Here is a 233,947-nt window from a genome sequence, read left to right on the forward strand (position 1 = left end):
GCGATTTTCAATATGGCCGCCACGGCAGCCATCTTGAAATTGGTTTCCATCATGCATGGGCTGAGGGGTTACGCCCGCTTTGCGGTGCTATTTTTTGTTTATGTATCAGGCCTTTCATGCAAATTATCTGCTCTAAATTACGCTGCTGTGAAAAGGTCTTCTGCACATTCAGAAGTTACAATATATAGATGTTATGATCATCAACAATTTACTCAAAGCTCGTTTTTTTGCTACTGGTGAGATACCCATGCTACACACGGGTGGGAGGCCAGAAGCAAACGGGCAATGCAGATAAGGCGAATGCCAAAGCACGAAACCAATAAATTCCACATTCCTGTGGCACCTTCAGTCGCACGTCGGACATGGACAGCAAGTTCGTGAAGGACTTCCATGAAAAACGTACCCGTTCACAAACGGGTACGTTCACGTATAGAAACTTCGATCGTGGGTCCGTGGCGAATCTGCATATGGCGTTCCGCGAAGTTCACGTTTGGAAAGTAGAAACCATCACGGCATGTCGTCATTACTTGAACTCGATATCTCTTTTTTTCATTCCAAAGAACATATTTCCAATCACAAATTAATCACAAAATAAACTGTTAACAACATTGTTGATGTTTCCTTCATTGTAAAAACTACCAAGTCAACAGTTAAAAGGATTTTGAGCCGATAGGTGTTACGGGCCCGGCAAGATCAATGGAGACAGCGATCCGTTAGCGTATACACCGCCCAAATAGCTATGTGGAATTCTCATGTAGAGATTAAACTCACGTCGTTTGAACTTTGGCCGAGGTCATTTTTTACTTTTAATGATGTTTATATACGAATCAAAAAAAAAAGATAATTGGTTTTGGGTCAGCCTTTCCGCATATCTCGTGGGATTGTGAGTTGGAGAGACGACCGTGATGGCGGCGAGGGGGTTGGCATTCTCTCAAGCAGGGATTCAATCCATGTCCTTATAAAAGGTCTTTTTCCGAGGTCACCGAGTCTGATCGGTGCAGCCGTTCAGCGATCGGTGCAGCCGTTTGTGCGGCACACGGGAAAATAACGTTATGCGGGAGTCCAAACCTGGAAATGTTGGAGGCCAGAGCTGAAATTGGAAAAATAATATACCCTATTTTACTCCAGGAGATCCCAGGATTACCCACCCAAAATATCGTTGCGATCAGTTCAGCCGTTTTTGTGGTACCTTCGAACGGACAGACAGACATTTGGTGAATTATAGTAAGATTATAACGTTGATTGTTGTTACTACAGCTTTGTTTGTTTTGAAGAAACCAAGCTTGTCATTTAGCAATCTTTAATTCACATCGAGCAGAATCTTCAAAAACTTGTGATCACAACAACTCAAAGTAAAAAGATCAACATCGAATTGTGTTTCTGCATAAAGGAAACGCATTGAATGAAATAGCTCCGCATTACTCGATTTTCAAGGTGTGGTATCCGAAACACAATCAACAAGTATAGATAAACATTATCTGTAATTGACAATCCCAGGGCTGGAAGACCCCAAAAGCTGTGTAATGAGGATGAGAAATACTTGAAGATAATATATTCCTTAAGGAATAGAAAGAAGACAAGTGTTGAATTGACAATAGAACTGGCAGAAGGCTCAGGTATCATTGTCCATCCATCAGTAGTATGAAAGTCACTTTTGAAATCAGGACTTGAAGGTTGTTGCAGTAAGAAAACTTCTGTTAAGAAAAGGTAACAAGAATAAAAAGCATAAACATGCACAATAACACAGAAATTGGACTATACAACCAATGGTCATATATATTTAAAGAGTGAGGACGCAGAGGCCTTCTTCGTGGATCCCCCTGGGGCCCGGGAACAGGGTCGCACCTGCTCCCAGAGTCCTGAGAAGGTCCCAGGTCCCCATTCCATGGACTCAGCCCCCAAGAGGGCAAAACAGACCACTCTGTCACATACTAATGGGGCGCAGGTGACGCGAAAATCCGTCCAGAAAACAGTCGAGAACCCCGACCTCTCCCCATGACGGGGCGGGCTCCACAAAATAGGTCCCCAGCTTATATGTACCTAATCAAAGACTACGTGCGACGACGAAAATCTGAATCTTCTAAAAATCTTTGCTTGAAGCCAACAATTAAGCATGGAGGTGGTTCAATTCGGGTTCAGGGTGCATATCCTCAAGTGTATTGGAAAAATGCTACAAATACATTTTAATCAACCATAATATCTTCAGTGATGTAAGACCTGTTGGTAAACAAAGAAATACGAAACAAAATTGGTATTTGAAAGTGTCCCGAGAAGAATTTCAATGCATGGTTTTGAAGGAAAAGGGTAGACAAACTCGAGAGTAGTTCATATCAAGGTATATTGTGTATAATATGGTTATTTAAAAAAGTATTTTTCATAAAGGTGTATTTGCATTAAATACTGTTAGATTCATTATTATGAATCATAGGAGAAAAATGCAAAATGCTTAACTATTGTACAGCAGTGTATAAAGTTATTTACAATTTGTAATAGAAGCATTTTAAACTACGATGCATTCGGTAGAGAGCATACCTCCGCCAGGCTGAACAGTTTACGTTTTGTATCCACCGATAGGCCGGATCTGGATCCAGACCTGAACCAATATCGAATTGGCTTGTTTTTGTCACCTAACCAACTCATCCACCAAGTTGTCATAACTCATCCATAACTTGAGATATTGTGCTACAGTGCCTTCAGAAAGTATTCACACCCCTTCACTTTTTCACATTTTGTTGTGTTAAAACCTGAATTTAAAATGGATTAAATTGAGATGTTTTGTTACTGATCTGCACATAATACCCCATTATGTTAAAGTGGGAATTTCTTTTTTTATTAATTCTTAAAAAATTGGTATTCATCTCATCTCGCGAGATCTTGGAGACGGCGGCAGGGATTTTCGAAGCTCCACACGGTCTCCACGTTTTTCGAAGTTAAGTCTGTTCACAATTGTATTTTGTCGAAACTGTATTTATCTTTCGGTGTGTGAAGTTATTGTGTGCAACTTTGGTTGTTTCTCGGTGTTTATCTTTCATAAATTGATCGTCTGTTTGCCGTGTCGCGAGCAAGGCCTTGTACAGTGTGCACTGTACAACCTTGAGGCTTTGTTTTTCTCTCAGTGGTCCGTCGTTTGTGATCCAATAACTTTCGTTCTCTGTATTCCCAGTCTTTTCACCCATAGCCTACTTCCTTGTGTAAATCTCAACTCAAAAAAAAAAAAAAAAAAAAACATTTCCTTCTCTGTTCTCATTCGTTTATTCATTCTTATTCATTCGTTCGTTCTTCGACCACGTGTTTCTCCCCCATTTCCCCAGATAGTTTTCACTCATTAACCTTCAATGTTTACACTTTCCCCTCAAGTTATGTATTCCGTCATATTTTATAACACCTTTTTCTTCTTCTTCTTTAAAAGGCTGCTTTCGACTTGCTCACCAAATCAATTCATCCCCAAAAAAATATCCATCTCCTATAGTGCCTTTGTTCTACATTCCCTAAACTCTCCTGCACTCCATCCTCCATCCAGCGTCCTTAAACGTATTTTTAACTCGAAGGTCACAAGAAACTCATTTTGCAATAAATGTTCGTTTCCCATAAATCGTACACTTTCAAAAATCCAATCTCACCCCTCCCCTCCAAATCTTCCCCATAACCCCTCCCCTCCAAATCTTCCCCATCACCCCTCCCCTCCAAATCTTCCCCATCACCCATCCCTTTCAAATCTCCCCCCTTGCCCCCTCCCTCCTAAACTACCCCCTCACCCCTCCCCGCCAAGACGCCCCCTCGCCCCTCCCCTCCTAGACTCCTGCCTCACCCCTCCCCTCCAAATCTCCCCCATATCCCATCCCTTTCAAATCCCTCCCCTTGTCCCTTCCCTCCCAAACTCCCCCCTCACCCCTCCCCTTCAAATCTCCCCACCCTCATTGCTTCTCAATTTCCCCCCGCTCACTCCCCCTCCTCAAAGCGTCCTCCCCGCTTCTTCCCCCTTCAAACTCTCACCTCCATCTCCCCCAACCTTCTGCCTCGCTCTTCCCCCTCCTCAAATAACACCTCATTGTGGCTCACCCAATCACCATCAAACCTTTTGTCCGCCCCATCCTTCCCTTTCTCCGAGCTATTCTGAAATCTCTGACACACCTTCAACAGCTCTCCCTACCTCTTCCACCTCTTCCACATCTTACCCTACCCCTCCTCCCCCCTGTTCTGTATCTGATGCTCCCCCTTCCTCTTCATTAACGGTATGGACCTCAAACATCCGGGGCCTTCGTTCAAACTTAACCGATCTCTCCATACAGGTTGCTTCTGTCAAACCAGACGTGATCTGCTTAACAGAAACTTTCCTCCTTTATGATGTCTCTGATTCCATAGTATCTCTCCCGGGCTACTCCCTCCTCCGGTATGATAGACCTGAGCCTCGTCCTGGAGGCGGGGTTGCTATCTTTATCAAAAACTCTCTTCCTCACTCGCCCTGCACTGCACTCTCTCCACCTCACCCCCAGGAATACCTCTGGCTACGGCTTCCCCTTCGCTCCCACCTCTTGTTCATATGTGTGTTGTACCGTCCACCAAACAGTGATGACTCCATCTACATCTCGCTGTCTGATGATATGGACCAACTTCTATCTACTCATCCCAACTCTCTCTTCCTCATATGTGGTGATTTCAACTGTCATCATGCCGGTTGGCTGGGTGTGGGTACCTCTCTCACCAGCCATGGCTCCTCAGCAAAGGACTTCTGCGACTCACTGGGACTGACACAATCTGTCAATTTCCCGACCCGGATCTCAGTCAACGGAACATCTTCTCTTCTGGACTTGGTTATGACTAACTTCCCTGAAAATGTCTGCTGCTCTTCTTCTGCTCCGATCGGAACATCTGATCATGTCCTTGTTAAAGTGGACATCTCTCTGACCATCCTCAGGGAGCCTGCTCAGCGTCGACGAGTCTGGCATTTCACTCAGGCCAACTGGCACGGTCTTCAAGCAGCCATCAATCATCTGGACTGGTCTCCCATCTCTACCAACTCTGACATCAACTCATCCTGGGAATTCTTCCAAAGTAAATTGCTCTCTCTCATGCACAGATTTATCCCATCTCGTCTTCAGTTGTCATACCCTTCCTCCCGTCCATGGTACACGGAATCTTGTGGTGAGGCTGTTGCCCAGAAACAACTTGCCTTCGTCTCCTGGAAAGCAAATCCAACGGAAGGAAATCTCATTTCCTTTCACAAAGCCCGAAACAAGTGTGTGTCCACCCTCAGGAGAGCCAGGAAACAATATCTCTCCGTTCTCAAGACCGAACTCTCTTATCTGTCTCCCTCTTCCAAATCCTGGTGGCGTCTGGTCAAATCCGTTTCTGGTGTTTGTTCCCCCTCCATCCCCTCCCTTACCTCAAACGGCTACACAGCTGACTCCGCACGTGAAAAAGCTGAATGCCTCAACTCTGTGTTTGCCTCTAAATCTTGTGTCCCAAACCCATCCCTCTCTGTACCCACCATACCCAGTCGTACCCTGCTGCTCCTGGACTCCGTGTCCTTTCCTCCTGACAAGGTGGAAAAGTTTCTGTCAACCCTCGACTCTGATTCTGCAACTGGACCCGACGGCATCAGCCCACGGGTCCTAAAATCCTGCTCTGCTGCTCTATCTCACCCTCTCTCTGTTCTCTTCACCCTCTCTTTTGCTCAAGGTCAACTGCCATCTGCTTGGAAATCAGCCAACATCACCGCTTTGCACAAAAAAGGTGCAAAAACAGATCCTAGCAACTACAGACCAATCAGCCTTCTCCCAATTATCAGCAAAGTCATGGAATCCATCATTGCTTCTGATATGAAATATTTCCTCTTCTCCAATGGCTTGATCTCTGATCATCAATTTGGTTTCAGACCAGGTCACTCTACTCTGGACATGCTGCTTCTGCTGTCTCAACAATGGATGGAGGTCCTCAATGCCAAACAGGAAATTAGAGCTGTCTCCCTCGACATATCACGTGCCTTCGACACGGTCTGGCACCCCGCTCTGCTCACCAAACTCTCCTCCTTTGGTATCCATGGAAATCTCCACGCATGGCTGGCGGACTTCCTCTCTAGTCGTCGTCAACGTGTGGCCCTGAATGGGTTTCTCTCATCTCCTCTTCCTGTTCAGGCTGGAGTTCCCCAAGGCAGTGTTCTGGGCCCCGTGCTTTTTCTGGTCTTCATCAATGATCTCTCTGACTCTCTCGAAAATCCTCTCTATCTCTTTGCTGATGACTCCACTCTCTGCCGCTCCATTCCTCTTCCCTCAGATCGGCAGTCTGCTGCCTCCTCACTCTCTGAAGACCTGGACAAAATCACAGACTGGTCAAACAAGTGGAACATGTCTTTCAATCCTGACAAATCTCACACTCTTACTATGTCTCTCCGAAAAGATCGACTGGACAACCCTCCCATCTACTTTCTCAACAATCCTCTCCAAGAAGTTCTGTCGCTCAAGATTTTGGGTCTCACTATCTGCCATGATCTTTCTTGGGAAAACCACATTTCCAAGCTGGCCTCCAAAGCCAGTCGCCGACTGGGCATCCTCCGTCGTGCGAAGTCCTTCCTCGGCACACCTGAGCTCCTCACCACATACAAGGCTTTCATCCGCAGCTCAATGGAATACTGTTCTCCCCTATGGGCCGGTGCTCCTGCCTCACACCTAGCTCGGCTTCACGCTGTTGAAACCAAAGCTTTCAGAATTATTGGAATCTCCCGCGATGAAGCTATCTCTGAGGGCCTTTCACTCACTCACCGCAGGCAGGTAGGTGGTCTTTCTGTCTTCTACCGACTCCTCTCCGGCCTTGCACCCCCAGCTCTCTCTGTGCTCTGTCCCCCAAATATTCCTACAGGTCGCACAAGATCTGCCAGCAACCCTCTGATGGTTAAACTGCCGAAATCTCGGCTCTCCGCTCACCTTCACTCTTTCATTCCTCTTTTCTCCCGCCTCTGGAACAAACTCCCTCACTCCCTTCAATCCCACTCCTCCCTCCAGGTCTTTAAAACAGCTGTTCACCACCATCTCTTATCTTCCCCCATCCAAAACCTTGATCTTTTCTACCCCCGCTAATTCACCCCAGATCCACCTTGTTTGAAATTCCAACTTCTTTCCTGGAAGTCCTGGCAGTGTCCATATGTTTTATACCTCTCCCACTGCCCCCTTCCCACGCCCCCCCCCCCCCAAAGCCCTCGCCCTCTCTCAGATCTCTCGATGTCTCCATGTCTCTCGGTCCCTGCTCTCAAATGTTGTGTTTGTGTCCTTCCCCCTCTCTCCCCATCTTGTCTACCGCTCCCTATGTTATATGTTTTATGTGTCGGTTTGTCTTTCTGTGTGATTAATGTTCGCTCTTTCACGAGCCTCGATATTGTATACAAAAAAAAAAAAAAAAAAAAAAAAAAAATTTAAAAAAGGAATAGCTTGAAACGTCTTGATTCAATAAGGATTCAACCTCTTTGTTATGACATTCCAAATTGAGCTCAGGTGCATACAATTTCCTGCAATTATCCTTGAGATGTCTCGACAACTTGATTAGATTCCACCTGTGGCCAATTCAATTGAGTGCACATGATTTACAAAGAAACACACCTTTCTATATGAGGTCCGACAGTTGATAGTGCATGTCAGAGAAGAAACGCCACCATGAAGTCCATGGAACTGTCCATAGAATTCCGAGATCAAATTGTGAGGAGGCAAGGATCTGCAGAAAGGTATAAAGCAATTTCTAGAGTGTTGAAAGTTCTCAAGAGCACAGTGAGCTCCATCATAAGGAAATGGAAAGAATATTAACGACCCAGACTCTTCCTTTAGCTGGCTGTCCAAACAAATTGAGCAACCGGGCAAGCAGGACCTTGGTCAGGGAGGTGAGCAAGAACCCAATGACCATTCTGACCAAACTACAGAGTCCCTTGGCTGAGATGGGAGAACCTGCTGGAAGGACAACAATCTCTGCAGCACCTCACAAATCTAGGTTTTATGACAGCACGCCTGGAGTTTGCAACACCCAACCTGCCCATGGAGTTTCATCTGAATCTGTCCATAATGTTTTGAGATATCCTGCTCCACAGACAAACTAGCGGACAGATAGGGCTGAAAACATAACCTTCGTCCACTAAATCAGTCTTGCCTGCATATCATCGTTTTCAAAACAGTCCTGGTGATAAAATTAATCATTTCGGTTCATCTTATTTTGAAATACATTATCTTTGTGTTTTTGGCTTTCATCACAGTTGCTCTTTGTGCCGAGTCGGAACTTCAGTAATAATATATGTTTGTATCTCTTGGGTGAGAATTTGATTCCTTTACGATTAGCTTTCACCTGTCTAACAGGTTGGTGCAGAGTTATTAGACCCGGCTAATAAACTGTCTGGCGTTTCTTAGGCATTGCAGGTGCTTCATGAATTGCTATGGCAACTCTCTCTCGAGTGGATGTGAAGACGCAGACCCACCTATCCGCATTACGTGGTGGACGTTCAAAACACCACGACGTCCTTCTTAAAGTCTTTTATACCGCCGTTAACCCTGTCCCGAAGCCCACCAATTTCCAACTTTCCAGTTTTTCCTTCCTGAGAGTTTGATACTGTATCCACCTTGTGTTGTCCATCCCATGCATCCTCCTCTGCACCACATTCCTCCTACCCTCGTTCGTGTCAGATATCTCAATGACTTTCGTCACTCCAGTATTCTATGTTTCTGTGAAACATGGTTACATCCGGACACCCCCAATTAATCTGAAGATATCGATGGACTCTTGATTTGGCTTGATCACTGATATAAGACATATCTCGTATACAGGTAAAATCTGCGGGTGTAAAGTACGCATGTATGTTAACAAACGTTGGTGCAATAACTTCAAAGTAAGGGCAGCAATCTGCAATTCAAACATTGAACGACTTTCTTTGTCCTTCAGACCTTATCTTTTGCCCAAAGTTTGTCCTTTGCCCAAAGAATTTAACCAAGTGCACGTCTTTCTTGCGTACATTGCTCCAGATGCTGATGCCAACGAGGCAGCTGGGTGATCTAGGGACTTCAACGTATGGAGGGCTCATCACCGGACTCGCCAAAGTTCATCTGGATGATTTCAACGACCGCAAATTGGATGGGATCTTGCCCCACTATTTTCAATATGTGATGAGGCTACGTCATAAATATCCTCGACCACCATTTCGGTTCAGTGAAGGAGGCTTACAAACCAATCAGAAGACCAGGTATTGGTCGTTCTGCCCACAACATTGTTCATCTTCTGCTTAAATAGACAAAAACTTAAAACTGAGAAACCACGGAAAAAGGACGTCAGGGTGTGGAACAAGTCCTCAATCGTTAACTTTGAACGTGCTTTGAATCGCCGATTGGGAAGCGCTTTTTGAATGAAACGGAAAACATCGACGAGGCCACAAATATAAGCAACGAATATGTAAATTTTTGTTGAGCCCTTCGTATCCTCGTAAAGACTGTAAAAATATATCCCAAAGACAAACCCTGGGTTTCGAAAGGGTCTTCTTCTTAAAAAAGATGCTTTTTGAAAGGAACCAAGCTTTTCAAATGAAGGACTAAAATAAACTTAAAACGCTACAAGTAAAACTGTCGTTAACAGTCGAAAATGCGAAGGAAAACTACAAAGAAAGAATGGAAAAGTGCTTCATGACAAACAACCCACGAGAAGCATGGCAGGGACTGCAAAATATCACAGGTTTCTCTAAAAGGAAAAAACACGACTTGTTCCTTGATTTAGGAAACCCAATGTTGATAGCAAAGGAATTTAATCAATTTTACAGCCAGCTTATAGTTGATGAAGTGGAAAAACCGTTTAAGAATTTAAAGCTTCGCAAAGTAGTCGGTCCGGATAAGATATGCGGCCGGGTCCTTAAACTATGCTTCAGACAGCTGGCAGTGCCCCACTCTGATCTCTTCCAGCAGTCAGTGGATCTACATTCAATCCCATCCACCTGGAAATCTGCTGTCGCTGTCCCAGTCCCCAAGCGAGCGTGACCTTCTGAATTGAATGACTACAGGCTGATTGCATTAACCTTGTTACCCTGTGCTCGAGAAGTGAAAAACAGGTTAAGGCATTCGGTTGCAAGCGTACGTACGTCTGCCGTACGTGCGTGTGGCATACGTGTCTGCACTTTTAGAATTCATCGTCTCGGCAACCATTGGTCTGATTGACACGAAATTTTAGTGGAGGAAGATTAGCTAGAAATTGGCATGATGTGGGAAAATTTGGGGACAGAGATGAAAATTGGCTGAAATGACCTAAGTACCCTATAAAAGCTTTGCAGAAAGTTCCCCATAATTCCTGGGGGTGGAAGGTACCTAATTTGCATATTTCCAAGATGGCCGATACCAGCGATGGCCGATCCTGTAGAATTTTTAAATGATAATTACGACGTTATAGGTCATGTGGCACAGGCACCATGTTGGAAAAACGTTGCACCTCTATATCTTCTCCAAAACAGCTCAATGCAAAAAAGTGAAACGAGGCTCATTGTCAAGTACTCCCCATGATGTCATCGGTGCCTTCATTGTGACGTCATAATTCGACAAGTAAACACGATCTGATAAGTATGAAAAAAAAGGTTCTCTGCAACTGCTAGTGTGATGGACACGATATTCTCACCATAGGAGCGTCTCCTCCTGTAGAATTTTAAAATGATAATTATGACGTTATAGGTCATGTGGCACAGGCACCATCTTGGAAAAACGTTGCACCTCTATATCTCTGAAACCACTCCATGGAAAAAATTGAAACATAGCTCATTGTAAAGAACTCTATATTAGGCTATGAGCCAGACCCTCAAATTTTCGACATTATGCTCAATCCGAGGGAGGATGGCTAACAGTTATTTTTGGCAAGGCCAGGGACCCTAGTGCTGAAAAAAATGTGATAGCAGTGTGAAACTCTTAGCCGTATCTGTGTTATCATCACATTTGTCAGACCACCCCAATAACGCTTTCGGTAATTTTTCCGCCTAAGATTTAGGGGGTAGGGTTCGTTTTGGGGCTTTCAAATAATATCTCCTATATGTATCAGTTAGTGTTGTATACCAGGTGAAAGGTAATTGAATTATCTTTCACATGATGTATAGAAAGTGCCTGTGTGATATATAGTAACCTCTTTATGATCATTAAAACATAATTATTTCCGCCAACCCTCAAAAATTTATCACAAAATCCCCAATGAAAACAAAATTAGGCAAAAATTCAGTTTGGCGGATATTAAATGAATTTTTGAATTTGAGAAACACACAGTATGATTAAAGTCAAATTTGGGCCTTAAATCTCATACACCTTGATAAAGATGAGAAAATCCAATATACAGTAGTTGCTGTAACCATGACCTAAAATCCATAAATGTATATCTTTCCGCTCTTATGATATATTGATTTACATTTTACGATTTTTGACCGACAGCATGTATATAGTTTGTATACCATTATTGGTCTAAAAATAGTATATATAATATTGGGATGTCAGCCATATATAGGCCAAAAAGTACTGAAATTGGTGTCAGAAATGTCTAATTCTAAAAATATGAAGGCATTATGACCAAACTGTATGTGGTGTTCTTGAATATACCACAGACGTATGATGCATGTGATGATTAACCTACTCCATGTATATGTATGTATCCTGATGTACTAACTTGGCGAGATAATTTACATCATATTCATGCAAACGTTTTTAGTCTTGTCGTGTTATATGGTTCTCTTATATTACCAGCTATACATAAAGTAAACCAAAGGAAAACAATGTACTTTCTATTTAAGCAACATATATTTATAGACATCATACCATAAAGTACACGAGTTATCAATTCAGCGTACACCATATTTGTTACACATATGTACATGATCTTTCTCCATACAGTTCTACAATTCAGAAGTTATCCTCGTCATCGTCGTCGTCTTCTTCATCGTCTTCTGCCGAACTGTCATCACTCTCACCATACACTCTCTGGTTGTCACATGTGGTGAGTTTGCACATGTCTGTGCACTTCAAACCACTGGCCATGCAGACACACATGGGTAGTGTGCATCTTTTCGAACAGGTGCATGCCAGTAAATCCAGAACCGCCTGTGGTGCGGGCTGTCCTTGCATCCAGTCGACTGCCAGCTGCACGCGACCATCCTGGGTATCCCAGTGCCATCCTTTCCCGATTGGACTTGGTACTGCTGGATCCATCTTGAGACTCCTCTTCCAAATAGCGGCTTGATAGTTGGCTCGCTGTGCATGTTTGGTTAAGCAGTCTTTGCACGGAGGTAGCTGGTGACTGTCGATCTCTCCCCTCTTGGCACAGAACAGGTGATATCTCAAGTCATTCACCTTCACTGTCCCCGACTTCGGTGCGTACATGAGACAAGTGAAGTTCTCCAATTTATCCATCAGTTCCTCACTGACGTCCCAGTCCTCTCCCAGCTGTGTACATGCATCCTGCACATCTTTGTTGGTTCTGATGAGTTTTAGTGCAGTCAGTTTTCCTCGTCCAGCGAACATGCTGACTGTGTCGCATCCGGTATAGGCATGCATTCCAATTAGGGCCTGACATACATTTGTGCCGACTGACTTTCCTATTTTCCCTATGTCTAGGATTTTAGCCCTTGCTTTGGTGCCACATTTCTGAAACAACTTGGCATGAATCTTGGTATGAAATGCCAAGCCAATGACAAGTACGTCGGTGTCATCTGAGCTAATAAGCACAGACTGGTATCCATGTGCGGCAGCATGGGCAGCATGCAAGAACAGACGACCATCTGCTTCCTCGTGTGTGCTTTCCAGGGCCACTACTTCTTGGCTAGCATCAGATGTGATCTGATAACACTTGTCATCGCATGTTACAAAGAGAACCTTTCCCTGTAGGCGTCTGATGTACTCTGGTTTCTTCCACTCTTCGACCAGGAACATGATAAGACTTGACTTGTTCCCAACATAGCTGAGAAACTTGCGCCATTGCCTTACAATTTGAGATGCCGTGATGTTTTTCAGCTCAAGTCCAAGTTCTTCCCCCCTGGTTAACCGTTCGCTGTTTTTGATGGAAGTCTCCTTGTAGGTGTCAAAGACGACATCGATCCTCTGGCTACTGCATCCATCCTTCCGGGCCATGGATAGGACAATCATAGCCACTTCGGCAAATGTAGTTTGATCACCTGCCACCTTCTGTATAAGGAGCATCCCGTCAATAATTGTTGCCGAATTGTCGGGTATCCTTTCAGCCGGGGTCACAGTCCTTTGCAAGGCCGTGGCTAGGGCAGCTTTGTTGGTTTTCCGTAGAAGGCCTTCGGGTGTCGCCAGGGCCCATGGCAAGGGACCTAGAGGATGAGATAGCACCTCTGCCATGTGAAGATCTTGGCCCTGTGCCATCACGATAATTCTACCAAATAGAGCTCTGTCTGCTTGAAGAATTACTGCCCTGCCATTGCTTCTGCATTCCTTCTTCTTAGTGAGGTTGCTGAAAGTCTTCAGCTTGTTCAGTTGCAAAGGGTCGTGGAATTTCTTGATTGGTGGGTTGCTCTCAAGTCGCTCAATCTTGAAGTTTGTGTAGCACTTGTGTCCGACTTCCCATGCTTTCTCCAGATCCTTGGCAATATTTGGAGGGGCTGCGCGTGCGGTGGAAATACTGATGAGAGCTGGCCATAGTGAATGGGTTCACCCAACTCTGGATCAGAGTTATGATACAGCGTCATCTGGGTATATATGATACCCAGATGATACAGCGTCCTCATCTTTCTTGATCCGTGTTTGCTGCAGATCCGCGTGTTGTACGTGTGTGTTGTTCACATTCACCATTTCCCTCATCTGGCGGAGAAACGCACTCCTGTGTTCGGATGTGACATAGTAGCGCTTCACTGCTCCAGATTTCAAGTTGAACCTGGTAGTGCCACCTGGTGTCTGTGTGTCTTTGTTGACAGTGACCTCAGTAGTTTGGTCAACTGGAATGCGTCCAAACGGATTGCTTTTTGACATTTGAACTGAGAAGTACCCATCCGAGAACGCTTGGAAGATGCCAGGGTGCTGCGTTGGAAGGTTTGTCATTTGTGCGTAGTATGCTGATAAATACCGTGCATAGTTGATTTTGTCGTATGCGAAGCACCAAGGAATCATGGCTTGGATAGCAGATAGATGTAATGGCCAATTACCTTCTCGGGAAGTGCGCAGTAGAGCAAGCAAGACCGTTTCAACGATATCCACGTACGACATCCAGAATGACAATTCACCATTATCATGACGAAGGTGATGCAGGAATTGCTTCCAAACAGCCTGAACTTCTTCACACGATTGATCTTCCAACAGGTTGTTCCACTGGCTCTCATCTTGTCCCAATTCAGCAACTTCTGCTAACAACGTAGTGACCGTCTGTGTTGCCTCTGGTCGCATCTTTTCCAACCAAGGGAGAAATTCAATCCACGCAAGCCTCATGAATGCTTCGTAGATGCTCTTATGTACACGGACTGCTCGGTTGTACATCTTCCCCTCCATAACCCGATTGAGTGAGCCTTCTGCGACGATTCCTGTTTCGATGCAAAAGTCTCTAAGACCAGCATCTTGGAAACGAGCACCAAGAATCGACATCACATTGCAGATTGTGTGGAACGTGCCGAGGCGAAGTACGATGTTAGCATATGTGTCTGTGTGTTTCCAGACGATCTCGGCAGCCTTAGCATACAGGGCCTGATCCATGACGACGACGATGTCCTGCAAGTGTAGGATCTGTCGGACGCTTTCAGACTGCTTCAAGATTTCTGCGACTGTGGACATCTCTGTAGCTGGTGCATTTATTGTAGGCATATATCTAACAATATCCTGAGAGACGCTGATAGATGCCCTGGCGGTGATGTTGAATCCTGTCCAACTTGGTGTTTTTTGTGTTACTGGGTCCACCTGACGGGCAATGACCCAAAGAAGATTCTTGATTTGAGCAACTTCCATAGCCATCTTGTTTTCCGCTGCAGCTGTTGATAATGTTTGTAGTGGATGAGGCCCAACATGTTCACCTGCAATGTAGACAGGCAGTGTTTCTTCTGTTATGCAGACTGTTCTTTGCTTGAGCTTCTCGATCTTCGGAAGTGGCTCCTTTGGAAGGTGTGGTCCATACATTTTGGCCTGCACTGCAATGCCATTGACTCGATGTGTTGTTCCTTTCCCGGTCAGCGTCTCTTCCAGTCTATCAATGTTATCCCATGCCAAGTTTGTGAATACATACGGCTGGATGCTGCTTGGAAGGACTGTTTGCTCATTTAAGTTTGCTGCAAGTTTTTGAAGACATAGTGCAGTGTCATTTTCCTCCAGTTGAGTGTAGGATATTGCATGTCCAAGATGGTTCAATGTGCGAATTAGTTCTACGTTCCCTGTGAGAGTCTTAACTGCATATGGGAGCAACATGTGTTTCGGAGGCTTTTGTTGTCCACAGCTCACTGCATAGATAATGTCCTGGCTGAAAGATTGCATCAGCATGATGACCCTGTTTGATGGAAGCTCGTTTTCCGGATCTCCAGTCAAGAGGCCAAGCATAAAGCGCTGGAGATAGACGGGAACGACGAAAGAGTCATTGTCGACGTCGGCTGGATGATAGGGCCATGGAGTTGGTTTGTTATCCTTCCTTATCATCGATCTGATGTGTGTCGATGTCTGATCAATGACTTTGGACATGTTTGATGATTTCCCTTTCCAAATGCTCAGTTGTTGTTTAAGTGTTTGTATTTCTTCGACAGCATCTTGTAGTGTTACATTATCAGGTACGACAATCAGTTTTCCACTGTTGTCTTGAAAGATGTGAACGCTATTTCCAAGATCAGTTTCCAGTTTCCGTGTGAGGTTTTTTCTTGTAGCAGTTCTTATCCCATGCAACCCTCTTGATGTCATTATCGATTGTAGGTGCTCTACCAGCGTTGTCATCCTAACAATTTCCTTATTCGGGATTATATGGTTCCGGATGTATACTAGCAACTCATTGTATGCTTCTTCTTCAGTGTAGTCAGATTCGTTTGTGGCGGCCGTGTTTCTGTCATGTGCATCTTTAGTGCTTGGTCTCGTGTAACTTCTGTAGCAAGAGAAATGGTATCGTGCTTCAGCTGCCACAATGTCTCTACTTGTGGCAGCCATGATTTTCGTGTCACATTTATGCACGGCGCTGCTTCGCAGTGTTTCATCTGCTCTCAGATCAACAGCCTTGCTCAACTTTTCACGGGATGACGTTCCCTTGCACCACTTGGTCTTTCCACAGAATATACAATCCGGTTCATAGATGCGTGATTCCGAAGATGCCCTTCTGGCTTGTCTCTTGCTCGCTGAACATGTTGCAGCAGCATCGTCGGTTAAATTGGATTCAGCTTTTCGTTTCAGTGCTTCCAAATCTCGCTTCATGGTGAACACGCTCCTGCACTGCCTGTGGTAGAATACTCGGGGAATCTCCTTCTCTGGCAGCGACTGAGCAAGGTCGAGAATGGGTGCATGGTTCCGTATTTTGGCCGCATCCAGCAATGTAGTCCACGAATCGAATGTTTGAGGGCTTATGAGCGGATCTTCTGGTTTGACATCTAACGATAGCTTATGAATGATACAAACGTCCTTGGGAACTTTCTGAGTGATCGCAATCTCCATTGCAAGTATTTGTTCAATTGTCTATCTGCGGTACACTCTGTTTCACCACCACCAATATCACCACCACCGTCTCACCTGGAAAGACACATAATATCGAATGAGACCACCACCACCACCACTACTACAAATTAGCATCAGTTGCTTAAAAATGTATTCTGCACCAACAAATCAACAAAGAGAAATACATTAGATGTCGTGCACCGCTGTCATGGTTGCAAATCACCTAAAATATAATGAAAATATTGACATTGATGACAACATTCGTATTAGCATGTCTACACATATTGCATTGAATTTCATAGCACATCATGATCATATGTGTGAGGATATTGACTCTAATTATACTGTATGTGTGTCTCAAATCGAAACATACCTTTTACATACCTTTTGATTTTTGCCTATTTTTGTTCCTAAAATTGGGGATTTTGTGATGAAGTTTTGAGAGTTGGTGGAAATAATTATGTTTTAATAATCATTATAAAGAGGTTGCTATAGATCACACAGGCACTTTCTATACATCATTTGAAAGGTAATTCAATAACCTTTTACCTGATATACCACACTAGCTGATATATACACGTGATATTATTTGAGAGCCAAAAAACTAACCCCACCCCCTAAATCTTAAGCGGGAAAAATGACCCGAAAAGCGATAAATGGGTGATCTGACAAATGTGATGATAACACAGATACGGCTAAGAGTTTCACACTGCTATCACATTTTTTTCAGCACTAGGGACCTTGGCCTTGCCAAAAATAACTGTTAGCCATCCTCCCTCTGATTGAGCATGGTCGACCCCTCGGCTCATAGCCTATATGGGGAATAAGTGGTGTTAACGATGGTCATTGGTACCTTAATTATGACGTCATAATTCGACAGCGACAATACTTTGTCTGATCAGTTTGAAATTTATTGAGCATTATCTATGCAACAATTATATCAGAGGATATTAATTTATGATGTAATTGCTCATGTGGTTTGGCAGCCATATTGGATCAAAGAAAAAAAACTCTTCAAAAACAGAAGAGTTGTCTCGCACCAAGGTGACTGCACAGTTGATTTTCTTAAAAGTAGTGAACTGGATTATAGAAACACGATTCAGAATTTTGTTACGTGGTGCAGTAAAAGTTTTCTTAAGATGAACACCAAAAGACTAAAGAGATCATTTTTGTCTTCGGACGATCGAACCCTGTCTCTATATATAAAGGAGGAGTGTCTGTGTGTCTGTCTGGATGTCCGCTTATAACTCAAGAACTACACATCGGAGAAAAGTTTTAGACACAGATTCGGAATCAGCATAAAATTCCTGTGGCTATAGGCTACTTTTTATTTTAATATCAATGGTTTAAAAAACCGGGCCAGCTGCAATTCCATGGTGTAGTTTGTGGCGGCGTATTGCCCCTTTCCGATCCCATGATGCATTGCGGTTCCGATTCGCGATAAGGTCTATGCGCTATCACCGACACTTTTCCACCTTTTCCATACCTTCTAATCAGATTTACCTTATCGTCCATCGTAACCACATTACGCTTGGAAACACTAGCATTATCCTTCTTCGGGCCCATGGCTAACACAGACACAGTAAAGGAATACTGTATGTCGCCTCTGTTTTGAATGAGAATCAGCGGTTGCGCGTATGTACAGTATACTGTACGTACATATTTATATATTTTTAATGTGCTTTTTATTGTATTTTAAATTGTTTTTTTAGCTTCTTTTATTGTTAATTTATGTACTATTTTTTTTATTTTAAATATATTTTTAAGGAAAACAAATGTTTTCACGTCCGTAGGAGTGACGTAAAGTCGCACATAATGACGTTCGCTGCCCGGTCATGAAAGAAATTATGATTCTCTTGACAAAGTGACATGAAGATCGGGCAGTAAACCTCCCAACTGAGTTTGTCAACAGTCAGCCTCAATTCTAAAATCCTTAATTTTCATCCTATTGACTTGAACTTTGAATAGGATTTACATATCGGCTTCCTGAATTAAACCACCAACTATTTTTGAGATTGGCATAGGCCAAAATGTCAACGTAGGCCAAAGGTCAACCACTTTTTTTTTTTAGTTTCTAAAATCCTCAATTTTCATCCGATTCACTTGAAATTTGAATGGGATTTACATATCAGCAAACTGAATTCAACCAACAACTATTTTTGAGATCACCATAGGCCAAAAGAGCAACATAGGCCAAAAGTCAACAACAATTTCAAATTTCTAAAATCCTCAACTTTCATCTGATTGACTTGAAATGTGAAGAGGATTTGCATATCAGGTCACTGAAATTGAACCACCAATTGTTTTTGAGGTCAGCATAGGCCAAAAAGTAAACATAGGCCAAAGGTCAACAACAAGGAAAAGATGAACACGTGGAAGGAATGTATGGAGACAAAAGGTCTGAAGGTGAATATCGGAAAGACGAAGGTGATGGCAAGTGGTAAAGCATGTGGTGAGGTGGAAAGAACTAGGAAGTGGCCCTGTGCTGTGTGTAGGAAGGGTGTCGGAGTGAACTCCATTCAGTGTACAATGTGCGCTGAGTGGGTTCATCAAAAATGTAGTGGTCTGAAAGGGTCATTAACCAGTGTGGCAGCTACATTCAAATGTAAGGTTTGCACAGAGGGAGCTGCAGATGGAGGAAATGTTGAGTTGGATCTTGGAGACGGCGTGAAGCTGGAAGGTGTGAAAACATTTTGCTACCTCGGAGACATGCTGAATGGAGAAGGTGGATCAGACTCGGCAACGGTTGCTCGAGTGAGATGTGCATGGAAGAAGTTTCGGGAATTGAGTGGCGTGCTGATGATGAGGGGAGTGTCGTTGAAGCTGAAGGGATAGGTGTATGCTGCATGTGTGAGAAGTGTTATGATTTATGGGAGCGAGACATGGGTAATGAACGTAGAGCAGCAACGAAGGTTGGAAAGGGTGGAAATGCGAATGGTTCGACGGATGTGCGGAGTATCGTTGAGAGAGAGGAAGACAAATGATGAATTGCGAAAGATGATGGGAATAGAGCCTGTGATTGATGCTGTGAAGAGGAACAGGTTGAGATGGTTTGGTCATGTGTTGAGGAAGGATGAAAGTGACTGGGTGAGAAGTGATGGAAATGAATGTGGAAGGAAGTAGAGGACGGGGAAGACCGAGAAAGACTTGGCTAAAGATGGTGGAAGAAGAAATGCGGGCAAGGGGGTTAATAAGGAGAGATGCAGAAAATAAGGCAAAATGGAGAAGATTGTCATGGGGACCGCAAGGCTAACCCCCGCTCTAGCAGGGAAAATTGCCTTTTAAAATGCATGTTGTGTTGTGTTGTTGTATAGGCCAAAAAGTAAACATAGGCCAAAGGTCAACAACTTAAGGTGAAGTTTTCATCCAATTGACTTGAAATTTGGATAGGATTTGCATATCGGGTCACCTAATTCAACCACCAATTATTTTTGAGGTCTAAAGGTGAAAATATCAATATGGGCCAAATTTCTAAAATCGTCAATTTTCATCTAATTGACTTGAAATTTGAAGAGGATTTGCATATCAGATCACTGAATTAAACCACCAATTATTTTTGAGGTTAACATAGGCCAAAAGGTCAACAACTTATTTCAGGAATATTTCAAGACATTTCTGGCGCAGGGGCAATCAATGAAGGTTGTAGGCCTGAACTTCACAGAACAAGTGTTTGCCCATGGCCAGCTGTACGTGGGCTGCTCGAGGGTTGGAAAACCAAGCAATCTTTATGTCTTGGCACCAAGTAAGAAAACCAGAAATGTTGTATACCAAGAGGTTTTGAGAAAATGAAAATTGAAAAAACGTCATGTAGGAAATGTACTGTGATATTGCTCTAAAATATACATGTTCTTTTCATCATATATTTGTATTATTCTTATTCAACCCGGGCGAAGCCGGGTACCTCAGCTCGTTATTTATACCCAGTCATGATCAACAATGTTGATAATTGAGACTGTTCACTCCTATAAGTATTTAGGTGTCATCAATCATCATTGAGGATAATCTCTCATGGCCAGAACTCTGCAAATCGATGGTTTCTAAAGGACAACAGCGCCTCGACTTTATTCGGCTCCTTAAATAATTTCGGGTTGACAAAACCATGATGGCGCTTTTCTATGAGTCAGTAAATGAGAGTGTTAACTTGTACGGTTACCGTGTTTGGTTTGGTGGTGGTTCAGCAATTGAGAGTGTTATCTTGTACGGTTGCAGTGTTTAGTTTTGGGGTGGTTCAGTAATTGAGAGTGTTAACTTGGATGGTTACTGTGTTTAGTTTAGTGGTGGTTCAGTAATTGAGTGTTAACTTGTACGGTTAATGTGTTTAGTTTAGTGGTGGTTCAGCAATTGAGAGTGTTATCTTGTACGGTTGCAGTGTTTAGTTTTGGGGTGGTTCAGTAATTGAGAGTGTTAACTTGTATGGTTACAGTGTTTGGTTTAGTGGTGTTTCAGTAATTGAGAGTGTTATCTTGTACGGTTACAGTGTTTGGTTTAGTGGTGGTTCAGTAATTGAGAGTGTTAACTTGGATGGTTACTGTGTTTAGTTTAGTGGTGGTTCAGTAATTGAGTGTTAACTTGTACGGTTAATGTGTTTAGTTTAGTGGTGGTTCAGTAATTGAGAGTGTTAACTTGTATGGTTGCAGTGTTTAGTTTTGTGGTGGTTCAGTAATTGAGAGTGTTAACTTGTATGGTTACAGTGTTTGGTTTAGTGGTGTTTCAGTAATTGAGAGTGTTATCTTGTACGGTTACAGTGTTTGGTTTAGTGGTGGTTCAGTAATTGAGAGTGTTAACTTGGATGGTTACTGTGTTTAGTTTAGTGGTGGTTCAGTAATTGAGTGTTAACTTGTACGGTTAATGTGTTTAGTTTAGTGGTGGTTCAGTAATTGAGAGTGTTAACTTGTACGGTTACTGTGTTTAGTTTAGTGGTGTTTCAGTAATTGAGAGTGTTATCTTGTATGGTTACAGTGTTTGGTTTAGTGGTGGTTCAGTGATTGAGAGTGTTAACTGGTATGTTTACAGTCTTTGGTTTAGTGGTTGTTCAGTCATTGAGAGTGTTAACTTGGATGGTTACTGTGTTTAGTTTAGTGGTGGTTCAGTAATTGAGTGTTAACTTGTACGGTTAATGTGTTTAGTTTAGTGGTGGTTCAGTAATTGAGAGTGTTAACTTGTACGGTTACTGTGTTTAGTTTAATGGTGTTTCAGTAATTGAGAGTGTTAACTTGTATGGTTGCTGTGTTTAGTTTAGTGGTGGTTCAGTAATTGAGAGTGTTAACTTGTACGGTTACTGTGTTTAGTTTAATGGTGTTTCAGTAATTGAGAGTGTTAACTTGTACGGTTACTGTGTTTAGTTTAATGGTGTTTCAGTAAGTGAGAGTGTTATCTTGTACGGTTACAGTGTTTCGTTTAGTGGCGTTTCAGTAATTGAGAGTGTTAACTTGTACGGTTAATGTGTTTAGTTCAGTGGTGGTTCAGCAATTGAGAGAGTTATCTTGTATGGTTTCTGTGTTTAGTTTAGTGGTGTTTCAGTAATTGAGAGTGTTAACTTGTGCAGTTAACGTGTTTAGTTCAGTGGCGGTTCAGTAATTGAGAGTGTTATCTTGTACGGTTGATGTGTTTAGTTCAGTAATTGAGTGTTACCTTGTATGGTTACTGTGTTTAGTTTAGTGGTGTTTCAGTAATTGAGTGTTAACTTGTGCAGTTACCGTGTTTAGTCTAGTGGTGGTTCAGTAATTGAGAGTGTTAATTTGTACGGTTACTGTTTAGTTTAGTGGTGGTTCTGTAATTGAGAGTTACCTTGTATGGTTACTGTGTTTAGTTTAGTGGTGTTTCAGTAATTGAGTGTTAACTTGTACAGTTACCATGTGTAGTCTCATGGTGGTTCAGTAATTGAGAGTGTTAATTTGTACGGTTGCAATGTTTGGTTTAGTGGCGTTTCAGTTATTGAGAATGTTATCTTGTGCGGTTACTGTGTTTAGTTTAGTGGTGTTTCAGTAATTGAGAGTGTTATCTTGTACGGTTAGTGTTTGCTTTCGTGGCGTTTCAGTAATTGAGAGTGTTAACTTGTACGGTTACCGTGTTTAGTTTCGTGGTGTTTCAGTAATTGAGAGTGTTAACTTGTACGGTTACCGTGTTTAGTCCAGTGGTGTTTCAGTAATTGAGAGTGTTAACTTGTACGGTTACCGTGTTTAGTCTAGTGGTTCAGTAATTGAGTGTTAAACTTGTACAGTTACCGTGTTTAGTCTCGTGGTGGCTCAGTAATTGAGAGTGTTATCTTGGACGGTTACCGTGTTTAGTCCAGTGGTGTTTCAGTAATTGAGAGTGTTATCTTGTACGGTTGCAGTGTTTAGTCTCGTGGTGGTTCAGTAATTGAGAGTGTTATCTTGTACGGTTACAGTGTTTAGTCTCGTGGTGGTTCAGTAATTGAGTGTGTTATCTTGTACAGTTACCGTGTTTAGTCTCGTGGTGGTTCAGTAATTGAGAGTGTTAACTTGTACAGTTACAGTGTTTGGTTTCGTGGCGTTTCAGTAATTGAGTGTTACCTTGAACGGTTACAGTGTTCAGTAATTCAGAGTGTTACCTTGTACGGTTACTGTGTTTCGTTTAGTGGTGTGATCGTTGTTTGTGATCGTTTAGTTGGAACTTCAAATCATCTTCAAACAGTCAACACCGGGTACTGATCATGCGAGCACGACCTCGATGGGCCAGTCCAACATGGCAAGGTCAATTGAATTGGCTCGGTCGTACCATCGGTCGCTCATCCAAGACCGGAGGTCCCGTCGATTAGTTCACTCGGAAGACGTTTATGGGTCGAGTTTCGCTTGGCAGGCCAGTGTTGTTCCGATCACCGTGGTACTTCCCTCACAAACATGCATATCACGTCAATGAGTACGCCCTCCCTCGGAGGGACGCGACGCTGACTGAGCAGTGAGCTCCCTCACGTTGGTCGACGTCATGCAAGCGTCGGTCAAGAGGCCGCAGCACCTTTCGTAAAGCGAAAGACAAAGTGCGACGGTACCCTGGCCAAGTTCGTGCCCACCAATCGTCTTCACCTCGTCACCGCCACCACCACGACGACGACACCGCCAACGCTCCGGACCGAATGTCGAGTTCCGGGCGGTGAATGTTTCGAGTCCCGTTTACCGATGCGGTCGAAATTTTGGCGCAAACCCAAACTTTCATTTTGACGAACGCTCCGTGGCGCGTTTTATGTTCCCCTCACAAAACGTTGTGTCGAGGATTGTCGAACGTGGTAATTGTGGTGTTTGGGTGACGTCAGGCGATGACACGTCCCAGCCCGGAATGGCGGCGCGGGAAGTACGGCCGACAGGCGGAGGAGGCGAGCGGCGGGCGATTTTGAACAACGTACATCTGATCAAGCCCCGCCGCGCCTCTAGGCGGGTACTGGAGGCCCGTTCCGCAGCGCTGGAGGGACGGCTCGATTGGAGGCTCAAGAGAGGCGTCCTGTGGTACGAGGGGAGATGATTAGTGGGGAAAACAGGCCCGGGGGGAAGAGGGGGAGGGATGGACGGACGTATCGGGGACGACATCGACAAGACTGGCGAGAGATTGCGCTCGGACGACATTTAGACGCAACGCCAGCGAGGGAGGATCGCAGAGTGTCCGCAGCGGCACTTCCCGGGGAAATGAGCGATTTGACCCCGAACCTGAACTCCAAAGGGGGTGACGGTCGTGGAGGGATGTTGAAGTGACAGCCGGTCATTTTGGACAGACAGTAGACGCACATATCCCGACTATATTTAGGATGAGCTGAGTACGTGCGGAGATGGCAGTTTGGGGAAGGAAAGGGTGCGACTCATGGAATGGGACATCTGACTTTTGATGCCGAAAGGCAGGTGGGGATTGGTGACCGTGCAAAGGTGTCCCGGTCACGTGATTTGACACCAATCGGAACCATTACATTAGTTCCACATATTAAATAAAGTCGAGTTTTGCGTGTACTGTACACTGTACACTACTTGTTGTCTATTGCTATTCATTACATACTTGTTCTCAAATGCAGGTAGAGCCTGGTTGGTGCAGGTTTGCTCCAAGCAGAGATGTCTGCAAAGTGGGATGATGATGATGATGATGCAGGCAGATCTGAAAGCTCTAATTCACTGTTAATGATGATTGAGGCAGATCTGAAAGCTTTAATTCACTGTTAATGATGATGATGCAGGCAGATCTGAAAGCTCTAATTCACTGTTAATGATTATGATGATTGAGGCAGATCTGAAAGCTCTAATTCACTGTTAATGATGATTGAGGCAGATCTGAAAGCTTTAATTCACTGTTAATGATGATGATGCAGGCAGATCTGAAAGCTCCAATTCACTGTTAATGATGATGATTGAGGCAGATCTGAAAGCTCCAATTCACTGTTAATGATAATGATTGAGGTAGATCTGAAAGCTCTAATTCACTGTTAATGATGATGATTGAGGTAGATCTGAAAGCTCTAATTCACTGTTAATGATGATGATTGAGGCAGATCTGAAAGCTCTAATTCACTGTTAATGATGATGATTGTGGCAGATCTGAAAGCTCCAATTCACTGTTAATGATTATGATGATTGAGGCAGATCTGAAAGCTCTAATTCACTGTTAATGATGATGATTGAGGCAGATCTGAAAGCTCCAATTCACTGTTAATGATTATGATGATTGAGGCAGATCTGAAAGCTCTAATTCACTGTTAATGATGATGATTGAGGCAGATCTGAAAGCTCCAATTCACTGTTAATGATAATGATTGAGGTAGATCTGAAAGCTCTAATTCACTGTTAATGATTATGATGATTCAGGCAGATCTGAAAGCTCTAATTCACTGTTAATGATTATGATGATTGAGGCAGATCTGAAAGCTCTAATTCACTGTTAATGATGATGATTGAGGCAGATCTGAAAGCTCCAATTCACTGTTAATGATAATGATTGAGGTATATCTGAAAGCTCTAATTCACTGTTAATGATGATGATTGAGGTAGATCTGAAAGCTCTAATTCACTGTTAATGATGATGATTGAGGCAGATCTGAAAGCTCTAATTCACTGTTAATGATGATGATTGAGGCAGATCTGAAAGCTCTAATTCACTGTTAATGATGATTGAGGCAGATCTGAAAGCTCTAATTCACTGTTAATGATGATGATTGTGGCAGATCTGAAAGCTCTAATTCACTGTTAATGATTATGATGATTCAGGCAGATCTGAAAGCTCTAATTCACTGTTAATGATTATGATGATTGAGGCAGATCTGAAAGCTCTAATTCACTGTTAATGATGATGATTGAGGCAGATCTGAAAGCTCCAATTCACTGTTAATGATAATGATTGAGGTAGATCTGAAAGCTCTAATTCACTGTTAATGATGATGATTGAGGCAGATCTGAAAGCTCTAATTCACTGTTAATGATGATGATTGAGGCAGATCTGAAAGCTCTAATTCACTGTTAATGATTATGATTGTGGCAGATCTGAAAGCTCCAATTCACTGTTAATGATGATGATTGTGGCAGATCTGAAAGCTCTAATTCACTGTTAATGATGATGATTGAGGCAGATCTGAAAGCTCTAATTCACTGTTAATGATGATGATTGAGACAGATCTGAAAGCTCTAATTCACTGTTAATGATTATGATTGTGGCAGATCTGAAAGCTCCAATTCACTGTTAATGATGATGATTGTGGCAGATCTGAAAGCTCTAATTCACTGTTAATGATGATGATTGTGGCAGATCTGAAAGCTCTAATTCACTGTTAATGATGATGATTGAGGTAGATCTGAAAGCTCTAATTCACTGTTAATGATGATTGTGGCAGATCTGAAAGCTCTAGTTCACTGTTAATGATGATTGAGGCAGATCTGAAAGCTCTAATTCACTGTTAATGATGATGATTGTGGCAGATCTGAAAGCTTTAATTCACTGTTAATGATGATTGAGGCAGATCTGAAAGCTTTAATTCACTGTTAATGATGATGATTGAGGCAGATCTGAAAGCTCCAATTCACTGTTAATGATGATGATGCAGGCAGATCTGAAAGCTTTAATTCACTGTTAATGATTATGATTATTGAGGCAGATCTGAAAGCTCTAATTCACTGTTAATGATTATGATGATTGAGGCAGATATGAAAGCTCTAATTCACTGTAAATGATTATGATGATTGAGGCAGATCTGGAAGCTCTAATTCACTGTTAATGATTATGATGATTGAGGCAGATCTGAAAACTCTAATTCACTGTTAATGATGATTGAGGCAGATCTGAAAGCTCTAATTCACTGTTAATGATGATGATGATGCAGGCAGATCTGAAAGCTCTAATTCACTGTTAATGATGATGCAGGCAGATCTGAAAGCTCTAATTCACTGTTAATGATTATGATGATTGAGGTCGATCTGAAAGCTCTAATTCACTGTTGATTATGATGCAGGCAGATCTGAAAGCTTTAATTCACTTAATGATGATGCAGGCAGATCTAAAAGCTTTAATTCACTATTAATGATGATGATGCAGGCAGATCTGAAAGCTCCAATTCACTGTTAATGATGATGATGCAGGCAGATCTGAAAGCTCTAATTCACTGTTAATGATGATGATTGTGGCAGATCTGAAAACTCTAATTCACTGTTAATGATGATTGAGGGAGATCTGAAAGCTTTAATTCACCTAATGATGATGATGCAGGCAGATCTGAAAGCTTTAATTCACTTAATGATGATGCAGGCAGATCTGAAAGCTTTAATTCACTGTTAATGATGATGATGCATGCAGATCTGAAAGCTCTAATTCACTGTTAATGATGATGATTGAGGCAGATCTGAAAGCTCCAATTCACTGTTAATGATGATGATTGTGGCAGATCTGAAAGCTCCAATTCACTGTTAATGATGATGATTGAGGCAGATCTGAAAGCTCTAATTCACTGTTAATGATTATGATGATTGAGGTCGATCTGAAAGCTCGAATTCACTGTTGATGATGATGATGCAGGCAGATCTGAAAGCTTTAATTCACTGTTAATGATTATGATGATTGAGGCAGATCTGAAAGCTCTAATTCACTGTTAATGATGATTGAGGCAGATCTGAAAGCTCTAATTCACTGTTAATGATGATTGAGGTAGATCTGAAAGCTTTAATTCACTGTTAATGATGATGATTGAGGCAGATCTGAAAGCTCTAATTCACTGTTAATGATGATGATTGAGGTAGATCTGGAAGCTCTAATTCACTGTTAATGATTATGATGATTCAGGCAGATCTGAAAGCTCTAATTCACTGTTAATGATTAGATGATTGAGGCAGATCTGAAAGCTCTAATTCACTGTTGATGATTATGATGATTCAGGCAGATCTGAAAGCTCGAATTCACTGTTAATGATGATGATGATGCAGGCAGATCTGAAAGCTCTAATTCACTGTTAATGATGATGATGCAGGCAGATCTGAAAGCTCTAATTCACTGTTAATGATTATGATGATTGAGGCAGATCTGAAAAGTCTAATTCACTGTTAATGATGATGATTGAGGCAGATCTGAAGCTCTAATTCACTGTTTATGATGATTGCGGCAGATCTGAAAGCTCTAATTCACTGTTAATGATGATGATTGAGGCAGATCTGAAAGCTCCAATTCACTGTTAATGATGATGATTGAGGCAGATCTGAAAGCTCCAATACACTGTTAATGATGATGATTGAGGCAGATCTGAAAGCTCTGATACACTGTTAATGATGATGATGATTGAGGTCGATCTGAAAGCTCCAATTCACTGTTAATGATGATGATTGAGGCAGATCTGAAAGCTCTAATTCACTGTTAATGATGATGATGCAGGCAGATCTGAAAGCTCTAATTCACTGTTAATGATGATGATTGAGGCAGATCTGAAAGCTCTAATTCACTGTTAATGATTTTGATGCTTGAGGCAGATCTGAAAACTCTAATACACTGTTAATGATTATGATGATTGAGGCAGATCTGAAAGCTCTAATTCACTGTTAATGATGATGATTGAGGTAGATCTGAAAGCTCTAATTCACTGTTAATGATTATGATTGAGGTAGATCTGGAAGCTCTAATTCACTGTTAATGATTATGATTGAGGTAGATCTGGAAGCTCTAATTCACTGTTAATGATTATGATGATTCAGGCAGATCTGAAAGCTCGAATTCACTGTTAATGATGATGATGCATGCACATCTGAAAGCTCTAATTCACTGTTAATGATTATGATGATTGAGGTAGATCTGAAAACTCTAATTCACTGTTAATGATGATGATTGACGCAGATCTGGAAGCTCTAATTCACTGTTAATGATGATGATTGAGGCAGATCTGAAAGCTCGAATTCACTGTTAATGATGATGATGCATGCACATCTGAAAGCTCTAATTCACTGTTAATGATTATGATGATTGAGGTAGATCTGAAAACTCTAATTCACTGTTAATGATGATGATTGACCCAGATCTGGAAGCTCTAATTCACTCTTAATGATGATGATTGAGGCAGATCTGAAAGCTCTAATACACTGTTAATGATGATGATTGAGGCAGATCTGAAAGCTCGAATTCACTGTTAATGATTAGATGATTGAGGCAGATCTGAAAGCTCTAATTCACTGTTAATGATGATGATTGAGGTAGATCTGGAAGCTCTAATTCACTGTTAATGATAATGATGATTCAGGCAGATTTGAAAGCTCTAATTCACTGTTAATGATGATGATGCAGGCAGATCTGAAAGCTCTAATTCACTGTTGTTGTTGATGATGATGCAGGCAGATCTGGAAGCTCTAATTCACTGTTAATGATGATGATTCAGGCAGATCTGAAAGCTCTAGTACACTGTTAATGATGATGATTGAGGCAGATCTGAAAGCTCTAATTCACTGTTAATGATGATGATGCAGGCAGATCTGAAAGCTCTAATTCACTGTTAATGATGATGATGCAGGCAGATCTGAAAGCTCTAATTCACTGTTAATGATGATGATGCAGACAGATCTGGAAGCTCTAATTCACTGTTAATGATGATGATTGAGGCAGATCTGAAAGCTCTAATTCACTGTTAATGATGATTGAGGCAGATCTGAAAGCTCTAATTCACTGTTAATGATTATGATGATTCAGGCAGATCTGAAAGCTCTAATTCACTGTTAATGATGATGATGCAGGCAGATCTGAAAGCTCTAATTCACTGTTAATGATGATGATGCAGGCAGATCTGAAAGCTCTAATTCACTGTTAATGATTATGATGATTGAGGCAGATCTGAAAGCTCTAATTCACTGTTAATGATTATGATTGAGGCAGATCTGAAAGCTCTAATTCACTGTTAATGATGATGATTGAGGCAGATCTGAAAGCTCTGATACACTGTTAATGATGATGATTGAGGCAGATCTGAAAGCTCTAATTTACTGTTCATGATTATGATGATTGAGGCAGATCTGAAAGCTCTAATTCACTGTTAATGATTATGATGATTGAGGCAGATCTGAAAGCGCTAATACACTGTTAATGATTATGATGATTGAGGTAGATCTGAAAGCTCTCATTCACTGTTAATGATTATGATGATTGAGGCAGATCTGAAAGCTCTAACACACTGTTAATGATGATGATTGAGGCAGATCTGAAAGCTCTAATTCACTGTTAATGATTATGATGATTGAGGCAGATCTGAAAGCTCTAATACACTGTTAATGATGATGATTGAGGCAGATCTGAAAGCTCTAATTCACTGTTAATGATGATGATTGAGGCAGATCTGAAAGCTCTAATTCACTGTTAATGATGATGATTGAGGCAGATCTGAAAGCTCTAATTCACTGTTAATGATGATGATTGAGGCAGATCTGAAAGCTCCAATTCACTGTTAATGATGATGATTGAGGCAGATCTGAAAGCTCTAATTCACTGTTAATGATGATGATTGAGGCAGATCTGAAAGCTCCTATTCACTGTTAATGATTATGATGATTCAGGCAGATCTGAAAGCTTTAATTCACTGTTAATGATAATGATGATTCAGGCAGATCTGAAAGCTCTAATTCACTGTTAATGATGATGATTGAGGCAGATTTGAAAGCTCCTATTCACTGTTAATGATTCTACTCTCTGTCGCTCCATTCTTCATCCCTCAGATCGGCAGTCTGCAGCCTCCTCACTCTCTGCAGACCTTGACAAAATCACAGACTGGGCAAACAAGTGGAACATGTCTTTCAATCCTGACAAATCTCACACTCTTACGATGTCTCTCCGAAAAGACCGACTGGACAACCCTCCCATCCACTTGCTGAATAATCCTCTCCAAGAAGTTCTGTCACTCAAGCTTTTGGGTCTCACTATCTGCCATGATCTTTCCTGGAAAAACCACATTTCAAATCTGGCCTCCAAAGCCAGACGCCGACTGGGCATCCTCCGTCGTGCGAAGTCCTTCCTTGGCACACCTGAGCTCCTCACCACATACAAGGCTTTCATCCGCAGCTCAATGGAATACTGCTCTCCCCTCTGGGCTGGTGCTCCTGCCTCACACCTAGCTCGCCTTCACGCTGTTGAAACCAAAGCATTCAGAATCATTGGAATCTCCCGCGATGAAGCTAACTCCAAGGGCCTCTCACTCACTCACCGCAGGCAGGTTGGTGGTCTTTCCGTCTTCTACCGACTCCTCTCTGGCCTTGCCCCCCCAGCTCTCTCTGGGCTCTGTCCCGCAAATATTCCTTCAGGTCGCACAAGATCTGCCTGCAACCCTCTTTTGGTTAAACTGCCAAAATCAAGACTCTCTGCTCACCTTCACTCCTTCATTCCTCTTTTCTCCCGCCTCTGGAACAAACTCCCTCACTCTCTTCAATCCCACTCCACCCTCCAAGTCTTTAAAACAGCTGTTCACCACCATCTCTTATCTTCCCCCATCCAAAACCTTGATCTTTTCTACCCCCGCTAATTTCACCCCAATTCCACTTTTTGAAATACCAACTTTTGTCCTGGAAGTCCTTGGTGTCCTTGTGCTTTATACTTCTCCCTCCCCCCCCCCCTTCCCATGCCTCCTCCCCCCGGGCCCTCTCCCTTCCACACATCTCCCTGCTCTCGGATGTTGTGTGTGTGTGCTTCCCCTTTTCTCCCCATCTTGTCTTCCGCTCCCTCTTTTTGTGTATTTTGTTTGTCTGGTCGATTTGTTTGTGAAGTTAATGTTAGCTCTTTCACGAGCCTCGATTCAGTATACAAAAAAAAAGAAAGAAAAAAAAAGATGATTCAGGCAGATCTGAAAGCTTTAATTTCACTGTTAATGATTATGATGATTGAGGCAGATCTGAAAGCTCTAATTCACTTAATGATTATGATGATTGAGGAAGATCTGAAAGCTCTAATTCACTGTTAATGATTATGATGATTGAGGCAGATCTGAAAACTCGAATTCACTGTTAATTATTATGATGATTCAGGCAGATCTGAAAGCTTTAATTCATTGTGAATGATGATGATTGAGGCAGATCTGAAAGCTCTCATTCACTGTTAATGATGATGATTGAGGCAGATCTGAAAGCTCTAATTCACTGTTAATGATGATTGAGGCAGATCTGAAAGCTCTAATTCCATGTTAATGATGATGATTGAGGCAGATTTGAAAGCTCTAATTCACTGTTAATGATGATGTTTCAGGCAGATTTGAAAGCTCCGATTCACTGTTCATGATGATGATGATTCAGGCAGATCTGAAAGCTCAAATTCACTGTTAATGATTATGAAGATTCAGGCAGATCTGAAAGCTCTAATTCACTGTTAATGATGATGATAATAATAATAATAATAATGCATTTATTTTATATACCGCTTTTCAGGAAGCCCAAAGACGCTTTGACAGAGTGCAAAACATAATGCATAGCAAAACATAAAAACAATTGCAAAAAAAGAAGAATCAATAGGGAAATATTCAAAGCACAAAGGAGGGAGAAGGAGAGGAGATAGTCAGGGGTTAGATGCTGTGGGTTAAATGTTGAATGCAGTGTTGAACAGGTGGGTCTTGAGTGATGTTTTGAATGTGGTGAGTGAGGAGGAGTCTCTGATGGTGTGAGGTAGCGAGTTCCAGAGGGTGGGAGCAGCGATGGAGAAGGCCCTGTCCCCCCAGGATCTAAATTTGGTCCGGATGGGGGGGGGGGGGGGGGTCAGGAGGTTGGTACCAGCAGAGCGGAGGTTGCGGGTGGGAGTGTGTCTGGAGAGGAGGTCAGCCAGGTAGGATGGGGCCAGGTTATGGAGGGCTTTGTAGGTCAAGAGGAGGATTTTGTACTGGATTCTCTGGGAGATGGGGAGCCAGTGAAGCTTGTAAAGGACGGGGGTGATGTGGTCACGGGTCCGGGAATGGGTGAGTAGACGGGCAGCGGAGTTCTGAATGTATTGGAGTTTATTGGTGATTGTTGAGGGTGAACCATAAAGGAGGCTATTGCAGTAGTCCAGACGGGAAGTGATGAAGGCGTGGATGAGGGTTTCTGCAGCCACGGAGGAGAGGGATGGACGGAGACGGGCGATGTTTTTCAGGTGAAAGAAGGCTGTCTTTGTGATCTGTTTAGTGTATTTGTCGAAGGAGAGGGTTTGGTCAAAGATGATGCCAAGATTCCGGATGTGAGGGGAGGTGGATACTGGGATACCGTCGATGTTGAGGGCAAAGTTATGGGTGGACTTGGTGAGCGTTTTTGGGCCAATGATGATTGATGATTCGGGCAGATCTGAAAGCTCTAATTCACTGTTAATGATTATGATGATTCAGGCAGATCTGAAAGCTCTAATTCACTGTTAATGATTATTGAGGCAGATCTGAAAGCTCTAATTCACTGTTAATGATGATTGCGGCAGATATGAAAGGTCTAATTCACTGTTAATGATGATGATTCAGACAGATTTGAAAGCTCCTATTCACTGTTGATGATGATGATGATTCAGGCAGATCTGAAGGCTCTAATTCACTGTTAATGATTATGATGATTGGGGCAGATCTGAAAGATCTAATTCACTGTTCATGATTATGATGATTCAGGCAGATTTGATAGCTCCTATTCACTGTTAATGATGATGATGATGATGATGATTCAGGCAGATCTGAAAGCTCTAATTTACTGTTGATTATGATGATTATTCAGGCAGATCTGAAAGCACGAATTCATTCACTGTTGATTATGATGATGCAAGCAGATCTGAAAGCTGTAATTCACTGTTGATTTTGATGATTATTCAGACAGATCTGAAAGCTCTAATTCACTGTTGATTATGACGATTGAGGCAGATCTGAAAGCTCTAATTCATTGTTAATGATGATGATGAAGCAGGCAGATTTGAAAGCACTAATTCACTGTTGATTATGATGATGCAGGCAGATCTGAAAGCTCTAATTCACTGTTGATTATGATGATTATTCAGGCAGATCTGAGAGCTCTAATTCACTGTTGATTATGATGATTGAGGCAGATCTGAAAGCTCTAATTCACTTTTGATTATGACGATTGAGGCAGATCTGAAAGCTCTAATTCATTGTTAACGATGATGATGAAGCAGGCAGATTTGAAAGTTCTAATTCACTGTTGATGATGATTCAGGCAGATATGAAAGCTCTAATTCAGTGTTGATTATGATTATGTAGGCAGATTAGAAAGCTCCAATTCACTCTTATGATAATGATGATTGACGCAGATCTGAAACCTCTATTTCATTGTTGATGATTATGATGATGTCAGCAGATCTGAAAGCTCTAATTCACTGTTGCTTATGATTATGCAGGCAGATTTGAAAGCTCTAATTCACTGTTGATGATGATTGAGGCAGATCTGAAAGCTTTAATTCACTGTTGATGATTATGATGTCTACAGATCTGAAAGCTCTAATTCACTGTTGATTATGATTATGCAGGCAGATTTGAAAGCTCTAAATCACTTTTGAAGATGATTGAGGCAGATCTAAAAGCTCTAATTCACTGTTGATTATGATTATGATTATGTAGGCAGATTAGAAAGCTCCAATTCACTCTTACGATAATGATGATTGAGGCAGATCTGAAAGCTCTAATTCACTGTTGATTATGATTATGATTATGTAGGCAGATTAGAAAGCTCCAATTCACTCTTACGATAATGATGATTGAGGCAGATCTGAAAGCTCTAATTCACTGTTGATGATTATGATGATGTGCACAGATTTGAAAGTTCTAATTCGCTGTTGATGATGATTATGCAGGCAGATTTGAAAGCTCGAATTCACTGTTGATGATGATTGACACAGATCTGAAAGCTCTAATTCACTGTTTATTATGATTATGATGATTCAGGCAGATCTGAAAGCTCTAATTCACTGTTGCTGATGTTTGAGGCAGATCTGAAATCTTTAATTCACTGTGGATTATTATGACTAGCAACGGTACCCGCCCTACGGGTGGCGCTTCAATTGGGAGGCCCAAATGAAAAGGTAAAATATCAGAAATTGAAGGCTTTTTTATTTTAAACAATTCGTGTAAACATCCGTTGAATCATATCACACGCAAATCATCAAAATCTAAACAGTACATGGTTCCCAGTTAAAAGGATTGAAATCTGCAAAACGGAAGCGGCCGCTACACGTCTTTCTCAGTCGCACGTTTATGTGTGAAGAGTGCGCGCCGAATCTAACACAGAAGCGGCCGCTAAACATGTTTCTCAGTCGCTTTGCACACGCTGCAGTGTTACTTCGGATCCGCACGTTTCTATAGGACGCACGTTTTCACAATGCGTTCGGATCCGCACGTTTTCACAATGAATACATTGTCACTTAAACGATTTATATTTCATGACGCTCATTCTTACGCTCATTAAACGTTCATTAAACATTAAACGTTCATTAAAGGATTACGAAACGAAAAACATTACGAAATTACGTTCACACCTTCACGTCAAACACTATCGTGAACACATACATCGTCGCAACATCGTTACAATGAAAACATCGTCACAATGAACGTTATGCGAACGCGAATGTTATGCGGGAGTCCAAACCTGAGAATGCTGGAGACCAAAGCTGAAATTGGAAAAACGAAATGGCCTATTTTACTCCTGGAGATCCCAGGATTACCCACCCAAAATATCGTTGCGATTTGTTCAGCAGTTTTTGTGGTACCTTCGAACGGACAGACAGACAGACAGACGGACGGACGAACAAGTGATGAATTATAGTAAGATGATGTCGACAGATCTGAAAGCTCTAATTTACTGTTGATGATTATGATGATGATGATTGTGATTCAGGGAGATTTGAAAGCTCTAATTGACTGTTAACTCTCTTGCATGCTTAGAGAGCAGACCAAATGGAGAAAGAGAAGGATGGAGAAGAAGGCCAGCATGATATGCCTTGTGTCAATGGCCCTGAGCTTGTGGGAGGTCTGAAGAGCGAGGCAGCACAAACTTTCCCACAGGGTCTTGCCTCTGTAGATCTGACAATCCAAGGAGGGTTGCTCTCACTACCAACTTGCCAGCAACAACAACAACAACAATGCATTCTGATGCCATCCTTCTCTTCTGGAGAGAATGCTTTGGTGACGTTACCAGCGAAAAGTTTTGAGACACTCGGTGCAGGTATTGTGGACACGAGGAAGGAGGGGCCACAACCGCCTGTATTCCTCACCATGCCAGGGCCACGGAAGCCATCCGAAGGGGTCCCTGAAAGTTCTGCCTCATTTTCTGAGTCTCAGGGTCAACCGCTGTTGGTTGCTGTGCAGACCGTCGGTGGGCAAGGTGCTGAACGGAGAATGGTGATGGCGTTTCCGAGTAAAGCTGCTTCTGCAGGTGGAGATGCCAAGACTGGTGTCCTGTCGAAAGTGGCCACTGTCACGTCGGGACCTGTAAGCCGGCAGCACGGCGTCCGGGTTGTGCCGGTAGTCGGAGGAACAAATGATGCATCACGAGCCACAGGCTCAGCTCCCTCATCAACACCAATTACTGCAGCACCAGTGGGTGATGAAGATGAATTTTTATCATGTGAAATGCTCGTGTCGTGGTTTATAGGAATGGTGATTTAAGACTATTGAAGTGGAAACAAATAATTCGTAGGATTTTGGAAAGAGATATATGTTAGTAGTTTAACAAGTGTGATTGTTCTGACTGCTTATACTAATTTTTCAGTGATGGTTTTGAGTTGTTTAGGGGTGGCAGAATAGCAAATTGATGTGTAGTCATGGCCAAAAATATTGGCACCCTTGCACTTTTTTCAAATAACTCACAATTTTCTCTAAAACTAAGTTGACATTGACTGAAGTATTTAGTCTTCACAATTCTTTATTTCACTATTAATATTACAGAACCTTTGTTTTTGATTCAGAACTTAGTATATCCTTTTAAATCAGAAAATAAAAAGAAATGGCATTAACAAAATTATTGGCCCCCTTCGCCTTAATATTTGGTAGCACGGCCTGTGGACAAAATAACTGCAGTCATGCACTTCCTATAGCCATGATTGAGCTTCCTGCACCTCTCTCCTGGCAGGTTGGTCCACTCTTGTGCAAACTCCTCCAGTTCTCCCAGATTTGAAGGGTGCCTTCTCCCAACTGCTGTTTTCAGATCGCTCCACGTGTTCAATGGGATTTAGATCTGGACTCATAGCTGGCCACCTCAGAACAGTCCAGCGTTTTATCTTGAACCATTCCTGGGTACTTTTTGAAGTGTGTTTGGGGTCATTGTCCTGCTGTAAGACCCATGACCTTCGACAGAGACCTAGATTTCTGACACTGGGTTGAACATTGTGCTCCAAAATGCCTTGGTAATCTACTGATTTCATGATGCCATGCACACATTCAAGGCACCCAGTGCCAGAGGCGCAGCACAGCAACCCCAAAACATCACTGAACCAGACCATGTTTGACTGTAGGGAAGGTGGTTTTTCTTTTGAAGGCTTCATTTTGTTTTCTGTTAACATAGAGATGATGTGCTTTACCAAAAAGCTCTAATTTGGTCTCATCTTCCTCCAGGACATTCTCCCAAAAGGATTTTGGCTTGTTCAGGAGTGTTTTGGCAAACTCCAGTCAGGCTTTCTTACGTCTCTCTCTCAGCAGTGGGGTCCTCTTAGGTCTCCTACCATAGAACGCCCTTTCATTGAGTTGGTGACGGATGGTGCGAGTTGAAACTGTCATACCTTGTGTCTGAAGGTCAGCTTGAATCTGTTTGGCAGTTGATTGAGGTGCTTTCTCCACCATTTGAACAATCCTTTGCTGCAATCTTCGATCAAGTTTTCTCTTGCGGCCACGTCCAGGGAGGTTGGCTACAGTGTCATGGGCATTAAACTTCCTGATAACATTGCGTACGGTGGATACAGGAACATCAAAGTCTCTGGAGATGGACTTGTAGCCTTGAGATTGTCCATGCTTGGCTACAATCTTGTGTCTGACCTCCTCAGACAATTTCCTGGTTTTCTTTCTTTTCTTCATGCTCATTGTGGTACACACAGTGACACAACTCAGCAGAATGACTTATATTGCAGGCACCTTCAACTTACCACAGGTGAGTTCAATTCCAAAGTAAAGGAGAATCACCTGCTTGAAATGTAATTACAGACTTGGCATTTAATATGGAATATTTTTTTTGTGGGGGTGAACTTACTTTTCAAGATGTCTTAGAACCAAAAGTTCATTGGAATTATGTTGAAATTATTCTAGATTTTGTTATTGTGACCTTTAAAAGAAACAAAAACCACATTTGACATTTCGAAACAAATAAATTGATCCTTGAAAGTGATGTAAACTGATATCGAACTCAATTCATGGACAGTACTGTGTTAAACATCTGTACGTTTTCCAGAAGTATCTCTTTATTTTGCACATTAGCCAAAAAATTTTAAACGAAAAACAAAAGCTAATTCTGACTGGGATTACGGACAGTAAAATTACAGTTCAGTACTTTGTGTAACCCCACGAGCATTCAGGAGAGCACGTACATGTTGAGGCATGCTGTTCATGAGATTTGCCAAGGTTTGGACAGGAATCGCTTGCCATGCAGTGACAGCCTGCTGCAATTCACGCACAGAGGTCGGCTACTGGTCCAAGTGGTCGATTTGACGCGTTAATTCTGCCCACATGTTCTCTATCGGATTCATATCCAGGGACATGGCAGGCCATTCCGTATGCTCCACACCACGGTCAGCAAGAAAGTGTTGGATCATGCGAGCATGATGAGGCCATGCATTGTCATCTTGGAAGACAAAGTTTCCTCGAAAGGCTTCACGAGCAAATGGAAGCAATGTTTCTTCCAAAATGGCCCTGTACTTGAACTGGTTCAGGTTTCCATTCAGAACGACCAGGTCAGTTTCGCCCCCTGCATGAAAAGCAGCCCAAACGGTCACCCCACCACCTCCAGCCTGGACTCTTGGCACTATACAATCTTTGTTGTAGTCTTCATGCACTTGTCTGCGCACTCGGACGCGGCCATCTTGACGATAGACCAGAAATATAGACTCGTCACTGAAGATTACGTGATTCCCGTGTCCTGGCTGCCATTGACGGTGCTCTCTGGCCCACTGCAATCGGCGCTGGCGGTGTTGTCTGGTCAGGCGTGGCTTTCTCAGGGGACGCCTGGTGCGATAGCCTGCTTGAACCAGTCGTTGGTTGACTAGCCTTCTGGATACAGGCACATTTGTCAGTTGCTGGTACTCAGCCCTAAGCCGATTAGCTGACTTGGTACGGCCATTGCAGACTAACCGGTGCAGCTGGCGATCATCCCTCCTTGTGGTACTGCGGGGACGTCCTGGCCTCGGTATTGGAGTAGGCACACCCCTCTGAGCATTTCGTTTCAGGATCTTTGACACCTGACCTTGAGTGATGCCATACTGCCGAGCAATAGCATGCTGTTTCATGCCGGAATTTCGTAAAGCCACCACTCCATGACAAACAGCATTGTCGAGTTGACGGACCATCTCCAGAGGAAGCGGCATTAACCTTTGGAGACGTGCAGCAGTTGTTTTCCACTAATACAGAACGCAACAACCCTTGTATACCCGACTGTGAAGCCAATCATCAAATGCACCTGTCCGTACATTTTGCCACGCCACCTGTGATATAATCCTGTTGTTGACTTCTTGCTGCGTCAGACAATCAGTGACATGGTTCTTTTAACAAATAAATCACCAAAGTGTAAAAGAAACTCCCCAGATTGATATACTGAGTTAAGAAAGTAAACCCAAGTCAAGAAAAAAAAAATATTCCATTTTAAATGCCAAGTCTGTATTTCAAACAACTTTTAAAAGGTGCCAATAATATTGTCCGGGCCATTTTAGGATTTCTGTGAGAAATAAGCTTAGATTTAGTAGTTCCTTCAGCTTTTTTTGTTTTGTTCCCCTGCAAACCAAATATATACCTATGTGGATACTAAAGGAGTTTTTTATTTCAACAATTTTCTGCAAGAAATGGTGCATTATTTGAAAAAAGTGCAAGAGTACCAATATTTTTGGCCACGACTGTAGCTGTGCACATTAGAGCTGTTCAACCTGGGTTTAAATCTCGACCCAGCTTTCAACTATCATCCTGATATTTTGCATCCGGTGTGATGTACGGATGTGTGTGCCATCCATCGGAAAGAAGACGCGCCAGAGGACTCGTCTTCCGGCACTGGGGGCATTGGAGAACGTTTTAAAACTCCCAGAGTGTGCCCTTCACAAAGAGCCGGCAAGTTATCGCCGGCACCCTGAACAATTTGCAAATTCCTGCAAGTCGACCATCAGGCCTGGCCAGCCAGTTCGTCAAAGGCTTAGCCCAGAATCGCACCCCCGAATGACCCCACAAGAAGTTGCGAATAATTGGGCCCGTTTGAGAAGAAGAAGAAGAAGAAGAATAAGAAGAGGAAGAAGAAGAAAAGGTTATCTGAGTTTCTTGGCATCAGGGTTCAAATAAGCTATTTTTGTGGTTTTGATAATGACAGTAGCACAGATTGCTAAATACGTTTTACCACTTTAATTCGTTGCCATTTATACGCTAGAAGATTAAAGTTGTTTTTTTTTTTGTATAATGCCGAAAAAGTTGTTTACGCATGTTTGTGTAGTTTTAGTTAGTTGCTGTTCAACAATATAACAGAGTTTGAATGCATGTAAAGTGTGTTTTATTTGATTTCATTAACTTTTATTTTGGTGTTTTTTGAAAGGTGACCAGAATGGTGACTATGCCTGGAATGGGTCCTGTGCTAGCCAAGTTTATCTTCAAACCTGTTGCTGGGAGCAGACTAGCTGGACGACCACAAGACACACCAGGTATTACTTGATCATAAAATGATTATTCTTTAGATATGCTTCATTGTCATCACTGTGCAAACCAGAAGGGCATTCGGTAGAGCGCATACCTCTGCCAGGCTGATTAGTTTACATTTTGTATCGCACTGATGGGCCGGATCTGTATTTTGGATCTGAACCAAAATAAAAGCGATTCTTCCTTGTCACACTCCCAACATGCCCACCAAGTTTCATCTGAAGATATATCCTGCACACAGACAAACAGACAGGGGTGAAAACACAACCTCCATCCACCTTTGGTGTGCGGAGGTAACCATACAACAACAACAACAACAACAGGCATTTTAAGGCCATTTTCCCTGCAAGAGTGGGTGTTAGCCTTGTGGTCCCCATGACAATGTTCTCCATTTTGCCCTATTTTCTGCATCTCCCCTTGTTAACCCCCTTGCCCGCATTTCTTCTTCGACCATCTTTAGCCAAGTCTTTCTCGGTCTTCCCCGTCCTCTACTTCCTTCTACATTCATTTCCATCACTCTTCTCAACCAGTCACTTTCATCCTTCCTCAACACATGACCAAACCATCTCAACCTGTTTCTCTTCACAGCATCAATCACAGGCAATATTCCCATCATCTTTCGCAATTCATAATTTGTCTTCCTCTCTCTCAACGATACTCCACACATCCACCGAACCATTCGCATTTCCACCCTTTCCAGCCTTCGTTGCTGCTCTACGGTCATTACCCATGTCTCACTCCCATAAACATCGGTGACTACATGATAAACCATAAAGCGGAGGTAACCATGAAATAACATAAATCATTTACTGCATGATATCTATATTAACATTCTTGGGGAAAATGCCAGGGGCATAGAAAAGGCCCCTTTATATCGTATGTGTCATTTGGCAAAGTATTGAAAAGAAGGAACATTCCATAGTTTGTAGAAAAGGCCAACCAATAGAAAAGAAGGGACATTCAAAAAAATCTCGTGTGCATGCTGGAATTCCTATGTGTTCTTAGGAGGAACCAAGTAATGCCCTAGAAAAGTTCATGTAAAGGGGCGCCCTACATCTGGCAAATAAAATACATATACTTCTCCATGCAGGTGTATGAATCAAATTGGCACCCCTTTATGTGAACTTTTCTAGAGCATTACTTGGTTCCTCCTAAGAACACGAGGGTAGTCCAGCAGGCACACGAGATTTTTGGAATGTCCCTTCTTTTCTATTGTTTGGAATTTTCTATAAGCTGTGGAATGTCCCTTCTTTTCTATAGTTTGCCACATGGGACATACCATATAAAGGGGCCTTTTCTATGCTCCTGGCATTTTCCCAAAGTTGGCTGTCAGTCCATGTGAGCGATGACATCATAAATTTACATTCGTTATCCATTGGGACATTGGGCCAGCACGTTAGATTTTTTTCAATTTTTTTGTGAAGGGGTATAAAGTGTATATATACAGTCATGTGAAAAAGTAAGTACACCCCATGTAAAGTTTTGACTTTTTCAACATATTTCAACATACAGCTATTTTATCTTAATTTCAACAATATTGATAGATGAAGGTGATCTAATATAACAAATATCATGAAACATTTACATTTTGTAGTCCATTGTGTAATTTAAATAAACATAAATGCAAATTTCGCATGTGGAAAAAGTAAGTACACCCTTGGCTCTAATAGGTGGTATTGCCCCCTTTGGCAGAAACAACCTCAAGTAGGCGTTTCTTATAACTGTCTACCAGTCTCTGACATCGACTGGGAGAAATTTTTGCCCATTCCTCCATGCAGAATTCTTTCAGCTGTGCAATGTTTGAGGGGTTTCTTGCATGCACAGCTCGTTTCAAATCCTCCCACAACATCTCGATGGGATTTAGATCCGGGCTTTGACTTGGCCATTCCAGAACCCTCCATTTCATTCTTTTCAGCCATTCCTTGGTGGATTTACTTGTATGTTTAGGGTCATTGTCATGTTGCAAGGTCCACCTTCGGTTGAGCTTCAACTTTCCGACAGATGGCCTCACATTATCCTCAAGCACGCTCTGATACAATGAAGAATTTGTAGTGGATTCTATGATGATGAGCTGCCCAGGCCCTGATGCAGCAAAGCTGCCCCAAACCATAATATTTCCATCACCATGCTTTACAGTTGGTATCAGGTTGAATGAATGAATGAATGATCGTTTTAAGGCCATTTTCCCCGCTAGAGCGGGGGTTAGCCTTGCGGGCCCCATGACAATCATGGTTCCCTGTTTGAGGCAATGTTTTTATGGCCGGATGCCCTTCCTGATGCCAACCCTTGGTCGCCTCTTACGATGCGCAGGGATATGGTTCTTGTGATATGGTATCAGGTTCTTGTGGTCAAATGCTGTCTTTGGTTTTCGCCAAACATGTCTTCTGGTACTGTGGCCAAATAGCTCTACCTTTGACTCATCTGTCCAGAGCACATTGTTCCAGAAATGCTGGTCTTTGCCTAGGTGTTCATTGGCAAACTTTAGTCTTGCCCTGATGTTCTTTCTGGACAGCAAAGGTTTCCTCCTGGCACACCTCCCATGTAGATCAAAGTTATGCAGCCTCTTTCTAATGGTAGACTCGTGCACTTTGACATCAACAGTGGCAAGAGCTACCTGGACGTCCCGTGATGACATTCTGGGGTTCTTAGAGACTTCTTTCAGCATCTTGCAGTCTGCTCTCGGGTTGAACTTGCTGGGGCGGCCTGGCCTGAACAAGTTAGCAGTTGGTTGGAATCTTCTCCACTTGTAGATGATCTTCCGGACAGTCGAATGATTGATTTCAAATTGTTTGGAGATCTTTTTAAATCCCTTCTCAGACTCGTAGGCATCTATAACCTTCTTTCGAAGGCCTCAGAGAGCTCTTTTGATCTAGGCATGGTGACGCCGCACACTTCAACAACAAAAAGCAAACCAAACTAAATGTCTGAGGTTTAAATAAGACAGGTTCCTCCAAGATCCTCTCTAACGATGTTCTAATCATTTGCACCTGAGCTGGTGCACCTGATTCTAATTTTAGGTATTTGAAGTAGTGATAAATGTAGGGGTGTACTTACTTTTTCCACATGCGAAATTTGCATTTATGTTTATTTAAATTATACAATGGACTACAAAATGTAAATGTTCATGATATTTGTTATGTTATATCACCTTTATCTATCAATATTGTTGAAATGAAGATCAAATAGCTGTATATGGAAATATGTTGAAAAAGTCAAAACTTTACATGGGGTGTACTTACTTTTTCACGTGACTGTATATGGAGATTTATATTTTCAGTCGGACCCCGCTTTTCCCGGGGGATACGTTTATGGAAAATCCACGAATAGCTGGGCGTTGTTTCAATGGAAAAAAAGAGGGGATGGGTTCCCGAGCCGTGAAAATCCGCGAATAGAGAGGAGCAAACCGCGAACGGCGAGGCAAAATCCACGAATGGTGATGCAATTCCCGGGAATGTCGACGATAATGCGCGAAGGTCGATGAACGTCCCGGGAATGGCAAGATAAAACCCTCGAATGTCGGCAATAAGCCACGAATGCATGCTGTGCCATTGTTCCAATGGGGAAAAGGGACACAGCTAATTGCACTAATAGATACTGTGGAGTGTTTTCATTCTGTACAGTAACTCGCAGGGATGATGTGTTATGCAGCTGGTGGGATATCCCGCGAAGCAATGTTTACCTGTGGACGGTGGAATATCACGTGAAGTTGTTCACAGTGTGAATGACGGGATATCCCGCAAAAGTCGTGAAAATGCAAAGCACATGGCAGCAAACGCAGGAGCAGGTCATGCTCGCGGCTCGCAGATGTTTTTTTTGCGTATGTCCAGCTGCTTTATGCATAACTAGTGAAAGATGGGTTTTTATAAATACCGTATGTAAGGCTGACTCATGATTTTTTTTTTGTGCCCCTGAAAAACTGCGAATTCGCGGAACATGGCCGCGAATAGGAAAAAAACCGCGAATTCGTGGGACACTTCCGCGAATTCGTGGGACACTTCCGCGAATAGAGAAACAGGTCGCATTTTATCACCCGCGAATATGCTGAACCCGCGAATAGCGGCACAGTGAATAGCGGGGTCCGACTGTACTAGCATGGCTCGGTGCGCTCCGCCGCCTCACCACACGTCGCTTCAGAGAGATAAGTATCTTTGACCATGCCTGCTTTCTCAGGGAGTGAGGGATGGTGGTTGGGGATCGTGGGGAGGTGGGGAAACGGTGGAGGGGGGACGGAGTGGATTGTGCTGTGGGTGATGGTGATGGTGATGGTGGGAGGATGGTGGGGGAGGTCGGCCAAATAAATTTTGTGCTCTAATTGAATATATCGACTGTAAATCAGAAATCAGAACCCACACGTATAAATAAAAAGGAACTGAGCATAAATTTATATTTATTTTAAACTAGCAGAAGTACCCGGCATTGCCGGGCGGGGGAGGGGGAAGGGGAGGGGAGGGGAAAACGGGGGGGGGGGGGGGGAGCGAGCCCCATGGCAAAGCGAGCGATTTTTTTTTTCATAGCGTTCTTAGTGTCATAGCGATTTTTTTTTCCATAGCGTCATAGCGTCATAGCGTTCACAGCGTCATAGCGTCATATCGTTCATAGCGTCATAGCGTCATCACGTGATCGCTCTGAGCGAATCAGCGCCCACCTGCTCTGATTCCGTTGATTCTGTGCGCTGAAATGCGCTGAGGTAAATATGAATAAAAAATATGGATCGTCAAATATTTTGAGTTCGGCCATGTTCGTCCCAGGCTCAATGGCCATGTCTATGCCAAATATCAAGCACGTAAGCCTCTCCGTTTAGGAGTCTATCGGTAACATTACACACACACACACACACACACACACACACACACACACACACACACACACACACACACACACACACACACACACACACACACAGTGTTTATATATATAGATTATCAGTTAGACCTGGAAGAGAAGGTCAATACAAATTTATGAAAAACTGGATGGGAAAGTTGAACTTCCAGCCTGACAGAGCAGATGTGCCCCCAATACACCACCTACCTTAGACTTCCGGCCGGGTTCTTACGATGTATCTTTTATTTTGCCCATATCACGATCTACATCTCGATTAATCAAGTCAAAGTAACAAAAAAAGTAGCGCTGATGAATACGGATAAGTCACGAATGTGTTTCTTAGGTTACCTTTAAATATATAAATAACATGATGGAATTGTGAAAGGAAGAATTGAATTCAATATCATGTATTTTAAAGAAAATTTGAAGAAGAAGAAGACGTTTTGGTCAAACATACAAACATAAACACATACGTTTGCTCCATTATAATATAAAATGATATCATTGAAACTTGAATACATCTATTTATTACATACTATTGAAACCTGACCGTTGATTCGTTTTGTCCAATTAAAACCAGACGACGTCTATTAATTACATGATATTGAAAAATGAGTACTGTACATCTATTAATTACATACCATTGAAACCTGACTGAGTACATCTATTAAATACATACTATTGGAATATGAGTACAGCATGACTATTAATTACATGCTATTGAAACGTGAGTACGTCTATTAATTATATGCTATTGAAACCTGACTGAATACGTCTATTAAATACATACTATTGGAATATGAGTACAGTATGTCCATTAATTACATGCTATGGAAACAACCTGAGTACATCTATTAATTACACTGAGTACATCTATAAATTACATGCTGTTGAAACATGATTCCATGGGTCTTCTGCGTCTTTTCAGTGTTCGTGGTATTTTGGGATATCATTTCTTCTTGCTAGTCTTCTTGGTCTTCACAGTATTTTGGGTCTTCGCAGTATTTTGGGTCTTCATGGTATTTTGGGTCTTCGCGGTATTTTGGGTCTTCGCAGTATTTTGGTTCTTCGCGGTATTTTGGTTCTTCGTGGTATTTTGGTTCTTCGCGGTATTTTGGGTCTTCGTGGTATTTTGAGTCTTCTGGGTATTTGGGGGTATTTAAGCATTTTCGGGGTCTTTTGGGTCTTTAAGGGTCTTCAGGGTCTTTTCGGTCTTTGTGGTATTTTGGGTCTTTAAGGGTCTCTTTGGGATTTTTGGGGTATTTTGGGGTTTTTGCGATCTTTTGGGCCTTCTGGGTCTTTGGGGTCTTCAGGGTCTTTTGGGTATTCAGGGTGTTTTCAGTCTTCGGAGTCATTTGGGTCTTCGGGGTCATTTGGGTCTCCGGGGTCATTTGGGTCTTTTGGATCCTCTGGGTCTTTGGGGTATTTTGGTTCTTCGGGGTATTTTAGGGTCTTTTGAGTCTTCAGGGTGTTTTGGGTCTTTGGGGTTTTTGGGTATTCAGGGTATTTTGGGTCATCTGGGTCTTTATGGGTCTTTTGGATCTTCGGGGTATTTTGGCTCTTTGGAGTCTTTAAGGGTCTTTTGGGGTCTTGGTGGTCTTAAGGGTCTTGGGGGACTTACAGGGTCCTCAAAGGTCTGTGGGGTCTCAGCAGTCTAAAGTGTCAAAAGGTATATTCCAACAGTACCTAATTCAGAGTTCACCGACTGTGTTTTTGGGTGTTATTTTAATTTGAAGAAGACGTTTTGTTTTGGTCACAAATGTACAAACTTAACCATATAAGTTTACTCTATTATACTGCCGGAGTGAGGGGTGAAGAGGAGAGTCGGGGAGGAGGAGAGGAAGGGTTGGAGAGGGGTGAGGGGAGAGGAGTAAAGGGAAGAGAGGAGTGAGGAAGAGTTGGAAGGGAGTGAGGGTAGATGAGTAAGGGGAAGAGAGGGGTAAGGAGTAAGGGGAAGAGAGGGGTGAGGAAGAGTTGGAAAGGAGTGAGGGGAGAGGAGTAAAGTGAAGAGAGGAGTGGGGAGGAGTTGGAAAGGAGTGAGGATGTGTTGGAAAGGAGTGAGGGGAGAGGAGTAAAGCGAAGAGAGGAGTGGGAGGAGTTGGAAAGGAGTGAGAGGGAGAGGAGTAAAGGGAAGAGAGGAATGAGGAGGAATTGGAGAGGAATGAGGGGGAAAGAGGAGTGGAGTGACAGGGGGAGGTGGGGGGGGGGGGGGGTGGGGAGGGGGATTGGGGGAGAAATGGGTGAGGGGTAACATATTGTGTAGATTACATCATTTGTGGATCTGATGAATTGCTAGTAATAAATTTGTAAAGCTGAATATGCAGCATCAAACTCAAGATGTCCAAATGTCACACATCCATGCCAGTGGGGTTCCCACGGTATCTATAACCTTCTTTCTGAAGGCCTCAGAGAGCTCTTTTGATCTAGGCATGGTGACGCCGCACACTTCAACAACAAAAAGCAAACCAAACCAAACTAAATGTCTGAGGTTTCTCCAAGACAGGTTCCTCCAAGATCCACTCTAACAATGTTCTAATCATTTGCACCTGAGCTGGTGCACCTGATTCTAATTTTAGGTGTTTGAAGTAGTGATAAATGTAGGGGTGTACTTACTTTTACCACATGCAAAATTTGCATTTATGTTTATTTAAATTATACAATGGACTCCAAAATGTAAATGTTTCATGATATTTGTTATATTATATCACCTTTATCTATCAATATTGTTGAAATGAAGATCAAATAGCTGTATGTTGAAATATGTTGACAAACTCAAAACTTTACATGGGGGGTATTTACTTTTTCACGTGACTGTATAGTGTATACGTAGTGTGTTCAAAAAGTATCCGACCTTTGTTCATAAAAGATGCTCGCATCCAGCTAAAATTTTTTTTAAATAATAATCTCGTTCAAAGTAGTCCCCTTGGGCGCCACACACTTCTCCCAACGGTTCTGCCACTGTCGGAAGCAGCGCTGGAACACCTCTTTTGGGATGGCGCGCAGCTGGTCCGTCGCATTCCGCATGATGTCTTCTCTGGAGTCGAAGAAGACGGTCAGCATGACTTTGACATTGCTGCGGACCTGCCTTGCTTTTTTTGGCCTCGGGGATGTTGGATGCTTCCATTGTGATGACTGCAACTTGGTTTCTGGGTCGTACCCATAAACCCAGGACTCATCGCCAGTGATCACTGTGTTGAGGAAGCTGGGATCGCTGTTCACAGTCTCCAGCATGTCCTGTGCGATCTCCAAACGGAGTTGCTTCAGCTCAATCGTTAGCAGCTTTGGTACGAACTTCACTGAGATTCTCCTGAAGCCCAAATCCTCCTTCATAATGGAATGAACGGTGTTGAATCTTGCGGATCGTTTCCACTTGGGAATCGCCAAGCTTTACACAAAATTTGATGCAGTAGCGTTGTTCAAGTTTTTCCGTCATTTTGTCAAAAACGAAAATCCGACGGCGCTCACTTACATGTCCTCACTCATCGGCGGTCTGCCGTCGAATGACAGCTTCTGCAGGTGGGAAAAAATTCACGCGTGCGCATTAGGATCGCCTACATACGTGCACCAATCAACGCCTCCCTAGCTTCTTTTTTTTTACGCACGAAAAATAAAGGTCGGATACTTTTTGAACACAGTAGTATATATAATTTTTAAGCAAAAACTATGGCACTTAGGTGGAATTTGTTTTGAAAGCCATTAATTAGACATATCGGCTGATGTATATTCCAAGTTTCAGCTAGTTCCAATATATGGCCTTTGAGATATAACCACCAACACATTTTATGCGGATGGACGGACAGACGCAAACCTGAATTTGAGGGTTTTCTTAAAACTCAAGAATGCGGAAATAGACGTTGCTGAAATTTGAAACATATTACCTTGACGTACAAAGTATTTACTTCTGTAATTTGCGGCCGAATTCGTCCAGTAGAAGCCGAGAAACTAATTTTCAGTACCTATGTTAAAGTTGCATACAGAGAAACGATCCCATATGAAGGGAGGGGTGCTTTGCGCCTCCCTTGATAAAACAGGAGCGTCTGTCTGTCTGTCCATCCTTCCTGAAACGACTCTCTCAGTTTTGGGGTTAGCCCTGCCAAACATTTTGTGGAACGTTTTGGTGTCCCAGTAGGTGTCGTAAGTTGGGTGGGATGTTTCATAAATTTCTGAATACAATTATGATTTTGACTTTTGATTCGTATGGAGTGTTTCGTATCCGCCCTTTCTCTCCGGCAGATTCGTCTGTATTGGTTATCACCTCAGATCGGTCTATATTTGTTTACATCGAGTGTTCTAACATTGTATTTTGGTATATTAATGGCATAGTATTAATTACCTATGCCCCCAAAGGTTTTCACCTGTTTGTTACTTGCAAAATTGAAGACGGGTGAAGATTTGATCACATTTTAGGTCAAATTTATGCAGAAATACGGAGACGTCTAAAGGGTTCTCAAACTTTTTCTCACCACTGTAGGCATAAAATTTGCTCTCTTCTCCAAAACTACACACACAATTTCACTGAAATTTGACCACAACCTGCATCACCGTGATGTACCAAAGTTTGTTCACGGCATTAGAAAGGTCGGGGACCAAAGGGTGTCTGCATGGGCACGGAGGGTGGGAGGGGGGTTCCCCCAAAATAGGTGTTTTTTGTTTGTTTAAAGTCTTATGATTACATTAGTATGATTGTACATGCTGCCCTGTTTCCTAGCAACCATTGAAATTGATTTAAAACACCGTGACATTGTTTAAAATACCTTTAGGTGGTCAGTGCAGTATACTGCTTTATTCTGCCAGGCGAGCACCCGACATTGCCCCTATTTTTCAATTATATTGGTCAGTCGACTTTGTTATTCTGTCTGTCTGTCTGTTTGTCAATCGCCTACAGGTCACAATTCTAAACCGATCGTCGTGAAACTTTACCAATTTGTAGAGGAGCCTATTGATTTTGAGGTCAAAGGTCATCTTGAGGTCAAATTATGAAATCATCATTTTCCATCCGATTGACTTGAATCTTGAACATGATTTGCATATTGGATCACTGAATTGGGAAACCAACTATATTTGAGGTCAAAAGGTCAAACTTCTAAAATCATCCATTTTCATCTGAAACATCATCAATTTTCATCCGATTGACCTGATCTTTAATTAACATTGTAAATTTTAATCTTAATGAAATATAAATTGATGTGTCCATGGCAACTCTTTTTGGGGGGAGGTGAGGGATGTATCTTGCAAGTATCGTACGACATCTTTCTTGTTTGCCTGTTTGTGAATAGGATGCCTCAAAAAGTTGTGGACAGATTAGTAAGAAATTTGGTGGAGATGTGTCGTATGTGACAAGGATGAATTGATTAGATTTTGGTGAAGATCGGGATCCAGATCTGCATCTGAGAATTTTTGAAGTGATTCTTCACCATTGAGAGATGGGGCAAATTCGATATATAGCACGATATTTCAATAAATTGTATATGAATTTGGACGAAATTTGGTGGGATAGGTTGGGTGTGTGACCAGGAGGAATTGATTCAATTTTGGTGTAGATCCGAATATGGATACAGATACGAGAATTTTAAAGGATTTTAAATGAACCTTCACCATCGATAGGGCCAAAAACGATATACACTATACAGTGTAGCATGATGTTTCGAAAAGTTGTGGACGGCACATGACAAAACGAGGTGGATGAGTTGGTTAGGGGACGAGAACAAGCCGATTAGATTTTGGTTCAGGTCCAAACCAGATCTGGCCTATCTGTGGTATACAAAACGTAAACTGTTCAGCCTGGCTTCCTCATATCCCGAGTGCCATTCTAGTTTGTCATTGGAATGATGCTGTTTGTAATCAAAGTAAATAGAGAGAATGAGGAAATGACCTGAGGGTTTCCATCCTTGACATGCGTGGATTTGGCATTTGTAGTTTTGCCATTGACTGCTTGTATAAATATTCAGCTGCTGTAAGTGTTTTGCCGAAGTCCTTCACGAACCGGCTGTCCATACCTGACATTCGACTGAAGGTGTCACAGGAATATGGAATTTATTGGTTTGTGGTTTGTCATTCGCCATTTCTGCATTGTCAGTTTGATTTTGCCTCCCACCAGTCCATAGCACGGGTACCTCGCTAGGGTATTATGTAGGACACAACTCGATTGTGCGGTTGTGTTCTGCCAGACTGTGTTCAGCTGATATGCGATTTAGATGGAATGGGAATAACTTGGGTTCTGTTCCACAAAGCCTTCCTTCTCTCTTCCCCCATGCTCTGTATGTAGTACATGTTATTTGGACTAACATGAGATTTTAATTGATGCTTTCATACAATGAGAACGAGAACGGCATTTGGTAGAGTGGCTACCTCCAACAGGCTGAACAGGTTACATTTTGGATCCCACTGATAGGCCTCTGGATTCAGATCTTCATCGAAATTGGATAAAATCGTCCTTGCCACACACCCAACCTGTCCACCAAGTTTTGTTTGAATATTTCCACAACTTTGAGATATTCTGCTCACAGACCAACAAACAGACAGGTGTGAAAACATTACCTCCGTCTATCTTTGGTGGCGGAGGTAATAATACATTTAACCGAACATAAGTGAACTTTAATTATGCTATCAGTTTAAGCAAGCATGTAGGCCCCAGGTCATCTCATCTCTATTGTCGAGGAGATGAGCTTATAAAATGGGTCGTGATGTCTGGATATCTGTCCGTCCGTCCAGTCATCTGTCCGTCTGTCCATTAACATTTTGCTATTTTTGCTACTTCTGTTCCTACTTCTGTAAAGATGTCCATTAACATCTTCTGTTCCCTACTCATCTCTTATTAGTCCCTTACCGGAGGGGACTATAGGTTTGCACGCCGTCCCCCCGTCTGTCAGTCTGTCAGTCCGTCACGCAAAGAACAGTTTTCTGGACTTTTTTTCTAAACTCTTAATGCTAATGATTTCAAACGTGGTACGTGGTTTCCTCATGATAAGTTACAGATCATGTTCGAACTTCACGACGTTTCGATCATTTTTGACCAGGTTATGGCACTTTGAACTTTGGTAATTCTGATAATTCTGATGCTCCTTAACTCAGTGCCATTTTAAGTTTTAATTTCCTTTAAAAAACATTTTCTCTGCAATAATTTGACCGATTGAGATCAAATTTTCAACGTAGGGGGGACTCGGTCTGTAGAATATTTTAATGGTAATTATGACGTCACAGGTCACGTGGTTCGGCCGCCATATTGTTTTTCATGAAAACACGAAAACCCCTTTTTCTCTGCAACGGCTGAACAGATCGAGGCCAAACTTTGCAGGCAGAATCGCATACCCATGACGAACAAAAAAGTCAGCGAGCATGACATCATGCGTCACATGGTTTCCGAGTTATGACGTTTTTAAGCATGAACCTTTAAAACCGAGCCCCTCCCTCATTTTTGATCCAATCGAGGGGAAACTTCACAGATCTGTTCAGCATGTCAGTCTACTAAAATGTCCTTTTGGAATTTGCTATAGGGCTCGTGGCTTGGCAGATATCGTTAATTAAACGAAAATATTTAAATAAAATGGATATCTCTTGAATCGCTAGTACCTCAGACCGTGAGTTGGTAATTATATAATTCACACAGTGCAATACGTGCAGGCTGCTCCACGGAGTGACCTTGCGGGCTTATCAACGAGGCGAGGCGTGACACATGTGTCTCAGCATACTTCAGATCAAGTTTGAAAACCAGCATCAACCGTGCATAAATTTGCATATTCGATCATTTTTGACAAAGTTATGGCACTTTGAACTTTGGTAGGGGACATGTATTGCAGCGCAATACTCGGAATGCTTGTTTACCAACTGATTGCTCTGAAATCTGATGCAGCCCTTCTACTCGATGACCCGCACAATCGCTTAGGCTTAAATTTTTTGATTTTCAATCATGGGGAATTCCTGGGGGAGGGGAGGAGAGGAGGGTTGCACCCTGAAACTTTGGATCCCTACTCATCCCTTATTTAACTAGCGGTTGCTCTGAAACCCAATACAGCCCTTTTACTCGATGGTCTTCAGGATCGCTCGATCTTAGATTCTTCAATTTTGTATCATGGGGGCTCCCATGGGGGTGCCCCAAATTAGCAGTAGTCTGATCTACAACCTTGGGATGACCGTCAGCCCACTTGGGGCTAGTTTTGTTAATTTCCCCCATTTATTTTGTGCTGGCTGTTCAATATTTGTATTTCTTCTATCCTAGAGAACCTTCCTTTCTTTCCTTCCGAAACAGTTTTTCTTCTGCGTTTTAGCATATTACACACATGAGAAAAAATAAATAATGCCTTACATGTAAAGTTGATGATCGACATTGCATGGCAAGTCTGCTGAGATGGCAAAAAAATGGGTACGGTAAGGGTATATTTGTCGCCAAGTTCACGTTCACGACTTGTCGCCAAGCCAGGCAAAGCAGAGTTCACACTTTCTTTGCGTGGGCATTTATAGTTGTGGATAATGAAAATGTTTTTGTGGAAATCTAATGTTTCGTTGAGTTCAAATGTTTTGAAATCTAATGTTTTGTTTGAAATCTAATGTTTTGTTTGAAATCTAATGTTTTGTTTTCTGCCTGGGTTCTTGGAGATTTACCATGGTACAATTTTCAATTTTGTTCCGCCATTGGTTTGGGGGAGATGCAAAACTGACACACAGATATTGGAACGTATTATACAGTGGCCTGCTAAAGTGTTCACCCCCTCCAAACTTGTCACATTTTCTTGCCACCAGAGCTTATTTCATACTGCTTTCAAATAAAACTTAATATATAGAGTCCTCACAAACTACTCCAAAGTGATAAATATTTTAAAATGCAGATAAAAATTTTAACCCTTTGCCTAATTAACCCCAAATCACTTCAGGAGAAAATTATTTGTTTGAAAGGTTACAAAATATGTGTAATATGTTTAACCTGTATGTAATCAGTGGTTTAACGAAAAAATAAGAAGATTTCAAAGTCACTCATTATCCCTTTGAGTTTGGTGAAATCCATCATCAAGAAGTGGAAGATGAATCATACCACCCGGACTCTGCCCAGATCAGGTCGCCCATCCAAACTCAACAGCCAGGTAAGCAGGAAACTGGTTTGGGATGTCACTATAAATCCAACAACGACTGAAAGATCCGCAAGGCCTTATGTCTGAGATGTGGGTCAGTGTTCATCAATCAACATTATCCATTTCTCTTCACAAAGCTGGCCTCCATGGACAGGTGGTAAGGAAGAAGCAATTACTGAAAAAGACACATCTAAAAGCTCATATTGAGTTTGCGAAAAAGCATTTTTATGATTCTGCAGGTGTGTGGAGAAAAGTTTTGTGGTCAGGCGAGACAAAAATTGAACTTTTTGGTCTAAATTCAAAGAGTTCCATTTGGTGCAAGCCTAACACTGCACATCACCCAGTCAACACCATCCCGACTGTCCTGCATGGTGGTGACAGCATCATGTTATGGGGCTGCTTTTCATCAGCAGGGACTGGCAAGCTTGGCAGGATAAACGGAACAATGGATGGTGAAAAGTACAGGAGAACCCTTGATGAAAACCTGCTTTAGTCGGCCATGAATATGAAACTGGGTAGGAGGTTCACATATCAGGACAATTATTTTCTAAAGCCACACTGGAGTGGCTGAATAAGAAGAACATAAATGTTCTTGAGTCAACGAACAGTCAACGATCGATTTCAGGTCCTGACTTGAACCGAGTTGAACATTTATGGAGAGACTTGAAGATTACAGTCCATCGACGATCCCCATGAAACTTGGCAGAACGAGCGCAATTTTCACATCAATAATGGGCAAAGATTTCACCATCTCATGTGCAAAGCTGGTAGAGACCCACCTAAAAAGACTCATAGCAATCATTGCTGCAAAAGGTGCTTCCAAGTACTGTCACGGGGCTGAATACTTTTGCAACCTATGAATTTTTTATTTTTTTTTGTATACAAGATCGAGGCTCGTGAAAGAGCTAACATTAATCACACAAAAAAAAAATCAAGCAGACACATAAAACATATAATAAGGGGAGTGGTAGACAAGATGGGGAGAGATGGGGAAGCACACAAACACAACATTTGAGAGCAGGGACATTGGGAGATATGTGGGAGGGAGAGGGCTTGGGGGGAGGAGGCGTAGGAAGTGGGGGGGGGACGGGACTGGGTGGGAGAAGTATAAAACACAAGGAAACTGCAAGGACTTCCAGGAAAGAAGTTGGTATTTCAAAAAAGTGGATCTGGGGTGAATTAGCGGGGGTGGAAAAGATCAAGATTTTGGATGGGGGAAGATAAGAGATGGTGGTGAACAGCTCTTTTAAAGACCTGGAGGGAGGAGTGGGATTGAAGAGAGTGAGGGAGTTTGTTCCAGAGGCAGGAGAAAAGAGGAATGAAGGAGTGAAGGTGAGCAGAGAGTCTTGATTTTGGCAGTTTAACCATAAGAGGGTTGCTGGCAGATCTTGTGCGACCTGTAGGAATATTTGGGGGACAGAGCCCAGAGAGAGCTGGAGGAGCAAGGCCGGAGAGGAGTCGGTAGAAGACAGAAAGACCACCAAACTGTCTGCGGTGAGTGAGTGAAAGGCCCTCGGAGTTAGCTTCATTGTGGGAGATTCCACTGATTCTGAAAGCTTTGGTTTCAACAGCGTGAAGCCGAGCTAGGTGTAAGGCAGGAGCACCGGCCCAGAGGGGAGAACAGTATTCCATTGAGCTGCGGATGGAAGCCTTGTATGTGGTGAGGAGCTCAGGTGTGCCAAGGAAGGACTTCGCAGGACGGAGGATGCCCAGTTGGCGACTGGCTTTGGAGGCCAGATTGGAAATGTGGTTTTCCCAGGAAAGATCATGGCAGATAGTGAGACCCAAAAGCTTGAGTGACAGAACTTCTTCAAGAGGATTGTTGAGAAAGTAGATGGGAGGGTTGTCCAGTCGGTCTTTTCAGAGAGACATAGTATGAGTGTGAGATTTGTCAGGATTGAAAGACATGTTCCACTTGTTTGACCAGTCTGTGATTTTGTCAAGGTCTGCAGAGAGTGAGGAGGCTGCAGACTGCTGATCTGAGGGATGAGGAATGGAGCAGCAGAGAGCGGTGTCATCAGCAAAGAGATAGAGAGGATTTTCAAGAGAGTCATAGAGATCATTGATGAAGACCAGAAAAAGCACAGGGCCCAGAACACTGCCTTGGAGAACTCCAGCCTGAACAGGAAGGGGAGATGAGAGAAAACCATTCAAGGCCACACGTTGACTACGACTAGAGAGGAAGTCCACAAGCCATGCGTGGAGATTTCCATGGATACCATAGGAGGAGAGTTTGGTGAGCAGAGCAGGGTGCCAGACCGTATCGAAGGCACGTGATATGTCAAGGGAGACAGCTCTGGTTTCCTGTTTGGCATTGAGGACCTCCATCCATTGTTGAGACAGCAGAAGCAGCATGTCCAGAGTAGAGTGACTTGGTCTGAAACCAAATTGATGATCAGAGATCAAGCCATTGGAGAAGAGGAAAGATTTGATATCCGAAGCAATGATGGATTCCATGACTTTGTTGATAATTGGGAGAAGGCTGATTGGTCTGTAGTTGCAAGGATCTGTTTTTGCACATTTTTTGTGTAAAGCGGTGATGTTGGCTGATTTCCAAGCTGATGGCAGATGACCTTGAGCAAAAGAGAGGGTGAAGAGAACAGAGAGAGGAAGTGAAAGAGCGGCAGAGCAGGATTTTAGGACCCGTGGGCTGATGCCGTCTGGTCCAGTTGCAGAATCAGTCGAAAATTGACAGATTTGTACAAGTTTCTTCGAGGTATTCCTGACATGTGACCTCCTTCAACTATAACAGTGTTTAATTTGATCTCTTCAATTATTATAAAAATTTATAATTCATAATTTATCTAAATGTGGCATTATTTGTAGGAGGTGAATACTTTTGCACTGTCTGTAATGTAATATATAAAGCTCTTTCTAACCACTCACTGACTCACTGATGTAAATGATCCGTTCCTTTTAGGTGGGTAGAAAGTTGAACTTTTTGCCTACTGCTGCAACTCAAAGCCAACTTCGAATCTTGCTAAATGTGGGTGCACCTTCACCACTCTGACTCATGATCTATATGATTGATAATCGACACTGCACAAGGAGGAAATACAGGGAACATAAAGCAGTTGGTCATGTAGTGTAGTCATGATGGACAACATCAACACCATCTATCTATAATTCCAGTAATCTCTGTATGTGTGTTTGTTTGTTTGTTTGTTTGTCTGTGACCGCTGTTTCTCGACAACCACGGGTCCGATATACTTTAAACTTGCCAGGTATATTGCTGTGGACCCGAGGATGTGCCTTTTCAAGGTTTCATATTAATCGGACAATTACTTACCGAGCTATGTCCAAAAAACGATTCAACCAATCAGAGAGCAGCGAGCTATCGCGTGTGCCGAACGTGGCGAACACACTCTGCCTCGGACGGCACATTTGAGAGCGTATTCATTTATTTCACGTTGGCAAACTATGTTGCCGCTATGTTGGCGTTAAACTATGTTTTAAAACTAATTAAAACCATTTCATGTAAATAGAGGGGGGGGGGGGGGGGGGATTGTCACTGTACTCGCAAGCCGTTCGCCGTTCGCTTTGGCGTTGCGAATGGACCAAAACATTTCATGGACCAAACCATTTCATGTAAAGCGTTCGCCGTTCGCTTTGGCGTTGCGAATGGACCAAAACATTTCATGAACCAAACCATTTCATGTAAATAGAGGGGGGGGATTGTCACCGTACTCGCACCCACGTACCCACGTACCCACGTACGGGCATTGCACCCACGTACGGGCATGCCCTAGTATTAATAAATCTATCAATTTATCGAATGATGAACTAGTTTTGCCCGTGAAGGTTAGTATCGTTATGCGTTGGCGCACGGGTTAGAACGATGGATGGACTAAAGAGAATGTTGATCGAGTGACGCTAACCCCTGTCTGAATCAAGGAGAAGCTGATGCTTCAGATGTTAACCCTTCATTGGAACTGGGTGTGTCGCTTCGATGCAGAGCAATCCATCAACTCGTGCCCCATCACCCAGATGGATGGTAATTATGGGTGTCTCATCTGCTTGCATTAGTGTATGGATGTTTAATGATCCCATGGTGTCATTTGTGAAGAGTCGGCGAGTTATCGCTGGCACCCTGACTAGATTCCAAATTCTTGCCTTAACCTATAAGGGGGCTCTGCATCAGTAGCACAGCTATTCTCCTATTAATGATGCCAATTCACAGCCACATATGCATACAAGATGATGACGATCTCAACAAGAACAATGATTGCAGCTTAAAGAAGAAGAACAACCACTCATTTCAAATTTTCTAACGCACAGAGATGGCGAGGCAGTTTTCCATTGGTTAGAGGGCACTTGAACAGAGGAGAACGCTTGGATTCGGAAGAGGGTCAGAAAGCAGTATTCAGGATTGCAAAGCAGATATCGAAAGAGAGGTGTGATGTGATGGGGGTGAGTTGCTTGAAGGATGAAGTGGGACAAATCGTTGTCGACCCAGATGGAATTAAAGGAAGATGGAAAAGATATATGGAAATGCTGTTGAATACAGAGAATGAATGGGATGGAAACATAGAGAGTAACCCAGTTTTAGGACTGGCAGAGAAGATAACTGAGAAGGAAGTTGAAGAAGCGATAAAAGCAATGAAGGGTAGAAAAGCGGGAGGGCCGACGGGAGTTGTGGGAGATATGTTGAAGGCAGCGGGAAGTTGGGGTGTGAAGAGAATGACAGAGATCTGTAATCTGGTGGTGAAAGAAGGCCGCATTCCAGTGGATTGGGAACTGAGTACCCTCGTCCCTCTATACAAGGGGAAAGGTGACCCTCTGGAGTGTGGCTCGTACCGAGCGATGAAGTTATTGGAGCATGGAATGAAGGTATTGGAAAGGGTGTTGGAGAGGAGGATAAGGAAGAAAGTGAAGATCGACGAAATGCAGTTTGGATTTATGCCAGGAAGAGGAACGACAGACGCGCTTTTCATTGTGAGGCAGTTGCAGGAGAAGTACATGGAGAAGAGGAAGAAGTTGTTTCTTTGGTTTGTTGATCTGGAGAAAGCATTCGATAGGGTTCCACGCAAAGTATTGACATGGGCATTGAGGAAGTTAGGAGTGAGGAATGGTTGATCAGAGTAGTGATGGCAATGTACAAAAGAGTGCGCACAGCTGTAAGGACGAAGGACGGGAACAGTGGTGAGTTTGAGGTGAAGGTGGGAGTGCATCAGGGGTCGGTACTAAGTCCACTACTATTTGTAGCTGTGATGGAGGTGCTGGCTCAGAACGTAAAGGAGGGTTTACCGTGGGAGTTGTTGTATGCAGATGATCTGGTGTTGATTGCGGAAAGTATGGATGGACTGAAGGAAAAGATGAACAAGTGGAAGGAATGTATGGAGACAAAAGGTCTGAAGGTGAATATCGGAAAGACGAAGGTGATGGCAAGTGGTAAAGCATGTGGGGAGGTGGAAAGAACTGGGAAGTGGCCCTGTGCTGTGTGTAGGGAGGGTGTCGGAGTGAACTCCATTCAATGTACAATGTGCGCTGAGTGGGTTCATCAAAAATGTAGTGGTCTGAGAGGGTCATTTACCAGTGTGGCAGCTACATTCAAATGTAAGGTGTGCACAGAGGGAGCTGCAGATGGAGGAAATGTTGAGTTGGATCTTGGAGATGGTGTGAAGCTGGAAGGTGTGAAAACATTTTGCTACCTCGGAGACATGCTGAATGGAGAACGTGGATCAGACTCGGCAACGGTTGCTAGAGTGAGATGTGCATGGAAGAAGTTTCGGGAACTGAGTGGCGTGCTGATGAGGAGGGGAGTGTCGTTGAAGCTGAAGGGAAAGGTGTATGCTGCATGTGTGAGAAGTGTTATGATTTATGGGAGCGAGACATGGGTAATGAACGTAGAGCAGCAACGAAGGTTGGAAAGGCTGGAAATGCGAATGGTTCGACGGATGTGCGGAGTATCGTTGAGAGAGAGGAAGACAAATGATGAATTGCGAAAGATGATGGGAATAGAGCCTGTGATTGATGCTGTGAAGAGGAACAGGTTGAGATGGTTTGGTCTTGTGTTGAGGAAGGATGAAAGTGACTGGTTGAGAAGAGTGATGGAAATGAATGTAGAAGGAAGTAGAGGACGGGGAAGACCGAGAAAGACTTGGCTAAAGATGGTGGAAGAAGAAATGCGGTCAAGGGGGTTAACAAGGAGAGATGCAGAAAATACGGCAAAATGGAGAAGATTGTCATGGGGACCGCAAGGCTAACCCCCGCTCTAGTAGGGAAAATGGCCTTTAAAATGCATGTTGTTGTTGTTGTTGTAGAGGGCACAATTCTGGACGGGCCGCCACTCTGACGCAGGATACTCGAATGGCTCATTCTTCCCAGTAAGCTGGTACTCATTTTATCTACCTTGGAAGGATGACAGGCTGAGTTATTTTTAACACCACAAAAGGAGGTCGAACAGGACCCTAAGATCTTAAGCCACCTTAACTGTTAAGCCAACACTCGGCTTCCAGCTTCACAATTCCACTCGTGCTATCACAGACTTCACCAAAACCACAATATAAGCAGCTCCTACATATGATGACCCATCATGGTTGCCTGCCCAAATCACAATCCCGTGAGATATGTGGAAACCACGTGGAATTGCAACTCTCAAGTGACCATGAGACCCAGAACCAATTATCTTCCTGATGCATATTGTTACGGAACCGGAGTACGGCACTCCCCTTGGGGGGGGGGGGGGGGGGGGGGGTTAGTCCCCCTTCTATCTTCACTGGCCGTCTCTGCTCCTGAAGCTGCTCAGCTCCCTCCGGAGAGGCAGGTGAGCAACCTCATTCGTGACCGCGGACACGATGTTAATTGCCGAGTGGATTAGCAGCCGCGGCACGAACCATTAGCAAGTACTAGACCCGATTCTTAAACGTTGGCCAAATCGTGCCACAGGTATTCAATTGGGAAAAGACAAGGACGAACGGATGTGAGGAAAGAAGGCAAGGTAGGACGAACAAATATAATTTATTACTAACTATTATGTACACAATGAAAGAAACCAAGGAGGAGGAAAGAAACGAAAAGAATTTGCAGAAGGATGGAAGGATCAGAAGGACACAGAGCAATTCTAGCTTACCTATGCAGTCTTACTTAAACCCAGGACAACACAAAAGACGGACGACAGTCAGACTTACACGGTGAATGATGATAGGAATGACAGGAACGAATGGCTGGAAGGGGAGGAAGGTTCAGCTGGAGTTTTGCTCCCGCCCGAGACGTCGGGCTCAACCTCGACGGCCACAGATGCCACTGATCCCACAGCAATCTGATTCCCGCGTAGCAGCGGGTCGAAGCTGCGTGTCACAGGGGGGCTGGACTACGGTGGTCTCAAAGCTGCGGTTGGTTCAGCTGCGGTGGACTCAAAGCTGCGGTTTGTTCACTCAACTCTCTCAGTGCTCACTCCTCCACTGGACTCAACAACACAGCTCCTCCTCCACTGAACTCAACTCTGCTGCTCCTCCTCCACTGAACTCAACAACTCTCTCCTCCTCCACTGAACTGAGGTGGGGGGCGCCGCGTGACGGGTTTTATAGCGCCACACCCTGGAACGATCGCGAAACTGCCCGATCGTTCTTTCTCCGCCCTCTCAAGCCAAACCCCTCTTGCTTGGTTGGTTGATCGGGGCTGGTTCACTCCTCCTTCTTATGACAAGGTGGAGACACGCCTTTCTTCTCCGAGGCTTGACCACATGGCAATGGCGGCGAATGCAGTTGGCAATAGAGGCTTTGAGGGAATTGAAAGGGGATCTATCTTATTTCAATTCGGTGCAATGCAGAGTCATTTAATGGGAAACACAGCCTTAAACTAATACACAATACACATAATACGGAAATAACTATTTAGAAGGGTATATGGTGGCCTATGTACATGTATATGGACTAACTAAGAGGACGACCTTTGACCTTTACACACAAAACGGAAATATTTACAAGGAATCATTACACTACTCAGGGTGATATTTACAACAAGATTCTCAAATCCGCAACACTGCACCCTCATCCTCCAGGCACGTGCTCGGGCCTATAAAACTTTAACTTAGTGTGACACGTAGGTGTCGTTCCCTCTCCATTTAACCTGACCCTGAGTGCGACAGTTTTAAAACACAAATAAGTATGTCCCTCTGCTGCATTGCACCCTACCTAACAGATTCACGCCCACAGCTAACCGAATTGCGGAATGGTTCTCAAACTATACATGAACGGTGGGGAGCATTATTTACAAGTGACGCTGATTGTATTTACAAAACGCAACCCAAGACCTGCGATTGTTCTTTTGGGGGGGGGGAGACAACGCACCAGCTGCATCGACGTACCAGCACCAATAAAGAGCACCAAAATGCACCGGAGTGCACAGTCACCACAATTCAAATAAAAACCAAACCCCTGGTGCTGGTCTTCCTCTTCAGCTCCCTCTGCTGGCCATTGTTCTTCCAGATGTTGTCTTTCTTGGTCTTCTTACTGGCGGCCTATTTGGAATAATAAAAAAAAGCACAGAACGTGTCCACTGTTTTTTAAAATTTATGGCCCACAGGGGCCGACTATGGGTGGTTCACCTGTGTGGCATAGGTGCCACGTCACCGAGGTCCGCAAGCAAGGTCTTGGGCCATCGTGGCCGGTCCCAGCAGAGGGGCCATGCCCCAACCCGTGGGGTCCATGAGTGGTGCTCAGCCACAGACATGTGGTCCTTAAGTGGTGCATCGATGCAAGCAGCTGGTTGCGGGGGTTTGGGCACACAATGGCGGACTCCCGCACGCTCCCCTTAGTGCCCAGAGAGCATGATCCATGGGTCGGGGAAGGAAGACAGAGAGGGCAGGTTAGCGAGGGGTAAGGTCACAAGGGTACACATCAATAAAGGCAATGCAAGGTGAGGTGCGCTTGGAGACCGAGCGGAGAAAAGCTCGTCCCTATCGTACGTCACCCAACCGTCACCTGTTCTACCCTTGCCCCTTACCCCCGTATGTACAAAAAAATCTACACCTTTACAAATCCGTCACTACGTCTCATCCTCCCCATATTTCCCCTATACCAAATTCGTCACAATCCCACTAATCCAAAATTTGCCATCACCAATTCATCATCAATCCTCATAAGGAGGGAGAGATGGAACAACAACACAATGTCACACCCACGTCATGATGCGTCTCACAATCCCAACATTTGCACAATAATAATAAAAACATGGCATGGTGTGGCGTTCTGTCACCTCAGGTGAGTGGATGTAGATGGTGCGAGGAGATTCTTAATCCTAACTATCCTCGAAATGACATTAACACACTTTACACTACACGGGGTCTTTCCCTGCCAATCCATTGGCCATCTTACACTCTATGCGGTTTTAAGAACCAAATTCCCATTGACCAAACTGTGGTGCTTCATCAATTTGGGTCTCACTCCCCCATTCAACTCCCTGTGCCTTTGCACAATTTCAGGACTGGGTCGTGTGGCTCTCCCAGCAAGTCTACCCACCTGCACACCTCCACCACTGCAGTTGCCTCCGAGCTTACCTGCTCCTTACCCTAACCTATCTACCTGGGGAAGGCCCTCTGGCGCTCTCCCCACTCGGTGCCCTCTCTGGCACTGGGCTACCCGGGTCCGTCCTTTGGATCCTCGGGCCCCATCCACAACTCTAACGGCTCCCAGAGCCCACCTGCGGCCTCACCTGGCCGACATCCTAACAGTGGCAGAGTGCCCATTTAACTACACACACTAACAGGCCACACGCACAGCCATTTCCACGACACTAAAGCGCACCCATCCAAACACCATTCTTCCACACGCACCACAGATGCCAATATCCAACCACAATTTACCGACTCCCTCGACCTAACTCTTAAACTACCCTCCCCCGGGTATTCGTGACGGGGTCCATCCTCCCCATACACACCTTCGCACCATGCACTCCACTCCACAGTTTCCACCATACTCACTCCACACCATCCATTCCATACTCCATATATTCCATACTCCATGTATTCCACACAACCATTCTCCATACACCTGTATTTGCACACCTGTGCCATCACACCTGGTGCCTCCTGCACCCTCCTTCCTCCAGGACCATTCGGTCAACACAACACACAATCACCACTACTCAGTCATACACTGCTCCATACACCTGTTCACTTGCACACCTGTGCCATCACACCTGGTGCTTCCTGCACCCTCCTTCCTCCCAGGCTTCTTCATTCATTCAATACAATGCACAACCACAATTTTTCCTCATACGCTGCTTCATACACTTTCAACACAAACACACGGCATCATCTGATCTACCTGGTTTCCTGCTAACTTGGTGCTCCCCGTCTTCCCTTTAAACTAAGCACATACCACGTCATTAACAACCATTCTCACCTCTCTGTGTCCCCGACTACCTGTCCAATGTCGCTACTTACTTCTACCGTTACCTATGGTCATCTCTATGTCCCTATACATTATCCTAACCCTCCCGGGCTAGTTTTCACTGCCAAACCCCATAAAACTATTGCTCATGTGCCCCGTTTGTGAGGGATGGCAGAGTTGCCATCCCACCACATCGGGCATGTCCCACTATAAATTTTTCTCATCAAATTCCAGCCAATCAAAAATTTGCCAATCACAAATTCCCTATCCTCAATTTCGGGTCCAAAACACTATCATCATCACAGTCCGCTATATCTGAGCCTCGGTGCGTCGTTGTATCATTAAAACTCGGCTTCGCAAAGCCGAGCAATGAATTCGGGTGGTTTTGTCGCCTGCAGGTTGAATCCATCCGGCATTCAGTTCAGGGGAGGCGGTTTGGTCGGGCCGAGATTCCACCCACCATCCCGGCACGGACCCTTGCGGCCTCCGGCCCGATGGCTCAATCTCGCCCTGTCGGAACCCCGCCCCCACGAGGGGGCACCGCTCTGCTTCCTCCCACCTGCTCCTGAACCGGACCGGTCGCCTTGCCCGACAAGGCCCGGACTCGACCGTGCGGAGCGGGGCAAGGCCCGAATCGGGCGCGACGCTTCGAAGAGAAGCGATGCAGCACCGACCCGCGCCGGGCCTCGCATCCAACAAAGCGCACCGCGCCCCGAGTGCTCGCCTCGGCTATCCGTCGCCCTAAACGCTGCTCCGGTCCATGTCGATGCCTTACTCGCATGCTCACATGCACACGCGACCCTTTTCACACTCACCAAACCCGGCGTTCCAACGCCGCCCATACATTCCACACACTCCGTCCATTCCACCACCGCACTCCCTGTTACACCCCACACCTCTTGCGCACACTCGCCGTTCGCACACTTCCTTAACACACCTTGCGCACTCTCCTCCGTTACGTCCTCCGTAACTCTCACCAAGGGCGTGCACTCTCGCATCCACCCACTCACGCGCTTCAATGGGCTCTCCCACACCCGCGCCACAGCCAACTCAGGTGTGCTTCCTCGCACACTCTCAACCATTCCAAGCGTGCATTCTCGCACCCGCTCCACCACCAACTCACTCTCCGTGTCACTCTCACCCTCGCACGTACACTCCGTATCTCTCTCACTCTCTGTGTCACACTCCGTACACCTTATAACACGCCCACTCTTTGACGCACACTTTTTCCTCACACGCGTGCCATTCGCTTTAACACAGCACACAAAGGACCTTCCACGAACGCCCGGGTGCTTTCGCGATCCCAAGCGCCCGACAATTCTCTTCGCGCCAAACACTCTGCCGAAAAACCTCTTCGCACCATATACAGCCCGTCTCACCTTCGGGGTTCTTCTTCCTCCCTGCACCAACACCTGCAAATCTTTATAAGGATTAAGCACGGCATCAAGGTGTGAGCACGGACTTTGAGCATCTTCCATTCCTTCCTCCAATTCCCGGGCTACCTCCGTCGTCTTTTCAATTTCAACTATACCCATTATTTCTTTGTTCACCTCGACGACCGTTGGCTTTAATAAAATTCCCTCTAGCTCAGCGGTCGCCGGCTTTTCCATACCCCGGGTCGCGATGTCTACCCCGGTCCAGTTACCTGTGCTTTGCTCCGACTCGCTCAACCAGCGCTTCTCGAGTCGCGTTACCTCGTCGTGCACCCCTGGGACCTGCTCGCCCAACCTGCGGTCTCTGTCCCTCTCCGCTTCCCTTACCTCATATGCGGCCTGCCACCTCGCGAACCCCTCATTAATTTCTTGGGCTCGGTCATTTATGCCCTCCAATTTTCCCGTATCACACCTTGTTTCGTCTATCATGGCGTCCATTTTTGCATTCATCTGGATTAGCAATAGTTCAATGCTCACCCAGTCTTGCACAGTGAGCCCGGCTATCGCCGTCACGTACGGGAGGCCGCCATTTTGTGCACCCCCAACCACGTGCGCGAGGGCGCCATCTTGTGCGCCTGAAACCTCTGCAACCACATCCTCATTGCTCTCCTCTTCTTTCTCCCCCATATACATTTCCCTGGGGTCCTGGGTCGCTTCAAACCCCCCTTCTAACTCACCTACCAGCATCCGATCGCCTTGAGCATCCATGGCACGATTTTTAATTTGGATGTTAAATAAAAATTTTTTACCACTCGTAATTTGAGTGCGCTAAGCGCACTTCAGGTTCGAATCTCGCTCCTGACACCAATTGTTACGGAACCGGAGTACGGCACTCCCCTTGGGGTGGGGGGGGGGGGTTAGTCCCCCTTCTATCTTCACTGGCCGTCTCCGCTCCTGAAGCTGCTCAGCTCCCTCCGGAGAGGCAGGTGAGCAACCTCGTTCGCGACCGCGGACAAGATGTTAATTGCCGAGCGGATTAGCAGCCGCGGCACGAACCATTAGCAAGTACGAGACCCGATTCTTAAACGTTGGCCAAATCGTGCCACAGGTATTCAATTTGGAAAAGACAAGGACGAACGGATGTGAGGAAAGAAGGCAAGGTAGGAAGAACAAATATAATTTATTACTAACTATTATGTACACAATGAAAGAAACCAAGGAGGAGGAAAGAAACGAAAATAATTTACAGAAGGATGGAAGGATCAGAAGGACACAGAGCAATTCCAGCTTACCTATGCAGTCTCACTTAAACCCCAGGACAATACAAAAGACGGACGACAGTCAGACTTATACAGGGAATGATGATAGGAATGACGGGAACGAATGGCTGGAAGGGGAGGAAGGTTCAGCTGGAGTTTTGCTCCCGCCCGGGACGTCGGGCTCGACCTCGACGGCCACCGATGCCACCGATCCCACAGCCATCTGATTCCCGCGTAGCAGTGGGTCGAAGCTGCGTGTCACAGGGGGGCCGGACTACGGTGGTCTCAAAGCTGCGGTTGGTTCACCTGCGGTGGACTCAAAGCTGCGGTTTGTTCACTCAACTCTCTCAGTGCTCACTCCTCCACTGGACTCAACAACACAGCTCCTCCTCCACTGAACTCAACTCTGCTGCTCGTCCTCCACTGAACTCAACAACTCTCTCCTCCTCCACTGAACTGAGGTGGGGGGCGCCGCGTGACGGGTTTTATAGCGCCACACCCTGGAACATTCGCGAAACTGCCCGATCGTTCTTTCTCCGCCCTCTCAAGCCATACCCCTCGTGCTTGGTTGGTTGATCGGGGCTGGGTCACTCCTCTGTCTTATGACAAGGTGGAGACACGCCTTTCTTCTCCGAGGCTTGACCACATGGCAGTGGCGGCGAATGCAGTTGGCAATAGAGGCTTTGAGGGAATTGAAAGGGGATCTATCTTATTTCAATTCGGTGCAATGCAGAGTCAATTAATGGGAAACACAGCCTTAAACTAATACACATAATATGGAAATAACTATTTAGAAGGGTATATGGTGGCCTACGCGCATGTATGTGGACTAACTAAGAGGACGACCTTTGACCTTTACACACAAAACGGAGATATTTGCAAGGAATCATTACACTACTCAGGGTGATATTTACAACAAGATTCTCAAATCCGCAACAATATATACACATCGTTAAAGGAAATAATGACGGATGTTTTCTTTCACGATGTTGTGAGATTCCTGGAAGTCCTCAAACAAAGACTTTAAAAACTACATGGATTTTTATGGTCCCTAGTCGAGTTGTTTAAGAGAAAATAGTTGGAAATGATAGCAAGGACCTGCGTAACCTCTGCGGTAAAGCCCTGCTTGAGAGAATGCCACATAGTTATTTGGGTGGTGTATAAACAAACTGCTGCCTCGATCGCTGAGACTTGTCTTCACAAGGCCCGTGGTGCCCATCGGCTCAAAATCCTTTTCACTGTCACCTTAGTCATTTTGCACTCAAGGGAAAACCTATAGGGATGGTATGGTGATTGTGAATACTAGGACGTGCCCGTACGTGGGTGCCCGTTCCTTGCCAAAAAAAAAAAAAAAAAATGTCTTCGCCCATGCATGCATGGGCGTGCCCATGGGCCCATGGGCGTGCCCGTAAGTGCGTGATGTGACCGTACAATGAATGTATCGTCCCGACGCCGCAGCTCGGATGGCGCTGCAGTTAATCGGGCCTGTATCGGCAGAGTTATTATAAACGTGTACTACAATCGATCGTACCTTACAGCGTCTGCTCGCCACGTTCAGCATCAGTACGTCGTCACTATGACTATCCGTAAGTCCGGAAGTGACGTCCTCATTTGACTGTCCGGAAGGTCGCATATCGCAGTTACGATGAATCGCAAATTAGTTTTAATTAGTTTTAAAACATAGTTTAACGCCAACATAGCGCCAACATAGTTTGCCAATGTGAAATAAATGAATACGCTCTCAAATGTGCCGTCCGAGGCAGAGTCTGTTTGCCACGTTCGGCACACGTGATAGCTCGCTGCTCTCTGATTGGTTGAATCGTTTTTTGGACATAGCTCGGTAACTACTTCTCCGATTAATATGAAACCTTGAAAAGGCACATCCTCAGGTCCCCAGCAATATACCTGGCAAGTTTCAAGTATATCGGACCCGTGGTTGTCGAGAAACAGCGGTCACAGACACACATACACACACACATACACACACACATACACACACACATACATACACACAGACATACACACAGACACACACACAGAGATTACTGGAATTATAGATAGATGACAGCTCTGAAGATGTCTTTGGCTTCATATCGGAGTCAAAAAAGCATCAACATGGCAGCTATATGATTTTGGCAGGTTGAAATTGTGGTTGGAATCCGGTGAACTGTCCAATCAATGGGGGGACAAAACGTTACACAGACAGACAGACAGACGGATGGATGAACAAGCGTCGAGGAAAGGTAACCGTTATCAACCACGTGGTGGCCAATGATGAACCTTTGACTTGGTGGAAGCATCCTGTGGCATTGGCATCATGTAGAATGGTTTCGTGGGTGGGTTTGAGTAGAAAGGTGTAAGGTTTTGAAGGCTCAATATGCTCACCCCATGAAGGCTCTTTGTGCTCGCCCCCGAAGGCTCAACCCTGAAGGCTCGGCGTGCTCACCCGCTGAAGGCTCGGTGTGCTCACCCAATGAAGGCTCGGCGTGCTCACTCCCTGCAGGATCGGTGGCCTTATTCCCTGTTCTCACTCCAATATATTTTTTTGTGTATGAATCCCAATTCACATTCAGCAGAGCTCACAGGAATAATGTTCCGGATGAGAATAAGCAGCAGTACGCCATCTGGTACAACTCTGTTATTCTCTTTCTAGTCTTCTTTATAGTCACTTGAGTTGCAGTTCTAGAATTGAGGTGAATCTGTCGCACAAGGTGTTTGATTTGGATTTCACCAAAGTGCTCGCTCATCCATTCCTTTAGGCCAGTTAGCTGGATCAAGAACTTCAAACTTTCTTTCAAGATAAAGATCAAGAACAAAGTCCGAATACTGGGATGTGTTTTCAACTGCTGCTCCTTGGTTTGTGATGGTGGTGGATGCTGTTGTAAACAGTCTCTGCTCTATGTTTGCAATAAAGCTTCCAAGAAACTGTCCAGCCTTGATGTGTTGCATTTTTGGGTTTGATCGCAATGGAATGAAATTGAAATCAAGTTTCTCTGCTGCCAAAGAACACCATCCCTACTGTGAAGCATGGTGGTGGCAGCATCATGTTATGGGGATGTTTCTCATCAGCAGGGACTGGGGCACGTGTCAGGATATAAGGGAAAATGCATGGAGCAAAATACAGAAAAATCCGAGAGGAGAACTTGCTGCCCTCTGCAAGAAAGCTGAATTGGAACGGAACTACACCTTTCAGCATGACAAAGACCCGAAGCACACAGCCAAAGCTACACTGGAATGGCTAAGGAACAAAAACATAAATGCCCTTGAGTGGCCCAGTCAGAGCCTCGACCTAAATCCAATGGAAAATCTGTGGCCAGACTTGAAGATTTCTATCCATCAACGCTCCCCATGCAACTTGACTGTGCTTGAACAGTTTTGTACAGAATAATGGGCAAATATTGCCCAATCAAGGTATGCAAAGTTGGTGAAGACCTATACCAACAGTCTCACAGCTGTAATTGCTGCCAAAGGTGCTTCCACCAAGTATTAACTCAGTGGGGTGGACATTTATCCAACCAAGATATTCTAGTTTTGTATTTTTATTTAATTTTCTGAAATTTGTAGAATTTGTTTTTCACTTGGAAGTTGTGGGTTACGATGTGTAAATAAAGGTGGAAAAAGTCTGATTTAATGCAGTTTAATTCCAGGTTATAAGGTAACAAAAGGTGAAAATTTGCAAAGGGGGTGGAGAGTTTCTATAGGCACTGTGTGTGTGTGTGTGTGTGTGTGTGTGTGTGTGTGTGTGTGTGTGTGTGTGTTTGCGTACACACACACATAGACATACACATACATACACACATGACACATACACACACATGCACACACACCCACATATATATGCTAATAAGCGCTATTTAACATGTCATGCCATTGTTAACAATCGCTATCATAAACAAGAACGACACTCGGTGGAGCGCATACCTCCGCCAGGCTGAACAGTTAGTTTTGTATCCACTAATAGGCCGGAACTGGATTCGGACTTGAACCAAAATCTAATCCTCGTGTTCTTGTTGCCAATCCCAACTCATCCACCAAGTTTAGTCATAACTCATCCATAACTTTTTAAAATATCATGTATATAGCTTTTCGCCCGATCTCTCAATGGTGAAGAATCCCTGGTGTTGGGCTAGCGGCTCGGGTGCCAGCTTAGGATACCTAGGATCCTGGGTTCGAATCCCGGTCGATCGCTGAATTAACGCCAGGGGGGTTGACTCAGCCTGTTCATCCTTCCGAGGTCGGCTAATTGAGTACCAGTTCACTGGTAATTCCCTGTTTGTCGCAAAAGGCGACTAACAGGGTTGGCGCCAGGAAGGGCATCCGGCCGTAAAACATTGCTTCAAAAAGGGGACCAAAAAAACAACAACCACGGTCCCCGAAAAAGGCCAACCCCCGCTTGCGGGGAAAAAATGGCCTCCAAAGGTGTTTTTTTTTTTTTTTTCCTCAATGGTGAAGAATCACTTAGAAATTAAATAATTCTCGTATCCGAATCCATATTCAGATCTTCACCAAAATCGAATATATTTGTCCTTGCCAGACACCCATCCAGTCCACCAAGTTTCGTCCAAATCCGTCCACAACTTTTTGAGATATCCTGCTATGTATAGTGTTTGGCCCAATCTCCCAATGGTGAAGATTCACTTTAAAAATTCTAGTAGCCGAATCCGGATCTTCACCAAAATCTAAACATTTTGTCCTTGTCACATCACATACGCTACATCTCTGCCAAAGTTCGTGCGAATCCGTTCACAACTTTAAAAATTTTTTTGTTCACAGACAGACAAAAAAAGGCAGGACTGAAAACATAACCTGCCCAGTGTATACCTTCGGGTGGTGGAGGTAATTAACACGTTTTTGAAAGACATTGTGAGAAATTCCGATAAATTTCGGTTATTTCAATTTCAAAATGGCGACCTTCTTATGGAAATCTAAACTGCCCTCAAGGCACCAATAATGGACCTCAGGGCACTTCAACGAACTGATGATGTATTGTTCTCCTCCAGCCGTGTTCTGTGTATAGGTTACGACACCGCACAGGTCCGTCAGTTATTATAACGTACTAGCAGAAGTACCCGGCATTGCCGGGTGGGGGAGGGAAGGGGGAAGTGGTGGGGAGGGAAACGGGGGGGGGGGGGAGGAGAGAGGGGGGAAGAGGAAGGAGTAGGGGGGAAAGGGAGGCGGGGAAGGGTAGGGTGGAGGGGGAAGGGTAGGGGGAGGGGGGAAAGGGAGGGGGAAGAGGGGAGGGGATCGGGAAGGGGAGGGCCAGTCAACAATGACGTTGCAGTTCTCATGGGAGGAGAGCAGCACAACAATCGCGACATCATCCTGCATCTTCGCAACAACAGCACAAAGCGGATTTTGGAGACTCACCGATCCTGTGATGCCCTCCAGTACCGGCGTTGCCGGGCAGGGGAAAGGACACCCGTACATTCCCAACCCGTACATTCGCCCTCTCGACTCAAGTTCACTCAGACAAAAGCCTCGCACAAATTACACCGTGAAGGCCCAATGGCCATGTCTATGCCGCAAATCAAGTACGTGAGCGAGTGGCGCACTGAATTGAAAATATATAGAACGCTCATACTCCGTGAAAAGTGTAGCCACCGTGTCGCCATCTTGGTTAACACGACTCGACCAACTCGCTTCGCGGATCTCATTTGTTTTGAACGTGCCCCAGATTTTAAAAGCCAGACAACTGTTAAAATGCCATTTTGTGCGGCAATAAACTGCTCCAATCGGTTACGGGAGGGTTGTGGAAAGACGTTTCACAGCTGTTTCAAAGACGTTTAATTCATATCGCACAAAATCGACAAAAATCGACACAAAACACGATCGCACAAAAGGTGAAAAAACGCAATCGCTTTTCGCTCTGAATTACGTGCAAACGTGTGATGGAAATCACCATCGCCCAGCATGGAGTGCCAACCAAGATGGCGCATGGCAGCTGCATCTCTACCTATGTGGTGTGAATAGCAATGGTCATTCTATATATTTTCCGTTCAGTGGCCTGGCAACGAGGATGGAACATCACGTGATCGCTCTGAGCGAATCAGCGAGCTGCTCTGGCACAGGCTGAGATTCCGTGTATAATGTTCCTCGCTGAAATGCGCTGAGGTAAATATTAATAAAAAATATGGATCTCGTCAAATATTTTTAGGTAGGCCATGTCCTTCCCAGGCTCAATGGCCATGTCTATGCCAAATATCAAGCACGTGAGCCTCTCCGTTTACGAGTCTATCGGTAACACACACACACCCACACACTGTGTTTTATTTATATAGATAACTATTTGAGATGGTGGTGAACAGCTAGCTTGAAGACCTGTAGGAAAAGATATAGGATTGAAGAGAAGATGGAAGCTGATTCCACTGGCGGGGAAATGAAGAACGAATGAGTGGAGGTGAGTCGAATGGGTTTGTTGGTTGGTGGACCGACCACGTGCGCTCTTTAGAGACTTGGAGGGGGCGGGGCATAGCACGGAAAGAGGACAGGATGCAAGTCCAGAATTGAGGTTCCAATGATTACGGACTTTGTACGTGGAGGGTTCATTTATCACGTGATTTATTTTTTACCCTTCTGCCCCATTTGATGTTTTTTTCCCCTCTTATTTTTTCGCCCTGCTGCTCCATTGTGCTATTCGTGATTATCATTGCTTGGATATTATTATCCAGTTGGAGTTGGTCCGAAACGGGGGCTTATGTATTGGGTACCCTAGCCTATCTTCCCTCTGTCCGACCGTGCGTCCGCAACCATATCTCAGACATGTATGTCCGATTTTGTTCAAAATATGGCCGATTTTGTTCAAATTTGACACACAGATAACGAATTATTGTTTTCATATGCACGCCATTTCCTTGTGAGATCAGATCCAAGATGGCCAACCGGCGGCCATTTCGTTAGTTAAACATGTCCCCAACAATGTAAAACATGCATGGCCCGATTTTGATCAAACTTGGCACAAGCACAGTACATGATGGCGTGCACATGTACCTCACTTTATTTTGCGATCTGATCAAAGATGGCCGACTGGTAGACTGGCAGCAATTTTAGTTGTAAATTTTAGTTGATATTGAACACATACTCATCTATTTCCCGGACATGCATTTACAGATGTTATTCAAAGTTGGCACACAGATAATGAATCATGGCTTACATATGCACGTCGTTATTTTTCGAGATTAGATCCAATATGGCCGATTGGCAGCCATTTTGTTACTTAAACGTGTCACCCAACCATTTCTCAACCATGCACAGACCAATTTTGTTCAAACTTGGCAGAAAGACAAACATGAGTATACATATCCAGAAGATTTTATTCTGTAATCCGACCAAAGATGGCCAACTGATGGCTTTTAACTCCGTACAGAAAAATTACTGAAACCATGGGGGCTATGACATTTTATGTCTTTTTCAACTTGTTCGTTTTCTTTTTCAATGCTTTCAATTACCAGTGCCATGTCTGCTGAAGCTTTTGTTCATATTTAGAAATCATATTTTATTGTGGACCTTTTTAATTTTAACAAAACAAATGATGATGGTGCTTGTCCTGTGTGTTGATGTTCAATTGTTGTTTTGTAGGAACACCAAGTACACCAACCAAAACCCTGACGCTGTCCCAGCTCAGCCTGGTTAGTTCTCCAGGTCGGCCACCCGGCCCAGCGAAGATTGCCATTTCCCCTCTGAAGTCACCTGCGAAGGTTAGTTTGCATATCTTAGTAATTGTAACATTTATTGATTTTCATGTTTAAGCCTGGTGTTGGCTTAGCGGTTAGGGTGCCTGCTTGGGATCCTAGGATCCTGGGTTCAAATCCCGGTCGATCGCTGAATTAACGCCAGGGGTGTTGACTCAGCCTGTCATCCTTCCAAGGTCGGCAAATTGACTACCAGTTCACTGGTAATTCCCTGTGTGTCGCAAGAAGCGACTAACAGGGTTGGCGTCAGGAAGGGCATCCGGCCATAAAACATTGCTTCAAAAAGGGGACCACGGTGCCCGAAAAAAGGCTAACCCCTGCTCTGTGGGGAAAAATGGCCTCTAAAGGCGGTTCTATTGATTTTCGTGTTTGCTCCATCCCATGGCTTTCTCTCCCATCCCCTTTCCCTCTCCTTATTTTTGTCACCTCTCTTTTTCTTTCCTCTTTAGTCTTCTCACACTTGGAACAGAATTTATTATGATAATATGGACCTTTTTAATGAGAATATGGAGAAAATGAATTAACAATTGGGTCAAAATGTTAAAGGGTAAAGTCAAGTATAAAAAGCCCTTATCAGCCCGTTCTTCTCGTGTAGCACGAGATGGGCAAGTTTCTTCTTTGTCGTTTCCGTATTTTTTCAATTGAGGTGCTTATCTATAATCAACCCAACAAATGATGCATCATTAGCCTCACTTATTGTGCTTTCTGCAATTGTGAGGCTTCCATGCACTGTGATAGTTTTCTGTCGTCTTCTAATGAGGATATAATTTGTCTTAGATAAATTCATTGTAAGTTTATTTACCTTACAACAACTTGTAACCATTTCCATATGTGTACTTCTCTCGTATCTACTGTAGCTTGGCCCTTTGGAAAAGTATGAAATAAATGAGAATCGTCTGCAAAAAATCTAAAATGGAAATAGTCAGTGGCATTTGGCAAATCATTAATATAAACAAGAAACAAAGTTGTTCCCAAGACCAAGCCTTGTTGCACACAGCAAGATATTGGCATTTTAGAGGAATTTTCTCCACCACAATTTACAAATTCAGTTCGATTTAATAAATAATTTATAAAGCACTGTAAACGTAGTCCTCGTATATCACAATGTGCCAATTTATCACATAAAATCTCATGATCAATTGCATCGAATGCTTTTTGGAAACCTATGAACACTCCAATAGTTATTCTACCCTCATCCAAAGATTTTAACATTTATTTTTCATTTACTAAATTTTTATATTTTTATTTTTATTAAGGATATTATATTTTTCATTTTTATTAAGGATAATTTAGTACTGTATTGTTTATGCAAACCAAACTGTTGTTTATAAAATACATGATTCATTTCTAAAAAAAACAAGTATGCTTTCATAACACATTGGCTAGAACAGATAATACAGATATTGGTCGATAATTACCTGGATTGTCATTTTGGCCTTTCTTCTAAATTAGTGTTGCTTTAGCTATTTTCATTAATTCTGGAAATCGTCCTGTCAAAAAAAATTAAAAATAATAATTATATATATACAGGGTGATTCAAAAGTAGCGCCAGATTTCTGTTTTTTCGGCTGTCAGATTCTTTCTGGGATGTCATGTTGTTAATAATTGTCTTGCAGATTATTAATTTTCTTAATTTTTTTTTTGTTTGTTTTGCAGGTTATTGCTGAGAGTTTTGTAAGTTGCTGAAGTTGCACCAAATTGAACCATGAATTACCTTTCAATGAATCAACGCATTGCGGCCGTGAAACATTACTACAAACGTAATGAACAACCAACGATGGCGGCACGCCGTTTGGCACAGGAATTCGATATTAACCCACCCCAGGGAAGAAACATACGATTGATTGTCGAGACATTTAAAGCAACAGGGTCGGTAGCCACTGCAAAGAAGTCCGGTCATCCGAAAACGGCAACGAATTTAGCTAAGGGTTTCCCCCGTAATAATTTTCCCCCGAATAAATGGTTAAATAAACATGTCATTCATTTATTTCTACCTTCTTGTACACTGTAATACAAATGGCAAACAAACAATCAACTGACAGAAATATATATATATATATATATATATAAACAGAAATCGGGCACTACTTTTGACTCACCCTGTATAATGAATGCTGTTTATTGTTACATGCTCTGCCTTGTTGTCTTTACTTCTGTCAACTTGAAAAAGTGCTTGGCACACCTTTCATTTTTGCATACATTCTATAACATTTCATTGTTCATTGGACTTTAATTCAATGGGTAGTAGTTAATTCCCTCTCTGGCACTTCCCCCAGAAACTCCAGTTTTGCTAGTTAGAACAAGATCAGGATATTTTCCGAGTAATCACCTACTTGTAGACCACGAGCCCATTTTAGAGCAACGTAGACAGCCCTTACAGTAGACAGTAGACCTCGCAGCCCTTTAACAGTTTTATGCACATAGTGTTTTCTCTGATGATGTTTGTTGCACTTTCTTTCAGGTAACTGTGATACCAATAGCGACAGGGGGCAGTAGCCCTCAGAAACGGCTTGTAGCTGCAGTACCCCAGCCTTTGGCACCTTCTACTCTTCTTTCGGCGCAGCCACCCACATCCACTGTTTCAGAGGTACCCAATGTAAGTCCTCCATAGGTTCCCTGCCCTATCCGTCAGTGCTATAACTGCCGGTCTTGTTTTTTATTTGATGTTTTCTTCCACATTGACCATTTTCTGTTTTCTGCTTAATGTTGCCTTTCTTCACTGCTAAGCTTCTTATGTGTTTACACTCCCATCCATAGGCTCTGAGCCTTGCGTCCTCTGTTTCTGCCACCAGTTCCTCTGTGCAAACTTTGGCTCAGGTATGGAACTTGTAATATTGGAGGAATATAAGGTGAGAGTGTTTCGTATAAAAAAAAATTCTCAGAAACAGGACATGCATTGTGCTTACTTCGATCGTGACAGGTAGTAAAACAAACCCCTGTGTTTTTGTCTTGATGAGGGATGTTCAAACATTCCCTTGGCACGGAAGAGCAACACCCCCCCCCTCGCACCCCATCCCGAAGCTGGCTACATTGTACAATTATGGATCTTACTGAAATTGAGCATTGATGTATCATCATATTTTCATGTAAAGAAGGTACCAGCTCCAATGAAATGCACGAACATGTTAAGGTGTTCCCTCATATTCGTGTGAAGCATACATTTAACCAGTCTCAGTGGAGTAATGGTTAGAGCATCAACTCTGAGTCTGGGAGGTCGGTGGTTGGGGCCCCGACCTAGTCATACCAAAGACTTATAAATGGTACATGCTGCTTCCTCGCTTGAAGCTGAGCAATTTAAGATGATAGAGCATGGACAAACAACCATAGGTTTGTAATAATAGCGCAGGCTTTGATGGGCTTGATCCTACATCAAAGTTCCTTGTCAGGGAACTTGTATTATTATATTCTCCAGTAGCCAAATGGTTGATTGACTATGGTCGTGGTCTGCCTCTTCCTCTTCTTCCATGAACCGTACCCGAATGGTTGACTTCTTCACACTTGTTTTCTGCTCGCATGATTTGTCCAAAGTATGACAGTTTTGTTTTAGCATCAGCACTTCCGATGTACATGGTGTTCTAATTTCTTAAAGCCCTGATTTCTTTGTTCTTCTTGCAGTCCATGGAAATTTTAACATTGCTCTCCAACATCACTTTTCAAAACTGTCAATCTTCTTCCTTTCTTTCTTTTGAAAAGACTTTGGTTCACATCCATACATTTCTTCTGGAAATACTAGAGGCACCAAATAAACACCAGTCTCGTCTTGCTTTGTATTGTGCATCTTTTTCTTTCCAGATCTTTGTGAATCCTGACATTGCTCTTTTTGCCAGTGCTAACCATCAATTTATTTCTCCTCCACATTCTCCACTCACTTCAATCTTAGAACCTAGGAAGATGAAGCTTTACACTACTTCCATGTGATCGTCTCCCGATCTGAACACGTTAATGTTTATACAACAACAACAACCACAACAGGCATTTTAAGGCCATTTTCCGTGCTAGAGCGGGGGTTAGCCTTGCGATCCCCATGACAATCCTCTCCATTTTGCCCTATTTTCTGCATCTCCCCTTGTTAACCCCCTTGCCCGCATTTCTTCTTCCACCACCTTTAGTCAAGTCTTTCTCGGTCTTCTTCGTCCTCTACTTCCTTCTACATTCATTTCCATCACTCTTCTCAACCAGTCACTTTCATCCTTCCTCAACACATGACCAAACCATCTCAACCTGTTCCTCTTCACAGCATCAATCACAGGCTCTATTCCCATCATCTTTCGCAATTCATCATTTGTCTTCCTCTCTCTCAACGATACTCCACACATCCACCGAACCATTCGCATTTCCACCCTTTCCAGCCTTCGTTGCTGCTCTACGTTCATTACCCATGTCTCGCTCCCATAAATCATAACACTTCTCACACATGCAGCATACACCTTTCCCTTCAGCTTCAACGACACTCCCCTCCTCGTCAGCACGCCACTCAGTTCCTGAAACTTCTTCCATGCACATCTCACTCCAGCAACCGTTGCCGAGTCTGATCCACCTTCTCCATTCAGCATGTCTCTGAGGTAGCAAAATGTTTTCACAAAATACGTTAATGTTAATGTTGGCACAAAAAGGAATATTGCATGATGACTTGATTGGTACAAAGAAGAGGAATATTTCACGATGATTTGATTGGCACAAGGAAGAGGAATATTTCATGATGATTTGATTGGCACAAAGAAGAGGAATATTTCATGATGATTTGATTGGCACAAAGAAGAGGAATATTTCGTGATGATTTGATTGGCACAAAGAAGAGGAATATTTCGTGATGATTTGATTGGCACAAGGAAGAGGAATATTTCATGATGATTTGATTGGCACAAAGAAGAGGAATATTTCATGATGATTTGATTGGCACAAAGAAGAGGAATATTTCGTGATGATTTGATTGGCACAAAGAAGAGGAATATTTCTTGATGATTTGATTGGCACAAAGAAGAGGAATATTTCATGATGATTTGATTGGCACAAAGAAGAGGAATATTTCGTGATGATTTGATTGGCACAAATAAGAGGAATATTTCACGATGATTTGATTGGCACAAGGAAGAGGAATATTTCATGATGATTTGATTGGCACAAAGAAGAGGAACATTTCGTGATGATTTGATTGGCACAAAAAAAAAAAAAAAAAACCTTTAGAGGCCATTTCCCCCCGCAAAGCGGGGGTTTGCCTTTTTCGGACACCGTGGTTGTTGTTGTTTTTGTTGGTCCCCTTTTTGAAGCAATGTTTTACGGCCGGATGCCCTTCCTGCCGCCAACCCTGTTTGTCGCCTTTTACGACACACAGGGAATTACCAGTGAGCTGGTACTCAATTAGCCGAACTCGGAAGGATGACAGGTTGAGTCAACCCCCCTGGCGTTAATTCAGCGATCGACCGGGATTCGAACCCAGGATCCTAGGATCCTAAGCTGGCACCCGAACCGCTACACCAACCACAAAGAAGAGGAATATTTCTCGATGAATTGATTGGCACAAAGAAGAGGAATATTTTGTGATGACTTAAAGTCACTATGATACAAAAGCTGAAGGTTCTTTACTTTATCGATCCACCGAAGCAGGCGGGTGAACTCCACGTTTCAGTTCATTTGAACTCAAAGAAACGGTACACGTGACATTGTCCATCGTAAAACAACCTTCGACTTCTTCTTCATCTGTCTCTCTCGATTGTGCTCTGCTTCCAAAATATATAACCTCGGAGAGAGAACATTTATCTCTCAAACTGCGGCTGTCCTGTACACGTAAAGGTCTAACCACAGTACATTTCAACCTTGTACCCTTCTACACAACTTTACTTTAAGAGTAAATATGTGACCTCAACAAACATTATGCAGTCATATGCAAACTTTTATACCAAACAATTAGTTGCCTCCGCCGCCGGGCACACCCCCTGGCCCTGCCACGGCAGTGTTGCCAGCATGCGTTTGTGATTTGTAGGGAGGGAAAATTGCTCACTAAAATGTCGAGGCAGATTTTTTGAAACGCACTGTCCCTATTTTCTCCATTACCCCATTGCGCTTCCATGATTGCCCATTCCAAAGTTGTCGGCAAAATTGTTTCCCCTCAAACCTTGTTTGCCATTTGCTTAATATGTTATTCTAAATTTTTCAAAACGATTGGTGTAGCCTTAGCCACTGTATAAGAGTGGTAATTTAAAAAGTTGGCCATTTAATGCAACATTAGCAGAGTCCTTTTAGAAGTCATTTCTAAAATGTTATTATTCCCCCTTACCGGTTTCGCCGGAGGGGGCCATGGGTTTGCTCTCCATCTGTCTGTCTGTCTGTCTGTCCGTCTGTCCATCCCACCTGTGGTTTTTCCAGACCATGTTCTCATACTCTTTAACGTATTCAACTGAAACTTGGTACATGGTTTTATTATAAGTTACAGAAACTGCAACTTATTCTGTAGCAATATTCATTGGGACCAGTAGGGAACATTTATTGCAAAGCAATTCTCCCTCTTGTTGATTTAGCCGCTTGTGTCGTTGCAGATAATTAAATAAACTTCACATAGATCATTGAGTGTTATTCATTGATTGATTTGTTTGCTCGTTCGTTTATTTATTTCGGGCTAACCCCCGCTCTAGCAGGGAAAATGGCCTTAAAATACCTGTTGTTTGGTGTTGGTGTGTTCGTTTATTTATTTATTTTTCATTTGCTTTAAAAACATATTTTCTGTATTCATTCTTTTTTGTTGTTGTTGTTGAATTTGCCTGACTGAACAGGTATGCCCAGTGCCAGGTGGCCTAAAGACGCTCTCGGTGCCAGTGTCAGGAGCACCTCCCTTGCATCAAATAACTGTTCCTGGAAGCAAGTTCCAGTACATACGTTTGGTGCAACCATCCCTGGCTGGTAATTTATTTAGCAACAATTAAATGTATAGTACTGTATTCCAGGAACTTCACTTGGGGTAAAAGGTTTTGTCCCGGTCAGAGTTTTTAATGGTGATTAGGTTTGAGCAATTAAATTTAAACTATTTCTACTTTTTCTTTGGAAGAGCGAAGAGTGTATGACCTGACAGTGGGGACAGTGAGGCAACAGTTAGAGGCAATCAAGGGAATGAATGAACAGGAAAAGGAGAGGAAACACGGCAACCTGCAAGTAAGAGGGTCGACAGGGTAGGTGGGGGTAAAAAAAGGTCTTTGTTAAGAATAGGGGATGGCATCAGGGGGTGGTGCACCACCTGCTTTTGAAGCCTTGGAGGGAAGATTGGGATAGAACAACCTCATGGATGCAGTTTCACAGATGGAAGAAGTAAGGAATAAAAGGATTGAGGTCTGCAGTTACCTGGAGTTTGGAAGTCTAACCAGGAGTGGGTTACTGAAGGAACGTCTGCATTCTGGAGTTGCTGTGGAGATTCGGTGTCATAAAACCCTTAATCTTTTTTAATCAATCGATGTCCAACCGGAAGGTGGGTGCAGTCAAAACCTCAATTTATTTAAGTGGGAAAGCACAAGCGATACATGCAGCAACCCGGCATGACCCTGGTATAGGGCAAAGCACCTGGTAACTGGCTTTTCATCTCCCCCGTCTTTCTTCCACTATGATTTCACATTTTTACTTCCACCACCAAAGGTGGACGGAGGTTATCTTTTCACTCCTGTCTGTTTGTCTGTCTCTCTGTTAGAAGGATATCTCAAAAAGTTATGCACAGATTCGGATGAAATTTGGTGGACAGGTGTGTGACAGGGACGAATTGATTCAATTTTGGTGAAGATCCGGATCCGGATACTACAGTACACTCAGAAAGTATTCATACCCCTTCACCTTTTTCACATTTTGTTATGTTGCAGCCTTATGCTGAAATCGTTTAATTCATTTTTTCCCTCATCAATCTACACTCATTACCCCATAATGACAAAGAGAAAACAGGATTTTAGAAAGTTTTGCAAATTTATTAAAAATAAGAAACTGAAATATCACATTGACATAAGTATTCAGACCCTTTGCTGTGACACTTGAAATTTAGCTCAGGTGCCTCCCATTTCTCTTGATCATCTTTGAGATGTTTCTACACCTTGATTGGAGTCCACCTGTGGTAAATTCAATTGATTGGACATGATTTGGAAAGGCACACACCTGTCTATATAACGTCTCACAGTTGACAATACATGTCAGAGCAGAAGCCTCTCCTCAGTGAAAGACACATGAAAGCCCGCTTGGAGTTTGCAAAAAAGCACCTAAAGGACTCTCAGACTGTGAGAAACAAGATTCTGTGGTCTGATGAAACCAAGATTGAACTGTTTGGCTTCCGTCTGGCTATTCTGCCATAAAGCCCAGATCGGTGGAGTGTTGCAGTTGTTACGGACCGCGGATTAGATGTTATTTTGACCGAGCGGTGGTGTAACCGCGGCCGAACAGTTATTCCCCGACTAAAACCCGATTCAACCCAAACGTTGGCCGTATCGCGCCACAGCTACTCAATCGGGAAAACTCTAAAGCGACCGAATGCAAAGAGGAAGAAGACGTACAGAAGAGTAACGGGATTTATTATTTACACACACAAGCAAAAAGGAGCAGTCACGATTATTTACAGGGACATGAGACGCAGGTGACACAGTGAATTCCTTATACAAGCTTAATTACCTACCCAGGACAGAACAAACAAAGACACTGACTCACGCGGGGAATTGCAGAGTGGATTGCTGGAAGGAGGTGTGTGGCTGGAGGGGGGGGGGGGGGGGGGGGACAGCACGGAGCTGGCTGGAGCTTGATCCCGCACGGGACGTCGGGCTGGACCTCGACGGCCGCTGATGCCACCGAGCCTGTCGTGTGCGCGGAGTCACGGGTCGGAGCTGCTTGTCTCAGTAAAAGCGCATCTGCTCTGGCGACCCAGCTCTTTCTTTGGACTCAGTAAAAGCGCAACTCTCTGACGACCCAGCTCTTTCTTTGGACTCAGTAAAAGCGCAACTCTCTGACGACCCAGCTCTTTCTTTGGACTCAGTAAAAGCGCAACTCTCTGACGACCCAGCTCTTTCTTTGGACTCAGTAAAAGCGCAACTCTCTGACGACCCAGCTCTTGTCTCCTCCCTCCTTGTCTCAACTCCCTCGGGAACGCCCCGCCGGCGGGTTATATAGGCCCCGCCCCTCAACCTTTGCGAACCTCCCCCAAACGCTCTTCCTCCGCCCTCTCAAGCCAAACCCCTTGTTCATGGTTGGTCGAGTGGGGCTGGCTCACTTCTCCCCTCTCTGACGAGGTGGGGACCCGCCTTTCTTCCCCAACCCTGCCTCGTGGCCAATGGTGGTTGAAGAAAAACCGCCCAAAATGCAGTTGGCCATCGAAATGAAATGAAAGGGGACCTATTCTTATTTCACTTGGTACAATGGAGTATTTAAGTTAATGGGAGACACAGCCTTACTCTAAGACACATAATAAGATATAAGCTATCGAACAGGGGCATTCTATGATTGGCTGACGTGTATGCTTATGGACTAATTACCGAGACGCCCTTTTTACCTTTATACAACTCTGGAGGCAAGAGGGGCCATATCCAACCAATGGTACACAGCAGTTTACCACAATCCAATACACACAATCAAAAAAATGCCATCCTCATATCCGCAACACAGTGATGGTTGTCCTCCTGGAAGTTTCTCCCATCTCCACACAGGATCTCTGGAGCGCAGCCTCTGGAGCATCGGGTTCTTGGTCACTTCTCTTACCAAGGCCCTTCTCCCCCGATTGCTCAGTTTGGCCGGGCGGCCAGCTCCAGGAAGAGTCCTGGTTGTTCCAAACTTCTTCCATTTAAGAATTATGGAGGCCACTGCACTCTTGGGAACCTTCAATGCAGCAGAGATTTTTTTTTGTCGGTTTCCCCAGATCGGCCAAGCTAAGTGCCGGCTGAAGGGGTTTATTTTCATTTTATCTTTCCCTTGACGCCGCCCCCCCCCCACCCCCCAGAATTTCCATGTTTTAAACGTTTCCCGGTGTGTACCCTGGATAAGAATAGGTACACCGTATCCCTGCGTGTCGTAAAAGACGACTAAGAGGGTTGGCGTCAGGAAGGGCATCCGGCCATAAAAACATTGCCTCAAAAAGGGAACCATGACAATTACAAGTACATATGGGCAGGGTACAGCCCGAAGTGGAGATCGGTTTCTGAGGTTTGGGACATGGAATGTAGGGACAATGACAGGGAGATCAGGAGAAGTGGTGGAAGTATTGGTCAGAAGAAGAGTGGACATATGTTGTGTGCAAGAGACGAGATGGAAGGGAAGTGGTGTGAGAATGGTGAAGAGTAGGCAGGGACAGAAATACAAGTTTGTGTGGCAAGGGTGCCTGGAGGGCGTTGTCGTGGAGGTGTGTTTGGGACTCAAGACCAATGACCGGAAAACAGGTTTACAAAGATCCAGACTTTATTAACTCCTAATTCACTTGTTTCAATATAATAGGTACTACAACACTATAACGAATCTAGTTATTGAAGTCGTTGGTTCCTCTTGTTCGCCGGTGATCTCCTGGCGCTGCTTCTCGTTGGTATTCGTTCATTCCGTCGGGCAGGGCTTCTGAGGACAAGTGTCCTGACTCAACCTTTGCTCTGGTTTATATGGACAAACTGGAGTTAATCCCCTGTCCGCTGAATGTTAATCCTCCGTGTGCTAAAGCTCCTTGGTCATCCACAATCGCCCTCCTGGCATCAACTCGCTTCCCTCCTGCTGTGAGTTCCATTTACCTTACAATAGGAGTGTGCTCAAGCCCGGGGCTGTACAGGAGGTGGACAACGGACTCCCAGCTTTAACAGAGTGAGATACATTCCTAACATTCTTACGACCACCTGTTGGTTCACTCACCAATCTCATAACTAGTTACATAGTATAAAGATTTATTCTACCACAATCCCTCATCTTTTTGTTTTATGTTTATATTAACCATTAATCTAAACATCAATTTAAGTAAACAATCAATCACTACAAGTAAACATCAATACAAGTATAAGTAAACAATCAATCACTACAAGTAAACATCAATACAAGTATAAGTAAACAATCAATCACTACAAGTAAACATCAATACAAGTATAAGTAAACAATCAATCACTACAAGTAAACATCAATACAAGTATTCAAACCATAACTTTGGTAATCCAATTTCCTTAGGCATACACCGTCCTCCTGCAAGAATCACAAAACATTTCGTTGGTCATTGACTCATTCCATATTGTTAATTCAATCTATTTCACTTGCATCACAAATATCTTTGCAAAACAACACTTCACCATCACCAAGACACAACAATTTCACTTCATTTTCAAGTTTTGTAAAGCATCTGCAACATCTGGCAAAAACGTTTGCCTCTACACAAATGTTGACTCTTTGTGTTTGAATCCAGGTATGAAACATTTTCTCCTAATGTCTTCATAGCACCTGCACTACTTTGTGTAGGGTCTTGCTGTTGTAATAACTGCACGGAGTCATAGACTGACCCTGCTCTCCATGTAGCATTCTTGCCACTCTTGCTGTAGCATAGTAATTCCTGAACAAGGCCTTCGCCCAGTTGTAGTCGACTTGCCTCCTCCCTCCTTGTGAGTGGGCAGCAAGTATTGGTGTGACGTTGATTGGCCAGCAAGATGTGGAACAGGGATGCCGGATGCATCCACAATGATGTTGGGACCATGGTGTTCAGGTCATTCATGGTCCATACCAGGAGCAACCAGCAGAATCGCGCACAGCTGTTGTGACAAGGGCACAGCCGTTTGTTTGCAGCTCCATGCTGGTTCCCCAGAAGTTGGTGAAGTAATAACATATGTCCCCGCATTTCACAGAGGTTGCAGGTAAAATGTCGTTGTCCTGCAACTTCTGATGTGATGAATGTTCGAAGCCTTCAAACAAGAGTAAGTGATCGCCTTCCTTTCATATGTTGCAGTGTGATCCAGGCAAATGGTCACATAAATTTCCTTGGTGAAGGTAAGCATCCATCTCCAAGTTACACGGGAGAATGTCTTCATCATTCTTTGAGAAAGAGGGTGTATGCCGTGATTAACTTCATTTTAGCCACAAATTTTCTTTCTCGAACTTCTTCCCACTTCCGTTAGCACTCCCTTCAAAATGTGATCTCGTCTTATCCTTATGCTCAGTCACATCTGAATCTGCTTTCCACACACACTGAATCAGATAGGGTACATCTTACCATGAAATCAGCATAATCATGTATGTCTTCCGACAGTTTCACATTCAACAATTTGTTGTTTTTCCTTAAAACATTTAAAAGTTATATTCATTTATATGCGTCACACAAATAATATTCAATCAGGTATGTATTTCACTACTAAACTAAGAATAGCATCCACAAATGCTTTCAGGTTAATATAGTTCAAAAATTAACTCATGCAGGTATTTTAGCACTACTCTAAGAAAATAAATTGTATATGATTACAATCACAAACGGGAATATCTAATTCCCAACAACAATTTTCCCAAACCAACAAATTAAGCATAATGTATTATTACCATAATTCCTCTCCACTTTTTCTTTTCCCTTTTTTTTTTTTTTCCTAACAGTGTGTCACTCGTGGTGATATGAGTTCATTGATCTTGTAATTGACACAACTCATAACATTGTCGTTATGCCATTATCTTAATTCTACTGTATTCATTTGCAACATCACTTGATTTAATCTTTTAATCTCAGTATTTATGTCGCCATAAAAGTCTTCCTCTTGTGGTTCCACATTTCTTTCCTCATTTGTCACTTCATGCGTTATCATCGTGTTGTTGGTTACCTTATTCAAACACACCATCACTAAGGCTTTCAAGCAAGCCACCACTAAAACAATTGCCAATATAACTACTAAACCAACAAACAAATATTGGAGTATCTTAGGCTGCTGGGCCATAGAAGTTCACGGTTCACGTTTCACGTTTCACGGTTCACGCGTGTAAAGAAAAGTGGACAAACGTAGTATGACTTGCTCTGGGCCATAGAACGCCTTTCATGTTTCACGTTTCACGTGTCACGTTTCACGCGTGAAAGGCGGAATGAACATGCACACTTTTTCTATGCGTGAAAACGGAGATCTCGGTCGACCTGATTATTTTTAGACTGACATCCGTTTAGACATTTTCAAAAGTAGACTCGCTAGACTACTAGACAAATTACCTTAGCCTAGATCATCACGACCAACACCACATTATCCAAATTAATAGGTACCAACCTGAGAGTAATGATGAGCTTTTGTTCTGCTTCGATCGATTTTCTCCAGTTTGTTTGACCTGGCTGTAGATGTTCCAGGACGAGGGTCTTCAAGGCATCGTAAGTCCTGTATGACATCCTGGTATAATTGAAAAACAGTGCTTCATCGGGATTGTCAAGCAGATAACGGAATGTTCGGTGGAATTCACCACGGGTTTCTCTCAGAAGGAAGTGCTCTCGGCTCCAAATTCTGTGCCTTTTTCTCTTCCTCCGTCTTAGTAGAAGCAGAATGAGGCAATCTTCTTCATCCGAAGAGTCCATGTTGACGGTTACTCGGCCAAAGCAGAACTGGCGCGCAACACGTGAACAGCCAAGCGTGAAATCCTATGGCCCAGGGTCCGATTGTTCACGTGAACGTGAACCGTGAAACGTGAACCGTGAACTTCTATGGCCCAGCAGCCTTAACTACCACCCCTCCAAATGTGTTTCCCAACCATGCAAAGGCACCCCCTTTTATATAATCGTGGTATCTTGCTCCCTCTTGTCCCACCTGTAGCCATTTGTAAAACATGTGAGCTACCCCTTGTATATGTTCATACCTATAACATAATTATATGTCAATGACATTCAACATTATATACCAAACTAACAAGCTTCCTAAAAGGTAAATAAAGAAAATCCCTTAATATGTAACATAAATCAGATTATTTGTCTTACCCTGATCCCCCTATCTCCCGGGGTCGAACTAAATCCCCTAATCATGAGTGTAGTTGTGATACATTATCCCTCATGTTGCGCTAATATCAGTAGATAATGGTATGTCATGTAGGCAAATAAATGTCACTATCTTCCCTAATTCAAGTCGGAATATTAAATGTTGAAAATGTAATGTTTATCAATGCAAGGGGTGTTAAATTGTAATTCAAATGAATGTAAATCATGACTATCATTTATCCGCCACTGAATGTTCTGCTGGGCTGCTAGGTGCAGCCTCATTTTCTGTGGGATCGTCCACCTTAGCCCCATGTGCTTGCTTGCAATGAGAGGCATGAATCCAACTTTCTATTTTGGGTCCATATTTGTTTCTATTCTTATCAATCTCCTATGGTTTATCAATTTGTTCCAAGATACCGCAACCAAAGGTTTTAACCAAAGCTCTACCAAACTATTTCCAATGTGAACAAAAATGCCAGTGAAACAATGATTCGAAGAATTATCTTCAAGGGGTCAATAAATTTATTTTATAACCAGATCTAATTTTCCCATCCAATAGTTTGCCTTGCCACATGCCATATTATAACACTTTAATAAACCTTCGAAAAATGTTTCCCATCTCCACAAATTTCCTTTTTACAAATAGCCATGTGTAACTTACGTATTTAACTACAATTTCCTCTCAATTTGTTTGGCCTAACTGGCCGCAAAAGTGGCTGCCAGCCTGCAGTACCGTTTTTTATCTACCAAGGAAGTGCTCGTCCACAAAAGACCTCTACCAAAATGTTGTTTGTAAAAACAAATCTGGGATTTCTGATTACATGGATGCACACTCTCAGGACATTTTAAGGCTGCTGTTAACAATCCACTACGATAAATTAATTCCTTTACCCACAATCAAATAATTAGTACAAATTGAGGATATTATCCCTATCACAATCTTTTATAGATTCATTATGTTGGATCTAATTTTTTCCAATAATTTTCCACTGCTGTAAGGAAGAACAATAGCTCTCATAAGTCTTAGTAATATCGTACTTAATTTACCCAGCATCGAATAATTTATTTACTATCCTTTCTCATCTGTTAACCAGTGACTTTGTTTGAACTCCAGAACTCAAAACTCACAATAGTTCAAACCAGCAAAATTTTCTTTACTATTTTCCCATATCATCTATGCCTAAAACACATCCATACATACAGCACAATTTATATGCTGATAAAATTCAAGTTTATATATATAAAAATCCATGAGCAGAGTACTCTGGGAAGTCAGTGTAAGACCTCTCCAAAATTTGGCTAATTTTGTACTCCCACATTTTTATGAAGCTCATATCCAGAAATAGCTTTGATTCTCATATAAATTCGATCACAATGGAATCCCAAGATTACTCCCAATTTTTACTATTAATGAATAGCTGCTCATAACTCAGCAAATGAAATCTTTATTCTCCATCTCCCTTGACAAAAGTGATAATTTTCATAATCAAATTATATTTCTATTTTTTTTATTTTACGAATTCTCTCGATATGCGATCCCATCCCCATGGAACTATCTATTTTCAGACAAGGCACACTGTCGGTGTCAACAATCTTGTAAGATTGATACACAAAAACACTAACATTGACACACAAAATACCCACACACACATGCATTATGCGTATTTGTTTGCGTTGGAACCCTTATTTACAGATCAGGATGGGTGTCAACTTTATTTCAATTTCTCAAAATTTGTCCTTCAATTTTATAAACGCTAATACACAAATGGACCAAAAAGTTTATTCTTAGAAAACCCCTATGATGTCACATTGAAATTACCCTTTCAGTTCCCACAATAATTTATCCAAATTTGACTACCCACCCATTTGTATGTCAGTCGACCACTGACCTATCAATCATGCGGAACAATAGTCCGAAATTCCCACCTGATCATCATGTGACTCTTGTCACTTGGTTTGCCAAAAAAATTGCAAAGCAATTGTTCCAAACTTTGTAAATTTAAAATTTTGTGCCCAACATAAAAGATCCAATTTCGGCATTTGATCAATTAATTATCAATTTGCTTACAAGCAAAAGAAAAAATGAATAATTCTTGCTCCGAAAAAACTTTTCAGACACAAGAATCATCGACAGTTATTCATGTTTGTCCAGTTATCTAATTTGTTGAGGCCAATCGTCATTTTGGATTTGCCGCAATGAAGGCCTAATCGTTGTCTGAGGTATCGGTCAGCACTGGTACCCTTGATCTTGGTTTACCCTATGAACTTGTCTTCCTGTTGGTATACGGACATCCTCTTTTCCAATGTCCCATCCGTCCACACTTGAAACACCGGTTTCTGTCGTTGCCTGGTCTGTGCACCTGTGCACTTGTATTGCTGGGCTGCATCTCTACATCCCTGAGTTGCCACTGCAATCTCTCGTTATCTCCTGAAACACGAAAAAGTTCTCTGTACCGTCCTTTTTGGGGAGACAACTGGAAATCAGATGGGACAACTGTCACTTTCATTCCTAATTTTGAGGGCAGTTGTGCATTTGTCGCCTCCACTGTATCCTGTATCCTTTTTATTTTAAGTTCTAGATCCGTTATCCTTTCTTGCTGTTCCCGTTGTCTGGATTCACCATCCCAAAGATGGAATGCAAGCCAGTCTACCGTTAGATTCTGTCTCTTCCTGGCTTTCAATCTTTGTCCCAATCTTTCCAATCGACTTCGCTCAAATGTAGCATCTCTTGGAAACTACTCAGCATTTCCCTTTGTCCACAAATACCAATTCTCGACCTGCCTTATAGCTTCGGCACCATAACGGTCGTACATATGATATGTACAAGTACCTTTTTGTGGAATCTCTGGTTGTCCTTGTGTATTCTTGCAGGCTCCATTTCCCATTCCGCCTTTTATCAAAGTAGCGTTGGATGTGTTGTAGCTTGTTCCTCTAAAGCTTCACTCGTACCTCCAGGAAGGATCTCTCCACCTGTTCAAACGGTGATTTCCAGAGAATCTCTCTCACCTGTGGCTTTTGCACAATCCAATCTCACAGATCAGTATTTGCAGATGAGCCAGAGGGTCAGTATGAAATGGGTGAATCCTCAGGTGTCTGCTCTGTTGAAGGGGAAATCACACAATGGTAACCGCACATATATATCTATATATAAACTCACCACCTTGCTCAATTTTCCAAGGTTGTCTTCACATTGATAATATCTCACAAAGATATTAAAGCTTCTTTCTTGAGACCGCATTTTCATCAATCAAACAATAAATATATTCAATTCAATTTATTCAGTTCAATTTATTCAGTTAAATTTATTCAATGAAATTTATTCAGTTCAATTCAATTATTCAATTTCAATTAATTTATCAATATTCATCAATAAATCAAATTAATCATTTTGGATGACTCCTTGCACAAGCCCTTTCCCCAATGATGTCAGGACAGGTCCATCTATTGACTGAGATTGAAGATCATCGGTCGTCACCTCTGGTTCATACCTCATGTCAATTGACGAATCACTGTTCTGTCCTAGGGTCATATCTGACATATTTTCCCATTTTGCCTGGTCTCCACAAATTTTCTTTGCAACCACTAAAGGCAACTCATCCTTCATTCATGAGACAGCCAAAATGGATGGCAGATATTAAAGTTCTTTGGGAAAAATATCTCATCATTTTTCTTTTAATAGTACCCAAAATCTCTTGGCAATATAAATTTCGTAAAACTCCTGAAATGGGACTGTCAAATTCCTTCAATCATGCTAAATTTTGAAACTCCATCCCTTGTAATACCCAATTTATCCCATAGGGCTTGAAAGTTATTTTCCAAGTTCGTGCATTCATTCTGCATTGGAACCCTATGATATCATTCATAATAATCATCATGATTTTATAATCATGGTCATATCATAATCATCTATTTGAAAAACAAACATTTCCTTTATCACCACAGCTATGTGGTATAATCAACAATAAAATAAACTGTACATAGCAAAAGGCTACCTCCTGACCACTTAGTATTCCTATTGACAATAAGTCATAACAATATCGAATAATCATTAAACAATTAAAAGAAAAATCGCTTCTACTGCTCCAGCCGCAGCATTCGTCATTTTGTCTTCTCATTCGCGTGACCAAAACGAAATAAAGGGAGCTCAACCATTACACGGCGCTTTTAATGGCGCATGCCATAGGAACTCAACGCAATTTCGACTCGGCCAGAAAAACGAGCAAATTTTGCAGGGTGTTAACTGGAATTAGTCGTGAAAATATATGCAAAATACACAAAAATATACATCCACAAAAATAAACAACAAACCCAAACAAACCCAAGGTCGAACATATTACACAATATTACACCATTTCAGGTGACATGAGAAAATCGTCATGATTGCTGAAATGTTCCGGGGTTTATACACACCTTAAAGAGGTATGCTTTGTGGTGTTGCCCTCTCCCACGTTTAATTAAATTAACCATAAACATTTCTTCCGTTCAACAGAACAAACATTTCCTATATCATGACATGCATGTCTTCAGAAAATACCATTTCAGCATCGTATTGATTGCTGAAATGTTCCAGGGTTTATACACACCTTAAAGAGGTATGCTTTGTGGTGTTGCCCTCTCCCACGTTTAATTAAATTAACCATAAACATTTCTTCCGTTCAACAGAACAAACATTTCCTATATCATGACATGCATGTCTTCAAAAATACCATTTCAGCATCGTATTGATTGCTGAAATGTTCCAGGGTTTATACACACCTTAAAGAGGTATGCTTTGTGGTGTTGCCCTCTCCCACATTGAATTTATTAACCATAAACATTTCTTCCGTTCAACAGAACAAACATTTCCTATATCATGACATGTGCATGTCTTCAAAAAATTGTATGACCACGAGAACAATGAACAGAAAGAGTGAAAGGTAAAAGTAAAACTAATTAAAACTGCGGGCAGTGATGATCCGGGGACCATACCGCTCCATCCTGATTGGACGGGTGCATGCCAGAGTCGTTAACAACGACAGTCCAGATCCGATTGTTCAAAATTTCAACTCAATCGATCGAAAAATGAACGCAGGGATGCATTTTAAAGGTTTTCAAGAAATCCACCATGGCCGCCATGTCACTTGACTTATGATGTCATAATTAATATATGCATCCAATCAAGTGACTTACGATGATTGGTCAAGGTATCGAGCTCATCTGACCAACGGTTTGGCCTGCAGGTCGACACCAAGTTCATGGTCAGAAGAGAAAGAAATGTAATTAATTAAATAAGTACTTCATTAATTTCTAATAATTAAATAACTCGTGAATTCTCATCCGATTCACTTAACATTTGAGTGTTCCCAAAACGTTGAAGCAAAACGTTGCAACAATGAAAGTGAAACGTTGTAGCGACGTTGTGGAAACGTTAGCAAAACCCAACATTTGAATGTTCCCAAAACGTTGGAGCAAAACGTTGCAACAACGAAAGTGAAACGTTGTAGCGACGTTGTGGAAACGTTAGCAAAACCCAACATTTGAATGTCCCCAAAACGTTGGAGCAAAACGTTGCAACAACGAAAGTGAAACGTTGTAGCGACGTTGTGGAAACGTTAGCAAACCCCAACATTTGAATGTTCCCAAAACGTTGGAGCAAAACGTTGCAACAACGAAAGTGAAACATTGTAGCGACGTTGTGGAAACGTTAGCAAAACCCAACATTTGAATGTTCCCAAAACGTTGGAGCAAAACTTTGCAACAACGAAAGTGAAACGTTGTAGCGACGTTGTGGAAACGTTAGCAAAACCCAACATTTGAATGTTCCCAACACGTTCCAACAGCAAGTTCCAACAACAAGTTCAAACAACAAGTTCCAACACCAAGTTCCAACACCAAGTTCCAACACCAAGTTCCAACAACAAGTTCCAACAACAAGTTCCAACAACAAGTTCCAACAACAAGTTCCAACACCAAGTTCCAACAACAAGTTCCAACAACAAGTTCCAACAACAAGTTCCAACAAGTTCCAACAACAAGTTCAAAAATCCTCAATTTTCATCCGATTCACCATTTAATTTGTTCAAAGAACGTTCATTTCGCAAAATCGACCCAACCACAACAACCCAACAACAACCCATCGACCCAACCACAACCCTCGCCATTAATTTCTATTGTAAGCGTGCCGAATCAATAAGTATCAATTTTTTTATTTTGAAGCTTAATCGCAGATAAATTTTTTCACCTTTCAATAAAATATTTGTACCAACCAAATCTGCGAGCATGGGGCGCAGAGAAAATACACAAAAAACAACAACACTGCAGCAACAACTTCAACTTAGGTTGAGGTTGAGGGTTCACACAAACGCTTTAACCAAATAATAAAGAATTATTATTATCATTATTATTATTATTTTAACCAAAGATATCGCCCAGACGAACAAACACACAACTAGAACGACGCTCAGTAGAGAGCATATCTCTGCCTTGGTGAACAGTTTATGTTTTGTATCCCACTGATAGGCCGGATCTGGATTCGGACCTGAACCAAAATGTAATCGGCGTGTTCTTGTCACCTCCCCAACTCATCCACCAGGTTCATTCACTCATCCATAACTTTTTTAATATATGAATAATATTAAAATAATACCATTAATAAGTATATCATGTTAAATATAATGTATATCGCTTTTCACCCGATCTCTCGATGGTGAAGAATCACTTTAAACAATTCTCGTAGCCGGATTCGAACCTGGGTCTTCACCAAAATTCATGGGTAATCATTTTCAAAATCCAATCACCCATGCTATCTGTCTGACAAATTTAGTCAAAAAACAACAGCACTGGTTTTGCTTCCTGGAAGGTTCCTGCAAAACGCTTTGCTTCTCGCAAAACGTCCGCCAATGGGAACTAGAGGGAGGGAGAAGGAGCGGGAGCAAGAGACAGGTAGCCGGAATGGAAATGAGGGACAATGAGGGACAGTGAGGGAGTGTCGGTATGCAATTTTCATCCAATCGCCATCTTTCATAATAATTCTGGACCGGCATGAGATGGCGTTGTCTGTCATTAATTTATATGTTGATCGAACGATTTTTAGGTGTTATAAAATGGTGGGAAAAAATTGGCGAAAATTTTCCCTCTCCTCCACCCCTTTTTTATTTTTATTTTTATTTTTTTCCTTTCTTTCTTACTTTGGACCCACGGCTTTCGTCCTACACAATTCCGTTTAATTTGTCTAAATCCGACCAGCCGTTCCAAAGATATGCCGTTTTGTCGCAATACCATAAATTGGAATGAGGGAAAATATATATATATATAAATATAACTCCATTTCCCGGCTCCCTGTCGCACGCCGAGCAAGTCGCGTGCTTTGAGCAAGTGCAATAAAACAAGTGTAAACTACTTCACACGTGTACGGGTATGTAAACGAGTGTACCGGCCTTACACGACTTGGAAGCAAATGATCGCATGGTGCACTCATGCCCCGTTTGCCCCCAGTTCACAGCAAGGCCCTTAATGACCAGCGTCTTTATGTGACTACGCACTAATCTTCACAAAGACGCAGTCTCAATTACAAAGGCGAATGCAGGTAGACATTCGTTCGCTTCGCGCACATCAGTGGCGCTTGTCAGAAAAATTACACAGCGCAGGAAAAATACGTATTTTACAGAAATCATTACGCCACCTATATCGCGACATGGGTGCGCAGGGAAGCCCCACACCACCTCCTCCACCATGTATGTACAAGAACTAAACGCAGGTTTGTAGATCATATTTTGGACAAGAATAACAAAGAATAACTCTTACCTTTTCAGATGTTGTGTCCAATTTGACCCCTATCTGGCTCGCCAAATTGTCGTGGAGGTGTGTTTGGGACTCAAGACCAATGACCGGAAAACAGGTTTACAAAGATCCAGACTTTATGAACTCCTAATTCACTTGTTTCAATATAATAGGTACTACAACACTATAACGAATCTAGTTATTGAAGTCGTTGGTTCCTCTTGTTCGCCGGTGATCTCCTGGCGCTGCTTCTCGTTGGTATTCGTTCATTCCGTCGGGCAGGGCTTCTGAGGACAAGTGTCCTGACTCAACGTTTGCTCTGGTTTATATGGACAAACTGGAGTTAATCCCCTGTCCGCTGAATGTTAATCCTCCGTGCGCTAAAGCTCCTTGGTCATCCACAATCGCCCTCCTGGCATCAACTCGCTTCCCTCCTGCTGTGAGTTCCATTTACCTTACAATAGGAGTGTGCTCTAGCCCGGGGCTGTACAGGAGGTGGACAACGGACTCCCAGCTTTAACAGAGTGAGATACATTCCTAACATTCTTACGACCACCTGTTGGTTCACTCGCCAATCTCATAACTAGTTACATAGTATAAAGATTTATTCTACCACAGCGTGAATGGTGTTGGTGTCCTGTTTTCTGAGGAGTTTGTAGACAGTGTGGTGAGTGTGACGAGAGTGAGTGATAGGTTGATGATGGTGAAAATGATGATTGGAAAGCTCTTGGTGAACGTCATCTCGGGATATGCTCCGCAGGTTGGTCGAAGCGATGAAGAAAAGGACAAGTTCTGGTGTGCGATAGAGAAGCTGATGGAAAACGTGAAAGATGAGGAAGTTGTTGTGGTAGGAGGAGACCTAAATGGACACGTGGGAAGGAGTATGGATAGTTTTGATGAGTTCATGGGGGTTACGGATATGGTGTGAGAAATGGAGAAGGTGAAAGGATTTTGGAGTTTGCTGATGGAGCTGATTTGTTGATTTGTAATACTCAGTTCCAGAAAGAGGATAATAAGCTTGTTACATACACGTCAGGCGGGTCGACGACAACCGTTGACTACCTGATGGTGCGTAGGCGAGATAGGGGGCACCTCCGGGACACAAAGGTGATCCCGGGGGAGGAGGCTGTTTCACAGCACCACTTGGTTGTCTGCGACGTAAGGGTGAAAGGTGCAAGGAGGGCTCGGCGGGTGAAGTACCAACCGAGAATGAAGGTGTGGAGGTTGAAAGAGGTGACAGTAAGGGAGGCATTAAAAGAGAGGCTGAGTATGGTCGAGGATGATGTGGTTGAGCTTGAAAGTGGTTGGATGTCGATGAAAGCTAGTCTGTTGGGAGCCGTTGGTGAGGTATATGGATGGACAAAAGGACCACTGAGGCACTCGGAAACATGGTGGTGGGATGATGAAGTTGGAAAGAGGATTGACGAGAAGAGGAAGAAGTTCAAGGAGTGGCAGAAGGCGAAGGGTACGGGAGCAGAAACAGCAGAGCATGAAAGTTATAAGGCAGCCAGGAAGGCTGCAAAGAAAGAGGTAGCAAAGGCGCAGGAGGCATGTAGGAAAATGTTCGGAGAACGCTTGGATTCGGAAGAGGGTCAGAAAGCAGTATTCAGGATTGCAAAGCAGATAGCGAAAGAGAGGTGTGATGTGATGGGGGTGAGTTCCTTGAAGGATGAAGTGGGACAAATCGTTGTGGACCCAGATGGAATTAAAGGAAGATGGAAAAGATATATGGAAATGCTGTTGAATACAGAGAATGAATGGGATGGCAACATAGAGAGTAACCCAGTTTTAGGACCGGCAGAGAAGATAACTGAGAAGGAAGTTGAGGAAGCGATAAAAGCAATGAAGGGTAGAAAAGCAGGAGGGCCGACGGGAGTTGTGGGAGATATGTTGAAGGCAGCAGGAAGTTGGGGTGTGAAGAGAATGACAGAGATCTGTAATCTGGTGGTGAAAGAAGGCCGCATTCCAGTGGATTGGGAACTGAGTACCCTTGTCCCTCTATACAAGGGGAAAGGTGACCCTCTGGAGTGTGGCTCGTACCGAGCGATAAAGTTATTGGAGCATGGAATGAAGGTATTGGAAAGGGTGTTGGAGAGGAGGATAAGGAAGAAAGTGAAGATCGACGAAATGCAGTTTGGATTCATGCCAGGAAGAGGAACGACAGACGCGCTTTTCATTGTGAGGCAGTTGCAGGAGAAGTACATGGAGAAGAGGAAGAAGTTGTTTCTTGGGTTTGTTGATCTGGAGAAAGCATTCGATAGGGTACCACGCAAAGTATTGACATGGGCATTGAGGAAGTTAGGAGTGGAGGAATGGTTGATCAGAGTAGTGATGGCAATGTACAAAAGAGCGCGCACAGCTGTAAGGACGAAGGACAGGAACAGTGGTGAGTTTGAGGTGAAGGTGGGAGTGCATCAGTGGTCGGTACTAAGTCCACTACTATTTGTAGCTGTGATGGAGGTGCTGGCTCAGAACGTAAAGGAGGGTTTACCATGGGAGTTGTTGTATGCAGATGATCTGGTGTTGATTGCGGAAAGTATGGATGGACTGAAGGAAAAGATGAACACGTGGAAGGAATGTATGGAGACAAAAGGTCTGAAGGTGAATATCGGAAAGACGAAGGTGATGGCAAGTGGTAAAGCATGTGGTGAGGTGGAAAGAACTGGGAAGTGACCCTGTGCTGTGTGTAGGAAGGGTGTCGGAGTGAACTCCATTCAATGTACAATGTGCGCTGAGTGGGTTCATCAAAAATGTAGTGGTCTGAGAGGGTCATTAACCAGTGTGGCAGCTACATTCAAATGTAAGGTGTGCACAGAGGGATCTGCAGATGGAGGAAATGTTGAGTTGGATCTTGGAGACGGCGTGAAGCTGGAAGGTGTGAAAACATTTTGCTACCTCGGAGACATGCTGAATGGAGAAGGTGGATCAGACTCGGCAACGGTTGCTCGAGTGAGATGTGCATGGAAGAAGTTTCGGGAACTGAGTGGCGTGCTGATGATGAGGGGAGTGTCGTTGAAGCTGAAGGGAAAGGTGTATGCTGCATGTGTGAGAAGTGTTATGATTTATGGGAGCGAGACATGGGTAATGAACATAGAGCAGCAACGAAGGTTGGAAAGGGTGGAAATGCGAATGGTTCGACGGATGTGCGGAGTATCGTTGAGAGAGAGGAAGACAAATGATGATTTGCGAAAGATGATGGGAATAGAGCCTGTGATTGATGCTGTGAAGAGGAACAGGTTGAGATGGTTTGGTCATGTGTTGAGGAAGGATGAAAGTGACTGGTTGAGAAGAGTGGTGGAAATGAATGTAGAAGGAAGCAGAGGACGGGGAAGACTGAGAAAGACTTGGCTAAAGATGGTGGAAGAAGAAATGCGGGCAAGGGGGTTAACAAGGAGAGATGCAGAAAATAGGGCAAAATGGAGAAGATTGTCTTGGGGACCGCAAGGCTAACCCCCGCTCTGGCAGGGAAAATGGCCTTTAAAATGCATGTTGTTGTTGTCCCCAGATCTGTGCCTCTACACAATCCTGTCTCTAAGCTCTGCAGGCAGTTCCTTCGACCTCATGGCTTGGTTTTTACTCTGATATACATTGTCAGCTGTGAGACCTTATATAGACAGGTGTGTGCCTTTCCAAATCATGTCCAATCAATTGAATTTACCACAGGTGGACTCCAATCAAGGTGTAGAAACATCTCAAAGATGATCAAGAGAAATGGGAGGCACCTGAGCTAAATTTCAAGTGTCATAGCAAAGGGTATGAATACTTATGTCAATGTGATATTTCAGTTTTTTCTTTTTAATAAATTTGCAAAACTTTGTGAAATCCTGTTTTCTCTTTGTCATTATGGGGTATTGAGTGTGGATTGATGAGGGAAAAATGAATTTAAAAGATTTCAGCATAAGGCTGCAACATAACAAAATGTGAAAAAAGTGAAGGGGTCTGAATACTTTCTGAATGCACTGTATAATTTTTTTTTTTTAGCTCAAATGGACTTTCGTTTGGTGAGCTTATGCGATCAAGCAGTGTCCACGGGTCAGTCAGTCAGTCAATCAGTCAGTCAGTGACTATGTAAACACTTGTCATTATCGCTTCAACCAAACGCATGGTTTTGATGAAACTTTGCCACAAGCTTCATTCATATCCGATGCCTAACAAAGGTGTATTGACCGCATCAAAATCTGTGCTCATTAAGGGGGTCTACAGGGGTGTTTCTGACCCCCACCCCTAAAAGAGGTATTTGCTCTCTTCTCTGAAATGAAACTACACATAATTTCAATGAAACTTGGTCACAACCTTCATCGCCCATGATGTACCAAAGTTTGTTCACGGCATTATAAATACTAGGGCATGCCCGTACTATATATACTAGGGCATGCCCGTACTATATATATATCTAAAATTATATCCCCCCCCTCTATTTACATGAAATGGTTTGGTCCATTCGCAAAGCCAAAGCGAACGGCTTGCGAGTACGGTGACAATCCCCCCCCTCTATTTACATGAAATGGTTTGGTCCAAAGCGAACGGCTTGCGAGTACGGTGACAATCCCCCCCCCCCTCTATTTACATGAAATGGTTTGGTCCAAAGCGAACGGCTTGCGAGTACGGTGACAATCCCCCCCCTCTATTTACATGAAATGGTTTGGTCCAAAGCGAACGGCTTGCGGAGTTTGGTAAAGAAATCGCCATAGCTCGGTAACTACTTGTCCGATTAATATGAAACCTTGAAAAGGCACATCCTCGGGTCCCCAGCAATATACCTGGCAAGTTTAAAGTATATCGGACCCGTGGTTGTCGAGAAACAGCGGTCACAGACAAACATACAAACATACACACAGAGATTACTGGAATTATAGATAGATATCTAAAATTATATCCCCCCCCTCTATTTACATGAAATGGTTTGGTCCAAAGCGAACGGCTTGCGAGTACGGTGACAATCCCCCCCCTCTATTTACATGAAATGGTTTGGTCCAAAGCGAACGGCTTGGAGTACGGTGACAAGCCCCCCCCCTCTATTTACATGAAATGGTTTGGTCCAAAGCGAACGGCTTGCGAGTACGGTGACAATCCCCCCACTCTATTTACATGAAATGGTTTGGTCCAAAGCGAACGGCTTGCGGAGTTTGGTAAAGAAATCGCCATAGCTCGGTAACTACTTGTCCGATTAATATGAAAAAGAAAAAGAAGCTCGGTAAAGAATTATATTTTTTTTTATAACGATCCGAATCCGGATCGCGATCCCAGAATTTTTTTTCCTTTTTCAAGTGATAATTCTCCATTGAGAGATGGGGCTAAAAACGATATATAGCAGATTATTGTCCCCCGTCGCACCGAGCAGCGAAAGGGGGGGGGGGGGGGGGGGCAGCGAAAGGGGGACAATGGTTTTCCCCTCCGTCTGTGTGTGCGTAAGCGAAGGACCGAATTCTAATATGGTGTGTGGGTGCAACCCACGTCAAAATCCAAGATGGCCGCCGCCATGTATGTCTGAACCTTGTGAGCGAAATATCTTGAAAAATAAACGAACTACTAACTTCTAATCTGGTGTGTGTGTATCTACGCATAAGGGAGAACGCTATTGAAAAATGGGTCGCCACGTCAAAATCCAAGATGGCCGCCTTGCGTCTTCCACTTTGTCAACTCACATCACTTCACCGACGGGGGACCTAGGCGTAACGCTTGTTTCATAAAGTTGTGGACGGATTATGACAAAACTTGGTGGATGAGTTGGGTCGGTGACAACACAAGACGATTAGATTTTGTGGGATACAAAATGTAGTGTTCAGCTTTGCGGAGGTATGCGCTTCACCGAGCGCCGTTCCTTTTAATTTTTATCTTTTCCCTGATCTGAGACTCGTCGTGGAGCACACACACACACACACACACACACACACACACACACACACACACACACACACACACACACACACACACACACACACACACCTTTACTGTTTTGTGTCTTCCTTGCATTACAATCTGTGCATCTCCAAGTTAAATTACCACTGCACACCACCTTAGCTGAACAAACAAATATCACTTATCCATGCAGACACATGACCTCTGTTTCTCCTCCTTCCTTCCCTCCAGGGAAAGTTGTCAGTGGTCAAATTGTGAGGCCCACTGTGCCGATCGCTCCTGCCAGTCGGCAGGTGAGTTACAAACCTGCAGGTTCAGGCTAACTTTTTAACATGACCACCTTCACCCCAGCGTCTTCTCAACCACTCTTCTTGCTACATTTAAATGCATAATGAAATATTAGGGAAGGTGCTCTGTTTCCTAGCATCTCTGGTCCTTGCCTCCCATCTCCCAGGTAACACCTGGCTCAGCTGTGCTCAGCTCTCAGATGTTGCCTTCCCAGGGGGTATCCACCACTCAACAGCAGGCACCTTCCCAGCCCACTTCACTTGCCATGGCTTTCACCTCTGGCCAGTCGGCTCCCCAACGCCTCATCATGCCAGCGTCTTCTGTCCCATCTGTGCGTCCTACCCTCACTCGGTTACCGCCAGGCACCCTCATTTCTGCTGCACCGGGAGGCAGCAGGGTAGTTCATGCCATGCTTCCCACCCAGTTATTTCCTCAAGTGAGTGGAGTCGTCAAAGTGTATTTGTACATCCTCTTCACTTTATGCTAGTTGATTGGCTGAAGTTTATTTTGTGTAGATAATGTTTACTAATTCAAAACTGCTAACTTTACCTGCATGCTCCTCCTTCAGCTCCAACAGTCCACAACTACAGCAAAGCACCAAGTTCCTGTGCCGGTAACATCTGTACAAAGCCGTATCCCCGTCAATGGGTGCGTCCAAAAGTATTCCTTTCCAACGACTCCTCATTTGTCCTCCCACACCCTCCTCATTCCACATGCACCATCTTCCAAAAAAAAAACTCCCAACTTCTTAATTATCTACCGAACAAGCTTTATTATTTTTATTGCAGTTATTAAAAAAAAAATTTTTTTTTTACAAACTCCAAACTTGGACTTTGACTTGGCAAAGTACCAACTTCTAATTTAGTGTGTGGGTGTATCTCGGCATTAGGAAGACCGCGATTGAAAATTGGGTAGCCACGTCAAAATCCAAGATGGCCGCCACCATATATATGTCTGAACCTTGTGAGCGAAATATCTTGAAAAATAAGCGATGTACCAACTTCTAATCTGGTGTGTGGGTGTATCTAGGCATAAGGAAGAACCCTACTGAAAATTGGGTCGCCATGTCAAAATCCAAGATGGCCGCCGCCATGTATGTCCGAACCTTGTGAGATGAATATCTTGAAAAATAAGCGAAGTACCAACTTCTAATTTTGTGTGTGGGTGTATCTCGGCATAAGGAAGACCGCTATTGTAAAGTGGGTCGCCACGTCAAAATCCAGGACGGCCGCCACCATATATATGTCTGAACCTTGTGAGCGAAATATCTTGAAAAATAAGCGAAGTACCTTCTGGTGTGTGGGTGTATCTAGGCACAAGGAAGAACGCTATTGAAAATTGGGTCGCCACGTCAAAATCCAAGATGGCCGCCTCCATGTATGTCTGATCCTTGTGAGCGAAATATCATATCATAGCATGTTTTCTGCGTGTTCCACTTTGTCAACTCACATCACTTCCCCGACGTGGGACCTAGGCGTAACGCTTGTTATTTTTATTGCAGTTATAAAAATTTTTTTTTTTTTTTTTTACAAACTCTAAACTTGCGGCACAAATACAACTATGGGTAGGCTTTGGGGAGCGGAGTAACATAGGCAATGTGGCCACGGCCTTATATGGGTGTGTGGCGGTGGGAGGGGGCTTAAATTATCTTCTTAAAAGTTGTACCGTGTAGCACCACCTGGTGGTGGTGGCAGAGGGTATTACAATTTCCTTTTTTAGACGGGCAACGCTGCGGTTAAAGCACTCTTCGCATGGGTAAATTTGTCCTCCTCCCCTCCCCCTTTCGTTCTCCTTGACCCCCCCCCCCCATCTCCCCCTTCCCCCTCCTTCCCCCCCCTCCCCATTCCCACCTCTCTAGCCACCTCACTTCACCCTCCCCCCCCCCACTCTTCCCCCCCCACCCCACTCTCCCCCCCCCCCCCCCCCCCCCCGAGCAATTGGTCCGTCAGCAAAACAACGGGTAGGCTCCACTAGTCCATTATAACACTATTGTTTAACATTGACCATCATATCCTTGTTTAACTTGCAGGATCGCCGCTACCGAAGCCCTGTCTCGCACACGCAAACCCTGTAACTGCACAAAGTCTCAGTGCCTGAAGCTGTAAGTTGGAGGAAAAGGCACTCATATTTAAAATTGATGTTACAGTCGTGCACAATTACAACAATTAATTATCTACTTGTCAGCAAAGGTCGCTCTTTCCTTTGCAATGAGGTTTCATGAATAGAAGAGCTTATAATGGTTGCTTGGTTGTCGTTTTGGGAGTTCCATATGGTTTATGGATGTTAGGACTTTGTGGGCAGCTTGATGAAATATTTGAGGTTTAAACCCTGATCTGTGCTCATAGCTTTGCACCAACCGGCTGCTTGTGGAGTGCAAAGATTGTGAATTGAGTTTGCATTTACCAATTTAAATGGTTGTACACCTGTGCCATTCATGGTTGCCTCTCATCTGTCTTCCCCCTATTGTTCACAGCTACTGCGAGTGTTTCTCCAATGGTGAATTTTGCAGTACTTGCAACTGTCGCAATTGCTTTAACAACCTGGCCCATGAGGTGGAGCGGCAAAGGGCCATCAAGGTATCGTGCTCTTGATCGTTCTTTCACTTGTACCAATAGTCTTATCACACCGTTCCGATCGCTGTATACGTCTTGTTAGTTTTGAGGGGATTTTGGGTGCATAAATCCTGTCTGGGCTGGCATTGGGGAGCATTTTAAAATGGGGAAGCATTTTCAAAACTGGGCTGGCAGGAGGTCCGCACATTCACCTCTACGCTGTCTAGCCTGGGTATGAGTTCCGACCCACCTATAAACTGATATCCCGGTGTTTTACAGGCAGGGTGAGGCATCAATGTGTGTGCCGTCTCGCAGATGGACGTTAAAACGGGCAACCCGTCTGCCAGCATTAGTTGGTGGATTTTAAAGATCCTACGGTGTCCTTTGTGAAAAGTAGACGTGCTATAGCCAGGACCATGGAGAAATTACAAATTCCTGCTGTAACCTGCAGAGGGCACTATATCGGCTGCACAGCTGTGCCCTCATCCAATGATGCCACACCGCAACCTTGTGCTGCATACGAAAGAAGATTTTTTGTAAAACTGAGCTAGCCTGGATTAAAGAGTTTTTTGTACACTGCACCTTTCCTATGCCATCTCCAGGCATTGCAAATCGTCATTGCTGGGCACCGGAGGGGGCTCGGCAGTGACGCACGCTGAAAGGGAGTACTACTCAGTTTTCACTCTGTTTGTTTGTTGTACACCGCTCCTTTCCTATGCCATCTCCAGGCATTGCAAATCGTCATTGCCGGGCACCAAAGGGGGCTCGGCAGTGACGCACGCTGAAAGAGAGTACTCAGTTTTCACTCTGGTTTCTTTCTTGTTTGTTGTACACCGCTCCTTTCCTATGCCATCTCCAGGCATTGCAAATCGTCATTGCCGGGCACCAAAGGGGGCTCGGCAGTGACGCACGCTGAAAGAGAGTACTCAGTTTTCACTCTGGTTTCTTGTTTGTTTTCTTGTTGTACACCGCTCCTTTCCTATGCCATCTCCAGGCATTGCAAATCGTCATTGCCGGGCACCAAAGGGGGCTCGGCAGTGACGCACACTGAAAGAGAGTACTCAGTTTTCACTCTGGTTTCTTGTTTGTTTTCTTGTTGTACACCGCTCCTTTCCTATGCCATCTCCAGGCATTGCAAATCGTCATTGCCGGGCACCAAAGGGGGCTCTGCAGTGACGCACGCTGAAAGAGACTACTCAGTTTTCACTCTGGTTGTTTGTTTTCTTGGTTGTCCGGGCGATATCTCAGCCATCCTTTGAGCTAGGAAGCTGAAATTTCGGCACAGTAGTGAGCAAGTCCTTTGTCAAATACGGTATTTTTTGTTTTTTGAATAATCAATTAATTGAGGAGTTATTTAATTATTAGCGTTTAATTAAGTACTTATTTAATTAATTAAATTTCATTTCTCTTCTGACCATTATTAACTCAGGCACCTTTTCAGTTAGGAAGCTGATATTTGGACATGCCAATGACCAGGTGATTTGGCTGCAAAGGATATTTTTGATTTATTAATTAATCAATTAATCGATTAATTATTTAATTATTCGATTAATGACAAAAAATTTTTTTTTTTTAAGTTACAGATTCTGATGAAATAGTGGTAGTTTATGTGTTCTCTGACCAAATTGATTAATAATTTAATTTTTTTATGATTATTATTTATTTATTTTCATTATTAATCATTTATTTATTTTCTTTCTCATTTGGCCAATATCTCAGGCACCTTTTGAGCTGGGAAGCTAATATTTGGACATGAGTGACCAAGTGATGTGGCTATCAAGGATATTTTTGATTTATTGATTAATCATTTCATCTATTAAGTATTTATTGATTAATCGATTAATTATTTATTGAGTAATCAATTAATTATTTAATTTTTTATAAATGACTTATTTAATTAAATTTCTAAAAGATACATCTTCAGATGAAGCACTAGTGGTTTAGTTATGCGATTAGCCAATTGATTATGAAAATATTTTGTGATAATCTTTTATTGATTTTAATTATACAATTAATCAATCAATTAGTGTACACCTCTCCCTCCCAATGCAGCCTCAATGAGCTGCACTGCGGTATTGCCGGGCGCCGGAGGCGCCCCGGCAATGCCGCGCTGCAGCATATTTAATTATTTGGCATGGGGCGGTGTACTTTGAATGTATGTGTACTTGTTGTACACCGCTCCTTTCCTATGCCATCTCCAGGCATTGCAAATCGTCATTGCCGGGCACCAAAGGGGGCTCGGCAGTGACGCACGCTGAAAGAGAGTACTCAGTTTTCACTCTGGTTGTTTGTTTTCTTGGTTGTCCGGGCGATATCTCAGCCATCCTTTGAGCTAGGAAGCTGAAATTTCGGCACAGTAGTGAGCAAGTCCTTTCTCAAATACGGTATTTTTTGTTTTTTGAATAATCAATTAATTGAGGAGTTATTTAATTATTAGCGTTTAATTAAGTACTTATTTAATTAATTAAATTTCATTTCTCTTCTGACCATTATTAACTCAGGCACCTTTTGAGTTAGGAAGCTGATATTTGGACATGCCAATGACCAGGTGATTTGGCTGCAAAGGATATTTTTGATTTATTAATTAATCAATTAATCGATTAATTATTTAATTATTCGATTAATGACAAAAAAATTTTTTTTTTTAAAGTTACAGATTCTGATGAAATAGTGGTAGTTTATGTGTTCTCTGACCAAATTGATTAATAATTTAATTTTTTTATGATTATTATTTATTTATTTTCATTATTAATCATTTATTTATTTTCTTTCTCATTTGGCCAATATCTCAGGCACCTTTTGAGCTGGGAAGCTAATATTTGGACATGAGTGACCAAGTGATGTGGCTATCAAGGATATTTTTGATTTATTGATTAATCATTTCATCTATTAATTATTTATTGATTAATCGATTAATTATTTATTGAGTAATCAATTAATTATTTAATTTTTTATAAATGACTTATTTAATTAAATTTCTAAAAGATACATCTTCGGATGAAGCACTAGTGGTTTAGTTATGCGATTAGCCAATTGATTATGAAAATATTTTGTGATAATCTTTTATTGATTTTAATTATACAATTAATCAATCAATTAGTGTACACGTCTCCCTCCCAATGCAGCCTCAATGAGCTGCACTGCGGTATTGCCGGGCGCCTGAGGCGCCCCGGCAATGCCGCGCTGCAGCATATTTAATTATTTGGCATGGGGCGGTGTACTTTGAATGTATGTGTACTTGTTGTACACCGCTCCTTTCCTATGCCATCTCCAGGCATTGCAAATCGTCATTGCCGGGCACCAAAGGGGGCTCGGCAGTGACGCACGCTGAAAGAGAGTACTCAGTTTTCACTCTGGTTTCTTGTTTGTTTTCTTGTTGTACACCGCTCCTTTCCTATGCCATCTCCAGGCATTGCAAATCGTCATTGCCGGGCACCAAAGGGGGCTCGGCAGTGACGCACGCTGAAAGAGAGTACTCAGTTTTCACTCTGGTTTCTTGTTTGTTTTCTTGTTTGTTTTCTTGCTTGTTTGTTTGTTTTCTTGGTTGTCCGGACGATATCTCAGCCATCCTTTGAGCTAGGAAGCTGAAATTTCGGCACAGTAGTGAGCAAGTCCTTTGTCAAATACGGTATTTTTTGTTTTTTGAATAATCAATTAATTGAGGAGTTATTTAATTATTAGCGTTTAATTAAGTACTTATTTAATTAATTAAATTTCATTTCTCTTCTGACCATTATTAACTCAGGCACCTTTTGAGTTAGGAAGCTGATATTTGGACATGCCAATGACCAGGTGATTTGGCTGCAAAGGATATTTTTGATTTATTAATTAATCAATTAATCGATTAATTATTTAATTATTCGATTAATGACAAAAATTTTTTTTTTTTTAAAGTTACAGATTCTGATGAAATAGTGGTAGTTTATGTGTTCTCTGACCAAATTGATTAATAATTTAATTTTTTATGATTATTATTTATTTATTTTCATTATTAATCATTTATTTATTTTCTTTCTCATTTGGCCAATATCTCAGGCACCTTTTGAGCTGGGAAGCTAATATTTGGACATGAGTGACCAAGTGATGTGGCTATCAAGGATATTTTTGATTTATTGATTAATCATTTCATCTATTAATTATTTATTGATTAATCGATTAATTATTTATTGAGTAATCAATTAATTATTTAATTTTTTATAAATGACTTATTTAATTAAATTTCTAAAAGATACATCTTCGGATGAAGCACTAGTGGTTTAGTTATGCGATTAGCCAATTGATTATGAAAATATTTTGTGATAATCTTTTATTGATTTTAATTATACAATTAATCAATCAATTAGTGTACACCCCTCCCTCCCAATGCAGCCTTAATGAGCTGCACTGCGGTATTGCCGGGCGCCAGAGGCGCCCCGGCAATGCCGCGCTGCAGCATATTTAATTATTTGGCATGGGGCGGTGTACTTTGAATGTATTTGTACTTGTTTGTTTTCTTGCTTGTTTGTTTGTTTTCTTGGTTGTCCGGACGATATCTCAGCCATCCTTTGAGCTAGGAAGCTTAAATTTCGGCACAGTAGTGAGCAAGTCCTTTGTCAAATACGGTATTTTTTGTTTTTTGAATAATCAATTAATTGAGGAGTTATTTAATTATTAGCGTTTAATTAAGTACTTATTTAATTAATTAAATTTCATTTCTCTTCTGACCATTATTAACTCAGGCACCTTTTGAGTTAGGAAGCTGATATTTGGACATGCCAATGACCAGGTGATTTGGCTGCAAAGGATATTTTTGATTTATTAATTAATCAATTAATCGATTAATTATTTAATTATTCGATTAATGACAAAAAAAATTTTTTTTTTAAAGTTACAGATTCTGATGAAATAGTGGTAGTTTATGTGTTCTCTGACCAAATTGATTAATAATTTAATTTTTTTATGATTATTATTTATTTATATTCATTATTAATCATTTATTTATTTTCTTTCTCATTTGGCCAATATCTCAGGCACCTTTTGAGCTGGGAAGCTAATATTTGGACATGAGTGACCAAGTGATGTGGCTATCAAGGATATTTTTGATTTATTGATTAATCATTTCATCTATTAATTATTTATTGATTAATCGATTAATTATTTATTGAGTAATCAATGAATTTTTTATAAATGACTTATTTAATTAAATTTCTAAAAGATACATCTTCGGATGAAGCACCAGTGGTTTAGTTATGCGATTAGCCAATTGATTATGAAAATATTTTGTGATAATCTTTTATTGATTTTAATTATACAATTAATCAATCAATTAGTGTACACCTCTCCCTCCCAATGCAGCCTCAATGAGCTGCACTGCGGTATTGCCGGGCGCCGGAGGCGCCCCGGCAATGCCGCGCTGCAGCATATTTAATTATTTGGCATGGGGCGGTGTACTTTGAATGTATGTGTACTTGTTTTCTTTCTTGTTTGTTTGTTTTCTTTCTTGGTTGTCCGGGCGATATCTCAGCCATCCTTTGAGCTAGGAAGCTGAAATTTCAGCACAATAGTGAGCAAGTCCTTTGTCAAAAACGGTATTTTTTTTTTTTGATTAATCAATAAATTGAGGAGTTATTTAATTATTAGCGATTAATTAAGTACTTATTTAATTAATCAAATTTCCTTTCTCTTCTGACCATTAACTCAGGCACCTTTTGAGTTAGGAAGCTGATATTTGGACATGCCAATGACCAGGTGATTAGACTGCAAAGGATATTTTTGATTTATTAATTAATCAATTAATCGATTAATTATTTAATTATTCGATTAATGACAAAAAAATTTTTTTTTTTAAAGTTACAGATTCTGATGAAATAGTGGTAGTTTATGTGTTCTCTGACCAAATTGATTAATAATTTAATTTTTTTATGATTATTATTTATTTATTTTCATTATTAATCATTTATTTATTTTCTTTCTCATTTGGCCAATATCTCAGGCACCTTTTGAGCTGGGAAGCTAATATTTGGACATGAGTGACCAAGTGATGTGGCTATCAAGGATATTTTTGATTTATTGATTAATCATTTCATCTATTAATTATTTATTGATTAATCGATTAATTATTTATTGAGTAATCAATTAATTATTTAATTATTTATAAGTGACTTATTTAATTAAATTTCTAAAAGATACATCTTCGGATGAAGCACCAGTGGTTTAGTTATGCGATTAGCCAATTGATTATGAAAATATTTTGTGATAATCTTTTATTGATTTTAATTATACAATTAATCAATCAATTAGTGTACACCTCTCCCTCCCAATGCAGCCTCAATGAGCTGCACTGCGGTATTGCCGGGCGCCAGAGGCGCCCCGGCAATTCCGCGCTGCAGCATATTTAATTATTTGGCATGGGGCGGTGTACTTTGAATGTATGTGTACTTGTTGTACACCGCTCCTTTCCTATGCCATCTCCAGGCATTGCAAATCGTCATTGCCGGGCACCAAAGGGGGCTCGGCAGTGACGCACGCTGAAAGAGAGTACTCAGTTTTCACTCTGGTTTCTTGTTTGTTTTCTTGTTTTCTTGTTTGTTTGTTTTCTTGGTTGTCCGGACGATATCTCAGCCATCCTTTGAGCTAGGAAGCTGAAATTTCGGCACAGTAGTGAGCAAGTCCTTTGTCAAATACGGTATTTTTTGTTTTTTGAATAATCAATTAATTGAGGAGTTATTTAATTATTAGCGTTTAATTAAGTACTTATTTAATTAATTAAATTTCATTTATCTTCTGACCATTATTAACTCAGGCACCTTTTGAGTTAGGAAGCTGATATTTGGACATGCCAATGACCAGGTGATTTGGCTGCAAAGGATATTTTTTGATTTATTAATTAATCAATTAATCGATTAATTATTTAATTATTCGATTAATGACAAAAAATTTTTTTTTTTTTAAGTTACAGATTCTGATGAAATAGTGGTAGTTTATGTGTTCTCTGACCAAATTGATTAATAATTTAATTTTTTTATGATTATTATTTATTTATTTTCATTATTAATCATTTATTTATTTTCTTTCTCATTTGGCCAATATCTCAGGCACCTTTTGAGCTGGGAAGCTAATATTTGGACATGAGTGACCAAGTGATGTGGCTATCAAGGATATTTTTGATTTATTGATTAATCATTTCATCTATTAAGTATTTATTGATTAATCGATTAATTATTTATTGAGTAATCAATTAATTATTTAATTTTTTATAAATGACTTATTTAATTAAATTTCTAAAAGATACATCTTCGGATGAAGCACTACTGGTTTAGTTATGCGATTAGCCAATTGATTATGAAAATATTTTGTGATAATTATCTTTTATTGATTTTAATTATACAATTAATCAATCAATTAGTGTACACCTCTCCCTCCCAATGCAGCCTCAATGAGCTGCACTGCGGTATTGCCGGGCGCCGGAGGCGCCCCGGCAATGCCGCGCTGCAGCATATTTAATTATTTGGCATGGGGCGGTGTACTTTGAATGTATGTGTACTTGTTTTCTTTCTTGTTTGTTTGTTTTCTTTCTTGGTTGTCCGGACGATATCTCAGCCATCCTTTGAGCTAGGAAGCTGAAATTTTGGCACAATAGTGAGAAAGTGCTTTGTCAAAAACGGTATTTTTTGTTTTTTGATTAATCATTAAATTGAGGAGTTATTTGATTATTTGCGATTAATTAAGTAGTTATTTAATTAATCAAATTTCCTTTCTCTTCTGACCATTAACTCAGGCACCTTTTGAGTTAGGAAGCTGATATTTGGACATGCCAATAACCAGGTGATTTGGCTGCAAAGGATATTTTTGATTTATGAATTAATCAATTAATCGATTAATTATTTAATTATTTGATTTATGACAACTTTTTTTTTTTTTTTAAAGTTACAGATTCTGATGAAATAGTGGTAGTTTATGTGTTCTCTGACCAAATTGATTAATAATTTAATTTTTTTATGATTATTATTTACTTATTTTCATTATTAATCATTTATTTATTTTCTTTCTCATTTGGCCAATATCTCAGGCACCTTTTGAGCTGGGAAGCTAATATTTGGACATGAGTGACCAAGTGATGTGGCTATCAAGGATATTTTTGATTTATTGATTAATCATTTCATCTATTAATTATTTATTGATTAATCGATTAATTTTTTATTGAGTAATCAATTAATTATTTAATTTTTTATAAATGACTTATTTAATTAAATTTCTAAAAGATACATCTTCGGATGAAGCACTAGTGCTTCAGGTATGCTATTAGCCAATTGATTATGAAAATATTTTGTGATAAGCTTTTATTGATTTTAATTATACAATTAATCAATCAATTAGTGTACACCTCTCCCTCCCAATGCAGCCTCAATGAGCTGCACTGCGGTATTGCCGGGCGCCGTAGGCGCCCCGGCAATGCCGCGCTGCAGCATATTTAATTATTTGGCATGGGGCAGTGTACTTTGAATGTATGTGTACTTGTTGTACACCGCTCCTTTCCTATGCCATCTCCAGGCATTGCAAATCGTCATTGCCGGGCACCAAAGGGGGCTCGGCAGTGACGCACGCTGAAAGAGAGTACTCAGTTTTCACTCTGGTTTCTTGTTTTCTTGGTTGTCCGGGCGATATCTCAGCCATCCTTTGAGCTAGGAAGCTGAAATTTCGGCACAGTAGTGAGCAAGTCCTTTGTCAAATACGGTATTTTTTGTTTTTTGAATAATCAATTAATTGAGGAGTTATTTAATTATTAGCGTTTAATTAAGTACTTATTTAATTAATTAAATTTCATTTCTCTTCTGACCATTAACTCAGGCACCTTTTGAGTTAGGAAGCTGATATTTGGACATGCCAATGACCAGGTGATTTGGCTGCAAAGGATATTTTTGATTTATTAATTAATCAATTAATCGATTAATTATTTAATTATTCCATTAATGACAAAAACTTTTTTTTTTTTAAGTTACAGATTCTGATGAAATAGTGGTAGTTTATGTGTTCTCTGACCAAATTGATTAATAATTTAATTTTTTTATGATTATTATTATTTATTTATTTTCATTATTAATCATTTATTTATTTTCTTTCTCATTTGGCCAATATCTCAGGCACCTTTTGAGCTGGGAAGCTAATATTTGGACATGAGTGACCAAGTGATGTGGCTATCAAGGATATTTTTGATTTATTGATTAATCATTTCATCTATTAATTATTTATTGATTAATCGATTAATTATTTATTGAGTAATCAATTAATTATTTAATTTTTTATAATGACTTATTTAATTAAATTTCTAAAAGATACATCTTCGGATGAAGCACTAGTGGTTTAGTTATGCGATTAGCCAATTGATTATGAAAATATTTTGTGATAATCTTTTATTGATTTTAATTATACAATTAATCAATCAATTAGTGTACACCTCTCCCTCCCAATGCAGCCTCAATGAGCTGCACTGCGGTATTGCCGGGCGCCTGAGGCGCCCCGGCAATGCCGCGCTGCAGCATATTTAATTATTTGGCATGGGGTGGTGTACTTTGAATGTATGTGTACTTGTTGTACACCGCTCCTTTCCTATGCCATCTCCAGGCATTGCAAATCGTCATTGCCGGGCACCAAAGGGGGCTCGGCAGTGACGCACGCTGAAAGAGAGTACTCAGTTTTCACTCTGGTTTCTTGTTGTACACCGCTCCTTTCCTATGCCATCTCCAGGCATTGCAAATCGTCATTGCCGGGCACCAAAGGGGGCTCGGCAGTGACGCACGCTGAAAGAGAGTACTCAGTTTTCACTCTGGTTTCTTGTTTGTTTTCTTGTTTTCTTGTTTGTTTGTTTTCTTTCTTGGTTGTCCGGACGATATCTCAGCCATCCTTTGAGCTAGGAAGCTGAAATTTCGGCACAGTAGTGAGCAAGTCCTTTGTCAAATACGGTATTTTTTGTTTTTTGAATAATCAATTAATTGAGGAGTTATTTAATTATTAGCGTTTAATTAAGTACTTATTTAATTAATTAAATTTCATTTATCTTCTGACCATTATTAACTCAGGCACCTTTTGAGTTAGGAAGCTGATATTTGGACATGCCAATGACCAGGTGATTTGGCTGCAAAGGATATTTTTGATTTATTAATTAATCAATTAATCGATTAATTATTTAATTATTCGATTAATGACAAAAAAATTTTTTTTTTTTAAGTTACAGATTCTGATGAAATAGTGGTAGTTTATGTTTTCTCTGACCAAATTGATTAATAATTTAATTTTTTTATGATTATTATTTATTTATTTTCATTATTAATCATTTATTTATTTTCTTTCTCATTTGGCCAATATCTCAGGCACCTTTTGAGCTGGGAAGCTAATATTTGGACATGAGTGACCAAGTGATGTGGCTATCAAGGATATTTTTGATTTATTGATTAATCATTTCATCTATTAAGTATTTATTGATTAATCGATTAATTATTTATTGAGTAATCAATTAATTATTTAATTTTTTATAAATGACTTATTTAATTAAATTTCTAAAAGATACATCTTCGGATGAAGCACTACTGGTTTAGTTATGCGATTAGCCAATTGATTATGAAAATATTTTGTGATAATCTTTTATTGATTTTAATTATACAATTAATCAATCAATTAGTGTACACCTCTCCCTCCCAATGCAGCCTCAATGAGCTGCACTGCGGTATTGCCGGGCGCCGGAGGCGCCCCGGCAATGCCGCGCTGCAGCATATTTAATTATTTGGCATGGGGCGGTGTACTTTGAATGTATGTGTACTTGTTTGTTTTCTTGTTTGTTTGTTTTCTTTCTTGGTTGTCCGGACGATATCTCAGCCATCCTTTGAGCTAGGAAGCTGAAATTTCGGCACAGTAGTGAGCAAGTCCTTTGTCAAATACGGTATTTTTTGTTTTTTGAATAATCAATTAATTGAGGAGTTATTTAATTATTAGCGTTTAATTAAGTACTTATTTAATTAATTAAATTTCATTTATCTTCTGACCATTATTAACTCAGGCACCTTTTGAGTTAGGAAGCTGATATTTGGACATGCCAATGACCAGGTGATTTGGCTGCAAAGGATATTTTTGATTTATTAATTAATCAATTAATCGATTAATTATTTAATTATTCGATTAATGACAAAAAATTTTTTTTTTTTTAAGTTACAGATTCTGATGAAATAGTGGTAGTTTATGTGTTCTCTGACCAAATTGATTAATAATTTAATTTTTTTATGATTATTATTTATTTATTTTCATTATTAATCATTTATTTATTTTCTTTCTCATTTGGCCAATATCTCAGGCACCTTTTGAGCTGGGAAGCTAATATTTGGACATGAGTGACCAAGTGATGTGGCTATCAAGGATATTTTTGATTTATTGATTAATCATTTCATCTATTAAGTATTTATTGATTAATCGATTAATTTATTTATTGAGTAATCAATTAATTATTTAATTTTTTATAAATGACTTATTTAATTAAATTTCTAAAAGATACATCTTCGGATGAAGCACTACTGGTTTAGTTATGCGATTAGCCAATTGATTATGAAAATATTTTGTGATAATCTTTTATTGATTTTAATTATACAATTAATCAATCAATTAGTGTACACCTCTCCCTCCCAATGCAGCCTCAATGAGCTGCACTGCGGTATTGCCGGGCGCCGGAGGCGCCCCGGCAATGCCGCGCTGCAGCATATTTAATTATTTGGCATGGGGCGGTGTACTTTGAATGTATGTGTACTTGTTTGTTTTCTTGTTTGTTTGTTTTCTTTCTTGGTTGTCCGGACGATATCTCAGCCATCCTTTGAGCTAGGAAGCTGAAATTTCGGCACAGTAGTGAGCAAGTCCTTTGTCAAATACGGTATTTTTTGTTTTTTGAATAATCAATTAATTGAGGAGTTATTTAATTATTAGCGTTTAATTAAGTACTTATTTAATTAATTAAATTTCATTTCTCTTCTGACCATTATTAACTCAGGCACCTTTTGAGTTAGGAAGCTGATATTTGGACATGCCAATGACCAGGTGATTTGGCTGCAAAGGATATTTTTGATTTATTAATTAATCAATTAATCGATTAATTATTTAATTATTCGATTAATGACAAAAAAATTTTTTTTTTTTAAGTTACAGATTCTGATGAAATAGTGGTAGTTTATGTGTTCTCTGACCAAATTGATTAATAATTTAATTTTTTTATGATTATTATTTATTTATTTTCATTATTAATCATTTATTTATTTTCTTTCTCATTTGGCCAATATCTCAGGCACCTTTTGAGCTGGGAAGCTAATATTTGGACATGAGTGACCAAGTGATGTGGCTATCAAGGATATTTTTGATTTATTGATTAATCATTTCATCTATTAAGTATTTATTGATTAATCGATTAATTATTTATTGAGTAATCAATTAATTATTTAATTTTTTATAAATGACTTATTTAATTAAATTTCTAAAAGATACATCTTCGGATGAAGCACTACTGGTTTAGTTATGCGATTAGCCAATTGATTATGAAAATATTTTGTGATAATCTTTTATTGATTTTAATTATACAATTAATCAATCAATTAGTGTACACCTCTCCCTCCCAATGCAGCCTCAATGAGCTGCACTGCGGTATTGCCGGGCGCCGGAGGCGCCCCGGCAATGCCGCGCTGCAGCATATTTAATTATTTGGCATGGGGCGGTGTACTTTGAATGTATGTGTACTTGTTGTACACCGCTCCTTTCCTATGCCATCTCCAGGCATTGCAAATCGTCATTGCCGGGCACCAAAGGGGGCTCGGCAGTGACGCACGCTGAAAGAGAGTACTCAGTTTTCACTCTGGTTTCTTTCTTGTTTGTTGTACACCGCTCCTTTCCTATGCCATCTCCAGGCATTGCAAATCGTCATTGCCGGGCACCAAAGGGGGCTCGGCAGTGACGCACGCTGAAAGAGAGTACTCAGTTTTCACTCTGGTTTCTTGTTTGTTTGTTTTCTTGGTTGTTGTACACCGCTCCTTTCCTATGCCATCTCCAGGCATTGCAAATCGTCATTGCTGGGCACCGAAGGGGGCTCGGCAGTGACGCACGCTGAAAGAGAGTACTCAGTTTTCACTCTGGTTGTTTGTTTTCTTGGTTGTTTGTTTGTTTGTCCGGGCGATATCTCAGCCATCCTTTGAGCTAGGAAGCTGAAATTTCGGCACAATAGTGAGCAAGTCCTTTGGCAAAAACGGTATTTTTTGTTTTTTGATTAATCAATTAATTGATGAGTTATTTAATTATTAGCGATTAATTAAGTACTTATTTAATTAATTCAATTTCATTTCTCTTCTGACCATTAACTCAGGCACCTTTTGAGTTAGGAAGCTGATATTTGGACATGCCAATGACCAGGTGATTTGGCTGCAAAGTCTATTTTTGATTTATTAATTAATCAATTAATCAATTAATCGATTAATTATTTAATTATTTGATTAATGACCAAAAAATTTTTTTTTTAAAGTTACAGATTCTGATGAAATGGTGGTGGTTTATGTGTTCTCTGACCGAATTGATTAATAATTTAATTTTTTTATGATTATTATTTATTTATTTTCATTATTAATCATTTATTTATCTTCTTTCTCATTTGGCCAATATCTCAGGCACCTTTTGAGCTCAGAAGCTAATATTTGGACATGAGTGACCAAGTGATGTGGCTATCAAGGATATTTTTGATTTATTGATTAATCAATTAATCAATGTATCGATTAATTATTTAATTATTCGATAAATTATTTAAAAAAAAAATTTCCCCCCCAGTTACAGATTCTGATGAAATGGTGGTGGTTTATGTGTTCTGTGACCGAATTGATTGATAATTTAATTTTTTAATGATTATTATTTATTTATTTTCATTATTAATCATTTATTTATTTTCTTTCTCATTTGGCCAATATCTCAGGCACCTTTTGAGCTGGGAAGCTAATATTTGGACATGACAGTGACCAAGTGATGTGGCTATCAAGGATATTTTTGATTAATTGATTAATCATTTAATCGATTCATTATTTATTGATTAATCGATGAATTACTTATTGATTAATCAATTAATTATTTAATTTTTTATTAATGACATTTGATTAAATTTCTAAAAGATACATCTTCGGATGAAGCACTAGTGGTTTAGTTATGCGATTAGCCAATTGATTAAGAAAATATTTTGTGATAATCTTTTATTGATTTTAATTATACAATTAATCAATCAATTAGTGTACACCTCTCCCTCCCAATGCAGCCTCAATGAGCTGCACTGCGGTATTGCCGGGCGCCGGAGGCACCCCGGCAATGCCGCGCTGTAGGATATTTAATTATTTGGCATGGGGGCGGAGTACTTTGAATGTATCTGTACTTGTTTGTTTGTTTGTTTTCTTTCTTGGTTGTCCGGACGATATCTCAGCCATCCTTTGAGCTAGGAAGCTGAAATTTCGGCACAGTAGTGAGCAAGTCCTTTGTCAAATACGGTATTTTTTGTTTTTTGAATAATCAATTAATTGAGGAGTTATTTAATTATTAGCGTTTAATTAAGTACTTATTTAATTAATTAAATTTCATTTCTCTTCTGACCATTATTAACTCAGGCACCTTTTGAGTTAGGAAGCTGATATTTGGACATGCCAATGACCAGGTGATTTGGCTGCAAAGGATATTTTTGATTTATTAATTAATCAATTAATCGATTAATTATTTAATTATTCGATTAATGACAAAAAATTTTTTTTTTTTAAAGTTACAGATTCTGATGAAATAGTGGTAGTTTATGTGTTCTCTGACCAAATTGATTAATAATTTAATTTTTTTATGATTATTATTTATTTATTTTCATTATTAATCATTTATTTATTTTCTTTCTCATTTGGCCAATATCTCAGGCACCTTTTGAGCTGGAAAGCTAATATTTGGACATGAGTGACCAAGTGATGTGGCTATCAAGGATATTTTTGATTTATTGATTAATCATTTCATCTATTAATTATTTATTGATTAATCGATTAATTATTTATTGAGTAATCAATTAATTATTTAATTTTTTATAAATGACTTATTTAATTAAATTTCTAAAAGATACATCTTCGGATGAAGCACTAGTGGTTTAGTTATGCGATTAGCCAATTGATTATGAAAATATTTTGTGATAATCTTTTATTGATTTTAATTATACAATTAATCAATCAATTAGTGTACACCCCTCCCTCCCAATGCAGCCTTAATGAGCTGCACTGCGGTATTGCCGGGCGCCAGAGGCGCCCCGGCAATGCCGCGCTGCAGCATATTTAATTATTTGGCATGGGGCGGTGTACTTTGAATGTATGTGTACTTGTTGTACACCGCTCCTTTCCTATGCCACCTCCAGGCATTGCAAATCGTCATTGCCGGGCACCGAAGGGGGCTCGGCAGTGACGCACGCTGAAAGAGAGTACTCAGTTTTCACTCTGGTTTCTTGTTGTACACCGCTCCTTTCCTATGCCATCTCCAGGCATTGCAAATCGTCATTGCTGGGCACCGAAGGGGGCTCGGCAGTGACGCACGCTGAAAGAGAGTACTCAGTTTTCACTCTGGTTTCTTGTTTGTTTGTTTGTTTTCTTGTTTGTTTGTTTGTTTGTTTTCTTTCTTGGTTGTCCGGGCGATATCTCAGCCATCCTTTGAGCTAGGAAGCTGAAATTTTGGCACAATAGTGAGAAAGTCCTTTGTCAAAAACGGTATTTTTTTTTTTTGATTAATCAATAAATTAAGGAGTTATTTAATTATTAGCGATTAATTAAGTTCTTATTTAATTAATTAAATTTCCTTTCTCTTCTGACCATTAACTCAGGCACCTTTTGAGTTAGGAAGCTGATATTTGGACATGCCAATGACCAGGTGATTTGGCTGCAAATGATATTTTTGATTTATTAATTAATCAATTAATCGATTAATTATTTAATTATTCGATTAATGACAAAAAAATTTTTTTTTTTTAAAGTTACAGATTCTGATGAAATAGTGGTAGTTTATGTGTTCTCTGACCAAATTGATTAATAATTTAATTTTTTTATGATTATTATTTATTTATATTCATTATTAATCATTTATTTATTTTCTTTCTCATTTGGCCAATATCTCAGGCACCTTTTGAGCTGGGAAGCTAATATTTGGACATGAGTGACCAAGTGATGTGGCTATCAAGGATATTTTTGATTTATTGATTAATCATTTCATCTATTAATTATTTATTGATTAATCGATTAATTATTTATTGAGTAATCAATGAATTTTTTATAAATGACTTATTTAATTAAATTTCTAAAAGATACATCTTCGGATGAAGCACCAGTGGTTTAGTTATGCGATTAGCCAATTGATTATGAAAATATTTTGTGATAATCTTTTATTGATTTTAATTATACAATTAATCAATCAATTAGTGTACACCTCTCCCTCCCAATGCAGCCTCAATGAGCTGCACTGCGGTATTGCCGGGCGCCAGAGGCGCCCCGGCAATGCCGCGCTGCAGCATATTTAATTATTTGGCATGGGGCGGTGTACTTTGAATGTATGTGTACTTGTTTGTTTTCTTGTTTTCTTGGTTGTCCGGACGATATCTCAGCCATCCTTTGAGCTAGGAAGCTGAAATTTCGGCACAGTAGTGAGCAAGTCCTTTGTCAAATACGGTATTTTTTGTTTTTTGAATAATCAATTAATTGAGGAGTTATTTAATTATTAGCGTTTAATTAAGTACTTATTTAATTAATTAAATTTCATTTATCTTCTGACCATTATTAACTCAGGCACCTTTTGAGTTAGGAAGCTGATATTTGGACATGCCAATGACCAGGTGATTTGGCTGCAAAGGATATTTTTGATTTATTAATTAATCAATTAATCGATTAATTATTTAATTATTCGATTAATGACAAAAAAAATTTTTTTTTTTAAGTTACAGATTCTGATGAAATAGTGGTAGTTTATGTGTTCTCTGACCAAATTGATTAATAATTTAATTTTTTTATGATTATTATTTATTTATTTTCATTATTAATCATTTATTTATTTTCTTTCTCATTTGGCCAATATCTCAGGCACCTTTTGAGCTGGGAAGCTAATATTTGGACATGAGTGACCAAGTGATGTGGCTATCAAGGATATTTTTGATTTATTGATTAATCATTTCATCTATTAAGTATTTATTGATTAATCGATTAATTATTTATTGAGTAATCAATTAATTATTTAATTTTTTATAAATGACTTATTTAATTAAATTTCTAAAAGATACATCTTCGGATGAAGCACTACTGGTTTAGTTATGCGATTAGCCAATTGATTATGAAAATATTTTGTGATAATCTTTTATTGATTTTAATTATACAATTAATCAATCAATTAGTGTACACCTCTCCCTCCCAATGCAGCCTCAATGAGCTGCACTGCGGTATTGCCGGGCGCCGGAGGCGCCCCGGCAATGCCGCGCTGCAGCATATTTAATTATTTGGCATGGGGCGGTGTACTTTGAATGTATGTGTACTTGTTTGTTTTCTTTCTTGGTTGTCCGGACGATATCTCAGCCATCCTTTGAGCTAGGAAGCTGAAATTTCGGCACAGTAGTGAGCAAGTCCTTTGTCAAATACGGTATTTTTTGTTTTTTGAATAATCAATTAATTGAGGAGTTATTTAATTATTAGCGTTTAATTAAGTACTTATTTAATTAATTAAATTTCATTTCTCTTCTGACCATTATTAACTCAGGCACCTTTTGAGTTAGGAAGCTGATATTTGGACATGCCAATGACCAGGTGATTTGGCTGCAAAGGATATTTTTGATTTATTAATTAATCAATTAATCGATTAATTATTTAATTATTCGATTAATGACAAAAAAATTTTTTTTTTTTAAGTTACAGATTCTGATGAAATAGTGGTAGTTTATGTGTTCTCTGACCAAATTGATTAATAATTTAATTTTTTTATGATTATTATTTATTTATTTTCATTATTAATCATTTATTTATTTTCTTTCTCATTTGGCCAATATCTCAGGCACCTTTTGAGCTGGGAAGCTAATATTTGGACATGAGTGACCAAGTGATGTGGCTATCAAGGATATTTTTGATTTATTGATTAATCATTTCATCTATTAAGTATTTATTGATTAATCGATTAATTATTTATTGAGTAATCAATTAATTATTTAATTTTTTATAAATGACTTATTTGTTTTCTTTCTTGGTTGTCCGGACGATATCTCAGCCATCCTTTGAGCTAGGAAGCTGAAATTTCGGCACAGTCGTGAGCAAGTCCTTTGTCAAATACGGTATTTTTTGTTTTTTGAATAATCAATTAATTGAGGAGTTATTTAATTATTAGCGTTTAATTAAGTACTTATTTAATTAATTAAATTTCATTTCTCTTCTGACCATTATTAACTCAGGCACCTTTTGAGTTAGGAAGCTGATATTTGGACATGCCAATGACCAGGTGATTTGGCTGCAAAGGATATTTTTGATTTATTAATTAATCAATTAATCGATTAATTATTTAATTATTCGATTAATGACCCCAAAAATTTTTTTTTTTAAGTTACAGATTCTGATGAAATAGTGGTAGTTTATGTGTTCTCTGACCAAATTGATTACCAATTTAATTTTTTTATGATTATTATTTATTTATTTTCATTATTAATCATTTATTTATTTTCTTTCTCATTTGGCCAATATCTCAGGCACCTTTTGAGCTGGGAAGCTAATATTTGGACATAAGTGACCAAGTGATGTGGCTATCAAGGATATTTTTGATTTATTGATTAATCATTTCATCTATTAATTATTTATTGATTAATCGATTAATTATTTATTGAGTAATCAATTAATTATTTAATTTTTTATAAATGACTTATTTAATTAAATTTCTAAAAGATACATCTTCGGATGAAGCACTAGTGGTTTAGTTATGCGATTAGCCAATTGATTATGAAAATATTTTGTGATAATCTTTTATTGATTTTAATTATACAATTAATCAATCAATTAGTGTACACCTCTCCCTCCCAATGCAGCCTTAATGAGCTGCACTGCGGTATTGCCGGGCGCCGGAGGCGCCCCGGCAATGCCGCGCTGCAGCATATTTAATTATTTGGCATGGGGCGGTGTACTTTGAATGTATGTGTACTTGTTTGTTTTCTTTCTTGTTTTCTTTCTTGGTTGTCCGGGCGATATCTCAGCCATCCTTTGAGCTAGGAAGCTGAAATTTCGGCACAGTAGTGAGCAAGTCCTTTGTCAAAAACGGTATTTTTTATTTTTGGATTAATCAATAAATTGAGGAGTTATTTAATTATTAGCGATTAATTAAGTACTTATTTAATTAATCAAATTTCCTTTCTCTTCTGACCATTAACTCAGGCACCTTTTGAGTTAGGAAGCTGATATTTGGACATGCCAATGACCAGGTGATTTGGCTGCAAAGGATATTTTTGATTTATTAATTAATCAATTAATCGATTAATTATTTAATTATTTGATTAATGACCAAAAATTTTTTTTTTTTTAAGTTACAGATTCTGATGAAATAGTGGTAGTTTATGTGTTCTCTGGCCAAATTGATTAATAATTTAATTTTTTTATGATTATTATTCATTTATTTTCATTATTAATCATTTATTTATTTTCTTTTTCATTTGGCCAATATCTCAGGCACCTTTTGAGCTGGGAAGCTAATATTTGGACATGAGTGACCAAGTGATGTGGCTATCAAGGATATTTTTGATTTATTGATTAATCATTTCATCTATTAATTATTTATTGATTAATCGATTAATTATTTATTGAGTAATCAATTAATTATTTAATTATTTATAAATGACTTATTTAATAAAATTTCTAAAAGATACATCTTCGGATGAAGCACTAGTGGTTTAGTTATGCGATTAGCCAATTGATTATGAAAATATTTTGTGATAATCTTTTATTGATTTTAATTATACAATTAATCAATCAATTAGTGTACACCTCTCCCTCTCAATGCAGCCTCAATGAGCTGCACTGCGGTATTGCCGGGCGCCCGAGGTGCCCCGGCAATGCCACGCTGCAGCATATTTAATTATTTGGCATGGGGCGGTGTACTTTGAATGTATGTGTACTTGTTTTCTTGTTTTCTTGGTTGTCCGGGCGATATCTCAGCCATCCTTTGAGCGAGGAAGGTGACATTTCGGCACAATAGTGAGCAAGTCCTTTGTCAAAAACGGTATTTTTTGTTTTTTGATTAATCAATTAATTGATGAGTTATTTAATTATTAGCGATTAATTAAGTACTTATTCAATTAATCGAATTTCCTTTCTCTTCTGACCATTAACTCAGGCACCTTTTGAGTTAGGAAGCTGATATTTGGACATGCCAATGACCAGGTGATTTGGCTGCAAAGGATATTTTTGATTAATCAATTAATTGATGAGTTATTTAATTATTAGCGATTAATTAAGTACTTATTCAATTAATCGAATTTCCTTTCTCTTCTGACCATCAACTCAGGCACCTTTTGAGTTAGGAAGCTAATATTTGGACATGCCAATGACCAGGTGATTTGGCTGCAAAGGCTATTTTAGATTTATTAATTAATCAATTAATCAATAAATCGATTAATTATTTAATTATTTGATTAATGACAATTTTTTTAATTTTTTTTTAAAGTTACGTATTCTGATGAAATGGTGGTGGTTTATGTGCTCGTGAAAGAGCTAACATTTACCTCACAAACAAATCAACCAGACAAACAAAATATATAACAAGTACACATACATTCAAAGTACACCGCCCCATGCCAAATAATTAAATATGCTGCAGCGCGGCATTGCCGGGGCGCCTCCGGCGCCCGGCAATACCGCAGTGCAGCTCATTGAGGCTGCATTGGGAGGGAGAGGTGTACACTAATTGATTGATTAATTGTATAATTAAAATCAATAAAAGATTATCACAAAATATTTTCATAATCAATTGGCTAATCGCATAACTAAACCACTAGTGCTTCATCCGAAGATGTATCTTTTAGAAATTTAATTAAATAAGTCATTTATAAAAAATTAAATAATTAATTGATTACTCAATAAATAATTAATCGATTAATCAATAAATAATTAATAGATGAAATGATTAATCAATAAATCAAAAATATCCTTGATAGCCACATCACTTGGTCACTTATGTCCAAATATTAGCTTCCCAGCTCAAAAGGTGCCTGAGATATTGGCCAAATGAGAAAGAAAATAAATAAATGATTAATAATGAAAATAAATAAATAATAATCATAAAAAAATTAAATTGGTAATCAATTTGGTCAGAGAACACATAAACTACCACTATTTCATCAGAATCTGTAACTTAAAAAAAAAAATTTTTTGGGTCATTAATCGAATAATTAAATAATTAATCGATTAATTGATTAATTAATAAATCAAAAATATCCTTTGCAGCCAAATCACCTGGTCATTGGCATGTCCAAATATCAGCTTCCTAACTCAAAAGGTGCCTGAGTTAATAATGGTCAAAAGAGAAATGAAATTTAATTAATTAAATAAGTACTTAATTAAACGCTAATAATTAAATAACTCCTCAATTAATTGATTATTCAAAAAACAAAAAATACCGTATTTGACAAAGGACTTGCTCACGACTGTGCCGAAATTTCAGCTTCCTAGCTCAAAGGATGGCTGAGATATCGTCCGGACAACCAAGAAAGAAAACAAACAAACAACCAGAGTGAAAACTGAGTACTCTCTTTCAGCGTGCGTCACTGCCGAGACCCCTTTGGTGCCCGGCAATGACGATTTGCAATGCCTGGAGATGGCATAGGAAAGGAGCGGTGTACAAAAAGAGGGAGCGGAAGACAAGATGGTGAGAGAAGGGGGGGGGGGGGGGGGTGGGAGAAGTATAAAGCACAAGGACACCAAGGACTTCCAGGACAGAAGTTGGTATTTCAAAAAAGTGGAATTGGGGTGAAATTAGCGGGGGTAGAAAAGATCAAGGTTTTGGATGGGGGAAGATAAGAGATGGTGGTGAACAGCTGTTTTAAAGACCTGGAGGGTGGAGTGGGATTGAAGAGAGTGAGGGAGTTTGTTCCAGAGGCGGGAGAAAAGAGGAATGAAGGAGTGAAGGTGAGCAGAGAGTCTTGATTTTGGCAGTGCGACCATGTGCGACCTGTAGGAATATTTGCGGGACAGAGCCCAGAGAGAGCTGGGGGGGCAAGGCCAGAGAGGAGTCGGTAGAAGACGGAAAGACCACCAACCTGCCTGCGGTGAGTGAGTGAGAGGCCCTTGGAGTTAGCTTCATCGTGGGAGATTCCAATGATTCTGAATGCTTTGGTTTCAACAGCGTGAATGATTGATAATTTAATTTTTTAATCATTATTATTTATTTATTTTCATTATTAATCATTTATTTATTTTCTTTCTCATTTGGCCAATATCTCAGCCACCTTTTGAGCTGGGAAGCTCATATTTGGACATGACAGTGACCAAGTGACGTGGCTATCAAGGATATTTTTGATTTATTGATTAATCATTTAATCGATTAATTATTTATTGGTGAATCAATTAATTATTTAATTTTTTATTAATGACTTATTTAATTAAATTTCTAAAAGATACATCTTCGGATGAAGCACAAGTGGTTTAGTTATGCTATTAGCCAATTGATTAAGAAAATATTTTGTGATAATCTTTTATTGATTTTAATTATACATTTAATCAATGAATTAGCTTACACCTCTCCTTCCCAATGCAGCCTCTATGAGCTGCACTGCGGTATTGCCGGGCGCCTGAGGCGCCCCGGCAATGCCGCGCTGTAGGATATTTAATTATTTGGCATGGGGGCTGTGTACTTTGAATGTATCTGTACTTGTTGTGCACCGCACCTTACCTATGCCATCTCCAGGCATTGCAAATCGTCATTGCTGGGCACCGAAGGGGGCTCGGCAGTGACACACGCTGAAAGGGAGTACTCAGTTTTCACTCTGTTTATTTGTTGTACACCGCACCTTTCCTATGCCATCTGCAGGCATTGCAAATCGTCGTTGCTGGGCACCGGAGGGGGCTCAGCAGTGACGCCCGCTGAAAGGGAGTACTCAGTTTTCACTCTGGTTGTTTTCTTGCTTTCTTGTTTTCTTTCTTGTTTGTTTGTCCGGGCGATATCTCAGCCATCCTTTGAGCTAGGAAGCTGAAATTTCGGCACAATAGTGAGCGCGTCCTTCGTCAAAAATATTTTTTTTTGTTTTTTGAATAATCAATTAATTGAGGAGTTATTTAATTATTAGCGATTAATTAAGTACTTATTTAATTTATCAAATTTCCTTTCTCTTCTGACCATTAACTCAGGCACCTTTTGAGTTAGGAAGCTGATATTTGGACATGCCAATGACCATGTGATTTGGCTGCAAAGGCTATTTTTGATTTATTAATTAATCAATTAATCAATTAGTCGATTAATTATTAAATTTTTCGATTAATGACTAATTTTTTTTTTTTTTAAGTTACAGATTCCGATGAAATGGTGGTGGTTCATGTGTTCTCTGACCGAATTGATTAATAATTTAATTTTTTTATGATTATTATTTATTTATTTTCATTATTAATCATTTATTTATTTTCTTTCTCATTTGGCCAATATCTCAGGCACCTTTTGAGCTCGGAAGCTAATATTTGGACATGAGTGACCAAGTGATGTGGCTATCAAGGATATTTTTGATTTATTGATCAATCAATTAATCAATTAATCGATGAATTATTTAAGTATTCGATTAATTACTAAAAAAAAAATTTTTTTTTCAGTTACAGATTCTGATGAAATGGTGGTGGTTTATGTGTTCTGTGACTGAATTGATTATTAATTTAATTTCTTCATGATTATTATTTATTTATTTTCATTATTAATCATTTATTAATTTTCTTTCTCATTTGGCCAATATATCAGGCACCTTTTGAGCTGGGAAGCTAATATTTGGACATGACAGTGACCAAGTGATGTGGCTATCAAGGATATTTTTGATTTATTGATTAATCATTTAATCAATTAATTATTTATTGGTTAATCGATTAATTATTTATTGATTAATCAATTAATTATGTAATTTTTTATTAATGAGTTATTTAATTAAATTTCTAAAAGATACATGTTCGGATGAAGCACGAGTGGTTTAGTTATGCTATTAGCCAATTGATTAAGAAAATATTTTGTGATAATATTTTATTGATTTTAATTATACAATGAATCAATCAATTAGTGTACACCTCTCCCTCCCAATGCAGCCTCTATGAGCTGCACTGCGGTATTGCCGGGCGCCGGGGGTGCCCCGGCGATTCCGCGCTGCAGGATATTTAATTATTTGGCATGGGGGCGGTGTACTTTGAATGTATCTGTACTTGTTTAATTTTTTAATGATTATTATTTATTTATTTTCATTATTAATCATTTATTTATTTTCTTTCTCATTTGGCCAATATCTCAGGCACCTTTTGAGCTTGGAAGCTAATATTTGGACATGAGTGACCAAGTGATGTGGCTATCAAGGATATTTTTGATTTATTGATTAATCAATTAATCAATTAATCGATTAATTATTTAATTATTCGATTAATTACTAAAAAAAATTTAAAAAATCATTTACAGATTCTGATGAAATGGCGGTGGTTTATGTGTTCTGTGACCGAATTGATTAATAATTTAGTTTTTTCATGATTATTATTTATTTATTTTCATTATTAATCATTTATTTATTTTCTTTCTCATTTGGCCAATATCTCAGGCACCTTTTGAGCTGGGAAGCTAATATTTGGACATGACAGTGACCAAGTGATGTGGCTATCAAGGATATTTTTGATTTATTGATTAATCATTTAATCGATTAATTATTTATTGATTTATCAATTAATTATTTATTGATGAATCAATTAATTGTTTAATTTTTTATTAATGAGTTATTTAATTAAATTTCTAAAAGATACATTTTCGGATGAAGCACTAGTGGTTTAGTTATGCTATTAGCCAATTGATTAAGAAAATATTTTGTGATAATCTTTTATTGATTTTAATTATACAATTAATCAATCAATTAGTGTACACATCTCCCTCCCAATGCAGCCTCAATGAGCTGCATTGCGGTATTGCCGGGCGCCTGAGGCGCCCCAGCAATGCCGCGCTGTAGGATATTTAATTATTTGGCAAGGGGGCGGTGTACTTTGAATGTATCTGTACTTGGTTTTGTTTTGTTTTTTGTTTTTTTTACTTACTGGTAAATTCCTGGATTTTTAAAATTGATGCGTCGCATATATGAGAACATGCCACATGCGTCGCATCACCCATGCCATTGGAGCAGTGCCTCTCATCCACCAAGGACTATGGACAGTCCCCATCTAACCAGGTGTAGATGCCAGTTGCAAATCACAAGGACCTACCTGCTGCCATCTAGAATCAATTCTTTCTCTAGGTGGTCCACTACTTCACATGTTCATGAAAGAATTAATATACCGTGGGAGTTGCTGTATGCAGATGATCTGGTGTTGATTGCGGAAAGTATGGATGGACTGAAGGAAAAGATGAACAAGTGGAAGGAATGTATGGAGACAAAAGGTCTGAAGGTGAATATCGGAAAGACGAAGGTGATGGCAAGTGGTAAAGCATGTGGTGAGGTGGAAAGAATTGGGAAGTGGCCGTGTGCTGTTTGCAGGAAGGGTGTCGGAGTGAACTCCATTCAATGTACAATGTGCGCTGAGTGGGTTCATCAAAAATGTAGTGGTCTGAGAGGGTCATTAACCAGTGTGGCAACTACATTCAAATGTAAGGTGTGCACAGAGGGAGCTGCAGATGGAGGAAATGTTGAGTTGGATCTTGGAGACGGCGTGAAGCTGGAAGGTGTGAAAACATTTTGCTACCTCGGAGACATGCTGAATGGAGAAGGTGGATCAGACTCGGCAACGGTTGCTAGAGTGAGATGTGCATGGAAGAAGTTTCGGGAACTGAGTGGCGTGCTGATGATGAGGGGAGTGTCGTTGAAGCTGAAGGGAAAGGTGTATGCTGCATGTGTGAGAAGTGGTATGATTTATGGGTGCGAGACATGGGTAATGAACGTAGAGCAGCAACGAAGGTTCGAAAGGGTGGAAATGCGAATGGTTCGACGGATGTGCGGAGTATCGTTGAGAGAGAGGAAGACAAACGATGAATTGTGAAAGATGATGGGAATAGAGCCTGTGATGGATGCTGTGAAGAGGAACAGGTTGAGATGGTTTGGTCATGTGTTGAGGAAGGATGAAAGTGACTGGTTGAGAAGAGTGATGGAAATGAATGTAGAAGGAAGTAGAGGACGTGGAAGACCGAGAAAGACTTGGCTAAAGATGGTGGAAGAAGAAATGCGGGCAAGGGGGTTATCAAGGAGAGATGCAGAAAATAGGGCAAAATGGAGAAGATTGTCATGGGGACCGCAAGGCTAACCCCCGCTCTAGCAGGGAAAATGGCCTTTAAAATGCATGTTGTTGTCTTGTATATATGAGAACAACTTAATCCGATGATGCGTCACATATAAGAGAACAAACAAAAATGAATAAAATAAAATAGTGAGAAGCAAAATAAATTAAAACTAGAACGACACTCTTCGACGTCACTACATCAACCGATATGCCTCCGCCGACATTATTGCATCATTATACTGATTAGATTTGGGGTCACGAGGTCAAAGGTCAGAGGTAATGTTAGGTAAAAGTCCTGTTACAGCGATACTTTGTGAACCAGTGATGGGATCCTGACCAATGTTGGTACAGGTATGTACAATGATATAAAGATCAACTGATTTTATTTTGGGGTCAAGAGGTCATCACTTGTTCACCCAGTTTGATTTAAATACATTCAGCCGTTCCAAAGTATCGCATTTTTACCTGACCTCACCAAAATCACAAAATCACCTAGCTCCTCACCTTTGATGCCAAAATATAATCAGGTCATCCTTGCATCATATGTACTTATAGAAGTTTGTTCACAATCCCATCACTTGTTCAGAAGTTGGTGCAGCAACATGATTTTTACTTAACATGACCTTTGACATAATTTTTACTGACCTTGGACATCCTGACCCCAAAATCTAATCGGTTCATGTTTGCATCATTATACATACTTGTACCAAGTTTGATTTAAATCCCACAGTTGTTCTCAAGTTATCACATTTTCAGCTCACCTGGAACGTAGTTCCGGAGAGCTTATGCGATGGCGCGTCTTCCGTCCGTCAGTCCGTAAACACTTGCAACTTCTTCTCCAAAACTGCTGATGGGATTGTGACAAAACTTGGCACAAATTATATTTGGTATGTTACAACTGAAGTTTGTTCACTGCATTAAAAGATCGGGATATAAAGGTGTCTACCGGGGGTCAAAGTGGATCCAGTGTGACCCCCCAAAATATGTATTTGCTTTTTCCTCTGAAACTACACACACTATTTCGATGAAACTTGACCCCAAGCTTCATCATCTGTGATGTACCAACTTTTGTTCACGGCACTAAGAAAATCGAAGTCTAAGAGAGTTTACAGTGGGTCAAAGTGGGTCTCGGTTTGACCCCGCCCCCCCCCCCCCCCCCCCAAATAGGTATTTGATTTCTTTTTTGGAACTACACACACAACTTCGATGAAACTTGGCCGCAACCTTCACCACCCGTGATGCATCAACGTTTGTTCACAGCATTTTATAAAAATCGGGGTTTAAGGGGATGTGTGGTGGGTTTGACCCCCTAAAATAGGTATGTCCTCTCTTTTCCGAAACTACACACACAGTTTTGATGGAACTTGATCACAACTGTCATCACCCATGATGTACCAATGTTTGTTCAAGGCATTAGAAAAATTTGGGTCGAAGGAGGTATATTGTAGGGGGGAGAGGAGGGTGGGGGAACCTTTGACCTCTTGATTCCAAAATTTAATCAGTTCATCTTTACATCATGCAGTCATGGCCAAAAATATTGGCACCCTTGCACTTTTTTCAAATAACTCACAATTTTCTCCAAAAATAAGTTGAAATTGATAAAACGATTTGGTCTCCACAATTCTTTATTTCACTATTAATATTACAGAACCTTCGTTTTTGATTCAGAACTTAATATATTGTTGTGGATTCGGGGGTTGTCGCTCCCCTTATCAAGGGGGGGGGGGGGGGGGAGGTTAATCCCCTTGTCCTTTAAGCTGGCCGTCCTGAGTCCTTTAGAAGTTATGACGTCACTTCCGGTCGGTGGTAAGTGGGGTTGTAAGCCTAATTAGTGTTAGTACCTAAGTACTACCACCGGCCGTAAAGCGAGGAGATAACTCCCACCCGAGCCACAGCGTTAATGGACACGCCGAGCGAAGCGAGCCGCGACTCGGGCCGTTAACAATTACTACACCCGATTATAGCGGTTTCCATATCGTGCCACAGGTACTCAATCGTGAAAAGACTAAAATGATCGGATAAGAGGAAACCAGAGTAAGGGAAGAACAAAGAGTGGGTTTATTAATTATTTACAAGCAAAAGAAGAGGAAACGAAAGGAATATACAGGAGGAAGAAGAAGCAGGACACAGGGCAGGCGTACCTATACAGTCTTAACTTAACGACCCCAGGACAAACAGACACACTCACACGGGATGGTAGCTGGTAGGGGAGGAAGGTCCAAGCAGATGTCCAGGCTCCTCGTCCGGTCCCGACTCGTGCCGTTGTGGTGAGGGAAGCGGGCCGGCAGCGCGTCGTTGTCGTTGACCGTGAGTGGACCTTACAGATATCGGGGGAACTGGGATGCGCGTACGTAATACGTGTTTCGTGCCAACGCTCTCTCTCTCCCGATCAATGTTCTTATCAAAGGCAGTTCATATCAAAGGCAGTTCGTATCAAAGGGCAGTTCGTATCAAATGGCAGTTCATATCAAAGGCAGTTCGTATCAAACGAGCTCCCTCACGCAGTTCCTCAAGTCCCCAAGTCCGTGGTAATCGAGCTCTCTCCGCGCAGTCCTTCCAAGGGCTTGGCACGTGCGCTTATATAATGCGCTCAAAGATCAATGCGCGCTTCACCAAACCACGCCCGCCAGTGAGCTCACCTCAGCCCTGGTTGGTTGGCGAGGGCTCACCGGCTCCGCCCTTGATGGTGAGTTGACGTGGCCACACCTCGTTCTGGTGTCCCGCCCCCTTTTTCCTCGGCCTGAGACCGCATGTTCAATGGTGTTTGGAGCGAGCGCTAAGGCGTCGACGAAGGCTCAATGCAGCGAACGCTGCTAATCAAACCACGTGACAATTTGGGGAGAGACAAGCCCCGACTGTAGGGGCGCATTATGGCGTAGCTTGGAGAGAGCGGCTGCAAAATGAACGGAAGGGCCTGTTCTTATTTAATTGATGCAACGTAGATTCAACTATTGGGAACACGGCCTTATCTGACACATAATAAGGAAATAACTAAAGTTCCTATGGTGGCCTACGTGTTGCATATGGACTAACTAAGGGTGCAACCTTTAACCTTTTAAATGATGGAATATTTACAAGAATTATTTATAAGTGAGGGTTCTAGAACCACAACAATATCCTTTCAAATCAAAAAAGAAAAAGAAATGGCATTGACAAAATTATTAATGCCCTAGACTTAATATTTGGTAGCATAGCCTTTGGACAAAATAACTGCAGTCAAGCGCTTCCTTTACCCATGAATGAGCTTTCCTACACCTCGCTACTGGCAGTTTGACCCACTCTTCTTGTGCAAACTACTCCAGTTCTCCCAGATTTGAAAGGTGCCTTCTCCCAACTGCTGTTTTCAGATCTCCCCACAAGTGTTCAATGGGATTTAGATCTGGACTCATTGCTGGCCACTTCAGAACAGTCCAGGGTTTTGTCTTGAACCATTCCTGGGTGTTTTTTGAAGTGTGTTTGGGGTCATTGTCCTGCTGCAGCAAGACCCATGACCTTCGACAGAGACCCAGCTTTCTGACACTGGGTTGAACATTGCGCTTCAAAATACCTTGGTAATCTCCTGATTTAATGATGCCTTGCACACATTCAAGGTACCTAGAGGCAGCACAGAAACCCCAAAACATCACTGAACCTCCTCCATGTTTGACTGTCGGGAAGGTGTTCTTTTCTTTGAAGGCTTCATTTTGTTTTCTGTAAACATAGAGATGATGTGCTTTACCAAAAAGCTATAATTTGCTCTCATCTGTCCACACGACATTCTCCCAGAAAGATTTTCGCTTGTTCATGTGTGTTTTGGCAAACTCCAGTCGGGCTTTCTTATGTCTCTCTCTCAGCAGTGGGCTCCTCCTGGGTCTCCTTCCATAGAACCCTGTTTCATTGAGTTGGCAATGGATGGTGCGAGTTGAAACTGTCATACCTCGTGTCTCAAGGTCAGCTTGAATCTGTTTTGCATTTGATCAAGGTACTTTCTCCACCATTCAAACAATCCTCAGCTGCAATCTTCAATCAAGTTTTCTCTTGCGGCCACGTCCAGGGAGGTTGCCTACAGCGCTATGGATCTTAAACTTGCTGATACCATTTCATACGGTTGACACAGGAACATCAAGGTCTCTGGAGATGGACTTGTAGCCTTGAGATTGTCCATGCTTGGCTACAATGTTGTGTCTGACCTCCTCAGACAATTTCCTGGTTCTTCTTTCTTTTCTCCATGCTTATTGCGGTACACAGAGTGACACAAAACAGCAGAATGACTCCTTTTCTCCATTCAAACTGGTTCAATGAGTGATTTTTATATTGCAGGCACCTGCAACTTACCACAGGTGAGTTTAATTCCAAAGTAAAGGAGAATCACCTGCTTGAAATGTAATTATTTCAAACAACTTCTAAAAGGTGCCAATAATATTGTCTGGGCCATTTTAGGATTTCTGTGTGAGGAATAAGCTTAGATTTAGTAGTTTTTTCACCTTTTTTGGTTTTGTTCCACTGCAAACCAACGTAATACATATGTGGATACCAAAATATTTTTTAATTTCAACAATTTTCTGGAAGAAATGGTGCATTATTTGAAAAAAGTGCAAGGGTGCCAATATTTTTGGCCATGACTGTATGTACTTGTACGAAGTTTGTTCAAAATCCCATCACTGGTTCACTAGTTGGGGTGGCAACATTATTTTTTCCTTAACATGACCTCTGACCTTTGACCTCTTGACCCCAAAATCTAATCATTTAATCTTTTCATCATCATACGTACCTGTACCAAGTTTGACTTAGATCCCTTCAGCCATTCTCAAGTTATCGAGGTAGTGAAATAATTGTAACTTAACATGACTTCTAATTGTTGACCTCTTGACCCAAAAATCTAATCAGTTGATCTTTACGTAATTATACAAAGCATGGAAAAAGGGCGCAAGACTAGAAATTAAGACAGACAGACAGACACCACCAGTAGAAGACAGACACCACCAACCGGTCTGTGATGGCGAAGTGATCGGTCCATCGACTCAGCTTCATCGTGGGAGATTCCAATGATATTGAAGGCCGTGGTTTCCAAAGCATCAAGCTGAGCAAGATGCGAGGCAGGGGAGCCAGCCCAGAGCAGAACTCCATCAAGCTGCAGATGAAGGACTCGTAGGTGGATAGTTCAGGTGTGCCTACTCTTTGACATGTTGTTCAACTACGGTCAGCGAAGCGACCGGTTAATTCCAATAGAAAAAAAGAAAACATGAGATAAAGGAGAAAGTGGCCTCAAACAAGGAAATTAGGCCATTTGGCCCATCATTGCCATGGTACACCCCCAGGTTAACATTTGCTACAGCTTTAAACATCATTCTCCTTTATGGTTTACGAAAGTCAAGTCTAAATAACCCGATCTTGATCAGGTGTTTGTGTGCGTGTGTGTGTGTGTGTGTGTGTGTGTGTGTGTGTGTGTGTGTGTGTGTGTGTGTGTGTGTCTAAAGTTAATGCTGCTGTGCATCCTTAACATCTAAAATGACACATTTTGACTGTCGTTGCACCCTCGTTTGGTTGCCTGTGGTTATTCTCAATGACGTCATTCACCGTGTATAAAACCAGTGGCATAACTAATAAGTAGCGTTTAAGGAGAACACTGGTTTTTACCTTTATGTGGTATTTCCTTCTTTTCATCCCTCTTTTGATGTCCTCACACAGACGCTGAAAATCTATTCCTTTAAGTGAAAAAGTTAAAAGTGACTCAACGTGCTTGTTAAATGATTTCCTTAATATTTTTGGGTAAGTGCTAAAAGTTTTATTTTATTTTTTTAATTTTTGGATGTTTCTTCACCATGACTGCTTTGTTTCTTGAAAGAGGAATGTAATCTTATATATTCGTTTCTGTTATTTTATGATTTTTTTTCTTTACTGTTACCACCTTGCAGTCGTGCCTCGGCCGGAACCCAGAAGCATTTCGGCCAAAGATTGGGAAGGGGAAGGAGGGCGAGGCAGAACGTCGGCACAATAAGGGATGTCACTGCAAGCGCTCCGGCTGCCTCAAAAACTATTGCGAATGTTACGAGGTGCTCATCCATTACGCAACACCTCAACTTCTTATTCTCTCAATTATTCACTCCACATCAGCAATCTAATGTTGTTTTGTTTTCAAACAGTAATTTTTCCGAAGCTACTGTTTACCCATCTCTCAACACCTTATCCACTTTCCCTTGACTATTCTTAGGCAAAAATAATGTGCTCGAGCATGTGCAAGTGTGTGGGTTGCAAGAACATGGAGGATAGCCCAGAAAGAAAGACCCTGATGCATCTCGCAGATGCTGCGGAGGTCCGGGTTCAACAGCAGGCAGCTGCGCGCACCAAACTGTCACAGATCTCTGATCTACCAGCCCGCACACCACACATTCCTGGAACCCAAAGGTTTGTGCCCTTTTCCAGCTATATTTATTGGTTCTATTTTACGTTTGGTCGAAACCTTACATTTTAGTTTGTGTATGCTGGTGTTGTCCCTGGTGTTGGGCTAGCGGCTAGGGTGCCGGCTTAGGATCCAAGGATCCTGGGTTCGAATCCCGGTCGATCGCTGAATTAACGCCAGGGGGGTTGACTCAGCCTGTCATCCTTCCGAGGTCGGCTAATTGAGTACCAGTTCACTGGTAATTCCCTGTTTGTCGTTAAAGGCGGCAAAAAGGGTTGGCGTCAGGAAGGGCATCCGGCCGTAAAACATTGCTTCAAATAGGGGACCGAAAAACAACAACAACCACGGTTCCCGAAAAAGGCCAACCCCCGCTTTGCGGGGGAAAATGGCCTCTAAAGGTGGTTTTATATATATATGCGATTTCCGTTTCCCTTCATGTGTACGATCATCGACTATTCCTCTTGTAACAGCCCCAATTATTCCATCTTCTTTGGTGGGGTCACTGGGGAAAGTTTTTGGCTGGTCTTTCACAAACCCGCTGTTTCCAGGCCTGACATTCAACTGAAGGTGGCAGGAAATTGGAATTTGACCACAGGGCCGACAATAACTCGCCAACTATGAGACGCATTCCGACATGAACGTCTCCCCATTCATAACTCCCGGATCCGTCAATGTGAACTGAATGGCAATTGAGCACGTAATTGATGAAATGTTCCCCGTGCCATTCAACACGTAGCAGCAGAATACGTCATGTGATGTGTCATTGGTGGCATAATAGGTATGTGCAGTGTTTACCTTTACAGTGGAAAACTTCTGCTCTCAGCTTGCATGAGCGATGCATTATCATCAATTTTTTGCATCAAAATAGGCAAATTCCTCTGGACATTCATCATCAGGTGATACAAGTATTTGGAGAATCAACCATAGATGCGTAAATCGTTTGGGGTTTTCTGTGGATGTTAAAGGAGGTGAAAGCAGAAAAACCAAACTGCATCTCTAACGGTGGAAGAAATCGTCATGGCCACTGGCATATCAAATGGTTCTGTGTAAACGATTTTGTTCAACAATCTCAAAATAGCAAAAGTTTCTGCATGCTGGATGCTGTGTGCGGAAATGCTGACAGACGAAAAAAGAGTAACACTATTCTCCTAGTCTCAGAACATGCTAACCAGGAACACAGCAACACTATTCTCCTCGTCTCAGAACATGCTAACCAGGAACACAGCAACACTATTCTCCTAGTCTCAGAACATGCTAACCAGGAACACAGCAACACTATTCTCCTAGTCTCAGAACATGCTAACCAGGAACACAGCAACACTATTCTCCTAGTCTCAGAACATGCTAACCAGGAACACAGCAACACTATTCTCCTAGTCTCAGAACATGCTAACCAGGAACACAGCAACACTATTCTCCTCGTCTCAGAACATGCTAACCAGGAACACAGCAACACTATTCTCCTCGTCTCAGAACATGCTAACCAGGAAGAGAGCAACACTATTCTCCTCGTCTCAGAACATGCTAACCAGGAACACAGCAACACTATTCTCCTCGTCTCAGAACATGCCAACCAGGAACACAGCAACACTATTCTCCTCGTCTCAGAACATGCTATCCAGGAACACAGCAACACTATTCTCCTCGTCTCAGAACATGCTCACCAGGAAGAGAGCAACACTATTCTCCTCGTCTCAGAACATGCTCACCAGGAAGAGAGCAACACTATTCTCCTCGTCTCAGAACATGCTAACCAGGAACACAGCAACACTATTCTCCTCGTCTCAGAACATGCTAACCAGGAAGAGAGCAACACTATTCTCCTCGTCTCAGAACATGCTATCCAGGAACACAGCAACACTATTCTCCTCGTCTCAGAACATGCTCACCAGGAAGAGAGCAACACTATTCTCCTCGTCTCAGAACATGCTCACCAGGAAGAGAGCAACACTATTCTCCTCGTCTCAGAACATGCTAACCAGGAACACAGCAACACTATTCTCCTCGTCTCAGAACATGCTAACCAGGAACACAGCAACACTATTCTCCTCGTCTCAGAACATGCTAACCAGGAACACAGCAACACTATTCTCCTCATCTCAGAACATGCTAACCAGGAACACAGCAACACTATTCTCCTCATCTCAGAACATGCTAACCAGGAACACAGCAACACTATTCTCCTCATCTCAGAACATGCTACCCAGGAACACAGCAACACTATTCTCCTCGTCTCAGAACATGCTAACCAGGAACACAGCAACACTATTCTCCTCGTCTCAGAACATGCTACCCAGGAACACAGCAACACTATTCTCCTCGTCTCAGAACATGCTACCCAGGAACACAGCAACACTATTCTCCTCATCTCAGAACATGCTAACCAGGAACACAGCAACACTATTCTCCTCATCTCAGAACATGCTACCCAGGAACACAGCAACACTATTCTCCTCATCTCAGAACATGCTACCCAGGAACACAGCAACACTATTCTCCTCATCTCAGAACATGCTAACGAGGAACACAGCAACACTATTCTCCTCATCTCAGAACATGCGTCCCAGGAATAAAGCAACACTATTCTCCTCATCTCAGAACATGCTAACAATGAACACAGCAACACTATTCTCCTCGTCTCAGAACATGCTAACCAGGAACACAGCAACACTCTTCTCCTCGTCTTAGCACATGCTAACCAGGAATAGAGCAACACAATTCTCCTCGTCTCAGAACATGCTAACCAGGAACACAGCAACACTATTCTCCTCGTCTCAGAACATGCTAACCAGGAACACAGCAACACTCTTCTCCTCGTCTTAGCACATGCTAACCAGGAATAGAGCAACACTATTCTCCTCGTCTCAGACCATGCTGACCAGGAACACAGCAACATTATTCTCCTCGTCTCAGAACATGCTAACGAGGAACACAGCAACACTATTCTCCTCGTCTCAGAACATGCTAACCAGGAACACAGCAACACTATTCTCCTCGTCTCAGAACATGATAACCAGGAATAGAGCAACACTATAATTCTCCTCATCTCAGAACATGCTAACCAGGAACACAGCAACACTCTTCTCCTCGTCTCAGAACATGCTAACCAGGAATAGAGCAACACGATTCTCCTCGTCTCAGAACATGCTAACCAGGAATATCGGAACATCATTCTCCTCGTCTCAGAACATGCTAACCAGGAACACAGCAACACTATTCTCCTCATCACAGATTATGCTAACCAGGAACACAGCAACACTATTCTCCTCGTCTCAGAACATGCTAACCAGGAACACAGCAACACTATTCTCCTCATCTCAGAACATGCTAACCAGGAACACAGCAACACTCTTCTCCTCGTCTCAGAACATGCTAACGATGAACACAGCAACACTATTCTCCTCGTCTCAGAACATGCTAACCAGGAACACAGCAACACTCTTCTCCTCGTCTCAGCACATGCTAACCAGGAATAGAGCAACACAATTCTCCTCGTCTCAGAACATGCTAACCAGGAATAGAGCAGCACTATTCTCCTCGTCTCAGAACATGCTAACCAGGAACACAACAACACTCTTCTCCTCGTCTCAGAACATGCTAACCAGGAATACAGCAACACTATTCTCCTCATCTCAGAACATGCTAACCAGGAACACAGCAACACTCTTCTCCTCGTCTCAGAACATGCTAACCAGAAATACAGCAGCACTATTCTCCTCATCTCAGAACATGCTAACCAGGAACACAGCAACACTCTTCTCCTCGTCTCAGAACATGCTAACCAGGAATATCGGAACATCATTCTCCTCGTCTCAGGATATGCTGACCAGGAACACAGCAACATTATTCTCCTCGTCTCAGGATATGCTGACCAGGAACACAGCAACATTATTCTCCTCGTCTCAGCATATGCTGACCAGGAACACAGCAACATTATTCTCCTCGTCTCAGGATATGCTGACCAGGAACACAGCAACATTATTCTCCTCGTCTCAGGATATGCTGACCAGGAACACAGCAACATTATTCTCCTCGTCTCAGAACATGCTAACCAGGAATAGAGCAACACTATTCTCCTCGTCTCAGAACATGCTAACCAGGAATAGAGCAACACTATTCTCCTCGTCTCAGACCATGCTGACCAGGAACACAGCAACATTATTCTCCTCGTCTCAGAACATGCTAATCAGGAACACAGCAACACTATTCTCCTCGTCTCAGAACATGCTAACCAGGAACACAGCAACACTATTCTCCTCGTCTCAGCACATGATAACCAGGAATAGAGCAACACTATAATTCTCCTCATCTCAGAACATGCTAACCAGGAACACAGCAACACTCTTCTCCTCGTCTCAGAACATGCTAACCAGGAATAGAGCAACACGATTCTCCTCGTCTCAGAACATGCTAACCAGGAATATCGGAACATCATTCTCCTCGTCTCAGAACATGCTAACCAGGAACACAGCAACACTATTCTCCTCATCACAGATTATGCTGACCAGGAACACAGCAACACCATTCTCCTCATCTCAGAACATGCTATCCAGGAACACAGCAACACTATTCTCCTCGTCTCAGAACATGCTAACCAGGAACACAGCAACACTATTCTCCTCGTCTCAGAACATGCTACCCAGGAACACAGCAACACTATTCTCCTCGTCTCAGAACATGCTAACCAGGAACACAGCAACACTATTCTCCTCGTCTCAGAACATGCTATCCAGGAACACAGCAACACTATTCTCCTCGTCTCAGAACATGCTAACCAGGAACACAGCAACACTATTCTCCTCGTCTCAGAACATGCTACCCAGGAACACAGAAACACTATTCTCCTCATCTCAGAACATGCTACCCAGGAACACAGCAACACTATTCTCCTCATCTCAGAACATGCTACCCAGGAACACAGCAACACTATTCTCCTCGTCTCAGAACATGCTACCCAGGAACACAGCAACACTATTCTCCTCATCTCAGAACATGCTAACCAGGAACACAGCAACACTATTCTCCTCATCTCAGAACATGCTAACCAGGAACACAGCAACACTATTCTCCTCGTCTCAGAACATGCTAACCAGGAACACAGCAACACTATTCTCCTCATCTCAGAACATGCTAACCAGGAACACAGCAACACTATTCTCCTTGTCTCAGAACATGCTAACCAGTTATAGAGCAAGATTATTCTCCTCATCTCGGAACATGCTGACCAGGAATAGAGGAACATTATTCTCCTCATCTCAGAACATGCCAACCAGGAACACAGCAACACTATTCTCCTCGTCTCAGAACATGCTAACCAGGAACACAGCAACACTATTCTCCTCATCTCAGCACATGCTAACCAGGAACACAGCAACACTATTCTCCTCATCTCAGAACATGCTAAGCAGGAACACAGCAACACTATTCTCCTCATCTCAGAACATGCTAACCAGGAACACAGCAACACTATTCTCCTAATCTCAGAACATGCTAACCAGGAACACAGCAACACTATTCTCCTCATCTCAGAACATGCTGACCAGGAACACAACAACACTATTCTCCTCATCTCAGAACATGCTAACCAGGAACACAGCAACACTATTCTCCTCATCTCAGAACATGCTAACGAGGAACACAGCAACACTATTCTCCTCGTCTCAGAACATGCTAACCAGGAATAGAGCAGCACTATTCTCCTCATCTCAGAACATGCTAACCAGGAACACAGCAACACTATTCTCCTCATCTCAGAACATGCTAACCAGGAACACAGCAACACTATTCTCCTCATCTCAGAACATGCTAACCAGGAACACAGCAACACTATTCTCCTTGTCTCAGAACATGCTAACCAGTTATAGAGCAACATTATTCTCCTCATCTCGGAACATGCTGACCAGGAACACAGCAACACTATTCTCCTCATCTCAGAACATGCTAACCAGGAACACAGCAACACTATTCTCCTCGTCTCAGAACATGCTGACCAGGAATAGAGCAGCACGATTCTCCTCGTCTCAGAACATGCTAACCAGGAACACAGCAACACTATTCTCCTCATCTCAGAACATGCTGACCAGGAACACAGCAACACTATTCTCCTCATCTCAGAACATGCTAACCAGGAATATAGGAACATTATTCTCCTCATCTCAGAACATGCTGACCAGGAACACAGCAACACTATTCTCCTCATCTCAGAACATGCTAACCAGGAACACAGCAACACTATTCTCCTCGTCTCAGAACATGCTGACCAGGAATAGAGCAGCACGATTCTCCTCGTCTCAGAACATGCTAACCAGGAACACAGCAACACTATTCTCCTCATCTCAGAACATGCTAACCAGGAACACAGCAACACTATTCTCCTCATCTCAGAACATGCTAACCAGGAACACAGCAACACTATTGTCCTCATCTCAGAACATGCGAACCAGGAACACAGCAACACTATTCTCCTCGTCTCAGAACATGCTAACCAGGAACACAGCAACACTATTCTCCTCATCTCAGAACATGCTAACGAGGAACACAGCAACACTATTCTCCTCATCTCAGAACATGCTAACCAGGAACACAGCAACACTATTCTCCTCATCTCAGAACATGCTACCCAGGAACACAGCAACACTATTCTCCTCGTCTCAGAACATGCTAACCAGGAACACAGCAACACTATTCTCCTCGTCTCAGAACATGCTACCCAGGAACACAGCAACACTATTCTCCTCGTCTCAGAACATGCTACCCAGGAACACAGCAACACTATTCTCCTCATCTCAGAACATGCTAACCAGGAACACAGCAACACTATTCTCCTCATCTCAGAACATGCTACCCAGGAACACAGCAACACTATTCTCCTCATCTCAGAACATGCTACCCAGGAACACAGCAACACTATTCTCCTCATCTCAGAACATGCTAACGAGGAACACAGCAACACTATTCTCCTCATCTCAGAACATGCGTCCCAGGAATAAAGCAACACTATTCTCCTCATCTCAGAACATGCTAACAATGAACACAGCAACACTATTCTCCTCGTCTCAGAACATGCTAACCAGGAACACAGCAACACTCTTCTCCTCGTCTTAGCACATGCTAACCAGGAATAGAGCAACACAATTCTCCTCGTCTCAGAACATGCTAACCAGGAACACAGCAACACTATTCTCCTCGTCTCAGAACATGCTAACCAGGAACACAGCAACACTCTTCTCCTCGTCTTAGCACATGCTAACCAGGAATAGAGCAACACTATTCTCCTCGTCTCAGACCATGCTGACCAGGAACACAGCAACATTATTCTCCTCGTCTCAGAACATGCTAACGAGGAACACAGCAACACTATTCTCCTCGTCTCAGAACATGCTAACCAGGAACACAGCAACACTATTCTCCTCGTCTCAGAACATGATAACCAGGAATAGAGCAACACTATAATTCTCCTCATCTCAGAACATGCTAACCAGGAACACAGCAACACTCTTCTCCTCGTCTCAGAACATGCTAACCAGGAATAGAGCAACACGATTCTCCTCGTCTCAGAACATGCTAACCAGGAATATCGGAACATCATTCTCCTCGTCTCAGAACATGCTAACCAGGAACACAGCAACACTATTCTCCTCATCACAGATTATGCTAACCAGGAACACAGCAACACTATTCTCCTCGTCTCAGAACATGCTAACCAGGAACACAGCAACACTATTCTCCTCATCTCAGAACATGCTAACCAGGAACACAGCAACACTCTTCTCCTCGTCTCAGAACATGCTAACGATGAACACAGCAACACTATTCTCCTCGTCTCAGAACATGCTAACCAGGAACACAGCAACACTCTTCTCCTCGTCTCAGCACATGCTAACCAGGAATAGAGCAACACAATTCTCCTCGTCTCAGAACATGCTAACCAGGAATAGAGCAGCACTATTCTCCTCGTCTCAGAACATGCTAACCAGGAACACAACAACACTCTTCTCCTCGTCTCAGAACATGCTAACCAGGAATACAGCAACACTATTCTCCTCATCTCAGAACATGCTAACCAGGAACACAGCAACACTCTTCTCCTCGTCTCAGAACATGCTAACCAGAAATACAGCAGCACTATTCTCCTCATCTCAGAACATGCTAACCAGGAACACAGCAACACTCTTCTCCTCGTCTCAGAACATGCTAACCAGGAATATCGGAACATCATTCTCCTCGTCTCAGGATATGCTGACCAGGAACACAGCAACATTATTCTCCTCGTCTCAGGATATGCTGACCAGGAACACAGCAACATTATTCTCCTCGTCTCAGGATATGCTGACCAGGAACACAGCAACATTATTCTCCTCGTCTCAGGATATGCTGACCAGGAACACAGCAACATTATTCTCCTCGTCTCAGGATATGCTGACCAGGAACACAGCAACATTATTCTCCTCGTCTCAGGATATGCTGACCAGGAACACAGCAACATTATTCTCCTCGTCTCAGAACATGCTAACCAGGAATAGAGCAACACTATTCTCCTCGTCTCAGAACATGCTAACCAGGAATAGAGCAACACTATTCTCCTCGTCTCAGACCATGCTGACCAGGAACACAGCAACATTATTCTCCTCGTCTCAGAACATGCTAATCAGGAACACAGCAACACTATTCTCCTCGTCTCAGAACATGCTAACCAGGAACACAGCAACACTATTCTCCTCGTCTCAGCACATGATAACCAGGAATAGAGCAACACTATAATTCTCCTCATCTCAGAACATGCTAACCAGGAACACAGCAACACTCTTCTCCTCGTCTCAGAACATGCTAACCAGGAATAGAGCAACACGATTCTCCTCGTCTCAGAACATGCTAACCAGGAATATCGGAACATCATTCTCCTCGTCTCAGAACATGCTAACCAGGAACACAGCAACACTATTCTCCTCATCACAGATTATGCTGACCAGGAACACAGCAACACCATTCTCCTCATCTCAGAACATGCTATCCAGGAACACAGCAACACTATTCTCCTCGTCTCAGAACATGCTAACCAGGAACACAGCAGCACTATTCTCCTCGTCTCAGAACATGCTACCCAGGAACACAGCAACACTATTCTCCTCGTCTCAGAACATGCTAACCAGGAACACAGCAACACTATTCTCCTCGTCTCAGAACATGCTATCCAGGAACACAGCAACACTATTCTCCTCGTCTCAGAACATGCTAACCAGGAACACAGCAACACTATTCTCCTCGTCTCAGAACATGCTACCCAGGAACACAGAAACACTATTCTCCTCATCTCAGAACATGCTACCCAGGAACACAGCAACACTATTCTCCTCATCTCAGAACATGCTACCCAGGAACACAGCAACACTATTCTCCTCGTCTCAGAACATGCTACCCAGGAACACAGCAACACTATTCTCCTCATCTCAGAACATGCTAACCAGGAACACAGCAACACTATTCTCCTCATCTCAGAACATGCTAACCAGGAACACAGCAACACTATTCTCCTCGTCTCAGAACATGCTAACCAGGAACACAGCAACACTATTCTCCTCATCTCAGAACATGCTAACCAGGAACACAGCAACACTATTCTCCTTGTCTCAGAACATGCTAACCAGTTATAGAGCAAGATTATTCTCCTCATCTCGGAACATGCTGACCAGGAATAGAGGAACATTATTCTCCTCATCTCAGAACATGCCAACCAGGAACACAGCAACACTATTCTCCTCGTCTCAGAACATGCTAACCAGGAACACAGCAACACTATTCTCCTCATCTCAGCACATGCTAACCAGGAACACAGCAACACTATTCTCCTCATCTCAGAACATGCTAAGCAGGAACACAGCAACACTATTCTCCTCATCTCAGAACATGCTAACCAGGAACACAGCAACACTATTCTCCTAATCTCAGAACATGCTAACCAGGAACACAGCAACACTATTCTCCTCATCTCAGAACATGCTGACCAGGAACACAACAACACTATTCTCCTCATCTCAGAACATGCTAACCAGGAACACAGCAACACTATTCTCCTCATCTCAGAACATGCTAACGAGGAACACAGCAACACTATTCTCCTCGTCTCAGAACATGCTAACCAGGAATAGAGCAGCACTATTCTCCTCATCTCAGAACATGCTAACCAGGAACACAGCAACACTATTCTCCTCATCTCAGAACATGCTAACCAGGAACACAGCAACACTATTCTCCTCATCTCAGAACATGCTAACCAGGAACACAGCAACACTATTCTCCTTGTCTCAGAACATGCTAACCAGTTATAGAGCAACATTATTATCCTCATCTCGGAACATGCTGACCAGGAACACAGCAACACTATTCTCCTCATCTCAGAACATGCGAACCAGGAACACAGCAACACTATTCTCCTCGTCTCAGAACATGCTGACCAGGAATAGAGCAGCACGATTCTCCTCGTCTCAGAACATGCTAACCAGGAACACAGCAACACTATTCTCCTCATCTCAGAACATGCTGACCAGGAACACAGCAACACTATTCTCCTCATCTCAGAACATGCTAACCAGGAATATAGGAACATTATTCTCCTCATCTCAGAACATGCTGACCAGGAACACAGCAACACTATTCTCCTCATCTCAGAACATGCTAACCAGGAACACAGCAACACTATTCTCCTCGTCTCAGAACATGCTGACCAGGAATAGAGCAGCACGATTCTCCTCGTCTCAGAACATGCTAACCAGGAACACAGCAACACTATTCTCCTCATCTCAGAACATGCTAACCAGGAACACAGCAACACTATTCTCCTCATCTCAGAACATGCTAACCAGGAACACAGCAACACTATTGTCCTCATCTCAGAACATGCTAACCAGGAACACAGCAACACTATTCTCCTCGTCTCAGAACATGCTAACCAGGAACACAGCAACACTATTCTCCTCATCTCAGAACATGCTAACGAGGAACACAGCAACACTATTCTCCTCGGCTCCGAACATGCTAACGAGGAACACAGCAACACTATTCTCCTCGTCTCCGAACATGCTAACCAGGAATCGAGCAACATTATTCTCCTCATCTCAGAACATGCTAACCAGGAATAGAGCAACACCATTCTCCTCGTCTCAGCACATGCTAACCAGGAACACAGCAACACTATTCTCCTCGTCTCAGAACATGCTTACCAGGAACACAGCAACACTATTCTCCTCATCTCCGAACATGCTAACCAGGAATAGAGCAACATTATTCTCCTCATCTCAGAACATGCTAACCAAGAACACAGCAACACTATTCTCCTCGTCTCAGAACATGCTAACCAGGAACACAGCAACACTATTCTCCTCGTCTCAGAACATGCTAACCAGGAACACAGCAACACTATTCTCCTTGTCTCAGAACATGCTAACCAGGAATAGAGCAACACACTTCTCCTCATCTCAGAACATGCTAACCAGGAACACAGCAACACTATTCTCCTCGTCTCAGAACATGCTAACCAGGAATAGAGCAACACTATTCTCCTCATCTCAGAACATGCCAACCAGGAACACAGCAACATTATTCTCCACGTCTCAGAACATGCTAACCAGGAACACAGCAACACTATTCTCCTCATCTCAGAACATGCCAACCAGGAACACAGCAACATTATTCTCCACGTCTCAGAACATGCTGACCAGGAATATAGGAAAACTATTCTCCTCATCTCAGAACATGCTAACCAGGAACACAGCAACACTATTCTCCTCATCTCAGAACATGCTAACCAGGAACACAGCAACATTATTCTCCACGTCTCAGAACATGCTAACCAGGAACACAGCAACACTATTCTCCTCATCTCAGAACATGCCAACCAGGAACACAGCAACATTATTCTCCACGTCTCAGAACATGCTGACCAGTAACACAGCAACACTATTCTCATCTCAGAACATGCTAAGCAGGAACACAGCAACATTATTCTCCACGTCTCAGAACATGCTGACCAGTAACACAGCAACACTATTCTCATCTCAGAACATGCTGACCAGTAACACAGCAACACTATTCTCCTCATCTCAGAACATGCTGACCAGGAACACAGCAACACTATTCTCCTCATCTCAGAACATGCTGACTAGGAACACAGCAACACTATTCTCATCTCAGAACATGCTGACCAGTAACACAGCAACACTATTCTCCTCATCTCAGAACATGCTGACTAGGAACACAGCAACACTATTCTCCTCATCTCAGAACATGCTGACCAGGAACACAGCAACACTATTCTCCTCATCTCAGAACATGCTGACCAGGAACACAGCAACATTATTCTCGTCACAGAATATGCTGACCAGGAACACAGCAACACTATTCTCCTCATCTCAGAACATGCTGACCAGGAACACAGCAACACTATTCTCCTCATCTCAGAACATGCTGACCAGGAACACAGCAACATTATTCTCGTCACAGAATATGCTGACCAGGAACACAGCAACACTATTCTCCTCATCTCAGAACATGCTGACCAGGAACACAGCAACACTATTCTCCTCATCTCAGAACATGCTGACCAGGAACACAGCAACACTATTCTCCTCATCTCAGAACATGCTAACCAGGAACACAGCAACACTATTCTCCTCATCTCAGAACATGCTGACCAGGAACACAGCAACACTATTCTCCTCATCTCAGAACATGCTGACCAGGAACACAGCAACACTATTCTCCTCGTCTCAGAACATGCTACCCAGGAACACAGCAACACTATTCTCCTCGTCTCAGAACATGCTACCCAGGAACACAGCAACACTATTCTCCTCATCTCAGAACATGCTGACCAGGAACACAGCAACACTATTCTCCTCATCTCAGAACATGCTGACTAGGAACACAGCAACACTATTCTCATCTCAGAACATGCTGACCAGGAACACAGCAACACTATTCTCCTCATCTCAGAACATGCTGACTAGGAACACAGCAACACTATTCTCATCTCAGAACATGCTGACCAGTAACTCAGCAACACTATTCTCCTCATCTCAGAACATGCTAACCAAGAACACAGCAACACTATTCTCCTCGTCTCAGAACATGCTAACCAGGAACACAGCAACACTATTCTCCTCATCTCAGAACATGCTAACCAAGAACACAGCAACACTATTCTCCTCGTCTCAGAACATGCTAACCAGGAACACAGCAACACTATTCTCCTCGTCTCAGAACATGCTAACCAGGAACACAGCAACACTATTCTCCTCGTCTCAGAACATGCTAACCAGGAATAGAGCAACACACTTCTCCTCATCTCAGAACATGCTGACCAGGAACACAGCAACACTATTCTCCTCATCTCAGAACATGCTGACTAGGAACACAGCAACACTATTCTCATCTCAGAACATGCTGACCAGGAACACAGCAACATTATTCTCGTCACAGAATATGCTAAGCAGGAATATGGCAACACTATTCTCCTCGTCTCAGAACATGCTAACCAGAAACACAGCAACACTATTCTCCTCGTCACAGAACATGCTAACCAGGAACACAGTAACACTATTCTCCTCGTCTCAGAACATGCTAACCAGGAACACAGCAACACTATTCTCCTCGTCTCAGAACATGCTAACCAGGAACACAGCAACACTATTCTCCTCGTCTCAGAACATGCTAACCAGGAACACAGCAACACTATTCTCCACGTCTCAGAACATGCTAACCAGGAACACAGCAACACTATTCTCCTCATCTCAGAACATGCCAACCAGGACCACAGCAACATTATTCTCCTCGTCTCAGAACATGCCAACCAGGAACATAGCAACACTATTCTCCTCGTCTCAGAACATGCTAACCAGGAACACAGCAACACTATTCTCCTCGTCTCAGAACATGCTAACCAGGAACACAGCAACACTATTCTCCTCGTCTCAGAACATGCTAACCAGGAATACAGCAACACTATTCTCCTCGTCTCAGAACATGCTAACCAGGAACACAGCAACACTATTCTCCACGTCTCAGAACATGCTAACCAGGAACACAGCAACACTATTCTCCTCATCTCAGAACATGCCAACCAGGAACACAGCAACATTATTCTCCTCGTCTCAGAACATGCTAACCAGGAACACAGCAACACTATTCTCCTCGTCTCAGAACATGCTAACCAGGAACACAGCAACACTATTCTCCACGTCTCAGAACATGCTAACCAGGAACACAGCAACACTATTCTCCTCATTTCAGAACATGCCAACCAGGAACACAGCAACATTATTCTCCTCGTCTCAGAACATGCTAACCAGGAACACAGCAACACTATTCTCCACGTCTCAGAACATGCTAACCAGGAACACAGCAACACTATTCTCCTCATCTCAGAACATGCTAACCAGGAACACAGCAACACTATTCTCCACGTCTCAGAACATGCTAACCAGGAACACAGCAACACTATTCTCCTCATCTCAGAACATGCTAACCAGGAACACAGCAACACTATTCTCCTCGTCTCAGAACATGCTAACCAGGAACACAGCAACATTATTCTCCTCGTCTCAGAACATGCTACCCAGGAACACAGCAACACTATTCTCCACGGCTCAGAACATGCTAACCAGGAACACAGCAACACTATTCTCCTCGTCTCAGAACATGCTAACCAGGAACACAGCAACATTATTCTCCTCGTCTCAGAACATGCTACCCAGGAACACAGCAACATTATTCTCCTCGTCTCAGAACATGCTACCCAGGAACACAGCAACACTATTCTCCACGGCTCAGAACATGCTAACCAGGAACACAGCAACATTAATCTCCTCGTCTCAGAACATGCAAACCAGGAATATGGCAACACTATTCTCCTCGTCTCAGAACATGCTAACCAGAAACACAGCAACACTATTCTCCTCGTCACAGAACATGCTAACCAGGAACACAGTAACACTATTCTCCTCGTCTCAGAACATGCTAACCAGGAACACAGCAACACTATTCTCCTCGTCTCAGAACATGCTAACCAGGAACACAGCAACACTATTCTCCTCGTCTCAGAACATGCTAACCAGGAACACAGCAACACTATTCTCCACGTCTCAGAACATGCTAACCAGGAACACAGCAACACTATTCTCCTCATCTCAGAACATGCCAACCAGGACCACAGCAACATTATTCTCCTCGTCTCAGAACATGCCAACCAGGAACACAGCAACACTATTCTCCTCGTCTCAGAACATGCTAACCAGGAACACAGCAACACTATTCTCCTTGTCTCAGAACATGCTAACCAGGAACACAGCAACACTATTCTCCTCGTCTCAGAACATGCTAACCAGGAACACAGCAACACTATTCTCCTCGTCTCAGAACATGCTAACCAGGAACACAGCAACACTATTCTCCACGTCTCAGAACATGCTAACCAGGAACACAGCAACACTATTCTCCTCATCTCAGAACATGCCAACCAGGAACACAGCAACATTATTCTCCTCGTCTCAGAACATGCTAACCAGGAACACAGCAACACTATTCTCCTCGTCTCAGAACATGCTAACCAGGAACACAGCAACACTATTCTCCACGTCTCAGAACATGCTAACCAGGAACACAGCAACACTATTCTCCTCATTTCAGAACATGCCAACCAGGAACACAGCAACATTATTCTCCTCGTCTCAGAACATGCTAACCAGGAACACAGCAACACTATTCTCCACGTCTCAGAACATGCTAACCAGGAACACAGCAACACTATTCTCCTCATCTCAGAACATGCTAACCAGGAACACAGCAACACTATTCTCCACGTCTCAGAACATGCTAACCAGGAACACAGCAACACTATTCTCCTCATCTCAGAACATGCTAACCAGGAACACAGCAACACTATTCTCCTCGTCTCAGAACATGCTAACCAGGAACACAGCAACATTATTCTCCTCGTCTCAGAACATGCTACCCAGGAACACAGCAACACTATTCTCCACGGCTCAGAACATGCTAACCAGGAACACAGCAACACTATTCTCCTCATCTCAGAACATGCCAACCAGGAACACAGCAACATTATTCTCCACGTCTCAGAACATGCTAACCAGGAACACAGCAACACTATTCTCCTCATCTCAGAACATGCCAACCAGGAACACAGCAACATTATTCTCCTCGTCTCAGAACATGCAAACCAGGAACACAGCAACACTATTCTCCTCGTCTCAGAACATGCTAACCATGAACACAGCAACGTTCTTCTTCTCGTCTCAGAACATGCTGACCAGGAATACAGCAACTCTATTCTCCTCGTCTCAGCACATGCTGACCAGGAACACAGCAACATTATTCTCCTCGTCTCAGGATATGCTAACCAGGAACACAGCAACATTATTCTCCTCGTCTCAGGATATGCTAACCAGGAACACAGCAACATTATTCTCCTCGTCTCAGGATATGCTAACCAGGAACACAGCAACATTATTCTCCACGTCTCAGAACATGCTAACCAGGAACACAGCAACACTATTCTCCTCATCTCAGAACATGCCAACCAGGAACACAGCAACATTATTCTCCTCGTCTCAGGATATGCTAACCAGGAACACAGCAACATTATTCTCCACGTCTCAGAACATGCTAACCAGGAACACAGCAACACTATTCTCCTCATCTCAGAACATGCCAACCAGGAACACAGCAACATTATTCTCCTCGTCTCAGAACATGCAAACCAGGAACACAGCAACACTATTCTCCTCATCTCAGAACATGCCAACCAGGAACACAGCAACATTATTCTCCACGTCTCAGAATATGCTCACCAGGAACACAGCAACACTATTCTCCTCATCTCAGAACATGCCAACCAGGAACACAGCAACATTATTCTCCACGGCTCAGAACATGCTAACCAGGAACACAGCAACACTATTCTCCTCATCTCAGAACATGCCAACCAGGAACACAGCAACATTATTCTCCACGTCTCAGAACATGCTAACCAGGAACACAGCAACACTATTCTCCTCATCTCAGAACATGCCAACCAGGAACACAGCAACATTATTCTCCTCGTCTCAGAACATGCAAACCAGGAACACAGCAACACTATTCTCCTCATCTCAGAACATGCCAACCAGGAACACAGCAACATTATTCTCCACGTCTCAGAACATGCTAACCAGGAACACAGCAACACTATTCTCCTCATCTCAGAACATGCCAACCAGGAACACAGCAACATTATTCTCCACGGCTCAGAACATGCTAACCAGGAACACAGCAACACTATTCTCCTCATCTCAGAACATGCCAACCAGGAACACAGCAACATTATTCTCCACGTCTCAGAACATGCTAACCAGGAACACAGCAACACTATTCTCCTCATCTCAGAACATGCCAACCAGGAACACAGCAACATTATTCTCCTCGTCTCAGAACATGCAAACCAGGAACACAGCAACACTATTCTCCTCGTCTCAGAACATGCTAACCATGAACACAGCAACGTTCTTCTTCTCGTCTCAGAACATGCTGACCAGGAACACAGCAACATTATTCTCCTCGTCTCAGGATATGCTAACCAGGAACACAGCAACACTATTCTCCTCATCTCAGAACATGCCAACCAGGAACACAGCAACATTATTCTCCTCGTCTCAGAACATGCCAACCAGGAACACAGCAACACTATTCTCCTCATCTCAGAACATGCCAACCAGGAACACAGCAACATTATTCTCCTCGTCTCAGAACATGCCAACCAGGAACACAGCAACACTATTCTCCTCGTCTCAGAACATGCTAACCATGAACACAGCAACGTTCTTCTTCTCGTCTCAGAACATGCTGACCAGGAATAGAGCAACACTATTCTCCGCGTCTCAGAACATGCCAACCAGGAATACAGCAACACTATTCTCCTCATCTCAGAACATGCTGACCAGGAATATTGGAACATCATTCTCCTCATCTCAGAACATGCTGACCAGGAACACAGCAACATTATTCTCCTCGTCTCAGGATATGCTAACCAGGAACACAGCAACATTATTCTCCACGTCTCAGAACATGCTAACCAGGAACACAGCAACACTATTCTCCTCATCTCAGAACATGCCAACCAGGAACACAGCAACACTATTCTCCTCGTCACAGAACATGCCAACCAGGAACACAGCAACATTATTCTCCACGTCTCAGAACATGCTAACCAGGAACACAGCAACACTATTCTCCTCATCTCAGAACATGCCAACCAGGAACACAGCAACATTATTCTCCACGTCTCAGAACATGCTAACCAGGAACACAGCAACACTATTCTCCTCATCTCAGAACATGCCAACCAGGAACACAGCAACATTATTCTCCACGTCTCAGAACATGCTAACCAGGAACACAGCAACACTATTCTCCTCATCTCAGAACATGCCAACCAGGAACACAGCAACGTTCTTCTTCTCGTCTCAGAACATGCTGACCAGGAATAGAGCAACACTGTTCTCCGCGTCTCAGAACATGCTAACCAGGAACACAGCAACACTATTCTCCTCGTCTCAGAACATGCCAACCAGGAATACAGCAACTCTATTCTCCTCGTCTCAGAACATGCTGACCAGGAATATCGGAACATCATTCTCCTCGTCTCAGAACATGCTGACCAGTAACACAGCAACACTATTCTCATCTCAGAACATGCTGACCAGTAACACAGCAACACTCTTCTCCTCATCTCAGAACATGCTAACCAGTAACACAGCAACACTATTCTCCTCATCTCAGAACATGCTGACCAGGAACACAGCAACACTATTCTCCTCATCTCAGAACATGCTGACTAGGAACACAGCAACACTATTCTCATCTCAGAATATGCTCACCAGGAACACAGCAACATTATTCTCCTAGTCTCAGAACATGCAAACCAGGAATATGGCAACACTATTCTCCTCGTCTCAGAACATGCTCACCAGGAACACAGCAACATTAATCTCCTCGTCTCAGAACATGCAAACCAGGAATATGGCAACACTATTCTCCTCGTCTCAGAACATGCTAACCAGAAACACAGCAACACTTTTCTCCTCGTCACAGAACATGCTAACCAGGAACACAGCAACACTATTCTCCTCGTCTCAGAACATGCTAACCAGGAACACAGTAACACTATTCTCCTCGTCTCAGAACATGCTAACCAGGAACACAGCAACACTATTCTCCTCGTCTCAGAACATGCTAACCAGGAACACAGCAACACTATTCTCCTCGTCTCAGAACATGCTAACCAGGAACACAGCAACACTATTCTCCTCATCTCAGAACATGCCAACCAGGAACACAGCAACATTATTCTCCTCGTCTCAGAACATGCTAACCAGGAACACAGCAACACTATTCTCCTCGTCTCAGAACATGCTAACCAGGAACACAGCAATACTATTCTCCTCGTCTCAGAACATGCTAACCAGGAACACAGCAACACTATTCTCCTCGTCTCAGAACATGCTAACCAGGAACACAGCAACACTATTCTCCTCGTCTCAGAACATGCTAACCAGGAACACAGCAACACTATTCTCCACGTCTCAGAACATGCTAACCAGGAACACAGCAACACTATTCTCCTCATCTCAGAACATGCCAACCAGGAACACAGCAACATTATTCTCCTCGTCTCAGAACATGCAAACCAGGAACACAGCAACACTATTCTCCTCGTCTCAGAACATGCTAACCATGAACACAGCAACGTTCTTCTTCTCGTCTCAGAACATGCTAACCAGGAACACAGCAACATTATTCTCCTCATCTCAGAACATGCCAACCAGGAACACAGCAACATTATTCTCCTCGTCTCAGAACATGCTGACCAGGAACACAGCAACATTATTCTCCTCGTCTCAGAACATGCTAACCAGGAACACAGCAACATTATTCTCCACGTCTCAGAACATGCCAACCAGGAACACAGCAACACTATTCTCCTCATCTCAGAACATGCCAACCAGGAACACAGCAACATTATTCTCCTCGTCTCAGAACATGCTGACCAGGAACACAGCAACATTATTCTCCTCGTCTCAGAACATGCTAACCAGGAACACAGCAACATTATTCTCCACGTCTCAGAACATGCCAACCAGGAACACAGCAACACTATTCTCCTCGTCTCAGAACATGCCAACCAGGAACACAGCAACACTATTCTCCTCATCTCAGAACATGCTAACCAGGAATATCGGAACATCATTCTCCTCGTCTCAGAACATGCTGACCAGGAACACAGCAACATTATTCTCCTCGTCTCAGGATATGCTAACCAGGAACACAGCAACACTATTCTCCTCATCTCAGAACATGCCAACCAGGAACACAGCAACATTATTCTCCTCGTCTCAGAACATGCCAACCAGGAACACAGCAACACTATTCTCCTCATCTCAGAACATGCCAACCAGGAACACAGCAACATTATTCTCCTCGTCTCAGAACATGCCAACCAGGAACACAGCAACACTATTCTCCTCGTCTCAGAACATGCTAACCATGAACACAGCAACGTTCTTCTTCTCGTCTCAGAACATGCTGACCAGGAATACAGCAACTTTATTCTCCTCGTCTCAGCACATGCTGACCAGGAATATCGGAACATCATTCTCCTCGTCTCAGAACATGCTGACCAGGAACACAGCAACATTATTCTCCTCGTCTCAGGATATGCTAACCAGGAACACAGCAACACTATTCTCCTCATCTCAGTACATGCCAACCAGGAACACAGCAACATTATTCTCCTCGTCTCAGAACATGCAAACCAGGAACACAGCAACACTATTCTCCTCATCTCAGAACATGCCAACCAGGAACACAGCAACATTATTCTCCTCGTCTCAGAACATGCCAACCAGGAACACAGCAACACTATTCTCCTCATCTCAGAACATGCCAACCAGGAACACAGCAACATTATTCTCCTCGTCTCAGAACATGCCAACCAGGAACACAGCAACACTATTCTCCTCATCTCAGAACATGCCAACCAGGAACACAGCAACATTATTCTCCACGTCTCAGAACATGCTAACCAGGAACACAGCAACATTATTCTCCTCGTCTCAGAACATGCTAACCAGGAACACAGCAACATTATTCTCCACGTCTCAGAACATGCCAACCAGGAACACAGCAACACTATTCTCCTCATCTCAGAACATGCCAACCAGGAACACAGCAACATTATTCTCCACGTCTCAGAACATGCTAACCAGGAACACAGCAACATTATTCTCCTCGTCTCAGAACATGCCAACCAGGAACACAGCAACATTATTCTCCACGTCTCAGAACATGCTAACCAGGAACACAGCAACATTATTCTCCACGTCTCAGAACATGCTAACCAGGAACACAGCAACACTATTCTCCTCATCTCAGAACATGCCAACCAGGAACACAGCAACATTATTCTCCTCGTCTCAGAACATGCCAACCAGGAACACAGCAACACTATTCTCCTCATCTCAGAACATGCCAACCATGAACACAGCAACGTTCTTCTTCTCGTCTCAGAACATGCTGACCAGGAATAGAGCAACACTATTCTCCGCGTCTCAGAACATGCCAACCAGGAATACAGCAACACTATTCTCCTCATCTCAGAACATGCTGACCAGGAATATTGGAACATCATTCTCCTCATCTCAGAACATGCTGACCAGGAACACAGCAACATTATTCTCCTCGTCTCAGGATATGCTAACCAGGAATAGAGCAACACTATTCTCCTCATCTCAGAACATGCTAACCAGGAATAGAGCAACACTATTCTCCTCATCTCAGAACATGCCAACCAGGAACACAGCAACATTATTCTCCACGTCTCAGAACATGCTAACCAGGAACACAGCAACACTATTCTCCTCATCTCAGAACATGCCAACCAGGAACACAGCAACATTATTCTCCTCGTCTCAGAACATGCCAACCAGGAACACAGCAACATTATTCTCCACGTCTCAGAACATGCTAACCAGGAACACAGCAACACTATTCTCCTCATCTCAGAACATGCCAACCAGGAACACAGCAACATTATTCTCCACGTCTCAGAACATGCTAACCAGGAACACAGCAACACTATTCTCCTCATCTCAGAACATGCTAACCAGGAACACAGCAACACTATTCTCCTCATCTCAGAACATGCCAACCAGGAACACAGCAACGTTCTTCTTCTCGTCTCAGAACATGCTGACCAGGAATAGAGCAACACTATTCTCTGCGTCTCAGAACATGCTAACCAGGAACACAGCAACACTATTCTCCTCGTCTCAGAACATGCCAACCAGGAATACAGCAACTCTATTCTCCTCGTCTCAGAACATGCTGACCAGGAATATCGGAACATCATTCTCCTCGTCTCAGAACATGCTGACCAGTAACACAGCAACACTATTCTCATCTCAGAACATGCTGACCAGTAACACAGCAACACTCTTCTCCTCATCTCAGAACATGCTAACCAGTAACACAGCAACACTATTCTCCTCATCTCAGAACATGCTGACCAGGAACACAGCAACACTATTCTCCTCATCTCAGAACATGCTGACTAGGAACACAGCAACACTATTCTCATCTCAGAACATGCTGACCAGTAACACAGCAACACTATTCTCGTCACAGAATATGCTCACCAGGAACACAGCAACATTATTCTCCTCGTCTCAGAACATGCAAACCAGGAATATGGCAACACTATTCTCCTCGTCTCAGAACATGCTAACCTGAAACACAGCAACACTATTCTCCTCGTCACAGAACATGCTAACCAGGAACACAGCAACACTATTCTCCTCGTCTCAGAACATGCTAACCAGGAACACAGTAACACTATTCTCCTCGTCTCAGAACATGCTAACCAGGAACACAGCAACACTATTCTCCTCGTCTCAGAACATGCTAACCAGGAACACAGCAACACTATTCTCCTCGTCTCAGAACATGCTAACCAGGAACACAGCAACACTATTCTCCTCATCTCAGAACATGCCAACCAGGAACACAGCAACATTATTCTCCTCGTCTCAGAACATGCTAACCAGGAACACAGCAACACTATTCTCCTCGTCTCAGAACATGCTAACCAGGAACACAGCAATACTATTCTCCTCATCTCAGAACATGCCAACCAGGAACACAGCAACATTATTCTCCTCGTCTCAGAACATGCTAACCAGGAACACAGCAACACTATTCTCCTCATTTCAGAACATGCCAACCAGGAACACAGCAACATTATTCTCCTCGTCACAGAACATGCTAACCAGGAACACAGCAACACTATTCTCCTCGTCTCAGAACATGCTAACCAGGAACACAGTAACACTATTCTCCTCGTCTCAGAACATGCTAACCAGGAACACAGCAACACTATTCTCCTCGTCTCAGAACATGCTAACCAGGAACACAGCAACACTATTCTCCTCGTCTCAGAACATGCTAACCAGGAACACAGCAACACTATTCTCCTCATCTCAGAACATGCCAACCAGGAACACAGCAACATTATTCTCCTCGTCTCAGAACATGCTAACCAGGAACACAGCAACACTATTCTCCTCGTCTCAGAACATGCTAACCAGGAACACAGCAACACTATTCTCCTCGTCTCAGAACATGCTAACCAGGAACACAGCAACACTATTCTCCTCGTCTCAGAACATGCTAACCAGGAACACAGCAACACTATTCTCCTCGTCTCAGAACATGCTAACCAGGAACACAGCAACACTATTCTCCACGTCTCAGAACATGCTAACCAGGAACACAGCAACACTATTCTCCTCATCTCAGAACATGCCAACCAGGAACACAGCAACATTATTCTCCTCGTCTCAGAACATGCTAACCAGGAACACAGCAACACTATTCTCCTCATTTCAGAACATGCTAACCAGGAACACAGCAACACTATTCTCCTCGTCTCAGAACATGCTAACCAGGAACACAGCAACACTATTCTCCTCATTTCAGAACATGCCAACCAGAAACACAGCAACATTATTCTCCTCGTCTCAGAACATGCTAACCAGGAACACAGCAACACTATTCTCCTCATTTCAGAACATGCCAACCAGGAACACAGCAACATTATTCTCCTCGTCTCAGAATATGCTAACCAGGAACACAGCAACACTATTCTCCACGTCTCAGAACATGCTAACCAGGAACACAGCAACACTATTCTCCTCATCTCAGAACATGCTAACCAGGAACACAGCAACACTATTCTCCACGTCTCAGAACATGCTAACCAGGAACACAGCAACACTATTCTCCACGTCTCAGAACATGCTAACCAGGAACACAGCAACACTATTCTCCTCATCTCAGAACATGCTAACCAGGAACACAGCAACACTATTCTCCACGTCTCAGAACATGCTAACCAGGAACACAGCAACACTATTCTCCTCATCTCAGAACATGCCAACCAGGAACACAGCAACACTATTCTCCTCGTCTCAGAACATGCTACCCAGGAACACAGCAACACTATTCTCCACGTCTCAGAACATGCTAACCAGGAACACAGCAACACTATTCTCCTCATCTCAGAACATGCCAACCAGGAACACAGCAACATTATTCTCCACGTCTCAGAACATGCTAACCAGGAACACAGCAACACTATTCTCCTCGTCTCAGGATATGCTAACCAGGAATAGAGCAACACTATTCTCCTCGTCTCAGAACATGCTGATCAGGAACACAGCAACATTATTCTCCTCGTCTCAGAACATGCTAACCAGGAACACAGCAACACTATTCTCCTCGTCTCAGAACATGCTAACCAGGAACACAGCAACATTATTCTCCTCGTCTCAGGATATGCTAACCAGGAATAGAGCAACACTATTCTCCTCGTCTCAGAACATGCTAACCAGGAACACAGCAACATTATTCTCCTCGTCTCAGGATATGCTAACCAGGAATAGAGCAACACTATTCTCCTCGTCTCAGAACATGCTAACCAGGAACACAGCAACACTATTCTCCACGTCTCAGAACATGCTAACCAGGAACACAGCAACACTATTCTCCTCATCTCAGAACATGCCAACCAGGAACACAGCAACATTATTCTCCACGTCTCAGAACATGCTAACCAGGAACACAGCAACACTATTCTCCTCATCTCAGAACATGCTAACCAGGAACACAGCAACACTATTCTCCTCATCTCAGAACATGCCAACCAGGAACACAGCAACATTATTCTCCTCGTCTCAGAACATGCAAACCAGGAACACAGCAACACTATTCTCCTCGTCTCAGAACATGCTAACCATGAACACAGCAACGTTCTTCTTCTCGTCTCAGAACATGCTGACCAGGAATAGAGCAACACTATTCTCCGCGTCTCAGAACATGCCAACCAGGAATACAGCAACTCTATTCTCCTCGTCTCAGGACATGCTAACCAGGAATAGAGCAACACTATTCTCCTCATCTCAGAACATGCTAACCAGGAATAGAGCAACACTATTCTCCTCGTCTCAGGATATGCTAACCAGGAATAGAGCAACACTATTCTCCTCATCTCAGAACATGCTAACCAGGAATAGAGCAACACTATTCTCCTCGTCTCAGAACATGCTGACCAGGAACACAGCAACATTATTCTCCTCGTCTCAGAACATGCCAACCAGGAACACAGCAACACCATTCTCCTCGTCTCAGAACATGATAACCAGGAATAGAGCAACACTATAATTCTCCTCATCTCAGAACATGCTAACCAGGAACACAGCAACACTCTTCTCCTCGTCTCAGAACATGCCAACCAGGAATATCGGAACATCATTCTCCTCGTCTCAGGACATGCTAACCAGGAATAGAGCAACACTATTCTGCTCGTCTCAGAACATGCTAACCAGGAACACAGCAACACTATTCTCCACGTCTCAGAACATGCTAACCACGAACACAGCAACACTATTCTCCTCATCTCAGAACATGCCAACCAGGAACACGGCAACATTATTCTCCTCGTCTCAGAACATGCTAACCAGGAACACAGCAACACTATTCTCCATGTCTCAGAACATGCTAACCAGGAACACAGCAACACTATTCTCCTCATCTCAGAACATGCTAACCAGGAACACAGCAACACTATTCTCCACGTCTCAGAACATGCTAACCAGGAACACAGCAACACTATTCTCCTCGTCTCAGAACATGCTAACCAGGAACACAGCAACACTATTCTCCTCGTCTCAGAACATGCTAACCAGGAACACAGCAACACTATTCTCCACGTCTCAGAACATGCTAACCAGGAACACAGCAACAGTATTCTCCTCATCTCAGAACATGCCAACCAGGAACACGGCAACATTATTCTCCTCGTCTCAGAACATGCTAACCAGGAACACAGCAACACTATTCTCCTCATCTCAGAACATGCTAACCAGGAACACAGCAACACTATTCTCCACGTCTCAGAACATGCTAACCAGGAACACAGCAACACTATTCTCCTCATCTCAGAACATGCCAACCAGGAACACGGCAACATTATTCTCCTCGTCTCAGAACATGCTAACCAGGAACACAGCAACACTATTCTCCATGTCTCAGAACATGCTAACCAGGAACACAGCAACACTATTCTCCTCATCTCAGAACATGCCAACCAGGAACACAGCAACACTATTCTCCTCGTCTCAGAACATGCTAACCAGGAACACAGCAACACTATTCTCCTCGTCTCAGAACATGCTACCCAGGAATACAGCAACACTATTCTCCACGTCTCAGAACATGCTAACCAGGAACACAGCAACACTATTCTCCTCATCTCAGAACATGCCAACCAGGAACACAGCAACATTATTCTCCACGTCTCAGAACATGCTAACCAGGAACACAGCAACACTATTCTCCTCATCTCAGAACATGCCAACCAGGAACACAGCAACATTATTCTCTTCGTCTCAGAACATGCAAACCAGGAACACAGCAACGTTCTTCTTCTCGTCTCAGAACATGCTAACCATGAACACAGCAACGTTCTTCTTCTCGTCTCAGAACATGCTGACCAGGAATAGAGCAACACTATTCTCCGCGTCTCAGAACATGCCAACCAGGAATACAGCAACTCTATTCTCCTCGTCTCAGAACATGCTGACCAGGAAGAGAGCAACACTATTCTCCTCGTCTCAGAACATGCTAACCAGGAACACAGCAACACTATTCTCCTCGTCTCAGAACATGCTAACCAGGAACACAGCAACACTATTCTCCTCATCTCAGAACATGCTAACCAGGAATAGAGCAACACGATTCTCCTCGTCTCAGAACATGCCAACCAGGAATTGAGCAACACGATTCTCCTCGTCTCAGAACATGCCAACCAGGAATTGAGCAACACTCTTCTCCTCGTCTCAGAACATGCTAACCATGAATAGAGCAACACGATTCTCCTCATCTCAGAACATGCCAACCATGAATAGAGCAACACGATTCTCCTCGTCTCAGAACATGATAACCAGGAATACAGCAACACGATTCTCCTCGTCTCAGAACATGCCAACCAGGAATTGAGCAACACTATTCTCCTCGTCTCAGAACATGCCAACCAGGAATAGAGCAACACGATTCTCCTCGTCTCAGAACATGCTAACCATGAATAGAGCAACACGATTCTCCTCGTCTCAGAACATGCCAACCAGGAATTGAGCAACACGATTCTCCTCGTCTCAGAACATGATAACCAGGAATACAGCAACACTATTCTCCTCGTCTCAGAACATGCCAACCAGGAATAGAGCAACATGATTCTCCTCATCTCAGAACATGCTAACGAGGAACAGAGCAACACGATTCTCCTCATCTCAGAACATGCTAACCAGGAATTGAGCAACACGATCCTCCTCGTCTCAGAACATGATAACCAGGAATAGAGCAACTCTATTCTCCTCGTCTCAGAACATGCTAACCAGGAACACAGCAACACTATTCTCCTCGTCTCAGAACATGCTAACCAGGAATAGAGCAACACGATTCTCCTCATCTCAGAACAGGCTAACCAGGAATAGAGCAACACTATTCTCCTCGTCTCAGAACATGCTAACCAGGAATAGAGCAACATTATTCTCCTCATCTCAGAACATGCCAACCAGGAACACAGCAACACTATTCTCCTCATCTCAGAACATGCCAACCAGGAATAGAGCAACACTATTCTCCTCATCTCAGAACATGCTAACCAGGAACACAGCAACACTATTCTCCTCATCACAGAACATGCCAACCAGGAACACAGCAACACTATTCTCCTCATCTCAGAACATGCCAACCAGGAACACAGCAACACTATTCTCCTCATCTCAGAACATGCCAACCAGGAATAGAGCAACACTATTCTCCTCATCTCAGAACATGCTAACCAGGAACACAGCAACACTATTCTCCTCATCACAGAACAGGCTAACCAGGAATAGAGCAACACTATTCTCCTCATCTCAGAACATGCTAACCAGGAACACAGCAACACTATTCTCCTCATCTCAGAACATGCTAACCAGGAACACAGCAACACTATTCTCCTCATCACAGAACAGGCTAACCAGGAATAGAGCAACACTATTCTCCTCATCTCAGAACATGCTGACCAGGAAGAGAGCAACACTATTCTCCTCATCTCAGAACATGCTAACCAGGAACACAGCAACACTATTCTCCTCATCTCAGAACATGCCAACCAGGAACACAGCAACACTATTCTCCTCATCTCAGAACATGCCAACCAGGAACACAGCAACACTATTCTCCTCATCTCAGAACATGCCAACCAGGAACACAGCAACACTATTCTCCTCATCTCAGAACATGCTAACCAGGAATAGAGCAACACTATTCTCCTCCTCTCAGAACATGCTGACCAGGAAGAGAGCAACACTATTCTCCTAGTCTCAGCACATGCTAACCAGGAACACAGCAACACCATTCTCCTCGTCTCAGCACATGCTAACCAGGAACACAGCAACATTATTCTCCTCATCTCCGAACATGCTAACCAGGAATAGAGCAACATTATTCTCCTCATCTCAGAACATGCTAACCAGGAATAGAGCAACACCATTCTCCTCGTCTCAGAACATACTAAGCAGGAACACAGCAACACTATTCTCCTTGTCTCAGAACATGCTAACCAGGAACATAGCAACACTATTCTCCTCATCTCAGAACATGCTAACCAGGAATTGAGCAACACTCTTCTCCTCGTCTCAGAACATGCTAACCATGAATAGAGCAACACGATTTTCCTCATCTCAGAACATGCCAACCATGAATAGAGCAACACGATTCTCCTCGTCTCAGAACATGATAACCAGGAATACAGCAACACGATTCTCCTCGTCTCAGAACATGCCAACCAGGAATTGAGCAACACTATTCTCCTCGTCTCAGAACATGCCAACCAGGAATAGAGCAACACGATTCTCCTCGTCTCAGAACATGCTAACCATGAATAGAGCAACACGATTCTCCTCGTCTCAGAACATGCCAACCAGGAATTGAGCAACACGATTCTCCTCGTCTCAGAACATGATAACCAGGAATACAGCAACACTATTCTCCTCATCACAGAACATGCCAACCAGGAACACAGCAACAATATTCTCCTCGTCTCAGAACATGCTAACCAGGAACACAGCAACACTATTCTCCTCATCTCAGAACATGCCAACCAGGAACACAGCAACACTATTCTCCTCATCTCAGACTATGCTAACCAGGAACACAGCAACACTATTCTCCTCATCTCAGAACATGCTAACCAGGAACACAGCAACACTATTCTCCTCATCTCAGAACATGCCAACCAGGAACACAGCAACACTATTCTCCTCATCTCAGAACATGCCAACCAGGAACACAGCAACACTATTCTCCTCATCTCAGAACATGCCAACCAGGAACACAGCAACACTATTCTCCTCATCTCAGAACATGCTAACCAGGAAGAGAGCAACACTATTCTCCTCCTCTCAGAACATGCTGACCAGGAAGAGAGCAACACTATTCTCCTCGTCTCAGAACATGCCAACCAGGAACACAGCAACACTATTCTCCTCGTCTCAGAACATGCTAACCAGGAACACAGCAACACTATTCTCCTCGTCTCAGAATATGCTAACCAGGAACACAGCAACACTATTCTCCTCGTCTCAGAACATGCTAACCAGGAACACAGCAACACTATTCTCCTCATCACAGAACATGCTAACCAGGAACACAGCAACACTATTCTCCTCGTCTCAGAACATGCTAACCAGGAACACAGCAACACTATTCTCCTCGTCTCAGAACATGCTAACCAGGAACACAGCAACACTATTCTCCTCGTCTCAGAACATGCTAACCAGGAACACAGCAACACTATTCTCCTCGTCTCAGAATATGCTAACCAGGAACACAGCAACACTATTCTCCTCGTCTCAGAACATGCCAACCAGGAACACAGCAACATTATTCTCCTTATCTCAGAACATGCTAACCAGGAATAGAGCAACACACTTCTCCTCATCTCAGAACATGCTAATCAGGAACACAGCAACACTATTCTCCTTATCTCAGAACATGCTAACCAGGAATAGAGCAACACACTTCTCCTCATCTCAGAACATGCTAACCAGGAATAGAGCAACACACTTCTCCTCATCTCAGAACATGCTGACCAGGAATATAGCAACACGATTCTCCTCGTCTCAGAACATGCTAACCAGGAACACAGCAACACTATTCTCCTCGTCTCAGAACATGCTAACCAGGAACACAGCAACACTATTCTCCTCGTCTCAGAACATGCTAACCAGGAACACAGCAACACTATTCTCCTCGTCACAGAACATGCTAACCAGGAACACAGCAACACTATTCTCCTCATCTCAGAACATGCTAACCAGGAACACAGCAACACTATTCTCCTCATCTCAGAACATGCTAACCAGGAACACAGCAACACTATTCTCCTCGTCTCAGAACATGCTAACCAGGAACACAGCAACACTATTCTCCTCATCTCAGAACATGCTAACCATGAATAGAGCAACACGATTCTCCTCGTCTCAGAACATGCCAACCAGGAATTGAGCAACACGATTCTCCTCGTCTCAGAACATGATAACCAGGAATACAGCAACACTATTCTCCTCGTCTCAGAACATGCCAACCAGGAATAGAGCAACACGATTCTCCTCATCTCAGAACATGCTAACGAGGAACAGAGCAACACGATTCTCCTCATCTCAGAACATGCTAACCAGGAATTGAGCAACACGATCCTCCTCGTCTCAGAACATGATAACCAGGAATAGAGCAACTCTATTCTCCTCGTCTCAGAACATGCTAACCAGGAACACAGCAACACTCTTCTCCTCGTCTCAGAACATGCTAACCAGGAACACAGCAACACTATTCTCCTCATCTCAGAACATGCTAACCAGGAATTGAGCAACACTCTTCTCCTCGTCTCAGAACATGCTAACCATGAATAGAGCAACACGATTCTCCTCATCTCAGAACATGCCAACCATGAATAGAGCAACACGATTCTCCTCGTCTCAGAACATGCTGACCAGGAATATAGGAACATTGTTCTCCTCGTCTCAGAACATGCTAACCAGGAATCGAGCAACACGATTCTCCTCGTCTCAGAACATGCAGACCAGGAAGAGAGCAACACTATTCTCCTCATCTCAGAACATGCTAACCAGGAATAGAGCAACACTATTCTCCTCGTCTCAGAACATGCTAACCAGGAACACAGCAACACTATTCTCCTCATCTCAGAACATGCTAACCAGGAATAGAGCAACACGATTCTCCTCATCTCAGAACAGGCTAACCAGGAATAGAGCAACACTATTCTCCTCGTCTCAGAACATGCTAACCAGGAACACAGCAACACTATTCTCCTCATCTCAGAACATGCTAACCAGGAATAGAGCAACACGATTCTCCTCATCTCAGAACATGCTAACCAGGAACACAGCAACACTATTCTCCTCATCTCAGAACATGCTAACCAGGAACACAGCAACACTGTTCTCATCATCTCAGAACATGCTAACCAGGAACACAACAACACTATTCTCCTAGTCTCAGAACATGCTAACCAGGAATAGAGCAACACTATTCTCCTCATCTCAGAACATGCTAACCAGGAACACAGCAACACTATTCTCCTCGTCTCAGAACATGCTAACCAGGAACACAGCAACACTGTTCTCCTCATCTCAGAACATGCTAACCAGGAACACAGCAACACTATTCTCCTCATCTCAGAACATGCTGACCAGGAAGAGAGCAACACTATTCTCCTCGTCTCAGAACATGCTAACCAGGAACACAGCAACACTATTCTCCTCATCTCAGAACATGCTGACCAGGAAGAGAGCAACACTATTCTCCTCGTCTCAGAACATGCTAACCAGGAACACAGCAACACTATTCTCCTCGTCTCAGAACATGCTAACCAGGAACACAGCAACACTGTTCTCCTCATCTCAGAACATGCTAACCAGGAACACAGCAACACTATTCTCCTCATCTCAGAACATGCTGACCAGGAAGAGAGCAACACTATTCTCCTCGTCTCAGAACATGCTAACCAGGAACACAGCAACACTGTTCTCCTCATCTCAGAACATGCTAAACAGGAACACAACAACACTATTCTCCTAGTCTCAGAACATGCTAACCAGGAATAGAGCAACACGATTCTCCTCATCTCAGAACAGGCTAACCAGGAACACAGCAACACTGTTCTCCTCATCTCAGAACATGCTAACCAGGAACACAGCAACACTATTCTCCTCATCTCAGAACATGCTGACCAGGAAGAGAGCAACACTATTCTCCTCGTCTCAAACATGCTAACCAGGAACACAGCAACACTATTCTCCTCGTCTCAGAACATGCTAACCAGGAACACAGCAACACTATTCTCCTCATCTCAGAACATGCTGACCAGGAAGAGAGCAACACTATTCTCCTCGTCTCAAACATGCTAACCAGGAACACAGCAACACTATTCTCCTCGTCTCAGAACATGCTAACCAGGAACACAGCAACACTATTCTCCTCATCTCAGAACATGCTAACCAGGAATAGAGCAACACCATTCTCCTCGTCTCAGAACATGCTAACCAGGAACACAGCAACACTATTCTCCTTGTCTCAGAACATGCTAACCAGGAACACAGCAACAATATTTTCCTCATCTCAGAACATGCTAACCAGGAACACAACAACACTATTCTCCTAGTCTCAGAACATGCTAACCAGGAATAGAGCAACACGATTCTCCTCATCTCAGAACATGCTAACCAGGAACACAACAACACTATTCTCCTTGTCTCAGAACATGCTAACCAGGAATAGAGCAACATTATTCTCCTCATCTCAGAACATGCCAACCAGGAACACAGCAACACTATTCTCCTCATCTCAGAACATGCCAACCAGGAATAGAGCAACACTATTCTCCTCATCTCAGAACATGCTAACCAGGAACACAGCAACACTATTCTCCTCATCACAGAACATGCCAACCAGGAACACAGCAACACTATTCTCCTCATCTCAGAACATGCCAACCAGGAACACAGCAACACTATTCTCCTCATCTCAGAACATGCCAACCAGGAATAGAGCAACACTATTCTCCTCATCTCAGAACATGCTAACCAGGAACACAGCAACACTATTCTCCTCATCACAGAACATGCCAACCAGGAACACAGCAACACTATTCTCCTCATCTCAGAACATGCCAACCAGGAACACAGCAACACTATTCTCCTCATCTCAGAACATGCCAACCAGGAATAGAGCAACACTATTCTCCTCATCTCAGAACATGCTGACCAGGAAGAGAGCAACACTATTCTCCTCATCTCAGAACATGCTAACCAGGAACACAGCAACACTATTCTCCTCATCTCAGAACATGCCAACCAGGAACACAGCAACACTATTCTCCTCATCTCAGAACATGCCAACCAGGAACACAGCAACACTATTCTCCTCATCTCAGAACATGCCAACCAGGAACACAGCAACACTATTCTCCTCATCTCAGAACATGCTAACCAGGAAGAGAGCAACACTATTCTCCTCCTCTCAGAACATGCTGACCAGGAAGAGAGCAACACTATTCTCCTCGTCTCAGAACATGCCAACCATGAACACAGCAACACTATTCTCCTCATCTCAGAACATGCTAACCAGGAATAGAGCAACACTATTCTCCTCCTCTCAGAACATGCTGACCAGGAAGAGAGCAACACTATTCTCCTCGTCTCAGAACATGCAACCAGGAACACAGCAACACCATTCTCCTCGCCTCAGCACATGCTAACCAGGAACACAGCAACATTATTCTCCTCGTCTCTGAACATGCTAACCAGGAATAGAGCAACATTATTCTCCTCATCTCAGAACATGCTAACCAGGAATAGAGCAACACCATTCTCCTCGTCTCAGAACATGCTAAGCAGGAACACAGCAACACTATTCTCCTTGTCTCAGAACATGCTAACCAGGAACACAGCAACACTATTCTCCTCATCTCAGAACATGCTAACCAGGAATAGAGCAACACCATTCTCCTCGTCTCAGAACATGCTAAGCAGGAACACAGCAACACTATTCTCCTTGTCTCAGAACATGCTGACCAGGAACACAGCAACACTATTCTCCTCATCTCAGAACATGCTAACCAGGAAGAGAGCAACACTATTCTCCTCGTCTCAGAACATGCTAACCAGGAACACAGCAACACTATTCTCCTCATCTCAGAACATGCTGACCAGGAAGAGAGCAACACCATTCTCCTCGTCTCAGAACATGCTAAGCAGGAACACAGCAACACTATTCTCCTTGTCTCAGAACATGCTGACCAGGAACACAGCAACACTATTCTCCTCATCTCAGAACATGCTAACCAGGAAGAGAGCAACACTATTCTCCTCGTCTCAGAACATGCTAACCAGGAACACAGCAACACTAATCTCCTCATCTCAGAACATGCTAACCAGGAACACAGCAACACTATTCTCCTCGTCTCAGAACATGCTAGCCAGGAACACAGCAACACTATTCTCCTCGTCTCAGACTATGCTAACCAGGAACACAGCAACACTATTCTCCTCGTCTCAGAACATGCTAACCAGGAACACAGCAACACTATTCTCCTCGTCTCAGAATATGCTAACCAGGAACACAGCAACACTATTCTCCTCATCTCAGAACATGCTAACCAGGAACACAGCAACACTATTCTCCTCGTCTCAGAACATGCTAACCAGGAACACAGCAACACTATTCTCCTCGTCTCAGGATATGCTAACCAGGAACACAGCAACACTATTCTCCTCATCTCAGAACATGCTAACCAGGAACACAGCAACACTATTCTCCTCGTCTCAGCATATGCTAACCAGGAACACAGCAACACTATTCTCCTCGTCTCAGAACATGCTAACCAGGAACACAGCAACACTATTCTCCTCGTCTCAGAACATGCTAACCAGGAACACAGCAACACTATTCTCCTCGTCTCAGAATATGCCAACCAGGAACACAGCAACACTATTCTCCTCGTCTCAGAACATGCTAACCAGGAACACAGCAACACTATTCTCCTCGTCTCAGAACATGCTAACCAGGAATAGAGCAACACACTTCTCCTCATCTCAGAACATGCTAATCAGGAACACAGCAACACTATTCTCCTCATCTCAGAACATGCGAACCAGGAATAGAGCAACACACTTCTCCTCATCTCAGAACATGCTAACCAGGAATAGAGCAACACACTTCTCCTCATCTCAGAACATGCTGACCAGGAATATAGCAACACGATTCTCCTCGTCTCAGAACATGCTAACCAGGAACACAGCAACACTATTCTCCTCGTCTCAGAACATGCTAACCAGGAACACAGCAACACTATTCTCCTCGTCACAGAACATGCTAACCAGGAACACAGCAACACTATTCTCCTCATCTCAGAACATGCTAACCAGGAACACAGCAACACTATTCTCCTCGTCTCAGAACATGCTAACCAGGAACACAGCAACACTATTCTCCTCGTCACAGAACATGCTAACCAGGAATAGAGCAACACACTTCTCCTCATCTCAGAACATGCTGACCAGGAATAGAGCAACACTATTCTCCTCGTCACAGAATATGCTAACCAGGAACACAGCAACACTATTCTCCTCGTCACAGAATATGCTGACCAGGAACACAGCAACACGATTCTCCTCATCACAGAATATGCCGACCAGGAACACAGCAACACTATTCTCCTCGTCACAGAACATGCTAACCCTGAATAGAGCAACACGATTCTCCTCGTCTCAGAACATGCCAACCAGGAATTGAGCAACACGATTCTCCTCATCTCAGAACATGATAACCAGGAATAGAGCAACACGATTCTCCTCGTCTCAGAACATGCCAACCAGGAATTGAGCAACACGATTCTCCTCATCTCAGAACATGATAACCAGGAATAGAGCAACACGATTCTCCTCGTCTCAGAACATGATAACCAGGAACACAGCAACACTCTTCTCCTCGTCTCAGAACATGCTAACCAGGAACACAGCAACACTGTTCTCATCATCTCAGAACATGCTAACCAGGAACACAACAACACTATTCTCCTAGTCTCAGAACATGCTAACCAGGAATAGAGCAACACTATTCTCCTCATCTCAGAACATGCTAACCAGGAACACAGCAACACTATTCTCCTCGTCTCAGAACATGCTAACCAGGAACACAGCAACACTGTTCTCCTCATCTCAGAACATGCTAACCAGGAACACAGCAACACTATTCTCCTCATCTCAGAACATGCTGACCAGGAAGAGAGCAACACTATTCTCCTCGTCTCAGAACATGCTAACCAGGAACACAGCAACACTATTCTCCTCATCTCAGAACATGCTGACCAGGAAGAGAGCAACACTATTCTCCTCGTCTCAGAACATGCTAACCAGGAACACAGCAACACTATTCTCCTCGTCTCAGAACATGCTAACCAGGAACACAGCAACACTGTTCTCCTCATCTCAGAACATGCTAACCAGGAACACAGCAACACTATTCTCCTCATCTCAGAACATGCTGACCAGGAAGAGAGCAACACTATTCTCCTCGTCTCAGAACATGCTAACCAGGAACACAGCAACACTGTTCTCCTCATCTCAGAACATGCTAAACAGGAACACAACAACACTATTCTCCTAGTCTCAGAACATGCTAACCAGGAATAGAGCAACACGATTCTCCTCATCTCAGAACAGGCTAACCAGGAACACAGCAACACTGTTCTCCTCATCTCAGAACATGCTAACCAGGAACACAGCAACACTATTCTCCTCATCTCAGAACATGCTGACCAGGAAGAGAGCAACACTATTCTCCTCGTCTCAAACATGCTAACCAGGAACACAGCAACACTATTCTCCTCGTCTCAGAACATGCTAACCAGGAACACAGCAACACTATTCTCCTCATCTCAGAACATGCTGACCAGGAAGAGAGCAACACTATTCTCCTCGTCTCAAACATGCTAACCAGGAACACAGCAACACTATTCTCCTCGTCTCAGAACATGCTAACCAGGAACACAGCAACACTATTCTCCTCATCTCAGAACATGCTAACCAGGAATAGAGCAACACCATTCTCCTCGTCTCAGAACATGCTAACCAGGAACACAGCAACACTATTCTCCTTGTCTCAGAACATGCTAACCAGGAACACAGCAACAATATTTTCCTCATCTCAGAACATGCTAACCAGGAACACAACAACACTATTCTCCTAGTCTCAGAACATGCTAACCAGGAATAGAGCAACACGATTCTCCTCATCTCAGAACATGCTAACCAGGAACACAACAACACTATTCTCCTTGTCTCAGAACATGCTAACCAGGAATAGAGCAACATTATTCTCCTCATCTCAGAACATGCCAACCAGGAACACAGCAACACTATTCTCCTCATCTCAGAACATGCCAACCAGGAATAGAGCAACACTATTCTCCTCATCTCAGAACATGCTAACCAGGAACACAGCAACACTATTCTCCTCATCACAGAACATGCCAACCAGGAACACAGCAACACTATTCTCCTCATCTCAGAACATGCCAACCAGGAACACAGCAACACTATTCTCCTCATCTCAGAACATGCCAACCAGGAATAGAGCAACACTATTCTCCTCATCTCAGAACATGCTAACCAGGAACACAGCAACACTATTCTCCTCATCACAGAACATGCCAACCAGGAACACAGCAACACTATTCTCCTCATCTCAGAACATGCCAACCAGGAACACAGCAACACTATTCTCCTCATCTCAGAACATGCCAACCAGGAATAGAGCAACACTATTCTCCTCATCTCAGAACATGCTGACCAGGAAGAGAGCAACACTATTCTCCTCATCTCAGAACATGCTAACCAGGAACACAGCAACACTATTCTCCTCATCTCAGAACATGCCAACCAGGAACACAGCAACACTATTCTCCTCATCTCAGAACATGCCAACCAGGAACACAGCAACACTATTCTCCTCATCTCAGAACATGCCAACCAGGAACACAGCAACACTATTCTCCTCATCTCAGAACATGCTAACCAGGAAGAGAGCAACACTATTCTCCTCCTCTCAGAACATGCTGACCAGGAAGAGAGCAACACTATTCTCCTCGTCTCAGAACATGCCAACCATGAACACAGCAACACTATTCTCCTCATCTCAGAACATGCTAACCAGGAATAGAGCAACACTATTCTCCTCCTCTCAGAACATGCTGACCAGGAAGAGAGCAACACTATTCTCCTCGTCTCAGAACATGCAACCAGGAACACAGCAACACCATTCTCCTCGCCTCAGCACATGCTAACCAGGAACACAGCAACATTATTCTCCTCGTCTCTGAACATGCTAACCAGGAATAGAGCAACATTATTCTCCTCATCTCAGAACATGCTAACCAGGAATAGAGCAACACCATTCTCCTCGTCTCAGAACATGCTAAGCAGGAACACAGCAACACTATTCTCCTTGTCTCAGAACATGCTAACCAGGAACACAGCAACACTATTCTCCTCATCTCAGAACATGCTAACCAGGAATAGAGCAACACCATTCTCCTCGTCTCAGAACATGCTAAGCAGGAACACAGCAACACTATTCTCCTTGTCTCAGAACATGCTGACCAGGAACACAGCAACACTATTCTCCTCATCTCAGAACATGCTAACCAGGAAGAGAGCAACACTATTCTCCTCGTCTCAGAACATGCTAACCAGGAACACAGCAACACTATTCTCCTCATCTCAGAACATGCTGACCAGGAAGAGAGCAACACCATTCTCCTCGTCTCAGAACATGCTAAGCAGGAACACAGCAACACTATTCTCCTTGTCTCAGAACATGCTGACCAGGAACACAGCAACACTATTCTCCTCATCTCAGAACATGCTAACCAGGAAGAGAGCAACACTATTCTCCTCGTCTCAGAACATGCTAACCAGGAACACAGCAACACTAATCTCCTCATCTCAGAACATGCTAACCAGGAACACAGCAACACTATTCTCCTCGTCTCAGAACATGCTAGCCAGGAACACAGCAACACTATTCTCCTCGTCTCAGACTATGCTAACCAGGAACACAGCAACACTATTCTCCTCGTCTCAGAACATGCTAACCAGGAACACAGCAACACTATTCTCCTCGTCTCAGAATATGCTAACCAGGAACACAGCAACACTATTCTCCTCATCTCAGAACATGCTAACCAGGAACACAGCAACACTATTCTCCTCGTCTCAGAACATGCTAACCAGGAACACAGCAACACTATTCTCCTCGTCTCAGGATATGCTAACCAGGAACACAGCAACACTATTCTCCTCATCTCAGAACATGCTAACCAGGAACACAGCAACACTATTCTCCTCGTCTCAGCATATGCTAACCAGGAACACAGCAACACTATTCTCCTCGTCTCAGAACATGCTAACCAGGAACACAGCAACACTATTCTCCTCGTCTCAGAACATGCTAACCAGGAACACAGCAACACTATTCTCCTCGTCTCAGAATATGCCAACCAGGAACACAGCAACACTATTCTCCTCGTCTCAGAACATGCTAACCAGGAACACAGCAACACTATTCTCCTCGTCTCAGAACATGCTAACCAGGAATAGAGCAACACACTTCTCCTCATCTCAGAACATGCTAATCAGGAACACAGCAACACTATTCTCCTCATCTCAGAACATGCGAACCAGGAATAGAGCAACACACTTCTCCTCATCTCAGAACATGCTAACCAGGAATAGAGCAACACACTTCTCCTCATCTCAGAACATGCTGACCAGGAATATAGCAACACGATTCTCCTCGTCTCAGAACATGCTAACCAGGAACACAGCAACACTATTCTCCTCGTCTCAGAACATGCTAACCAGGAACACAGCAACACTATTCTCCTCGTCACAGAACATGCTAACCAGGAACACAGCAACACTATTCTCCTCATCTCAGAACATGCTAACCAGGAACACAGCAACACTATTCTCCTCGTCTCAGAACATGCTAACCAGGAACACAGCAACACTATTCTCCTCGTCACAGAACATGCTAACCAGGAATAGAGCAACACACTTCTCCTCATCTCAGAACATGCTGACCAGGAATAGAGCAACACTATTCTCCTCGTCACAGAATATGCTGACCAGGAACACAGCAACACGATTCTCCTCATCACAGAATATGCCGACCAGGAACACAGCAACACTATTCTCCTCGTCACAGAACATGCTAACCCTGAATAGAGCAACACGATTCTCCTCGTCTCAGAACATGCCAACCAGGAATTGAGCAACACGATTCTCCTCATCTCAGAACATGATAACCAGGAATAGAGCAACACGATTCTCCTCGTCTCAGAACATGCCAACCAGGAATTGAGCAACACGATTCTCCTCATCTCAGAACATGATAACCAGGAATAGAGCAACACGATTCTCCTCGTCTCAGAACATGATAACCAGGAACACAGCAACACTCTTCTCCTCGTCTCAGAACATGCTAACCAGGAATAGAGCAACACTATTCTCCTCGTCTCAGAACATGCTAACCAGGAATAGAGCAACACTATTCTCCTCGTCTCAGAACATGCTGACCAGGAATATAGGAACATTATTCTCCTCGTCTCATGACATGCTGACGAGGAACACAGCAACACTATTCTCCTCGTCTCAGAACATGCTAACCAGGAACACAGCAACACTATTCTCCTCGTCTCAGAACATGCTAACCAGGAACACAGCAACACTATTCTCCTCGTCTCAGAACATGCTAACCAGGAACACAGCAACACTATTCTCCTCGTCTCAGAACATGCTAACCAGGAACACAGCAACACTATTCTCCTCATCTCAGAACATACTAACCAGGAAGAGAGCAACACTATTCTCCTCGTCTCAGAACATGCTAACCAGGAACACAGCAACACTATTCTCCTCGTCTCAGAACATGCTAACCAGGAACACAGCAACACGATTCTCCTCATCTCAGAACAGGCTAACCAGGAATAGAGCAACACGATTCTCCTCGTCTCAGAACATGCTAACCAGGAATAGAGCAACACCATTCTCCTCGTCTCAGAACATGCTAACCAGGAACACAGCAACACTATTCTCCTCATCTCAGAACATGCCAACCAGGAACACAGCAACACTATTCTCCTCATCTCAGAACATGCTGACCAGGAAGAGAGCAACACTATTCTCCTCGTCTCAGAACATGCTGACCAGGAAGAGAGCAACACTATTCTCCTCGTCTCAGAACATGCTAACCAGGAAGAGAGCAACACTATTCTCCTCGTCTCAGAACATGCTAACCAGGAACACAGCAACACTATTCTCCTCATCTCAGAACATGCCAACCAGGAACACAGCAACACTATTCTCCTCATCTCAGAACATGCCAACGAGGAACACAGCAACACTATTCTCTTCATCTCAGAACATGCTGACCAGTAACACAGTGTTGCGGATATGAGGATTGTATTTTTTTTATTGTGTTGTATTGTAGTAAATTGTTGTGAATTATTGCTTAAGTCTGGACCCTCCTGCCTCCAGTGTTGTACAAAGGTCAAAGGGCGTTCCCGTAGTTAATTCCATAAAGCATACACGTTAGCCAATCATAGATTTCCCCCTGGTTGATAGTTAGATCTTTATTATGTGTATTAGGGTAAGGCCTTGTCTTCCATTAAGATGACACTCCATTGCACCAAGTGAAATAGAGTAGATTCCTTTCATTCCCCATTCCCATTCCCAAAACTTTCATTGCCTTTCATCATTGCCAAGCCTCGATTGCCAATTACATCCCCTCCAAAACCACCATTGAACATGTGCTCGGGTCGGGGAAGAAAGGCGTGCCCGCCCGTCGTCATCAAGGGCGGAGCCAGAGGGTCGCGCGACCAACCAGGTCCGAGGTGAGCACACCGATGGGCGTGTCCTGAAGGCCGGCGGCTTGATCGCCGGAGGCGCTATAAAAAGCGCGCGCGCAAGGACGTTGGAGAGTGGAGTAGTTGCTGAGTTGTGTAAAAAGATCATCCAGAGGATCCAGAGAAGAGAACCAACAGAGAGAGTACATTGAGATCACCCAAGGAAGCTTTGTACACAGCAACGGCTGATCAAGTGGACCGATGTTTGTTCCTGAGCTGGTGCTTTTCCGAGCAGAGTCCAAGGCTGGCATGTGAGCAAAAGAACATAGAGAACATTAAGGAGATCATCATCCAGGGAAGCACAAAGCCTGCTATTCGTCGCCTTGCTCACAAAAGTTGGAACACAGCAAGAAGCCTGTTGTAGTCCTGGCAAAGCACGCGACGTCCACAGCAGCAGCAGCAGCGGCGGCCACAGCAGCAACAACACTCAACAGCCGCTTGGGGCCTGGACGGCGGTTTTGAGCAGGGCCGCGAAGGAACGGCGGCTGCCAAACGCGCCGATCGTGCTGCAGTACCGGTGGACCTTCCTTTCCCTCCAGCCATCCACCTCCTGCCTTTCCATCCTTTTGGTGTATGTGAGTTTGTTCTGTTTGTTTTGTCCCTGGGTAGTTAATTAAGCTCGTATAAGCTAGCGTTGCACTGTGTCTCTAAAATCTTCTGTATATTATTTTCTTATCTTTCCTTCTCCTTGGTTTTTTTGAGCCTGTACATAGTAAATAAATTATATTCGTATTTCCAACCTTTTTGTCTTCTTCTTCTTCACATCCGTGTCGCCTTAGTCTTTTCCCTATTGAATATCTGTGGCGCGATCCGGCCAACGTTCGGGAATCGGGTTAATCGGGGTAACTGTTAGGCCGCGGTGCCATCCGCTCGGCAAACCAACATCCTTATCCGCGGGCCGTAACAACAGCAACACTATTCTCCTCATCTCAGAACATGCTGACCAGGAATATAGGAACATTATTCTCCTCATCTCAGAACATGCTAACCAGGAACACAGCAACACTATTCTCCTCATCTCAGAACATGCTGACCAGTAACACAGCAACACTATTCTCCTCATCTCAGGACATGCTGACCAGTAACACAGCAACACTATTCTCCTCATCTCAGAACATGCTGACCAGGAATATAGGAACATTATTCTCCTCATCTCAGAACATGCTAACCAGGAACATAGCAACACTATTCTCCTCATCTCAGAACATGTTGACCAGTAACACAGCAACACTATTCTCCTCATCTCAGAACATGCTGACCAGGAACACAGCAACACGATTCTCCTCGTCTCAGAACATGCTAACCAGGAATAGAGCAACACCATTCTCCTCGTCTCAGAACATGCTAACCAGGAACACAGCAACACTATTCTCCTCGTCTCAGAACATGCTAACCAGGAACACAGCAACACTATTCTCCTCATCTCAGAACATGCTAACCAGGAATAGAGCAACACTATTCTCCTCGTCACAGAATATGCTGACCAGGAACACAGCAACATTATTGTCCCCCGTCGCTCAGCGGAGCAAAAGGGGGACTATGGCTTTCCCCTCCGTCCGTGTGTCCGTCCGTCCGTGCGGGCATGCGTGCGTGCGTAAGCGAAGGACCGCATTCGAATTTGGTGTGTGGGTGCAACCCACGTCAAAATCCAAGATGGCCGCCGCCATGTATGTCTGATGCCATGTATGTCTGAACCTTGTAACCTGCATATCTTGAAAAATAAGCGAAGTACCAACTTCTAATCTGGTGTGTGGGTGTATCTCCGCATAAGGACGAACGCTATTGAAAATTGGGTCGCCACGTCAAAGTCCAAGATGGCCGCCACCATATATGTCTGAAACTTGTGAGCGAAATATCCCGAAAAATAAGCGAGTACCGACGTCTAATCTGGTGTGTGGGTGTATCTAGGCACAAGGAAGAACGCTGTTTAAAATCAGGCCGCCATGTCAAAATCCAAGATGGCCGCCACCATATATGTCTGAACCTTGTGAGCGAAATATCTTGAAAAATAAGCGAAGTACCAACTTCTAATCTGGTGTGTGAGTGTATCTAGGCATAAGGAAGAACGCTTTTGAAAATTGGGTCGCCACGTCAAAATCCAAGATGGCCGCCGCCATGTATGTCTGAACCTTGTGAGATAAATATCTTGAAAAATAAGCGAAGTACCAACTTCTAATTTGGCGTGTGGGTGTATCTCGGCAAAACGAAGAACGCTATTGAAAATTGGGTCGCCACGTCAAAATCCAAGATGGCCGCCACCATATATATGTCTGAACCTTGTGAGCGAAATATTTTGAAAAATAAGCGAAGTACCAACTTCTAATCTGGTGTGTGGGTGTATCTAGGCACAAGCAAGAACGCTGTTTAAAATTGGGTCGCCACGTCAAAATCCAAGATGGCCGCCGCCATGTATGTCTGATGCCATGTATGTCTGAACCTTGTAACCTGCATATCTTGAAAAATAAGCGAAGTACCAACTTCTAATCTGGTGTGTGGGTGTATCTAGGCATAAGGAAAAACGCTATTGAAAATTGGGTCGCCACGTCAAAATCCAAGATGGCCGCCGCCATGTATGTCTGAACCTTGTGAGCGGAATATCTTGAAAAATAAGCGAAGTACCAACTTCTAATCTGGTGTGTGGGTGTATCTAGGCATAAGGAAGAACGCTATTGAAAATTGGGTGGCCACGTCAAAATTCAATAGAGCCACCTCCATGTATGTCTGAACCTTGTGAGCGAAATATCATATCATAGCATGTTTTCTGCGTCTTAAACTTTGTCAACTCACATCACTTCACCGACGGGGGACCTAGGCGTAATGCTTGTTCTCCTTGTCTTAGAACATGCTAACCAGGAATATAGCAACACTATTCTCCTCGTCTCAGAACATGCTGACCAGGAACACAGTAACACGATTCTCCTCGTCTCAGAACATGCTAACCAGGAACACAGCAACACTATTCTCCTCGTCTCAGAACATGCTAACCAGGAACACAGCAACACTATTCTCCTCGTCTCAGAACATGCTAACCAGGAACACAGCAACACTATTCTCCTCGTCACAGAACATGCTAACCAGGAACACAGCAACACTATTCTCCTCATCTCAGAACATGCTAACCAGGAACACAGCAACACTATTCTCCTCATCTCAGAACATGCTAACCAGGAACACAGCAACACTATTCTCCTCGTCTCAGAACATGCTAACCAGGAACACAGCAACACTATTCTCCTCATCTCAGAACATGCTAACCATGAATAGAGCAACACGATTCTCCTCGTCTCAGAACATGCCAACCAGGAATTGAGCAACACGATTCTCCTCGTCTCAGAACATGATAACCAGGAATACAGCAACACTATTCTCCTCGTCTCAGAACATGCCAACCAGGAATAGAGCAACACGATTCTCCTCATCTCAGAACATGCTAACGAGGAACAGAGCAACACGATTCTCCTCATCTCAGAACATGCTAACCAGGAATTGAGCAACACGATCCTCCTCGTCTCAGAACATGATAACCAGGAATAGAGCAACTCTATTCTCCTCGTCTCAGAACATGCTAACCAGGAACACAGCAACACTCTTCTCCTCGTCTCAGAACATGCTAACCAGGAACACAGCAACACTATTCTCCTCATCTCAGAACATGCTAACCAGGAATTGAGCAACACTCTTCTCCTCGTCTCAGAACATGCTAACCATGAATAGAGCAACACGATTCTCCTCATCTCAGAACATGCCAACCATGAATAGAGCAACACGATTCTCCTCGTCTCAGAACATGCTGACCAGGAATATAGGAACATTGTTCTCCTCGTCTCAGAACATGCTAACCAGGAATCGAGCAACACGATTCTCCTCGTCTCAGAACATGCAGACCAGGAAGAGAGCAACACTATTCTCCTCATCTCAGAACATGCTAACCAGGAATAGAGCAACACTATTCTCCTCGTCTCAGAACATGCTAACCAGGAACACAGCAACACTATTCTCCTCATCTCAGAACATGCTAACCAGGAATAGAGCAACACGATTCTCCTCATCTCAGAACAGGCTAACCAGGAATAGAGCAACACTATTCTCCTCGTCTCAGAACATGCTAACCAGGAACACAGCAACACTATTCTCCTCATCTCAGAACATGCTAACCAGGAATAGAGCAACACGATTCTCCTCATCTCAGAACATGCTAACCAGGAACACAGCAACACTATTCTCCTCATCTCAGAACATGCTAACCAGGAACACAGCAACACTGTTCTCATCATCTCAGAACATGCTAACCAGGAACACAACAACACTATTCTCCTAGTCTCAGAACATGCTAACCAGGAATAGAGCAACACTATTCTCCTCATCTCAGAACATGCTAACCAGGAACACAGCAACACTATTCTCCTCGTCTCAGAACATGCTAACCAGGAACACAGCAACACTGTTCTCCTCATCTCAGAACATGCTAACCAGGAACACAGCAACACTATTCTCCTCATCTCAGAACATGCTGACCAGGAAGAGAGCAACACTATTCTCCTCGTCTCAGAACATGCTAACCAGGAACACAGCAACACTATTCTCCTCATCTCAGAACATGCTGACCAGGAAGAGAGCAACACTATTCTCCTCGTCTCAGAACATGCTAACCAGGAACACAGCAACACTATTCTCCTCGTCTCAGAACATGCTAACCAGGAACACAGCAACACTGTTCTCCTCATCTCAGAACATGCTAACCAGGAACACAGCAACACTATTCTCCTCATCTCAGAACATGCTGACCAGGAAGAGAGCAACACTATTCTCCTCGTCTCAGAACATGCTAACCAGGAACACAGCAACACTGTTCTCCTCATCTCAGAACATGCTAAACAGGAACACAACAACACTATTCTCCTAGTCTCAGAACATGCTAACCAGGAATAGAGCAACACGATTCTCCTCATCTCAGAACAGGCTAACCAGGAACACAGCAACACTGTTCTCCTCATCTCAGAACATGCTAACCAGGAACACAGCAACACTATTCTCCTCATCTCAGAACATGCTGACCAGGAAGAGAGCAACACTATTCTCCTCGTCTCAAACATGCTAACCAGGAACACAGCAACACTATTCTCCTCGTCTCAGAACATGCTAACCAGGAACACAGCAACACTATTCTCCTCATCTCAGAACATGCTGACCAGGAAGAGAGCAACACTATTCTCCTCGTCTCAAACATGCTAACCAGGAACACAGCAACACTATTCTCCTCGTCTCAGAACATGCTAACCAGGAACACAGCAACACTATTCTCCTCATCTCAGAACATGCTAACCAGGAATAGAGCAACACCATTCTCCTCGTCTCAGAACATGCTAACCAGGAACACAGCAACACTATTCTCCTTGTCTCAGAACATGCTAACCAGGAACACAGCAACAATATTTTCCTCATCTCAGAACATGCTAACCAGGAACACAACAACACTATTCTCCTAGTCTCAGAACATGCTAACCAGGAATAGAGCAACACGATTCTCCTCATCTCAGAACATGCTAACCAGGAACACAACAACACTATTCTCCTTGTCTCAGAACATGCTAACCAGGAATAGAGCAACATTATTCTCCTCATCTCAGAACATGCCAACCAGGAACACAGCAACACTATTCTCCTCATCTCAGAACATGCCAACCAGGAATAGAGCAACACTATTCTCCTCATCTCAGAACATGCTAACCAGGAACACAGCAACACTATTCTCCTCATCACAGAACATGCCAACCAGGAACACAGCAACACTATTCTCCTCATCTCAGAACATGCCAACCAGGAACACAGCAACACTATTCTCCTCATCTCAGAACATGCCAACCAGGAATAGAGCAACACTATTCTCCTCATCTCAGAACATGCTAACCAGGAACACAGCAACACTATTCTCCTCATCACAGAACATGCCAACCAGGAACACAGCAACACTATTCTCCTCATCTCAGAACATGCCAACCAGGAACACAGCAACACTATTCTCCTCATCTCAGAACATGCCAACCAGGAATAGAGCAACACTATTCTCCTCATCTCAGAACATGCTGACCAGGAAGAGAGCAACACTATTCTCCTCATCTCAGAACATGCTAACCAGGAACACAGCAACACTATTCTCCTCATCTCAGAACATGCCAACCAGGAACACAGCAACACTATTCTCCTCATCTCAGAACATGCCAACCAGGAACACAGCAACACTATTCTCCTCATCTCAGAACATGCCAACCAGGAACACAGCAACACTATTCTCCTCATCTCAGAACATGCTAACCAGGAAGAGAGCAACACTATTCTCCTCCTCTCAGAACATGCTGACCAGGAAGAGAGCAACACTATTCTCCTCGTCTCAGAACATGCCAACCATGAACACAGCAACACTATTCTCCTCATCTCAGAACATGCTAACCAGGAATAGAGCAACACTATTCTCCTCCTCTCAGAACATGCTGACCAGGAAGAGAGCAACACTATTCTCCTCGTCTCAGAACATGCAACCAGGAACACAGCAACACCATTCTCCTCGCCTCAGCACATGCTAACCAGGAACACAGCAACATTATTCTCCTCGTCTCTGAACATGCTAACCAGGAATAGAGCAACATTATTCTCCTCATCTCAGAACATGCTAACCAGGAATAGAGCAACACCATTCTCCTCGTCTCAGAACATGCTAAGCAGGAACACAGCAACACTATTCTCCTTGTCTCAGAACATGCTAACCAGGAACACAGCAACACTATTCTCCTCATCTCAGAACATGCTAACCAGGAATAGAGCAACACCATTCTCCTCGTCTCAGAACATGCTAAGCAGGAACACAGCAACACTATTCTCCTTGTCTCAGAACATGCTGACCAGGAACACAGCAACACTATTCTCCTCATCTCAGAACATGCTAACCAGGAAGAGAGCAACACTATTCTCCTCGTCTCAGAACATGCTAACCAGGAACACAGCAACACTATTCTCCTCATCTCAGAACATGCTGACCAGGAAGAGAGCAACACCATTCTCCTCGTCTCAGAACATGCTAAGCAGGAACACAGCAACACTATTCTCCTTGTCTCAGAACATGCTGACCAGGAACACAGCAACACTATTCTCCTCATCTCAGAACATGCTAACCAGGAAGAGAGCAACACTATTCTCCTCGTCTCAGAACATGCTAACCAGGAACACAGCAACACTAATCTCCTCATCTCAGAACATGCTAACCAGGAACACAGCAACACTATTCTCCTCGTCTCAGAACATGCTAGCCAGGAACACAGCAACACTATTCTCCTCGTCTCAGACTATGCTAACCAGGAACACAGCAACACTATTCTCCTCGTCTCAGAACATGCTAACCAGGAACACAGCAACACTATTCTCCTCGTCTCAGAATATGCTAACCAGGAACACAGCAACACTATTCTCCTCATCTCAGAACATGCTAACCAGGAACACAGCAACACTATTCTCCTCGTCTCAGAACATGCTAACCAGGAACACAGCAACACTATTCTCCTCGTCTCAGGATATGCTAACCAGGAACACAGCAACACTATTCTCCTCATCTCAGAACATGCTAACCAGGAACACAGCAACACTATTCTCCTCGTCTCAGCATATGCTAACCAGGAACACAGCAACACTATTCTCCTCGTCTCAGAACATGCTAACCAGGAACACAGCAACACTATTCTCCTCGTCTCAGAACATGCTAACCAGGAACACAGCAACACTATTCTCCTCGTCTCAGAATATGCCAACCAGGAACACAGCAACACTATTCTCCTCGTCTCAGAACATGCTAACCAGGAACACAGCAACACTATTCTCCTCGTCTCAGAACATGCTAACCAGGAATAGAGCAACACACTTCTCCTCATCTCAGAACATGCTAATCAGGAACACAGCAACACTATTCTCCTCATCTCAGAACATGCGAACCAGGAATAGAGCAACACACTTCTCCTCATCTCAGAACATGCTAACCAGGAATAGAGCAACACACTTCTCCTCATCTCAGAACATGCTGACCAGGAATATAGCAACACGATTCTCCTCGTCTCAGAACATGCTAACCAGGAACACAGCAACACTATTCTCCTCGTCTCAGAACATGCTAACCAGGAACACAGCAACACTATTCTCCTCGTCACAGAACATGCTAACCAGGAACACAGCAACACTATTCTCCTCATCTCAGAACATGCTAACCAGGAACACAACAACACTATTCTCCTAGTCTCAGAACATGCTAACCAGGAATAGAGCAACACGATTCTCCTCATCTCAGAACATGCTAACCAGGAACACAACAACACTATTCTCCTTGTCTCAGAACATGCTAACCAGGAATAGAGCAACATTATTCTCCTCATCTCAGAACATGCCAACCAGGAACACAGCAACACTATTCTCCTCATCTCAGAACATGCCAACCAGGAATAGAGCAACACTATTCTCCTCATCTCAGAACATGCTAACCAGGAACACAGCAACACTATTCTCCTCATCACAGAACATGCCAACCAGGAACACAGCAACACTATTCTCCTCATCTCAGAACATGCCAACCAGGAACACAGCAACACTATTCTCCTCATCTCAGAACATGCCAACCAGGAATAGAGCAACACTATTCTCCTCATCTCAGAACATGCTAACCAGGAACACAGCAACACTATTCTCCTCATCACAGAACATGCCAACCAGGAACACAGCAACACTATTCTCCTCATCTCAGAACATGCCAACCAGGAACACAGCAACACTATTCTCCTCATCTCAGAACATGCCAACCAGGAATAGAGCAACACTATTCTCCTCATCTCAGAACATGCTGACCAGGAAGAGAGCAACACTATTCTCCTCATCTCAGAACATGCTAACCAGGAACACAGCAACACTATTCTCCTCATCTCAGAACATGCCAACCAGGAACACAGCAACACTATTCTCCTCATCTCAGAACATGCCAACCAGGAACACAGCAACACTATTCTCCTCATCTCAGAACATGCCAACCAGGAACACAGCAACACTATTCTCCTCATCTCAGAACATGCTAACCAGGAAGAGAGCAACACTATTCTCCTCCTCTCAGAACATGCTGACCAGGAAGAGAGCAACACTATTCTCCTCGTCTCAGAACATGCCAACCATGAACACAGCAACACTATTCTCCTCATCTCAGAACATGCTAACCAGGAATAGAGCAACACTATTCTCCTCCTCTCAGAACATGCTGACCAGGAAGAGAGCAACACTATTCTCCTCGTCTCAGAACATGCAACCAGGAACACAGCAACACCATTCTCCTCGCCTCAGCACATGCTAACCAGGAACACAGCAACATTATTCTCCTCGTCTCTGAACATGCTAACCAGGAATAGAGCAACATTATTCTCCTCATCTCAGAACATGCTAACCAGGAATAGAGCAACACCATTCTCCTCGTCTCAGAACATGCTAAGCAGGAACACAGCAACACTATTCTCCTTGTCTCAGAACATGCTAACCAGGAACACAGCAACACTATTCTCCTCATCTCAGAACATGCTAACCAGGAATAGAGCAACACCATTCTCCTCGTCTCAGAACATGCTAAGCAGGAACACAGCAACACTATTCTCCTTGTCTCAGAACATGCTGACCAGGAACACAGCAACACTATTCTCCTCATCTCAGAACATGCTAACCAGGAAGAGAGCAACACTATTCTCCTCGTCTCAGAACATGCTAACCAGGAACACAGCAACACTATTCTCCTCATCTCAGAACATGCTGACCAGGAAGAGAGCAACACCATTCTCCTCGTCTCAGAACATGCTAAGCAGGAACACAGCAACACTATTCTCCTTGTCTCAGAACATGCTGACCAGGAACACAGCAACACTATTCTCCTCATCTCAGAACATGCTAACCAGGAAGAGAGCAACACTATTCTCCTCGTCTCAGAACATGCTAACCAGGAACACAGCAACACTAATCTCCTCATCTCAGAACATGCTAACCAGGAACACAGCAACACTATTCTCCTCGTCTCAGAACATGCTAGCCAGGAACACAGCAACACTATTCTCCTCGTCTCAGACTATGCTAACCAGGAACACAGCAACACTATTCTCCTCGTCTCAGAACATGCTAACCAGGAACACAGCAACACTATTCTCCTCGTCTCAGAATATGCTAACCAGGAACACAGCAACACTATTCTCCTCATCTCAGAACATGCTAACCAGGAACACAGCAACACTATTCTCCTCGTCTCAGAACATGCTAACCAGGAACACAGCAACACTATTCTCCTCGTCTCAGGATATGCTAACCAGGAACACAGCAACACTATTCTCCTCATCTCAGAACATGCTAACCAGGAACACAGCAACACTATTCTCCTCGTCTCAGCATATGCTAACCAGGAACACAGCAACACTATTCTCCTCGTCTCAGAACATGCTAACCAGGAACACAGCAACACTATTCTCCTCGTCTCAGAACATGCTAACCAGGAACACAGCAACACTATTCTCCTCGTCTCAGAATATGCCAACCAGGAACACAGCAACACTATTCTCCTCGTCTCAGAACATGCTAACCAGGAACACAGCAACACTATTCTCCTCGTCTCAGAACATGCTAACCAGGAATAGAGCAACACACTTCTCCTCATCTCAGAACATGCTAATCAGGAACACAGCAACACTATTCTCCTCATCTCAGAACATGCGAACCAGGAATAGAGCAACACACTTCTCCTCATCTCAGAACATGCTAACCAGGAATAGAGCAACACACTTCTCCTCATCTCAGAACATGCTGACCAGGAATATAGCAACACGATTCTCCTCGTCTCAGAACATGCTAACCAGGAACACAGCAACACTATTCTCCTCGTCTCAGAACATGCTAACCAGGAACACAGCAACACTATTCTCCTCGTCACAGAACATGCTAACCAGGAACACAGCAACACTATTCTCCTCATCTCAGAACATGCTAACCAGGAACACAGCAACACTATTCTCCTCGTCTCAGAACATGCTAACCAGGAACACAGCAACACTATTCTCCTCGTCACAGAACATGCTAACCAGGAATAGAGCAACACACTTCTCCTCATCTCAGAACATGCTGACCAGGAATAGAGCAACACTATTCTCCTCGTCACAGAATATGCTGACCAGGAACACAGCAACACGATTCTCCTCATCACAGAATATGCCGACCAGGAACACAGCAACACTATTCTCCTCGTCACAGAACATGCTAACCCTGAATAGAGCAACACGATTCTCCTCGTCTCAGAACATGCCAACCAGGAATTGAGCAACACGATTCTCCTCATCTCAGAACATGATAACCAGGAATAGAGCAACACGATTCTCCTCGTCTCAGAACATGCCAACCAGGAATTGAGCAACACGATTCTCCTCATCTCAGAACATGATAACCAGGAATAGAGCAACACGATTCTCCTCGTCTCAGAACATGATAACCAGGAACACAGCAACACTCTTCTCCTCGTCTCAGAACATGCTAACCAGGAATAGAGCAACACTATTCTCCTCGTCTCAGAACATGCTAACCAGGAATAGAGCAACACTATTCTCCTCGTCTCAGAACATGCTGACCAGGAATATAGGAACATTATTCTCCTCGTCTCATGACATGCTGACGAGGAACACAGCAACACTATTCTCCTCGTCTCAGAACATGCTAACCAGGAACACAGCAACACTATTCTCCTCGTCTCAGAACATGCTAACCAGGAACACAGCAACACTATTCTCCTCGTCTCAGAACATGCTAACCAGGAACACAGCAACACTATTCTCCTTGTCTCAGAACATGCTAACCAGGAACACAGCAACACTATTCTCCTCATCTCAGAACATACTAACCAGGAAGAGAGCAACACTATTCTCCTCGTCTCAGAACATGCTAACCAGGAACACAGCAACACTATTCTCCTCGTCTCAGAACATGCTAACCAGGAACACAGCAACACGATTCTCCTCATCTCAGAACAGGCTAACCAGGAATAGAGCAACACGATTCTCCTCGTCTCAGAACATGCTAACCAGGAATAGAGCAACACCATTCTCCTCGTCTCAGAACATGCTAACCAGGAACACAGCAACACTATTCTCCTCATCTCAGAACATGCCAACCAGGAACACAGCAACACTATTCTCCTCATCTCAGAACATGCTGACCAGGAAGAGAGCAACACTATTCTCCTCGTCTCAGAACATGCTGACCAGGAAGAGAGCAACACTATTCTCCTCGTCTCAGAACATGCTAACCAGGAAGAGAGCAACACTATTCTCCTCGTCTCAGAACATGCTAACCAGGAACACAGCAACACTATTCTCCTCATCTCAGAACATGCCAACCAGGAACACAGCAACACTATTCTCCTCATCTCAGAACATGCCAACGAGGAACACAGCAACACTATTCTCCTCATCTCAGAACATGCCAACCAGGAACACAGCAACACACTTCTCCTCGTCTCAGAACATGCTGACCAGGAACACAGCAACATTATTCTCCTCGTCTCAGAACATGCTGACTAGGAATAGAGCAACACGATTCTCCTCGTCTCAGAACATGCTGACTAGGAATATAGGAACATTATTCTCTTCATCTCAGAACATGCTGACTTGGAATAGAGCAACACCATTCTCCTCGTCTCAGCACATGCTGACCAGTAATAGAGCAACACACTTCTCCTCGTCTCAGAACATGCTGACCAGGAACACAGCAACACACTTCTCCTCATCTCAGAACATGCTAACCAGGAACACAGCAACACACTTCTCCTCGTCTCAGAACATGCTGACTCGGAATATAGGAACATTATTCTCCTCGTCTCAGAACATGCTGACTCGGAATATAGGAACATTATTCTCCTCGTGTCAGAACATGCTGACCAGGAGCACAGCAACATTATTATCCTCGTCTCATAACATGCTAACCAGGAACACAGCAACACACTGCTCCTCGTCTCAGAACATGCTGACTCGGCATATAGGAACATTATTCTCCTCGTCTCAGGTTATGCTAACCAGGGATATCGGAACATTATTCTCCTTATCTCAGAACATGCTAACTAGGAATAGAGCAACAATATTCTCCTCGTCTCAGCATATGCTGCCCAGGATTAGAGCAACATTATTCGACTCGCCTCAGAACATGCTGACCAGGAACACAGCAACATTATTCTCTTCATCTCAGAATATGCTAACTAGGAATAGAGCAACACTATTCTCTTTGTCTCAGAATATGCTGACCAGGAATAGAGCAACATTAATCTACTCGCCTCAGAACATGCTGACCAGGAACACAGCAACATTATTCTCCTCGTCTCAGAACATGCTGACCAGGAACGCAGCAACACTATTCTCCTCGTCTCAGAACATGCTGCCTCGGAATAGAGCAACAACACTCTTCTCCTCGTCTCAGATCATGCTGACCAGGAATAGAGCAACATTATTCTCCTCGTCTCAGGATATTGTTACGTGCTCCTCCACAAACCCCGGCCACGGTGTACCTCCCAGCCCCGAAAGGAGTCACGGCAGAAAGATGTGCAATTATGTGTGCCAATGACCAATGGTGAAACCACACCAATCAATCGGTACCAAAACCAGTATTGTATTAATATCACACAATAATAACAACTTACACAAGTACAATATAACTTCAATTGCACAACAAATACCATATAATTCCTATGATGGTACCACCAGTTTCTTAACTCAATAACTCGCGGTACTCCACGTGAGCGAACTGTAACGCCCCCAAAGTCACTGTCACGACACCAGGCCAAAGGCGATCCACGCTCCAGTGATCACAAGAAAACAGGTCGTACTGAGACCTGAACCCAGGACGGCTGACATTCGACGCTGCCAAAGAGCCGCTTGGTGGGGTGTCAGGCCGACGTCGGTCAGGCAAAAGTTCACCCAAAAGGCGACTGGGAATTCACACCTTCGGTTCACCAGACAATGACGCTGACATGAACGATCAGCGGCTCCCAAGCGGAGAACCGCGAATTCCCAATCGAAATCCACGACACACACGAGAACCAGGCTAACGGTTGGTGCGTGGTGAAATGGCTGGTGCGAGGCGAAATGGCGGACGGGCCCGTAATGGAGGCATACCGGCTCTCCCGCGATGATTCACTTTCGGAACCAACCGCAAAACCCGTCACGCAGGTTTATCTGCCACAGCGATAACGACACTGTCACAGGAATCCCTTTCCCGGGGAAACCAATATTCGCTCGTGACCAACGTCCACCAGCGTCCGCTCGACACCTCGAAGCAGATCGGCCTTTCTTTCCCGATCTCACTTGACCCGCTTCAGCCTCCTCTTCTTCTTCTTCTTCCGGTTTCCCCCAATCCATTTCGTTTTTCTTTTGAAACACTAATTTTTACTTTTGAAGACAGTTATCTCAATTTCACTCAAGCTATAACAATAATAGTACATGGAACTAAAAATGCTTCCAGTGGATGAAAACCACAAAGACGGATGTGACAAAGCCATAACAATATGCTAAAGGTGGGTTTTCATGGGACTCGCGAAGGATGCGAATGTCGAAAAAATGGCAAATCCAACATTCGTATTTTAGGCTCCAAAAGTTCGCCAAACATGCGCGGGGGTTCGGAAGCGTCGTCAATTGTTCGCAGGAGTCGTTTTTTGTTCGGCGGGTATTTCAAACATTTTTGAAATTTATTTGTTTGAAAACATTTTTGAAATACCCGCCGAACAAAAAACGACTCCTGCGAACAATTGACGACACTTCCGAACCCCCGCGCATGTTTGGCGAACTTTTGGAGCCTAAAATACGAATGTTGGATTTGCCATTTTTTCGACATTCGCATCCTTCGCGAACCGATCGCGTGTCCCGTGAAAACCCACCTTAACTAGGAACACAGCAACATTATTCTCCTCGTCTCAGGATATGCTGACCAGGAACACAGCAACATTATTCTCCATTCCTTATTCTCCTCAAAAGTGATTCTTCACCATAGAGAGATCGGGTGAAAAGCGATATATGACATGATATTTAAAAAAGTTATAGATGAGTTATGACTAAACTTGGTGGACGAGTTGGTTCGGTGACAAGAATAAGCCGATTAGATTTGGGTTCAGGTCCGAAACTAGATCGGGCCTATCAGTGGGATACAAAACATAAACTGTTCAGCCTGGAGGAGGTGTGCGCTCTACTGAGGGTCGTTCTAGTTTCATTTCTGCTTCTTCCCAGTTGTCCCTTCCACTTCTGTGATTGAGATTTTACACGTGTTTCCAGTTTGTCCTCTCCCTCCATTTACTCTCGTTCTTCCCAGTGTCTTATTTTATTTCTCCAGATCTCCTTCGATTTTGTCCCTCCACCATGCTGTTGTGTTCCCCCAGCCCTCTTCCTGCTGTTCTTTCTGTTCTGTTATGTCCTGGTCCGTTATGTGTTCTAGCTCCTTCACGAGCCTCAACCCTAGGTTTAAATTAAAAAAAAAAGAGCTGTGTCGTTGTTAACTTCGTCCCAAGATGTGTTATCTTTGTCCTTGTGATGTTGTGTTTTAAAGTAGAAGGAACTAAATATTCCATGTGAAGAAAGCACTGGTGTTTCCTTTAGATAACAGGAAGTGCTCATGCAGAACAATGCGTTGCTAAACGTAGCCAGATGGACAGAGTTACATCTTGGACAACACAGCCCAATCATATTCATCTGGATACATGTTTTAATGTTTGAAGCAAAAATCCAGTTGGGTACCCTTCGGCTGAGTACCCACACTTAAGCCAAGTGCACAAACCTGTTGTTATCGTATTCCATTTAATTGGCCAGAGGCACTGACGTTCGGCTTACCAAGCTGTGTGTTATTGTGCCTTCGACAAAACATGACTCCATTGTACAAACAAACGTCAGCTGAGTCGTTTCTTCATTTGGAGTCCAAGTCAATACTTGATCATTTTTTAGGGTTAGAGTGAGGATTGATTATCTTGCATAGTGTAATTGCCTTCACTTATATGAGATCAAACCTGAAAAAAAAACAATGCGATCATCATGCGTCGACTTGTTTTTTTCATTTCTTTCCAATTACTTTGCATTTGCTGTGTTTTCATTCCTGGAGCAACAATATTTTGTGGTACGCAGGCTTCCATTTAGCTTTGTCACTCGTGAAGTGGCAGAAGCGACATGTGGGTGCCTCATGGCCCAGGCGGAAGATGCAGAACGCCGTGGCTTGCCTCCTGAAGCTTCGGAGCGTCTTGTGCTGGAAGAGTTTCAGCGCTGCCTCTTGCATATTATCCAAGCTGCAGGCAAGGTTCGAGGTTTGTCGCTAAGACAACTTATTGTGCTGCACTTCATTTTTGGGGAACTATTTTGATTTTGCCTTTGACCGAGTCATCAGCAAGCAAGTTATGATGGTATAATCGAAAAGGTTCGAGTCAAATCTTTCTTTCATTACAGGAGCGAGGCTCATGGGAGAGCAGAAATGAATGAATTGGGCACAAGGAAAGGGCGGAAACACTGAAACAAGGAAGTAAGATGATTGGGTTAGGATAGGCTAATGGAGGTTAGATCCGGGGTCAGAATTTGGATGACAAGATATTGTGGTGTAATGCTTGCTTGAAGCTCTAGAGGGAAGAGTGAGACAGAACAGCCTCTGGAATGTGGTTCCATAGATGGGAGAAGTGAGGAAAAAAAGAGTTGACGTTTGCATTCAGCCTAGATTTTGGAAGTTTAACAAGTAGGAATGAATGGAAGAACAAGTGCATCCGGAGTTGCTGTGGAGCGTCGGAGGACAGAGAGCGCAGAGGGAGCAATATTAGAGAATAGACGTTAGAAAACAGAGAGACCATCAACCTGCCTGCACTGTGAGAACAGGCCTTGTGCTTCGGCCTCATCATGGACGATTCCAATAATTTTGTTGAGAGCTTTAGATTCCAGCGAATCCCAGAGAAAAATATGTGATGCTGGAGTACCAGCCCTTAGCAGAAAGCAGTACTCCATTGAGCTACAGACAAAGGCCTTGAAGACTGTGTGTAGTTCTAATTTTTCCATGGAAAGGCATGGATTGGTGGATGATGCCCAGTCTGTGGCAGGCTTTGGAGGCCAGTTTTGTTATGTGGTTGGCCTAGGAAAAGTCTATGCTGATGGTGAGGCCAAGAAGTTCAAGAGACTGAACCTCTTTCAGTGAATGACCAAGGATGTAGACAGGTGGGTTTTGTTTGACAACCATTCTGGAAGGATAGGGCGAGACAGAGATTTTTCAGGGATGAAGGACAAATTAACTTACACTTGTAGCAGTAACTTGCAATCAGAGACCCACAGCCGGATCATTCAAACTTTGGCTTTCTCATGGGATCGAGAACAACATACCAGAAGTATGATTGATAGTTTGATTTTGTTGAAGAAAATGGGGGTAAATACGGCAACCAAAAATACAGACTTGTATGTTCTACCGATTCGGGATAACTTGCACGGTATGGGGACCTTGTAGGAATCGCAACTGGGCCACTTCCAGAGCTCAGCGGCTTCCCGAAAAATCAAATTACTTTATTTTTCCAGCGGAGAACCATTCATCCCTTCTGCGCTTTATTTTGGCTCTCATCGACATTATGCTAGTGATGTCTCTTTTGTCCTACGCCTTCGCCGTAATACTGCTAAATCCAATCAATTTGGTCCTATTTGCATTTTTTTTTAAATCACTTTTCCTAAAAGTTTGGAATACTCTTAATTTTTTAATTAATTTATTAATTGTATTAATTATGTAATTAATTTTAAAACATTTTATTAATTGCATATATGGTAATTCCCCTCACTGCGATATTTTCCATTGAGCATCTGTGATTGCACTAATTCTTCCTCGTTCGTATGCAGCACAAGGCTGTGGGGTAGCGTCATTGGCCGAGGGCGGGCCGTGCCGCTGATGCAATTCCCTCTGCTGGTTAAGGCAGGAATTTGGAATTTGTTCAGAGTGCCGTCGATAGCTCGCCTACTCTTCGTCAAGGACACAATGGGATATTTAACGTCCAGCAACGAATGCTGGCAGACGGGACGCCCGTTTAACGTCCGTTCGAGGGACGGCACACACATTGATGAATCGCCCTGCCTGCGAAACACTGGGATTAAAAGCGCCCAAATTCACAACCAGGCTAGACAGCTTCGAGGTGAGTGTGTGTACCTCTAGGCCTCTCTGTCAGCCCATTGCACTAATTGATCACTACCCGCCACCTATTTATTTAGCTGTGGTCTTGGCTTTCAGAAAATAATTTAACTTGCTGTGACTTTCTCAGTACGCGTTTAACTAAATTGTGCTTTCAATTTTACTAGAAATATAAATGTCCGAGTTGTCTTGTTTCCCAGAAACTTGGGGTGCATCGATGTCGATGATCATCATTATCTAATATTGTACTTCCAGGTAAAAGGTGAGCTTGATTGCAAAAGGACCACCTCAGCAAGAGACAGAAAGGGAAAGAGGAAATGAAGAGGCAGGCCTACATTCAGATCCGACGACGAGGATCGCTCGGGGTTGCAGAGCCCAGCCTTCAACCAGCCATGCCGGTTCCGGCCTGTGTGAATTGGCATCCAGTGCACGGCCTTCGCGTCGCTGAACTTTCAGATCGACTGCCTTCGTGCAACTTGCCGGTGGATGTTTCCATTTCTACCGTTGTTTGGCGGGACGCGGCATCGGCTTGGACAAATCGGTGTTCATTACGCAGCCATTCTGTGAAGATGCTGCGTTGCATCTTTGCTGAGAATCTCATTTGGCAGAGTAATATTTCCTCCACCTCTTAAATGCTTAATTGATTATTATTATTATTATTATTTTTAATCTTCAGGGCTGAACGTTCTCTCATTATTGAACCGTCAGCTATTCCTGAGCCGAGTTCACTTTAATATGCGTCGCCGTTCTCTTTTTTGCAATCGACTCCTCCGAGTCCCATCAGCCCCTTCCAGTTTCGCCGTCGTCATCCATCAAGCAGGGCTTCAATGACCTAATCCACCACTTTTGATACTGGCAGGAACCCTTCAGTTGTGCTGCGTTGCATAATGTTCAATTTCCCAGTTTGTTTAAATTTATCTCTCCTTTATCCTGGTTGTTTATTTTGTATAAAAAGGGGAAAAAACAATTTAGTACTCTAAAATCTTTTTGGATTCTTGAATGGGACATTGATTTTTAGAATTTGTTTCTTGGGCTACAACAAAGCTTTTATCGAGATAAGTTATGCTTCTGGAGGTTGTAAACATAACATTTATTCACTTTTGCTGTTCCTTGTTTTATGGGCCTTCGGCAGTGCACTTTTTAGAAGAAATCTTTGTACATATAACTCCCATGTAGTCAATCCTTCCAAAGTTTTGTGTTTTAATTATGCTGCTAAGCAGCACCGGTTTGGGCACTGATCGCTCTGTCGTACTTTGCTCTCCCTCTCCCTCTCCCTCTCCCTCTCCCTCTCCCTCTCCCTCTCCCTCTCCCTCTCTCTCTCTCTCTCTCTTCTCTCTCTCTCTCTCTCTCTCTCTCTCTCTCCCTCCTGATGTCTTTTTCCACTTCTACTACCCCTATCTCATTTCATGCAAAGCAATAGTTTTCCTTAATTTTTCTCACTGTCCTTAAAAAAGAAAAAACATTTGCACCTTTTTATCTTCTAAACACTGTGCGTCTGTTAACCCCAGTTCCATCAGAGCGATCTTTTTGTGCCATTTTGTATTGTGTTGTGATTAAATTTGTTATTGAAAACAGACCCTGTCTTTTTCTTCCTGTGAAATACTTTGTCATCATCATCATCATCGTCGTCGTCATCATGTAAGCATGGTGGTTTTCGTTGAGCTTTAAGGGCTTCCTTCATCTCTGCTACCCTGTCACCTCCCTTCCTCATTGCTCTCCAGACGAAATAATAAAGGGAGGAAGGTGGGCGTTAGCTTAGAAATGGGGAGGGTGCCCGGTGTGGTTTTCTGGAAGAATGTGTGTGACCTGGACAGGAATGTGTGTGACCTGTGTGTGACCTTGAGACTTGGCCTCCTGCCGAGGGATGCCATTAAAATGGAGTACCTTGGACTTGATTGTCTCCATGGGAGCAAAATGGAAAGTGGTTGTACCAGCGCAGATTGTGGATCCATACCCCCATCATACCTCGGACAAAGGTCTTGGACACTGTAATGAGTTCTGAGCGGCTCAGAATGTACTCATCTCTGTCTGGCTCAAAATGAAAATGCTGAGGCGTCGGGCAATTTGTAGAGGCTACTTTAGAGATCTGGTCCACCAAAGGCAGGTTGTGACGGATTGTGAGGCGTAGGAGTTCCCAGAGACTGTACCTCTGCCTGAGGTTGGCCAGATAAGTATACTATGAGGGTCAAAAGCTGATCTTTGTGAAAGGACAGATAAAGTGTTTCCTGCGTTGAATATTATCCCAAGTATCTAAACAGACCTTTTCTTTTTTTCCCAAATATACATAATAATTGAAGGCCACTATAGTCTGACTCTCAGGTGTGTGGTGTACTGTTCTGCGAAAGGTGGAGTCATTCATAAAATGTGACAGGAGACTTCCAAAGGGAACTGAGGTCACTAATAAAACCACCGTTTAGAGGCCATTTTTCCCCGCAAGGCGGGGGTTGGCCTTTTTCGGGGACCGTGGTTGTTGTTTTTTGGTCCCCTTTTTGAAGCAATGTTTTACGGCCGGATGCCCTTCCTGCCGCCAACCCTGTTTGTCGCCTTTTTACGACACACAGGGAATTACCAGTGAACTGGTACTCAATTTGCCGACCTCGGAAGGATGACAGGCTGAGTCAACCCCCCTGGCATTAATTCAGCGATCGACCGGGATTCGAACCCAGGATCTTTGGATCCTAAGCTGGCACCCTAGCCGCTAGCCCAACACCAGACTTAACTGAGGTCACTAATGTAGAACAAAAATAAGATGGGACTGAAAGTAGTTTATTGTGGGATTCGTGCCTCGAGCGAAAGATCACGAGACGGAATCCTAGTGAGAAACCACAAAGTGAGTGGAATCCAAATTGATGACCGGAGATCAGAGTTGGAAATGAGAATGCCAATGATCTGTAACAATGATGGGCTGGTAGGATGGCCAAGAGGTATGCATACTCGCTTCTAAACTGTCTAATCTGGGTTTGAATCCCGACCCAGGTATAAACTTCAACTGGCATCCCATCTGCTGGCCCATTAGTTGGTGGATGTCCTTCTCGAAGAGTAAACGAGCTCTCTAAGCTATAGGCGAGCAAAGAGTAGGCGCCGGCAACCTGGCCAAATTCCTGTCCTGACCTACAGAGGGCACTGCAGGTCATTTGATGTGAGTCTGGGGTTGGAGGATTGCTTAGCATAGACAGACTTTGAGGAGAGAGAGCACTTGGCGAGAGTTCAGCATGGAGATCAACAAATAATTATTTCTGACTTACCCAAGGAAGGACACACAGGTGAACCTTACATAGTTAGCTAAAGTTATCTGCAGTCAGGTTCATCTTCCATGTTGAGAAAGCAACTGCCTTGGCACATGAATTGTCATATCAGGGCTGAGAGTATCGATAGGATATCCACAGACATGACAGGAAATCCGGTGCAGTTGAGAGACAGACAGAGAGTGGGCTTTTGTCAAAGTTTTCCGAGGCAGAATCAATTTAATCAACATCACCCAGAGAACACTATCCTTACTGTGAAGCATGGTGGTGGCAGCATCATGTTATGGGGATGTTTATCATCAGCAGGGATCTGGGCACTTGTCAGGATAGAAGGGAAGATGGTTGGAGAAATATATAGAAATATCCTTGAGGAAAACCTGCTGTCCTCTGCAAGAAAGCTGTAATTGGGACGGAAGTTCACCTTTCAGAATGATAACGACCCGAAGCACACAGCCAAAGCTACACTGGAATGGCTAAGGAACAAAAACATAAATGTCCTTGAGTGGCCCAGTCAGAGCCCTGACCTAAATCCAATGTAAAATCTATGGCCTGACTTGAAGATGGCTGTCCGTCAACGCTCCCCACATAACTTGACTGAGCTTGAACAGTTTTGTACAGAAGAATGGGAAAATATTGCCCAATCAAGGTGTGCAAAGTTGGTAGAGCCCTATCCCAACAGACACATCTGTAATTGCTGTCAAAGGTGCTTCCACCAAGTATTAGCTCAGGGGGGTGGACACTTATCCAACCAAGATAATCTACTTTTGTATTTTTAATAAATTTTCTGAAATTTGTATAATTTGTTTTTCACTTGGAAGTTGTGGGTTACGAGGTCTAAATAAACGTGGAAAAACATCTGATTTAATGCAATGTAATTCCAGGCTATAAGGCAACAAAAGGTGAATATTTTGAAGGGGTGTGGAGACTTTCTTTTGGCACTGTTTATCGGCTCTATTATATATTGTTACGGTACGTGGTTAAAGATGGTATGTTTGCCGAGCGGAGGCTCTGCGACCGAACAGTGCTTCCCTGACTAAAACCCGATTCACCCCAAACTTTGGCCGTATCGCGCCGCAGCTACTCAATATGGAAACCTCTAAAGCGACCGAACGAGAATGAAGAAGAAGAAGAAGTACGGAGGAATAACAGGATTTATTAAGTATTTTCACAAGCCAAAGCAACGAGAGCAGTCGGTTATATACAGAAAATGGAAGGAGCAGACACACAGTGAAATCATTAGCTTACCTATTCAAGCTTAATTAATAAACCCCAGGACAACATTAAAGACAGACGGACGATCACACTTACACGGGGAAATGCAGGCAGGAAGGAATGGCTTGGAGATGGGTGGCTTTTAGAGGCAAGGAAGGTTCAGCGGGTACTGGGCACGGTCGGGCCAGAAGGCACCGCCGTCAAGAAGCCGAGCTTTGGTCCCAAACTGCGCGGGCGAAGTTCCTCTCTCCGTACTGCCTCGTGCGCTCCTTGCGTTGCCCCGGTCCGTTTCTCCTGCAGCGCGGCACGTCTCACAGCGGCTCGGTCACACCTGCTCGTCTCCAGCGCATCTCCTGGACCCAGAACTCATCCCTCCTCTCAGCCCATCTCCTTTTGGGAGCGTCCCGCAGCGGGTTATATAGGCCCTGCCCTTCACCCTTTTCGAACCTTCCCCAAACGTTTTCTCTCCGCCCTCTCAAGCCAAACCCCTCGTTCTGGGTTGGATGAGCGGGGCCGACTTACTCCTCCCCTCTATGACGAGGTGGAGACCTGCCTTTCTTCTTCGGCGTTACCTCGTGCGTAATGGAGTCAACTGCTGCAAAGTGGACGGCAGATGAAAATGCAGCAAAGTGCAAACCTGGCATTTGGAAGCTGCCATGGGGCGTCGGAGGGCCTACTCTTATTTAATTCGGTGCAATGAAGAGTCAAACTAGTGGGAAACACATCCTTAGCCTACACAGAGAATAAGGGACTAACTATTTAAAAGGATATATCGTGTCCTGTGTGTAGGTTTATGGAATTAACTAAGAGGACGAGCTGCGACCATTCTTTACATTACGAGGGTGTTACACACAACAAAACCATACTTTTCACATTCGTTACACTTTCTCAAAATTGTTACACTTCTCAAATCCGTTACACTTCTCAAATCCGTTACAATATGTATGTATGTATTGTTACATTTGTGGGGTGTAGGGATACCTTAGTTCAGGTAGAGTGTATAGATTAGTGTGCTCCTAATGTCGTGAAGAAGAAGAACCACCTCAATGTACCATAAGTAGGGATCCGATAGACTGTCGTGGGTAAGCATGTATCTTTGTCCCCATCTCGAGGGGTGGGCTTGTAAAATAGCGAGGGATTATGGGTAAATGAAACCCCTGTGTGTCGTTGCCTCTGTAATTTATTCCTCTGTTCCTTTTGACACCACGCTAGACACACCTAGCCAAAAATCGCATATTAAACGCTAATAAAAACCACCGGAAACCATGCACCAAGCACTACCGCTGCCAACCCTGACTTGGTGAGCATGCAGGACAGGCAGGGCCGTGGAGACACGCCCAAAGAGCAGTGATTGGTCGAGGGTTTGATTGACGGGAAGGACTGGTAAGAAAGGACTCGCTGATTGGTGAAGCACGACAGATGACGTCAGAGCCTGGACGATAAAGGAATGCGCTGGTGGACATTTTCTCTCTCTTCCTTGGGCTGCTGATCGTGGATCCATCGTGGACGGTTGCACTTTGCTCTCTTAGGCGGGGAGGCTTCATCGCGGGCGGCAGTGTTCTGGCATTTTGCTGGTGGTCGTGAGGAGGAAGAGCTGCAGTTGTCCAGCAAGAATGACGAGTGGACACTGGACAGGCGCTGCCAGCTCGCTGCAGCGTGACGAGGCCAGGAGTGAGCGGACGCAAGGTGAGGCCGAGCCCGCTCGAACGAGCACATTTTCTCGCCAAAGCCTCGGACGATCCCTGACGAGATTTTGGAGACGCTCAGAGCTAAGTGCACACACACATTTATTTTCAGTTATTTTCCCCCTTTGTACACATGTCTGTGTGGAGGGTCCCTCAATTTAGGAATTTAGTGTTGTCATGTTTCATTTGGTTACCGGCATTTCTTAATAAAGCCGGCATTTATTTTTACATTTTAAATCCTGTGTTGTTTGAGTCGATTTAGTGCAGGGTCGAGGACGTCGGGTGGAATCCGTGAAGGTAAGCGCTTCGGCCTCTCCCCCACTTGCCCCCACGCGTATTCTCTGCTATATTTTGACTGAACGACTCGGAGTTAAAGCTCGTTCGGAAATCCGTTTCCTTGGAAGATTCCAATCACCAGGAACACGACAGTATGTATGTATGTATGTGTATATATATGTATGTGTATATATATGTATGTGTATATGTATGTATATATAATTATATATGTATGTGTATATATATATATATATATATATATATATATATATATATATATATATACATATATATATATACATATATATATATATATATATATATATATATATACATATATATATATACATATATATATATATATATATATATATATATATATATTGTTACGGAAACGGAGTACGGCGCCCCCCTCTGTGTGGGGGGCGGGGGGGGTGGGGGTTAATCTCCCTTCTATTTTCACTGGCCGTCTCCGATCCTGAAGCTACCCCGCTCCCTCGTGGGGTGGGATTGCCTGAAGCGATTGGTCAAGGGGATTCCCGTACGCCTCTGGCAATCCCTCCACGAGGCAGGTGGGCAACTCCGCTCGAGACCGCGGACAAGATGGTATTTGCCGAGCGGTTTTTAGCAGCCCGCGGTCCGAGCCATTTAACAAAAACTAAACCCGATCCTAAACGTTGGCCAAATCGTGCCACAGGTGTTCAATGTGGAAACCTCTAAAGTGACCGAATGTGAAGAAGCAAAAGGGGTAAAGAAAGAACACAGGGATTTATTCATTATTTACACACAACCAAAGCAAGAGAAGAAAGGAAATGTAATTTACAGGGAAAAATAGAAGACACAGTGGAGTTATTCACTTATACAAGCTTACTTATACCCAGGACAATACAGACAGAACGAACTCACTCACACGAATAGGGAATTTCAGATTGGATTGGCTGGAGGGAGAGGAAGGTGGGACCACAGGGCTGGAAGGTTTGGCAGGGCGGCACAGCAAGCAGGTCCTCTCCGGGCTGGAATCGAGCAAGGCGGCGGCAGGCACACGTATTTTCGTTGCACGCGGCAGGGGCTGGTTGTCGCTGCACGCCTCGGGCTCCCTCGGTCATCTCTGGTGGGGGCGTCGCGCCGCGGGTTATATGACACGCCCTACCAAGCCATACCCACTGATTTGTGGTTGGTCGTTCGGGGCTCCACCCTTGGTGACGAGGTGCGGGCCACGCCCGTAATGTAGCTCCTCCCCCTTCTTCTCCGAGGCTTGACCACGTGCATAATGGAGGCAAATGCAGTTGGCAATTGAAAGGGGATTTGGGGCAATTGAAAGGGTATTCTACCTTATTTAATTTGGTGCAATGCAATGTCAACTAGTGGAAAACAGAGCCTTAAACTGGAACACATAAAAATGATATAACTATTTAGGGATCCTATGGTTCTCTACGTGTGTGCGATGGACTAACTAAAAGGACGACCTTTGATCTTTACACAAATTGATGGAGGTATTTACAAGAATCATTACAATTAACAGAGGGTGATATTTACAAAAATTACAGGATTCTCAAATCCGTTACACTGCACCCTCATCCTCCAGGCACGCCCGGGCCTATAAAACTTTAACTTAGTGTGGCACGTAGGTGTAATTTCCTCTACAATTAACCTGACTCTGTGTGTGACAGTTTTAAAACACAAATAAGTATGTCCCTCTGCTGCATTGCACCCTGCCTAACAGATTCACGCCCACAGCTAACCGAATTGCGGAATTAATTCTCAAACTATACATGAACGGTGGGGAGCATTATTTACAAGTGACGCTAATTGTATTTACACTGCAACCCAGGACCTGTGATTTTTCTTCTAGGGAACAAAAAGAATAAATCCTGTGGGAGGGGAGGAGACAGCATGCACTGCATCAACGCACGAGCACCAATAATCACCAAAGCACCACTCACCAAAACGCACCGGAGTGCACAGTCACCACAGTTCAAATGAAAAAACAACTGTTGGTGGTCTTGCTCTTCGGCTTCCTCTGCTGGCCGTTGTCGTTCTTGATGTTATCTTTCTTCATGTTGTTCTTTGCTTGCGGCCTATTTGGTGGAAATAAAAATGCACAAACGTGTCCGTTTTTATTTATGGCCCACAGGGGCCGACTATGGGTGGTTCACCTGTATGGCATAGGTGCCACGTCACCGAGGTCCGCAAGCAAGATCTTCCTCTGGCCAACCTGGCCGGTCCCAGCAGAGGGGCCATGCCACAAAACTTGTGGTCCATAAGTGGTGCTTGGCCACAGACTGTGGTCCATAAGTGGTGCGTGAATCCAGGCACCTGGTTGCGAGGATTCGGGCACACAATGGTGGACTCCCGCACGCTCCCCTCAGTGCCCAGAGAGCACGCACGATCCATGGGTCGGGGAAGGAAGGCAGAGAGGGCAGCGTTAGCGAGGGGTAAGGTCACAAGGGTACACATCAACGAAGGTAATACAAGGTGAGGTGCGCCTGGAGACTGAGCGGAGAAAAGCTCGTCCCCATCGTACGTCACCCCACCCGTCACCTGTTCTACCCTTGCCCCTTACCCCCATATTTACAAAATCTACACCCTTACCAATTCGTCACTAATGTCACGTCTTCCCCATATTTCCCCTATACCAAATTCGTCACAATCCCACTAATCCAAAATTTGCCATCACCAATTCATCATCAATCCCTCTTAAGGAGGAAGAGATGGAACAACAACACAATGTCACACCCACGTCATGATGCGTCTTACATCCTCAAAACATTTGCACAAAAATAATAAAAACAAATCATGGCATGGCGTGGAGTTACGTCGCCTCAGGTGAGTGGATGCAGATGGTGCGAGGAGATTTCAATCCTATCTACCTTCTAAAATCTAAATGACTTTAACACACTTTACACTACCCGGGGTCTTTCCCTGCTAATCCATTGGCCATCTTACTCTATGCGGTTTTAAGAACCAAATTCCCATTGACCAAACTGTGGTGCTTCATCAATTTGGGGTCTCACTCCCCCGATTCAACTCCCTGTGCCTTCGCACAATTTCTGGGCTGAGTCGTGTGGCTCTCCCAGCAGGTCTACCCACCGGCACACCTCCACCACTGCAGTTGCCTCCGAGCTTACCTGCTCCTTACCTAACCTATCTAACTGGGGAAGGCCCTCTCTGACACTTACCCCCCTCGGTGCCCTCTCTGGCACTAGGCTACCCGGGTCCGTCCTTTGGATCCTCGGGCCCCATCCACAACAACCCTACCGGCTCCCAGAGCCCACCTGCGGCCTCACCTGGCCTACATCCTCACAGTGGCGGAGTGCCCATTTAACTACACACACTAACAGGCCACACGCCCAGCCATTTCCATGTCACTAATGCACCCATCCGAACACCATTCTTCCCACACGCACCACAGATGCCAATATCCAACCACAATTTACCTATACCCTCTACCTAACTCTTAAACTACCCTCCCCGGGTATTCGTGATGGGGTCCATCCTCCCCATACACACCTTCGCACCATCCACTCCACTCCACAGTTTCCACCATACTCACTCCACACCATCCATTCCATACTCCATATATTCCAGACCATTTATTCCATACAACCATGCTCCCTCCATACCTGTATTTGCACACCTGTGCCATCGCTCCTACACCTGGTGCTTCCTGCACCCTCCTTCCTCCAGGACCATTTGCTCAACACAGCACACAATCACCAGTACTCACTCATACACTGCTCCATACACTTTCGATTCTCAAAACCATTGCCTCAGGCACCCAGATTTTCCCACGCTCATACACACATCCTTCCCGAGCATTGCCTCATTTGCTCAACATGCTCACCGGCAAAGATTCTCACACACACGGCATCATCTGATCTACCTACTCCCTTCTGAAACTCGCGCTTCCCAGTCGCCCCTTATATTATTGCGCTCCCTCGTCGTTATAATCCAACTACCCTACTCTCCACGTCCCCACTACAGGTATAATGTCGCTGGTCAATCTTCTCTAGATCCCTATCATTTTATCCAAACCCTCCCTCGGCGAGCTTACACTGCCATAAACCCCATAACTAGTGCTCATGTGCCCCGTGGTTGTGAGGGATGGTGGATTTGCCATCCCACCACATCGGGCATCTACTATCAATTTGGCCATCAAATTTTCTGCAAATCAAAATTTGCCAATCACTGCCAATCATTTTTGCCCATCAAATTTGCCCATCCTTACTGCCAATCATTTCCACTATTCCCAATTTCGAATCCAAAACACAATCATCATCACAGTCCACTATATCTGAGCCTCTCAGTACGTCATGACATCATTAAAACTCGGCTTCGCAAAGCCTAGCAATAAATTCGGGTGGTTTGGTCGCCTGCAGGTCGAGTCCGTCCGGCATTCACGATTCTGGGGAGGGGGCATGCTCGGGCCGAGGTTCCACGGCCCATCTCGGCGCGGAACCTTGCGGTCTCCGGCCCGACGACCGAGGCTCACCCGGTCGGAACCCCGTCCCCGCCAGGGGGGGAGGGTCCGGCCTGGCCACCCTCCCCCGGAATCGCGCCGATCGCCGCTCTGACGCGGCTCCGACCATTCAGTGCAAGGCCCGGCCCGAATCGTGCACGACGCCCCGAACAGGAGCGACGCAGCACCGATCCGCGCCGAGCCTTGCATCCAACAAAGCGCACCGCGCACCGAGTGCTCGCGTCGGCTATCCATCAAACTAAACGCTGCCCCGGTCAACGTCGATGCCTCCCGGACATGCTCACACCACTCGTTCCGTTTGTTGCTCATACATCCCATGCACTTCGTCCATTCCACCACCGTACTCCCTGTTATACACCACACCTCTCGCGCACCTTCTCCTGGTACGTACTCCGTACCACTCATGGGGGTGCACTCTTGCATCCACCCACTCACGCGCCCCGATGCGCCCTCCCGCACACGCGCCACCACTAACTCAGGTGTACACTCTCGCACACGTTCCACCACCACCTTATTCTCCGTGTCACACTCCGTACACTTACGCTCCGACGTGCCTTCTCGCTCGCACTCGGTATCACTCTCATCACCGCACCTACACTCTTTCCTCACACGCGTGCCATTCTTTCGTACACCACGCCCCACGGACCTCCCACAAACGCCCGGGTGCCATATCGACCCCAATCGCGCGACAATTCTCTTCGCGCCAAACACTTTGCCGAAAAACCTCTTAGCACCATACACAGCCCTTCTCACCTGGGGGATTCTTCTTCCTCCTCGCTCCGACACCTGCAAATCTTTATAAGGATTAGCAAGTACGGCATCAGGATGTGAACTTAGACTTTGTGCACAATCCATTTCTCCCTTCAATTCCTGGGCTACCTCCGTCGTCTTTTCAATTTCAATTCCCGCTACTTTTCCTTTATTCACCTCGACGACCGCTGGCTTTATTAAAGTTCCCTCTTCTACCTCAGGTCAAGCGGATTCCCGTACGCCTCCGGCAATCCCTCCACGAGGCAGGTGGGCAACTCCGCTCAAGACCGCGGACAAGATGGTATTTGCCGAGCGGTTTTTAGCAGCCCGCGGTCCGAGCCATTTAACAAAAACTAAACCCGATCCTAAACGTTGGCCAAATCGTGCCACAGGTGTTCAATGTGGAAACCTCTAAAGCGACCGAATGTGAAGAAGCAAAAGGGGTAAAGAAAGAACACAGGGATTTATTAATTATTTACACACAACCAAAGCAAGAGAAGAAACGAAATGTAATTTACAGGGAAAAATAGAAGACACAGTGCATCGGGCTTATCGGGTATCATCGGGTTATTAACTTATACAAGCTTACTTATACCCAGGACAATACAGACAGAACGAACTCACTCACACGAATAGGGAATTGCAGATTGGATTGGCTGGAGGGAGAGGAAGGTGGGACCACAGGGCTGGAAGGTTTGGCAGGGCGGCACAGCAAGCAGGTCCTCTCCGGGCTGGAAGCGAGCAAGGCGGCGGCAGGCACGCGTATTTTCATTGCACGCGGCAGGGGCTGGTTGTCGCTGCACGCCTCGGGCTCCCTCGGTCATCTCTGGTGGGGGCGTCGCGCCGCGGGTTATATGACACGCCCTACCAAGCCATACCCACTGATTTGTGGTTGGTCGTTCGGGGCTCCACCCTTGGTGACGAGGTGCGGGCCACGCCAGTAATGTAGCTCCTCCCCCTTCTTCTCCGAGGCTTGACCACGTGCATAATGGAGGCAAATGCAGTTGGCAATTGAAAGGGGATTTGGGGCAATTGAAAGGGGATTCTACCTTATTTAATTTGGTGCAATGCAATGTCAACTAGTGGAAAACAGAGCCTTAACTGGAACACATAATAATGATATAACTATTTAGGGATCCTATGGTTCTCTACGTGTGTGCGATGGACTAACTAAAAGGACGACCTTTGATCTTTACACAAATTGATGGAGGTATTTACAAGAATCATTACATTTCCGTTTCCGGTCCCTGGAGCAAGGAAACGTCTTGGAGCTCTCTGCACGGCAGCAAAAGTTATAGTATTTTTTCCATTCGTGTTCGTCAATTCCTACTCGTTTTTTTATTGTGCATGTGTTGCAGGGTGTTTTCCAGTTGGTGTTGATTTGCAATTCTTGCAAACTTTTGTATAATTTAATCGTTTTCTGTCCCACCGCGTGCGCGGCCTAGTTTATCTCGGCTTCCCCACCCCCATAGGTGTTCTGTGAATTTAAGTTCTTTCCTTCGCTGTATTGCTTATTTCTTAGATTTTCACTTCTCCCCCTAACTTCCCCGAACATCGACCACTTGTCTAACGTTTTAAATCTCTTCAAAGTCTCTTCACGTCTCTTCTCGTCTCGGGAAGTCACGTGATGTCACGTCTCTTCAAAGCTGTGCATGCGCGCACGCTTTCGAAGTTAATAAGTAACTGTTCACAATTGTGTTTTTGTCGTAATACCGGCTTTACCACAGGTCGAAACTTTATCTTTCTTTCGGTGTGTATGTAACTATTGGTGTGTCTCTAATAGTATTCTTGGTGTTGGTTTTTCATACCTGTGTACAGAATCGTCGGTTTCCTTTCGGCGCTCGCAATTCCTTTCGGTCTCTATTTTTCACGTTCCACGTTCGGTCTCTGTCTTTGTTTTCATCCCAACTCAAAAAAAAAAAAAAAAAAAAAATAGATATATATATTCCCTTCTCTGTTCTTATCCGTTTCATTCTTATTTGTTCGTTCGTTCTTTGTTCACGTCGTTAAAAAATGTTCCATCTGTCCCCTGAAGAATGGTATTCTGTCATATTCTATAACACCTTTTTCTTCTTCTTCTATAAAAGGATGCTTTCGACTTGCTCACCAAATCTATTCATTCCAAAAAAAAATTCCATCTCTTACAGTGCATCTTTCATTCATTCCCTAAACTCTCCAGAACTCCACCCATCCTTCAGCGTCCTCAAATGTATTTTTGACTTGAATGTCTCATGAAACTCATTTTGCAAGAAATGTTCGTTTCCCATTAATCGTACATTTTTCAAAATCCAATCTCACCCCTCCCCTCCAAATCTTCCCCATTACCCATCCCTTTCAAATCTTCCCCCTTGCCCCTCCCCTCCAAATCTTCCCCATCACCCAACCCTTTCAGATCTCCCCCCTTGCCCCTTCCCTCCTAAACACCCCCCACACCCCTCCCCTCTGAGACCCTCCCTCATTCCTCCCCTCCTAGACTCCCCTCTCACCCCTCCTCCTCAAAGCGTCCTCCCCGCTTCTTCCCCCTTCCAACTCTCACCTTCAGCTCCCTCAACCTTCTGCCTCACTCTTCCCCCTCCTCAAACAACACCTCACTGCGCCTCACCCAATCACCATCAAACCTTTTGTCCGCCCCATACTTCCCTTTCTCCAAGCTGTTCTGAAATATCTGATGCACCTTCAACAGCTCTCCCTACCTCTTCCTCCTCTTCCACATCATACCGTACCGCTCCCCCCCCTGTTCTGTATCCGATGCTCCCCCTTCCTCTTCTTTAACAGTATGGACCTCAAACATCTGGGGCCTTCGCTCAAACTTGACTGATCTCTCCATGCAGGTTGCTTCTGACAAACCAGACGTGATCTGCTTAACAGAAACTTTCCTCCTTCATGATGTCTCTGATTCCTTGGTATCTCTCCCAGGTTACTCCCTCCTCCGGTATGATAGACCTGAGCCTCGTCCTGGAGGGTGGGTTGCTATCTTTATAAAAAACTCTCTTCCTCACTCGCCCTGCACTGCCCTCTCTCCACCTCACCCCCAGGAATACCTTTGGCTACGGCTTCCCCTTCGCTCCCACCTTTTGTTCATATGTGTGTTGTACCGTCCACCAAACAGTGATGACTCCATCTACATCTCGCTGTCTGATAACATGGACCAACTTCTATCTACCCATCCCAACTCTCTCTTCCTCATATGTGGTGATTTCAATTGTCACCATGCCAGTTGGCTGGGTGTGGGTACCTCTCTCACCAGCCATGGCTCTTCAGCAAAGGACTTCTGTGACTCACTGGGACTGACACAATCTGTCAATTTCCAGACCCGGATCTCAATCAATGGAGCATCTTCTCTTCTGGACTTGGTTATGACTAACTTCCCTGAAAATGTCTGCTGCTCTTCTTCTGCTCCAATCGGCTCATCTGATCATGTGCTTGTTAAAGTGGACATCTCTCTGACCATTCTCAGAGAGCCTCCTCAGCGTCGACGAGTCTGGCATTTCACTCAGGCCAACTGGCATGGTCTTCAAGCAGCCATCAATCATCTGGACTGGTCTCCCATCTCTACCGCCTCTGACATCAACTCATCCTGGGAATTCTTCCAAAGTAAACTGCTCTCTCTCATGCACAGATTTATCCCATCTCGTCTTCAGTTGTCATACCCTTCCTCCCGTCCATGGTACATGGAATCTTGTGGTGAGGCTATTGCCCAGAAACAACTTGCTTTCGTCTCCAGGAAAGCAAATCCAACGGAAGGAAATCTCATTTCCTTTCACAAAGCCCGAAACAAGTGTGTGTCCACCCTCAGGAGAGCCAGGAAACAATATCTATCCGTTCTCAGGACAGAACTCTCTTATCTGTCTCCCTCTACCAAATCCTGGTGGCGTATAGTCAAATCTGTTTCTGGTATTTGTTCCCCCTCCATCCCCTCCCTCACCTCAAACGGCCACACGGCTGACTCCGCGCGTGAAAAAGCTGAATGCCTCAACTCTGTGTTTGCCTCTAAATCTTGTGTCCCAAACCCATCCCTCTCTGTACCCACCGTACCCAGCTGCTCCTGGACTCTGTGTCCTTTCCTCCTGACAAGGTGGAAAAGTTTCTGTCAACCCTCGACTCTGATTCTGCAACTGGACCTGACGGCATCAGCCCACGGGTCCTAAAATCTTGTTCTTCCGCTCTTTCACTCCCTCTCGCTGTTCTCTTCACACTCTCTTTTGCTCAAGGTCATCTGCCATCTGCTTGGAAATCTGCCAACATCACCGCTTTGCACAAAAAAGGTGCAAAAACAGATCCTAGCAACTACAGACCAATCAGCCTTCTCTCAATTATCAGTAAAGTCATGGAATCCATCATTGCTTCAGATATGAAATCTTTCCTCTTCTCCAATGGCTTGATCTCTGATCATCAATTTGGTTTCAGACCTGGTCACTCTACTCTGGACATGCTGCTTCTGCTTTCTCAGCAATGGATGGAGGTCCTCAATGCCAAACAGGAAATTCGAGCTGTCTCCCTTGACATATCACGTGCCTTCGATACGGTCTGGCACCCCGCCCTGCTTACCAAACTCTCCTCTGTTGGTATCCATGGAAATCTCCACGCATGGCTGGCGGACTTCCTCTCTAGTCGTAGTCAACGTGTGGCGCTGAATGGGTTTCTCTCATCTCCTCTTCCTGTTCAGGCTGGAGTTCCCCAAGGCAGTGTTCTGGGCCCTGTGCTTTTTCTGGTCTTCATCAATGATCTCCCTGACTCTCTTGAAAATCCTCTCTATCTCTTTGCTGATGACTCTACTCTCTGTCGCTCCATTCTTCATCCCTCAGATCGACAGTCTGCAGCCTCCTCACTCTCTGCAGACCTGGACAAAATCACAGACTGGGCAAACAAGTGGAACATGTCTTTCAATCCTGACAAATCTCACACTCTTACAATGTCTCTCCGAAAAGACCGACTGGACAACCCTCCCATCTACTTTCTGAATAATCCTCTCCAAGAAGTTCTGTCACTCAAACTTTAGGGTCTCACTATCTGCCATGATTTTTCCTGGGAAAACCACATTTCAAATCTGGCCTCCAAAGCCAGTCGCCGACTGGGCATCCTCCGTCGTGCGAAGTCCTTCCTTGGCACACCTGAGCTCCTCACCACGTACAAGGCTTTCATCCGCAGCTCAATGGAATACTGCTCTTGCCTCACACCTAGCTCGTCTTCACGCTGTTGAAAGCAAAGCATTCAGAATCATTGGAATCTCCCGCGATGAAGCTAACTCCAAGGGCCTTTCACTCACTCACCGCAGGCAGGTTGGTGGTCTTTCCGTCTTCTACCGACTCCTCTCTGGCCTTGCCCCCCCAGCTCTCTCTGGGCTCTGTCCCGCAAATATTCCTACAGGTCGCACAAGATCTGCCTGCAACCCTCTTTTGGTTAAACTGCCAAAATCAAGACTCTCTGCTCACCTTCGCTCCTTCATTCCTCTTTTCTCCCGCCTCTGGAACAAACTCCCTCACTCTCTTCAATCCCACTCCACCCTCCAGGTCTTTAAAACAGCTGTTCACCACCATCTCTTATCTTCCCCCATCCAAAACCTTGATCTTTTCTATCCCCGATAATTTCACCCCAATTCCACTTTTTGAAATACCAACTTCTGACCTGGAAGTCCTTGGTGTCCTTGTGATTTATACTTCTCCCACCCCCCACCCCCCCCCCCCACCCCTTCCCACGCCTCCTCCCCCCGAGCCCTCTCCCTCCCACACATCTCCCTGCTCTCAAATGTTGTGTGCTCTCAAGTGTTTGTGTGCTTCCCATTCTCTTGTCTTCCGCTCCCTCTTTTTATATATTTTGTTTGTCTGGTTGATTTGTTTGTGAAGTAAATGTCAGCTCTTTCACGAGCCTCGATGCAGTATACAAAAAAAAAAAAAAAAAAAAAATTGACAGAGGGTGATATTTACAAAAATTACAGGATTCTCAAATCCGTTGCTATATATATGTATATATATATATATATATATATATATATATATATATATATATATATATATATATATATATATATATATATATATATATATATATATATATATTGATATAAATTGATATATATATTTTGATATTGTTACGGACGCGGTTAAAGATGTTATATTTGCCAAGCGGAGGCTCCGCGACCGAACAGTTATTCCCCGACTAAAACCCGATTCAACCGAAACGTTGGCCGTATCGCGCCACCACTATTCAATCGGGAAAAGACTAAGACGACGAATGCAAAGAGGAAAAGGAATAAGACGAGAAAAGGGTTGAAAATACTACTAAATTTATTTACTATTTCCAGGCTCAAAATAACCAAGGAGAAGGAAAGATAATAAAATAATATACAGAAGCTTTTTAGAGACACAGGGAAAATACGAGCTTATCTAACAGGCTTAACTTATTCCCAGGGACAAGACAAAAGACAGACTACGAACACACTTCCACGGGGAATGATGATAGGGATGGCAGGTGGATGGCTGGCGGGATAGGGAGGTCCAACTGGTCCTGCAGCACGATCGGCTCGTTGGGCAGCCGCCGTTCCTTCGCGGCCCTGCTCCAAACTGCCGTCCAGGCCCACGCTGCTGTGGCTGCAGTTTTGGTGGCTCGAGCTGCTGTAAATGCAGTTTCGGTGGCTCGAGCTGCTGTAAATGCAGTTTCGGTGGCTCGAGCTGCTGTAAATGCAGTTTTGGTGGCTCGAGCTGCAGCTCAGCTCAGACGACCCAGCTCTTGTCTCTTCCCTCCTTGTCTCAACTGCTGGACTTATCTCCTGGACTCAACTGCTTGTCTCCTCCCTTGGACTCAACTCTGTCAAAGCTCATCTCCTGGACTCAACTCTAAGCGCATCTCTTGGACCCAACTCCCTGGGGAACGCCCCGCTGGCGGGTTATATAGGCCCCGCCCCTCAACCTTTGCGAACCTCCCCGATCGCTCTTCCTCCGCCCTCTCTAGCCAAACCCCTTGTTCATGGTTGGTCGAGTGGGGCTGGCTCACTCCTCCCCTCTATGACGAGGTGGAGACACGCCTTTCTTCTCCGACCCTGCCTCGTGGTCAATGGCGGCAATTGAAGGGGAGGTAATTGCCAATCGACGAAAGGGGGAATGCAGGTTTTTGGGAATGGGAATGAAGGGAATCTATCTCTTTTTCACTCGGTGCAATGGAGTATTTAAGTTAATGGGAGACACAGCCTTACCCGAAGACACATAATAAGATATAAGCTATCGAACAGGGGTATTCTATGATTGGCTGACGTGGATGCTTTATGGACTAATTACCGAGACGCCCTTTGACCTTTACACAACACTGGAGGCAGGAGGGGCCAGACTCAAGCAATAATAATAATACACACAATCAAAAAAAAATACAGTCCTCATATCCACAACACTGCACCCTCCTCCTCTTAGGCACATCCCAGGCCTACAACTTTAATTTAGTGTGACACGTAGGTGTAGTTCCCTCTACTTTTAACCTGACCCTGAGTGCGACAGTTTTAAAACATAAATAAATGTGTCCCGCTGCTCCATTGCACCCTGCCTAACAGACTTACGCCCACAGTTAACTGAATTGCGGAATGGTCTTCAAACTATACATTGACGGTGGGGAGCATTATTTACAGTGACGCTATTTTATTTACAAAACTCAACCCAGGACCTGTAATTGTTCTTTCTGGGGGGAGACAGTCTGCTCTGCATCGACGCACCATGAAAGCACCCATTACGCACCAACACACCCTCAAGCACCAAACGGTGCAGTCACCACAGTTCATCAGTGTTCATGAATGTTCAATAATAAAAATAAATCAACAACCCCTAACCCTGTAGGTGGTCTCTTGCTCTTCGGCTCCCTCTGCTGGCTATTTACTTTCTTCCAGATGTTGTCTTTCTTTCATTTTCTTACTGGCGGCCTATTTGTAATAAAAAATGCACCCAATGTGTCCATGGCTATTTATTTTATTTATGGCCCACAGGGCCGAATAGTGTGGTTCACCTGTGGGGCATCGGTGCCCTGTGGCCAAGGTCCGCCAGCAAGATTTCGGGCCCTCATGGCCGGTTCCAGCAGAGGGGCCATGTCCCAACCCATGGGGTCCATAAGTGGTGCTCGGCCACAGACATGTGGTCCATAATGTGGTGCATCGATGCAGACAGCTGGTTCTGAGAGTTCCGGGCACACAATGGCCGACTCACGCACGCTCCCCTCGGCGCCCAATGGCGCACAGGTCATGTGGGAGACAAAAGGGGGAAGACAAATGAGCGAGGGGTAAGGTCACAAGGGTACACATCAATAAGGCAATGCAAGGCGAAATGCGTACGGAGGGCGAAGTGAGAAAGCTCGTCCCTACCGTACGACACCCCCCTGTCACCTACACTACCCTTGCCCTTACCCCATATGTACAAAATCTACACATTTACAAATTCGTCACTACTGTCACGTCTTCCCCATATTTCCCATTCCAAATTCATCTCCACAATCCCTCTATCCAAAATTTGCCATCACCCAATTCGTCATCAATCCTCATAAGGAGGAAGAGATGGAACAACAAAGCACAATGTCACACCCACGTCATGATGCGTCTCACAATCCAAACATTTGCATCATAAAAAATAATCAAAACATGGCATGGTGTGGAGTACCTGTCACCTCAGGTGAGAGGATGCAGATGGTGCGAGGAGACTCCAATCCTAACTATCCTCTAAATGACATTAACACACTTTACACTACCCGGGGTCTTGCCCTGCCAATCCATTGGCCATCTTACACTATGGGTTCTAAAAACCAATTCCCATTGACCAAACTGTGGTGCTTCTCAATTTGGGGTCTCACTCCCCCGATTCATCTCCCGGTGCCCTTGCACAATTTCTGGGCTGGGGCGTGTAGCTCTCCAAGCAGGTCTACCCACCTGCACACCTCCACCACTGCAGTTGCCACCCGAGCTTACCTAGCTCATCACCCTAACCTAACTAACTGGGGAAGGCCCCTCCTGGCTCTGTCACCCCATGGTGCCCTCTGGCACTGGGCTACCCGGGTCCGTCCTCCGGATCCTCGGGCCCCATCCACAACAACTACTACCGGCTCCCAGAGCCCACCTGCGGCCTCACCTGGCCGACATCCTCACAGTGGTGGAGTTCCCAAACCAACTACACACACTAACAGGCTACACGCCCAGCCATTTCCACAACACTAATGCACCCATCCAAACATTATTCTTCCACCCGCACCACAGATGCCAATATCCAACCACAATTTACCTATACCCTCTACCTAACACTTACACTACCCGCCCCGGGTATTCGTGATGGGGGTCTACTCTTCCCCCATTCACACCTTCGCACCATCCACTCCACTCCATAGTTTCCACCATACTCACTCCACGACCATCCACTCCAATACTCCATATATTCCACACTACCATTTATTCCATACACCTGTTGGTGCACACCTGTGCACTCACACCTGGTGCCTTACACACTTTTCACAATACACTACTATCCACCTCCAACACTCACACGGCATCATCTCATCTAACTACTCCCCTCTGAAACTTGCGCTTCCCAGTCGTCCCTTTAAACTATTGCGCTCCCTCGTCGTTATCATCCACTCAAATCTACCTGCGTCCCCACTACAGGTATCATTGTCACTAACTAACCTTAACGTTACCTAAGGTCATCTACTAGGTCCCTACACACGATATATCCTAACCCTCCTGGGCTAGTTTTCACTGCCATCAACCCCATAAATCTAGTGCTCCTTTGCCCCCCGCTGTGAGGGATGGTAGAGTTGCCATCCCACCACATCGGGGATCTCTCACTATAAATTTTGCTCGTCCAAATCCAACAAATCAAAAATTTGCCAATCATCTGCCAATCACTGTACCATTACCACTCATCACTCTGCCAATCCTTTGCCAATCGTCAAATTTTGTTTTTCTAATTTCGGGGCCAAAACACTATTCTCGTCATCAGTCTACTCACTAGTGCCTCTCGGTGCGCCAATTCACTTCCAGAGCTCGGCTTCGTAAAGCCGAGCAATGAATGCGGGTTGTTTGGTGCCAGCGGCTGGATACGTCCGGCACTCGGTGCAGGGAAGGACGCTTACCCGGGCCGAGATCCCACGCACCACCTCGGCGTGGAGCCATCCAATTGCCCGATCTCGACCTGCCGGAACGCCTTAACAAAAAGGGGTCGCCATGACGACCCTTTCTATCGGGCTGCCCGTTCCGCCTAGCGGAGCACGGACGCGGCCGTTCCAAGCGCGGCCCAGCGTGGATCACGTACGGCGGTCCTTTCGAACCCGCCGTGGATCGGATCCCCGCTGGTTCTCGCGGCACGCGAAGCCCGGCACGCACCGAGGGCCCGATTCGGCTATAAGTCGCTCTAACCGCTAACCCGGTTACCGTCGATGCCTCACCTGCATGCTTACACGCATACGCTACCCCTTTCTTGCTCATACCTCCAGCTATTCCCATGCTCCTCGTCATTGCACCTTCTCTTCCACACCCAGGTACACTCATTCCGCTTACAGACTTGGTCACACACCTGACCACCGAACACCTTTGCACACACTCGTCGCTCGCACACCTCACCAACACACCTCTTCGCGCCCCCTCCTCGGTCACCTCCTCTGTGACAATCACAGGTGTGCTCTCACTCGCACACCCAACCACGTGCCTCACTACTAATTCCAGCGTGCATTCCCATACACGCTCTACCATTCCAGGTGTGCTTCCCTCCATTCCAGGTGTACATCCTCGCTCACCTGTCACAACCAACTCACGCTCCGTGTCACTCTCACTACTTTCACCACCTTGACAGCGCACTCACCCTTACTCTCGACAGCGCACTCTTTCCTCATGCCCCTGTCCGTTACACACCTTTCTCGTGCATCCTCTTGCGCACACTCTTTCGTTACTTCCTTCGTAACACCCACCACAGGCGTGCATGCTTCCGTTACATCCTCTGTAACACTCCTCACTACACGCTTCCATGTGCTCCCTCGCACACGCGCTACGACCGACTCACTCTCGACAGCACCCTCACTCCTCGGCGCGCACTTTTTCCTCACACACCCCATGGTCGGACATTCTCGCACACCTCGTTTTTCGCACACCAGACCTGTCGCACACTTCACCAACGGCCTCTCACGAACACCCGGGTCCACAACAACCCCCAAGCCGACTGAAGCTCCCGTCACATCATGTACATTTCCACGTATATCGCCACTCACCTTGGCACCTCGTCTCCGCACCTCCTTTGCCACCTGCAAACTCTTTATTTGGTTAGTGAGCACACCATTATGAGTTGAGCACCGACCTTGTACATATTCCATCACCTCCTCCTTTATCTCCCTCTTAGTTTCTGTCCGTCCCTTCTTAATTTCACTCACCTCTTCTTCCACTTCCTCTAATTTTTGCTTCACCTCTTTTATTTCCCGGTGCGTCTCCTCAAGTTCGTCCTCTAAGGCTATCTTGACCGTCTCTATGTGCGTCCTCACCTCTCGGTCCTTCGTCTCCATTACTTCTGTCACCTCATCCAACCTCATTGTCAGTCCCTCACGTACCATCTGACATTGCCTCTGTGTTGCTATTAAGTCATTTTAAATTTCTTTTTGTGTCGCTTTCAACCCTCCTAAAACCGCAGTGTTCCTTTGAACCTGCTCCACTAACTCCGTCTGTCCCTCCGTCAGGTCCTCTATGCCCCCTTGTAACCTAGCCGTTCCATTTCTCATCTCTTTCTCTATACGCTTTTCGCCTCGCTTTACCTCCTCGCGTACCCCCGAGACCCTCCTCACTTACACCTCGTCGTATCTCCTCTTTCATCTCCTCCCTCTCTTTTGTAGATGCCGCCCTCATCTGTCCCAATTCATCCCTCTGAGCATCCAGTTTGGTTTCTACCCCGATTCTCACCTCCTCTATCTGGTTCCCCATCTGTTCAATTTCCCGGGCGGATTGCTCCCCTATTTCCCGCAATTTGTCTTCCATCCTATTTTCTAACCCCATTAACCCATTTTTCACCCCCTCTAACTGATTCTCCATATACATTTCTCCGAGGTCCTGGGTCGATTCCACCCCGTCTATCTCTATCTCTCCCACCGGCATCCCGTCGCCTTGACCAGCCATGGCGCGATTTCAAAATTCGGGTTTTCCTTTTAAAAACAAAACAATTTCCAGCTGCTTGTACATTTGAGCGCGTTAAGCGCTCTTCGGGCCTCGTATCTCACTCCCTGACACCAATTGTTACGGACGCGGTTAAAGATGTTATATTTGCCGAGTGGAGGCTCCGCAACCGAACAGTTATTCCCCGACTAAAACCCGATTCAACCCAAACGTTGGCCGTATCGCGCCACCACTATTCAATCGGGAAAAGACTAAGACGACGAATGCAAAGAGGAAAAGGAATAAGACGAGAAAAGGGTTGAAAATACTACTAAATTTATTTACTATTTACAGGCTCAAAATAACCAAGGAGAAGGAAAGATAATAAAATAATATACAGAAGCTTTTTCGAGACACAGGGAAAATACGAGCTTATCTAACAGGCTTAACTTATTCCCAGGGACAAGACAAAAGACAGACTACGAACACACTTCCACGGGGAATGATGATAGGGATGGCAGGTGGATGGCTGGCGGGATAGGGAGGTCCAACTGGTCCTGCAGCACGATCGGCTCGTTGGGCAGCCGCCGTTCCTTCGCGGCCCTGCTCCAAACTGCCGTCCAGGCCCACGCTGCTGTGGCTGCAGTTTTGGTGGCTCGAGCTGCTGTAAATGCAGTTTCGGTGGCTCGAGCTGCTGTAAATGCAGTTTCGGTGGCTCGAGCTGCTGTAAATGCAGTTTTGGTGGCTCGAGCTGCAGCTCAGCTCAGACGACCCAGCTCTTGTCTCTTCCCTCCTTGTCTCAACTGCTGGACTTATCTCCTGGACTCAACTGCTTGTCTCCTCCCTTGGACTCAACTCTGTCAAAGCTCATCTCCTGGACTCAACTCTAAGCGCATCTCTTGGACCCAACTCCCTGGGGAACGCCCCGCTGGCGGGTTATATAGGCCCCGCCCCTCAACCTTTGCGAACCTCCCCGATCGCTCTTCCTCCGCCCTCTCTAGCCAAACCCCTTGTTCATGGTTGGTCGAGTGGGGCTGGCTCACTCCTCCCCTCTATGATGAGGTGGAGACACGCCTTGCTTCTCCGACCCTGCCTCGTGGTCAATGGCGGCAATTGGAGGGGAGGTAATTGCCAATCGACGAAAGGGGGAATGGAGGTTTTTGGGAATGGGAATGAAGGGAATCTATCTCTTTTTCACTCGGTGCAATGGAGTATTTAAGTTAATGGGAGACACAGCCTTACCCTAAGACACATAATAAGATATAAGCTATCAAACAGGGGTATTCTATGATTGGCTGACGTGGATGCTTTATGGACTAATTACCGAGACGCCCTTTGACCTTTACACAACACTGGAGGCAGGAGGGGCCAGACTCAAGCAATAATAATAATACACACAATCAAAAAAAAATACAGTCCTCATATCCGCAACAATATACTGTATATTGATATTGTTACAGACCGCGGATAAGGATGTTGATTTGCTGAGCGGATGGCACCGCGGCCGAACAGTTACCCCGACTAACCCGATTCCCGAACGTTGGCCGGATCGCGCCACCGATATTCAATAGGGAAAAGACAAAGGCGACACGGATGTGAAGAAGAAGAAGAAAACAAAAAGGTTGGCAATACTACTAAATTTATTCCTATTATATACATGCTCAAAGTAACCAAGGAAGAAGGAAAGATAATAAAATAATGTACAGAAGATATTAGAGACACAGTGAAAATCGCTAGCTTACCTACAGTCTTAATTAACCCAGGGACAAGACACACAGAACAAACTCACGTACACAAAAGGATGGAAAGGCAGGAGGTGGATGGCTGGAGGGAGAGGAAGGTCCAACGGGTCCTGCAGCACGATCGGCGCGTTTCACAGCCGCCGTTCCTTCGCGGCCCTGCTCAAAACTGCCGTCCAGGCCCCAAGCTGCTGTTGTTGCTGCTGTGGCTGTGTGGACGTCGCGTGCTCTTTTTAGGACTCGTCTCTCTCGTCTTGTCCAAGCTCATCTGGTCCAACCACTCAACTCAACAACCCAACAACTCAACAACTTGCACGTCTCCCTGTCCAACTCTCTCGGTTCTTGCGCGCGCGCTTTTATAGCGCCTCAGGCGATCAAGCCGCCGGCCTTCAGGACACGCCCATCGGTCAGCTCGCCTCGGCCCTGATTGGTCGGCACGGCCCTCTGGCTCCGCCCTTGATGATGATGGGCGGGCACGCCCTTCTTCCCCGAGCTGAGCACATGTTCAATGGCGGCTTTGGGGCGAAATCAGCAACCCACCGCTGTAACAAACCTGGCAAACTGCCCAGTGCGGTTGGCAATGGAGACTTGGAGGGGATGTAGCTGGAAATGGAGATTTTGGGAATGGGAATGAAAGGGGATCTATCTTGTTTCACTTGGTGCAATGGAGTGTCATCTTAATGGAAGACAAGGCCTTACCCTAATACACATAATAAAGATATAACTATCAACAAGGGGGAAATCTATGATTGGCTGACGTGTATGCTTTATGGAATTAACTACGGGAACGCCCTTTGACCTTTATACAACACTGGAGTGAGGAGGGTCCAGAATAAAGCAATAATAATAAAAAACACAATAAGAAAAACACAATCCTCATATCCATAACAATATATATATATATATATATATATGTATATGTATATGTATATATACAGTGAAACCTTGACTTATGAGTGCACCAACTTACGAGTTTTCCGAGATACGAGCCGTCGCTCGGGCGGTTTATTGCTTTGAGATGCGAGCCGAGATCTGAGTTACGAGCTTACGCCACCCGCCACCAAGTGGGTTCCGGTCACGTGGTTATCTTGCCATGCAAGCATCTCTGCCGTATATCGCTGCTGCTTTGTTTTCGCATTTTGGTTATTTTGGAGCTTACGCCACCCGCCACCAGGTGGGTTCAGGTCACGTGGTTATCTTGCCGTGCAAGCATCTCTGCCGTATATAGCTGCTGCTTTGTTTTCGCATTTTGGTTATTTTGGAAAATTTCTTCATTTTAACCATGGGTCCTAAGAAATTGAGTGCCAAGGGCAGTACTGAGAAGAAGAAGAGGATGATGTGCTTGGATATAAAACACGCAATCGTCGAAAAACATGAGCGAGGTGTGCGTGTTGTCGATTTGGTGAGGCAGTACGATCGTAGTACTTCTACGATATGTACGATTTTGAAGCAGAAGGAGTCGATAAAGGCTATAACGCCAGCCAAGGGCGTTACGATTATTTCAAAGCTCCGGACCTCTATCCATGAAGAGATGGAGAAGTTGTTGTTTGTGTGGTTGACGGAGAAGCAGCTCGCAGGATGCCGAGGAGGACGTATATAACGGCAGAGGAGAAGAGCATGCCAGGCCACAACTTGTTCAGAGTGCCGGTGATAGCTCGCCTTCTCTTTGTGGAAAACACGGTGAGATCCTTAACATCCAACAACTAATGGGACGCAAACGGGGCGCCCAGTTTAGCGGTACACACATTGATGAATCACCCTGCCTGTGATTCACCCATGACAGGTTATAGCTGGGTCGGGATTCAAACCCAGGCTGGACAGTTTAGAGTCAAGTGTGCGTACCTCCAGTCCAGGCCATCCTGCCAACTTGTATGCTGCATACAGGTGAAATATAAAGCGCGAGATATTTTTATATATACTGTATATTTAAAAAAAAATTGGTGTGGTTTTTGGCGGGCTGGAACGGATTAATAGCATTTCAATGCATTTTAATGGGGAAATTTAATTTGAGAAACGAGCAAATTGAGTTACGAGCTCGGTCACAGAACGAATTAAACTCGTAAGTCAAGGTTTCACTGTATATATATATATATATATATATATATATATATATATATATATATATATATATATATATATATATATATATATATATATATATATATATATAAATAAATAAATAAATATATATATATATATATGTATATATATATATATATATATATATATATATATATATATATATATATATATATATATTGTTACGGAACCGGAGTACAGCACTCCCCTTAGGGGGGGGGGGGGGGGAGTTAATCCCCCCTTCTATTTCCACTGGCCGTTTCCGCTCCTGACGCTACACAGCTACCTCCGGAAAGGCAGGTGCGCAGCCCCGTTCGTACCGCGGACAGATGTTAATTGCCGAGCGGTTTTAGCAACTGCGGCACGAACTATTAACAAGGACTAGACCCGATTCTTGAACGTTGGCCAAATCGTGCCACAGGTATTCAATTGGGGAAATCACTAAAGCGACACGGATGTGAAGAAGAAGCAGAACAAAGGTAGGAAATACTAATATGATTTATTTACTAATTATTATTTACACAATCAAAGAAACCAAGGAAGAAGGAAGAATAAGAAAATAATTGCAGAAAGAAGGACGGACCAGAAGGACACAGTGCAACGCTAGCTTATATTAAACAGTCTTACTTAACCCAGGGACAGAACAAACAAAGACAGACTCACACGAATGGGGAATTCTCAGGCAGGAATGGCGGGAAGGATGCGAAGGTGGGACCACAAGCACAGCAAGCGGGTCCGCTCCGGGCGGGAAGCGAAGAGCCGGCAGTTCCTTGTATTCGGCTTTACACCGCACACCGGCAGGGTCACTCGCTGCCCCATCAGTGCTTCACGTGGCTGGTTGAAACGGGGCTGGTTGAAGCAGCTCTCTGCAGAAATCTCTCTTGTGCAGAACTCAGCTGGGTCACGCATCTGCCGCAAAAAGGGTTGCACGGGCGCTTATATAACGCGCTTCAAGATCAATGCGCGCCATGCCCGTGATGGTATCTCATCAGCCCTGGTTGGCTGGTCGGGGCTCGCTGGCTCCACCTTTGATGACGAGGTGGTGCCACGCCCATGATCCGACGGCTCCTCCTTCTTCTCCAGCTTAACCATGTGCGTAATGGAGGTTTTGGGGCGATTTGAGCGAGCCCCAGCCAAGGGGCAGCGAACGCTGCCGGCAATTTCGTTTTGGTGGCAATTGAAACGGGATTCTACCTTATTTCATTTGGTGCAATGCAGTGTCAACTAATGGAAGACAGAACCTTAAGGGTGTAGTACTGGTGAACAGGTGATTTTTTAAAATTTTTTAGCTGAACAGTTTCCTTATAGTCTTATAAACAAGAATCATGCTATTAGAGGTCATAGAAGTACCCCTAATTATTGAAAAAATCAAATTTTCTAACATCATACATGCCCCTCAATAACCGGAAGTATAATTATTTGTTATAACTTTAATTTGCATCATTCTTTTGGGCTGAAATTTGGACAGGATATTCAGAATATCACTTCCTTTAAAATGATGAAGGCTTTTGTTTATAGGAGTAGCCATTGTGGATTTATTGAAGGACAACCAAGTTTTATCTGGTAATTGGCATAATTAGCTAATTAGTGAACATTTGACATAATTTCACAAAATCCTCTCATCAGGTAGTAGAGTAACACATGTATAATACATGTACCAAGTTTTGTGTGAAAAGAATGATAGGTGACATAGAAGATAGAAGTAGAAATGTGTTCTTTGTTTTTCCTTGTTTTTTATTGATGGTCTAATTTATGCAAATTATATGCATGTAATATGACAAAGAAGCGTTGAAACTGGTCTGAGTTAAAGCCAAGATTATATCCTTCAAGAAAAACTGAAAATTAGATATTAACTTGACTTTGTTTTTGTGTAAAGGCCTCTCAAAGGTACCTATGTAGTTTTCTCAATTTTTTACCAGTACTACACCCTTAACCTAATACACAGAATAAGGAGATAACTACTGAACAGGGAGATCTATGATTTGCTACGTGATTGTATATGGCCTAACTAAGGGACGACCTTTGACCTTTACACATAACACGGAGGGTGATATTTTACAACAATTCATTACACTGACAACAATACAAAAAGAACCACAACAATTCTCAAATCCACAACACTGCACCCTCCTCCTCTTAGGCACGTCCCGGGCCTATTAAACTTTTACCTTTAGTGTGGCACGTAGGTGTAGTTCCCTCTACATTTAACCTGACCCTGAGTGTGACAGTTTTAAAACACAAATAAATATGTCCCGCTGCTGCATTGCACCCTGCCTAGCAGTACGCCCACAGCTAACCGAATTGCGGAATTGTCTTCAAACTACAACATGAACGATGGGGGAGCATTATTTACAGTGACATTATTTGACTATTTACAAAACGCAACCCATGACCTGTGATTTTTCTTTTGGGGAAACAAAAAGAAATTCCTGTTGGGAGGGAGGAGACAGCATGCATTGCATCGACGCACCAGTACCATAAAGAGCACCAAAACCCACCAAAAGCACCATTCGGTGCAACAGTCACCAGTTCATAATAATGATGATTCACACAAAAAAAGAAAACAACTGGTGGTGGCCTTCCTCTTCGCTGCTGGGCCGATGTTCTTCCTGATGTCGTCTTTCAATTCTTTTCTTCATGCGGCCTATTTGGAAATAAAAAATGAAGTGCACAAAACGTGTCCATTTTTATTTAGGGCCACAGGGGCCAACTAAGGGTGGTCCACCTGTGTGGCATAGCAGCCACCTTGCCGAGGTCCGCAAGCAAGACCCTGGGCCATCGTGGCTGGCTACAGCAGAGGTGCCAGGCCCCAAAACGTGGGGTCCATAAAGTGGTGCTTGGCCGCAAGACGGCGGTCCATAAGTGGTGCATCAATGCAATGCATGCTGGTTGCGAGAGTTCTGGCACCAATGGCGGACTCCCGCACGCTCCCCTCGGTGCCCAGAGAGCACAGTCCTCGGGTGGGAGACAGGGGAACAGAAGACAGGTGAGCGAGGGGTAAGGTCACAAGGGTACACATCAAACAAGGCAATGCAGGACGAGGTGCGTACGGAGAGCGAAGTGAGAAAGCTCGTCCCTACCGTACATCACCCCCCCCTGTTACTGACTCTAACCTTGCCCTTACCCCATATGTACACCAAAAAAAATCTACACATTTACAAATTCGTCGCTACCGTCACGTCTTCCCCATATCTCCCCTATACCTAATTCGTCCCCACAATCCCTCTAACCAAAATTTGCCATCATTCAAATTCATCATCAATCCTCATAAGGAGGGAGAGACGGAACATCAGCACAATGTCACGCCCACGTCATGATGCATCTCACAATCCAAACATTTGCACAACAAAAATAATCACAACCTGGCATGGTGCGGAGTAGCGTCACCTCAGGTGAGTGGATGCAGATGGTGCGAGGAGATTTCAATCCTAACTATCTTCTAAATGACATTAACACACTTTACACTACCCGGGGTCTTTCCCTGCCAATCCATTGGCCAACTTACTCTATGCGGTTTTAAGAACCAAATTCCCATTGACCAAACTGTGGTGCTTCATCAATTTGGGGTCTCACTCCCCCGATTCAACTCCCTGTGCCTTTGCACAATTTCAGGACTGGGTCGTGTGGCTCTCCCAGCAGGTCTACCCACCTGCACACCTCCACCACTGCAGTTGCCTCCGAGCTTACCTGCTCCTTACCCTAACCTATCTAACTGGGGAAGGCCCTCTGGCGCTCTCCCCACTCGGTGCCCTCTCTAGCACTGGGCTACCCGGGTCCGTCCTTTGGATCCTCGGGCCCCATCCACAACAACTCTAACGGCTCCCAGAGCCCACCTGCGGCCTCACCTGGCTGACATCCTCACAGTGGTGGAGTGCCCATTTAACTATACACACTAACAGGCCACACGCCCAGCCATTTCCACGTCACTAATGCACCCATCCAAACACCATTCTTCCACCACGCACCACAGATGCCAATATCCAACCACAATTTACCTACTCCCTCTACCTAACTCTTAAACTACCCTCCCCGGGTATTCGTGATGGGGTCCATCCTCCCCATCCACTGCCTTCGCACCATCCACTCCACTCCACAGTTTTCCACCATACTCCCTCCACACCATCCATTCCATACTCCATATATTCCAGACAACCATGTTCACCTGTATTTGCACACCTGTGCCATCACACCTGGTGCTTCCTGCACCCTCCTTCCTCCAGGACCATTTGCTCAACACAACACTCAATCACCATTACTCACTCATACATTTTTCACAATACACTTCTGAATACACTTTCAATTCTCAAACAACCACTGCCTCAGGCACCCAGATTTTCCCACGCTCACACACACATCTCTCCCGAGCATTGCCTAGCAATTCCTCATTTGCTCAATATCAATATTCTCACACACACGGCATCATCTGATCTACCTGGTGCCCTGCTAAAACTCGCGCTTCCCCGTCGCCCCTTACATTATTGCGCTCCCTCGTCATTATAATCCAACTACCCTCTCTATGTCCCCACTACCTGTCCAATGTCGCTACTTACCTTACCGTTACCTATGGTCCTTCTCTAGATCCCTATCATTATCCTAACCCTCCCGGGCTAGTTTTCACTGCCAAACCCCATAGCTATTGCTCATGTGCCCCGTTGTGAGGGATGGTGGATTTGCCATCCCACCACATCGGGCATCTTCTACTATCAATTTCGCCATCAAATCCCAACCAATCAAAAATTTGCCAACCACTGCCAATCACAAATTTTGCTTTTCCCATTCACTACTGCTACCACCCTCACACGTCTACTCACTTGAGCCTCTCGGTGCGCCAATTCATGCTCAGAACCTGGCTTCGCCAAGTCGAGCCATGAATGCGGGTGGTTCATTGCCGGCGGTTGGATCCGTCCAGCATTCGGTGCAGGGAAGGGGGTTTGCTCAGGCCGAGATCCCAAGGTCCACCTCGGCGCGGAGCCTTTCGGTCTCCCGCCTGATGTCCCGATCTCACCCTGCCGGAACGCCTCAACCACAAGGGGTCGCCGGGCCGACGCTTCCTACCGGGCCGCCCGCTCCGCTGAGCGGAGCACGGACGCGACCGTCCGGAGCGAGGCCCGGCGTGGATCCCGCACGGCGGTTCTTTTGAAACCGCCGTGGTTACGATCCCCACTGGTTCCCGTGGCGCACAAAGCCCGGCACGCACCGAGGCCTGCTTCGGCTATAAGTCGATCTAACCGCTAACCCGGTTAACGTCGATGCTCCACTTGCATGCTCACACCCCGCGTTCCGTTCCTTGCTCACACATCCAGCTGTCTCCATGCTCTCTGTCATTGCACCTTCTCTTCTACAACACCCAGGTACACTCATTCCGCTCACAGACTTTGTCACACACCTGACCACCGCACACCTTAGCACACACTCGTCGTTCGCACACCTCACCAACACACCTCTTCGCGCCCCCTCCTCGGTCACATCCCCGGTGACAACCACGGGTGTGCACTCACTTGCACACCCAATCACGTGCTTGTCTACTAACTCGAGTGTGCATTCCCACATGTGCCTGACCATTCCAGGTGTGCATCCTTCAATTCCAGGTGTACATTCTCGCTCACCTGCCACAACCAACTCACGCTCCGTGTCACTCTCACTACTTTCACCACCACACTCGGTCGCGCATTCACCCTTATTCTTGACAGCGCACTCTGTTATCATGCACTCCTCTGTTACACACCTTTCTTGCGCATCCTCTTGCACACACTCTCCCGTTACGTCCTCCATAACACTCACCACAGGTGTGCACTCTTTTGTTACTTCCCCTGTAACACTCCCCATCACGCGCTTCCATGTGCTCCCCCGCACACGCGCTACGACCAACTCACTCTCGACAGCACACTCACTCCTCGGCACGCACTTTTTTCTCACACACCCCATCGTCGGACATCCTCGCACACCTCCTCCTTCACACTCTGTACCTGTCGTACACTTCACCAGCGGCCTCTCACGAACACCCGGGTCCAAACCAACCCCCAAGCCGACTGAATCTCCCCTCACACCATATACATTTCCGAGTATATCGCCACTCACCTTGGCACCTCGTCTCCGCACCTCCTCCGCCACCTGCAAACTCTTTATTTGGTTAGCAAGCACACCATCACGATTTGAGCACCGACTTTGTACATATTCCATCACTTCCTCCTTTATCTCCCTCTTAGTTTCCCTCAGTCTCTTCTTAATTTCACTCACCCCCTCTTCCACATCCCCTAACTTTTGCTTCACCACTTTTATTTCCCGGTGCGTCTCCTCAATTTCGTCCTCTAAGGCCACCTTGACCGTTTCTATATGCGTCCTCACCTCCCGGTCCTTTGTCTCCACTGCCTCTGTCACCTCGTCCAACCTCTTTGTCAACCCCTCATGTACCATCCGACATTCCCTCTTTGTCGCTATGAGTTCGTTCTTTATCTTCTTCTACGTCGCCTTTAACCCCACCATTACCGCAGTGTTCTTCTCCACTTGCTCCACTAATTCCTTTTGTCCCACCGTCAGCTGTTCCACCCCCTGCGTCAACTCCTCTATGCCCCCTTGTAACTTTGCCGTCCCCCTTCTCATCTCTTTCTCCATACGCTCCTCACCTCGCTTTACCTCCTCGCATACCCCCGAGACCTCCTCGCCCACACCTCGTCTTATCTCCTCCCCCATTTCTCCCATCTCTTCAATAGATGCCGCCCTCATCTGTTCCAATTCATTCCTCTGAGCATCCAGTTTACCTTCCAACCCGATTTTCACCTCCTCTATCTGGTTCCCCATCTGTTTGATTTCCCGGGCGGATTGCTCCCCTATTTCCCGCAATTTGTCTTCCATCTTGTCTTCTAGCCCCGTTAACCCATTCTTCACCTCTTTTATCCCGTTGTCTAACCCCTCAAATTTATTGTCTAACCCCTC

At 43.6% G+C, this 233,947-nt stretch overlaps 1 protein-coding gene across 7 annotated transcripts; it reads left to right on the plus strand.

The window, feature by feature from the left end:
• The first annotated feature begins 23,250 nt into the window (after positions 1-23,250).
• Positions 23,251-201,039, plus strand: LIN54 (lin-54 DREAM MuvB core complex component). 7 transcript variants are annotated; one of them, XM_078783826.1, is made up of 17 exons: positions 23,251-24,055; positions 35,911-36,564; positions 40,736-40,841; positions 75,261-75,379; positions 77,835-77,969; positions 78,131-78,190; positions 82,141-82,267; positions 103,107-103,168; positions 103,330-103,599; positions 103,732-103,811; positions 105,193-105,264; positions 105,637-105,739; positions 138,084-138,221; positions 138,380-138,573; positions 197,450-197,625; positions 199,178-199,467; positions 199,719-201,039. In XM_078783826.1, exons 2-16 carry the CDS (start codon positions 35,923-35,925, stop codon positions 199,225-199,227), a joined length of 2,334 nt encoding a protein of 777 aa, XP_078639952.1. In that variant the 5' UTR covers positions 23,251-24,055; positions 35,911-35,922; the 3' UTR covers positions 199,228-199,467; positions 199,719-201,039. The 7 variants fall into 7 exon arrangements, with proteins under 7 accessions (XP_078639952.1, XP_078639954.1, XP_078639951.1 ...); XM_078783828.1 differs by lacking the exon at positions 199,178-199,467; XM_078783825.1 differs by lacking the exon at positions 199,178-199,467 and having other exon boundaries at positions 197,450-197,618.
• The last annotated feature ends 32,908 nt before the right edge of the window (positions 201,040-233,947 follow it).

The sequence above is a fragment of the Myxine glutinosa genome, chromosome 8, assembly GCF_964187855.1.
Source record: "Myxine glutinosa chromosome 8, kmMyxGlut1.1, whole genome shotgun sequence".
NCBI classification, from domain to species: Eukaryota; Metazoa; Chordata; class Myxini; order Myxiniformes; family Myxinidae; genus Myxine; species Myxine glutinosa.

Coding starts and splice junctions, on each gene's coding strand:
- LIN54 (XM_078783825.1), top strand. CDS start 35,923: ATGGAGAAAGAGAAGGATGGAGAAGAAGGCCAGCATGATATGCCTTGT. Junction 103,812..105,192: donor AGCCGTATCCCCGTCAATGG/GTGCGTCCAAAA, acceptor TTTAACTTGCAG/GATCGCCGCTACCGAAGCCC. Junction 105,265..105,636: donor AAGTCTCAGTGCCTGAAGCT/GTAAGTTGGAGG, acceptor TATTGTTCACAG/CTACTGCGAGTGTTTCTCCA.